This window comes from Ranitomeya variabilis, chromosome 5 (assembly GCF_051348905.1).
Source record: "Ranitomeya variabilis isolate aRanVar5 chromosome 5, aRanVar5.hap1, whole genome shotgun sequence".
In the NCBI taxonomy this organism is placed as follows: Eukaryota; Metazoa; Chordata; class Amphibia; order Anura; family Dendrobatidae; genus Ranitomeya; species Ranitomeya variabilis.
In genome coordinates this window covers 172,019,909-172,308,266 of record NC_135236.1, presented here as the reverse complement: position 1 = coordinate 172,308,266, position 288,358 = coordinate 172,019,909, and the positions used below count along the sequence as shown (strand labels likewise).

The following is a 288,358-nucleotide window of genomic DNA, read 5'->3' as shown; positions in this document are numbered from 1 at the left end:
GCCCAGTGTCTGGTGTGTTGGGTCTCCCACCTCGGGTCTGGCCCAGTGTCTGGTGTGTTGGGTCGCCCACCTCGGGTCTGGCCCAGTGTCTGGTGTGTTGGGTCGCCTGTCTTGTGTCTGGCCCAGTGTCTGGTGTGGTGAGTCGCCTGACTCGTGTCTGGCCCTGTGTCTGTAGTGTGGGTCGCCCGCCTCGTATATGACCCAGTGACTGGAATGATGTGTTGCCAGCCTTGGGTCTGGCCCAGTGTCTGTTGTGTTGGGTCTCCCGCCTCAGGTCTGGCCCAGTGTCTGGTGTGGTGGGTCGCCCGCCTTGGGTCTGGCCCAGTGTCTGGTGTGTTGGGTTGCCTGTCTTGTGTCTGGCCCAGTGTCTGGTGTGGTGAGTCGCCTGACTCGTGTCTGGCCCTGTGTCTGTAGTGTGGGTCGCCCGCCTCGTGTCTGACCCAGTGACTGGAATGATGTGTTGCCAGCCTTGGGTCTGGCCCAGTGTCTGTTGTGTTGGGTCTCCCGCCTCAGGTCTGGCCCAGTGTCTGGTGTGGTGGGTCGCCCGCCTTGGGTTTGGCCCAGTGTCTGGTGTGTTGGGTTGCCTGCCTCGGGTCTGGCCCAGTGTCTGGTGTGATTGGTCGCCCGCCTCGGGTTTGACCCAGTGCTTTCCCCAGTGTCTGGCCCAGTGTCTGGTGTTTTGGGTCACCCGCCTCAGGTCTGGCTAAGTGTCTGGTGTGTTGGGTCCCCCCGCCTCGGGTCTGGCCCAGTGTCTGATGTGATGGGTTGCCCGCCTAGGGTCTGACAGTGCCTGGCCCAGTTTCTGGCCTAGTGTCTGCTGTGTTGGGTTGCCCACCTCGGGTCTGGCCCAGTGTCTGGTGTGATGGGTCGCCCACCTCGGGTTTGACCCAGTGCCTTTCCCAGTGTCTGGCCCAGTGTCTGGTGTGTTGGGTCACCCGCCTCGGGTCTTGCCCAGTGTCTGGTGTGTTGGGTCGCCGACCTCGGGTCTCGCCCAGTGTCTGGTGTGTTGGGTCTACCGCCTTGGGTCTAGCCCAGTGTCTGGTGTGTTGGGTCGCCCGCCTCGGGTCTGGCCCAGTGTCTGGTGTGCTGGGTTGCCCGCCTCGGGTTTGGCCCAGTGTCTGGTGTGTTGGGTCCCCCGCCTCGGTTCTGGCCTAGTGTCTGGTTTGTTGTGTTGCCCGCGTTGGGTCTGGTCCAGTGTCTGGTGTGATGGGTCGCCCGCCTCGGGTTTGACCCAGTGCCTTCCCCAGTGTCTGGCCCAGTGTCTGCTGTTTTGGGTCGCCCGCGTTGGGTCTGGCCCAGTCTCTGGTGTGTTGGGTCACCCGTATCGGTTCTGGCCTAGTGTCTGGTTTGTTGTGTTGCCCGCCTCGGGTCTGGCAAAGGGTCTGGTGTGTTGGGTCCCCCGCCTCGGGTCTGGCCCAGTGTCTGGTGTGATGGGTCGCCCGACTAGGGTCTGACACAGTTCCTGGCCCAGTTTCTATCCTAGTGCCTGGTGTGTATGGTTGCCCGCCTCGGGTCTGGCCCAGTGTCTCGTGTGATGAGTTGCCTGCCTCGGGGTTGACCCAGTGCCTTCCCCAGTGTCTGGCCCAGTGTCTGGTGTTTTGGGTCGCCCGCCTCGGGTCTGGCAAAGTATCTGGTGTGTTGGGTCCTCCGCCTTGTGTCTGGCCCAGTAACTGGTGTGTTGGGACCCCCGCCACGGGTCTGGCCCAGTGTCTGGTGTGTTGGGTCTCCCACCTCGGGTCTGGCCCAGTGTCTGGTGTGTTGGGTCGCCCACCTCGGGTCTGGCCCAGTGTCTGGTGTGTTGGGTCGCCTGTCTTGTGTCTGGCCCAGTGTCTGGTGTGGTGAGTCGCCTGACTCGTGTCTGGCCCTGTGTCTGTAGTGTGGGTCGCCCGCCTCGTATATGACCCAGTGACTGGAATGATGTGTTGCCAGCCTTGGGTCTGGCCCAGTGTCTGTTGTGTTGGGTCTCCCGCCTCAGGTCTGGCCCAGTGTCTGGTGTGGTGGGTCGCCCGCCTTGGGTCTGGCCCAGTGTCTGGTGTGTTGGGTTGCCTGTCTTGTGTCTGGCCCAGTGTCTGGTGTGGTGAGTCGCCTGACTCGTGTCTGGCCCTGTGTCTGTAGTGTGGGTCGCCCGCCTCGTGTCTGACCCAGTGACTGGAATGATGTGTTGCCAGCCTTGGGTCTGGCCCAGTGTCTGTTGTGTTGGGTCTCCCGCCTCAGGTCTGGCCCAGTGTCTGGTGTGGTGGGTCGCCCGCCTTGGGTTTGGCCCAGTGTCTGGTGTGTTGGGTTGCCTGCCTCGGGTCTGGCCCAGTGTCTGGTGTGATTGGTCGCCCGCCTCGGGTTTGACCCAGTGCTTTCCCCAGTGTCTGGCCCAGTGTCTGGTGTTTTGGGTCACCCGCCTCAGGTCTGGCTAAGTGTCTGGTGTGTTGGGTCCCCCCGCCTCGGGTCTGGCCCAGTGTCTGATGTGATGGGTTGCCCGCCTAGGGTCTGACAGTGCCTGGCCCAGTTTCTGGCCTAGTGTCTGCTGTGTTGGGTTGCCCACCTCGGGTCTGGCCCAGTGTCTGGTGTGATGGGTCGCCCACCTCGGGTTTGACCCAGTGCCTTTCCCAGTGTCTGGCCCAGTGTCTGGTGTGTTGGGTCACCCGCCTCGGGTCTTGCCCAGTGTCTGGTGTGTTGGGTCGCCGACCTCGGGTCTCGCCCAGTGTCTGGTGTGTTGGGTCTACCGCCTTGGGTCTAGCCCAGTGTCTGGTGTGTTGGGTCGCCCGCCTCGGGTCTGGCCCAGTGTCTGGTGTGGCGGGTCACCCGCCTCGGGTCTGGCCCAGTGTCTGTTGTGTGTGTCGCCCGCCTCGATCATGGCCCATTGTCTGGTGTGATGGGTCACCCGCCTCGGGTCTGGCCCAGAGTCTGACCCAGTGTGTGGCCCAGTGTCTGGTGTGTTGGGTCGCCTGTATTGTGTCTGGCCCAGTGTCTGGTGTGGTGAGTCGCCCGACTCGTGTCTGGCCCTGTGTCTGTTGTGTGGGTCGCCCGCCTCGTGTCTTGCCCAGTGTCTGGTGTGTTGGGTCGCCGACCTCGGGTCTCGCCCAGTGTCTGGTGTGTTGGGTCTACCGCCTTGGGTCTAGCCCAGTGTCTGGTGTGTTGGGTCGCCCGCCTCGGGTCTGGCCCAGTGTCTGGTGTGGCGGGTCACCCGCCTCGGGTCTGGCCCAGTGTCTGTTGTGTGTGTCGCCCGCCTCGATCATGGCCCATTGTCTGGTGTGATGGGTCACCCGCCTCGGGTCTGGCCCAGAGTCTGACCCAGTGTGTGGCCCAGTGTCTGGTGTGTTGGGTCGCCTGTATTGTGTCTGGCCCAGTGTCTGGTGTGGTGAGTCGCCCGACTCGTGTCTGGCCCAGTGTCTGGTGTGTTGGGTCGCCTGTATTGTGTCTGGCCCAGTGACTGGTATGATGTGTTGCCAGCCTCGGGTCTGGCCCAGTGTCTGTTGTGTTGGGTCTCCCGCCTCAGGTCTGGCCCAGTGTCTGGTGTGGTGGGTCGCCCACCTTGGGTCTGGCCCAGTGCCTGGTGTGTGGGTCCCCGCCTCGGGTCTGACCCAGTGTCTTGCGTGTTGGGTTGCCCGCCTCGGGTCTGGTCCAATTTCTGGTGTGATGGGTCGCCCACTTCGAGGCTGACCCAGTGTCTGGCCCAGTGTCTGGCCCAGTGACTGACTCTGTGTCTGGCCCAGTGTCTGGCCCAGGGTCGCCCGCCTCGGGTCTGGCCCAGTGTCTTGCGTGTTGGGTTGCCCGCCTCGGGTCTGGCCCAGTGTCTGGTGTGTTGGGTCGCCCGCCTCGGGTCTGGCCCAGTGTCTGGTGTGTTGGGTCGCCCGCCTCGGGTCTGGCCCAGTGTCTGGTGTGTTGGGTCGCCCGCCTCGGGTCTGGCCCAGTGTCTGGTGTGTTGGGTCGCCCGCCTCGGGTCTGGCCCAGTGTCTGGTGTGTTGGGTCGCCCGCCTCGGGTCTGGCCCAGTGTCTGGTGTGTTGGGTTGCCCGCCTCGGGTCTGGCCCAGTGTCTGGTGTGTTCGGTCGCCCGCCTCGGCTCTGGCCCAGTGTCTGATGTGATGAGTCGCCCGCCTCAGATCTGACACAGTGCCTGGCCCAGTTTCTGGCACAGTGTCTGGTGTGTTGGGTCGCCAACCTTGGGTCTGGTCCAGTGTGTGGTGTATTGGGTAGCCTCGGATCTGGCCCAGTGTCTGGTGTGTTGGGTCGCCCACCTCTGGTCTGGCCCAGTGTGTGGTGTGTTGGGTCTCCCGCCTTGAGTCTGGCCCAGTGTCTGGTGTGTTAGGACACCCGCCTCTGGTCTGGCCCAGTTTCTGGTGTGTTGGGTCACCCGCCTCGGGTCTTGCCCAGTCTCTGGTGTGTTGGCTCGTCTGCCTCGGGTGTGGCCCAGTGTCTGGTGTGTTGGGTTGCTCAACTCGGGTCTGGCCCAGTGTCTGGTGTGATGGGTCACCCGCCTCTGGTCTGACCAAGTGTCTGGCCCACTGTCTGGTGTGTTGGGTCGCCCGCCTCGGGTCTGGCCCAGTGTCTGTTATGTGGGTCAGCCGCCTCGGGTCTGACCCAGTGTCTGGTGTGATGTGTCACCAGCCTCGGGTCTGGAACAGTGTCTGGTGTGGTGGGTCCCCGCCTCGGGTCTGGCCCATTGTCTGGCTTAGTATCTGGCCCAGTATCTGGCCCAGTGTCTGGTATGTGACGGTTGCCCGCCTCGGGTCTGGCCCAGTGTCTAGTGTGGTGAGTCACCCGCCTCATGTCTGGTGTTCTGGGTCATGCCTCATCAGGCTTTTCTTTCTGGTGTATTTGGTCTGCCTGACTTGGGTCTGACCCCATGTCTGGTGTTTTGGGTGCTTGCTTCGGGTCTTGCCCAGTGTCTGGTGTGTTGGGTCGCCCACCTCGGGTTTGACCCAGTGTCTGGCCCAGTGTCTGGTGTGTTGGGTCGCCCACCTCGGGTCTGACCCAGTGTCTGGCCCAGTGTCTGGTGTGTTGGGTCGAGCACCTCGGGTCTGACCCAGTGTCTGGTCCAGTGTCTGGTGTGTTGGGTCGCCCACCTCGGGTCTGACCCAGTGTCTGGCCCAGTGTCTGGTGTGTTGGGTCGCCCACCTCGGGTCTGACCCAGTGTCTGGCCCAGTGTCTGGTGTGTTGGGTCGCCCACCTCGGGTCTGACCCAGTGTCTGGCCCAGTGTCTGGTGTGTTGGGTCGCCCACCTCGGGTCTGACCCAGTGTCTGGCCCAGTGTCTGGTGTGTTGGGTCGCCCACCTCGGGTCTGACCCAGTGTCTGGCCCAGTGTCTGGTGTGTTGGGTCGCCCACCTCGGGTCTGACCCAGTGTCTGGCCCAGTGTCTGGTGTGTTGGGTCGCCCACCTCGGGTCTGACCCAGTGTCAGGCCCTGTGTCTGGTGTGTTGGGTTTCCCGCCTCGGGTTTGGCCCAGTGTCTGGTGTGGTGGGTCGCACACCTGGGGTCTGACCCAGTGTCTGGCCCTGTGTCTGGTGTGTTGGGTTTCCGGCCTCGGGTCTGGCCCAGTGTCTGGTGTGGTGGGTCGACCGCCTCGGGGATGACCCAGTGTCTGGCCCAGTTTCTGGACAATGTGTGGTGTGTTGAGTCTGCCACCTCGGGTCTGGTCCAGTGTCTTGTGTGTTGGGTTGCCCACCTTTGGTTTGGCCCAGTGTCTGGTGTGTTGGGTTGCCTGCCTCGGGTCTGGCCCAGTGTCTGGTGTGTTTGGTCGCCCGCCTCGGGTCTGGCCCAGTGTCTGGTGTGTTGGGTCGCCCGCCTCGGGTTTGGCCCAGTGTCTGGTGTGTTAAGTTGCCCACCTCGGGTCTGGCCCAGTGTCTGGTGTGATTGGTCGCCCGCCTCGGGTTTGACCCAGTGATTTCCCCAGTGTCTGGCCCAGTGTCTGGTGTTTTGGGTCACCCGCCTCAGGTCTGGCTAAGTGTCTGGTGTGTTGGGTCCCCCCGCCTCGGGTTTGGCCCAGTGTCTGATGTGATGGGTTGCCCGCCTAGGGTCTGACAGTGCCTGGCCCAGTTTCTGGCCTAGTGTCTGCTGTGTTGAGTTGCCCACCTCGGGTCTGGCCCAGTGTCTGGTGTGATGGGTCGCCCACCTCGGGTTTGACCCAGTGCCTTTCCTAGTGTCTGGCCCAGTGTCTGGTGTGTTGGGTCACCCGCCTCGGGTCTTGCCCAGTGTCTGGTGTGTTGGGTCGCCGACCTCGGGTCTCGCCCAGTGTCTGGTGTGTTGGGTCTATCGCCTTGGGTCTAGCCCAGTGTCTGGTGTGTTGGGTCGCCCGCCTCGGGTCTGGCCCAGTGTCTGGTGTGGCGGGTCACCCGCCTCGGGTCTGGCCCAGTGTCTGTTGTGTGTGTCGCCCGCCTCGATCATGGCCCATTGTCTGGTGTGATGGGTCACCCGCCTCGGGTCTGGCCCAGAGTCTGACCCAGTGTGTGGCCCAGTGTCTGGTGTGTTGGGTCGCCTGTATTGTGTCTGGCCCAGTGTCTGGTGTGGTGAGTCGCCCGACTCGTGTCTGGCCCTGTGTCTGTTGTGTGGGTCGCCCGCCTCGTGTCTTGCCCAGTGTCTGGTGTGTTGGGTCGCCGACCTCGGGTCTCGCCCAGTGTCTGGTGTGTTGGGTCTACCGCCTTGGGTCTAGCCCAGTGTCTGGTGTGTTGGGTCGCCCGCCTCGGGTCTGGCCCAGTGTCTGGTGTGGCGGGTCACCCGCCTCGGGTCTGGCCCAGTGTCTGTTGTGTGTGTCGCCCGCCTCGATCATGGCCCATTGTCTGGTGTGATGGGTCACCCGCCTCGGGTCTGGCCCAGAGTCTGACCCAGTGTGTGGCCCAGTGTCTGGTGTGTTGGGTCGCCTGTATTGTGTCTGGCCCAGTGTCTGGTGTGGTGAGTCGCCCGACTCGTGTCTGGCCCAGTGTCTGGTGTGTTGGGTCGCCTGTATTGTGTCTGGCCCAGTGACTGGTATGATGTGTTGCCAGCCTCGGGTCTGGCCCAGTGTCTGTTGTGTTGGGTCTCCCGCCTCAGGTCTGGCCCAGTGTCTGGTGTGGTGGGTCGCCCACCTTGGGTCTGGCCCAGTGCCTGGTGTGTGGGTCCCCGCCTCGGGTCTGACGCAGTGTCTTGCGTGTTGGGTTGCCCGCCTCGGGTCTGGTCCAATTTCTGGTGTGATGGGTCGCCCACTTCGAGGCTGACCCAGTGTCTGGCCCAGTGTCTGGCCCAGTGACTGACTCAGTGTCTGGCCCAGTGTCTGGCCCAGGGTCGCCCGCCTCGGGTCTGGCCCAGTGTCTTGCGTGTTGGGTTGCCCGCCTCAGGTCTGGTCCAATTTCTGGTGTGATGGGTCGCCCGCCTCGGGGCTGACCCAGTGTCTGACCCAGTGTCTGGCCCAGTGTCTGGCCCAGTGTCTGGCCCAGTGTCTCGCCCAGTGTCTGGCCAAGTGTCTGGCCTATGTGTCTGGTATGTTGGGTCTGCCGCCTCGGGTCTGGCCCAGTGTCTGGTGTGCTGGGTTGCCCGCCTCGGGTTTGGCCCAGTGTCTGGTGTGTTGGGTCCCCCGCCTCGGTTCTGGCCTAGTGTCTGGTTTGTTGTGTTGCCCACGTCGGGTCTGGTCCAGTGTCTGGTGTGATGGGTTGCCCGCCTCGGGTTTGACCCAGTGCCTTCCCCAGTGTCTGGCCCAGTGTCTGCTGTTTTGGGTCGCCCGCGTTGGGTCTGGCCCAGTCTCTGGTGTGTTGGGTCACCCGTATCGGTTCTGGCCTAGTGTCTGGTTTGTTGTGTTGCCCGCCTCGGGTCTGGCAAAGGGTCTGGTGTGTTGGGTCCCCCGCCTCGGGTCTGGCCCAGTGTCTGGTGTGATGGGTCGCCCGACTAGGGTCTGACACAGTTCCTGGCCCAGTTTCTATCCTAGTGCCTGGTGTGTATGGTTGCCCGCCTCGGGTCTGGCCCAGTGTCTGGTGTGATGAGTCGCCTGCCTCGGGGTTGACCCAGTGCCTTCCCCAGTGTCTGGCCCAGTGTCTGGTGTTTTGGGTCGCCCGCCTCGGGTCTGGCAAAGTATCTGGTGTGTTGGGTCCTCCGCCTTGTGTCTGGCCCAGTAACTGGTGTGTTGGGACCCCCGCCACGGGTCTGGCCCAGTGTCTGGTGTGTTGGGTCTCCCACCTCGGGTCTGGCCCAGTGTCTGGTGTGTTGGGTCGCCCACCTCGGGTCTGGCCCAGTGTCTGGTGTGTTGGGTCGCCTGTCTTGTGTCTGGCCCAGTGTCTGGTGTGGTGAGTCGCCTGACTCGTGTCTGGCCCTGTGTCTGTAGTGTGGGTCACCCGCCTCGTATCTGACTCAGTGACTGGAATGATGTGTTGCCAGCCTTGGGTCTGGCCCAGTGTCTGTTGTGTTGGGTCTCCCGCCTCAGGTCTGGCCCAGTGTCTGGTGTGGTGGGTCGCCCGCCTTGGGTCTGGCCCAGTGTCTGGTGTGTTGGGTTGCCTGTCTTGTGTCTGGCCCAGTGTCTGGTGTGGTGAGTCGCCTGACTCGTGTCTGGCCCTGTGTCTGTAGTGTGGGTCGCCCGCCTCGTGTCTGACCCAGTGACTGGAATGATGTGTTGCCAGCCTTGGGTCTGGCCCAGTGTCTGTTGTGTTGGGTCTCCCGCCTCAGGTCTGGCCCAGTGTCTGGTGTGGTGGGTCGCCCGCCTTGGGTCTGGCCCAGTGCCTGGTGTGTGGGTCCCCGCCTCGGGTCTGACCCAGTGTCTTGCGTGTTGGGTTGCCCACCTCGGGTCTGGTCCAATTTCTGGTGTGATGGGTCGCCCACCTCGAGGCTGACCCAGTGTCTGGCTCAGTTTCTGGCCCAGTGACTGATCCAGTGTCTGGCCAAGTGTCTGACCCAGTGTCTGGCCCAGTGTCTGGCCAATGTGTCTGGTGTGTTGGGTCTGCTTCCTCGGGTCTGTCCCAATGTTTGGTGTGCTGGGTCACCTCCTAGGGTCTGGCCCAGTGTCTGGTGTGTTGGGTCGCCAGCCTTGGATCTGGCCCAGTATCTGGTGCGTTGGGTTGCCCGCCTTGGGTCTAGCCCAGTGTTTGGTGTGTTGGTTCGCCCGCCTCGGGTCTGGCCCAGTGTCTGGTGTGGCGGGTCGCCCGCCTCGGGTCTGGCCCAGTGTCTGGCATGTTGGGTCACCAGCCTTGGATCTGGCCCAGTATCTGGTGCGTTGGGTTGCCCGCCTTGGGTCTAGCCCAGTGTTTGGTGTGTTGGTTCGCCCGCCTCGAGTCTGGCCCAGTGTCTAGTGTGGTGGGTCGCCCGCCTTTGGTCTGGCCCAGAGTCTGACCCAGTGTGTGGCCCAGTGTCTGGTGTGTTGGGTCAGCCGTCTTGGGTCTGGCCCAGTGTCTGGTGTGGTGAGTCGCCCGCCTCATGTCTGGCCCAGTGTCTGTTGTGTGGGTCGCCCGCATGGGGTCTGACCCAGTGTTTGGTATGATGTGTTGCCAGCCTCGGGTCTGGCCCAGTGTCTAGTGTGTTGGGTCTCCCGCCTCAGGTCTGGCCCAGTGTCTGGTGTGGTTGGTCGCCCGCCTCGGTTCTGGCCCAGTGCCTGGTGTGTGGGTTGCCCGCCTCGGGTCTGGCCCAGTTTCTTGCGTGTTGGGTTGCCTGCCTCGGGTCTGTTCCAATTTCTGGTGTGATGGGTCGACCGCCTTTGGGCTGACCCAGTGTCTGGCCCAGTGTCTGGCCAATGTGTTTGGTATGTTGGGTCTGCCGCCTCGGGTCTGGCCCAGTGTCTGGTGTGCTGGGTCACCCTCCTCGGGTCTGGCCCAGTGTCTGGTGTGTTGGGTCGCCAGCCTCGGATCTGGCCCAGTGTCTGGTGTGTTGGGTCGCCCGCCTCGGGTTTGGCCCAGTGTCTGGTGTGTTGGGTCCCCTGCCTCGGTTCTGGCCTAGAGTCTGGTTTGTTGTGTTGCCCGCCTTGGGTCTGGCCCAGTGTCTGGTGTGATGGGTCGCTCGCCTCGGGTTTGACCCATTGCCTTCCCCAGTGTCTGGCCTTGTGTCTGGTGTTTTGGGTCGCCCGCCTCGGATCTGGCAAAGTATCTGGTGTGTTGAGTCCCCGCCTTGTGTCTGGCCCAGTAACTGGTGTGCTGGGTCGCCCGCCTCGGGTCTGGCCCAGTGTCTGGTGTGTTGGGTCTACCGCCTTAGGTCTAGCCCAGTGTCTAGTGTGTTAGGTCGCCCGCCTCGGGTCTGGCCCAGTGTCTGGTGTGGCGGGTCGCCCGCGTCAGCTTTGGCCCAGTGTCTGGTGTGTTGGGTTGCCCATCTTTGGTCTGGCCCAGTGTCTGGTGTGGTGAGTCGCCCGCCTCGGGTCTGGCCCAGTGTCTGTGTGGGTCGCCCGCCTCACGTCTAACCCAGTGTCTGGTGTGATGTGTTCCCAGCCTCGGGTTTGGCTAAGTGTCTGGTGTGGTGGGTCTTCGCCTCGGGTCTGGCCTAGTGTCTGGCCGAGTGTCTGACACAGTATCTTACCCAGTGTCTGGTGTGGTGGGTCGCCCGCCTCAGGTCTAGCCCAGTGTCTGGTGTGTGGGTCGACAGCCGCGGCTCTGGCCCAGTGTCTGTTGTGTTGGGTCGCCCGCCTCGGGTTTGGCCCAGTGTGGGTCACCTTCTGCTATTCTGGCCCAGTGTCTGGTGTGATGGGTCACCCACATCGAGTCTGGCCCAGTGTCTAGTGTGGTGGGTCCCCCGCCTCGGGTCTGGCCCAGAGTGTGACCCAGTGTCTGGCCCAGTGTCTGGTGTGTTGGGTCATAATAATGTAGATGGTTAGCACTCAACTAGGTAGAGCAACGGTGCCAGTGTGTTGGGTCACCCATCTTTGGTCTGGTCCAGTGTCTGGTGTGTTGGGTCGCCCGCCTCGGGTTTGGCCCAGTGTCTGGTGTGATTGGTCGCCCACCTCGGGTTTGACCCAGTGCCTTCCCCAGTGTCTGGCCCAGTGTCTGGTGTTTTGGGTCGCCCGCCTGGGGTCTGGCTAAGTGTCTGGTGTGTTGAGTCCCCCGCCTCGGGTCTGTCACAGTGTCTGATGTGATGGGTTGCCCACCTAGGGTCTGACAGTGCCTGGCCCAGTTTCTGGCCTAGTGTCTGGTGTGTTGGGTTGCCCGCCTTGGGTCTGGCCCAGTGTCTGGTGTGATGGGTCGCCCACCTCGGGTTTGACCCAGTGCCTTTCGCAGTGTCCGGCCCAGTGTCTGGTGTTTTGGGTCGCCCGCCTCGGGTCTGGCCCAGTATCTGGTGTGTTGGGTCGCCTGCCTCGGGTCTTGCCCAGTGTCTGGTGTGGTGGGTTGCCTGCCTCGGGTTTGGCCCTTTGTCTGGTGTGTTGGGTCTACCGCCTTGGGTCTAGCCTAGTGTCTGGTGTGTTGGGTCGCCCGCCTTGGGTCTGGCCCTGTGTCTGGTGTGGCGGGTCGCCCGCGTCGGGTCTGGCCCAGTGTCTGTTGTGTGGGTCACCCGCCTCGATCATGGCCCACTGTCTGGTGTGATGGGTCACCCGCCTCGAGTCTGACTCAGTGTCTAGTGTGGTGGGTCGCCCGCCTCGGGTCTGGCCCAGAGTCTGACCCAGTGTGTGGCCCAGTGTCTGGTGTGTTGGGTCGCCCGTCTTGTGTCTGGCCTAGTGTCTGGTGTGGCGGGTCGCCCGCGTCGGGTCTGGCCCAGTGTCTGTGGTGTGGGTCACCCGCCTCGATCATGGCCCAGTGTCTGGAGTGATGGGTCACCCGCCTCGAGTCTGGCTCAGTGTCTAGTGTGGTGGGTCGCCCGCCTCGGGTCTGGCCCAGAGTCTGACCCAGTGTGTGGCCCAGTGTCTGGTGTGTTAGGTCGCCCGTCTTGTGTCTGGCCTAGTGTCTGGTGTGGTGAGTCACCCGACTTGTGTCTGGCCCAGTGTCTGTTGTGTGGGTCGCCCGCCTCGGGTCTGACCCAGTGTCTGGTATGATGTGTTGCCAGCCTCGGGTCTGGCCCAGTGTCTGTTGTGTTGGGTCTCCCGCCTCAGGTCTTGCCCAGTGTCTGGTGTGGTGGGTCGCCTGCCTTGGGTCTGGCCCAGTGCCTGGTGTGTGGGTCTCCGCCTCGAGTCTGACCCAGTGTCTTGCGTGTTGGGTTGCCCGCCTCGGGTCTGGTCCAGTTTCTGGTGTGATGGGTCGCCCGCCTCGGGGCTGACCCAGTGTCTGGCCCAGTGTCTGGCCCAGTGTCTGGCCCAGTGTCTGACCCAGTGTCTGGCCCAGTGTCTGACCCAGTGTCTGACCCAGTGTCTGGCCAATGTGTCTGATGTGTTGGGTCGCCCGCCTTGGGTCTGGCCCAGTGTCTGGTGTGTTTGGTCGCCCACCTCGGGTTTGGCCCAGTGTTTGGTGTGGCGGGTCGCCCGCGTTGGGTCTGGCCCAGTGTCTGTTGTGTAGGTCGCCCGCCTCGATTCTGGCCCCATGTCTTGTGTGATGGTCACCCACCTCGAGTCTGGTCCCGTGTCTAGTGTGGTGGTGGGTCGCCCTCCTCGGGTCTGGCGCAGAGTCTGACCCAGTGTGTGGCCCAGTGTCTGGTGTGTTGGGTCGCCCATCTTGGGTCTGGCCCAGTGTCTGGTGTGGTGAGTCGCCCGCCTCATGTCTGGCCCAGCGTCTGTTGTGTGGGGCGCCTGCATGGGGTCTGACCCAGTGTCTGGTATGATGTGTTGCCAGCCTCGGGTCTCACCCAGTGTCTGGTGTGTTGGGTCTCCCGCCTCAGGTCTGGCCCAGTGTCTGGTGTGGTTGGTCGCCCGCCTCGGGTCTGGCCCAGTGCCTGGTGTGTGGGTCGCCCACCTGGGGTCTGGCCCAGTGTCTTGCGTGTTGGGTTGCCCACCTCGGGTCTGGTCCAATTTCTGGTGTGATGTGTCGCCCGCCTCGGGGCTGACCCAGTGTTTGGCTCCGTTTCTTGTTTGGCTCCGTTTCTGGCCCAGTTTCTGATCCAGTGTCTGACCCAGTGTCTGGCCCAGTGTCTGGCCAATGTGTCTGGTGTGTTGGGTCTGCCTCCTCAGGTTTCACCCAGTGTCTGGTGTGCTGGGTCACCCTCCTTGGGTCTGGCTCAGTGTCTGGTGTGTTGGGTCGCCAGCCTCGGATCTGGCCCAGTATCTGGGGTGTGTTGGGTCGCCCGCCTTGGGTCTGGCCCAGTGTCTGATGTGTTGGGTCGCCCGCCTTGGACCTGGCCCAGTATCTGGTGATTTGGGTCATCCGTCTTGGGTCTGGCCCAGTGTCTGGTGTGTTGGGTCATCCGTCTCAGGTCTGGACCAGTGTCTGGTGTGTTGGGTCCCCACCTCGGTTCTGGCCTAGTGTCTGGTTTGTTGTTTTGCCCGCCTCGGGTCTGGCCCAGTGTCTGGTGTGGCGGGTTGCCCGCGTCAGGTCTGGCCCAGTGTCTGTTGTGTGTGTCGCCTGCTGCGATTCTGGCCCAGTGTCTGGTGTGATGGGTCACCCACCTCGAGTCTGGCCCAGTGTCTAGTGTGGTGGGTCGCCCGCCTCGGTTCTGGCCCAGAGTGTGACCCAGTGTCTGGCCCAGTGTCTGGTGTGTTGGGTCACCCATCTTTGGTCTTGCCCAGTGTCTGGTGTGGTGAATCGCCCGCCTCGGGTCTGGCCCAGTGTCTGTTGTGTAGGTCGCCCGCCTCAGGTCTGACCCAGTGTCTGGTGTGATGTGTTGCCAGCCTCAGGTCTGGCTAAGTGTCTGGTGTGGTGGGTTTCCGCCTCGGGTCTGGCTCAGTGTCTGGCCGAGTGTCTGACACAGTATCTTGCCCAGTGTCTGGTGTGTTGGGTCGCCTGCCTCGGATCTGGCCCAGTGTCTAGTGTGGTGGGTCGCTCGCCTCAGGTCTAGCCCAGTGTCTGGTGTGTGGGTCGACAGCTTCGGGTCTGGCCCCGTGTCTAGTGTGATGGGCCGCCCATCTCGGGTCTGGCCCAGTGTCTGGTCCAGTGTCTGGTATGATAGGTCGCCCGCCTCGGGTCTGGCGCCGTGTCTGACCCAGTGTCTGACCCAGTGTCTGACCCAGTGTCTGACCCAGTGTCTGGCCCAGTGTCTGGCCCTGTGTCTAGTGTGATGGGCTGCCCATCTCGGGTCTGGCCCAGTGTCTGGCATGCTGGGTCGCCCGCCTCGGGTCTGGCCCAGTGTCTGGTGTGTTGGGTCTCCCGCCTCGGGTCTGTCCCAGTGTTTGGTGTGTTGGGTCTACCGCCTTGGGTCTAGCCCAGTGTCTGGTGTTTTGGGTCGCCCGCCTCGGGTCTGGTCCAGTGTCTGGTGTGGCGGGTCACCCGTGTCAGGTCTGGCCCAGTGTCTGTTGTGTGGGTCGACAGCCTCGGGTCTGGCCCTGTGTCTAGTGTGATGGGCTGCCCATCTCGGGTCTGGCCCAGTGTCTGGCATGCTGGGTTGCCCGCCTCGGGTCTGGTCCAGTGTCTGGTGTGATAGGTCACACACCTCGGGTCTGGCCCCGTGTCTGGCCTCGTGTCTGGCCTCGTGTCTGACCCAGTGTCTGGCCCGTTGTCTGACCCAGTGTCTGGCCCGGTGTGTGACCCCGTGTCTGGTCCAGTGTCTGGCCCAGTGTCTGGTGTGTTGGGTCTTCCGCCTTGGGTCTGGCCCAGTGTCTGGTATGTTGGGTCTTCCGCCTCGGGTCTGGCCCAGTGTCTAGTGTGGTGGGTCGCTCGCCTCAGGTCTAGCCCAGTGTCTGGTGTGTGGGTCGACAGCTTCGGGTCTGGCCCCGTGTCTAGTGTGATGGGCCGCCCATCTCGGGTCTGGCCCAGTGTCTGGTCCAGTGTCTGGTATGATAGGTCGCCCGCCTCGGGTCTGGCGCCGTGTCTGACCCAGTGTCTGACCCAGTGTCTGACCCAGTGTCTGGCCCAGTGTCTGGCCCAGTGTCTGGCCCTGTGTCTAGTGTGATGGGCTGCCCATCTCGGGTCTGGCCCAGTGTCTGGCATGCTGGGTCGCCCGCCTCGGGTCTGGCCCAGTGTCTGGTGTGTTGGGTCTCCCGCCTCGGGTCTGTCCCAGTGTTTGGTGTGTTGGGTCTACCGCCTTGGGTCTAGCCCAGTGTCTGGTGTTTTAGGTCGCCCGCCTCGGGTCTGGTCCAGTGTCTGGTGTGGCGGGTCGCCCGTGTCAGGTCTGGCCCAGTGTCTGTTGTGTGGGTCGACAGCCTCGGGTCTGGCCCTGTGTCTAGTGTGATGGGCTGCCCATTTCGGGTCTGGCCCAGTGTCTGGCATGCTGGGTTGCCCGCCTCGGGTCTGGTCCAGTGTCTGGTGTGATAGGTCACACACCTCGGGTCTGGCCCCGTGTCTGGCCCCGTGTCTGGCCTCGTGTCTGACCCAGTGTCTGGCCTCGTGTCTGACCCAGTGTCTGGCCCGTTGTCTGACTCAGTGTCTGGTGTGTTGGGTCTTCCGCCTTGGGTCTGGCCCAGTGTCTGGTATGTTGGGTCTTCCGCCTCGGGTCTGGCCCAGTGTCTGGTGTGGTGGGTCACCCGCCTCGGGTCTGGCCCAGTGTCTGGTGTGTGGGTCGCCCACCTCGGGTCTGGCCCAGTGTCTTGCGTTTTGGGTTGCCCGCCTCGGGTCTCGTCCATTTTCTGGTGTGATGGGTTGCCCGCCTTGGGTCTGGCCCAGTGTCTGACCCAGTGTCTGACCCAGTGTCTGACCCAGTGTCTGACCCAGTGTCTGATCCAGTGTCTGGCCCAGTGTCTGGCGAATTTGTCTGGGGTGTTGGGTCTACCGACTCAGGTCTGGCCCAGTGTCTTGCGTTTTGTGTTGCCCGCCTCTGGTCTCGTCCATTTTCTGGTGTGATGGGTTGCCCGCCTCGGGTCTGGCCCAGTGTCTGGCCCAGTGTCTGACCCAGTGTCTGACCCAGTGTCTGGCCCAGTGTCTGGCGAATTTGTCTGGGGTGTTGGGTCTACCGACTCAGGTCTTGCCCAGTGTCTGGTGTGTTCGGTCGCATGCCTCGGGTCTGGCCCAGTGTGTGGTGTGTTGGGTAGCCCGCTTCGGTTCTGGCCCAGTGTGTTGGGTCACCCACCTCGGGTCTGGCCCTTTGTCTGGTGTGATGGGTCGCCCGCCTCGGGTCTGACCTAGTGTTTTGCCCAGTGTATGGTGTGTTGGGTCACCCGTCTCATGTCTGCCCATTGTCTGGTGTGTTAAGTCGCCTGGCGTCTCGGGTCTGGCCAAGTGTCTGGTGTTTTGGGTCGCCCGCCTTGGTTCTGGCCCAGTGTCTGGTGTGTTGGGTTGCCCGCCTCCGGTCTGGCCCAGTGTGTGGTGTGTTGAGTCGCCTGCCTCCGGTCTTGCCCAGTGTCTGGCGTGTTGGGTCGGGGGCCTCGGGTCTGGCCCAGTGTCTGGTGTGTTGGGTCACCCACCTCAGGTCTAGCCCAGTGTCTGGTGTGTTCGGTCGCACGCCTCGGGTCTGGCCCAGTGTCTGGTGTGTTGGGTCGCCTGGGCCAGACCCGAGGCATGCGACCGAACACACCAGACACTGGGCCAGACCCAAGGCAGGCGATCCAACACACCAGATACTGGTCCAGACCCGAGCAGGGCGACCCAACACACCAGACACAGGGCCAGACACAGGACCAGATAATGGGTCAGACGCGAGGCGGGGGCGAACCAACACACCAGACACTGGGCCAGACCCAAGGCAGGCAACCCAACACACCAGACACTGGGCCAGACTCAAGGCGGGCGACCCAACACACCAGACTCTGGGCCAGACCCGAGACGGGCGACCCAACACGCCAGACACTGGGCCAGATAATGGGTCAGACGCGAGGCGGGCGAACCAACACACCAGACACTGGGCCAGACCCGAGGAGGGCGATCCAACACACCAGACACTGGGCAAGACCCGAGACTGGCAACCCAACACACCAGACACTGGGCAAGACACTGGGCCAGATAATGGGTCAGATGCAAGGCGGGCGAACCAACACACCAGACACTGGGCCATACCCAAGGCAGGCAGCCCAACACACCAGACACTGGGCCAGATCCAAGGCGGGCGACCCAACACACCAGACACTGTGCCAGATTCGAGGTGGAAGACCGAACACACCAGACGCTGGTCCAGACGCTGGTCCAGACGCTGGTCCAGACGCTGGGCCAGACCCAAGGTGGGAGGTCCAACACACCAGACACTGGGTCAGACCCGAGGCGGGTGACCCAACGCACCAGACACAGATCCAGACCTGAGGCGGGCGGCCCAACACACCAAACACTGGGCGAGACCCGAGGTGGGCGACCCAACACACCAGACACTGGGCCAGACCCGAGGAGGGCGACTCAACACACCAGACTCTGGGCCAGACCCGATACGGGCGACCCAACATACCAGACACTGGCTCAGACCTGAGGCGGGCGACACAACACACCAGACACTGGGCCAGGCTCGAGGCGGGCGGCCCAACACCCCAGACGCTGGGCCCGACCCATGTCGGGTGACCCAAAACACCAGACTATGGGCCAAACCTGAGGCTGGCTACCCAACACACCAGACACTGGGCCAGTCCCAAGGCGAGAAACCCAACACACCAGACACTGGTCCAGACCTGAGGTGGGGGCGAACCAACACACCAGATACTGGGCCAGACCTGAGGTGGGTGACCCAACACAGCAGACACGGCCAGACCGGAGGAGGGCGACCCAACACACCAGACACTGGGCCAGACCCGAGGAAGGCACCCCAACACACCAGACACTGGGCCAGACCCGAGACGGGCGACCCAACACACCAGACACAGGGCCAGACACTGGGCCAGAACCGAGGAGGGCAACCCATCACACCAGACGCTGGGACAGACCCGAGGCCGGCAAACCAACACACCAGACACTGGGCCAGACCCGAGACGGGCGACCCAACACACAAGACACTGGGCCAATCCCAAGGCGGGCTACCCAACACACCAGACACTGGGCCAGACCCAAGGCGGGCGATCCAACACACCAGACACTGGTCCAGACCCAAGGCAGTCAAACCAACACACCAGACACTGGGCCAGACCCAAGGCAGTCAACCCAACACACCAGACACTGGGCCAGACCCGAGGTGGGCGATCCAACACACTGGGCCAGACCTGAGGCTGGCGACTCATCACACCAGAAACTGGGCCAGACCCGAGGCGGACGATCCACACACCAGACACTGGGCCAGACCTGAGGCGGTGACCCAACACACCAGACACTGGGCCATATGTGAGGTTGGTGACCCAACACACCAGACATTGGGCCAGTCCCAAGGAGGGCAACCCAAAACACCAGACACTGGGCCAGACCCGAGGAGGGCGACCCAACACACCAGACACTGGGCCAAACCTGAGGAGGGCGACCCAACACACCAGACACTGGGCCAGACCCGAGGAGGGCGACCCAACACACCAGACTCTGGGCCAGACCCAAGGCGAGCGACCCAACAAACCAGACACTGGGCCAGACTCGAGGCGGGCGACCCAACACACCAGACACTGGTCCAGACCTGAGGTGGGCGACCCAACACACCAGACACTGGGCTAGACCCCAGGCGGGCGAACCAACACACCAGACACTGGGCCAGACCCAAGGCAGTCAACCCAACACACCAGACACTGGGCCAGACCCAAGGCAGGCGACCCACCACAACACCAGACACTGGGCCAGACCCGAGGTGGGCGATCCAACACACTGGGCCAGACCTGAGGCTGGCGACTCATCACACCAGAAACTGGGCCAGACCTGAGGCGGACGATCCACACACCAGACACTGGGCCAGACCCAAGGCAGGCAACCCAACACACCAAACACTGGACCAGACCCGAGGCAGGTGACCCAACTCACCAGACACTGGGCTAGACCCGAGACAGGCAACCCAACACACCAGACACTGGGCCAGATACTGGGTCAGACGCGAGGCGGGTGACCCAATACTCCAGACACAGGGCCAGACTCAAGCCGGGTGACCCAACACATCAGACACTAGGCCATATGTGAGGTTGGTGACCCAACACACCAGACATTGGGCCAGTCCCAAGGAGGGCAACCCAAAACACCAGACACTGGGCCAGACCCGAGGGGGGCGACCCAACACACCAGACACTGGGCCAGACACTGGGCCAGACCCGAGGTGGGCGACCCAACACACCAGACACTGGGTCAGTTCTGAGGCGGGCGACCCTACACACCAGACACTGGGCCAAACCTGAGGAGGGTGACCCAACACACCAGACACTGGGCCAGACCCGAGACGGGCGACCCAACGCACCAGACACTGGGCTAGATAATGGGTCAGACGCAAGGCGGGCGAACCAACACACCAGACACTGGGCCAGACCAGAGGAGGGCGACCCAACACACCAGACTCTGGGCCAGACCCAAGGCGGGCGACCCAACACACCAAACACTGGACCAGACCCGAGGCAGGTGACCCAACTCACCAGACACTGGGCTAGACCCGAGACAGGCGACCCAACACACCAGACACTGGGCAAGACACTGGGCCAGATACTGGGTCAGACGCGAGGCGGGTGACCCAATACTCCAGACACAGGGCCAGACTCGAGGCAGGCGACCCAACACACCAGCCACTGGGCAAGACCCAAGCCAGGCAAGGAGGCAGAATAAAACGTGAGCTGCTTCACTTCCTGGTGTGGCGCTGTCCTTCTTTTCATTTGAATTTGGATCTTTTGTCCAGGATGGACCCCCTGGTGAGGACATGCGCCCTGATGTCCATAGAGACAATGTTATTTTAGGGTGTGGCCTGACCAAATTGTTTTGGACCCAACACACCAGACACTGGGCCAGACCGGAGGCGGGCAAACCAACACACTCCAGACACTGGGCTAGACCCGAGACGGGCGAACCAACACACCAGACACTGGGCTCTTAAGACACTGCGCCAGATACTGGGTCAGATGCGAGGCGGGCGACCCAACACACCAGACACTGGGCCAGACCTGAGGCGGGCAACCCAACGCACCAAACACTGGGCCAGAGACAGGGACAGACATTGGGCCAGACACTGGGCAAGACCCCAGGCGGGCGACCCAACACATCGAAAACTGGGCTAGACACATGGTCATCCCAAGGTGGGTGACCTATCACACAAGACACTGGGCCAGACGCGAGGTGGTCGACCCAACACACCAGACATTGGTACGTACACGAGGAGGGCAACCCAACACACCAGACCCTGGGCGAGACCCAAGGCGGGCGAACCACACACCAGACACTGGGCCAGACCCGAGGCAGGCGATTAATCACACCAGACACTGGGCCAGACACGAGGCGAGCGATCAAACACACCAGACACTGGGCCAGACCCAAGGCGGGAAACCCAACACACCAGACACTGGACCAGACCTGAGGCAGGTAACCCAACACACCAGACACTGGGCCAGACCCGAGATGGGCAACCCAACACACCAGACACTGGGCAAAACACTGGGCCAGATACTGGGTCAGACGCGAGGCGGGCGAACCAACACTCCAGACACAGGGCTGGCCCAAGGCAGGCAACCCAACACACTAGACACTGGGCCAGACCCACGCCGGGTGACCCAACACACCAGACACTGGGCCAGACTCGAGGCGGCGACCCAACACACCAGACACTGGGCAAGACCAGAGCCTGGCGAACCAACACACCAGACACTGGGCTAGACCTGAGACGGACGACCCAACACACCACACACTGGGCTCTTAAGACATTGGGCCAGATACTGGGTCAGACGCCAGGCGGGCGAACCATCACACCACACGCTGGGCCAGACTGTAGGAGGGCGACCCACCGCACCAGACACTGGGCCAGAAACAAGGCGGACAACCCAACACACCAGACACTGGGACAGAGTAAGAGGCAGGCGACCCAACACATCAGACACTGGGCCAGACCTGAGACAGGCAACCCAACACACCAGACACCGGGCCAGACACTGGCCAGACCCGAGGGTGGGAGGTCCAACAAACCAGACACTGGGCCAGACCTGAGGCGGGCAACCAATGCAGCAAACACAGGGCCAGACACTGGGCCAGACACTGGGCCAGAACCGAGTCAGGGGACTCATCACACCAGACGCTGGCCCTGACTCGAGACGGGTGACCCACCGGTGTCACCAGACACGGCCAGAAACGATTCGGGCAACCCAACACACCAGACACTGGGCCAGACCCGAGGCGGGTGACCCGACACACCAGACACTGGGCCAGACCCCAGGCGGGTGACCCAACACACTGCACTGGGCCAGACAACGGGCCAAACAGGCCAGACCCGTCGGGGTGGTTGGTCCATCACACCAGACACTGGGTCAGACCCGAGGCGGGCGATCCATCACACCAGACACTGGGCCAGACCTGAGGCGAGCCACCCAACTCACCAAACACTGGGCCAGGGATTAGGCCAGACATTGAGCCAGACACTGGGCCAGATGCGAGGCGTGCGATCCATCACACCACACACAGGGCCAGACACTGGGCCAGAACCGAGGCAGGGGACTCATCACACCAGACGCTGGCCCTGACTCGAGACGGGTGACCCACCGGTGTCACCAGACACGGCCAGAAACGATTCGGGCAACCCAACACACCAGACACTGGGCCAGACCCGAGGCGGGCGACCCAACACACCAGACACTGGGCCAGACCCCAGGCGGGTGACCCAACACACTGCACTGGGCCAGACAACGGGCCAAACAGGCCAGACCCGTCGGGGTGGTTGGTCCATCACACCAGACACTGGGTCAGACCCGAGGCGGGCGATCCATCACACCAGACACTGGGCCAGACCTGAGGCGAGCCACCCAACTCACCAAACACTGGGCCAGGGATTAGGCCAGACATTGAGCCAGACACTGGGCCAGATGCGAGGCGTGCGATCCATCACACCACACGCTGGGCCAGAATGTAGGAGGGCGACCCACCGAACCAGACACTGGGCCAAAAAGGAGGTGGGCAACCCAACACACCAGACACTGGGACAGAGAAGAGGCAGGTGACCCAACACACCAGACACTGGGCCAGACCTGAGGCGAGCGATCGACACCAGACACTGGACCAGACCTGATACGAGTGACCCAACACGCCAGACATCGGGCCAGACACTGGCCATACCCGAGGGTGGGAGGTCCAACACACCAGACACTGGGCCAGACCTGAGGCGGGCAACCAACGCAGCAAACACAGGGCCAGACACTGGGCCCACACACAGGGCCAGACACTGGGCCAGAACCGAGGCAGAGGACTCATCACACCAGACGCTGGGCCTGACTCGAGACGGGCGACCCACCGGTGGCACAAGACACTGGGCCAGAAACGATTCGGGCAACTCAACACACCAGACACTGGGCCAGACCCAAGGCGGACGACCCAACACACCAGACAGCCAGACACGAGGCGGGCGACCCAACACGCTCTGAGACACTGTGCCAGACCCGAGGCGGGCAACCCAACACACCAGACACTGGGCCAGACAACGGGCCAGACAACGGGCCAAACAGGCCAGACACTGGCCAGACCCGGCAGGGTGGGAGGTCCAACACACTAGACACTGGGTCAGACCCGAGGCGGGCGATCCATCACACCAGACACTGGGCCAGACCTGAGGCGGGCGACCCAACTCACCAAACACTGGGCCAGAGACTAGGCCAGACATTGAGCCAGACACTGGGCCAGATCCGAGGCGTGCGATCCATCACACCATATGCTGGGCCAGACTGTAGGAGGGCGACCCACCGAACCAGACACTGGGCCAGAAAGGAGGCGGGCAACCCAACACACCAGACACTGGGACAGAGAAGAGGCAGGTGACCCAACACACCAGACACTGGGCCAGACCTGAGGCGAGCTATCGACACCAGACACTGGACCAGACCCGAGACCTGTGACCCAACACACCAGACACTGGGCCAGACACTGGCCAGACCCGAGGCGGGCGATCCAACACACCAGACACTGGGCCAGACCCGAGGCGGTGACCCAACACACCAGACACTGGGCCAGACCCGAGGCAGCGACCCAACACACCAAACACTGGGCCAGAAACGAGGCGGGCATCCCAACACACCAGACACTGGGCCAAACCCGAGGTGGGCGACCCAACACACCAGACACTGGGCCAGACCCGAGGCGGGCGACCCAACACACCAGACACTGGGCCAGACGCGAGGTGGGCGACCCAACACACCAGACACTGGGCCAGACCCGAGGCGGGCGATCCAACACACCAGACACTGGGCCAGAACCGAGGCGACCGACCCAACACACTAGACACTGGGCCAGACCCGAGGCGGGCAACCCAAGACACCAGACACTGGGCCAGACCCGAGGCGGGCGACCCAACACACCAAACACTGGGCCAGACCCGAGGCGGGTGACCCAACACACCAGACACTGGGCCAGACCCGAGTCGGGCGACTCAACACACCAGACACTGGGCCAGTCCCGAGGCGGGCAACCCAACACACCAGACACTGGGCCAGACCCAAGGCAGGCAACCCAACACACCACACGCTGGGCCAGACCCGAGGCGGGCGACCCAACACACCAGACACTGGGCCAGACCCGAGGAGGGTGACCCAACACAACAGACACTGGGCCAGACCCGAGACGGGCGACCCAACACACCAGACACAGGGCGAGACACTGGGCCAGATAATGGTTCAGACGCGAGGCGGGCGAACCAACACACCAGACACTGGGCCAGACCCAAGGCAGGCAACCCAACACACCAGACACTGGGCCAGACCCAAGGCGGGCGACCCACCACAACAACAGACACTGGGCCAGACCAGAGGTGGGAGATCCAACACACTGCACACACTGGGCCAAACACTGGGCCAGACCTGAGGCTGGCGACTCATCACACCAGAAACTGGGCCAGACCCGAGGCGGATGATCCACTAACCAGACACTGGGCCAGACGCGAGGTGGGCGACCCAACACACCAGACACTGGGCCAGACCCGAGGCGGGCGATCCAACACACCAGACACTGGGCCAGAACCGAGGCGACCGACCCAACACACTAGACACTGGGCCAGACCCGAGGCGGGCAACCCAAGACACCAGACACTGGGCCAGACCCGAGGCGGGCGACCCAACACACCAAACACTGGGCCAGACCCGAGGCGGGTGACCCAACACACCAGACACTGGGCCAGACCCGAGTCGGGCGACTCAACACACCAGACACTGGGCCAGTCCCGAGGCGGGCAACCCAACACACCAGACACTGGGCCAGACCCAAGGCAGGCAACCCAACACACCACACGCTGGGCCAGACCCGAGGCGGGCGACCCAACACACCAGACACTGGGCCAGACCCGAGGAGGGTGACCCAACACAACAGACACTGGGCCAGACCCGAGACGGGCGACCCAACACACCAGACACAGGGCGAGACACTGGGCCAGATAATGGTTCAGACGCGAGGCGGGCGAACCAACACACCAGACACTGGGCCAGACCCAAGGCAGGCAACCCAACACACCAGACACTGGGCCAGACCCAAGGCGGGCGACCCACCACAACAACAGACACTGGGCCAGACCAGAGGTGGGAGATCCAACACACTGCACACACTGGGCCAAACACTGGGCCAGACCTGAGGCTGGCGACTCATCACACCAGAAACTGGGCCAGACCCGAGGCGGATGATCCACTAACCAGACACTGGGCCAGAACCGAGGCGACCGACCCAACACACTAGACACTGGGCCAGACCCGAGGCGGGCAACCCAAGACACCAGACACTGGGCCAGACCCGAGGCGGGCGACCCAACACACCAAACACTGGGCCAGACCCGAGGCGGGTGACCCAACACACCAGACACTGGGCCAGACCCGAGTCGTGCGACTCAACACACCAGACACTGGGCCAGTCCCGAGGCGGGCAACCCAACACACCAGACACTGGGCCAGACCCAAGGCAGGCAACCCAACACACCACACGCTGGGCCAGACCCGAGGCGGGCGACCCAACACACCAGACACTGGGCCAGACCCGAGGAGGGTGACCCAACACAACAGACACTGGGCCAGACCCGAGACGGGCGACCCAACACACCAGACACAGGGCGAGACACTGGGCCAGATAATGGTTCAGACGCGAGGCGGGCGAACCAACACACCAGACACTGGGCCAGACCCAAGGCAGGCAACCCAACACACCAGACACTGGGCCAGACCCAAGGCGGGCGACCCACCACAACAACAGACACTGGGCCAGACCAGAGGTGGGAGATCCAACACACTGCACACACTGGGCCAAACACTGGGCCAGACCTGAGGCTGGCGACTCATCACACCAGAAACTGGGCCAGACCCGAGGCGGATGATCCACTAACCAGACACTGGGCCAGACCCGAGGCGGTGACCCAACACACCAGACACTGGGCCAGATGTGAGGTTGGTGACCCAACACACCAGACACTGGGAAAGTCCCGAGGAGGGCAACCGAAAACACCAGACACTGGGCCAGACCCGAGGAGGGCGACCCAACACACCAGACACTGGGCCAGACCCGAGGTGGGCGACCCAACACACCAGACACTGGGCCAGATTCAAGGCGGGCGACCCTACACACCAGACACTGGGCCAGACCCGAGGAGGGTGACCCAACACAACACACTGGGCCAGACCCGAGACGGGCGACCCAACACACCAGACACAGGGCGAGACACTGGGCCAGATAATGGTTCAGACGCGAGGCGGGCGAACCAACACACCAGACACTGGGCCAGACCCAAGGCAGGCAACCCAACACACCAGACACTGGGCCAGACCCAAGGCGGGCGACCCACCACAACAACAGACACTGGGCCAGACCAGAGGTGGGAGATCCAACACACTGCACACACTGGGCCAAACACTGGGCCAGACCTGAGGCTGGCGACTCATCACACCAGAAACTGGGCCAGACCCGAGGCGGATGATCCACTAACCAGACACTGGGCCAGACCCGAGGCGGTGACCCAACACACCAGACACTGGGCCAGATGTGAGGTTGGTGACCCAACACACCAGACACTGGGAAAGTCCCGAGGAGGGCAACCGAAAACACCAGACACTGGGCCAGACCCGAGGAGGGCGACCCAACACACCAGACACTGGGCCAGACCCGAGGTGGGCGACCCAACACACCAGACACTGGGCCAGATTCAAGGCGGGCGACCCTACACACCAGACACTGGGCCAGACCTGAGGAGGGTGACCCAACACACCAGACACTGGGCCAGACACTGGGCCAGATAATGGGTCAGACGCAAGGCGGGTGACCCAACACACCAGACTCTAGGCCAGACCCGAGACGGGCGACCCAACACACCAGACACTGGGCCAGAGTGGGTCAGAAGCAAGGCGGGCGAACCAACACACCAGACACTGGGCCATACCCAAGGCAGGCAACTCAACACACCAGACACTGGGCCAGACCCAAGGCGGGCGACCCAACACACCAGACACTGGGCCAGACCCGAGGCAGGTGACCCAACTCACCAGACACTGGGCCAGACCCGAGGCGGGCGAACCAACTCACCAGACACTGGGCTAGACCCGAGACAGGCGACCCAACACACCAGACACTGGGCCCAGATAGTGGCTCAGATGCAAGGCGGGCGAACCAACACACCAGACACTGGGCCATACCCAAGCAGGCAACTCAACACACCAGACACTGTGCCAGACCCAAGGCGGGCGACCCAACACACCAGACACTGGGCCAGACTCGAGGCGGGCGACCCAACTCACCAGACACTGGGCCAGACCCAAGGCAGGCAACCCAACACACTAGACACTGGGCCAGACCCAAGCCGGGCGACCCAACACACCAGACACTGGGCCAGACTCGAGGCGGGTGACCCAACACACCAGACACTGGACAAGACCCAAGCCAGGCAACCGGATACACCAGACAGTGGGCCAGACACTGGCCAGACCCGGGGCGGGCGACCAATCACACCAGACACTGGGCCAGACCTGAGGCAGGCAACCCAACACTCCAGACACCGGGCCAGACACAAGGCGGGCGACCCAACACACCACACACTGGGCCAGACCCGAGGGGGGCGACCCAACACACCAGGAGGCGGGCGATCCAACACACCAGACACTGGGCCAGACCGGAGGCGGGCAAACCAACACACTCCAGACACTGGGCTAGACCCGAGACGGGCGAACCAACACACCAGACACTGGGCTCTTAAGACACTGCGCCAGATACTGGGTCAGATGCGAGGCGGGCGACCCAACACACCAGACACTAGGCCAGACCCCAGGCGGGCGACCCAACACATCGAAAACTGGGCTAGACACATGGTCATCCCGAGGTGGGTGACCTATCACACAAGACACTGGGCTAGACGCGAGGTGGGCGACCCAACACACCAGACATTGGTACGTACACGAGGAGGGCAACCCAACACACCAGACCCTGGGCGAGACCCGAGGCGGCGAACCACACACCAGACACTGGGCCAGACCCGAGGCAGGTGACCAATCACACCAGACACGAGGTGAGCGATCAAACACACCAGACACTGGGCCAGACCCAAGGCGGGAAACCCAACACACCAGACACTGGACCAGACCTGAGGCAGGTGACCCAACACACCAGACACTGGGCCAGACCCGAGACGGGCAACCCAACACACCAGACACTGGGCAAAACACTGGGCCAGATACTGGGTCAGACGCGAGGCGGGCGACCCAACACTCCAGACACAGGGCTGGCCCAAGGCAGGCAACCCAACACACTAGACACTGGGCCAGACCCACGCCAGGTGACCCAACACACCAGACACTGGGCCAGACTCGAGGCGGCGACCCAACACACCAGACACTGGGCAAGACCAGAGCCTGGCGAACCAACACACCAGACACTGGGCTAGACCTGAGACGGACGACCCAACACACCACACACTGGGCTCTTAAGACACTGGGCCAGATACTGGGTCAGACGCCAGGCGGGCGAACCAAAACTTCTGACAGAGGGCCAGACTCGAGGCGGATGACCCAACACACCAGACACGGCCAGACAACGGGCCAAACAACAGGCCAGACACCGGCCAGACCTGGGGGAGGTCCAACACACCAGACACTGGGCCAGACCTGAGGTGGGCAACCCAACGCAACAAAAACTGGGCCAGAGACTGGGCCAGACACTGGGCCAGACTCGAGCAGGGCAACCCATCACACCACACGCTGGGCCAGACTGTAGGAGGGCGACCCACCGCACCAGACACTGGGCCAGAAACAAGGCGGACAACCCAACACACCAGACACTGGGACAGAGTAAGAGGCAGGCGACCCAACACATCAGACACTGGGCCAGACCTGAGGCGGGCGATCGACACCAGACACTGGACCAGACCCGAGACAGGCAACCCAACACACCAGACACCGGGCCAGACACTGGCCAGACCCGAGGGTGGGAGGTCCAACACACCAGACACTGGGCCAGATAGTGGGTCAGATGCAAGGCGGGCGAACCAACACACCAGACACTGGGCCATACCCAAGGCGGGCGACCCAACACACCAGACACGACCAGACTCGAGGCGGGTGACCCAACACACCAGACACTGGGCCAGACCCAAGGCAGGCAACCCAACACACCAAACACTGGACCAGACCTGAGGCAGGTGACCCAACTCACCAGACACTGGGCCAGACCCGAGGCGGGCGACCCAAATCAACAGACACTGGGCTAGACCCGAGACAGGCGACCCAACACACCAGACACTGGGCAAGACACTGGGCCAGATACTGGGTCAGACTCGGCGAGGCGGGTGACCCAACACTCCAGACACAGGGCCAGACCCAAGGCAGGCAACCCAACACACCAGACACTGGGCCAGACCCAAGCCGGGCGACCCAACACACCAGACACTGGACAAGACCCAAGCCAGGCAACCGGATGCACCAGACACTGGCCAGACCCGGGGCGGGCGACCAATCACACCAGACACTGGGCCAGACCTGAGGTGGGCAACCCAACACTCCAGACACCGGGCCAGACACAAGTCGGGCAACCCAACACACCACACACTGGGCCAGACCCGTGGCAGATGACCCAACACACCAGGAAGTGAAAAAGCAGCTCACATTTTATTCTGCCTCCTGCGGCAGGAGGCAGAATAAAACGTGAGCTGCTTTTTCACTTCCTGGTGTGGCGCTGTCCTTCTCTTCATTTGAATTTGGATCTTTTGGACCCCCTGGTGAGGACGTGCGCCCTGATGTCCATAGAGACAATGTTATTTTAGGGTGTGGCCTGACCACATTTTTTGGACCCAACACACCAGACACTGGGCCAGACCGGAGGCGGGCAAACCAACACACTCCAGACACTGGGCTAGACCCGAGACGGGCGAACCAACACACCAGACACTGGGCTCTTAAGACACTGCGCCAGATACTGGGTCAGATGCGAGGCGGGCGACCCAACACTACAGACACAGGGCCAGACTCGAGGCGGACGACCCAACACACCAGACACTGGGCCAGACAACGGGCCAGACAACGGGCCAAACAGTCCAGACACTGGCCAGACCCAGGGTGGGAGGTCCAACACACCAGACACTGGGTCAGACCCGAGGCGGACGATACATCACACAAGACACTGGGCCAGACCTGAGGCGGGTGACCCAACGCACCAAACACTGGGCCAGACACTGGGCCAGACACTGGGCAAGACCCCAGGCGGGCGACCCAACACACCGGAAACTGGGCTAGACACATGGTCATCCCGAGGCGGGTGACCTATCACACCAGACACTGGGCCAGACGCGAGGTGGGCGACCCAACAAACCAGACATTGGTACGTACACGAGGAGGGCAACCCAACACACCAGACCCTGGGCGAGACCCCAGGCGGGCGACCCAACACACCAGACACTGGGCAAAACACTGGGCCAGATACTGGGTCAGACGCGAGGCGGGCGACCCAACACTCCAGACACAGGGCTGGCCCAAGGCAGGCAACCCAACACACTAGACACTGGGACAGACCCAAGCCGGGTGACCCAACACACCAGACACTGGGCCAGACTCGAGGCGGGCGATCCATCACACCAGACACTGGGCCAGACCTGAGGCGGGCGACCCAACGCACCAAACACTGGGCCAGACATTGGGCCAGACACTGGGCCAGACTCGAGGAGGGCGGCCCATCACACCACACGCTGGGCCAGACTGTAGGAGGGTGACCCAACACACCAGACACTGGGCCATATGTGAGGTTGGTGACCCAACACACCAGACACTGGGCCAGACCCGAGGTGGGCGACCCAACACACCAGACACTGGGCCAGATCTGAGGCGGGCGACCCTACACACCAGACACTGGGCCAAACCTGAGGAGGGTGACCCAACACACCAGACACTGGGCCAGACCCAAGACGGGCGACCCAACACACCAGACACTGGGCCAGACACTGGGCCAGATAATGGGTCAGACGCAAGGCGAGCGAACCAACACACCAGACACTGGGCCAGACCCGAGGAGGGCGATCCTACACACCAGACTCTGGGCCAGACCCAAGGTGGGCGACCCAACACACAAGACACTGGGCCAGACCCAAGGCAGGCAACCCAACACACCAAACACTGGACCAGACCCGAGGCAGGTGACCCAACTCGCCAGACACTGGGCCAGACCCGAGGCGGGCGACCCAACTCACCAGACACTGGGCTAGACCCGAGACAGACGAACCAACACACCAGACACTGGGCAAGACACTGGGCCAGATACTGGGTCAGACGCGAGGCCGGTGACCCAATACTCCAGACACAGGGCCAGACTCAAGCCGGGTGACCCAACACACCAGACACTGGGCCAGACTCGAGGCAGGCGACCCAACACACCAGCCACTGGGCAAGACCCAAGCCAGGCAAGGAGGCAGAATAAAACGTGAGCTGCTTTTTCACTTCCTGGTGTGGCGCTGTCCTTCTCTTCATTTGAATTTGGATCTTTTGTCCAGGATGGACCCCCTGGTGAGGACGTGCACCCTGATGTCCATAGAGACAATGTTATTTTAGGGTGTGGCCTGACCAAATTGTTTTGGACCCAACACACCAGACACTGGACCAGACCCGAGACTGGCAACCCAACACACCAGACACCGGGCCAGACACTGGGCCAGACACTGGCCAGACCTGAGGGTGGGAGGTCCAACACACCAGACACTGGGCCAGACCTGAGGCGGGCAACCAACGCAGCAAACACAGGGCCAGACACTGGGCCAGAACCAAGGCAGGCGACCCAACACATCAGACACTGGGCCAGACCTGAGGCGGGCGATCGACACCAGACACTGGACCAGACCCGAGACTGGCAACCCAACACACCAGACACCGGGCCAGACACCAGGCCAGACACTGGGCCAGACACTGGCCAGACCCGAGGGTGGGAGGTCCAACACACCAGACACTGGGCCAGACCTGAGGTGGGCAACCAACGCAGCAAACACAGGGCCAGACACTGGGCCAGAACCAAGGCAGGTGACTCATCACACCAGACGCTGGGCCTGACTCGAGACGGGCGACCCACCGGTGGCACCAGACATGGGCCAGAAACGATTCGGGCAACCCAACACACCAGACACTGGGCCAGACCCGAGGCGGGCGACCCAACACACCAGACACTGGGCGAGACCCGAGGTGGGCAACCCAACACACCAGACACTGGGCCAGACAACGGGCCAGACAACAGGCCAGACCAGTACTGGCCAGACCCGGCGGGGTGTGAGGTCCAACACACCAGATACTGGGTCAGACCTGAGGCGGGTGATCCATCACACCAGACACATGGCCAGACCTGTGGCGTGCGACCCAACTCACCAAACACTGGGCCAGAGACTAGGCCAGACATTGAGCCAGACACTAGGCCACATCCGAGGCATGCGATCCATCACACCATACGCTGGGCCAGACTGTAGGAGGGCGACCCACCGAACCAGACACTGGGCCAGAAAGGAGGCGGGCAACCCAACACACCAGACACTGGGACAGAGAAGAGGCAGGTGACCCAACACACCAGACACTGGGCCAGACCTAAGGCGAGCGATCGACACCAGACACTGGACCAGACCTGATACGAGTGACCCAACACACCAGAGACTGGGCCAGACACCGGACCAGACACTGGCCAGACCCGAGGGTGGGAGGTCCAACACACCAGACACTGGGCCAGACCTGAGGCAGGCAACCAACGCAGCAAACACAGGGCCAGACACTGGGCCCACACACAGGGCCAGACACTGGGCCAGAACCGAGGCAGGGGACTCATCACACCAGACGCTGGGCCTGACATGAGACGGGCGACCCACCGGTGGCACCAGACACTGGGCCGGAAACGATTCGGGCAACCCAACACACAGACACTGGGCCAGACCTGACGTGAGCAACCAATGCAGCAAACACTGGGCCAGACACTGGGCCCACACACACTGGGACAGACTCGAGGCGGGCGACCCACCGGTGGCACCAGATACTGGGCCAGAAACGATTCGGGCAACCCAACACACCAGACACTGGGCCAGACCCAAGGCGGGCGACCCAACACACTCCAGACACTGGGCCAGACCCGAGGCGGGCGACCCAACACACCAGACACTGGGCCAGACCTGAGTCGGGCGAACCAACACACCAGACACTGGGCTAGACCCCAGACGGGCGACTCAACACACCAGACACTGGGCTCTTAAGACACTGGGTCAGATACTTTGTCAGACGCGAGGCGGGCGACCAAACACTTCAGACATAGGGCCAGACTCGAGGCGGACGACCCAACACACCAGACACTGGGCCAGACAACGGGCCAGACAAGGGGCCAAACAACAGGCCAGACATTGGCCAGACCCGGCGGAGTGGGAGGTCCAACACACCAGACACTGAGTCAGACCCAAGGTGGGCGATCCATCCCACCAGACACTGGGCCAGACCTGAGGCGGGCGACCCAACACACCAAACACACCAAGCACTTGGCCAGTGACTAGGCCAGACATTGGGCCAGACCCAAGGCGTGCGATCGATCACACCACACGCTGGGCCAGACTGTAAGAGGGCGTCCCACCGAACCAGACACTGGGCCAGAAAGGAGGCGGGCAACCAAACACACCAGACACTGGGACAGAGAAGAGGCAGGTGACCCAACACACCAGACACTGGGCCAGACCTGAGGCGGGCGATCGACATCAGACACTGGACCAGACCCGAGACGGGTGACCCAACACACCAGACACTGGGCCAGACACTGGGCCAGACACTGGGCCAGACACGAGAGTGGGAGCTCCAACACACCAGACACTGATCCAGACCTGAGGTGAGCAACCAATGCAGCAAACACTGGGCCAGACACTGGGCCCACACACAGGGCCAGACACTGGGCCAGAACCGAGGCGGGCGACCCACCGGTGGCACCAGACTCTGGGCCAGAAATGATTCGGGCAACCCAACACACCAGACACTGGGCCAGACCCGAGGCGGGCGACCCAACACACCAGACACTGGGCCAGACCCGAGGCGGGCGACCCAACACACCAGACACTGGGCCAGATCTGAGGCGGGCGACCCAACACACCAGACACTGGGCAAGTCCCGAGGCGGGCGACCCAACACACCAGACACTGGGCCAGACCCGAGGCGGGCGACCCAACACACCAGACACTGGGCCAGATACTGGGTCAGATGCGAGGCGGGTGACCCAACACTCCAGACACAGGGCCAGACCCAAGGCAGGCAACCCAACACACTAGACACTGGGCCAGACCCAAGCCGGGCGACCCAACACACCAGACACTTGGCCAGACTCGAGGCGGGCGACCCAACACACCAGACACTGGGCAAAACCCAAGCCAGGCAACCGAATACACCAGACAATGGGCCAGAAAACGGGCCAGACACTGGCCAGACCCGGGGCGGGCGACCAATCACACCCCAGACACTGGGCCAGACCTGAGGCGGGCAACCCAACACACCAGACACCGGGCCAGACACAAGGCGTGCGACCCAACACACCACACACTGGGCCAGACCCGAGGGGGGCGACCCAATACACCAGGAGGCAGGCGATCCAACACACCAGACACTGGGCCAGACCCGAGGTGGGCAACCCAACACACCAGACACTGGGAAAGACCCCTGGCACATGACCCAACACACCAGGAAGTGAAAAAGCAGCTCACATTTTATTCTGCCTCCTGCGGCAGGAGGCAGAATAAAACGTGAGCTGATTTTTCACTTCCTGGTGTGGCGCTGTCCTTCTCTTCATTTGAATTTGGATCTTTTGTCCAGGATGGACCCCCTGGTGAGGACGTGCGCCCTGATGTCCATAGAGACAATGTTATTTTAGGGTGTGGTCTGACCAAATTTTTTGGACCCAACACACCAGACACTGGGCCAGACCGGAGGCGGACAAACCAACACACCAGACACTGGGCTCTTAAGACACTGCGCCAGATACTGGGTCAGATGCGAGGCGGGCGACCCAACACTTCAGACACAGGGCCAGACTCGAGGCGGACGACCCAACACACCAGACACTGGGCCAGACAATGGGCCAGACAACAGGCCAAACAGTCCAGACACTGGCCAGACCCGGGGTGGGAGGTCCAACACACTAGACACTGGGTCAGACCCGAGGCGGGCGATCCATCACACGAGACACTGGGCCAGACCTGAGGCGGGCGACCCAACGCACCAAACACTGGGCCAGAGACTGGGCCAGAGACTGGGCAAGACCCCAGGTGGGCGACCCAACACACCGGAAACTGGGCTAGACACATGGCCATCCCGAGGCGAGTGACCTATCACACCAGACACTGGGCCAGACGCGAGGTGGGCGACCCAACACACCAGACATTGGTACGTACACGAGGAGGGCAACCCAACACACCAGACCCTGGGCGAGACCCCAGGCGGGCGACCCAACACACCAGACACTGGGCCAGACCCGAGGCGGGCGACCCAAAACACCAAACACTTTGCCAGACTCGAGGCGGGCGACCCAACACACCAGACACGGGCCCAGACCCGAGGCGGGCAACCCAACACACCAAACACTAGCCCAGACCCGAGGCGGCCGACCCCACCAAACACTAGCCCAGTCCCTAAGCGGGCGACCCAACACATCAGACACTGGTCCAGACCCGAAACGGGGGAACCAACACACCAGACACTGGGCCAGACCCGAGGCAGGCGACCTATCACACCAGACACTGGGCCAGACACGAGGCGGGAAACCCAACACACCAGACACTGGACCAGACCTGAGGCAGGCGACCCAACACACCAGACACTGGGCCAGACCCGAGGCAGGTGACCCAGCACACCAAACACTGGGCCAGACCCGAGACGAGCAACCCAACACACCAGACACTGGGCAAAACACTGGGCCAGATACTGGGTCAGACGCGAGGCAGGCGACCCAACACTCCAGACACAGGGCTGGCCCAAGGCAGGCAACCCAACACACTAGACACTGGGCCAGACCCAAGCCGGGTGACCTAACACACCAGACACTGGGCCAGACTCGATGCGGGCGACCCAACACACCAGACACTGGGCAAGACCAGAGCCTGGCAAACCAACACACCAGACACTGGGCTAGACCTGAGACGGACGACCCAACACACCACACACTGGGCTCTTAGGACACTGGGCCAGATACTGGGTCAGACGCGAGGAGGGCGAACCAACACACCAGAGACTGGCCCAGAGACTGGCCCAGACAACGGGCCAGACAACGGGCCAAACAACGGGCCAGACACTGGCCAGAACTGGGGGAGGTCCAACACACCAGTTACTGGGTCAGACCTGAGGCGGGCGATCCATCACACCAGACACTGGGCCAGACCTGAGGTGGGCGACCCAACGCACCAAACACTGGGCCAGACATTGGGCCAGACACTGGGCCAGACTGTAGGAGGGCGACCCATCACACCACACGCTGGGCCAGAAACAAGGCGGACAACCCAACACACCAGACACTGGGCCAGACCCGAGGCGGGCGACCCAACACACCAGACACTGGGCCAAACCCGAGTCGGGCAACCCAACACACCAGACACTGGGCCAGACCCGAGGCGGGCGACCCAACACACCAGACACTGGGCCAGACCTGAGGCAGGCGACCCAACACACCAGACACTGGGCCAAACCCGAGTCGGGCAACCCAACACACCAGACACTGGGCCAGACCCGAGGCGGGCGACCCAACACACCAGACACTGGGCCAGACCTGAGGCGGGCGACCCAACACACGAAACACTGGGCCAGACCCGAGACAGTTGACCCAACACACCAGACACTGGGCCATACCCGATGCGGGCAACTCAACACACCAGACTCTGGGCCAGACCCGAGACGGACGACGCAACACAATAACACTGGGCCACACACAGGGCCAGATACTGGGCCAGAACCGAGGCAGGGGACCCATCACACCAGACGCTGGGCCAGACTCGAAGTGGGCGACTCACCGGTGGCACCAGACACCTGCCAGAAACGATTCCGGCAACCCAACACACCACACACTGGGCCAGACCCGAGGCGGGTGACCAAACACACCAGAAGCTGGGCCAGATCCGAGGCGGGCGACCCACCGCACCAGACACTGGGCAAGACCCCAGGCGGGTGACCCAACACTTCAGACACAGGGCCAGACTCAAGGTGGATGACCCAAAACAACAGACACTGGGCCAGACACTGGGCCAGACACTGGCCATCCCCGTCGGGGTGGGAGGTCCAACACACAAGACACTAGGTCAGACCCGAGACGGGTGGCACAACACAACAGACACTGGGCCAGACACTGGCCAGACCCGATGCGGGTGACCCAACACACCAGACACTGGTCCAGACCCGAAGCGGGCGACCCAACACACCAGACACTGGGCCATACTCGGAGCTGTTGACCCAACACACCAGACACTGGGCCAGACCCGAGGCGGGCGACCCAACACACCAGACACTGGGCCAGACCTGAGGCCGGCGACCCAAAACACCAGACACTGGGCCAGACCCGAGGCGGGCGACCCAACACGCCAGACACTGGGCTAGACCCGAGGCGGGCGACCCAACACGCCAGACACTGGGCTAGACCCGAGGCGGGCGACCAAACACAACAGACACTGGGCTAGACCCGAGGCGGGTGACCCAACACTCCAGACACTTGGCCATACCCGAGGCAGGCGACCCAACACACCAGACTCTGAGCCAGACCCGAGACGGACGACCCAACACACCAGACACTGGGCCAGACCCGAGGCGGGTGACCCAACACGCCAGACACTGGGCCATTCCAGACGAGTGACAACACACCAGACACTGGGCCAGACCCGAGACGGACGACCCAACACACCAGACACGGGGCCACACACAGGGCCAGAAGCTGGGCCAGAACCGAGGCTGGGGACCCATCACACCAGACGCTGGGACAGACTCGAATCGGGCGGCCCACCGGTGGCACCAGACAATGGGCCAGAAACGATTCGGGCAACCCAACAAAAAAGACACTGGGCCAGACCCGAGGCGGGCGATCCACCGCACCAGACACTGAGCGAGACCCCAGGCGGGCGACCCAACACACCAGACACTGGGCAGACCCGTGGCGGGTGACTCAACACACCAGACACACGGGCCAGTCACCGGGCTAGACACTGGCCAGAGCCAAGGTGGGAGGTCGAACACACAAGACACTGGGTCAGACCCGAGGCGAGTAACCCATCACACCAGACACTCAGTCAGACGTGAGGCGGGCGACCCAACACATCACACACTGGCCCAGACCCGGGGCGGGCGACCCCATAAAAACACTAGCCCAGACCCGAGGCGGGTGACCAACATACCAGACACTGGGCCAGACCCGAGGCGGGCGACCCAACACACCAGACATTGGGCCAGAATCGAGGCAGGCGAACCACACACCAGACACTGGGCGAGACCTGAGGCGGGCAACCCAACACTCCAGACACTGGGCCAGACCTGAGGCGGGCAACCCAACACTCCAGACACTGGGCCAGTCACGAGACGGGCGATCAAACAATCCAGACACTTGGCCAGACCCGAGGTGGGAAACCCAACACACCAGACACTGGGCCAGACTCAAGCCGGGCGACGCAACACACCAGACACTGGGCCCGACTCGAGGCGGGCGACCCAACACACCAGACACTGGGGAAAACCCGAGCCGGGCAACCGAATACACCAGACAGTGGGCCAGACAACGGGCTAGACAACGGGCCAGACACTGGCCAGACCCGGGGCGGGCGACCAATCACACGAGACACTGGGCCAGACCTGAGGCGGGCAACCCAACACTCCAGATACCGGGCCAGACCCGAGGGGGGCGACCAAACACACCAGGAGGCGGGCGATCCAACACACCAGACACTGAGCCAGAATCGAAGCAGGCGAACCACACACCAGACACTGGGCGAGACCCAAGGCGGGCTACCAATCACATCAGACACTGGGCCAGACCTGAGGCGGGCAACCCAACACACCAGACACTGGGCCAGACCCGAGGAGGGCGACCAACATACCAGACACTGGGCCAGACCCGAGGCGGGCGACCCAACACACCAGACACTGGGCCAGAATCGAGGCAGGCGAACCACACACCAGACACTGGGCGACACCCAAGGCGGGCGACCAATCACACCAGACACTGGGCCAGACCTGAGGCGGGCAACCCAACACTCCAGACACTGGGCCAGTCACGAGACGGGCGATCAAACAATCCAGACACTTGGCCAGACCCGAGGTGGGAAACCCAACACACCAGACACTGGGCCAGACTCAAGCCGGGCGACGCAACACACCAGACACTGGGCCCGACTCGAGGCGGGCGACCCAACACACCAGACACTGGGGAAAACCCGAGCCGGGCAACCGAATACACCAGACAGTGGGCCAGACAACGGGCTAGACAACAGGCCAGACACTGGCCAGACCCGGGGCGGGCGACCAATCACACGAGACACTGGGCCAGACCTGAGGCGGGCGACCCAACACACCAGACACTGGGCTAGACCCGAGATGGGCGACCCAACACACCAGACACTGGGCAAGACAATGGGCCAGATACTGGGTCAGATGTGAGGCGGGCGACCCAACACACCAGACCCTGGGCCAGACCCGAGGCGGGAAACCCAACACACGAGAAGCTGGGCCAGACCAGAGGCGGGCGACCCACCACACCAGACACTGGGCAAGACCCCAGGCGGGCAACCCAACACACCGGAAACTGGGCTAGACACTTGGTCATCCTGAGGCGGGCAACCTATCACACCAGACACTGGGCCAGACCCGAGATGGGTGACCCAACACACCATACACTGTGCTAGACCCGAGGCAGGCGACCCAACACCCCAGACACTGGGCCAGACCCGAGTCAGGCGATCCAACACACGAGAAGCTGGGCCAGACCCGAGTCAGGCGACCCAACACACGAGAAGCTGGGCCAGACCCGAGGTGGGCGACCCACCGCACCAGACACTGGGCAAGACCCCAGGCGGGCGACCCAACACACCGGAAACTGGGCTAGACACTTGGTCATCCCGAGTCGGGCGAGCTATCACACCAGACACTGGGCCAGACCCCAGACGGGCGGCCCAACACACCAGACACTGGACCAGACCCGAAGCGGGCGACCCAACACACCAGACACTGGGCCAGTCACCGGGCCAGACACTGGCCAGAGCCGATGTGGGAGGTCCAACACACCAGACACTGGGTCAGACCCGAGGCGGGTATCCCATCACACCAGACACTGGGTCAGACGTGAGGCGGGCGACCCAACACACCAGACACTGGCCCAGACCCGAGGCGGGTGACCCAACACACCAGACACAGGGCCAGACGCGAGGTGGGCGACCCAACACACCAGACATTGGTACGTACACGAGGAAGGCAACCCAACACACCAGACCCTGGGCGAGACCCCAGGCGGGCGACCCAACACACCAGACACTGGGCCAGACCCGAGGCGGGCGACCCAAAACACCAAACACTTTGCCACACTCGAGGCGGGCGACCCAACACACCAGACCTGGGCCCAGACCCGAGGGGGGCAACCCAACACACCAAACACTAGCCCAGACCCGAGGCGGCCGACCCCACCAAACACTAGCCCAGTCCCTAAGCGGGCGACCCAACACATCAGACACTGGTCCAGACCCGAAACGGGGGAACCAACACACCAGACACTGGGCCAGACCTGAGGCGGGAGAACCACACACCAGACACTGGGCCAGACCCAAGGCAGGCGACCTATCACACCAGACACTGGGCCAGACACGAGGCGGGAAACCCAACACACCAGACACTGGACCAGACCTGAGGCAGGCAACCCAACACACCAGACACTGGGCCAGACCCGAGGTGGGAAACCCAACACACCAGACACTGGACCAGACCTGAGGCAGGCGACCCAGCACACCAGACACTGGGCCAGACCCGAGACGGGCAACCCAACACACCAGACACTGGGCAAAACACTGGGCCAGATACTGGGTCAGACGCGAGGCAGGCGACCCAACACTCCAGACACAGGGCTGGCCCAATGCAGGCAACCCAACACACTAGACACTGGGCCAGACCCAAGCCGGGTGACCTAACACACAAGACACTGGGCCAGACTCGATGCGGGCGACCCAACACACCAGACACTGGGCAAGACCAGAGCCTGGCAAACCAACACACCAGACACTGGGCTAGACCTGAGACGGACGACCCAACACATCACACACTGGGCTCTTAAGACACTGGGCCAGATACTGGGTCAGACACGAGGCGGGCGAACCAACACTTCAGACAGAGGGCCAGACTCGAGGCGGACGACCCAACACACCAGACACTGGGCCAGAGACTGGGCCAGAGACTGGGCCAGACAACAACCAAACAACGGGCCAAACAACGGGCCAAACAACGGGCCAGACACTGGCCAGAACGGGGGGAGGTCCAACACACCAGATACTGGGTCAGACCTGAGGTGGGCGACCCAACGCACCAAACACTGGGCCAGAGACTGGGCCAGACATTGGGCCAGACACTGGGCCAGACTCGAGGAGGGCGACCCATCACACCACACGCTGGGCCAGACTGTAGGAGGGCGACCCACCGCACCAGACACTGGGCCAGAAACAAGGCGGACAACCCAACACACCAGACACTGAGCCAGACCCAAGGCGGGTGACCCAACACACCAGACACTGGGCCAGACCCGAGGCGGGCGACCCAACACACCAGACACTGGGCCAGACCCGAGGCGGGCGACCCAACACACCAGACACTGGGCCAAACCCGATGCGGGTGACCGAACACAACAGACACTGGGCCATACCCGAGACAGTTGACCCAACACACCAGACTCTGGGCCAGACCCGAGATGGACGACGCAACACAATAACACTGGGCCACACACAGGGCCAGATACTGGGCCAGAACCGAGGCAGGGGACCCATCACACCAGACGCTGGGCCAGACTCGAAGTGGGCAACTCACCGGTGGCACCAGACACCTGGCCAGAAACTATTCCGGCAACCCAACACACCAGACACTGGGCCAGACCCGAGGCGGGTGACCAAACACACCAGAAGCTGGGCCAGATCCGAGGCGGGCGACCCACCGCACCAGACACTGGGCAAGACCCCAGGCGGGTGACCCAACACTTCAGACACAGGGCCAGACTCAAGGTGGATGACCCAAAACAACAGACACTGGGCCAGACACTGGGCCAGACACTGGGCCAGACACTGGGCCAGACACTGGGACAAGCGACGGGCCAAACAACAGGCCAGACACTGGCCATCCCCGTCGGGGTGGGAGGTCCAACACACAAGACACTGGGTCAGACCCGAGATGGGTGGCACAACACACCAGGCACCGGGCCAGACACTGGCCAGACCCGATGCGGGTGACCCAACACACCAGACACTGGTCCAGACCCGAAGCGGGCGACCCAACACACCAGACACTGGGCCAGACTCGGAGCTGGTGACCCAACACACCAGACACTGGGCCAGACCCGAGGCGGGCGACCCAACACACCAGACACTGGGCCAGACCCGAGGCGGGTGACCCAACACACCAGACACTGGGACAGACCCGAAGCGGGCGTCCCAACACAGCAGACACTGGGCCAGACTCTGAGCTGGTGACCCAACACACCATACACTGGGCCAGACCCGATGCGGACGACCCAACACACCAGACACTGGGCCAGACCCGAGGCGAGCGACCCAACACACCAGACACTGGGCAAAACCCGAGCCGGGCAACCGAATACACCAGACACTGGGCCAGACAACGGGCTAGACAACGGGCCAGACACTGGCCAGACCCGGGGTGGGCGACCAATCACACGAGACACTGGGCCAGACCTGAGGCGGGCAACCTAACACTCCAGACACCGGGCCAGACCCGAGGGGGGCGACCCAGCACACCAGGAGGCGGGCGATCCAACACACCAGACACTGGGCCAGAATCGAAGCAGGCGAACCACACACCAGACACTGGGCCAGACCTGAGGCGGGCGACCCACCGCACCAGACACTGAGCGAGACCCCAGGCGGGCGACCCAACACACCAGACACTGGGCAGACCCGTGGCGGGCAACTCAAAAAACAAGACACTTTGCCAGACTCGAGGCGGGCGACCCAACACACCAGACACTGGGCCAGTCACCGGGCTAGACACTGGCCAGAGCCAAGGTGGGAGGTCGAACACACAAGACACTGGGTCAGACCCGAGGCGAGTAACCCATCACACCAGACACTCAGTCAGATGTGAGGCGGGCGACCCAACACATCACACACTGGCCGAGACCCGGGATCCTTATTTTGGCCCACAGAGTCATGTGAGGTCTTGTTTTTTGCGGGACGAGCTGACGTTTTTATTGGTACCATTTTCGGGCACATGACATTTTTTGATCGCTTTTTATTCCGATTTTTGTGAGGCAGAAAGAACAAAAGCCAGCAATTTCTGAATTTCTTTTAGGGGGGGCGTTTATACCGTTCCACGTGTGGTAAAATTAATAAAGCAGCTTTATTTTTCAGGTCAGTATGATTACAGCGATACCTCATTTATATTTTTTTATGTTTTGGCGCTTTTACACAATAAAAACTATTTTATATAAAAAATAATTGTTTTTGCATCTCTTTATCCTGAGAGCTATAACTTTTGTATTTTTCTGCTGATGATGCTATATCCCGGCTTTTTTTTTGCAGGACAAGATGATGTTTTCAGCGGTACCATGTTTATTTATATCCATAAATTTGATCGCGTGTTATTCCAGTTTTTGTTTGCCGGTATGATAATAAAGCATTGTTTTTTGCCTCGTTTTTTATTTATTTTTGTTGTGGTGTTCACTGAAGGGGTTAACTAGTGAGATAGTTTTATAGAGCGGGTTGTTACGGACGCGGCGATACCAAATATGTGTACTTTTATTGTTTTCTTTTTATTATTTACATAAATAAATGGATTTATTGGGAAATTTTTTTTTTTTTTCTTTATTTGGGGATTTATTTTTTTTTATACATTCTATTTTTTTTTTTTTTTTCATCAGATCGCTGATCTGACACTTTGCATAGCACTGTGTCAGATCAGCGATCTGACAGGCAGTGCAAGAGGCTTTCCGGCGCCTACTCTAAGCAGGCGCCGGCTAGCCACCTCACTTCAGGACCCGGAAGGAGCCCCGCGGCCATCTTGGATCCGGGGACTCCTTCCGGAACACCGCGATCGCATCGCGTTGCTCCGGTGGGAGAGCGCAGGGAGCCCAAGTCCCTGCGCGATCCCCCTCTATGCCGCTGTCACTACTGACAGTGGCATCAGAGAGGTTAAATGCTTGCGATCGGCGCTAGCACCGATCGTGGGCATTGCTGCGGGGTGTCAGCTGTCTTATACAGCTGACACCCGCACCCGATCACCGCGGCTTTCAGCGCGAGACCGCGGTGATCGGTGAGCTGTACTAGTACTGAGGCTGGCACAATTGCAGTTGCCACAGCGTCGTACTAGTATGGCGCATGGCACGAAGGGGTTAAAATGTTTGAATGATTTACAACATTCATATAGACCACAAGTACTGTGTGGAACTAACAACCAAGGTTAGCAGTAGCTTAAAAAATTAGCACTGGCTATGTGAATTTATCAATAACATATTCTTAGTACTAATTAGTAGAGTTGTTACATATATTAAAAATAATTTAACATCAGCTGCTAAGCATAAATAAATAACACATTTATTATAGACACATCATCAACATAGAGTATGCGAGGAGGAGGAATACATACCGTAAAGTAAGGAGAAGATGCTCCTCTGCAGATATACATTTCCGCATCCTGGTGTCCAGAAAGGTTATCCCGGGGCTCACTGTCTCCAAGAAAATATCAAAGGTGGCAATACTCATGCGATAATATTGGAAAAACTTGTCGAGATGTGTACGCAGAGATGTATAGAGCCGGTGGAAATGGCCTTTAGTGAGGCGTTGCCTCAAAAGCGGACGGACGCACATTCTTCTCCTCCTCCTCGGATCAACTATCACTGGATATGGCTGGCCAAAGCAGCGTGACAAAACCCAGTTGTATAAGACACGCTCAGTTGGGGTGAAATGAAGTAGGTCTGACATGTTGCCAACAAACCACCAATACACCAACAGAAGCAGAGCAACAAAATGGCCAGATTGGAGGCTGCCATCTGTTGTAGAGGCAATAAATAGAGTTGCTGATAATGATTTAAATTAATTTCAGGCCTCAAAACCGTTAAATGTCCATTTTGAAAGGTTGCGAGAAAAAAAACGCTATACGGATGCATTATGGATGACATACGGAGGTTTACATGCACAAAATACGCAGCCACACCTTGCCTACGTATGACATACGGATCACTGTTCAGGGAACATTTCTGCGTATCTCGGCCATAAAAAAAAAATTTTCTCATGTAGAATTTCTGATTATGGGGTGGGTGGTCTTGTGCTACTTCTCATTCGTTTGGGCAAGACATTTTTGTACTTATAATTTGAACTTGGAGACTTCAAAACTCTTTTTCATTAATAAAAATAATTACACTGGTGTCACAAACTGTCACATTAAAACAAATGTATACAGCTCACAACAACAAATTAAAGGGGATTTGCGGGCTGAGCACAAATTTCTAAAGACACTGTATGTGACTGAAGATTGCCGAATCATAAGAGTGTGTAATAGGCTCAATGTCAGGATTCTCATCTGTCACCAGCTTGAGCCTAGAAACAGTTTTTCCTGTTTCGCAATGTTCTGTTGAGAGAAGCAGATGAGAATCTAATCAGCATATGTACACACTTATACAAATCGCATACTTGCAGAGGACTCTTGACATTGTGAAGCTGTCATGCTTCTATCTGCAGGCTTATAGAATGACTGCAGAAGTTTATGCTCAGCCTAAAACACCCCAAATGGCTGAGTCAGATGTGCCAATAATTGGGGAATGGGTGTTCCGAATTCTCAGCCTGCCTAAATAGGTGATACACTCATTTGGTGTGTGATTTTTCAGAATGCTTAAAAAATAATTACCGTTCTCGGCAGCACATCAACTGTGTGCACATCAGATGTGCTGCTGATAAAATGGATGTTATATGTAAACAGCACGATCGTATTAACCATCATTCGTTATGCATGTAAGTGTGGCTCGCCTGTCTGACCTGGCTATTAAACGGCCACCAATCAACAGAGAGCCGAGCAGTGGTCGTTTAACAGCCATTGTCACCACATGTAAATGTGCCCTATGTCATTGTAAAATTCTGGTCCTAGATTAAATATTTTGTACAAGAAGGCATTACATGTTTTACAATTTACAAAGATTTCTGTTGTAATAATAAATAAAAAGTAATTTAAAATTTGAAAGAGACACTTGATTTCAATCAATGTAAAAACTTTTAAATGGTTAGGCAGAAAAAAATTATTTGGATAAGAAAAACTACATAGGTTTAATATCCCATTAATCCTCCAGCCAGACTTAAATGTATAAAAGTACACCCGTGACCCTATTTATTAGTAGATACCTATTACTTTTACGTGCTCTAAGCATGATTGTCCACTAGATGGCACTGTGTAACTATACAGCCCTATAACTCAGCATTAGCCTCACTTCACACAGAGCCAGCCGTCCACTAAATAGGATGTGTTGTGATGCGCAGAGCAAGAAACTCAAAGCTTGCTGAACTTTTCATTATGTAATGACTTTCCCTGGTCTCGAGTTAAGAGATAGATTTTGAAGGGAATATATCATTTATTTTTATGTTTGTAGAAAATCAATAATGTATTTTCTTCTGTTTTTGAATGTTATAGCCAGTGTTGGACTGGGGTGCCAAGGGACCACCAGTAACATTGACTCTGGGGGTGCACTGTTCAGCTACATACAAATAATATATTACCCTCATTCACAAATTTACATTTCTTCTACATAACAACTATCTGGATAATTTGTAAATGAATAATGAGATGATGTCTACACTTGTGCTCCAAAGTTTACACACCCCGGCAGAATTTTTGCTTTCTTGGCCTTTTTTCGGAGAATATGAAAACACCAAAACATTTTCTCCACTCATGGTTAGTGGTGGGGTGGAGCCATTTATTGTCAAACTACTGTGTTTTCTCTTTTTAACCCCTTTCTGACCTCGGACGGGATAGTAGGTCTGAGGTCAGAACCCCCGCTTTGATGCAGGCTCCAGCCGTGAGCCCGCATCAAAGCCGGGACATTTCAGCTGTTTTGAACAGCTGATATGTGCCCACAATAGCGGCGGGTGAAATCGCGATTCACGCGCTACTATTAATTAGTTAAATGCCGCTGACAAACGCAGACAGCGGCATTTAACCGGCGCTTCCGGCCGGGCGGCCGGAAATGAGCGCATCGCCGACCCCACATGATCGGGGGTCACCGATGCTTCTGCAGAGTAACCATAGAGGTCCTTGAGACCTCTATGGTTACTGATTGCCGGTAGCTGTGAGCGCCACCCTGTGGTCGGAGCTCATAGCACACCTGCATTTCTGCTGCATAGCAGCGATCTGATGATCGCTGCTATGTAGCAGAGGCGATCGAGTTGTGCCAGCTTCTAGCCTCCCATGGAGGCTATTGAAGCATGGCAGAAGTTAAAAAAAAAAAAAGTACAAAAAATGTGGAAAAAAAAAAAATATATAAAAGTTTAAATCACCCACCTTTTGCCCCATTCAAAATAAATCAATAAAAAAAAATAAATCAAACCTACACATATTTGGTATCGCCGCGTTCAGTATCGCCCGATCTATCAATAAAAAAAAGCATTAACCTGATCGCTAAACGGCGTAGCGACAAAAAAAATTCAAAACGCCAGAATTATGTTTTTCCAGGACGTCCCTCCTGACAGCACCACCAGGAGGTTGTCCTTGTTATCCTTGATAGGGACAGGAAACACAGAAGAGGTTAAATAGCCCCTCCCCACCTCCACCCCTCAGTGTTTTTCCTGTCCCTATCAGGGACAGACGCAGAGGAGTGGTGGCACGGCTTACCGTGCTGAAAATTCCAATGGCCGGTTGAGCAGGGCTCCCAGAGCGACCTCATCCCTCTCCTGAGGGCTCTGAGTGAGCGGAGCATGGAACTCCGCAGTATAGCGCTGATACCGACGGAGGTCCCTCAGCGCCGGTTGAGCTCTGTGCTCCCGTCTTCGGCGCATCCCTCTCCAGAGGGCTCTGCGCCTCCAGCTGCATGCGGTGATAGATCTCAGCGGCCAGTAAGTTCACCTGTGGCGCGGGCGTGCCGTGTCATCGCGGGCGTGCCGCGTCATCGCGGGCGCGCTGCGTCATCGCGGGCGTCCCACGTCATCGCGGCCCCCCCTTTCATCGCGGGCGCGCCGCGTCATCGGTGCGCGCCGCGTCACCGAGCGCGCCGCATCTCCTGGCGCGCTGCATCACCGGGTGGGCCGCGTACCGTGCACGCTGCATCTACCGCCCGCATCAACTACGGCGCTGATGTCTGGGGGCGTTCCTGGCCTTAGGAACGCTGAAGAGATAGCCTTGGGCTGTGCATGCAGCCGGAGATGTGCGCCCATGACGCAGTGATCACCCGCAGCTGAGCTCGGAAGGAGGACGAGTCAGATGATTTGAAGACAGGTGAGAAACCTATTTAACCGCAAACATCTGACTACACACTGATCCTAGAGAGATGGAGGGTGCAGATCGTCCAGAGATCCTTTCCTCAGAGCTCGCCCCTGATCATGTAAGTTATACATAGGGGGATTGTATCACATTCACAAACACGAGCTATAGGGCTTCTCCGTATCTATTTCAGGATAAGGAGGCGTCCAGGTGCCCAGCAGCAAGCCAAAGGCGCAGGACGAGTAAATGCCCTCTATGTTCCAATAGGCTACCAGAGGGGCATAACAAGAAAGTGTGTGATAAATGTGTCACTGGACTACTTAAAGAAGAACAGACTTCCCTCCTGACTAGTATAAAAACTATGATCAGAGAGGAAGTACAGTCCACAGTATCAGCAATGATGCCGGTCGAATCTCCCCGCCCCAAGAGACCTAGGTGGGAACAGGATCTTAGTTCGGAAGAGGGGGAGCTGTCAGCTTACTCCGTATCCGAGTCCATGGAGGGAGAATGTTCTTCAAATATCCTCCCAGAAGAAAGAAAGAGATATCTCTTCTCTTCTGAGCACACAGAGGCATTATTACAGGCTGTTAGGAATACCATGGGAGTGGAAGAGGCTACGGAACCCCTTACGGTCCAAGATGAAATGTTTGGGGGGCTGAGAGCTCGTAGAAATAGAGTGTTTCCTGTGAATCACCATATACAAGAAATGATCTTGGAAGAATGGGGTGATGTAGGGAAGAAACTGATAGTCCCTAGAGATTTCAAATATCGCCTGCCTTTCGCCTGATCCGGACGAGACCAAAATCTGGGAATCCGTTCCTAAAGTGGATATACCGGTGGCCAAGGTCTCAAAAAAGACCGCCATCCCATTTGAGGATTCCTCGAATCTCAAAGATCCTATGGACAAAAGATCAGAAGATCTCCTCAAAAAGGCCTGGGAAGCGTCAGCCGCCATTATGAAGACCAATATTGCGGCCACCTCAGTTGCCAGGTCAATGTCGATGTGGGTAGAAAAACTAGAGACCCAGATCAACAATAAAACTCCCAGGGATGAGATCCTGAAGTCTTTACCACTCCTGAGGATGGCAACAGACTGTATGGCCGATGCTTCGGCAGAGTCGGTGCAGTTTGCTGCAAGAAATAATGCTTTATCTAATGCGGCAAGAAGAGCTCTATGGCTTAGATCGTGGTCCGGCGATACGCAGTCAAAAAACAAACTGTGTTCAATACCCTTTTCTGGCCTCCATGTTTTCGGTCCGGTATTAGATGAATTGCTTGAAAAAGCAGCGGATAAGAAAAAAAGGTTTTCCCGAAGAAAAAACGAAAAATACGCAGTCCTTTTGTAGGACTCGATCCCATCCCAGGCAAGACTATAGAGAGAAAGGGAAAGGCGGAAGATGGAGCTACCCGAAAGGGGGTAAAGGCAGAGGTACCTTTCAGGATCAGAAATCAAGACCTAATAAACAATGACGCCAACTTAGTGGGCGGAAGGCTTCAGTACTTCCTACAAGGTTGGCAAAACATCACTCAGAACTCATGGATCCTAAATTTGATAGAACGAGGCTACAAGATAGAGTTCAGCCAAACGCCTCCCAAAAGATTCTGCCTAACTCAGACCCAGTCTTTATCGGTTCATCAAAGACTCCTAAAGGATATTCAAGAACTTATCCAGATAAAAGCCATCGTTCCGGTACCCCATGCCCAGAGGTTCAGAGGACACTATTCGAGTCTATTCTCCATAAAAAAAAACGAGCGGAGAATTCCGTACCATTATAAACCTAAAACCTCTAAATTGGTCAGTTACCTACAAATGATTCAAAATGGAATCCCTCAAATCTGCAATACCTCTGATCCAGAAAGGATCAGTAATGAGCACGTTAGACCTAAAAAGTGCCTATTACCAGGTTTCCATCTCCGCCTCACACCAACAGTATCTCCGATTCGCCATAAAAAACCAGGACCAAATTCTACACTATCAGTTCACATGTCTGCCTTTCGGCATCTCGTCTGCTCCCAGAGTATTCACCAAACTCATGGCAGAAGTGATGGCGTTCTTGAGAGAAAAAGGGATACTCACCGTCCCTTATCTGGACGACATCCTACTCATAGCAGACTCTCCACAACAGATGGAAGAGAACTTGTCAACAACTATTTCACTCCTGGAAAAGCTAGGATGGCTAATAAACTTCAAAAAGTCAAGCCTACAGCCCGAAACAAGGAAATCATTCCCTGGGGTAATCCTAGACTCAGTTCAGGAACATACGTACCTCCCACATCACAAGCAGGAGTCATTCAAGAAAGAAATCTAAAAATTACAAAAGCAGAAGCAAACATCCATAAGAAAGGCCATGTGGATATTGGGCTTGATGACCTCTTGCATTTCCAGCATCCAGTGGAGCCAATATCACTCAAGACCCCTGCACCCTGACTCTCACTTTGGGACAGCAGGGACGTAACCCTGGACAACAAAATACGATTATCCCTACATACAAAAAGTTCACTGTCATGGTGGACCATAACAAAAAATCTCGAGGAAGGAAGGCCTTGGAAAACATCTCCGTGTGTAAACATCACTACAGATGCAAGTCACAGCGGCTGGGGAGCCCACATAGAAGAGAATTACTCTCAAGGGACTTGGCCTGCGTCAGTACAGAACAGGTCCTCAAATTACAGAGAGCTCAGGGCAGTCTGGGAAGCCTTAAAAGCATTCCAGGGAAGACTAAAAAACCAGCACATCCGTGTCTTGTCAGACAACTCAACGACAGTAGCTTTTCTACTTCATCAAGGAGGCCCGAAACATCGTCACTTACAGGATCTATCACACACAATATTCTCCTGGGCAGAACAGTCGGTCAGATCAATAACGGCGGTTCACCTGAAGGGAACCGAAAATCAGAGGGCCGACTTCCTAAGCAGACAGAAGTTATGTCCCACAGAATGGTCCTTAAACGAGGTAGTCTTCCTCCAAATAACCCAACGCTGGGGCTTCCCGGAAATAGATCTATTTGCCTCAAGGAACAACGCAAAGACAGGAAGATTCTTTTCGCTAAACCCAGGAGACAGACCATCAGGAATAGATGCACTGGCCCAGAACTGGGACATGAAGTTGGCTTACGCCTTTCCTCCTTTAGCCCTAATACCAAGGGTATTGAGGAAGATTCAGGAGAGCCAGACATCGGTTATCTTGATAGCCCCATACTGGCCCAAAAGGAGCTGGTTCCCTCTACTAAAGAGGATGTCCTGGGAGGATCCAATCCATCTACCAGCAGTACCGGACCTTTTGTTTCAGGGATCCGTAGTCCACCAAAACCCGGGTCTGCTACAGTTAGCTGCATGGATCCTGAAAAAGAGATCCTAAAATCGAAAGGCCTCTCGGACTCAGTCATTGCTACTATTCAAAATAGTAGGAAACATATAACTTCTGCAATATACAGGAAGATATGGAGAAAGTTCTGCTCTCAGAGTACAGTACCTGTATCGACCTCTCACGGTCCGGATATTCCAAAAATCCTAGACTTTCTCCAATCAGGGTTTGACAAAGGTCTAAGGCCTAGTACGCTCAAGGTACAGATTTCGGCCCTCAGTTCCTTTTATGACATCCAGCTAGCCTCTCATCCATGGATAACGAGGTTTGTCAAAGCCATTCAGAGACTTAGACCTACAATTCGCAGTACAGTGCCTTCCTGGGACCTAAACCTGGTGTTAAATGAACTTTGTAAGGAACCATACGAGCCACTAGCTCAAGCAGATCTGAGAGCTGTAACCTTTAAAGCTCTCTTCCTGGTGGCAATAACGTCAGCACGACGTGTTGGTGAGATCCAATCTTTCTCTATTAAACATCCATACTTTAAGGTCCAGGATGACTGTATCATACTTAAATTAGATCCCGGGTTCCTTCCTAAAGTGGTTTCGGACTTCCACAGAAGTCAAGAAATTGTTCTACCTACATTCTGCCAGAACTTTACTAACGACAAAGAGCGGCTTCTTCACGCGTTGGATGTAAAAAGGACAATTCTACACTATTTGGAGATCACAGATAGCTGGAGAATTGACTCCAACCTCTTCATCCAGATGATCGGAAAGAATAAAGGGAAGAAAGCATCCAAAGCTACTCTAGCAAGATGGATTAAATCTACCATCGCGGCAGCCTATCTCTCAGCAGGAAGAACTCCTCCAGAAGGCCTCAAGGCGCATTCGTTGAGAGCAATCTCAGCCTCATGGGCAGAAAGCACTGGGGCTTCTATGGACCAAATATGCAAAGCTGCAACATGGTCGAGGTCAAATACCTTTTGTAGACATTATAAGTTAGATGTAACTGTAAATCAACAGACTACATTTGGGAGGAAAGTCCTCCAGGCTGTGATCCCGCCCTAAAAAATAAGGAGTTATTTGGTATTTCTCCTGGTGGTGCTGTCAGGAGGGACGTCCTGGAAAGTAGGAATTAGTCCTACCGGTAAGTATGTTTCCAGGAGTCCATCATGACAGCACCCCTTATATACCCTCCCTTGAGTTCCTGTCTGATATGTGATATAAACATGTGAAGAAGGAATTTCAATAAAATAGAGTTGCATCCATCCTGGTGTGGTACTTGAAAAAATCACTGAGGGGTGGAGGTGGGGAGGGGCTATTTAACCTCTTCTGTGTTTCCTGTCCCTATCAAGGATAAGAAGGACAACCTCCTGGTGGTGCTGTCATGATGGACTCCTGGAAACATACTTACCGATAGGACTAATTCCTACTTTTTGGTCGTCGCAACATTGAATTAAAATGCAATAACGGGCGATCAAAAGAACATATCTGCACCGAAATAGTATCATTAAAAACGCCAGCTCGGCACGCAAAAAATAAGCCCTCAACCGACCCCAGATCATGAAAAATGGAGACGCTACGAGTATCGGAAAATGAAGCAATTTTATTTTAGCAAAGTTTGGAATTTTTTTTCACCACTTAGATACAAAATAACCTAGTCATGTTAGGTGTCTATGAACTCGTACTAGTCAAGCAAATAAGGCAGCACACTGCAGCGCTGAAACATGCAAACATGAAACACGAAAATTGAACTGTATTACTGCACTAGAAATATGAAAAATGAGAGCATTTAGCGCATAAAAATGGCCAATTTTATGTGTACTTGGTAGCCACTTTACGGCATCTCTCTTATACCAGGTCCTACGCTTTCCTTTCCTCGCTGAGCATAAACGTCTCCATCTGAATGGGTACCTATGAAAACCTCTTCTTAGTCTACATTCTCTCTCTCTGTGGAGGGGTATTGGACCTGTTGCAATTAAAACACCTGTGGCTAGGAGGCGGAGTGCTCGGTCAGAAGGCTAAATAATACATTTGAAAAAACTGACCGTCACATCCAAACATAGACTAAGTGTGAACAGGTGCTGAACCTAGAGTCACCAACTCTTATACAGTCAAGCAAAAAAGGCAGCACACTGCAGCGCTGAAACATGCAAACATGAAACACGAAAATTGAACTGCATTACTGCACTAGAAATATGAAAAATTAGAGCGTTTAGCGCATAAAAATGGCCAATTTTATGTGTACCTGGTAGCCACTTTACAGCATCTCTCTTATACCGGGTCCTGCGCTTTCCTTTCCTCGCTGAGAATAAACGTCTCCATCTGAATGGGTACCTATGAAAACCTCTTCTTAGACTACATTCTCTCTCTCTGTGGAGGGGTATTGGACCTGTTGCAATTAAAACACCTGTGGCTAGGAGGCGGAGTGCTCGGTCAGAAGGCTAAATAATACATTTGAAAAAGTTGACCGTCACATCCAAACATAGACTAAGTGTGAACAGGTGCTGAAACTAGAGTCACCAACTCTTATATAGTCAAGCAAATACGGCAGCACACTGCAGCGCTGAAACATGCAAACATGAAACACGAAAATTGAACTGCATTACTGCACTAGAAATATGAAAAATGAGAGCATTTAGCGCATAAATATGGCCAATTTTATGTGTACCTGGTAGCCACTTTACGGCATCTCTCTTATACCAGGTCCTACTCTTTCCTTTCCTCGCTGAGAATAAACGTCTCCATCTGAATGGGTACCTATGAAAACCTCAAATGTATTATTTAGCCTTCTGACCGAGCACTCCGCCTCCTAGTCACAGGTGTTTTAATTGCAACAGGTCCAATACCCCTCCACAGAGAGAGAGAATGTAGTCTAAGAAGAAGTTTTCATAGGTACCCATTCAGATGGAGACGTTTATTCTCAGTGAGGAAAGGAAAGCGTAGGACCTGGTATAAGAGAGATGCCGTAAAGTGGCTACCAGGTACACATAAAATTGGCCATTTTTATGCGCTAAACGCTCTAATTTTTCATATTTCTAGTGCAGTAATGCAGTTCAATTTTCGTGTTTCATGTTTGCATGTTTCAGCGCTGCAGTGTGCTGCCGTATTTGCTTGACTATATAAGAGTTGGTGACTCTAGGTTCAGCACCTGTCCACACTTAGTCTATGTTTGGATGTGACGGTCAGTTTTTTCAAATGTATGAACTCGTACTGACCTGGAGAATCATAATTGCAGGTCAGTTTTAGCATTTAGTGAACCTAGCAAAAAAGCCAAACAAAAAACAAGTGTGGGACTGTACTTTTTTTTGCAATTTCACCGCACTTGGAATTTTTCTCCCGTTTTCTAATACATGACATGCTAAAACCAATGATGTCGTTCAAAAGTACAACTTGTTTCGCAAAAAATAAGCCCTCACATGGCCATATTGACAGAAAAATAAAAAAGTTATGGCTCTGGGAAGGAGGGGAGCGAAAAACGAACACGGAAAAATGGAAAATCCCAAGGTCATGAAGGGGTTAAATCATAATGACAACCCAAAACATCATAATGACCCTGACCAAAAGTTCACATGCCCTGGTGATTTGGGCCTGATAAAATGCACATAAGTTGACACAAATGGGTTTAAATGGCTACTAAAGGTAACATCTTCACCTCTGACACCTGCTTGCTTGTAATCAGCGTGTGTGTGTGTGTGTGTGTGTGTGCGTGCGTGTGTGTGCGTGCGTGTGTGTGAGCGTCAGCCAGGGCCACATAGGTGTCTGCATAAGCGCGCCCTGACTGCCCGCATCACATAATGTATATACAGTCCCGCTGACTCACTTGCCAGTTCTCAGGGTCCTCTCTGAGTTGCAGGAAAACTTCTTCATCTGCTTTAGCACATAAAAAGACAGAGTCCAGTTCCAACTCTAAACATAACACTTTACTTGTTCTCTTACGCAGCACGTCCATTTCAGTTACAGCATCAGCCTTAAGTTCCACACAGCATATATCCTTCACTTTCCCTGTGCTTTTCCCTGCGTCTTTCAGTGTGTTCCCGGGAAGTCCCGTCCCGCACGGTATCGCAGCATCCTCCCTGTCTGGCTTGACAACCTTTAGGAGATCCCTTGTCTGTTTCGCGCCAGAGATGAGGGCATCAGCCCAAGTAGTAAGCTGCCACATTTTTTGAAAGACCTGTGTTACTGTCCTGCTGTGACTCCGGCAGTAGCTTCTGCTCTCACCACTGCTGTCACCGCTGCTATCTGCTGGCCACTATAGGCTCCTGGATGGCTGGGCTATTTTCCTTAAACATTACAGAGTCCAGCCGTCCTGCATGGGCTCCTTGGCCCCCTTCTAACTAGAAAACAGGAAATTCCCTTTCTTACAGCAGGCCCCTCCTAGATTAACTATTTACTATTCTAATCTAAACATGCTAACATGCCCCCTCTAGTGGCCTAACTAAGGTATTACACTTTCCCTATAACACATAATAAAAAACAATAAATATACTGTATATACATTTAGCAGCATAGAGTATACAACACATATAAAAGTAAGATACTAAACGGGTAGTGTAAAGGGCATTAAACCGTTTTCTGCAACCCCCTTACACTTGCATAAAAGCTGAGTAAGTTTCTGGGATCCAGACAGACTATTGCATCTTTCATGCAGCCACTGACTTTTCTGGATTGTGAGTCACAGGGAAAGCAAAAGAATTGTCAATGAAGCTATGGGAAAAGGTAGTTGTATAAAACAGGAAAGGGATATAAAAAGATATCCAAGGAATTGATAATGCCAGTCAGCAGCATTCAAACTGTGATTAACAATGGAAAATCAGGAGCTCTGTAAAAACAAAACCATGGTCAGGTAGACCAACAAAAATTTAATCCACAACTGCCAGGAAAATTGTTCGGGATACAAAGAACAACCCACAAATAACATCAGTTGAAATACTGAACTCTCTGAAAACTAGCGGTGTGGCTGTTTCAAGATGCACAATAAGGAAGAAAAATTAGCTGGATGGTCGAGTCACCAGAAGAAAGCCATTACTGTGCAAATGCCACAAAGCATCTCCCCTACAATACGCAAAACAGCACAGAGACAAGCCTCAAAACTTCTGGAACAAGGTAATTTGGAGTGATGAGACCAAAATTGAACTTTTTGGCCACAACCATAAATGTTACATTTGGAGAGAGGTCAACAAGGCCTATGATGAAAGGAACACCATTCCTACTGTAAAGTATGGAGGTGGATCGCTGATGTTTTGGGGATGTGTGAGCTACAAAGGCACAGGAAACTTGGTCAAAGTTGAAGGAAAGATGAATGCAGCATGTTATCAGCGAATACTGGAGGCAAATTTGGAATCATCAGCCCAGAAACTGCGCATGGGACGTACTTGAACGTCCCAACATGACAACGATCCAAAACACAAGGCCAAGTCAACCTTTCATTGGCTACAGCAGAACAAAATGAAGGTTCTGAAGTGGTCATCTCAGTCTCCTGACTTCAATATCATTGAGACACTCTGGGGAGATCTCAAGCACGCAGTTCATGCTAGATAGCCCAGGAATTTACAGGAACTGGAGGCTTTTTGCCAAGAAGAGTGGGCAGCTTTACCATCTGAGAAAATAAAGAACCTCATCCACAACTACCACAAAAGTCTTCAAGCTGTCATTGATGTTAGAGGGGGCAATACACGGCATTAAGAAATGGGGTATGTGAACTTTTGATCAGGGTCATTTGGATGTTTTGGGTTGTCATTATGATTTAAAAAGAGAAGACACAGTAGTTTGACAATGGCTTCACCCAACCACTAACCATGAGTGGAGTAAAAGTTTTGGTGTTATCTTACATATTCTCTAAAAAAAAGGCCAAGAAAGCAAAAATTCTGTCTGGGTATGTAAACTTTTGAGCACAATTGTATGTCTGGACATAGTAAATCAAGTGTATTGTGCCAGCTTCTGCTCATATAGGGAGGTGGGAGGGCTCACTGCTGCATAGGGACCCACCGAGAAATTCACTTGTTCTCCTGTGGGCCAGTCCAAGCCTTGGTGTAGCTATTTTTATAGCAGTCATATTATACACTATGAGTGTGCAGCAGATTGTGAGTTTTATAGCAGCTATAATGAATGAGAAAAGTATCAGGAGTCTATTACTACCTCCAGAAACTGATAAGCATTACGTATCAGGATTGTGCTACTTCCCTGCCTTTGTAAGAAATCCATAGCCATTATTAAATTACTCGCCCCTATGCTGTTGGCAGATATGCAACGGATACAGACTTGTGTGCAGGAGTTTACACTTTTCTGACAGTAGATGGCGATGTTGTTACTGTTATATGCTTAGTTGAATGTAATGCAAAATACTTGTTGTACTTTGGTTTCACTTTCTCTCTGGTAAAAGGTCCTTCAGACTTCCTGTTATGCTGTATTAAGAAGCTGAGGCATGTACCTCATGTCATGCTGTAGATAAAAATTGAATTACCACATATAATCTACTCTCACAAGTTTCTTCTGCAACCAAACTGCAGATAACAGAACATTATAACCTACTGCAGCCAATGTAAAAATTGGATTTTCAAACTGTAATAATCAAAATGTAAAATATTTTTATATTAAAAGCTTATTTAACGTTCAGTCAATAAAATGATTGTATATATATTTCATCCTGCCCTGAATACTATTGCACTTCTTTTCTTATCTCCATTGCTATCCATAACTCCACTGTCTGGGTATCCCACCTCTGCCTTATTCCTCCCCCGCACTTCTTCTCTGCATGTCCCTTCAATGTCAACCAATAATCCAGCAAATTTCATCGGTCCTCCTATACGTCTCTGCTTTAATATCCTTATAACTACCTAAATGTAATCTTACCTGTCATTAAAAGTCCTTCTTTTGAGTAACTGGGTGGGATTGAAACTAGTTCATTTTTGGGATAGGTGCCAGGAATGTCATAAAAGGGTCAATTTAGCAAATACAGGACCAAGAGACATATTCATCACATCGTTTTAAAATGCTCCAACTGTGTTTGAATAAATTTACTATCCTTAAAGTACCACACATTAAAGAGTAAAGGGTTTTTTGGCAATGCTCACTTCCCAATGTGAAAATGAGTGGTGCCAGTCAAATCCTCTAAAGGCATGGTCTCGACTTTTGTGCAAAGATTTTTAATTCTAGACTTTACTCTGGGCGGACACTGACATCTTGGGACCCCTGTGCAAGAAATGTGTGTGTGGGGGGGGTGACAAAGCTATATACACTGCTCAAAAAAATAAAGGGAACACTAAAATCCCACATCCTAGATATCACTGAATGAAATATTCCAGTTGTAAATCTTTATTCATTACATAGTGGAATGTGTTGAGAACAATAAAACCTAAAAATTATCAACATAAATCACAGCTAATATCCCACGAAGGTCTGGAGTTGGAATGATGCTCAAAAACAAAGTGGAAAATGAAGTTACAGGCTGATCCAACTTCAGTGGAAATGCCTCAAGACAAGGACATGATGCTCAATAGCGTGTGTGGCCTCCACGTGCCTGTATGATCTCCCTACAACGCCTGGGCATGCTTCTGATGAGGCGGCGGATAGTCTCCTGAGGGATTTCCTCCAAGACCTGGACTAAAGCATTTACCAACTCCTGGACAGTCTGTGGTGCAACGTGACGTTGGTGGATGGTGCGAGACATGATGTCCAGATGTGTTCAATTGGATTCAGGTCTGGGGAATGGGTGGGTCAGTCCATAGCTTCAATGCCTTCATCTTGCAGGAACTGCTCACACACTCCAGCCACATGAGGTCTGGCATTGTCCTGCATTAGGAGGAATCCAGGGCCAACCACACCAGCATATGGTCTCACAAGGGGTCTGAGGATCTCATCTCGGTACCTAATAGCAGTCAGGCTACCTCTGGCGAGCACATGGAGGGCTGTGCGGCCCTCCAAAGAAATGCCACCCCACACCATTACTGACCCACTGCCAAACCGGTCATGCTGAAGGATGTTGCAGGCAGATCGCTCTCCACGGCGTCTCCAGACTGTCATGTTTGTCACATGTGCTCAGTGTGAACCTGCTTTCATCTGTGAAGAGCACAGGGCACCCGTGGCGAATTTGCCAATCCTGGTGTTCTGTGGCAAATGCCAAGCGTCCTGCATGGTGTTGGGCTGTGAGCACAACCCCCATCTGTGGACGTTGGGCACTCAGACCATCCTCATGGAGTCGGTTTCTAACAGGGCTCTGGCAGTGCTCCTCCTGTTCCTCCTTGCACAAAGGCTGAGGTAGCGGTCCTACTGCTGGGTTGTTGTCCTCCTACATCCCCCTCCACGTCTCCTGGTGTACTGGCCTGTCTCCTGGTAGAACCTCCAGCCTCTGAACACTACGCCGACAGACACAGCAAACCATCTTGCACAGCTTGCATTGATGTGCCATCCTGGATGAGCTGCACTACCTGAGCCACTTGTGTGGGTTGTAGAGTCCGTCTCATGCTACCACGAGTGTGAAAGCACAGCCAACATTCAAAGGTGACAGAAAGTGCCAGAAAGCATTGGTACTGAGATGTGGTCTGTGATCCCCACCTACAGAACCACTCCTTTATGGAGTGTGCCTTGATAATTGCCAATAATTTCCATCTGTTGTCTATTCCATTTGCACAACAGCATGTGAAATTGATTGTCAAACAGTGTTGCTTCCTAAGTGGACAGTTTGATTTCACAGAAGTTTGATTTACTTGGAGTTATATTCTGTTAAGTGTTCCCTTTATTTTTTTGAGCAGTGTATATATAGATAGCCACACACACATCCATGTATATTACATAGTCTAGTTTATTATGTATATTGCTGTCCCTTATTACACACTGCCCTCTCTTGTTATATACAACTCCATCCCTTACATATCGTATTATATAGAGCCCTGTCTTTATCACATACTGTCCTGTCTTGTTAGATACATAATGCAATGATGGCTGATGGAGCATGGGAAAGCTTCTTTTCTAATGGAGGAGCTGATGGACTGGTCGTCTCGTCACCGACTGCCCCATCAGCAGTCATTTTATATGTTATCAAGAGAGAGGGCTGTGTAATAAAAAAGGGCGCAGTGAATAACAAAAATAACAAGAATTCTCTATGTAAAAGACAGTGCTTGACATAACAGCAGAAGAAGCTATTTAATCCCTTAGTGACATAGCCATTTTGCTGCTTAATGACCAAGCCAATTTTTACAATTCTGACTACTGTCACTTTATGTGGTTATAACTCTGGAACACTTCAACGTATCCCACTGATTCTGAAGTTGTTTTTTCATGCCATTTTGTACTTCATGTTAGCAGTAAAATTTCTTTGATATGACTTGTGTTTAACGAGTGTACTCGTTGCTCAGGTGATCTCCGAGTATTTGTTAGTGTTCGGAGATTTAGTTTTCATCCCCTCAGCTGAATGATTTACAGCTATTAGCCAGCCTGAGTACATGTGGGGGTAGCCTGGTTGCTAGGGAATCCTCACATGTAATTAAGCTGTCTAGTAGCTGTAAATCATTCAGCTGCAGCAATGAAAACTTAATCTCCGAACACTAACAAATACTCGGAGATCACCTGAGCGTGCTCAGGAAAACCCGAGCAACGAGTACACTCACTCGTCACTAATTAAGAACCATATAATGTCATGTGAGTCTTAAATGTTGATTTTTTATATATTTGAATGGCTGTTTGACTCTTATATCAGCTCCTACAGCTTATTATCTTCTATCTGTGGAAGGCAAGGATGCAGGATCATTGAACAATGCCAGCTTCAGAACAGCACTAACAAGTTGTATAGCAAACAGCTAACAAGCACCCACTTCTTGCCGTTGATGCCACAAAGGCAAAGCTGCCTCTGCAAGCAGCATGTGAGAGAACATAGTTTGGATCAGCTTCTCGACCCATCAGATTGTGCACCTCCACCTTGCAAGCAGGAAGCTGGGAGGCCAAATAGCGGTTCGCTTTCCCGAAGAAAGAAAATTAGAACAACCCTTTAAGCTTACTTAGGCAAGAATTTGTACACGTAACAATACTTTTACATATCCCTATGAGAGAAGGTACAGTAATGATGATTTGGAGAGAACATAAAGACAATTTAGCATTTCAAGAAATGAAGACAAAGTAACTTTTTATTTTTAAAGGGAAAGCACACATAAACAGACAACAAATGTGGATACAGACATCTCTAATTTTGCAAATAATCAAATCCTAATTTACAAAAAGGTCATTTAAAATCAACCAGTTATAGCGATTCCTATACAATCCTAGGATAATGACACATCTAGTCCATCCCTGGCATCCAGATGAATAAATAAATACAAAATATATATTTTTCCTTTTTTTTTGTTTCACATGAAGTCGATATGAAATATTGCATACATACAAAACAATATACAGTACTTTTACAACTATCTCCGAAAAAGGACCAGCTATTTCGGTGTATGGAAAACAAAGAGACGAGACAAGATTGTATCATGAAACACTGAGCTTGTGTACCACAAAATACCATGTTACTGATCTTTGTGCGCTGCGGGTTGTCTAGAAATTCCACTAGCAAAGCCTGTTTGGGCAACTGAATGTGTCCACGTCAACCTTTACTACATCTATTCTGGCGAGTGACTAGGGCAATTTCAAGTGGTTTTAAAACAAGGAAGCGTTATTACCTAATAGTGCAAAGCTAAAACAGAAAATGCCTTAGTCCATTAATTATGAGCAAAATAGTAACTGTACAAAATGCCAAAAGAACAGTATGATACTTCAGCTCTGTGCTGAGTTATCAACTATATACTATGTAAAAGTTGACTATAGTGAAATTGTTAGGAATGCTGCAATGTTGTTGCCGGCTGAAATGTTAGTCATAGTCATTTATCTGATATCCCCCATGTACAGGCCCCTATACACAGAGTAGAGCTGACCTAGTCTATTTCTTCAGGACTGGCTGATGTGCATGAGGGCTTCCCAAACATATTGGGCCCAATTCATTAAAGGGAATCTGTCACCAGGTTTTCGCTGCCTTATCTGAGAGTGGCAAAATCTAGGAAAATACACCATGATCCCTACGAAGTACACTTAGCTTACTGGTCGCAGTAGTTGTGACACAATCAGTTTTCGCTCAGAAAGCTAACCCGCACACATCGCAGCGTTTTGTGTACACTGTCTATTAAAAGTGAGCTGCTTATCAAAGGAGGGGGTGTGGTCGGACTAGGGCTCACATAACATGTAGTCCAGGCAATGATAATTTCTTGATGAAAACTTCATTGTATGGAAACAACAGCAAACAAACTAATAAATGACACATCGCTGAAATATGTGTCTCAGCTGCAACCTCATGCTGTTCTCAGATATCATAGGAAAAAGCTGCTGTCAGATTCCATTTAAGGCTAGAGTTTTTCTTGCCAGTCTTAATAAAGGCAGCACTGGAGTCGGATGTGCGTAATTCTTTAGTAGGTGTACGCCTCTTAATTAAGCATATCTTACACTGCCGTGCTCCACTAGAAATGCTCCAGTTACTAGAGTACATTTCTAACGTAATTTTGGTCGCTAAAGTGATGTAAATTTTGGTGAATTTGCCAAGCAGGCCGCACCCCGTCCCATCCAGCTCTGCCGACTTTGACTGACCGGGCTGAGACTGGTGTAAAAACGCCAAAATGTGCACATTTTTTTACACGCAACTCACACTTTATGACAGTTTGATGAATTGGGTCAGTTATGTCAAGAGAAATTAGGATTGGGCATGTTCAATTTCCATACCCAAACCTGTTGTTCTCAGCCAGGAGAAAAGCAGGTGCCAGAGATGTCTGACAGCTGATTACTCCCCTCTCCCCATACAAAAGCCATGCTCATCATTTTATTTAGATTACACCTCAATGTAAAATGTTTAAAATATTTCCCCTAAGTAGTATCATGCCATCAAGCTGTCAATCACATACCTGAACCGTTATAGTTTTACTTTTGCACAAACAGTGAAGTTAATGTAGTAATACTGTATGACTCAATCGTGCAAAAATGTACTAATGCCATAGCAAGCAGTCAAGTAGAATGCATATTGCACTGTGAAGCCATATGGGAAAAACACCATAGCCTTATAATATAATTAATATTATTGCAAAACTATACTGGAGCTTGTATGAGACAACTATAATTAGATCTAGTCAGAATCATCGTATTCCTGTTATCAGTACCTATAGGAGGGATTCTTCGTAAATTTCCATACACTCGCTCTATGCTATTTCACTTATGCATCTCTGATTCGTATTAGGGTTATTTCCTTTTAAAAACGACATCTCCAATGGCAAAATGTAAAAATTCAATTTAACAAGACGCTTCGGGTAGAAGACTTGAAGAAGTCCTGCTGTTGGTACACGCTATAGAAATGAAGGATGAATGCCACCGGCAGTAAGTTATACCAGATGACAGTGCCCACCGGCAGTAAGTCATACCAGATGACAGTGCCGACTGACCACCGGCAGTAACTCATACCAGATGACAGTGCCCACTGACCACCGGCAGGGAGTTATGCCAGATGATAGTGACCACCGGCAGGGAGTTATACTGGATGACAGTGCCCACCGGCAGTGAGTGATACCAGATGACAGTGCCCATCGGCAGTGAGTTATACCAGATGACAGTGCCCACCGGCAGTGAGAAATACAAGATGACAGTGCCCACAGGCAGTTATGCCTGATATCATTGCCCACCGGCAGTAAGTTATACCAGATGACAGTGGCCACCGGCAGTGAGTTATGCCAGATGACAGCGCCCACCGGCAGTAAGTTATACCAGATGACAGTGCCCATGGGCAGTAAGCTATACCAGATGACAGTTCCCACCTGCAGTGAGTTATACCAGATGACAGTGCCCACCTGCAGTGAGTTATACCAGATGACAGTGCCCACCAGCAGTAAGTTATGCCAGATGACAGTGTCCACCTGCAGTGAGTTATGCCAGATGACAGTGCCCACCAGCAGTGAGTTATACCAGATGACAGTGGCCACCTGCAGTAAGTTATGCCAGATGACAGTGGCCACCTGCAGTAAGTTATGCCAGATGACAGTGCCCACCAGCAGTGAGTTATACCAGATGACAGTGCCCACCAGCAGTAAGTTATGCCAGATGACAGTGGCCACCTGCAGTAAGTTATGCCAGATGACAGTGCCCACCTGCAGTGAGTTATACCAGATGACAGTGCCCACCAGCAGTAAGTTATGCCAGATGACAGTGTCCACCTGCAGTGAGTTATGCCAGATGACAGTGCCCACTGGCAGTGAGTTATGCCAGATGACAGTGCCCACTGGCAGTGAGTTATACCAGATGACAGTGCCCACAGGCAGCGAGTTATACCAGATGACAGTGCCCACCAGCAGTAAGTTATGCAAGATGACAGTGTCCACCTGCAGTGAGTTATGGCAGATGAGAGTGCCCACTGGCAGTGAGTTATAATACCAGATGACAGTGCCCACTGGCAGTGAGTTATGCCAGATGACAGTGCCCACCGGCAGCAAGCTATACCAAATGACAGTGCCACCGGCAGTAAGTTACACGAGATGACAATGCCCACCTGCATTAAGTTATACCAGATGACAATGTCCACCGGCAGTGAGTTACACCAGATGACAGTGCCCACATGTAACAACAGCACAAGAGGGGCGGCACAAAGGCAATATACTCAATGTAACACTTTGGTCCTTCTCTGTGTATTCTATGTGAAAAACCCTGCATTCACTAGGCAGACATTACGCCTTGATGTAGAACATCCTTTTGGCAGACATTTGGTTAAAGTAGAGAATTCAGGTGTAACAATTACAATCTGGAGAATTCTGACAAATCTGTTTGATGCAAACAATCAATTTAAACCTGAACAACTCTATTTCCATATATATATAAAAAATTGTGAATTCAGAATGGCGAGAACACAACTAGTGTATGTAGGAATCCCCCAAAGAAACAAATGTGCCGGCGACATGTTCTGCTAGCCCTGCACTGAACACACAGCAGACTGGCGTGGTGGATACGGGAAGCCTGTAGGCGCAGTTTGTTTGTTTTTTACAATGCCCCGGTACAATGTGTATAACACAAGCACACTGTGCAGGGTCAATGGGAGGAAAGGTTGTGCATTTCTGACATGTGCCAATGTCTGCAATCCTTCCCTGCCTTGAAATAATAACAGTGGTAAAACTTCATCCATTCAGCTTCATAATTTCATTTTTCTCTCCACTGGAAAAGGGACAACTTGGAAGATCTTTGCAGCCTCTGTGTTTGTGACAAGCTTGGTCCAAATAGGTTGGAAATGTCCTTTGTAGCCAACGAAAGCTAGCTTATCTGCAGACAACAAAAGGATAGATAGAAATGTCATGAAAATTGTTGCAAAAAAAGTTTAATCACAGTAAAAAAAATGTATTTTCAAAATCAGAATTTGCGTATAGGTAAAATACTTGAAGTGTCATGGTGGATACACATCATATACTTATAGAAGCTCAATCAATCAGCATGATGGCATTTATTTTTTAATTCTTTTATTATTCACTTTGAAGAAATGTACATTTGATTAAATACTGGGGAAGGGCAATACATGCAGTTCCCTCCGTATGTCATCACAATCACTCTGGGTGTAAACAGGGGAAATCAAACAAGGAGAAGGGCATCCCCAGGGGGATGTATAATCCCAATGGGCCCTTACTATGTACTATGAGACATACAGTGGGGAAAATAAGTATTTCATACACTGCCGATTTTACAAGTTTTTCCACCTGCAAAGAATGGAGAAGTCTGTAATATCGTAGGTACACTTCAACAATTACAGAGGTCAGACATTACCTGTAGTTCTTGACCAAGTTTGCACACACTGCAGCAGGGATTTCGGCCCACTCCTCCATACAGATCATCTCCAGATCTTTCAGGTTTCAGGGCTGTTGCTGGGCAACATTAAGTTTCAGCTCCCTCCAAAGATTTTCTATTGGTTTCATGCTGGAAGATCCAGCCATGATCTATCTTCTGTGCTCTTACTGAGGGAAGGAGTTTGTTGGCCAAAATATCGCGTTAAATGACCCATCCCAACCTCCCTTCAATACTATGCAGTCGCCGTCCCGTTTGCAGAAAAGCACCCCGAAATTATGATGTTTCCACCACCACACTTCAAGGTTGGGACAGTGTTCTTGGGGTTGTAGTCATCCTGCTTCTTCCTCCAAACACGGCGAGTGGCGTTGATACAAAAAAGTTCTATTTTGGTCTCATCTGACCACAAAACCTTCTCCCCTTCCTTTTCTTGATCATCCAGTTGGTCATTGGTTGCGTGAGCAGGTGGACTTTGTGTGCCCTGCAGGATTTTAATCCATGACTGCGTAGTGTGTTACTAATGGTAATATTTGAAACTGTGGTCCCAGCTCTCTTCAGGTCACTGACCAGGTCCTCCCATAGTGTTCTACACTGATTCCTGACCTTTCTCATAATCATCCTCACCTAATGATGTGAGATCTTACATGGAACCCCAGACCAAGGAAAATTGACAGTCCTCTTGTGTTTTTTCCCTTTTATAATAATTGTGTCAACAGTTGTTGCTTTCTCACCATGCTGCTTGCCTATTGTCCTGTAGCCCATCCCAGCTTTGTGCAGGTCTACAATTTTGTCCCTGGTGTCCTTAGACAGATCTTTGGTCTCGGCCATGGTGGAGATGTTGAGTGTGATTAATTAATAAAGTCTTTTATACAGGTAACAAGATCAAACAGGTGCAATTAATACAGCTAATGAGTGCAGAGTAGGAGGGCTTCTTAAAGAAAAACTAACAGGTCTGTGAGAGCCAAAATTCTTGCTGGTTGGTAGATAATCAAATACTTATTTCATGCAATACAATGCAAACTAATTATGTAAAAATCATAAAATGTGTTTTTCTGGTATTTTTTGATTATGTCTCTCACAGTTGAAGTGTACCTACCATACAGGGAGCTGAAACTCAATGTTGCCTGAAAGATCTGGAGAAAATCTGCATGGGGGAGTGGGCCAAAATCCCTGTGTGCAAACTTAGTCAAGAACTACAGGAAACATCTTACCTCTGTACTAGCAAAAAAGTTTCTGTACCAAATATTAAGTTCTGTTTTTCTATTGTGTCAAATTCTTATTTCATGCAATAAAATGCAAATTAATTATGTAAAAATCATACAATGTGATTTTCTGGATTTTTTTTTAGATTCAGTCTCTCACAGTTGAAGTGTACATACGATAAAAATTACAGACCTCTCCATTCTTTGTAGGTGGGAAAACTTTCAATAAAAGGTGAGACCCCCCCCCCCCCTTTTGGGAACTTTCCATTCTGCTACCTGTCATTGCTTGTCTTTTTAAATATCACAAGAGGTTCCAACTTCCTTTTTTTGTTATATACTTGTACAGCTTTATTTTACTTATAAAATCTGTTGCTCAGTCACTGGAAAATCTCCGTTTTAAATCATAGGCAAATAATGCTCTTGGCATGTAAAAGCACTTCACAAGCTTCTGCCTCCATTACTCTATTCCCTCCCAGCCCCACCATTCTCTAATTGACTGTCACTTCACTTGAGAATACAGCAAGGGAGTCAGATGCTTGTGAAATGCTTTGACACTCCTAGAGCACTGAAAAATAATTTACACATGAATTAAAACAGCTATCAGAAAGTAACAGATTGCATCAGTAAAGGTGTGGATGAAATAATCTTTCAGAGATCAACACAATACCAACTTATATGGCTAGCTACCATGGTAATATATAATATATCAAAAATTTGTACCAATGGTAACACAGACCCTTAAGGCCCATCATCGATTTATACAAGACAACTTCAAAAAAATGATGACATATGGTCCAATAGAATGAATAGAAAAAGTACAAACTTTATTGAATTGGTAATACAGTACCAGTGAATGAAAGGACAATAGTGAAACTACTAGGGTAGCACTGGATAAAAAGCAGGGGGCGCGTGCCCAGGAAGACCGTTCACTGTAACAATGATAACATAAAGTATATAGGCTATAAGAAAAAAATTAGCAAAAGGAAACAACCAAACAATAAACAACAAAATATACATAACAAAAAATAGATATATGGCCTGTGATTAAGAAGCCATGCGGACAACTATAATGCGGACTGCCTATAGATTACACCCATAATACAATAGACATAGCACGCAATATCATGGCAAGTTACAATAAAGGCATCTAGCCACTGCCTAGCACTAAGGCCAAATCTACACACCTCCGCCCCCAGGCGCGTCCCCAGGAGTTCCTGTTCACTGGTGCGGTGGGTATTTTGCGGCCGTAATATTCCTATTCCCAAATGAAGTGTGTAGATTTGGCCTTAGTGCTAGGCAGTGGCTAGATGCCTTTATTGTAACTTGCCATGATATTGCGTGCTATGTCTATTGTATTATGGGTGTAATCTATAGGCAGTCCGCATTATAGTTGTCCGCATGGCTTCTTAATCACAGGCCATATATCTATTTTTTGTTATGTATATTTTGTTGTTTATTGTTTGGTTGTTTCCTTTTGCTAATTTTTTTCTTATAGCCTATATACTTTATGTTATCATTGTTACAGTGAATGGTCTTCCTGGGCACGCGCCCCCTGCTTTTTATCCAGTGCTACCCTAGTAGTTTCACTATTGTCCTTTCATTCACTGGTACTGTATTACCAATTCAATAAAGTTTGTACTTTTTCTATTCATTCTATTGGACCATATGTCATCATTTTTTTGAAGTTGTCAGAGATCAACACAAGTATATAAACATATTTGGGGGTGGATCGTGCTGACAAATTCCCTTAAAAACGGATCTGTTACTTTGAAAATCCATGTCAGAATGACTGCAAAATCCTTTGTGAAAGTCTAACTCAATGTCTGCCCACCTACCCTGATTGACAGGTCTGCAGTGTCCTTACTCTTGCTATATCATGTTGCCGAGTACAAACAGTGGCTGGATTATAGCGCCACACTGACATTGATTTTCAGAGTAACTATATGAGACTCATTGAGTCCAAGATCTATTTACCGTATATACTCATGTATAAGCCGACCCGAGCATAATCCGAGAAACCTAATTTTGCCACAAAAAACTGGGAAGACGTATTGACTCAAGTATAAGCAGGGTATGCATTGTCCCCTCATCCCCATCCTTGTCTACATGGCTCCTTATGACCATCCTTGTCTGCATGGCTCCTTATGCCCATCCTTGTCTGCATGGCTCCTTATGACCATCCTTGTCTGCATGGCTCCTCATCCCCATCCTTGTCTGCATGGCTCCTCATCCCCATCCTTGTCTGCATAGCTCCTTATTCCTATCCTTGTCTGCATGGCTCCTTATTCCCATCCTTGTCTGCATGGATCCTTATTCCCATCCTTGTCTGCATGGCTCCTTATTCCCATCCTTGTCTGCATGGTTCCTTATTCCCATCCTTGTCTGCATGGATCCTTATTCCCATCTTTGTATGCATGGCTCCTTATTCCCATCCTCACGTATCCCTACTCATTAAGGGAATGAATATTCACCTCTCTCCATGCCTATGGGAGTGCAAAGAGGTGAATATTCATTACATTAATGAGCAGGCACCCATTATAGCCCGGCAGATGCTGGAAGCCGGCAAGTGCTGCTGACATTGTGCCTTCTATAAGAGAAATGAATATTCACTACCAGTGCAGTGAATATTCATTTCTCTTTAGCAGTGGGCACAGGCTTTAGCCGCTTCCCCTCCCCCACCATCTTCTGGGACAATGACTCGTGTATAAGCCGAGAGGGACGTTTTCAGCACAAAAAAGGGTTGAAAAACTCGGCTTATACACAAGTATATACGGTAATAATGTATGTGTTTGTATTGTGAAATCTGGTAACAGATCCTCTTTAAGGTTTTTATAAAACCTTAACTGTGCCTTACCTTTTAGTTTTAGATCTGCATCAGCTCCAAGTTTCCCCAGGACCTTGATCCATGGTCCTTTGTAGTAAAGTCGTCCCTTAGATACGATGACTACAATAGAGCTGTAATGCAAAATTCATTGTTAGCCAAGATCTTCCTAAACTGTTTGCAGGGACATAACTATAGACATGCAGAGGTTGCAGATGCAAAAAAGTGGAGAAGCCAGCACAGCTTATGGTTAGTACGCAATACAAAAGGTGCAGATGCACATACTGAATTCTGACTGTATTTCAAATATGAGACATTTAGCAAACAATTGATCAATTCTTTGAGCTACCCCGCCACTTCACGGCAATCTCATAATGGGGCAGTCCCACTCTACGTATTTTATTACCATTGTGCCATTGCGGCCTCCTAAATGTATAAAGAGTATAAAAAGAAAAACCACATTACATTACATTACATTACTATAACATGCAAGCTGTACCTGGAGCATTTTCAGAATCACTCCCTTGGTGCCAGGAAGGGCAAGCGCAGGTAAAGGCCGATCAGGTCCTGTGCGGACGTTTCAGTTGCCAAACCAGCACCAAAGTTAAAGGGTGAGACAGGCTGAGACACAGGTGCACAATTAACTGGAGCCTTGCCTCAGCCTGTCTCACCCTTTAACTTTGGTGCTGGTTTGGCAGTGTGGAAGCCAGATCTGAGATGTCCGCACAGGACCTGATCGGCCTTTACCTGCGCTTGCCTTTCCTGGCACCAAGGGAGTGATTCTGAAACTGCTCCAGGTACAGTTTGCATATTATAGTAATGTAATGGTGTCTTTCTTTTTATACTCTTTATACATTTAGGAGGCCGTAATGGCACAATGTAAATAAATACGTAGAGTAGGACTGCCCCATTATGAGAATGCTGTGAAGTGGCGGGGTAGCTCAAAGAATTGATCAATTGTTTGCTAAATGTCTCATATTTGAAATACAGATAGAATTTAGTATGTGCATGTGCACCTTATGTATTGTGTCCTGACCATAAGCAGTGCTGGCTTCTCCTCTTTTTTGTTTAGAGGTTGCAGATGCACTGGGCCTAGACTCTAAGGATGGGAAGTGTTCACTCTGTCACATAGGTTTATTAAAAACCTAGCCCCAACCTTAAAAACACGGGGGCTAGGTATCAGGCCTGGGGTAGTGCATTCAAGAGAACTAGCACATCACAAGAGAAATCTTGGAGTCGAAGGTGCGAGGTTCAGATTATGGAGAAAGTCCGTATCAGAACGGAGGGAACCTACCGGGCGATAGAGGAAGGAGATATAGGGCAGTACAGAACTGTGGAGAGCTTTGTGAGTGAGAGAGACTAATTTATATTGTATTCTGTAGCAAATGGGTAGCCAGTGCAGTGACTGGCACAAGGTGGAAGCATTGGTGAAGCAGCTGGACAGAAATACAGAGACAGATAAATAGAGAGTTGCAGTAGTCCAAACGAGAATGAATAAGAGTGACAGTAAGAGTTTTAGCAGTTTCAAAGGTGAGGAAAGGTCGGATTCTGCAGATGTTTTTAAGATGTAGGTGACATGAGCGAGTGAGTGATTGAGTGATCGGATATAGGGAATAAAGGAAAGTTCTGTGTCAAATAAAACCCCAAGACAGTGGCGGTGCTGCTTGGGGGCTATGGTTACATCCTCCAAGGTAATTGGAGCATGGAGAAATGAGCATCATATCATGTCCTGTCACATTTGTAGTGTGACATCACTATATGTATTATGTCTGTAGTGTGACATCACTATATGTATTATGTCGGTGGTATGACATCACTATATGTATTATTTATGTGGTGTGACATCACTATATGTATTATGTCTGTGGTGTGACATCACTATATGTATTATGTCTGTGGTGTGACATCACTATATGTATTATGTCTGTGGTGTGACATCACTATATGTATTATGTCTGTGGTGTGACATCACTATATGTATTATGTCTGTGGTGTGACATCACTATATGTATTATGTCTGTGGTGTGACATGACCATATGTATTATGTCTGTGGTGTGACATCACTATATGTATTGTTTGTGGTGTGACATCACTATATGTATTATGTCTGTAGTGTGACATCACTATATGTATTATGTCGGTGGTATGACATCACTATATGTATTATTTATGTGGTGTGACATCACTATATGTATTATGTCTGTGGTGTGACATCACTATATGTATTATGTCTGTGGTGTGACATCACTATATGTATTATGTCTGTGGTGTGACATCACTATATGTATTATGTCTGTGGTGTGACATCACTATATGTATTATGTCTGTGGTGTGACATGACCATATGTATTATGTCTGTGGTGTGACATCACTATATGTATTGTTTGTGGTGTGACATCACTATATGTATTATGTCTGTAGTGTGACATCACTATATGTATTATGTCGGTGGTATGACATCACTATATGTATTATTTATGTGGTGTGACATCACTATATGTATTATGTCTGTGGTGTGACATCACTATATGTATTATGTCTGTGGTGTGACATCACTATATGTATTATGTCTGTGGTGTGACATCACTATATGTATTATGTCTGTGGTGTGACATCACTATATGTATTATGTCTGTGGTGTGACATGACCATATGTATTATGTCTGTGGTGTGACATCACTATATGTATTGTTTGTGGTGTGACATCACTATATGTATTATGTCTGTGGTGTGACATCACTATATGTATTATTCCTGTGGTGTGACATCACTATATTTATTATTTCTGTATTGTGACATAATCTGGACAGTCCCTGAGTTTGGCGTCATTACTGTAGGTCACAGAGTTGTTCCCGTGCGGTGACAGCGCTGTGTGCATTTTAGGGGTGTAAGTAGAAGTATAGAGTTTGCAGTCACACATGGATCCCCTCCATATAGGAGGGAGAATACTAGTACTAAATGTTGCAGGTGAAGTCGGAGAGGCTTTTTTGAATGGTGCAGGAACTTCATGTCATGCTTATGGCATACATGATACAGATATTATCCAATGAGAACGCTACTCACTTGTCATTGATGTTGGTCACATAGTTATCAAACTGAGCTGGGATTCCTTGTAGTATGGCAGTTTTGAAGCTTGCACTATCCACAACTTTTCCTTGGCTTCCATCAATCACAACCACTTGTATCCCATCATCTGGCATGAAGAACTTTTTGTTATCCACCTATAATACAGATGTTCATGACGTTAATATATAATAACATAAGTGGACGTTCTCTTGCTCATTGTCCAGTTAGCAGAATATGGAGTTATACACTTCTATAGATAAGCCCTCCATTGCCAAACCAGCTCTATTGTGTAATATACTACAATGACTATATACTTTTTCCAAGTATACAGATGAAATGTACTTTTGAGGCCTCAGGTCTGTATGCATTATTCATGGTACCTCTCTGTAGGGACTTGGGTGCTTACTACCAACTGCTGCCCTCATTTCAGCACTGTTCTAATAGGGCAATCAGTAATAAAGCAATTATTCTTCCGTTACACCAGTCTGATAAGGGAAAACAATGCTCAAATGTAATTTAATAGCTAGTAACAATAGTGGAGGAACCAGCGCTGAGATTGAAACATGTATGGGAGCCATGTAACACTAAAAACCTCCATACACATTAGACTGTCAGCCAGACTCCGATATCGACTGGTTGGGACAACAATCTACTGTGTATGGAGGCGATCACATTGCTCTCCTGGAGATAAGCCGCTGGTCGATGTGTCAGCTGGCGGATCTCTAATAGAGAACACAAGAGCACTAATGGGATGGGCGGCTGAAATGGCAGAAGCATCGTTTGGACAACAACCATCTAATGTATATGGCGGCCCTAAAAGGCTGACGCTAGGGATATGACAATAACTCTCTGCCACACTGAGTCAGTGGACTGACTGTAGGGTATGGCTAGCTATGATTTAGAAGTTGACACCCAGATATCACAAAGCTGAAACTTGAAACCCTTGTCATGGTATGTTGTACCACGCCATGGACAGAGGGTTTTACTCTTTTAAAATGAGTGAAATTGGGTAAGATAGATATTAGACCGATGGTGCGGAAATTACTTACCTCTATGTATGCAAAGTCATCTTTTAGATGGTAGTATCTGGTGTTGTAGGACTCCACTTTGATCTCTAGCAAGTGATCCTTTGTCTTCTCCTGGAAGAGAATGCATCTTTTTAGCACTACCACTGCCTAACAGAGCAGCGGGGCCTCAGCTCAAATATTTTCAATAACATTTTCTAATGACTTGTCTAAAAAAAAAATACATAATTAAAATAAAAAGAAAATGCTGTGAAGCGAAAAAGAAGCAGTACTCGCCTCTTCTTCCCGCCAACTGCAGGGTGCAGAAACCGTGGACATTCACACAGTCTTGGTTTATAAACTGAAAATACATGACCGCTGCAGCCAATCAGTGGCCTCACAGGTCAGGTGCCATACTATTGGCATCATGCTCTGCACTCAGCAGGGATGCCAGTAAAGTGAAGCCCTTGTTCACAGCGGCCACAGACTGCTGCCATCATGTGCTGGCTGATGGCAATCAAAGATCTGAAGAACTAAATAATCTGTGCTGGATCAGCGGGGCCCAGAAGAGGCAAGTACAGTTTATTTTTTGGATGATTTACAGCATTTATTGCTGTTTTTTTGTTAATGAACAAACATAATTAATGTTTTGGCAGAAGATCTTTCATAAAAGTAGAACAACTCTTTAAAGTGTGAGCAAAAATCTAGGATTTTTACGCTGTGATGTGACCAGTAATGTCGCCAAATATTTTTATTCTTGGCGGATTGTGTGTAAAAGCTGTAACAAATGAAGGCAATGTATACCAATTTAGAATTGATGTACACATGTTAAACAGATCTGTAATACACCATCCATATATTACCTCCATTCATTCAATAACAAACAATTTAAGTTTTTTTTTTACTGTTTCACATATGCAAGAATTCATGAGAAAATCAATATGACATACATGAAGGCTCCATACACAGAGCACTGCCACATGGCTTATATGAGATCAAAAAAATGTGGCTGAGATGGATCTAAGGGGTAACATTTCTCCTTGTGGAGAGGATGCTTGTAAGCCATGTAATGCTCCTCTGGGAAATTAATTTGCTCTTCAGGGAGGACAAGCACTTGAATTCTAGTGCAAGATAATGGAAGTAACAATTGTAAAAGTCAACATCGACCCTTTGACATGCCTTGCAATATGTGGCTGCTTAGCAATACCACTTGTTGATTAGCGTGCCACAAGGTGACTTTTATAAAACGAAGAAAAAAAACATGACAAAAAAACTTTCAAAAATAAGATATATAAATGTCATATAAATTTTATTAAGAAAACCAAGTACAGATAACACAAGGAGGAGAGGGGGAAAGAAAACACCCACTCGCACATGTCCAGAACCGGATGCCCACAGAAATAGCAATAAAAGTGCAAGTGAGTATCGCAAATATAATAGCATCAATCTATTACACACTTGCCCGTATAATCCATTGCATAACTGTCCCAAAGAGATATTAAAACTGGGGAGGACGCCCACAGTGATTCCCAGCTACATCGGTAATATTGACAGCTACTGTTGCTGCTCCATGTTATATTGTTTTAATATCTCTTTGGGACAGTTATGCAATGGATTATATGGGCAAGTGTGTAATAGATTGATGCTATTATATTTGCAATACTCACTTGCACTTTTATTGCTATTTCTGTGGGCATCCGGTTCTGGACATGTGCGAGTGGGTGTTTTCTTTCCCCCTCTCCTCCTTGTGTTATCTGTACTTGGTTTTCTTAATAAAATTTATATGACATTTATATATCTTATTTTTGAAAGTTTTTTGTCGTGTTTTTTTTCTTCGTTTTATATTGATTTTTGCAACATTTTTCAATTATGTCCATATACAGTATATCGCAGTGTCTCAATATTAGATTCTATGCCACTATCACTGTGATGTTTTCTTTCATGAGGTGTTCTAAACACAAGGTGGCTTTTGTAAAATAATTTATCACTTTTATAAGATGAGCGCTTTTTAATTTATTTTGCATAAAGATTCTTAATCGTCTGATGGATCTAAGCTATTTAATCTTTTATTCAGCATGTGTTCCAGATCACGGGAATCTGCTGGAACAAACTCCCATTACTGCTGTTGGGCAGACACCGGTAGAAGAACATTAGGGTTAAAAGAACTGTACTGCTGTGAACATCTGGATCTTTTTCACCCCACTTCCGCTGGTGAATAAATGAGTGGCGAGTATCACATTTCTGTAGGACTCTTTTCCTGATGGCCTAAAGGTTGTCATACAGTGGACAATATTTTCCTAGATTATTGCACTTTTGGGTTTTGGGGACTAACCCTATAGGACTGCTGCTGCTCCTTTTTTGGCATTATACGTATGGATTGTAGAACTACCACAAATGTATTTTTGTTATCGAAACACAATCCATGGATAAGAGTATCTAGAATGAAAAAATAAAACAGACCCTTTTCTCTAATCTTTTATTTCCCTTCTATCCACTAAAAATTTGCAAACGCAATGTTTAACTGAACACGCTGAAGGGAGCCATCCTGCTTATTGGCATGTCCTCCACTAAAGAGAACATTTCTGATCCAACATCCCACATGATAGTAATTCATGATATTCCTTAATATCCCTCAGTTTCTCAGTTTACATTTATACCAAACATAAGCATAGTTTGTGTCATCTATAATATATTACAACATTGGTTAGGAACTTTTTTTCCCAGTACACAAAGATTAACTTTTATGATTACTGAAATTTCTCCCTCAGACAATATTATATCACCACAAAGCACAGAGCCCATTAAAGATTGCACCCCGCCTCTCATAAAACACAACCATAGTGATTTACCAGATCATTCCCGTTCAGTTTCTTTGGCAGAGGCACATCCACTATGGGTAGTTGGGCATATTTTGGGTAGACTGAAGCCTGGCAGTTACTGACACCGGAACCATTAGGGATGTTTGCTTTGATTTTTACTCTCTCGCATCCTTTTACTGAGCAAAATGCAAATTTCTCTTTTTCGTTTTGAGCCTTTAGCATTAAAAACAGCAGCCTAGAAGAAAACAGTATACATGTAAACATGTGTCTGCGGCTTTCGGTTATATTTCTATGCACAAAATTGTGACAACTAATTATACATATAATATTGGGGTAAATTACAAATATACCTATAAAAATGACTACAATTTACAAAATATGGTTGCATTACATTTGATGAAAGTGAACTTTGCTTATTATATTAGTATCTGCATCCAACGGTTGGGCGAGTCTGTAATAATACCAATCTAGTATACCAACGCCTGGCATACTGGTAGGTAACTGCAAAAATGAATGCATTGGACATAACTTTATAAAGAAGTCTATTATGAACTTAATTTTAACTTTTCTTTGCAACTTTTTTTCATAGATATAGATAAAGGAAAAAGATCACATACCCGGACTCCTCATCCCAATAATAGTATCCCCTGCCAGGGTATGCCTGATGAACTTTGTCCATTTGGAATGTGCGCACAAAGGTTCCCGTCTTGAATGTTTGCTTTGCGAGCCGATTGTGAATGTCTGAGAGGATGGAAAATGTTGTCCCTTTGGGGTAACAAAATCCTACTTGAATCCAGTCATTCCTAAAATAGGAGAATCATGTGTTACCACGAGTAATAAGAACTTAACATCAAATTTCCTAAAGAATCAAGTGGCCAAGAAAAATATTACGTTTTGAGATGGCTATTTTTTCCTGGCTTGAAAGCTCATTGCACGAAATTCTAGAAAAACACTTCAATTAACCCAAAGAAACCATTTTATAGTGCGGGGAATACAAATAATAGCACAATAAAGAGCAATTCAGGTTAGAAGTTTTATCTCTCTAGTTTTGTTTTATGAATCGTGTCCGAAATGTTAAAACATTCACCTCGGTAGTCATTAATAGCTTTTTGGCAAAAGACTCTTATTTGGAGACTAATGTTCTCAGGAGGACACTAACTTAGTAATATAGCCATAATAATACACAAGGGAAATGTTCGTGCTACTTAAAACATGTCTTGTTATTCATGATCTTTGCGTGCCTTTCTTGTTACTTATGATGCCTTCAAACAGATGTGGCAATATGTATTTCTTCTCGGCTATTTTAGATGATGAAGTGCGATAACCAATTCAGTTTAGTGAGAATAATGCACATAGGAGCATGACCTACTTTTGGAAGTTAATAAGCCAAAGAGTCAACTCCTCAGGGGCGGTCTTATCCCAGTGCACTGTGTAGCCTTTCTGCAGAGTGATGACAGGCTGATATTGCTGATAATGATGGCCTTTTCCAAGTGCTCCTTCTAAGTGTAATGGATGTTCGGGGTATTCATCTTTAATAATTGTCATACTTGCATCAGCTGGTCGTCGGGCTTGGACATAGATCTATATAGATTACCACAAAGAGGTTATATTTAGACTGCACTTTATGATGTAATATCATATGCTCATGATAGAAAAGCATTCAGTGATGTAAAACTTGACCTTATAGTACCTGTGCATAATTTCCACTGCAGATCGCCCCTTTCCAATCTGGAACATCTAAACAATCAGGATGCCTCAATAACCAGTTGTCTTCCTTGACCAAAAATGCTCCTGGATATTCTGACACCGAGCCATCTACATCATGAAAAACTGTGGTCTTATCTCCATCCATGTCCATTTGATTAAACCATGGTCCGGGCTCTCCGAAGAAAACACGAGAGGAAATCTGAAATGACAGCAAGTGCATTATGTATTAGTAATCGTACAAGAAAACATTACATATGTGTATGACTTAGATGATAAGTAGGAAATGGCAACCAAACACATTTCTTTAACCGCTAAATTGCTGAAAATACCACTAAATCATCAATGGTTAGCATAATAGAACTATACACAGAACTTAGCATTTTATATTATTGGAGTGAAAATTCATATTATATTATTACATATTCTCTTTGGTGATTTAAAATAAATTACAATTTCTCACTTTTTAATGTCCTATTGGAAGTAAACTTAAAGGGGTTATCCAGAACTATAAAAATGTTTTACTAAGGGCCTAAGAACTAACAGGCAAGTAGTTGCTAACTACCTGCCTGTTGTGCCTGGATCCAAAGTCTGCCATCACAGAGCAGCTTCTACTGACATCACATCGATAGAGCAGGAGCTTTTCATCTGCTCTGTTGTCGGGGCGTGAATGCTTATGTCATGCTGATTGACAGCCATCTCACTACTGATGCCTAACTACAGGGAACTGGCTGCCAATCAGCATGACGTCGCAGTCACGCCCTGTAGACAGAGCAGCCTGGAAGAAGAAGAGCTGCTCTGTAGATGTGGAGCAGCTGAATCATCGGCAGGAGCAGTCACTGGCCGCTCAGAGGCAGCGCCAGGTAGAACAGGCAGGTAGTTGCCTCTGACAGCAACTACCTGCCTGTTATATTTTTTCTACAATACGTCTAAAAGCCATTAGTCCTACGTTTACTGTAGGCTATATCTGTAGCTTGTATGTTACACCCTCTCATGTGCAGCACCATGGAATCAATGGTGCTCTAAAATAAATAGTTACATAGTTATTAAGGTTGAAGGAAGACTTTAAAGGGAACCTGTCACCCCCAAAATGGAAGGTGAGCTAAGCCCACCGGCATCAGGGGCTTATCTCCAGCATTACAGAATACTGTAGATAAGCCCCTGATGCTGGTGGGCTTAGCTCACCTTCCATTTTGGGGGTGACAGGTTCCCTTTAACTCCATCTAGTTCAACCCATAGCCTAACCTAACATGCCCTAACATGTTGATCCAGAGGAAAGCAAAAAAACACATGTGGCAAAGAGTAAGCTCCACATTGGGGAAAAAAATTCCTTCCCGACTCCACATACGGCAATCAGACTAGTTCCCCAATAGTAATAAATTATATGTGCAAAAACATGGACTAGGAGCCTTTTTGATGACAGATGTCTCTTAACCCCTTTCTGACCTCGGACGGGATAGTACGTCCGAGGTCAGAACCCCCGCTTTGATGCAGGGCTCCGGCGGTGAGCCCGCATCAAAGCCGGGACATGTCAGCTGTTTTGAACAGCTGACATGTGCCCGCAATAGCGGCGGGTGAAAGCACGATTCACCCGCCGCTATTAACTAGTTAAATGCCGCTGTCAAACGCAGAGAGCGGCATTTAACCGGCGCTTCCGGACGGAAATGAGCGCATCGCTGACCCCGTCACATGATCGGGGTCAGCAATGCTTCTGAATAGTAACCATAGAGGTACTTGAGACCTCTATGGTTACTGATCGCCGGTAGCTGTGAGCGCCACCCTGTGGACGGCGCTCATAGTACACCTGCATTTCTGCTGCATAGCAGCGATCTGATGATCGCTGCTATGTAGCAGAGCCGATCGGGTTGTGCCAGCTTCTAGCCTCCTATGGAGGCTATTGAAGCATGGCAAAAGTAAAAAAAAAAAGTAAAAAAAATGTGAAAAAAAAATAAAAAAAAGTATAAAAGTTTAAATCACCCCCCTTTCGCCCCATTCAAAATAAATCAATAAAAAAAAAATCAAACCTACACATATTTGGTATTGCCGCGTTCAGAATCGCCCGATCTATCAATAAAAAAAGCATTAACCTAATCGCTAAACAGCATTTAGCATTTAGTGAACCTAGCAAAAAAGCCAAACAAAAAACAAGTGTGGGACTGCACTTTTTTTGCAATTTCACCGCACTTGGAATTTTTTTCCCGTTTTCTAGTACACGACATGGTGAAACCAATGATGTCGTTCAAAAGTACAACTCGTCTCGCAAAAAATAAGCCCTCACATGGCCAAATTGACAGAAAAATAAAAAAGTTATGGCTCTGGGAAGGAGGGGAGTGAAAAACGAACACGGAAAAACGGAAAATCCCAAGGTCGTGAAGGGGTTAAAGTACCGTACTTCTGGTTACTTATCTAGACAGGCAGGTCATCACATTTTTAGGAAAATATTTCAACCCAGTATACTAGAAGTGATGTATGACGGAACCATGAATCATCCTAGCTGATCTCTTCCCGATCATATGTTATCTGCGAAACATGGATTAATTGCGATAAGAAGATGACATCAATGATTTAGACAGATAACAGAGCTGTATTATGTGTATGAGTCAGACAGAAGTTCCTGGCTGTTTATTTTATGTTACGAACAATCCACTATTATCCTTTATTACATCCAGACTTCAGCGTATAACGTTGTACTTCTTAATGATGGCTCTGCAGTGCACTCTAGGAGGCACACCAACACTGCCATTGCACTTAAAGCTGGAAGTCCTTTTACAACTCCAGTCTTGTCCTTACTATACAGGTGCTTCTCACAAAATTAGAAGATCATCAAAAAGTTACCGTATATTATTTCAGTTCTTCAATACAAAAAGTGAAACTCATATATTATATAAAGTCATTACATAACAGAGTGATATATGTCAAGTGTTTATTTCTGTTAATGCTGATGATTATGGCTTATAGCCAATGAAAACCCAAAAGTCATTATCTCAGTAAAATAGAATAATTAACAAAAACGCCTGCAAAGGCTTCCTAAGCATTTAAAAAGGCCCCTTAGTCTGTTTCAGTAGGCTCCACAATCATGGGGAAGACTGCTGACTTGACAGATGTACAGAAGGCAGTCATTGCAACACTCCACAAGAAAAGTAAACTTTCAATTCACTTTGAAATCAAGGTCTCCCAGTTTTTTTCCCCCACTAATCCATAGAACAACATCTGCTGGATAAATCATTGTGACACAACTACACCCAAATTAACAAGGCTGTCTTGTGGTTTCCCATACAGTGGGTTTCTGGGAAAGTTGCTGTGCAAGGAAAGTTGATGAGGGAGGGTTTAATATTTAAAGGATTTTGTGAGTTCAGGCAGTTCAGTCTAAATTCTACATCAGTCATCACATTAATAAACCATGGTCAACTTCTTAAACTGAAAGAGCACTAAGCATAGTCCCTAAATTCTAGATTGTTGTAAACCTTGAAGTGACTGTCCATCCAAGATCTGAAAAACGTATATATAGTGGATGGACATCTACTTATTTTCCTTAATATCTTACTTATCCGTTGCTGTTTAACTTAGCTCTATCAGGGTAAAGCTGTGATCTGTGACTACAGCTTTTCCACTGTGCATGCAGAGAGTCTAAAGTAGTCTGAGACACACCCCTCTATCATCATTGGTTCAGGCTGTTGCTCTCACTCCCCACCCCCAGCTCTATCAAATCTGATTGGCTGAATACAAGTCTGTCATAAGCTCAGTATAAAGTCAGAACATGGAGAGATGTTTTATATGACGTGCAATTGATAGCAGTCCTAAATTGGGAAGGGCTTTGTAAACCCTCTCTAAAAGTTTGTAGGCCTGGCAAGTTTAAGTTTCCTGATTTGGGTGATATAAATATTGTCAAGAATAAGAAACATACAGATTAATAGCCTACTAGTGAGAAACAGATGACAAGGGTAGTAAGCTACAAGTGCTTATGGACACCGCGTCTTTCAAATCCCACACTAGGACCGGGTTTGGCAGCCGCCTACACCTGGTATTGCTTCAGGCCAGGTCTACCATTTATTGCGGGGGGGAGGATCCCCACGATACTTCTTATTACCATTTAGTACATTGAGGAAGGTCTTGATGACTGAAACGTGTGACTACTGTCCGCATTTTCCATTTTGGAGCACATTTCTACACTTCATCTATTATTTGTGTGCCAAGTATTCTATCTCAAGGATAGGTCATCAATGAAAAAAGTAGTTAACAAACCTTTAACACTAGAAGTCCCAGAGAGGGGTCATTTAACATTTCTACCTTTGGAACCCTGAGAGCTCGAAATTTCTGGGACTTCTAGTGTTAAATGACAAGACTTTCGTTTAGCTGGCCTTTCACATGGCCAATAGTCAGAAGCTGGAACTTTTTCAAATTTTGCACCTGAATACGACGCTATTATACTGTACAGCTATAATGTATGTTACATATTAATAAAATGAATATGCCGTGGTGAAACGTATCCACACATGTTAGCTGATAAGTATCAAACAATCATTGTGATAAATAGCTTCTGCGAATACAGTAAAAGATGGAATTCAGTGGCAATGTCTATGACTTCTTGGCATGTCATCATACAGACAAGACTTGTGTAATATCATTCAGACTTGGCCTGAGGATCTGGCTACAGTACCAGTCTCACTATCTGATAATTATTTCTCTTTCACTGGAACGATCAGTCACAAATGTGACAGATTGCTTCATAAGTGAAAATTCTGTGCTGTAAGAAAATAACAGTAGGGCATAGGTTACTGTGAAGTTTCTGAAAACCAGAACATGAGGTCTGGCACTGATTGGTAAAGGAGGGCTTCCAGATACATATGCCCCTCAAAGCTCATTTGTGCCAAGCTGACCTTTCCCATCCTAAACGGCAACATTATTACAACTATAGTTTAAAATGTTATGCTATAAAAAGGCAATAAGAGTCTATGAAGCTTTTTCTCAACCTGACGACCTTGTGAAGAACATCTTCAAGTCTTTCTGCTGGATGTCTCTGATATTTGTGTATCGGCATTTTTTATAAGCACTTACCGGTACTTGCTCAAATGTAATTTTGGTCATATTGTTGTTTGGGCAACTTTGCCAAGAGTTATTTAGACGGAATCCAATTGCACTAGTGTGACGTCCATCCAAGGAGATAAATTTGCGAAAGGTACAATTTTCTACATTGATTGGTCCATCATAAATCTGTATGCCACGGACTGGAAAGTTCCTAAAAGGAGATAAGTTTTCATAGACTATTACAGTTTTCTACTACAGCTTATAAAATGAAGAAAAAGGTACATATTTCAGTACATACACTCCTTTTGGTAGCGTCCTCCCATTGTGATCAAGTCCTCCAGGACCCCAAACAAGGTTGTCTTCCATTTCCGTTCCCACATTGTTACTTTCTCCAACAAATATGCTGTTTTTTACTTCTTGCTTGGATCCGTCATCATCTGGGAAGGTTCCTCCACTACAGAAAAAAATCAAATGGAATTACAGAAGTGTTTGTTGTCCATGCTTTATGTGCATACAGTTTAATCATGTTATAATCAAAAGTTTAGCACCTTTCTAAAAAACCTACTGTACTTTCTTGGCACTTCTCACAGGTTCTTTGCACTTACATGTTCAAGTTTCCATTAAGATGCTGAAAACTTGTCCTTATGTGCAGCTGACTAACCACTCACATGAGACAGGTATCGACCAAGCGTGTCATTGGCAAACCGCTATCTCTCCCGACTCCCACAAAAATAAGGGATCGGCTCAGCCAAGAGTTAATGTTTTTTTCAGCAAAAGAGAAAGCCGCTGTCAGACACATTTGGCAGGGGCTTATATCCCTTGAAAGCAAAGAGATCAGGCATTGAAATTACAACTGCCTGAACCTTCTCTTCCATGCAATCATCTGGCTCCCAAAAACACAAGATATTTTGATAGTCCTGCTAAATTCACTATGGAGGCCATAAGGCTAATTGCACACTGTTTGTGGCCACTGACTGTCGTGTGTATATGCTCAGGAGGGATACGCCCAACAGTGGCCACATTCTGGATTTATGTGTAGGCATATATCCACCACAGGGACCCTTTGCAAAATATTTTTTTGCAGTGTCCCCCTTTACATAATGGCGCAGTTTGAAACGCTTTCCTATACAGTAAAATAAATGTTATCCAGATGCATATGCCAGAGAAAGGCCAAAAGAACACACTTTTGGCCTCCATCTGGTAAGTGGGGACCTATGGGAGTGTTCAAGTATGTTCCCCGAAAGGCTCCCAGCTTACACTTTTGGCAAACTGCACAAAGACAGTACGCTCTATGCTTCAGCTTGATCCAAGAAAGATTGCAATAAACTTAACGAGCCTCTGTCAGGTCTTCAGTGTCAAGAATGTTTTGTGAACTGACAGCAAGTGGAGTTCTTGAAAATTGTGCGAATTGGAAGCAGAAAGCACACTGAAGCATAACTTTGATGAAAATTTTTACAGAAAGAGCTGGCAAGTAATAATGTATAGCTAATATACATACCTGGCCAGTGTTAAACCAATTCCATTGTCAGAAAACCTGAAAAAAGAAAAATCTGTTAATACATAGGGAAAAACACTGTAATCATATCAACCATATTGCAAGTCATCAACTCCGGATTTTGCTTTTATGTGTTGCTAAAATCCCATATTAGCATAGCACGACGAATATATTACATTTTTCGGTTTCTAGTATGCAAGTCCCAGGAATGTTACCGGGGATATGAATGTACAGGCGAGTGCATCCTTCATACCAGCACTAACCTTATGTAAAACATATGTTATTTCTGTGATTATGATCATCAGTGTTCACCATTCTGAATAGTGAAACACAAATCCTTCATCTCTGCATGTGAATACCAGGATTCTGGAAGGAAAATGCCTGGGAGGGGTAAGACAGGTCTATTTAGTAATAAAATGTGCCTTAATTATGTGGACATGAGGTCTACAAAACCTTCTGGAGGGAAAGGGAGCAGATCCGGTCACATCACTCAAAAAAATCACAGAATGCTGTAATCTGATAAATCATTAATCTGACACCCCCAAGCAGTCTGCCCATTCCCTGTCTATTAGCCCGAGGGTACAGCAACTATGTACACCATCGCTTGCTATGGGAGATATGACAGAACTGAATATTATTTGCCAGATGTGTTGTATTTTGCATTTACTGCATGTACATTAGTGTTTAACTGTTATTACTTTATGTACATGATAATGTATCTATTTTTCACACTTTAGGAAGTCTTTGTACCCTTGGGAGACTTTTAACAATTAATTTACATTTTATTTTGCCAAACAAATAGTGTAATACAGACTTTAGCATCTGGTTGCCATAGTAACCATTCAACAGCCCGACAATCACATAGCGGCGTTGCTAATGGTTCAAGAGAGGGACCCATCTGAATTTACTAATAACCCGTGAAGGCAATCTATCAGTACAAAATGACTGTTCAAAACCAAGAACAGGCGCTCAGTACATCCCTGGGGAGGCCAATCATGTATATACACCTTCCCATCTTCTTTTCCTTGTATAAGCCAGAGCTGTCAATCCAAGGGTGCATCGGGTGCCTGTGCATGGTTTGAACAGTCATTCTCTGCTGACAGTACAGATGCCCAATGCACCCTTGGTGTGGCCACACATATAGATACACCTTCCCACCTTGTTTTGCATGTATCAACACCCTTCTCTGGCTCTGTAAGCCAGAACTGTCAATCAATGAAGAGGGAGTAGAGACAGAGGGAAAACAAGTAAATAGGAAGGTGCACTGAAAGGGAACCTGTCACCAGGTTTGGCCGATAAGAGATACGGCCACCACCTTTCAGGGCTGATATACAGCATTCTATAAGACTGTATATCTGCACCCAACCCAACCTGAAAGAGAAGAAAAATAACTTTTATTATACTCTTATCGGCCTAAAACTCAATGTAGACAAACCGAACTCGTCATCTTTCCCCCATCTCGTGTATCCCTCCCAGCTGATCTACATATTATGGTAAACGGCATCACGCTCTCTCCCACACCTGAAATCCGCTGCCTCGGGGTAACTCTCAACTCTGCCCTGTCCTTCACACCGCACGTCCAAACTCTTGCCACCTCCTGTCGCATCCAACTCAAAAATATTGCCAGAATCCGTCCCTTCCTCAGCCCACAATCTACTAAAACTCTTGTGCATGCCCTCATCATCTCCCGCCTCGACTACTGCAACACCCTCCTCTGTGGCCTCCCTGCTAACTCTCTTGCACCACTCCAGTCTGTCCTCAACTCTGCTGCCTGACTAATCCACCTCTCTCCTCGCTACTCCCCTGCTACTACTAACACTGACCTACAAAGCCATCCACAACCTGTCCCCTCCCTATATCTCTGAACTAATCTCCCAATATCTTCCCTCACGTAATCTTCATTCCTCCCAAGACCGCCTACTCTCCTCCACACTTATTCGTTCCTCATACAACCGCCTCCAAGATTTCTCCCGAATATCCCCCATCCTCTGGAATTCCATGCCTCAACACGTCCGATTATCCACCACCCTCGGATCCTTCAGACAGAACCTGAAAACCTACTTCAGGAAAGCCTACAGCCTGCAATAACCATTCTGCCGCCTCACCACCACTCGAGCTGCCGCCTCATCACCACCCGAGCTGCCGCCTCACCACCGCCAGAGCTGCCGCCTCACCACTGCCAGAGCTGCTGCCTCACCACCGCCAGAGCTGCCGCCTCACCACCACCAGAGCTGCCGCCTTACCACCACCAGAGCTGCCGCCTCACCACCACCAGAGTTGCTGCACCCCCGACCTTCTGTCTCTTTCCCATTATCCCGTAGAATGTAAGTGTGCAAGGACAGGGTCCTCTCCCCTCTGTACCAGTCTGTCATTGTAAATTTATTTACTTTAACGATATCTATAACTCTGTATGTAACCCCTTTCTCATGTACAGCACCATGGAATTAATGGTGCTATATAAATAAATAATAATAATATTGGCCAAACCTGGTGACAGGTTCACTTTAAATGTTTGGCCACACTATGGGTGCCCCGAGCGCTGTGCTTGCTTTGAACAGTCATTCAGTGCTGACAGACTCCCTTTAAGTGCTGCGGTCGCTACTAATTAACCAAGACCAGAGTTATTTCTGATCCCTGTCATTTTTCATCTCCCAATTACGGTCGGCACCACTGATAATTGAGCAGTCATGTTTTCCATACCTGCACATTCATAGGAATAAAAGCCATAGTACGTTTCAGGTTAAAGACTCTTTTCACCTTTTGAGACAATTTTTGTTACCTATCTGTTTGTATTTTGCAATCAAAATCATTCTTTTAATTGGAGATCATTAATCATTTTTCACAATTTGCTTTCTATAGCCCCAGTGGGGAACTGTCTATTGCTGACTGCAGAATGATTAGATTGAGGGTCCGTCAGCCATCCCACTGTAGCAGTGTATCAAGGAATTTGTAACTGTTTTTTTAATCTTTTTTTGAGCTCCTATCAGCTGATTAATGACCACAGACTACATTAAAATTAAATGGGCAGAAATAAAGAGCCTATAAAAGTCAAATGGTGCAACATTTCTAATGAAACCCAATTGCACAACTGAATGAATTTTAGCCCTAAATATATGCATTTAAGAAAAAAAATGTCCCTGAAGGTGGAAACCCCCTTTAAACGCCAGGATGACGGGTGAGAGTTTGGTCCACCATGAAAGCAAAAGCGGCAACTGGATGCCGCCCACGATTTAAGCGCGCTTTTAACTTGCAAATATTTGGCGCTTCCAGAATTTCAGAGTTAGTGATTAATTGGTGGAAAATATTTTTATCTTGAGTGTATCCCACTCATTAAAAGAACAGACACCTACATGGAAAACTCTGTTTTCTAAAACAGCTGTTTTATGTATTTTTGATGGTACAGATGAAAATCACGTATTATGGATATTGGGTTAATAAGACAATATAAAGTAATCTAATATTGGTTTTCTACTTCTAGGTTATGTTGCATTCTTTATTTTATTAAAAATACCATCTGTCAATGGTTATTCGAGCAGCTTATCTGCAATACTCATACAATAAACAAGAGGCTTCACATCACAGGCTGTAAAAATGCTGAACTTACTGGCAGTGGTCCAGCCAAACGTCTCCTCCCCGCAGCCAAGCGCCATGGTCCTGGTTCTTGTAAGCAATAAAGTGCTGGATTATTGCAGGTACTCTTGGCTTGAAAGGATCAGCATCTTGATGCGGCCCATACCTGGTCAAGAGTTAAAGATACGAAAAACAGACTTCAGGGCCCGGGGATATTAACAACTGTATTTTAATAATGTACTTTATTGTTTTACTGCAAAGCAAGAATCCAGACTGGATTTTTGATTATTAGAATGATATTGTGTAAGTATTGGATTACAGTCGGCTACTTTCTGGCCTCCATGGCATTTCCTTAATTTCCATAACATAAATATTTAGATAACAGATAAAAGACATAATGTAATATTAAGTTGCAACTTTTGTATATAGCCTATTTCAATGGAATCTATCACAATTTTTTTTCCTATTAGACAGCAGCAATAAGTTGAAGCAGAGTCCCTGATTCCAGGGATGTATCGCTTACTTTACTGGGTCCTGCAGTTTTTGTTTTTTGTTCTGCAGATCTAGCAGTTCTCTGAATCTTGAGCTCCGTATTACCCCGCCCCCACACCACTGATTGACCGTTACACAGTAGGGTGGCAGAAAGCTGCCAATCAGTGGTGGGGGCGGGGTTATGCAGAGTTCATGAAGATGGAGGACTACAAGTCCGAAGGTTTTCTAGTCCTCTTGATAAAATCACTGTTTTATCAGCAGGAGATTATGACTAAACTATAACAAACAGTCCAGTAAGTGACAAATCGCTGGAATCAGGGTCACTGTCTCAACGTCATGGTCCTTTCAGATTAGGTGACAAAACTTGGTGACAGATTCCCTTTAAAAGTGTTGTGGTATAGCGACCCCTGTGGCAGATAGGGGGCGCTGTGTGTGCTCCTTGAGATATGCATTGAGGCATGTATATGGTGTGCAAGGACCTGTGGTGATGTCACGCTCACCTGACTAGCCATGTGACAGGTACCTGGGTGTGGTTACACCTATGTAAAGGAGGTGTGTGGAGCACATGGTGGAATGTGAGTGTTAGTGGGTAAGTGTCCGTCAAGGTGGACACACTTCCGTGTGTCCTGGCAGGACACTGCAAAGTGGCCTGTGTGCTGGACGGTCCCAGGTGGGGACAGACGTCCTGGAAGCACACAGTGCCCATTCCAGGCTGGAGAGCCTGTGTGCTGGACATAGCATGGACGGTTGGTGTTGGAGGCTCCGGCGAGTGGAGTCGTCCTGGAAGCACCTGGAGACCGTAGACCTGGGAGGTCTGTGTTGAGGACCTGGGACTGACCTGAAGTCAGTGTGAGTGAGAAACGTCTGATGGATACCTCTGTGGAGAAGAGGGATCCGGGAAACCTGTGTGGCACCAACAGGTAACGGGAAGGAACCGTGTGATACTGACCGGGGTCAGAGTGAGAGACATTGTGTATGGGCACCTCGGAGGCCAAGGGGTGTCCAGGAACCCGTAAAGGTTGCCAACGGGTAACGGTCTGAAAACCGTGTATAATGCTGACCGGGGTCAGAGATGAACTGTGGTAAAGATGAATATATGCAGACTGTGTTCAAACTGTTACCAAGTTCCTGTGGATGTGGTTTACATTATGTGAAATAAACCGAAAAGACTGTTTTTGATAGAAAACCGTGCCCGAGTGCTTTGATTCTGCTGCCAAGCGAGTGTCCCCCAAGACACGTAGTAGGCGCTATGCTACAGTGTGTAACATGTTTAGCTTAATTTTATTGATATGTTCTGGCTACATGCCTGTTCTCATGAACATGTATTACTACAGACAGATAATCATCTTCCTAACTATAAAGGCCTGTCCACACTGGGCAATTATTACTATAATTTGAGAATGATCATTGTGATAACTGCTTAGTTTAAATTCCCAAATTGGGACAAGGACCAGAATATGTCAGCTCTATGTGGTTGTTGACAGGATCGATAAATCCTGTTCGTAGCTGCTCTTACATTACCATTCTACTACCTACTGCTCACTAGACAACAAAGATACTTCACAGCAGATTCCTAGCAGCTCTAGGTTATGATTATTATGGAAATGTCAATCATGTCCTAGAAAATGTGTATAACGCAAACCAGTAGCAAATGAGAAAGGACTTTATTTATATCTTGTGAATAAAGAAAAAGTTTCATAAAGGGGTTTTCCACGATTTACATTTATCATCTATTGACACAGTGCTGGGATCAAACTGATCATTACAATGGGGGTCCAGAGTCTCATGTCCTCCACATTGCACAACCTCAGTGAGGAAGAGTTCGGAAGGGCCATCAGGGCACATGCTTGACCACCAATCCATCCAAAGTCTATGGGCTGACAGAGGCTTCCCAGCACTGTACTTGGCTATCTTCAGTAACCCCATAGTTTATGAATGAAGCATCACCATCAATACTAGACCGCTGATCCTTTTGAACTCCTCCTCACCGTGGTTGTATAGTGAGAAGAAATTAAAGGGAACTTGTCACCCTCCCAGGGCGTTTTTCAGTAAAAGAGCCACCTACAGCAGCACTAAGGCTGCATTCTGTGAAGGTGGCTCTTATGTTTCTGATCTCTAGCAACACTGAAATATTGACTTTTATAAATTGCGCCCCATACCTGTATTGAGTCCCAGAGGTATGGTGTCTCCCCGTTTCAGCCGCCTCCCAGCCGTTCATCATCCCCCTCTTGCGTCTGTGCGCCACCTGTGTTGCTGTTACATGCCCTGCGCCTGCCCCATCTCCCTTCTCGTCCTCCTCTTTCTTCCCTCGGTAGTGTCTGATGAGCTGAGCTCCCCACACGCAGTTTACTGGTAGGTCAGCTCATCAGACGCTGCCGAGGGAGGAAAGAGGGAGATGGCGGCAGGCGCACGGCATGTAACAGCAACACAGGAGGCGTTGCACAGGCGCAAGAGCTGGATGATGGACGGCTGGGAGGTGGCTGAAACGGGGAGACACCATACCTCTGGGACTCAATACAGGTATGGGGCGCAATTTATAGAAGTCATATTTCAGTGTTACTAGGGATCAGAAACATAAGAGCCACCTTCACAGAATGAGCCTTAGTGCTGCTGAAGGTGGCTCTTTTACTTAAAAACACCCTGGGGTGGTGACCGGTTCCCTTTAAGGGCTTGAGACTCCTGTTTTAGTGATCAAAAGCAGTCCCAATCGATCAGTCATTTAATCATCTATTCTGTATCTAATTTGGAACAACCCTTTAATAGAGGAGAAGTTTTGCTAGGTGTGAATGAACTAAACTGGAGTGCATTATAGTCAAATATATAGTATAGTAGCCTGGCTTTACATATGCAATAGCTGTTGGCCAAACTGCAATTTGTCTTGCCCAGCTCCTGCATACATATGACAATAGGGAAAGCAGAGAAAACCAATGCAAGACAGTTCTGGAGGCGACTTTTACCTTGGAGAACAAAAGGTTTGGGGGAGTAAAATTCAATCTGCCGAGTATTCCCTGACATTCTTTGCTGAGAGGGAATCGGAAGGCCCCATACACATTAGATTGTCGACTGATCCTAACGAACAATATCGGTAGGGGTGGCTGACATTAATCTAATGTGTAAGGGAACCTGCAGTGCAGACTAAGACAGTACTCTTCTGTCATAACTGTTTCTACATATGTGGACATGTCAGAATGTGATGCTGAAGATACATATAACCTGAGAGATCAGTAATGGGGTTGTCCAGACTTGGGACAAAAATCTGCAGTCACTTTATGTCACAATTCCCTATAACAGCTAAGTGCAAGCGGGCAGTCATGTGACCAAATACATGTGATTTACATACTTACGGTCACATGCCAACTAGACATGTCCACCTTCTCTTGATTCACTTCTACTGTGAGGAACCAAACTAGTTGGCACGTGCCCGAAAGTATGCAAATAGTATACATTTGATTATGTAACCGTCTGCTCATACCGGCAATACCAAAGAAACGTAGCGTGACACCCTGCACAGCGCGCACCGTCACAGCTCCACAGTCTGTACTCACATACAATGACTGCAGACTTTAGTCCTTGGACTACCTCTTTAATATCTGTGGTATGGAAGCTTTCTAGGAACAGTTATCACAAGTGAAATAACTGCATCAATATGTAATAATAATAATAATAATTTTTATTTATATAGTGCCAATATATTCCGCAGCACTTTACAATACAGCTTTGCATTCCCTAAGTATTATTATCAGAATTAACAGGAAAAAGAAGTTTAAGGAATTTTTCCTTAAATCAAATATTATTGTACTGGCGTGGGATACATATTGGAATATATGAATACAAGTAATTACCGTGCACCAATCAGTGTGAGGATCGGTCTCTTATCCTTGTCACTGGCTTCAGTTGTTTTGACCCCGTTATCAATAATCATTCCAGCCTGGACATACAAATGGGAGATGTTAGAGATGCTAACGACATAGAAGACTATTTACAAATCACACAATTGGTGATTAAAGATATTACATTATCATGTCTATAAACGAGCTCAGGATGAACTATCTTGGAGCATGAGATTTGTGAAGGAGGCCCATGAGTCATAATATCCTGCTTTATTTCCCATCAGATGAGTGCTGAATATGAGAAGTAGAGGAAGGGCTAACTCCTCATGAATACATCAGATGCATAATCATAAGTCTGTTGTATTTTTTTTGTGCCTAATGCACAAATGGTATGATATTTGTTGGGCCATTTATTGGTCCTGTCCCTGTAATATAAGTTGCCCTTACACCTGACAGCATATGTAGGCCATAAGTCCACTTTAAATGTTATTGCCTTGACATACAGCTGTAGCAAAGGTTACATTTATTCAGACAATACTGGGATATCATGGCACAAAAAAGTGTAATTGGACACATAAGCTTGACAAGGACCATAGGTTTGTGCAATGTTACGTTGTGTCTAATTCTCTTAACTTGTCACCAAATGTTAGCTCATATCATGATGATGATGAGTCAAGATAACCTTTCCTCCAGCTGTATGTTATATCTACTATGTTAAGGGGTAACGTTTATCCATGCTGACAGTGACATGCATGATATTGCAGCGTAAGGAGACTTATATGCCATGCAAAGCTCATCTTGGAAATCAAATATCCAAATCAACTCTTCAGAGAGGAAGAAGACTTGAAGTAGCAAACTTAAAAGTCAATACCGAATGTTTAACAAGCCTTGCCATATGACTTAAAATAAAAGCCAAAAAGCCACAACAGAATCTCAAATTACAGATATGTGTTTCGAGGTGTTGCCCCTCCTCAGTGCAAAGTATTAGATCTGATTTGGCTGTTTGAGAGGCCCCTGCCTAGGGTTCAAGTGGTAACGTTTCTTGTTGTGATTTTGCTTTTTGCTCCCTCTAGTGGTCATTAGTGATTTGACTCTGGAGCTTCTGTTTTTTCCTTTGTCCTCACCTGGGCCGTTAGTTCAGGGGCGTTGCTATATAAGCTCCCTGGACCTTCAGTTCAATGCCTGGCATCGTTGAATTCAGAGCTAATCTGTTGTGCTCTTGTCCTATGATCCTGGTTCCTGTATTTCAAGCTAAGTCTGCTTCCTTGCTTTTTGCTTTTGTTTTGTTTTGTATTTTTGTCCAGCTTGTTACTATCTGTATCCTGACCTTTGCTGGAAGCTCTAGGGGGCTGGTGTTCTCCCCCCGGACCGTTAGACGGTTCGGGGGTTCTTGAATCTCCAGCGTGGATTTTTATAGGGTTTTTGTTGACCAGATAAGTTAACTTGCTATATTCTGCTATTAGTTAGCTGGCCTCTCTTTGCTGAACCTGGTTCATTTCTGTGTTTGTCATTTCCTCTTACCTCACCGTTATTATTTGTGGGGGGCTTGTATCTTGCTTTGGGATCCCTTTCTCTGGAGGCAAGAGAGGTCTTTGTTTTCTTCTCCTAGGGGTAGTTAGATTCTCCGGCTGGCGCGAGTCATCTAGCGATCACCGTAGGCATGATCCCCGGCTACTTCTAGTGTTGGCGTTAGGAGTAGCTATTTGGTCAACCCAGTTACCACAGCCCTATGAGCTGGATTTTTGTATCTCGCAGATTTACACGTTCCTCTGAGACCCTGTCCACTGGGGTCATAACAGTATGCCAGGCCAGTATTAAATGTTTAATGCATTGCAGAAGTGGGATTATAAGAAAGAAAATTTTGAGTTTTTTTTTTTTTCTTCCTCTCTCATTTTTTTTTTCTTTTCCCCTTTACCTCAGAGTGGCTTAAGCTTGCTGCAGACATGAATGTCCAGACCTTGATTACAAGTGTGGACCAGCTTGCCGCTCGTGTGCAGGGTATACAAGATTATGTTACCAGAAATCCTAGGTCTGAACCCAAGATTCCGATTCCTGAACTGTTTTCAGGAGATCGATTTAAGTTTAGGAATTTCAGGAATAATTGTAAATTGTTTTTGTCCCTGAAACCTTGTTCGTCTGGAGACTCTGCTCAACAAGTAAAAATTGTTATTTCATTCTTACGGGGTGACCCTCAAGATTGGGCTTTTTCGTTGGCGCCAGGAGATCCGGCATTGGCTGATATTGATGCGTTTTTTCTGGCGCTCGGTTTACTTTATGAGGAACCCAATCTTAAGATTCAGGCAGAGAAAGCCTTGCTGGCTATGTCTCAGGGCCAGGACGAGGCTGAGGTGTATTGCCAAAAATTTCAGAAATGGTCCGTGCTGACACATTGGAACGAGTGTGCACTGGCCGCTAATTTTAGAAATGGCCTTTCTGAGGCCATTAAGAATGTTATGGTGGGTTTTCCCATTCCCACAGGTCTGAATGATACCATGTCCCTGGCTATTCAAATTGACCGGCGGTTGCGGGAGCGCAAAACCGCAAATTCCCTCATGTTGTTGTCTGAACAGACACCTGATGTGATGCAATGTGATAGAAAAACCGCAAATTCCCTCACGGTGTTGTCTGAACGGACACCTGATTTGATGCAATGTGATAGAATCCTGACTAGAAATGAGAGGAAAATTCATAGACGCCGGAATGGCTTGTGCTACTACTGTGGTGATTCTACACATGTTATCTCAGCATGCTCTAAACGTATATCTAAGGTTGTTAGTCCTGTCACCGTTGGTAATTTGCATCCTAAGTTTATTCTGTCTGTAACTTTGATTTGTTCACTGTCATCTTATCCTGTCATGGCGTTTGTAGATTCAGGTGCTGCCCTGAGTCTTATGGATCTCTCATTTGCTAAGCGCTGTGGTTTTATTCTTGAACCATTAGAAAATCCTATCCCTCTTAGGGGTATTGATGCTACGCCATTGGCAGAAAATAAGCCGCAGTATTGGACACAGGTTACCATGTGCATGACTCCTGAACACCGCGAGGTGATACGTTTTCTCGTTCTACATAAAATGCATGATTTGGTTGTTTTGGGGCTGCCATGGTTACAGACCCATAATCCAGTCCTTGACTGGAAGGCTATGTCTGTGTCTAGTTGGGGCTGTCGTGGTATTCATGAGGATTCCCTGCCTGTGTCTATTGCTTCTTCTACGCCTTCGGAAGTTCCGGAGTATTTGTCTGATTATCAGGATGTCTTTAGCGAGTCCAGGTCCAGTGCATTGCCTCCTCATAGGGAATGTGACTGTGCGATAGATTTGATTCCGGGCAGCAAATTTCCTAAGGGAAGACTGTTTAATCTGTCGGTACCTGAGCATGCCGCTATGCGTTCATATATCAAGGAGTCTCTGGAGAAAGGACACATCCGTCCGTCTTCTTCCCCTCTTGGTGCGGGATTCTTTTTTGTGGCTAAAAAGGACGGATCTTTGAGGCCTTGTATTGACTATCGGCTTTTAAATAAGATCACTGTCAAATTTCAGTATCCTTTGCCGCTGTTGTCTGACTTGTTTGCCCGGATTAAAGGTGCCAAGTGGTTTACCAAGATAGACCTTCGTGGTGCGTACAACCTTGTGCGCATTAAGCAAGGGGATGAATGGAAAACCGCATTCAATACGCCCGAAGGTCATTTTGAGTACTTGGTGATGCCTTTTGGGCTCTCTAATGCCCCTTCAGTTTTTCAGTCCTTTATGCATGACATTTTCCGGAACTATCTGGATAAATTTTTGATCGTTTATCTGGATGATATTCTGGTTTTTTCTGATAATTGGGACTCGCATGTGGAGCAGGTCAGGATGGTCTTTAAAATTTTGCGTGAAAATTCTTTGTTTGTCAAGGGCTCAAAGTGTCTTTTTGGTGTACAGAAGGTTCCCTTTTTGGGGTTCATTTTTTCCCCTTCTGCTGTGGAGATGGACCCAGTCAAGGTCCGAGCTATTCTTGATTGGACTCAGCCCTCGTCAGTTAAGAGTCTTCAGAAGTTCTTGGGTTTCGCTAACTTCTACCGTCGTTTTATCGCTAACTTTTCTAGCATTGTGAAACCTTTGACGGATATGACCAAGAGGGGCTCCGATGTGGTTAATTGGGCTCCTGCTGCCGTGGAGGCTTTCCAGGAGTTGAAACGTCGGTTTACTTCGGCGCCTGTTTTGTGCCAGCCTGATGTCTCGCTTCCCTTTCAAGTTGAGGTGGATGCTTCAGAGATTGGAGCAGGGGCCGTTTTGTCGCAGAGAGGCCCTGGTTGCTCTGTTATGAGACCTTGCGCCTTTTTCTCTAGAAAGTTTTCGCCTGCGGAGCGAAATTATGATGTGGGCAATCGGGAGTTGTTGGCCATGAAATGGGCATTTGAGGAGTGGCGTCATTGGCTCGAGGGTGCTAAGCATCGTGTGGTGGTCTTGACTGATCACAAAAATCTGATGTATCTCGAGTCTGCTAAACGCCTGAATCCTAGACAGGCCCGCTGGTCATTGTTTTTCTCCCGTTTTGACTTTGTTGTCTCGTATTTACCAGGTTCAAAGAATGTGAAGGCCGATGCTCTTTCCAGGAGCTTTGTGCCTGATGCTCCTGGAGTCGCTGAACCTGTTGGTATTCTTAAGGATGGTATTATCTTGTCAGCTATTTCTCCAGATCTGCGACGTGTGTTGCAGAGATTTCAGGCTGATAGGCCTGATTCTTGTCCACCTGACAGACTGTTTGTGCCTGATAAGTGGACCAGCAGAGTCATTTCCGAGGTTCATTCCTCGGTGTTGGCAGGTCACCCAGGAATTTTTGGCACCAGAGATCTGGTGGCCAGATCCTTTTGGTGGCCTTCCTTGTCTAGGGATGTGCGGTCATTTGTACAGTCCTGTGGGACTTGTGCTCGAGCTAAGCCTTGCTGTTCTCGTGCCAGCGGGTTGCTCTTGCCCTTGCCTGTCCCTAAGAGACCTTGGACACATATCTCCATGGATTTCATTTCTGATCTTCCGGTGTCTCAAGGCATGTCTGTTATCTGGGTGATATGTGATCGCTTCTCCAAGATGGTCCATTTGGTTCCTTTGCCTAAGCTGCCTTCCTCTTCCGATCTGGTTCCTGTGTTTTTCCAGAACGTGGTTCGTTTGCACGGCATCCCTGAGAATATTGTGTCAGACAGAGGATCCCAGTTCGTTTCCAGATTCTGGCGATCCTTTTGTAGTAGGATGGGCATTGACTTGTCGTTTTCGTCTGCTTTCCATCCTCAGACTAATGGACAGACGGAGTGAACTAATCAGACTTTGGAGGCTTATTTGAGGTGTTTTGTCTCTGCTGATCAGGACGATTGGGTGACCTTCTTGCCGTTAGCTGAGTTTGCCCTTAATAATCGGGCTAGTTCCGCCACCTTGGTTTCGCCGTTTTTCTGCAACTCTGGTTTCCACCCTCGTTTTTCTTCGGGTCATGTGGAGCCTTCTGACTGCCCTGGGGTGGATTCTGTGGTGGATAGGTTGCAGCGGATCTGGAATCTTGTGGTGGACAACTTGAAGTTGTCACAGGAGAGGGCTCAGCGCTTTGCCAACCGCCGCCGCGGTGTGGGTCCCCGACTACGTGTTGGGGATTTGGTGTGGCTTTCTTCCCGCTTTGTTCCTATGAAGGTTTCCTCTCCCAAATTTAAACCTCGTTTTATTGGTCCTTACAAGATATTGGAAATTCTTAATCCTGTATCCTTTCGCCTGGATCTTCCTGTGTCGTTTGCTATCCACAACGTGTTTCATAGGTCCTTGTTGCGGCGGTACGTTGTGCCTGTGGTTCCTTCTGCTGAGCCTCCTGCTCCGGTGTTGGTTGAGGGCGAGTTGGAGTACGTGGTGGAGAAGATCTTGGATTCTCGTCTCTCCAGGCGGATCAGTACCTGGTCAAGTGGAAGGGCTATGGTCAGGAAGATAATTCCTGGGTGGTCGCCTCTGATGTTCATGCGGCCGATTTAGTTCGTGCCTTTCACGCCGCTCATCCTGATCGCCCTGGTGGTCGTGGTGAGGGTTCGGTGACCCCTCACTAAGGGGGGGGTACTGTTGTGATTTTGCTTTTTGCTCCCTCTAGTGGTCATTAGTGATTTGACTCTGGAGCTTCTGTTTTTTCCTTTGTCCTCACCTGGGCCGTTAGTTCAGGGGCGTTGCTATATAAGCTCCCTGGACCTTCAGTTCAATGCCTGGCATCGTTGAATTCAGAGCTAATCTGTTGTGCTCTTGTCCTATGATCCTGGTTCCTGTATTTCAAGCTAAGTCTGCTTCCTTGCTTTTTGCTTTTGTTTTGTATTTTTGTCCAGCTTGTTACTATCTGTATCCTGACCTTTGCTGGAAGCTCTAGGGGGCTGGTGTTCTCCCCCCGGACCGTTAGACGGTTCGGGGGTTCTTGAATCTCCAGCGTGGATTTTTATAGGGTTTTTGTTGACCAGATAAGTTATCTTGCTATATTCTGCTATTAGTTAGCTGGCCTCTCTTTGCTGAACCTGGTTCATTTCTGTGTTTGTCATTTCCTCTTACCTCACCGTTATTATTTGTGGGGGGCTTGTATCTTGCTTTGGGGTCCCTTTCTCTGGAGGCAAGAGAGGTCTTTGTTTTCTTCTCCTAGGGGTAGTTAGATTCTCCGGCTGGCGCGAGTCATCTAGCGATCACCGTAGGCATGATCCCCGGCTACTTCTAGTGTTGGCGTTAGGAGTAGCTATTTGGTCAACCCAGTTACCACAGCCCTATGAGCTGGATTTTTGTATCTCGCAGATTTACACGTTCCTCTGAGACCCTGTCCACTGGGGTCATAACAGTTTCTCCTTATGAAGAGTGACGTTCCTGACATGCTGTGTAAGTAGAGCTATGGGCCATGCAATGCTCCTCTACAAAATTAAATATTCAAATATCCTCTTCATTGAGGAAGAGGACCTGAACTCTAGTGTCACCTATTGGAAGTAGCAGTCCTAAAAGTCAATGTTGACCCTTTAACGAGCCTTGCCATATGACTTATGATAAAAGATAAACCAGTAGAGTTCAAGTCCTCTTTCTTTCTGAAGAAGCAATTTGCATATCTGCTATGTTAGACTTACCCTGTAGTTGGAGTGTGCACGATTATTATGGAATTTTCCTAAGGGAGTGAGTTCTGATTTTCCGGGTGCGTACAGTCCCTCTGAAGGCCCAGTAGGTACATGATGAAATATGAACCAAAATCCAGTTTCCTGGAAACAAATCATAATGTTTTAGTCAAGCACTATGAAATATATCATTATTACTTCTGTTATTTAACTAAATTATATTATTCTATTAAATCTATAATAAAACATTACTTGACAGTCTGCAATGATTTTCCAGTGGTATGGATTTAAAACAAAAAATGGTTAGGATTATGGGAAATTTCACGATTTTATGTCTTTTAGAGCTATGTAAACCTTTTATATCTCCTCAATGGTCATAAAACAGAGCTGTCCTGGCCAGAACATCAAGGTGAGAATTAGAAAGGCTAATAGAGCCTTTAATTTTTTAGCAAGCTTCAGTAAACCAAACTCAGCAGGAGCTTGTAGTGGATTCCAAATGTAAGGTAACATATTCCAGATGGACCTCTAATTTATGTCGGACTCTACTTCTGTTGTACGATTAAGCTACCTTAAGAGTCTTAGAGCTTTACTTACTTCTGAGCCAGCTGCTGAGCAGTTGATGAGGTTGTTATTGGGATTGGCGATCCAGAAGGTGGAAACAGCACTGGGAACACAAGAAGTGGAAAATAAGTGTCCTGCTCATGCCTGAAAACAGCTATTTCGGCTGATCGCTGTCTTTAGTTTCTACACATTGTTGTCCAAAAACTAAAGGATTCATATATTCTATAAGCATCTAGTCATAAAATATAGAATTGCTTATAATAAGAAAAATAAGGCTGGGCTGGGGCGGGACTGAGGCGTGGCAAGAACCGCTCATCAAATTCACGACAAGCAGTTCTTGCACCAGTAGTAGTAGTATTTGTAGGGTGGTGCACATAGAACTGTATGCAAACTCGTCCAATGCTCCTGATTCATGAAAAGGCCTTCACCTTTTCTTGAATCAGGAGTGGCCAACTCCAGCACATCTTGTTCAACAACACCGGCGTTGCTGCTCCTTGGGCCTGTAGTGTAGTATAAACATATACATATGATTATGTCAAGGCTAAATAATAGCTAAAGTAATAGCAAAAATATTAACAACAGCACTGCATCTCACCATATTCTGCCAACTTACTTGCAGTCCTGCCTTGGTTTTGCTATATATCCAGGATAGGATCCTTCAGTTATAGTCTTGCACATTTTATTATCTCTGTCAGAAGGCAGTAAAGTCCCAGCTTTGACCAGAAGACCTAGACAATGGTCAAACGTGTTGCGCTCCTCAGGGCCATCTTCAGTGAAAAAGCAATGACCAAGAGTGTCATAACCCACAACGTCCTTTACCTGAATGAAACAAATAAGAATTACTGTATAAAATACAAGACCATTCATGGAAATTAGTACTAAACAATACTAAAGAGCCTAAAACTACAGGTAACTCAGTTCCTCCTTATTTAGGCAGAGCTCCTACCCTACATTTTCAATGATAATGCAACTAAAGACGATCAATGTCCAATTTTCAGTTCTAATTGATTACCGTATATCATGGTGAATTATCAAAAACAGAAATAATACATTATTCAGACTCTGGTGGTTGTCAAGACTATGGTGAATTAACTTGTTGGCAATGTTGGCCTCTAATTATCTATATTACAGCAATCTATTGTTTGCTTTCCTTTTTTCTTGTTTGCTCATCTTTGACCAATGCACTGATAGTACCTACCAGCAAACCATTGGTGCCATGGACTGTAACACAGCGAGAAAATGCATGGTGGATGGAGATATCCTTCACATAAGTTGGAGGGTAATAACCTCCCTTCTCATCCACATCACCAGCAGTGTGGAAGTGGATGGGGTAATGTCCCATTGATTGTTGTCCCATGTGTTTCAGTTCCATACCTTCCAAATGAACTGCTCTAAAGCCTTGGCCAATCTGAAATTGACAAGATAAGCTATAATTTACAAATGTACAAATCTTCCAATACATTAAGTATTAATAGTTTATTAATGACATACCTTAATATGACCTCCAAAAGTATCAAAGTCAAAGAATTTACACACAGTGTGATTGTAACAATTTTCTTCCATTTCTCCAAAAATGACAACATTTCTGCTAAGAAGCCCAACTTCTGCTCTCATATCAACTCCATCCATTTCTTCTCCGATATGGAGATACTTAGCTTGTCCTAAAGAATGTAAAAGGGATTTCCATTAGTTATTTAAGAAAAATCAAAAACATGAATTTCTTCTACTAAAATCTTCTCACCTCCGATTTGGCAAAAACACACTTGTAATTTAGCTAACAGAATCCCCTTGTAGATCCAACAATAACAGATGGTCTCATATTAACTTCTAGCTCGGCATTCACTTCAACAAATTCCATTATAATGTATCACTGTGCAAACAAGTAAGCTGACGAGTTTGTTCTCTATATAATTTCACCCTACATATGTAAATGTTTTTTATTGTATTTTATCCGTTAGGATATTCCATCACTTTATGATCAGTCCAGCTCCACTCCCACCAACCCTAACAATGAAGAGGACCCATCACTGATGAAATTCTGAATCTCTCTAAGGCCAGTTTCAAACATTCAACAATCATGATCCGTGTTTGACCCACAATGTCTAGACTGACTATGAGTCTCCTGACATGGTCTCTCCAAGTCTATACATGGATGACGCTGTCAAGTTCAGGTCTGTAGACTTTTGGTTGCTCAAAATATTTGGGTCCATATATGAACCCAGAATGTTGGACATGGAAGACCGGCCTTGGAAAGTAAAACATCAGTTCCACAACCACTGCCTCTTTTTTATTCTTAGGATCATTGTGAGTACCCATTGGTCACACCCCAACTGATCAAAAAATATTGGTACATTCTAAAAACAACAGTGTGTGTATATATATATATATATATAGATAGATAGATAGATAGATAGATAGAGAGATTTGTTTGTTTTTTTTCATTTTTAAAATTACAAACAAGAAAAATGAGCCAATACTAAATTCTGGGCACCCTTGGAGATTTGTGTGCTCAGATAACTTTGACCAAGGTTTCAGACCTTAATTATCCTGTTATAGCTTGTTCACCATCATTGTTAAGAAAGGCCAGGTGATGCAAATTTCCCAGCTTCAGAAAAACCCAGCCTCCTATAACCTTGTGCCAAAAAACTGCAGCTATGGGCTCTTCCAGGCAACTACGTAGCACTCGGAAAATAAAAATGGTGGAGGCCCGCAAAGCAGGAGAAGGCTATAAGAAGAGAGCAAAGTGTTTTCTAGTTCCCCTTACCTCCGTTCAAAATCTAATTAAGAAATTTAAATTAACAGACCAAAGCAAAATTTCAGCGAGAGCTGCTCGACGGATTGCTAGAGAGGCATATTAGAATCCTGCTTGACTGCAAAAGATGTTCAGCAAGATTTAGCAGACTCTGGAGTTGTGGTACATTGTTCTACTGTTCAGAGACATCTGCACAAATATGGCTTTCATGGAAGAGTCATCAGAAGACAACCTTTCCTGCATACTCACCATAACATTCAGGGTCAGAAGCATGCAAAAGAACATCTAAACAAGCCTGATGCATTTTGGAAACAAGTCCTGTGGACCGATAAGGTCAAAATAGAACTCTTTCGCCACAATGATCAAACGTATGTGTGGATAAAAAAGGGCGCAGAATTTCAGGAAAATAGCATATCACCAACCATTCAGCATTGGGGTGATTCAATCATGCTTTGGGGTTGTGTTAAAGCCAATGGCATGGGGAACATTTAACGGGTAGAGGGAAGAATAGATTAAATGACAAAATTCTTGATTCAATGATTAAATTGTTCATATAAACATAACACCATCTATAAAGAACCTGACGTTGAAAATAGGATGGCTTCTACAAATGAATAATGATCCTAAACACACGTCATAATCCACAACAGACTACCTCAAAAGGAGCAAACTGAAGGTTTTACAATGGCCCTCACAGTCCTCTGATGTCAACATCATTGAAAATCTGTGGCTAGACCTCAAAATAGCAGTGCATGCAAGACTATCAAGGAAATCTCACAGAACTGGAAACATTTTCCAAGGAAGAATGGATGAAAGTCCCTCAAACAAGAATTGAAAGACTCTTATCTGGCTACAAAGAGCATTTACAAGCTGTGATACTTTCAAAAGAGGGTGCTACTAGGTACTAAACATGCAGGGTGCCCAAACTTTTGCATCAGCCCATATACCTTTTTGTAATTTTTAAAATATGAAAATATATATCTTTTTGCCTAAAATACAAAGGAAAAGTGCCATCTTTAAATTTAGGTTTTTTAGAGATCATTTCATCTTCAACTTGCTTAACTGTTCACAGTAATAGGAATTTTGACCAGGGGTGCCCAAACTTTTACATGCCTCTGTACTCAAAATGTAGTTATATGTCATACGATAACATTTTCATCTATTACAGAGGGATTATATTTTAGTAGGTATGTTTGATCCTCTGTAGCATTGTAGGTTGATTAGAACACTTAAGCAGTAAATTGCAGGATCACATTAATGGAAAAAGTCACAGAAGCCATTTACGGTATTTTGTCTGTCTCTACAGAGAATTTTGGAAAATACTTGATTTAAGACATTTGCAAGATAAAAATCTGAGAGAGATTCGTGAATATTTGAAATTATGAGGAATGCTGAAGGACACGGCATATCAAGACATGTCTAGCCATTTCATTTGTCTACCTGCTTTGAAGCTGCCTATCACATATGGTCCCCGTTTTGCTCTCTCCTACTAAAATTCCATCGTAAAATTCCATTGTCGCTGAGAATTAGAGGATTACTAGACACAACATTCTCAGCCTGGTTGCGTGCAATGGTAGAACTGTCTTCTTTGTCAAGTTTGTGGAGCACATAAATGCCTATACTCTCTGCTTTGTATACAGTGCACCTTTTATTACAAATAGTAAAATCTTCAATCGAACAATGGCAAACCATTAAATCTGCATAACAAAAGGAATGATGAAGAAACTGCATAAAAGCCTCTGTAAATATCCAGAATTCTATTAACATAGCAGGAACCTGGAGTGTACGACTCATATTTACATCTAGTAGATCTTCTACTCTAGCTTAATGCTCCTCAGGTTATTCTTTATTCAAACAATAGATCAGATATGATTTTCTCCTTATTACATAATTTTCATATGTATGATATGAAAAGTGTGATCCCTCAGCAAGAACTGCTCAGGCATCGTTAGGGAAATTCCTTTCTATCTATGACCTGGATTCTGCACCCAAATTATCTAATCAGTTTCTGATATTGTTATCAAATGTCAGGAGGTGGACACTGCACATATATAAACTATTTCTAGATTACTGGGTTGTGGCAGAATATATTCAGCCAAGAATGTTATATTTATTCAGCTCCCAATGCCAAAGCAATTAACATTTCTTTCAATTGGAGGCCTTATTTCAACAGCTAGACATATTTGACACAGACTCAACAGTGTAGTGGAGAGCGATTCCTGCTACACTCACAGTCAGCGCCCACCTCAAAGCGATGGACAGGAAAGTACATGGCGATGTGGGGAGTACAAAGTGGTGGGAGTGGGGAAAAGAAGTTGTCTCATCCAAAACCACTCCACTGTGCCCTGCACCGCTCCTCTCACCTGCACCTTTGGCTCAGTGGTTCACCAACCTGTGGCCAACTGCTCCTGCTGCTTTCACTGTCCACGTCAAACCGCTAAGAAGTCTGCCCTTAAGGGAATGCATTTTCTACTACAGTCACTGTCTATATACTAGTATATAATAATATATAATAAACCAGGAAAAATGTTAGTTATACCAGCATGTCTAATGCTATATTGGAAGCAATGCTTATCACACATTTATGCAGGCTTGGACTGGCCCATTGGGGAACAGGAAAATCCACTGGTAGGCCACTGTAAAGTAGTGCTGGTGATGAGCAGTGCTATTGCACTTGATTCACTATTTGCAGAAAAAGATATCTAATGATTCAGTAAACAAGCTAGCCATATTAATATTACATAGAAACAAAATTAAATTTGTATACTAGGGTCATTTTTGCATGTAACTGAATAGTGAGCCCCAAGAGTCAATGTTATTGGTGGGCCTTTGTCAACTCAGTCCAACACTGCATTAATGTATTCAATTACAGACAGACGAATTAGGGCAGCTGCCATTTATCACTGGGTTGGTGAAAGTCTTTGTCGATCTTGATAAGCATGTTTATTTATGGGGCCCACTAGTAAGTATACAGTATATACCTGAGGTCAGCCGTGTATACCTGCAGATATGTATAATTATGGAGACTAGATGCAATAAAGATCTATAGCATAGACCTTCGTCCATATATCAGCTATAAGATATGCAGGATAAGCCGAAAAGTACCCAATGGCATTTACTCTGGAAAGTGAAGAATTAAAGCATCACATTAGTACACAGCAACTCGCAATCAAATACCAGCCGAGAATGTGAGAAACATTTCTTATGTCCTGGAAACGGACCAGAGATTTATCGAACATGTTGCGATGGCTAGACATACCAGGTCAGGAGTCTTACAGTAGACAAACAGTATATGAACATGTATGAAATCATTTCTCCACTTTGTTTATGATGCCAGTTTAGACACAGATTGAGACTTTCTCCACGTGTCTCTCGATATCTAGACATATGGTTTGACAATCGCATTTCATCTAAAGCAAACTCCGGTGAGAATTTAGCATAGCTTTACATTCTCGTCAGAGACAATAATACTCCAGGACCAGTTTAAGATAAAATTCACTCTCCGTTTCCTTCCATGAAATCTGTTGTCTGTAGTGAAGCTGAACGGAGCGACTGTCCCACTTGTATGCTTTTAATTTAACCATAAGACAGGTCATGCTAAGCTGTAATCACTCGAAAAAAAATGCCAAAAATGCACAGTGTGCAGTCTATATATAAACTAGCTTCGTACACTTGGCTCAGCCCGCAACGCTAGAGATATTCTGGAACATTTCATTCTAAAACAAAAAAACAACCTCTTTTAAAGATCTATTTAAAATAAAGGAATGCTTTGAAAAAAAAACAAACGCCTATACTAACAATACCAGGAGCAGAGAGTTTCCATGATTATTCCTGCCAGGTTTAAACTGGTTTAGTAAAGGAAAAATCAGAGGTACATTACTAAAGAATTCTATAATGAGAAATGGAGAAAATTCACAAAAGTAATAAAAAGTAAAAATAAAAAATGTGTGCATGCATATAATAGAGTTTATCACACCTACATCACAACGCTGTTCTTTTTAACCGAGTAATCCAAAATAGTTTAAAACAGAAAAAAATAATGGGTTAATTTTAATTAGGTTTATCCATTGGGGTTTTTGTAATACATTGTCTATTCAGTAGATAATAGAGACTGCTATAAGGGGACATGAGTATGGAAGGAATTATTACTCACACATGCTCATCATCCATGCAGGAGGGATTATCTACAGGCATGTATGATAGTGTATAAGTATATATTCTACAAACATAGCAAAAACATGGCATTTCAATACGTGTTATGTTACTTAAAGGGAACCGGTCATGTAAAAAAAAAATGCTATTGCATGCAGATATGGGGTTTATCTGCAGGTTATTAACATTTTGATGCAGTGCGGCTGCCACACTGAGAGCCCCACTGCCAGGAGGAAATTAACTTTATTCCTCTCGTTAGCCCTAGTCTTTCAGTCATAGGGATGAGGCCAGCGTGGCTTCAGTCACAGCTCAGTGCATAATGAGCAGTGACTATAACCATGCCTCTGGCATTGACTGACAGCCGCCTCAGTATTAGAGCAGTCTGTCAGTCAGTGGCGGGATGTGGTTACAGTCACCACTCACAATGCACTGAGCAGTATCTGGACTCTCGCCAGCCGCATCCCTATGACTGAAAGCACAAGGCTTTTGGGAGGAATAACGTTAATTTTCTCCTGGCGGTGGGGCTCTCAGTTTGGTGGCCACACGGTGTCAATATGCTACTAACCTGCAAATTAACCACATATCTGTAGGTTAATAGCGTTTTTGTACATGACAAGTTCTTTTTAAGTAAGGTACATACTAGTAACACATAAGTTTAATGTCCTGGCCCATTTCAATCATAAACAATTGCCAGCTGCTGGGACTAAACTAATTATTATTTGTTTTGAGAAATGGCCTACCGATCAACATTAGTTACCATTCAAGAAACCAATTGCGCGTGTTGGATTTATTTTTAAGTCCATCATAATCAATGGCTGTATCATCAGCTGATGCAACGTGAAATGTTTGCTTTTTGTTTCTCTCGCTAACAAACAACCATTCACCAAACCGTTCATCAACCTAAAACGGTCTCATGAGTATGGGGCTCTTTCAACCATGCATGCCTCCTACTTCTTCAGTCTTTGGTGGACTCAGAAAAAAAACTCCCAAAGAATAACTATAAAGGAGGCATCCATCTGTTAGATATTAAGCCCATAGGGTTCCATTGTTAGAAAAAGAATGTATAACACGTGGTACGTGCTTTCTACTGGATACTGTTGGCTATTATTCTAGTCTACAATGCTACTCCATTTTCTTTTTTTGCGATATACAGGCATTACTGAAAGAAAAGGGACAGTCTTAGATTCTGTTGAGTCATACAAGTCTATGGACACACATTGGGAGCATTTCTTAATTTTCGGGCTAAGCAGGGGCCACTATTATCATGTAAGCAATGAATTAGCTTTCAAAGCATTTTGGGAATTTTGGTTTAAAAGCAGATAAAAATAACACTTCAAGGTTCATCCCTCTGAATCGTCAGTACAAAGAGAAAAGTATATTATTGTAAGTGGGCTAGGTTTCCAGATCGGACCGCTCTCAAGCCCCATATCACAAGTTCATTATCTATTTCAAAAACATCCAGTTCTACCGAGCCCTTCCTTATCCACCCTCAATGTTATTCTAAGATATATACAAAATCTAATCTTACCCTGAAGTAACACTATATTATCTTAAGTTACATAAATAAAGCTGGCAGGAGGATACATTCAGGAATTTTTACAAGAAGTCAGTAAGTGTCATGTTTATATAAAACAAAATGTTCTTGCCACATAAGTGCAACATCGAGACGGCACATGGAGGAGATATTCACAATGCACAGTAAATGTGGTACAGAAAGTATTTTTTTATCAGGTCCCCTAGATTTGACATAGAATGAAGAATTCACTAGTGATACTAAATCACAAGATGTTTTCCCTTTATAATAACAGTGAGTGTCTACAACATTTGTCATGTCCGATGTTAAAAAAAAATAAAATTGGGCTCTCTACCTAAGCATCTGCTGTATCTGTATAAAGATATACAAAAAGCTGGTCTAGTTCTAGATCACTCCAAAACTACATATGTACAGTGGCGTGACTTGGAGGTCTGGTTGGAGATTTTATACAAGCTCAAACTGTCTCTAAAGGGAATCTGTCACTGGGTTTTTGCTTCCCCATCTGAGAGCAGCATGAAGTACAGGCAGAAACCTTGATTCCAGCAATGTATCACTTACTGGGCTGCTTGCTGCAGTTTTGATAAAATCACTATTTTCTCTCCTGCAGATCTATCAGTTCTCTGAATGCTGAGCTCTGTATAACCTCGCCCACACCACTGATGGCAGCTTTCTGTGTACACTGTGCTTAGGCAGAAAGCTGCCAATCAGTGGTGAGAGTGGAATTATACAGTGGCCATAAATATGGAGGACTACCAGGCAGCAGGTTTACTAGTTCTCTAATAATAATCTCCTGCTGATAAAACAGTGATTTTATCAAAATACAGAAAGCAGCCCAGTAAATTATACATCAATGGAATAAGGGTTTCTTTCTTACTGCTCTCAGATTAGGTGGCAAGAACCTGGTGACAGATTCCCTTTGATAAAATGATTGTTCTCATATGTGCCAAGGGACCTTTCCGACCCCTCTTTGATACAGGCTCTGGGTACAGTCGCACCCCTGCACAGGCAGATCAAGGAGTGATTCATGCATTGGTACAGTATGGTTGACAAAAGATTTACTGTATGTAATGACATTATATTAGCTCTGTGGGTTATTTTTTGGTCAAACTGAATGGGTAGAATGTTAATTATAGATGGATTTAGAGAATGTTAAATTCACTTAGTCTTCTTACTACTGCAAATCCGAGAAGCTCATCCAAAACCTTCAAAAATATATTGGAACTAATGAAAATATGTTGCTAAACAATGTAAGTACTATACAAAGTTATCATGTTTTTCTAGTCTTATTAGTTTATGGAATAATGTTTGCATTGTTCTGTAATACATTTTCATGATCTACTTACCCTTCGGACCCATCTGCTCAGCACCACTGAGTAGTCACCACTTAATACCACTTTATTCCGGCTCTCATGTTAGAACAACATAGCTTTAGCAGTCCTCTATGTATTCTGCGTTCCTAAGTGTCCCATCATGGTGAAGAACATGGAGAAGAATTGCCAGAGAGGACTGAGCTGCAATTAGCAGTAGATTAGATTTGTTTTTGGTAGTCCATGTCCTGACTCATGGCCTAAAGATTTTATGACCCACGCAGCCTTTTTATAACATAATTACAAATATTATTCTTTAAAGTTTCTTATTACTAAGTGACAAGTGATTGACTATTTTATGGAGCGCGAAGATGGGTTAGAAGAGGTGCCAAACTGTTTGCTCTGTGTGTGTAATAAAGAACGGAGCCAGGTCAATCTAAATTTAGTTTTTGTGATATTCTAGCAGATGTTTGCGCCGATGAATAACAAAAGGGGAAATATAGTTTACCAAAATGGCCTAATATTAACCTACTCCTGTAGAGAACTCTTAGGGTATGAGCCTTCTGAACTTGGCTAAAGATTTTTAAGTGTTACCTTATAAAGATATTGCTTATTTAATCCATAACTCCCAAAATACCCATATCTTCTAGAGAATACTCTACATCTTTCATCATGCCCCTTTGTACATTCAATTTTAAAACATGCCTAATCTTTGCATAAAACATGTCACCCGAATCTACTGAAAGGTACAGGCACAATAGTAACAATTTAACCTGCCACATCTGTGGGGTCCTACTCCACGCTGACCACTGTTATTAGCAATTGAGGACTGGAAGAGGAAAGGTTACTACTATTAAAGAAAACCTGTCCTTAAGTTCCCGATTCAAAATTAGCGCCACCTTGTCTTTATACTTTAATTTTACTTTTAAACAACTGGTCTCTTGCACCCCCACAGCCCATCATGCAGTATATAGAGATCAATATCTCCCACGTTGCAAGAAAATGAGAGCCAAGAAGTCTAGTTAGTGTCTGCAGACCATGCTTAGCACCAATGAGTGCCATCTAGCACCCCCCCTGCCATGGCGGTGATGATGTCTCCATTATCCACATTACCATGCAAATTTGGTGCTAGCACCGTTAATCAGTAGACCAGGGTATGTGCAGGAGGGAGGCAATTCCATGGCCCTGAACAGGATAGGGCAAATGGTGCAAATGCATTATGGTCAGCAGGGCAAGCAACAGCTTTGTGTGGATGATGTAGGGGATGTCATCCACAACAAATCCGGAGGGGTGGCATTAGCAGGCTCACATTGGGGGCTGAACATGGTCTGGAGATGCCCACTGGACTATTCAGCACTCATCAATATACCACCTGGCAGTCTTAAAAGTTCATTTTCTAATAGGCACAGCTGAAAGGGTACAAAAGACAAGTTATAAAAAAAAAGCTAATTTAACTTATATAAATGAGGTAGTGGAGAAATTAGGTTCCCTTTAAGTTCTTTATAATGTAACCAGTAACCTTTCCTAATTTCCTGGTTCTTCCGCTGTTTTGTGTCCAACTATGTTGTGCCTCTCTCACTGTGATCACTAACTTACCTGTCGTTGGCCTAACATATGAGATGAACTCGCTGATTATTATTATTTATCTCATTATTATCTATATAATTGTCTAAGGGTTTTTCTGTCTGTCTGTCTGTCCTGGAAATCCCACGTCTCTGATTGGTCGAGGCCGCCTGGGCCTCGACCAATCAGCGACGGGCACAGTATCGACGTAGATGTCATAATGGTTGCCATGGCGACGATGATGTCATAAAGGTTGCCTCGACCAATCAGCGACGGGCACAGTCTGCCGCGAATTCTGGAATCATCATTGTCCATATACTACGGGGACATGCATATTCTAGAATACCCGATGCGTTAGAATCGGGCCACAATCTAGTTATTAATAATTATCCCCTCTGTTACCAGATATTAAATATAAATGTGTTCAGATTAAACAGGTTTGCTAATGTCACGTCTTCTTCACATATCTGTTCCCTATGACCGACCCTGAAAAGCAGAAATACCATAAACCAGATGTTTTACTCCGGCTAAATCTCTACACGCTGCTCTCATTCCATCATGGCATTGCATAACCGTTTGTTTGTAGTTCTCCGACATTTAGAGGAAAGAATAGTACAACGTATACAACATCTGTCTTCCTGTGATTATAGAGCCATTTCTGTCATTGAAAACATTTTTCAAAAAATCGTGGGAGGATTATAGCTAAAGATAGAACATGCACAGATCATTATGAAGCCCTGACATGAAAAGCTTTGCTGCTGACATCTCTCTTTGTTAGAACCTGCCCCAATAGAACAGACTAGGGAGCAGTAAACTAGCTGCAGAGGCCGGCACTAAAATCCAAAGGTGTTTTTAACTTTAAAAATGAATAAAGGCTTAATACATTTGCATTTTACAAGCTCAATCAATATCTATAAGAATGGTAAGGTCTATTTACAGCTTTACAGCTTGGCAATAATTTTTTAATTTTTTTCCAATGCATCTATAGAAAAAAAAAGCAATTCTGCAAATTGTAATTAAAAACGAACATTTATTATGTGCAGCTCTCATGCAGATTTTTTTTTAAAGCCGTTTCTGCAGTCACCTATTTCTCTGTGCCATCTGCCTCATCCCCTAACATATAGACAGGAGAAGAGGGGAGTGAAGTAACTTACACACTCTTCTATTTGAGGCAGATACGCAGCCTGCACAGACAGATTAGGAGCATGGAGTTTTTCAAGTGGGTTACCACAAGGCGCTATCCTGGCCACAGTGTTGTTCAACATTTTTATAAATGATCTAGAAAACGGAACTGAAGGTAAACTGATCAAATTTGCAAATGATGAAAAGTTGGAGGTAGCTAACGCTAGAGAAGACAGAGAAAGGATTCAGAAGGATCTAGATAAACTTGATGAATGTGCAGTGACTAATAGAATGGTATTTAACAGAGAGAAATGAAAGATTCTACATGTGGGCAAAAAACAAAATTACATCTATAGAATGGGAGGAATAGAACTAAGCAACAGCACATGTGAAACAGACTTGGGTATACTAATGGATCATAAGCTGCACATGAGTCAACAGTGTAATGCAGCAACAAAAAAGGCAAACACAGTTTAGGATATATTAAGAGAAGTATAGAGTCTAGATCACATGAAGTAATTATCACCATCTATTCCTCCTTGGTCAGGCCTCAACTGGAATACTGTGTCTAGTTCTGGGCAACATATTTTAAAAAAGACATTGAAAAACTGGAGCAAGTTCAGAGAAGAGCCACCAGGATTGTGAGCGGACTGCAAAGTATGTCATATGAGGAATGGTTAAAGGATCTGGGAATGTTTAGCTTGCAAAAAACAAGGCTAATAGCGGTCTACAAATAACTGAAGGGATGTCACAGTGTAGAGGGATCATCATTATTCTCATTTGTACGTGAAAACATGAGAAGGAATGGAACTGAAAGGGAGAAGCTACAGATTAGATATTAGGAAAAAACTTTTTGACAGTGAGGGTGATCAATGAGTGGAATAGGCTGCCATGAGAGGTGGCGAGTTCTCCTTCACTGGAAGTCTTCAAACAGAGGCTAGACAGATATCTGTCTGGGATGGTTTAGTGAAATCTGCATTGAGCAGGGGGTTGGACACGATGACCCTGGAGGTCCCTTCTAGCTCTACAATTGTATGAGTATATGGTGGTCCTGGGGTTAACCAGCAAACACGGACAGCAGACAGCAAACACGGACTGTTTAGGTAGGGACGGGTTAAAAGGAGTTTTATTTCTTATTTCAGCTACAATATAGTAATGAGAGGCACTGGCAGACAAAGATAGAATAGGGCCCTGTGCAACAACAATACATGGGCCTTTTGCAGTCCAATAGCCCATCATAATGCACAATTCCACTTGCTTTGGACGTAGATGAGGCCCACTACCTCTTGGGCCTCTGTGCGGCAGCAAAGGTTGCACCAATGGTATGTCCGCCCTTGATGGGACAGGAACAGTACAACAATGGGGGATTAATGACTACACCACCAGGACTTAGTTTTTGAGGGTGTCTCAGGTAAAGATGTCTATACCCTGCCAGATTCCCTTTTCCTAAGGTTCAGCAGCCTACAAAGTGAATGTGAGTGAAGTGGTGGTACTACAGTACTACTGGTTCAGATCCTATATAATTTGTCGAAGGTGTGACAGACATAAGTATCCTGATTTGCAACTATGAGACATACCAGACCACTCCCTGGAGAGCCGTAATCTAAAACCGTTGCCTAAATGGAATAAGACATCACAAAATGACTTATTATTTCATTTAGGTTTTATGTTAAATAGTTATTATGCCTTTACATATTTAGTTTAATAAATTAACAGTAGACGTGAAGAGAAAAAAACTTTTCTGACAGAGACATGTTTCTACAGTCATATTTCCACATTTATCAATCACTTTTTGTCTCCTGCACTGATCACTCTCAAAAGCTACTAAAATCCATCTACATATCAGCAGTGAAGGATGAAATTACACCTGCTGCCTATAAAAGTCTATGGAGAGAGGAGAAGCTTTAGGGAAACAAAAGACGAAAGGCACAAAGAGAAAATGCAGAGGCTTTTAGTGAAGGGGAAAACAACTGCAGGATTCTGGTCACATAATGGACAGAAATAGTACTGTTCCTCATATATACACGACAGATTATTGGGAAAAGTCACATGAAGAAGCATCTAGACTTTTTTTTTCAAATGCACAACCCTTTCTTAAGTGCCAACGTACCCCACATAAAATAAAATAATACCGTAATTAAAAAAACCACATAAACCTCCCGGGCTGGCATCGCTCCTCATTTGTTCTCAGCTGCCAGTTAGAGGCCGCTGATCAGCTGCAGACTTCACTACTCCTTCAGAATGGATAAGAAGATAGCAATATCATGTGACTGCCAGGACACACTGCGCCGACACTGGATGAGCAGTATCAGTCTAGGAGGGGAGTATCGGGTTTTCAATTTTATGTGGGGTACGTTAGCAATTAAAAATGAGCTGTAGTGGACAACACCTTTAAAAGAGGTTTTGTTTTTTAACAATTTTCGTCATCTTTTCTCTTCTTTTTTTTTTTTATCAGAAATCTTGCTGTTTTTACATCGGCTGTCAGGCCTAATATTAGACCTACACTATGTGTCGCCACAAGGACTTCAGCATCAGTAGACTGACTCTGACCCTACTGAATTGTATTAAAGTATGTATTAGCAGGTTGTCATCAGGCAAAAGTCATTCTGATGGCAGGGGGAGAAAGTGATCTGTGGCACCTATTGTAAATGGTGGGTCCTGTGTTATCCACCATTCTCTACCTTTCATTGTATTTCTGTCTGTGATGATAATGAGACTGCTGAAAAGTCATGTATACAGAACAGGAAGTATGAGTCTAGTATAAGGCCAAGGTGCAAGGCTCCTAATCTTCTTTAATATAGATTGCAATTTAGCAAATAGAACATTATCACAAAAGATATATTTAACATAAAAATGGATTTTAACAATGTGTCTTTTTTGGGAGAAACAATGCCTTTATACCCACACAATCTCTGTAAATTTACAACATGTATACTCTACCCAGAAACTGACTTTTTTGCTTCCTTGCCGATGCGACAAATCTCTAACAAACACTTTGTGTTCCCATTTCCCAGTGTATATAGAATTCTTATACAATGATGAGATTTGCCTCAGGAAAAAGGATGTTATGTGCATATGATGTAAGGGAGCACGAACTGTCTTGACATGTAGTCCCCAGCAGCAAGAGATCATGCTTATCAGATTAAGGTGGACGGTCAAAAATCAGACAAAATCAGCGTCAAATAGGAAAATACAGATGTTTAGAAAGAAGCAGGAAAAGCTTCAGGAATGATTCACATCATCGGTAAATACAAGCTGCTCCTATGCTAAAAAGCTTCTTTGTACCTGTCACAAATGTATATGTTTCCATCCCTTTAGAGAGAGTAAAGGAAAACCAGACCTAATGTATAAACAGATTACTCTGCCATTAAACCTCACCTGCCACCATGCATTAGCACTGCTTGATCTGAAAGTAAACTATCTATAGAGTATGTTAGCATTTAACTTACATTTTTTTAGCTTTAGATAAATCACTCTTTAATCTGTGATTTCCTCTGACACTACATGCACAGCAAGTATACGACTTCCACTGACTGTAAAGTGCTGCAGAACGCGTTAGCACTGACCTAAATATACAATATTATTAGTCTTGTTCCTTGGCCAAGTGCTTAATATTAAGTATTTAAACATTATAGATTTTTTTCGGTTTACACAAAATTGTGCACATGAAGAAGAATAATATGAGGGGCCAGCTCCATGACCTCTCCTACACTTACAATGTATGCCTCTCTGGCTGAACTCTGCCTTTCGCGGCACTGCTTGCTTTTCATCCCCTCTCTATTACACTTTCCTGACCGCCTTTATTTTCTTTGAAAAATGGCCAAGCTTTCCCTTGGCAAAGCAATCCAAGTCACATCGGTTGGATACAATTATCCCGATACAAGTTTCCACAAAGGCCAATACCCCCCTGCAGTCTAGATACAGAAGATAGAGGTGACATAGTTAAGGGGAAGAATGTTCCACTACTTATCAGGTCGCCCCATCATTCTACAGGAAACAATCAGAAACACAGTGAGGTTCCTTTAGATGGTGATAAACTACATCTCATCTGCTAGAAAAAAAATACCATGGAGCGGTCGGACTGGGATGGCCTGACTGATCTTATAACTGGAAGGAAATCATAGAAATCAGAAAAATATTTGCTAAGTATCACAGATTAAAGGAAAGAAAGATTAGTCGAGGTCAAAAAGCATTTCCCATTTTATTTAAAGACGTTGTCCACTTCTTTTACATTGATGACCTACCCTTAGGATAGGTCATCAATGTCTGATTGTCTGGGGTCCGACACCCCTGCCGATTGGCTGCTACGGTGTTGACGGCTACTAGACAAAAGTACTCACTTGCCAAGCTGCTACGTCTACTTGTAGTGGCTGCCGCAGGGTACTACACGATTGGAATAGGAGGCGGTTGTGAAGTACCAAGCCCTGGCCACAAGTAGACGGAGCAGCTCGGCAAGTGAGTACTTCCAGTCGGAACGCCACCACCCATAACAGCTGATCGTTGGGGGTGCTGGGTGTCGGACCCCGACCGATCAGACATTGATGACCTATCCCAAGAATAAGTCATCAAAGTAAAAAGTGGACAACCTCTAACTCTAACTGAAAAGGATTCCAGTAGTAAAGCGCTGATACACAGTAACCTTCATAGCTACATCGGCATTAAAATATTTGATATATTGGACTTTGTGTCTAAAGCTGGCCATACAAAAGCTGTAAAAGTCTGTTTGAAAGCTCATTTGGTGACTCCCATGTATATATTTACATAGATGAGCATGCAAGTGTCTTCAGGGAGAGGAGAAGATAAAGTTACTGCCAGACAGCTCTTGTGGCTCTTGTGGAATAAAAGGGTTGGGCAATTACATTCAAAGTGTCCAACACTTATCTCCCCTGACATTGTCTGTCTGGGGGGAATCGGAAGGTCTTCATACACATTAAACTGTTAGTCACATCATTGTTGGAGCCCAGTAAACAAAACACCAGCAGGGTAACAGGGAAGTATGGGCATTGGAATGGCAGGAGGTTGGTAGGTGACCACTGTAGACTGTGATCTCTTCTGACTCCCCCATACATCGAAATGCCAAGCTCGATTGAGTGTCCCATATGGGTAGAGTTGAGCAAACTACTGCCAGGATCATCTGGGAATGGCTTATCTGCCAACAGAACAGAAGGATCTGGCAAATTAATTCCAAGCATACAGATCAGATGGTCGGTCGTTACAGACTAAATTGTCAGGTTCGATCAACTTTCATGTGTATAGGGATCTTTTCAGATTCAGCAGATACATACAGTAGGTGTAAGTTTTAACTAGAGGTATGTGGTATACTAAACTAGCATTAATAGAGCTAGGTGTACTAAAAAGATCAGTTCCAAACAATTAAAAAGTTTTCATCTGGGGGAACCACATTTTATTGGCCAGCAGAATGTTTCTTGGTCAGAATTTAGAAAAAAGTCCTACTGTTGAGCATTTAAGTCCATGGTCTGATAATTTGTGGTCATGCATATGAACAATATTTCGAGGAGCATACAGACCATTGTTTGGCAGAGTTGTGGTAGACCCAGGCTGGCTGCACGTCTGTAGAAAATGCCATCTTCAAGCCCATTCGGCTCTGGCATTGGTCAATGATTGCCTGGTACTGACACTAGCTTTGATAGTTTTATATGATGTTAACTCTTTTACCTGTAGAAAATGTCCCATCAATGCTGTTATTGTGGCATGTAAAGTTGTTGCTGACCCTATGTTCTGATAATGAAAAGAAACAGAGACCTTGCTGGGATCTATGGCAGTGGTGGTGCCGATGGGCAGGTGTTTAAAAGTAGAGGTTTTTAGAATCATGAATTGCAGATTGCGCTATAGGTACAGAGCTGATAAATGCCATTTACCGATTTCTAGAAGCTTCACACACTTATCTATGAGAAGTGATAAGGAATATCTTTGCAGAGTTTTCCATACCTTCCACTTTGACCTGGTTGGGTGTACAAGCTCTACAGGGAAGTACTTTGAACTCTTCAGCTTGGTACATGCTATAGTCAGTACTGGTCACCACGATGATATCTCCAGCTTTCCAAGACCGGGCATTATCTGCCAGATGCAGGATGGTGCTGTTCACATTGGTGTCAACAGTCATAGTCAGCCTGGGCTTCACTGTAAAAACAGATTGGGATCATTTTTTTTTTTTTTTGCTTAGACCAGGAATGATATTGTTTTTGCTTCTTGACTTGGTATAGAACTCAGCTAGGTGTTCATGAGAACAGATAGTCATAGAAGTACGTTTTTCTTATTTATTGAAATCACATGATTCAATTTAAAAAATATTTTTTATTATGTTCTAGAGGGTATACTCCTGTGAATCAACATTATTTATTACAATTGAAAGGAACGGTTTCTACATTTCAATGTCATGAATTAATTGTAACTCATTAAAAAATATAGCGTAGAAGATAAATTACCATATTTATTTTACTAACATATTGTAATATTTTTTACACATGGAGCTTACAATCTAATATAAACTATCCCAAAAAGGTCAATAGATATATGAGAGAACATGGGACAAATCTGGGCACATGCCTTGTTGTTACATAAAAAAATGGAACAGAATAGTCATCCTGAATATCCCACTGATTTCCATGTGGGATATTCTAACACCCGTAACAAATTAATTTTGAGAAGGAGAATAACATAATTTTACTTTTAACATGTGGTAAGGATGATGCAGTTGACAATTGTGTAGGAATGCCAATATGAGTGAAAAATATTTTCCAAAATACATTAAGTTAACTCATTCTGTCATCAATGTTTTTGGATAAAGTGTTTTGATTATATTTTTATAAAGCCCACTTTCATATTAGATAAAGTCGGTCAATGCCAAAGATTTGAGCAGGATGGATTTGTGTATGGAGGCTTCCCAACAGAAAATGCCGGAGGAGAGAGATTACCGATTCTGTTCTCCCGGGAATAAGCCACCGCCAGAAGCGTCTGACAGGGGATTATTCCACTTTTGTCATAGAGAACACACGAGTCGAGCATTCATATGAATGCAGTCAACAAAAGACAAAATGGGGCAGTCAAAAAAGGTGGATTGTTATTAAGGTGTACTGTTAAGATGATAAATGAGTATTCTTGGCATGAAACAAAAGGGGGTAAGGACCCCTGCAGTGTAGTTTGCAGTTGACAGTATAAGAAAAGGTAATTTCTCTTCTACATGTCTCATTTTGTGAAAGAGATCCAAGGGGCAACCTTTCTCCTTGCGGAGAGTGACATGTCAAGCCTGACATGCCAAGGTGAGGGGACTTAAGCCTTCCAATGCTCATCTGAGAAATTTTCTCTTCAGAGAGGAGTAGGACTAGAACTTTACTGCCATCTACCGGAAGTAGCAATCCTAAAAGTCAGTATCGACCCTCTTTTGAGCGTTGCCACATGACTTAGGATAAAAGTCATTAGCCTACTGTCTACTTTACCTGTTGCTGTCCTAGGAAGGTGACTTACATGGTGGTTTATACTCTACTGAAAATCTAATACAAATCTGATTTGAAAAAATAAAGCTAAAAGTCAGACTTTTGCTATGTGTACTCCCACCTGGCTTTCCACACAGGAAACGGACTTTGTAGTCTGGGCACCGTGCATGGACCTGGTTGTTCTGGCGGCATTCAAACCTATAGTCACGGCCACCCTTGTAGAAGACCTGTGTTGGTATATCAGTCCCGTCAAGTGTAGTGACCTGTAAGCAAAAGAACATTAGATACAGATGGCAACAATATCAAACGCTCAGTATCCAACTCTACCAGATGTGCACACATAACATGCTAATTCTCCACAAAGGGTGAAGATGACATAGGTTATGTTACAGAAGACCAGTCACTTTTAGTAATATCTTGAGTTCCCCATAAAATAACAATTCTGCACAATCTGTGCTGTAATGACGAGCGACTAGTGATGGGCGAGTGTACTCGTTGCTCGGGTTTTCCCCAGCACACTCGGGTGACCTCCGAGTATTTATGACTGCTCGGAGATTTAGTTTTCATAGTGGCAGCTGAATGATTTACAGCTACTAGCCTGCTTGATTACACGTGGGGATTCCCTAGCAACCAGGCAACCCCCACATGTACTCAGCCTGGCTAGTAGCTGTAAATCATTTAGCTGAGGCGATGAAAACTAAATCTCCGAGCAGGCATAAATACTTGGAGGTCACCCGAGCGTGCTCGGGAAAACCAGAGCAACTAGTACACTCGCCCATCACTATGAGTGACTTATGCTGAATTCTAGATACCAAACATGACCCTAAGACCCGTTCCATGGCTCCCTGCTCTCCCATGTACTCTTGAGGCCCCTCTTAGAGGTAATATTTTATTGCCGTCATTGTTACAAAGTGTGTGACTGCAGGTAAACTTTGTAACATATCCATTTGGTGCTAGAACAGCTTTACACAATTCAATTTGCCCCACACACTGTTTTCTTAATTTGTTCACAATAATCCCATTGAAGGCGAGTGTGCCTTTAAGGGTATTGCACTCTAATTATTATTAGGGTGACAAACACATCTTGTTTTGAAGAGAAATCCATTATTGTGATGTTTTCAGATCCAATGAGGTTTTTGACACATTTTGTCATTCTATATATTTATTTATGCAGCCTTTAGATTGATGCTGACAAGTTTGGAGTGGATTCCATCAGAAGTATCAGCAGGAGTAACAGATCACATTTTTTTTCCCCACGGGAAGGTTTTTAAAATCTCATCAGAAAATCATTGTATGAAACCCATTTAAAGCGCATTCAACGTGCCACATGGTCAATATTAAGTTTTCGGATAATTTTCAACATGTGCTAACAGTATGAGCAGAAAAAAAATGTTAATTCCACAGTTCACCACTAGGTGTGCACTGACGCTGTATTTATTAATAAATTAACCTTGCTGCAGGAGTTCAGACGAGATCTTTCTGTGAGCCACACAATGTCTATGCTCAGTTTTTCATTCACTCATAATGTAGCCTTTGTTTGTTAATTTATGATATAAGCTGGGATTTTGCTCCCCTGCCAGTATATGAAACAACATCACAAATCCTCTCCCTGTGAGGCCGTTTGATGACATTCCTCCTCATCCCCTACCTAGTGAGAAGTGAATGTGGAGGTTTCTGCTCCCTCTGCAGGGCTGTCTACATTACTGGCCTTATTATACCTTTTGTATCAGACCCAGACATTGAAAATGAGCTTAGGATGCCGACTGTGATCAGAGAAAAGGTTGCAATGCTATACGCAGCATGTGGTTGTATTTATGGCTAGTAATGAGAAGTTAGTGGTCTTTGGTGTCAAACCTGTTGTTTTATTAACTGCAGAATCACACATCCAAAGGATACTTACTTATTACAAGTGGAATGTAAGATGGAAAATAATTTACACATATATATTTATTGCATCTAGCAACAATTTGGTGTCTGTAAGGGCACCTGCAGACAGCTGTATAAATCGGAGCACAATGCTCGGACTAGCCGGCAGCTCACTCGACCTGAGCGTGACATCTGCATAAAAATATATAAACTCAGGTCTGGAGAGCCGCCGGCCAGTCCGTTCAATGCACTCCGATCGCAGTCCAATTTATACGGCCGTCTGACTGCGCCCTAAAAGAACATACTAACTAACTCAAAAATGTAAAACAATATTAAAGTATTGCGCAAAATTGGGAATATAATAACTAGTATGCCTATTATATTGCCAAAATCCATTACCTAAAATATGAAATAGTTTAGGGTTTATGGAAGATAAAGGAACCGATTTCTCACTGAATGTTCTGAGGCTCCTGAATCCGAATATGCACTAACTTAATCCAATTCTTCTTCTTCGATAACCTCAGATGTTTGGGCTTCTACTGTATTCTGGTATAGAAAGCTACTTGTTCTCAGCCAAATGGTCTAATTTCTAAATCGATCATTCACCCCAAAATATTGTATAGTAATAATACCTGGATATTAATGGGATGGGTGCAGATTATGCCAGGATGAGCTGCATGGAATTCGGACAACTTTTCCCAGTCTCTGGCCCGAGTGCTTTCATATTTATCAAACCACTGTGTCCAGTCTACATCTGGAAAGTAGAGTGAAGCATAAATCACATGCAAGTAAGATTACTTGTGTAGGTATTATATCAGATAACATAAGTGAAACCATGACAGAATGTCACAGGATTTCCATCAGGATCACAACATCGAGTTGTAGACTAGCGGCGTATAGGAAACAGCTGTATGTCTCATCAACTTGCTTGAAACACATGAAAGAAGTTCTTAAGGAGCGGACAATAAAATTACATACAAAACTAAGCTGTCAACTGTCCCACAGCAAAACAGTACAGATTCTGGGATTCGAGGGAGCAGTAGCCTTATGCAAGTACTACTTTATGGTATTCAAGTATTGCCATTGAACTTAGGGCAGGGACAGCATCCTTAAGTATTACAACTGTTGTGAAATTACGCCACGACAACCATTGTTTGTCGCTGAGAGTTGTAGTTTTGCAATAGCTGGAATACCAAAAATTGCTGATCCTTGAACTACGACCTGGAAAAACACTCTTCCTCCACATAAGAGGACATATAATTATTTCACACTGCATAGGATCTACAGTGTGAAAATAAGTATTTGATACACTGCCGATTTTGCAAGTTTTCCCACCTACAAAAAATGGAGAGGTCTGTCATTTTTATTGTACACTTTAACTGTGAGAGACAGAATCTAAAACTAAAAATCAGAAAATTACATTGCATGATTTTTAAATAATGAAATTGCATTTTATTGCATGAAATAAGTATTTGAACACCTACCAACCAGCAAGAATTCTGGCTCTCACAGACCTGTTAGCTTTTCTTTAAAAAGCCCTCCTACTCTGCACTCTTTGCCTGTATTAATTGCACATGTTTGAACTTGTTGCCTGTACAAAAGACACCTGCCCCTACCTCAATCAATCACACTCCAACCTCTCCACCATGGCCAAGACCAAAGAGCTGTCTAGGACCCCAGGAACAAAATTGTAAACATGCACAAGACTGGGATGGGCTACAGGACATCAGGCAAGCAGCTTGATGTGAAGGCAACAACTGTTGCCAGAATTATTAGAAAATGGAAGAAACACAAGATCGCTGTCAATCTTCATGCAAGATCTCACTTCGCGGGGTAAGGATGATTTTGAGACAGGTCAGGAATCAGCCCAGAACTACACGGCAGGACCTGGTCAATGGCCTGAAGAGAGCTGGGACCACAGTTTCAAACATTAGCGTTAGTAAAACACTACGCCATCATGGATAAAAATCCTGCTGGGCACGCAAGGCCCCCTGCTCAAGCCAGCACATGTCTAGGCCCATTTGAAGTTCACCAATGACCATCTGGATTATCCAGAGGAGGCATAGGAGAAAGTCATATGGTCAGATGAAACCGAAATAGAACTTTTTGGTATCAACTCCACTCATCGTGTTTGGAAAAAGAAGATGGATGAGTACAACACAAAGAACACTGTCCCAACCGTGAAGCATGGTGGGGGAAATATGCAAAGGGGACAGGACCACTTCACCGTATTGAAGGGAGTATGGCTGGGGTCATATAATGGGAGATTTTGGCCAACAACCTCCTTCCCTCAGTAAGAGCATTGAAGATGGGTCGTAGCTGGGTCCTCCAGAATGACAATGACCTGAAACACAAAGCCAGGACAACTGAGCAGTGGCTCCGTATGAAGCATTTCAAGGTCCTAGATTGGCATAGCCAGTCTCCAGAAATGAACCTGATAGAAAATCTTTGGAGGGAGCTGAAACACAATGCTGCCCAGCAATAGCCTCGACACCTGAAAGATCTCAAGATGATCTGTGTGGAAGAGTGGGCCAAAATCCCTGCTGCAGTGTGTGCAAACTTGGTCAAGAACTATAGAAAACATCTGACCTCTGTAATTGCAAACAAAGGTTTCTGTACCAAATATCAAGTTCTGTTTTTCTACTGTATCAAATACTTATTTCATGCAATAAAATGTAAATTAATTATGTAAAAATCGCACAATGTGATTTCTGGTTTTTATTTTTAGATTCTGTCTCTCTCTCTGGGATTTTTGTCTTAAGTTAGGAAAATGAAATTTGGACAGAACCCCAATCCGTTCACTAGACTAAGTCATTTGGTACTCCATCTGGCCTCTGTTTTGGTGGTTATCATCTTTTTAGGCAGGTACAAAAACACAGTCTACCACAACTTAGTGCCCACCTAAAAGACAGATGGAGGTCAAATGGAGTACAAAGTGACTCAGTCAGCCTCATTTTAGTGAATAGCTGTGTTGTTGGTGGTTCCATTCAGATCTCATTTTACAGATTGAAGCTCCAACAAAGACATACAGTAAAAGTGGGGCAAAAACAATGTGCACATAGCCTCAGAGTAATAACAGAATAATTGACATATCTTGAAGAGTCCCACAAAGGCAGAAATCAATGATAAGACGGAATGTGCACGTTTAGGCTACTTTCACATTAGCGTCGTGTGACGCACGTCTCAATGCGTCGTTTTGGAGAAAAAACGCATCCTGCAAAGTTGCCCGCAAGATGCGTTTTTTCTCCATAGACTTTCATTAGCGACACAGTGCGACGGATGTGTCGTGTTTTGGCGGACCATCGGCACAAAAAAAGTTCCATGTAACTTTTTTGTGCGTCGAGTCCGCCATTTTCAACCGCGCATTCACGGCCGAAACTCCACCCCCTCCTCCCCGGAACTCACAATGGGCAGTGGATGCGTTGTAAAACTGCCTCCGCTGCCCACATTGTGCTACATTAACACACTGCCCATCGGGCCGACGGTTTGCGACGGCCCGTACCGATGGACTAGTGTGAAAGTTGCCTTACTTTCAACATGCCCAATCCTTTGTTTCCCTATAAGATTAGTTATTGCCAAAGGTGTCTTTGGCTTATCCCAATTTGTATTGTTGTTTTAAGTCCATCCTTTTATTTATGCCTTTATTTCCAAAACATTTTTTTTTATATGTACCATATTTATTTTTTTATTTCAATCCAAAAATAATATCTTGTATGGTAAAATATCCTCAGCCTCCATAATACAGAGGAAATCCCACTGTGAATGTATGTATTTGAGAATAGACTTTATAAAGTCAAGGAAAATATATCTCTGATAAAGAGCTTCATATCGGTGGTCACAATCTATGCATCAGTGCAAGGTGCATTCAGACTCCAGGATCAGTAGCGTAGTATAATCAGATAGATTATGGAAAGCCTTGTCTTAATCCAGATTAATGTTCAGTCTCTTTTTCAGGAATATCAATTAGACAAGGAATTCTGGCGCCAAGGAAAACACAAATTCTTTCCTGAATCAGAAATAGCAAGTGACATTTTCAGGTTGTGCAATAAATTGCTGCCATAATGAAATTAGGACAGTGCGTGTGCTGTTGTCGTCGAGCTAAGGCCAAAATCTCAATGAGCCAAGATCAGCAAATAGAGCAAGGGAGTTAAAAGGGAGGTCTGTGCCTGCCATCTAGGAGCTCATACATTTTTCATGTGCAGTCCTGTATGTAGGACCTGCATGACTGCCGGGCCTTCTGCAGATATCCAAAGGTTCCTAAATAAATGATCCATGTGTTCCAAGCAAGACCGCAACAGTAATGAGGACATGGCGCACTACGAAAAGCAAATATGGCAAGTTTATGTGAAAATTGTGGTTTCAACGTGCATCAAACAACTAGCAGCAGATTTGTCAGACAGAAAAGTGCCAGATTATTATCAATGAGCCATTACATCTCTGCAGGAAAGTCCTGTGATGTCTCCAAACACTCTGGCACGTTGACCGTATCGTCACTTACCCTGGACCCACTCGCTGGCCAAAGAAACGTTAAAGTGTTCTCCGTTCTCAGCCTGGAAAAGTTTATGCACGCGAGCCACGGCGGACCCTTTGCTTCCTGTCAAACATATAAATAGTGGAGGAAGCGCGTTAAATAAACAGGCAGCAGGTAACAGATGAAATCATCCAGAGGTCTGCAGGGAGAGCACAGGAACGCCGAGCCTACAACGTCCGATCTCTCCGTGTCATTATCTCTATTTATATAGAAAGATCTATGTGACGACAATTACATGTAGGAAGCGGTTACTGTAAACTAGCGATCATGTCACTGCAAGAGTCTCCACTGTGACCGCGACATATTAACCCTATAGAAGACAAGAAGGATGATGAAAATAATTCACCAAAAAACTAATCGCTAGTTCTCATAGCAATTCTGTAACATAGGAAACTGTAAATGGTCCTGTAAGAGATTAATAGCTGCTGGAAAAAAAATCCAAAACACATTGTGTACAGACAGCACATGGATGACAAGTAAGAAAAAAATCGTCCCACTTTTCTAGATGAATCTCTGAATGATTATTTATACACTTATGTGAACCTACCATTACTGTCATTAGTTTCTCTCTAAACGTAGCGAATAACAGATCTTTCAGTTTCAGCCAAAAAAGTGGCACGATTTCTTTCTCACTTGTCATCAGTGAAGAGGCTCACCCATAGGGCAGGCGCAGACGGTCGTAGATTCTCTCATCCAAGAAAATCAGGTCGATTATGTAAATAACACTCTGATCGGAGTTTGATCAGAGTATGAGCATAATGTGATCCGATTCTCTCAGAAGAGGAAAAAATATGTCTCCAGACTCCATTAGAGATGAGTGAATTTGCTCGGGTTCCCTCTTATTCGGCAAGCTATAGCGCTTACCGAATAAGCTGCAGAGGGAACCCGGCTTCCTGGAGTGCGCCGGCTGATCAGCGCCGCAGCTGCATGTGTCACGGCTGTGTCAGAATCACGACACATGCACGGAGAACCCAACAAACAGGCTTTCCATGCATGTGTCGTGACTCTGACACAGCCGTGACACATCGAGCTGGGCGCTGATCAGCCGGCGCGCTCCAGGTATCCGGGTTCCCTCTGCAGCTTATTCGGTAAGCGCTATAGCTTGCCGAATAAGAGGGAACCCAAGCAAATTCGCTCATCTCTAGTCTCCATCTTTTCCAATCTGTCAGTACATGGCAATTGCATTGCACTAAGATGTCGAATCAAATGCAGCGATATTTTCCTTGGACAGATTTGGTCCGAGGAAAAAGATCAGACGCGTACATGTCCCCATATACAAACATTGGTCCCCATGCAATCAGATCACACCTATCCCGAAAATACAGTGGTCTGTACCTGCCCTTGGAATTAAATAGGCGAGACTCATCAAAATTACGGAAGAAAGTAGTGCATACTGCGATTTTTTTCACAAGCAGATTCGGTCAGTAAAAAAAATATATATAGCCCTTGCCAAAGTAATTACCAATGTTTCCTGATTTCCAGGACCTTTCCAAGTTTCTCTATCACGCTGTACTTTATATTTACCTATTCACATTTGCTGACTGTACGAACACATCCCATTCATACTATCATGGGTTTTTTAGCCTCTCACTTGCTTTAGATCTGTTTTCTCCAATGAATGTGGCAGCTGCCATGTTTCCCCTTCTTTACTTTTGGTATGAGATGGACAAGCACCCATCAATCCCATGGCAGACAAAAAGCAGAAGAGGCGAGGTTCAGACTTTCCATAGCGCTCCCCAGGTCAGTGCCGCAGCCATTATGGTCATAGAGTAACAGCGCTGATGTCAGACGCAGAAGGAGCAGCAGCAGGACAGAGGCCATGGGTATAGTGACTACACATGAGGGATGAATATCACATAATACAAAAGATGGAGCGACACTAAGATTGTTTTCAGGTAATGAAACATTTTTTAAACAGCTCAGAGCAAAATAAAAAGGGTAAGCTCAGCTCCACGTTCCACCAACCCTCTTATTTCTGCACCGTCTGGTTCTCGACAGTCTCTGCTTCCTCCTGCAGCGATGACATCCACACAAGCACTGCAAGCAATTTCTCTTTGAAGGTGATATGTCACTATAAGGGATTTTCCCTCTTTTTAGATGTGTTCCCTGCCTGCTTCAGGCTGTGCAGTGGACTGCAGGAGGGTCCTGCTATAGTGGGCAGTGGTCACATGCCCTGTGTCAGGACAGAGACCAGCAGGGGACCATGCATCTCCAGAATGGGATGAGTGATGCCACTAGGATGCTGTATTCTTGTACATCACTATGTGCGGTTTTAAACATATTTCCCCTTGGACATGCTCTCTAACTCAAAACACTTTGTCCCCTTAAAAGTATTCTCTGCGCAGCGGCACTGTATCTGATCAAGAGGACTGAAGCAGAGCTGTGGCCCCGTCAATCTCAAGAGCGGTGATCCCAGTAGTCAGTGAGGACATATCCTATCTCCTTTGATGCAAATGACCATTTCATTTTGAAAAAGTCCTATAGAATTTGAATGAAGCAGCAGAGAATGTGGTCGACCAAGACTCCAAGAGGGTTGTGCAGTGTGGATGAAGTGACCTTGGGACCCCTTATTCTAGTGATAAGTCATGGGTCGCCAAGCAATTATACATCTTTTAAAATAGCTTTTGTGACTCCCTTTGACATGAAAGTAGAGAGCTGTGCACATCCAAAGCCATAGGTACCATCTGGACCTGGCAGCCAGACGCCACCTCCCCAGGAAGGCTGGGCTCCCACTCTCAAAGATGCTACCTTCATCTTTCAGCCATCTATCTGGCCATCTTAAAGGTCCAAGATAAAAATGCTTTTATAGGAAGAAGCTTTTTTTTTTAAAGAAAATCTGTCATAAGGTTTTGGCAATGAAATCTGACAGCATCATGAGGTAGGGACAGAAACCCCAATTCAAGCTATGTATCATTTAGTGTACTAGATGCAGCAGTAATGCTATTGTCACAGTTTTCTCTCTGCAGATCTAGCAGAGCTCAGTTTCTGTGTACAATGCATAGTAACAGAGAGCTGCTAATCAGTGCTGGAGGAGAGGCTGGACTTGGAGGCATGAGGGCAGTTGTCCTTTAGTAATAATCTACTGCTGATAAAACACCGATTGTATTGAAACAGAAAAACACAGCCAGGTAAATTAAACATCCTTGGAATCGGGGTCTCAGCTCCTACATTATGATAAGATCACACAGCAAAAACCTGGCAACAGATTCCCTTTAAGAAAAGAGCAAACACTGTCAGTGAAATCCATGTTAAATAATTCCAATTCATACTGCTCTGCCTTATATGTAAAAAAGATGACCCATTAAAGTTTATGAGCAAGCCTGGGAATTTTTCATGCCATTCAGTAAGGTTTCTGTACCTTGATATTCCACGTGGTTTTCCACAGAGCTGAAGGGATCTCCTTTCACAGTGATAAAACTCCAGGGGTGTCTGAAATGAATAGCACATCCTGTATTTTAGAACCAGCTACAAGTTTCGTCACATACTGAGGCTTTGTAACAGAACTGAGCAGGCTTCTGTACCTCTGGCATAGAAAATCTGCTTGTGTACTATATAAAGTAACATGCTACCACCTAAAAAGTCTACAAACAACACATATAGATAGTGACTGCTGAAACTAACGCTACAGAGTATGCAGTAGTACCAATGCAATTCTTAACATTTTCTAAGCTAAAACATAAATATTATTACCGGAAGCCCAGGTGCAAGAAGTGTCTGCTCCCCAATTTGGTCATCACTTTCTTAGCAGAATCATCCAAATTTCGGGATCCTTCATCATTCACAGCCACTGATAATATTGTACCTTCTGGGACTAATTTCATATATTGAGCCAGGCGGGCGCTCTCATCTTTAGATTTGTATGTATCAAACCTAAAAAATAGTACAAAATGTTGAAAAATTAGAATGAAAATTACTTACGTTTTTAGAATGCCACCAACTTAACGTAAACTTCGTAATACTATTTTTCCTAAGGTGTGCAAAATTATTGATTACAGCGTAACTGACAAGTTGTCCAAGTGCTGCAGTATTGTCTGTCTGGGGAAAAAATTTGGAAATGTGCATGGCCCCATAAAATAAAATTGTCAGATTGCATTCGGATTGAAAATACGGTCATCTGCATGAGTCCTTAGTGTTACACTTGTATAGAAGCGTTTTCCAACTTTCCCAGTAATCCTATATGTGGCCAATCTTTTCTAATATTAGGGTCTTGAGCATTGGCATTAAGTGAAACCAGAAAGATCTACAGTATTTTGAATGTTATTCTAGGGTATTTAGTAGCTTCCTAAATAAATTGTTGCTCTGCGTTCTGAGAAATTAAAGTAGTCTAGTCACTACGGAGAAGATTCTCCACTGTTCCAATAATTTTTCCTAATGTGCTTACTGTGGTTCAATGAAATCCAGAGCTTTAAAATTATTTTGAACGCTTTTCAGATTTCAACAGTGGTAGATATGTTATAATTAACGAAAAGTATTGTCATAATTAACAATAAATCTCTTCCCCTTCTAAATTACTTTGCTCACTTTTCGCACCACGGCTTTTTCCTCCCAAAAGTAGCAACTTGTTCTACCACAAAAGTGGTGCAAACAGCCTAATAAATTTTCCTCCAAGTCCTTCTCCTAAAACATCTCTTTGGTGGTTCAGAATAAGCAAGTTTTCAGTCACTTGGGAAACATCTTCCCACAACCCAAATTAAACCCATTGGCCCCACTGATCTTGATTAATCTGGACCACTGTCTCGAAATGTTTTCTGGTTTACATCCAGAATTTAGCTCCACAACTAAAAATACCAAAGAAAAAAACATAATGTAGAACTACCTATCTGCATGAATCACATCTCCTGTTTTGGGGTCAATAGCGTGAACAATAATTCCACGATGCCCCCAACTCTTCTGAAAGAAGTACCCTCCTTCACTCATGCCACCAGGATGTAGGGTTTTGTTCAGGAATGTCCAGGACATCTTCTTCTCTCCATGGATCTCAAGAGTTCCTCCATTTCCCAAACCAATGTATTTATGACCAAAGTAATCATGGGGAAGCTCACCATCATCAGATCTGCAAGTAAGGGTAGAAAAGGGATTATAACAATTACCCACAGCAAATACTAATATATACATATACACACACATACATCAGTCATTGCAAAAAGTACACTGTGAGCCATTTTATACATTCATTTAATACCGGATGTAGGGAAAGTAGTGGAAATTGTACAAAACTTGAGATGCTGAAATACACTGTAAAGTGTTCATTGCCTTCACTGTTACTAAACATTCATTGATATCTGGACATTATTAATGAGTAATGTGATAAAGATTACATTGTTTTCCTTTTACAGTACTGACAAGCCATGCAAGTGCTGCAAATAGACCTACGTTCTTGATAAAATCACTATGTGTTCCAATCGCCTTTACCAAATTCTCACCCATTTCAAGATGGTAAAGTTTAAGCCTCATTAAATACATCCTGAAATTCAGCTTATCCACATCACATTGTGTTCTGTGACTCACATGATAATGTGCTTTTCCTATAAATGAGTCTGATTTTCTAACCTTTTCCTTAGTTGTCTCCCCCTTCTATTTATATTTCCACATTCTAGCTTAAGTCCTGATGCTGACCACATATTTAGCTTGCTTAGTTCTCTGAAAGAGAATGCAGGTATCCAGAAATGACTTCATCTCAACAACCCACCGCTGCTGCCGGTTTACCTTCCATAAAGGATGATGGTGAGATGTCCTTGGAATGGACAATCCTCACTTCCTATGAGTAGCTCGGCACCATTTTCAACCAGTATGTATCTTGTCCGGAGTATGATGGCATTATTGCTGGGCTTGATGACAAGCTTTCCTGTAAAACAAGACACGGTTATACTTACAATAGTGACACATTTATCACAGGAACACTCCTGAAGTCTAATGTTATGACTTATCTCATAACTACTTGGAACTCTTTACTAATTGGTCGTCCTGTCACCAAACTTTCCACTCTCCAATCTATTTCAAATGCCGGGTCAATTTTTTTGATCTACACATACACTAATGTCAGTCACGCAGGGGTGGTACTGTGCAGGAAATAGAGCTAGAGTGACAGAAGCTTAAGATCTACAGTAGCTCTTCAGCCTCATTTGCCCATCAATTCAAACACTAATTTCTCAGGATTGGAGGGATGGACTGGCCATGTAATGGTATTCCTGGACTTGTCTACAAAAGAGCTGCAAGAGCATCCAAGTAGCTCGAGGGTGTGAAATCCTTTTGACAGACTACCTTTAACCGTTCCCTAAAAACATGATTTTAAACAAACCTATTAAATCCCCTATTCTGACTCACTTCTCTTATTTCACCTAAGCTGGACTGTTTCTTTACTACTCATACACTTCATATCTGCCCATGCACAAATACTGTAAATGTGCGTCGCCTGAGTTTATCCAGCACGTGTGCATGATGCATATGGACGACAGAAGATAGTCGTGGTCCAGAGAGAAGCAGGCCAAAGAAGATGCACACACAGGGTAAAAAAGAGGCACAAAGAACCTGTAGAGTGGGCACTGGAACAATTGATTGGTGACGTGCACATTAATTTTTTTTCTTAACATTCTGCCAACCCTCTACAGCTGAACGTCATTTTGTTGAATTTATTTAGAGTGAATTTAAAAAAAATCTGTATTTTGGAGAATAGAAATGTTTGTAAAATGTAAGCAGAATTGAATTCTATTCAGATAATGTTCTCAACTGTAGTAGTATGGAATCACAGGGAGAGCAACAACGAAGCAGTCCAAGTCCTCACCAGACCTCCAGAATAACCAATAAAGGAAAAATGTTCTCCGACCTCTACTTCAATCTAGAGTTTTCTTGGCGCCCATACATATTGAACCACATACATACAGAGGTGCTTCTATGGTGAAAGAATTTCACCCCTACGTGTGTCGATATATGGTGTCAATATGGATGGGTGCCAATAAAACTCTACATTGAACTGCGTGCTAGAAAACAGCTTTCCTTTATTGGTTACATCGATATTGTCCGGCTGCACAGACCTGCGTAGTTTTGTTTAATACCTAATTTTTTAGCAAAAATATGAGGCCATGCCTGCCTTCTGTGAGCAGGCTCCACACTCCTAGCACAATGTTGATTAGTATGTTACTATGTGATCTCTAATGTGGTCTGCACACGTTCCCTTGGCTCGATATAAAGAATAATAGTTTTTAATATTATAGATTTGGCGCTATTCCATAACACAGCATCCCATTAAACATTAACCATTTTTATGAAGATAGAAAGATATGTAGCTACAGTACAATAAATGTCTATGGGTGAGCATTATGGAGACAGTATGGCTTTGTACGTGAGCCCTAAACCTGGTATGATGGATTTCCACTGTTGTCCTGTAAAGTCTAAGGCTATGTTCCCACAATGCGTTTTTGATGTTGCAGATTGTCTGCACCCATTAAGTAAAATAGCTTACTTACATTTTTTCTAAAATATGCAGCATAAAAAAAATCACCAAAAACACTTGAACATAGTCTAACTCATATACATTAACATATTTGCCATTACTGCCCAAATGTATAAGTCAACCCTGGTCCCTTAGGCTATGTTCACATGATGAGTTTTTGCAGAGGTTTATTTTGTTGCATTTTTTTAATGCAAATTAAAGACTCCAATCTACAGTACCAACCAAAGCTATTAGATTTCAGAAAACCTTGGGTTTTTTTTCTAACTGGACTGGAAAACTGCTGCATCCTATAAATCTGCAGGATTTGGCTGCAGAAAAAAAAAAAAGATGCACATTAACATAGTCTTATCTTGACATTGTGCCGGAGAATAAATTGTACAACCAAAAGCTCTATTCAGTAGTTATAGCAGGTAGGTTTACATTGTCTATTTTTCCTGTATATTAGGTGTGTAAGATTTGGACATGGATCATTCGTGTTGCTTTGGATTGTGACAACGGATTGGATTAGATTGTGGCAATGTCTAGTATGTGGGCGACAAAAATATTCAGCAGTGCTGTATGGCCAGATGTCCTCGGATCCTTGTACCCTCATTGTCGTTAAATATCCTCACCCACAGATCCCACAGTATAAGAATGACTCTCCATAATGTCAGTGTAAGCATGCTTTCACTATTACTGGAGTAATTACGGTCATACAGAACACACATTTCACAAGTACCTGGACGAGACCTGTGACAATGCTAATTAGTAGAAAGGGTAAAGTTCATACTTGCTGATTATTGCCTTCAGCTTTACTCTTTGTCTACAGCTGAATCTGATTTGGTTCAGCTTTTGTGAAGCCCAATTATTAATTTACCCGCTGTCAAATATTGTGGTCCAGCTAATCAACTAGATGATTTGTTTAAATAAACGAATGAAAAATGCTGAAATATATGCCATTGGGGACATGTTCCTCCAATACCCAGATCCGCAGAAATATCTGACTTACCCCCGCTGGTGATATTTATGGAGTGTACAGTTACAGAAGACGTCAGAAGAAACTTTCTGCCCCCATCAATGGTTACATGATTTTCTTCACTGTGTTCTGGACTCCAGAGCTGTAATTCAGGGTCCTCGTGCGGGCAAATTCCTTGTATGAATTAAAAAAAAAAAAAACACTTTACAACCTCAGTCACATTTTTTCTTCACGTATTAACACGTATTATAAAATATTTATGTACCAAACCATGTTTTATTTCAGATACAGTGAATTAATAATGTGGAATATACACTTAAATCTGTAAATATAATACTAGAAGCCAAAAAAAGTTAAAAAAGTTCTAGCTACCATTAATTATACCCTTTGATTGTAAGAGAGAAAATTATACTACAACAGATACTGTATGTAAATGAGCCCTCTTACACGAGGAATAAAGCAGGATCTTTACCAGAGTCGGCCACCTAAAAGCCAATTTCGACCCTATGACAATCATTGCCACATGACTTTTTTAGTCAAAGCAGAGTCTTCTTAAATTGGAAAAGACCCATGGTAAAATGGCAGTTGTCTTCTTTCTGGATAACAAAGGATATCAGTCCTTCACACCTAAAGGCTTTGAGAAATCTGGCACAATTTCTCAACTGTACATCATATAAAGTAATGTTGTAAGTGAGAAAAATGTATCCTAGAACTATATTTTGTACTATATTTGTATGCCAACACTGCAACATCCAAAAATGACTATTGGGTTCTACTCTTTTTTTTTTTTTTTTTACTTTTGTGGCACAGATTATGGGAACGGACAAAAGATGTGAGTTATCCAGTTGGAGCTGTCACCAGAAAGGAGCGCATTAATCAGAGACTGGAGTATCTGTCCATATGACTACAATAAACTGTACACTCCATAGAGGTGACCTTTATGGAGGAGTGGGCAGAAAAAAGCATTTATTTACGCACAAAAATTGTAAGGCTCGTTTTGAGTTTGTCAAAGATATGTGGGAGACTTCCCAAATGTATGGAGAAGACCAAAATTGAAGTTTTTGGCCACCAAGGTAAACGCTATGTCTGGCGCCGAACTAACACAGCTCATCACCCTGAGAACACCATCCCCACAGTGAAGCATAGTGGTGGCAGCATTATGCTGTAGGGATGTTTTTCGACAACAGGGTCTGGAAAATGGTCTGAGTTGAGGGGAAGATGGATGGTGCGAAATACAATGATATTATTGAGCAAAACCTGTTTCAGTTTGTGCATGATTTGAGACTGGGACAGAGGTTCACCTTCCATCAAGACAATGACCCAAAGCATACTGCTAAAGCACCACTCAAGTGGTTTAAGGGGAAACGTGTAAATGTTTTGAAGTGGCCTAATCAAAGCCCAGACTTCAATCCAAATGAGAATCTGTTGTCAGACTTGAAGATTGCTGTCCATCAGATGAAACCATCTAACTTGAAGGAGCTGGAACAGTTTTGCATTGAGGAATGGGCAAGAATCCCAGTGACAATATGTGTAAAGCTCATAGACACTTATCCAAAGTGACTAGCACCTGTAATTTCAGCAAAATGAGGTTCTACAAAGTACTGACTTGAGGGGTGAATATTTATGCACACTAAAGTTTTCAGTTATTTTGTCCTATTTATTGTTTGCTTCACAATACACTAAATAGAAAACCAAATGTTCACAGTTGTAGGCATGTTCTTTACAAAAAACCCAGTGCTAAGCAGGGTCAATACTTTCTCAAGCCACTGTATACATATACCAGCCGCGAATAGAATGCAAACATAAGTACAAACCAGCAATGAATCATAAGTACTTAACCATATATCAGTAGCGGGACTAGGCAGACCTTTGAGATAAACGGCTGTGTTTAATTAAACTGATAGGACTTGATTTGGACAGGCACACACCTGTCTATATAAGAGCTCACAGTGCACGTCAGTCCAAATAAGAATCATGAGGTCAAAAGAACTGGCCAAGGAGCACAGAGACAGAATTGTGGCAAGGCACAGATCTGGCCAAGGTTACAACAGAATTTATGCAGTACTCAAGGTTCCCAATATCACAGTGGCCTCTATAATCCTTAAATGGAAGAAGTTTGGGACCACCAGAAGTCTTCCAAGACCTGGCCGTGCAGCCAAACTGAGCAATCGTGGGAGAAGAGCTTTGGTGAGAGAGGTAAAGAAGAACCCCAAGATCACTGTGCCTGAGCTCCAGAGATGAAGTAGGGAGATGGGAGAAAGTTCCACAAAGTCAACTATCACTGCAGCCCTCTACCAGTCGGGCCTTTATGGCAGAGTGGCCCGACAGAAGCTTCTCCTCAGTGCAAGACATATGAAAGTCCGCATAGAGTTTGCTAAAAAACACATGAAGGACTCCCAGACTATGAGAAATAAGATTTTCTGGTCTGATGAGACAAAGATAGACCTTTTTGGTGATAATTCTAAGCGGTATTTGTGGAGAAAACAGGCACTGCTCATCATCTGCCCAATACAATCTCAACAGTGAAACATGGTGGGGGCAGCATCATGCTATGGGGGTGTTTTTCAGCTGCAGGGAGAGGGCGATTGGTTGCCACTGAAGGAAACATTAATGCGGCCAAGTACAGAGATATCCTGTATGAAAACCTCTTCCAGAGTGCTCTGGACCTCAGACTATTGCCTTCCAACAAGACAATGGCCCTAAGCAGACAGCTAATACAACAAAGGAGTGGCTTCAGAACAACTCTGTGACCATTCTTGACTGGCCCAGCCAGAGCCCGGACCTAAACACAATTGATCATCTCTGGAGAGACCTGAAAATGGCTGTCCACCAATGTTCACCATCCATCCTGTCGGATTTGGAGAGGATCTGCAAGGAAGAATGGCAGAGGATCCCCAAATCCAGGTGTGAAAAACTTGTTGCATCATTCTCAAGAAGACTCATGGCTGTACTAGCTCAAAAGGGTGCTTCTACTCAATACTGAGCAAAGGGTCTGAAAACTTATGACCATGTGATATTTCAGTTTTTCTTTTTTACTGAGCAAAGGGTCTGAATACTTATGACCATGTGATATTTCAGTTTTTCTTTTTTAATAAATTTGCAAAAATTTCTACATTTCTGTTTTTTTTCAGTCAAGATGGGGAGCAGAGTGTACATTAATGAGAAAAAAATGAACTTTTTTGAATTTATGAAATGGCTGCAATGAAACAAAGAGTGAAAAATTTAAAGGGGTATGAATAATTTCCATACCCACTGTGTATAATCTTGCTAGTTACATGGTATATACACCTTTCTTTGATTGAAAATTGGTTTGCAATTACTGACCGGACTGAAAGACCACTCCTGATTGGTATGCAGTCATCTTGCTTTTGTAAATTATTCACTTATCCTTATTACTTATCAGTTTCTTTAATCTTTAACCCCCTTTATTGTAAAGTACTATACAGTATAGTGGTGTTATACATAATCATTACTATCATTCTAGCATGTATTATTACCGTACCTTTGTTATGATTATCACCAATATATTAAGTTATGGGAAATGCGATCTGCATATTTAAAGATATTTTTAATATTTACTAAAGTCCAGACAATTTGATGAGCTCCCAATATTTCCCATATTTTGTGCAACACAGTCTAGGATATCTCACAATGGATTGAGCTACAAAGTGGCCACATTAGGCAATGACTGCAATCAGTTTACTTTGGCCAAAGGCTTACAGTTCTTCTGCACAGACGAAACCAAACCCTTAACCTCACTTACGTGAATTTGTATTTGAGCTTACACTGTAAAGCATTTTTTCTCATCAGAGAAGAACAGTTGCAAAATATCTGTATTGTTCAATGGCCTAAAGGGAATGTAACCGCGTCCAACACAAATAGAAAGTGATGATGTTTAAACGCATCCAATAAAGATCTAACACCTAATACAACATGTTGGTCGCAATTCAATTTCCACAGCAGGAAAATTTAGCAATGCAACCCTTTCCAAGTGTCACTTATTTTTGGCCATTTCTAAACCTTAATGCTAAGGTACAATTCCAGTGAACTAAAACTATAAAATAAATGCACACACATGAATAAATAAATAAATAAATAAATAAATATATATAACAAAAATGCTAAATTGAATGAACAACCAACCACCCTTTCTCATCAAAACATCAATTCCTTTAGGTACGCAGCTCTTGAAAAAACTAGGCAGGGAGGTTGTTCCAAACCTCTTGAAGAGCTAACCACTGATATTCTGTGGATGTCGGATTGTGCAAATCCTTCTGTCTCTTCATGTAATCCCAAACAGACACGATGTTGAGATCAGGGCCCTGTGGGGGTCATGTCATCACTTCCACGACTCCTTGTTTTTCTTTACTCTTCAAATTGTTCTTAATGACATTAGCTGTGCTTGTGCATCCTTGTCCTGTTGCAGAATAAATTTGGAGCCAATCAGATGCCTCCCTGATAGTATTGCATGATGGATAAGTAGTATCTGTCTGTATTTCTCAGCACTGAGAACACCAAGAAATAGGCAACGTTGTCAGAAACTAGTGGGCCCCAGCTACACCCAAATAGTTTATGGAGAAGTCTGGCCAGAAATGGTTGTCATAGAAGAATTGTGACCAAAAACAGTATCTTCCACATGGAAACAAGGTCAAGCTATTCAACTACTGACAAAAACATAGGAGCTAGAGTGCAGAAAATTGGCAGCAGGTGCTCTGGACCGGTGAGTCAAAATGTTAAATACTTGGCTGCATTGTTAGACAGTTTGTTTGCCAAATAGGTAGCGACAGGTACAATGAGTACCTGAAGGCAACAGTGAAGCATGGTGGAGGTGCCATAAAAGATTGTTGCACTTCATCAAATCAAGTTGGGGATTTGGTCAGAAATAATAGTGTATTCAATGGTGAGTGAGAAATGCAAGCAGAAACTTATCCATCATGCAATAACATCAAGGAGGTGACTGATTGGATCCAAATTATTCTGCAGGAGGACAATGACCACAAAGATAAAGCAAGCAACATTAAGCACTATCTTCAGTGTAAAAAAGAACAAGGATACCTGGAAGTGATGACATAACCCCCACAGAGCCTTGATCTCAGCATCATCGAGTCTCTCTGGGATTACATAAAAAGACAGAAGGATTCGCACAAGCCGACATCCACAGAAGATCTGTGATTAGGTCTCCAAGATATTTGAAACAACTTCCTTGCCGAGGTCCCGTAAAAACTTTGTACAATGTGTACCTAGAAGAATTGATGCTTGAAGGCAAACGGCGGTCACACCAAATACTGATTTGATTTAGATTTCTCTTTGTTCACTGACTTTGCATCTTGCCAATTAATTGATAAACTATTAACATGCCTATTTTTCAAATCATTCTTGCTTTGCGTTACCCTTTCCGTATATATATATATATATATATATATATATATATATATATATATATATATATATATATATATACACACACACTGTATTTGTATACACACAAACTCAAAAAACAGTTATTAATATTATGCAATGTTGTCATGTTATTATCTAATGTTGAAAATCTGAAGTTCATTCATAAATAATAACATAATAAAAATAGCATAATAATTGTGATAACAGTAATAAAAATGAAAACACAGCAATGTTTGGAAATGATTTACTATAATAGTGTGTCTTATCCTCAGGCTGTTGGACAGATGTGTTAAAAATGCAACTTTCCACATATTTGATTCATGTTTCCTGCGTTGACATACATATTATAGAAACTAACTTCTTAGGAAAGCTAACATAGGACGAAGAATACATCACCCTGCCATGTACAGCAAACTGAATTAGGGCAAGCTGCTCCAGAATAAAGACTATGGGTCTGCATTACCAAACAATGGTATATATTATAGGGTTTCATGACAAGCAAGGCTTGTAGAGGAGAACACTTCTGCTAGATGGTGGCTCACAGTAGTAAGGACCTACAGAATTCTATAAGTACAGAATTATGGACCTGGAACAAGCTATTTAAATTAGTTTAATAGCTACAAAAGGGTTTGTCCACCACATTTATTTTAATCATTTGCATTTAAAATAAAGTACGGTATATTCATCTTACCAAACCTCTGATACTACTTTTCCACTGCTTCCCGAGTCTCATGCCAGTGGCCACACAACCTGTTCCGGCTGGAATGGCACATGACCACTGCAGTCAGTCACCGATTTAAGTGGGTGCAATCATTTTTCTGGCTAAATCAGGATTTACAGAGACCAGTGGGAAACTCGGGCAGCATTGGATTTAAAGTGGCGAAGAAACACTAAGCATTTGGAACATTCTGGATGGTTTAAAAAGACAACTTTAAGAAGGAGAAAGTTATTTTAGTTTATCTGGACATAATTTAACTAGTAAAGTGAGCGTTAAGTATAAAAGTATAAAGTTACCTGAAGCTCCTAGAGCAAATATTGCTGTAAACAGTAGAGGCAAAACTATTCCAACACTGCCCGCAGTCATGGTGCTTGGAGTTGTCATTTCCTACAAAACAGAAAACAGTTCTTAATTGATGGGGAGAGTTGTTAAGATGCTGTCAAGTGAGCAGCGACCAGCTTCCATATTACCTAATGCACTGGCTGGTGCTACGTTATAGAGTCCAAATGTTATAGACAGACAGCTCTGTATGCTGAACAGCCAACACTTGTGTTTTATAATGTCGCCTTCATCAGATGACATCCACAGCCCTGTGCCAAGTACACTTAACCTCTAGCTTACACCCATCCTGACATGATGATCACAGAAGTCCGCAGTGATCCCAAGTAACTGACACAAGATAATACTAGAAGCCACAGAACCATGAACGGTTCTCTTTCCCCTGCTGCGGTCATAGACACACTGCTTCTGGTCAGGGGACGGGGCACAGACACAGATTTAAGACATATTTATGTTGGTGTTATGCACTCGTTTATATCCTTAATCAGTCCCAGTGCTTACAAATAATTATTATGACAGCACACTTTGTAACATTCATGTAAACTTGGGTTTGCCTAGTAACAATGTCCCCTGCATTTCTTATCTCTTCTATAAGCCAAAAAAAGTTTACAAAACTGAAAGAAGTTTACAAAACTGTACGAACTTTAAAATAAAGCCCGCCATATACCTTAGATAGCAGCCATCTCTCCCATACACAGGAGCTCTCATTTGGCCGAGTGCTCCTATGTCACTGATGAGAGATCCATCACCGGACATCCAGACGTGTCTTGTGGTGGCTTATCTCCAGGACACAATACAATAAATTGCTTACGGTTACCACACACTAGACTGCCGACACCGGTGGGTTCAACATCAGTCTAATGTGTATGAGGGGCTTAAGTATGTATATAATATTGCCTGGTACTTATGCATATTGTGTACATGTTGCATATGATGCATTGAGAGCTTCTTTGAGACACTACCAAGAAATTTGGCCAATATTTGCAGGACTGACAGGTCCATTAAAATCAATCAATAAACCAAAAATGAGGCATGTCGGTGTTTGATCTGAGTTGTGGATTAAACTTGCCCATTCAAATTAATATTAAATTGAAAACAAATACCACATCTCCAATTCATCAAGATCGGCAATTTTCATGCTGGCCTTGATGAGGAAGCATGATGAGGATGAGGAGTCAGACACTCACTGCCACAGGGACTGGAGTAAGATTTATGGCATAAGGGCTTGTTTCCACTTGCGAGAAACACGTCCGTGTCTCGCATGTGGAAACCAAGCTCTGGGGCCGGCACTTTGGAGCGGAGCTGTGCAGCTCCATGTGTTCCTATGCGGCCGCACGCTCCGCTCTGGAGTGCCGGTGCCATAGCTTGGTTTCCACATGCGAGATACGGACGTGTTTCTCGCATGTGGAAATGAGCCCTAAGGAACGCTACCGGTTGTCATGAATTTCGTGAGCAGTGATTGCCTCGCCCCCGTCCCACCCCAGATCCGCGCATTTTAACAGAGCTGGAGAAAATGGAGTGAGAACGCCGTAAGTTACAACATATTATCGCAGACTCCCATTGTGCCACAATTGTGATTTTTTAAAACATTTTATGCCAGAATTCTGCCATAAAAGCAGTGATGAATCAGGCTCCGTGTGTCATCCAAATGCTGTCCATTTGTCACTGAGTAGCTGACAGAAGAAGCTTTGAGAAATCTGTAAAACTTTTTTATATGAGAAAAATGGATGATTCTCAGATTATAAAATCTGACACATGGACCAAAAATAGATCCAGCAGATATATGAGAAAATCCATCTGCATGAGGCCTTACATCGTATGAACCATTGCACCTATCCATAATCCCTGCATTGACAGGAGACAGAACAGTGAGTGGGCACATTTAGAATAAACATTCTCCATAAGGCCTCATTCACACATCAGGATTTTTGTATCAGTATTTCATGAGTATTTGTATGCTAGAATCAGGAGTGTCTCCAAAACACAGAACAGGTGTCAATCTTTCAATTATAGTTTTTCTTTGGATGTTCCATTCCTGGTTTTGGCATACAAACACTGATGCCAAATACTGTTGTGTGAATGAGGCCTAACTTTTTGCATTTAGTTGCATGCATTTAGCATATATCACAATAAAATAAAATAAAACTTTCTATGGATCCCTGCTGGATGGTATTTTCAATAATGTATTGTTATGTATCTGACCAAAAAAATCCTAACTAAAATCCGCTACCTGCATTCACCTCTACAGCACTCACATAATTATTTTTTTAATGCTGGCCCTTTCTGTGCAATCCTCTAAGCTGGAAATCTGTTTGCTAAATTTACACTTTAAGGAATTTTCACTGTTCTGGTTTCCAGTTATACTTTGCTTTGGTCACATAATCCATTGCAGAAAAAATATTTATGTAGACCAGTAATAATTTGCTCCATGGATTAAGCCCAGCACTCAATCTCACAGCAGTCCAATAGTAAGTAATGCCTTCATATCACAAAGTGCATATCACCAGGTTAGCAAACAATAATGCCAGCTGGGTCAGGATATAGCTGGATGAGTCCTGCTAAAGCATTTACTAAATCCATCTGTGTATTCCCTCATGGATAGGATGCTTTATGCAGCCCGCCTTGGAAAGACGCCTGGCAGCAACTCCTGGATATAGATTCGGATTCCTGGCAAGACCCAGGCTGTCAAATTACTTCCAGCTGTAACTTCACAGTCTCATCAGCAAGGCTGCATACCAGCACAATAGAGCCCGGGACTTGCTCCTTATGAGACTTTGAGAGGGCACCACAAGTAACAGGATGACTTAAAGACAGGTTAGTAAGGTTGAAATTCATGAACAATAGGCACATTTCTGATATTGTACTCTAAGTACATACCAGGGAACAAAGTCAAGTGGACTCATCTGAAAAGGCCTCAGGAGAACTTTTAACAAATGTGGAGTTGCTTAAATGACAGCGTTTTAGAAACTGGAGCCCGTCATCTTATATAAAAACTCACACTATTATTTTGCTGGGAGTGATTGAAAACACTTGACTATCAGACAGATTAAGTAAGAAAACGTCGACCTCCAGCGGCGCTGTCAGTGCGCTTTAATGAATCTCTCTCTAGATATTTCACGTGCCCCTAGACACTTCTGAATGTGACCTGTGTCATCATTTCACCTCACACAGTAGTATATGGAATCATTATGTGTAAATGTTCCACTAGGGTCAATGATAATAACATATGGTGTCTCTCATAGGGTTAGTATAATATCTCCACAAATAGCATTCCTGTACACAGAATTCAGGAAAAGGACAGGACCTGCTATTTATCATAGAGCTGTGATTTTTGGTTAAAGTAAAGCAATATGTATCCGCCAAAACTGGACACATGGATCTAACGATGATTAAAGCAGTGTATACATAACAATACAGAAGTCTTTTAGGAGTTATTTTCATCTCAGCCTAAGGCCACGTTCACTCATTCAGTATTTGGTAAGTTTTTTACCTCAGTATTTGTAAACCAAAACCAGAACTGGGTAAAAAAATGCAGAAATTGTGACATGCTTATACCTTTCCTCTGATTATGCCACTCTTGATTTTGTCTTACAAATACTGAGGTAAAAAACTGAGCAAATGGCCTTAGATCTTGTTCAGACGAGCATATGATATGGACGTGTGCACACTGACCAATATAACGCAATAGTGCTGCTCAGATGACGGTTTTTCACATGCATTATTTTATTCATTGTCTTGGATGAGACTCACCCATTCAATTCTATGAGTGCGTAAAAAAAATTTGGATCCCCCATTTGTGACCGTTCGATTTTTAAGGATACATTTCTATTATACCCAAGGAAACTGTATGTGATCATGTACATTTTTGACTGTAGATGTATAAAAACGGTTTACACATGGTGCAAACATGAACATAAAATACTGACAAACGGATGTCACGTGGATTAGTATCTACTCCATTTTCTGCACAATTTCTCCAATGTTTGTCTGTCCCTTCTCTTAATAGCTGAGATGAGAATAACTGCTCGTAGATCACAGCCACCAGAGGTGGGGCTACGAAAACAGCCAGGTGCACCTGTATGCGTCTCTCCCATAGAAATGGATGGAAATCACGGAAGCAGCAGACCGCAGTAAGCTGTGCAGTTTTCATAACTCGACAGTTGCAGAACTTTGCTTTGTTGTTTTCTGTAACTCACATTCATTTCTATAGGAGCTGCGCACACAGTGCGCGCCTGCGCTCTACGATATTTGTAACCCCAACTCTGGTGGTGGCCTCGGCCATGAAAAGCTGAGATTGGAATTACCCTTTAAATGTAGATATAAGCTGACTCCAGGATTTCTTGACTATTAAGGCTAGTTTCACACTAGCGTTAACTGCAATACGTCGCAAATGCGTCGTTTTGCCGAAAATACGCATCCAGCAAAAGTTCTTGCTGGATACGTTTTTCGTCATAGACTAACATTAGCGACGCATTTGCGACGCATTGCCAAACGTCGCGTCCGTTTTGCGACGCTTGGGCGTGTGGTAGCGGACCGTCGGGAGAAAAAAACGTTTTTTGCTCCCGACGGTCCACTTTTTCCGACCGCGCATGCGCGGCCGGAACTCCGCCCCCACCTCCCCGCACTTCCCCGCACCTCACAATGGGGCAGCGGATGCGTGGAAAAAATGCATCCGCTGCCCCCGTTGTGCGGCGGAGACCACCCTAGCGTCGGGAACGTCGGCCCGACGCACAGCGACGGGTTGTTCCCGACGCTAGTGTGAAACTAGCCTAAGAGAGGTATGAAGGATGAACAGGGCACAATAAGTTATAGTATTAGATATTATATTATATTATATAACACATCACATGACTGCTAAGCAAGACCTGCGTTTCTTATAAGGACTTCATAAATTTACTTATATGTAAGTTCATGTCATTAGCTATATGATTTTATGTCTGCAATCTTCTGGTAACTGATGGAACCAGGCAGAAATAAATACATTGCTATATCTGCCCCAATGTGATCTATTTGATAATCTTGTTGGTTCTGAAAAAAATTCTATATAACCAGTAACTTATGGCCTCATTCAGACGTCCAATTTTCAAGTATGAGTGGTATCCATGTTTTTCACAGATAGCACTTGTACCTGTGCTAGTCTATGGGGCCATTTACATGTCCGTAAAATCGTGGCGACATATCTGATCCAAAGGTCAGATCAAAATCGGCAATGCAAGTCAATGGGTCGTGAAAAAATTGGTCCAATTTTCACAGACTGTTAGAATGGAGAAGATGGAGAACCTATTTTTTTAAATTTTCCACGTACAAGAAAAACAGATCACACTCGGACTACGCTCTGTCCACACTCTGATCAGTATAATTGGTCTGTTTTTCTTGTATGTGTAAAAATCGGACATGAGAATGAGCCCTAATAGTTAGAAAAAGGCAAACACACGCTCTTATTTACCTATATTGATGAATGGCCCATGTCACGCTGAGTGTCAGGCAGCACGTGCCCTCAGCAATTATCACATTTCATTCTACCCTTACAGGCAAAATCAGCTGCTAAAGTCAATGATACAGGTGAAGTAACACTTCTGTAGAAGAAAAAGCTTATGTTTACGGGATGGAGCTGAACCATCAAGTTTGTGTTCTTTGAAAAAGAAAGGCATTAATCAAATCAGCAGAAAACCTGGAGCTGACTGTATTATGGCATTGGCAAGGTCCAATAAACAGCAGAAATTTAAAAATATAAAATAAACAAGCAGGGCAACTTCTGTATATACTGAAAAGACAAGTGAGAAAACACAGTGCAGTCCGCTGTATACAAATCACATACCTGTGTGCAGCGTTCTGTATTACATGGGTCTGCAGAAAATGCCAGGCTAGGCCAACCTGGCACAGGTCAAGCAGCAGTGGTGGGGAACTCACAGACTGGAAGTATAAAGTGCTTTGAGTTTCAAGAAAGTCTAGATAACAGCCATCCCTTAGTGTCTATCGTTCTTGCCAGAGCCATCAGGTCTAATCATAGGACTCTGGTGGAAAGCATGTTGTATAGCAGACAGCTCTTCTCTGCCTGTAATTACTGTCATAGCCTATGATTTGAGACAAACTCATCCTGTGTCCTCCCTTATCCTCAGTGTGGATCCATAGGTGATGTTAGAATACAAGCTGCTAATCTCAATATAACCCATAGCCCATAAACACCTTGCCGTGTTCCAGTCTGTCATGGTGAGTGAATACCTCAAATATGTAGATGAACCACAGGATGAAACATGATATCAAACACATGCATTACTGACTTGTTATTAGCATTTGGCAAAATCTGCAGAGACATGTACAGAACAGCTAAATGAGAACTAATCCCATAGAAGAATGCAAAAGGTGCTACACAACAAATACCTTCTACTAATATAAGGTAACAAAATCCGAAGATAACAGACAACATAGTGACCAGTGATTGGTACAGGTAACTAGGAAGAACCAAATGTCACGTGGTGAGTCATTGAGCCTTCATAGCAGGACATCCCAGCGCCCACAAACTAAAGACTAAACTCAGTGACTTTCAGCTCAATTGTGTTAAAGGCGTATTCTCACATTTGGAACCATTGGATAAGGGCTAACTTCCAGATCGCTGGAGTGGGGATAACCACTTGAAACATCACCAATCCCCAAAACTGATGCTCTGAAGAACCCTGTGTAAATGGAGCACCGGTCAATCATCAACAGTGGTCGGACCCCCAGCCATCTGGCAGTTATCCCCTGGGGTATAAATTCATCACAGTGAAAAATTTTAGACTCGCATGGTTGTTTTTCACACATACAGATAAATAGTATTTTTTAAGCTTTTTTATTATTCATGATTTGGACTAGATTAACACATGCAGTTTTTTATGTGGTTTTCTATGGAGTGGATTCAACAAGAATGGGAAATATAAAGGAAGGACTTATACTTTTCCTTTTTGCTTGATCCACTTCTGGCTTTATCGAATTTTTAAAAACTGCATCAAAAACAGCGTGGGCCTTCACTAGGATCTGTCAACTCAAAATTGCTCAAAAATGTTGCGGCTTTTAGTATTTTTTTTAACACCAGTCTTGACAAGATCTGCCAAAGGGGGGCGAAGCTGGGGCAGGACAGAATCACAGAATCATAGAATGGTAGCGTTGGGAGGGACCTCCTGGGTCATCGTGTCTACCCCCTGCTCAAAGCAGGATTCACTAAACCATCCCAGACAGATGTCTGTCCAGCCTCTGTTTGAAGACTTCCATTGAAGGAGAATACACCACCTCTCGTGGCAGCCTGTTCCACTCATTGATCACCCTCAATGTCAAAAATGTTTTTTCTAATACCTAATCTGTGTCTAATCTGTGTCTCCTCCCATTCAGTTTCATCCCATTGCTTCTAGTCCTTGTGCAAATGAGAATAAAGATGATCCTTCTACAATGTGGCAGCCCTTGACATATTTGTAGACAGCAATTGACATATTTGTAGACAGAGTGTGGTCAAATCTGCCAACAAATTTGTTGGAATTTAAGCCACAAAAAGAGCCTTTTTTCAGAAATGCACCTCAGTCCCTAGCACATAAATTTCTGGTGGTGGGGGTGCACAGCAGTGGAAAGATGTGCCAAATTTATTGCAGGTGCATGCCACTTAATGAATTTGGTGCATTAAACTCCAGTGCTTCCTTCATTTAGATTGTCATGCAAAACACCAGTCTTAATGAATTGGGTGTGGAACATCTAGGTACAGAATACCAAAAATAAACACAAAATGAGCAAATACCCTGTAGTGAGTAATTAAATAATAATAGTACATGTAAATACCATAAGGTGTTTAGTAAATATTGTTTTGATCAAAAAAATATAAAAGCCATCCTGCCGAGACAAGGTGATGGTACCTAACTCTTGTAGTTCACCTCACTATGTGTCAATGGATGTAAAAATAGAAAAATAGATAATGGCAGATGTGGACCTGAGATCCGACTGTTCAGACACCTGGCCATGGAAAGCTATATAAACAAAATGAACAGCCCCCAAAAAAGGGGAGCCATGCCCCAGTTTGTACAAAGCGCAAAAATCTAAACCAAAGCCAAAAAAACAACAAAATCAAGGTCAGGCAAACCCTCTGATATCGTCAGCATCAGCTGGCCGCCTCATGTAAATGGGGGACTCTCAACTCTCCTCTGACAGATGACATTGGGGAGATTAGAATCAGGCAGTTTGAATTTTAATTCCTGACCCTTTTGTTCTTCAGGAGATAAGTCACTGCCAAAGCTATTGGACAGCTGCTTTCACTGATCTCCCAAAGAAAACACATGAACATTTAGTAACCAAAACATAAGTTCCATTACTAATTCCAAATGTAAGAGGCTTGCCCAGTAAGCAGGTGGCCCATGTGCTTACAAGAGCCATTCATTGCAATTTATATCTGACTTATCACCCTTCGTGATTATAAACCATGGACCATGTATGGCATATGGTGACCAACCAGGGACTATAACAATGTAGAATACAAAAATAATGTAACCATTAATACTTGAAATAAGTGTCATTTTAGCAACATGACCCAGATGTATCTTACCTGTCTTGACCACAGACATGACTTACCATGTAAGATGTGCTCCTTCCCAACTTCTCAGGCCTAATGCATAATGAGACAGGGCAACAAAAGCAAAGGTCTCCTACCAAACAAGCAGGTGCACAGAATTGTCACGTGACACAAATATATTGTCGAATAGAAGTTATTAAATAACTAGTGGCAGATTGACCCATTTACAAGCGGCAGGTGCAGGCTTTAGACTTGTCTCTAGATAATACGTTAGATCCACCAATAAATAATAAAATGAACTAAATAAGAAGAAATAACATTTATTTACTGGACAATATAAACACGTGGCAGTATAAAAAAGGTATCATGTCTCTTCTATGGATCATCACATTTTCAGGAGCTAACAAGAATGGAGCTGTAAGAAGAAGAGATACTGGTGATGAAGGAAAGGGCAGATGGGTAACTTTGGTCTTTGTAGACCACAGAATAAACAGTGTGATGCAACCTTTTTTCATCAAGTTTTTGGAGCTGGGCATCTGTATTCAGTCAACATCAATGGCAAGTAAAGTTGTATGGATGCCGCTTTTTTATCAGGACTGTTATTAATGATTTTGATCCAGGATGGGTTGTATAGTCCCTTATATCCCACCATGGCAAAGCTACCTGTAAAAACAGTACAAATACTAGATCAGATTCCTGTATGTTATGTCTGTATTTTTTACATCTCTACCATTCTCCTGCCACTCCCTTGTTTAATCTTCCAAATTTCTATACTGAAAGTTTCCTTTTTATGATACTTGCACATTTCTGGAGTACAAAGGTTATTGCCTGATGAAGGGGCTTCTGTGCTCCGAAAGCTGCCAAATTTTATTTTTCTGGTTATCCAATAAAGGTATCACTCTTAGAATATTTGTTATAATTTTTTGGACATAAAAGTATTTACACTGCTAAAATCTAAACGCATACATTCTCTTTCACACAGTGGCACATGTGGCACCAGCCTGTTCTGACCCAAATTTAATAGAAATCTAGCTGTCAGAGAATCTCTGCCTTTGGCCATATTCTACAGCCCATCAATATCCTTAATCTTCCATCTAAACCTAGTCCTTATGTACCATGTTTTCAGAGACTTTTTCATTTTTTTTCAAAGGAATTTACCTTTTTCATAAAGCACTACAGGTTTTGCAGATCCGAGTTTGGTCAAACTAGACATTTCAGAACCTGGTGGAGTTTCTAAAACATCTCTAGAGCAAATGAGGACCACAGATCTAGAATATAAAAATATATGGAAGGTATGAGCCAGTGGTTTAGTGCGCTATGTGAGCGACTAGGCTTCATCTGAGCACGTCCTTACCGTTGCTTCATTGACACTTGTATGTAGCTAGAAATGGCTTTTGTTGTAAATGTGTCACTGATCATTTCAAAATGTCTCTTGCTTACAATGGCTCCCGAACAGGCGTCCAACACCAAGAAGAAAAGGCCTCTCCTTTTAAACAAGAAAAGTTCCTCATCAACCTGGAAAAATATATTAAAAATGGAGAAATAAAATATGAAGGACTCTTAAAGACAACTAGTCATTTGCCTTAAATATTAATATTTTTTATCAGCAGTTGCTGTTCTACTAAATTTTGCATTCTTTTTATTTTTTGTTCCTATTGGTCTCCATTCCTCAGATATGGCTTCCGGTTCTTGCTATATAAATCTACTCTTTAATCTACCTGGGAGTGGATCTCAAAAAGACTCCCATAGAGAAGAGTTTAGGGCCACTCCCACTTGACTAAAAAGAATACACTTATATAAAGTTAGTTCAGAGAGGCGCACAAAACCCAACCTAGATTCAGGAGAACAGCGGCATTTACACCAGGTAAGAAGATAGAAGGTGACTATGGCAGCAGGTAAATATAAGACTAAGTGCAAGTAGATTAGAAGCAGCACTCCAACCCTGCAATTAAAAAACGAGATTTTGAAGAGCTTTTAAATTGCATTACTAGAGGCAGCGCTATCGTAGCAATTTTTGCACTGAGATAGAAAGTCAAGATGTAGCCCTTGCTTTAAAAGGTTAATTAATCCTGCTCCACTCACTTCTGCAGGGAGAGGTGAGTGATGCAAGTGACTTCTACTGACACATGCCAGGACAATTGCTGAATATCGGGCGTCCTGGCAGGAATCCATAGACTTGACTTCACCAGCCCCATTCACCTTTTCATGCAGAAGTGAACCCCTTACTGTTAACTTATTATTGGGGTTAATGCTACTCATATCTGTACATATGTTCTACAGACCGTATAACCTGAACACATGCAGCATTTCCGTTATTACCTTGATGAAGGCAGTTTGCATTCCATTTAATACATCCTCCCGGCGGATGGACTGCACTTGTATCTTTGTGTATTTAAGGGACAGACTGCTGGTGATAGCAATCTGTAAAAAGATTTATTAGACGGCATTATAAACAATTCATGGTCAGGATAATTAGCAAGTGAGAAAAGCTAAAAGTTTTCAGAGAAGGCCTTACTGGGCAATGGGATTATTCTGCATTATGAGACTATTGTGACCTTCTAGCTATAATGCTTTGGCTGCACGTGAATACTTCACCTGTTTACTGCATATTCCAGTATTTTTGTAACACTGCCCAAGTATTTATATAATAAGGAATAGATACAGGCAGTAACTATCTTTTTATACTAAGACGTTCTGGATGTCTGTGCTTGCTGCCAACTTGTCCTTAAAAAGCCTTGGATGACATATAGGCCATCAGCTGCCAATCCGCGTCTTCTGCAAAGTCACATTTACCTAAAAACCATAGTTAACTAAAATAAATGTTACCCAAAGCCCAGTTATTACTGTACTAGGATTATTAGGAAAGCAAGCCAAAGTAATGACCCTTTCATTCTTTCTTCTATCTGGTCCATAATGTTGACCCTCAAAATTATTTTTACATTCTACTAAATATACATATTTGGGGCCAGATTTTCTTTTTTTTGTCTCATGGTATTCGCAGAAGATTAGTGTGCAAAACCCATATAAAAAATGCTTTGTATTTGTCTTTAAACTTGTTTTGACACTTTTTAGAGCAAAAAAAACCCAAATTACATTAAAATATGACAAAATTCTGCCAAAGTTTTAAGCATCCATAAAATCACTTCCAGGGGACACTGGAGTAAGTTTGCACCAAATTTTGTGACTTTTTGAAAAGTTGCAAACGATTAATCAAGTAAAAACATCTTGAAATTCTAAAATCTGCCCACAATGTGAAGTAAAAGAAAAGATCGGACAAACACATATAAAGAGACTTTTGATTTGAACCATTTTTAAAGATGAATATGGCGCAAAACAAAGACGCAAAACACTAAAAACTCAGCTAAAACACAAGAAAATGCAACGATGAATTGGGCCCTTAACCTCTTTCATTTTTACTTGATACTCTACACTTATTACACATAACAGATGGTTTACCTGTGGGGCTCCACACTGCCTACACGGCAAGGCTAGTCGTTGAGACACGTGTAACTTGGTAAGCTGGTCACTGCCGCCTCTGTCAGGGAATGGTTTGTGTGTGCACTCCGAGTAATCATCCGGATGAAAATGGGCAGTGATCTTAATTCTCTCACAGCCATGCTGAGAACAGTAGCTGTGCCCAATCCGATCTTCATAGGCTTGAAGGTGAAGGAAGAGATATCTGAGGAAATACAAAAATAGGTCATTAATAGATATAATGTGCTCATATTAGCCATTGCTGTATTATACACAAGTGGAGTGATTTTCACTTTGGAGTACGACAGGGCTCATATCACGTTTTTAACACACACCAGTGGGTGATTCGGGGCTTCTGTCTGAAGCCCTCAAAAACGGAATTCAATTGTACAGGTGCTTCTCACAAAATTAGAATATCATCAAAAAGTTAATTTATTTCAGTTTTTCAATACAAGAAGTAAAACTCATATATTATATAGAGTCATTACAGAGAGATCTATTTCAAGTGTTATTTCTGTTAATGTTGATGAATATGACTTACAGACAATGAAAACCCAAAAGTCATTATCTCAGTAAATTAGAATAATTAACAAAAAACACCTGCAAAAGCTTCCTAAGCATTTAAAAAGGTCCCATAGTCTATTTCAGTAGGCTCCACAATCATGGGGAAGACTACTGACTTGACAGATGCCCAGAAGACAGTCATTGACACACTCCACAAGGAGAGTAAATATTGCATTTCATTTGGAAATCAAGGTCCCGGAGTCTAGAGGAAGAGTGGAGAGGCCACATTCCCAGCTGCTTGAGGTCTAGTGTGAAGTTTCCACAATCAGTGATGGTTTCGGGAGCTATGTCATCTGCTTGTGTATGTCCACTGTGTTTTATCAAGACCAAAGTCAGCGCAGCCGTCTACCAAAAAACTTTAGAGCACTTCATGCTTCCCTCTGCCGACAAGCTTTTTGGAGCTGGTAATTTCATTCTCCAGCAGGACTTGGCACCTGTCCACACTGCCAAAAGTACCAATATCTGGATTAAAAACAACAGTATCACTGTGCTTGGTTGGCCAGCAAACTCGACTGACCTTAACCTCATAGAGAATCTATGGGGTATTGTCAAGATGAAGATGAGAGACACCAGACCCAACAATGCAGAGGAGCTGAAGGCTGCTACCAAAGCAATCTGGGCTTCCATAACACCTCAGCAGTGTCACAGGCTGATCACCTCCATGCCACACCGCATTGATGCAGTGATTGATGCAAAATGAGCCCTGACCAAGTATTGAGTGCATTTACTGAACATACATTTCAGTCGGCCAACATTGCGGATTTTAAAATCATTTTTCAAGCTGGTATTATAAAGTATTCTAATTTACTGAGTCAATGACTTTAGGGTTTTCATTGGCTGTAAGCCATAATCAACATTAACAGGAATAAACACTTGAAATAGATCACTCTGTTTGTAATGACTCTATATAAAATATGAATCTCACTTTTTGTATTGAAGAACTGAAATAAATTAACTTTTTGATAATATTCTAATTTTGTGAGAAACACCTGTATCTGCCAAAGGGGCTATTGACTTTAATGAAGCAGGTGGAGTCACTTTGTGCTCTATCTGCCCTCATTATCGGCAGTGTCTGGCTTTTTGAGGTGGGAACAACAACTTGGTTGACTGCTATCTTCCACAAACAGAGGCATTTTTGAACATGAGTCACGCCTGTTATTGCAACTCAGATGAGTCTGATTTTGACAAGAATGGAATTTGGGATTTGGAAGAAACGTCATAATGCGTCTAAAGTATATGTAGGTGTTATATCCATCCACAATTGATTCTCTACTTACAGTATCATGGATTTATATTAGAAGGTGACACCAATGTAATCCATGAGGTTGGACCACGGCGAATTTCCAGACGTCTGTGGTGACCTACTGCCCGTTACAGCCTTTGAATCTATTTGGCACCTGAAACCTAGTTTAGTAACTGGACATCACTGAAAGAATAATTTAAGCAATGATTCATATCAGTGGTTTCCGCCTCGCAGCCCATTACCTAGTAACCCAAATGCTTTCACATTTTGGCAACATCCCTGTTGGGTACTCTAGCTGGAAACTGGAAATCAGCGGCAATGATTCAAGTTTGCAGACTCCATGTGCTGATGCGTCTCTACATACATTTTGGGTAAAGTAAAATTAAAGTTGCCACTAATTCATATTTAAGTCTGATACTAATCACTTTTGATGGCCAATTGGGTTGTATATGAGCTCATGCTCAGGACAGTGATATGACGCTGGTCGGGACCATGTGAATGATACCAATGTGTCTCAAATCCTTGAGCATGAAGAAACTTGGTTCCAAGCTTATAATGGCAGGTGATGAAAGAATAGAAGCAACCACGGTTGTCACAATGTGCTTTGATCGGTACACGAATGGGGACTGGAATCTAATCCAGAAAGTAGTGAAAAGGCATTTAATCACATCAATAAATCAAACAGAAGTGTTGGACATGCCCGGCAGGAGTTAATGTTTGGCGCTTACATGTCTCTAAAGCAGGAAACATGAGCATTGTTAGTGAGACAAGCGCACAGGCGCTGCCCATTGTACTGACAGAATGGTGCAGGTGCGACACTTAAACTGTACTGTGACCTTCATGTCTGCGAGAGTCTAGAGATACATGATAACATCTGCCCCCAGGGAGCTCATTTTATGGATAACATGTTCCAGCAGAGGATAGCGTGCAGATAGGGAACTGGAGCATTAAATAAAGGGTTATATTGCTGTTTCAGCTTACGCTCAACTTGTAACGGGCAAATGGAACAACATAGGAATAGTATTACAGTGATTATATCGATGTCAGTAAAAACCACTCCTACTGTGCTAGGATGTATTGTGTCCCATGCACACAGGCCGGGCACTCACCCTGACTCCTTACTGAAGTGATACAGTCGATTTGTGGACTTATTCAGGGCTTGATGGATAGAGGATGCCATGGAGTAATGGCGTACACTGTGTACACGTCCAGTGTTACGTTCATAGATGTCCGCTGTCACCTGGAATACGGCACTTTTAGGGTAGCACAGAGCAATCTGCAGCCAATCTCCTCTGTAAGGAACAAAGATGGAGGTCAGTCATTTCATATCTTTGTTGTACAATCCTTATGTAAATAGCATGTCACACATTTCGCAAAGCTCAGATGACTTGAGGTTGGGTTCTCACATTGTGGCTGTGCTGTGATTTTTTTCCCCATCATTTTTGGGGATAAAACACTATAGTACTGCCTTGATGTTGGAAAAATGTAGCAAAAAAAAACCACCCTTATTCAAGCCTGAACTTTCAGTTTCCAAATAATATATATCATATAAAAGCATTTGGTAAATTATATTTTAAGATTTTGGACCTCATAGAATCAATGGTAGAGTTGGAAGGGACTTCAAGGGTCATGGTGTCCAACCCTCTGCTCAATGCAGGATTCACTAAACCATCTCAGACAGATGTCTGTCCAGCCTCTGCTTAAAGACTTCCATTGAAGGAGAACTTACCACCCCTCAAGGCAGCCTTGTTAAACTCGCTGATCCCCCTCACCTCTTTTGATATGTATTAAGTTTTATCTTGAAAAAGGCTCAAAATAAGTGAATATGAAAATCCTGCATTTATTTCTATTTTATGACATTTGAAGCCTCACATCTTCTGACAATACTGCTCCTTGTTTGAGTGATCATGTAACATATGATTCACAGAAGTGAAATAGCTCAGATATATCAGGTATATGCAGGATGCGCAATGCTAAGCCTTGTGTGCACTTGCATCATGTAGGGGATATACTTTACTCTGCTAATGTGGAAAAGATCTATCTGCAAGGCATCAGAATGATGATGAACACAGGGGACAGCTAAGTGGACTTGAGCACTCAACCTTTCGGACATTTCCCAGAGAGCTACTTGGGGCTATATTACTGCAGTAGTCAGAGCTCGGGAGCAATCCAGGATAACGATCAGCTCCATGCACAGCCAAGAAAATTCCAAAATCTGGAGGACATTCCTCTATTGAAAAAAAGCCAGAGCTCGAGCATTCCCCACTCTCCTGCTGGGTTTTAATTACAATTAGGCATCTCTGTTAAGAAAAAAATTATTAGATCAAAACTGACAAGGTTTATGTACTAAGCCCGAAGTCCGGTCCTTGGGGGGCCGTCAGTACTGTGGACCTCCTCCCTGTCAACCTGTCTGTAATCCACATTACAAGATCCCCTATTGTTCTGTGACTTACTCAGTGGATACCTCCTGGATTGCTCATACCCCCCAAAAAAAGTTCACAGGGGTCATTAATGACATAAACATTTTTGTTTTTTGTTTGTTTTTTTTAACTGAGGAAATTAAGTCTATCACTTTCTGGGAATCAAAAATAATCTTCCAATACTAATTATACTTGATTGGAAACAGCACTGCAAGATAAACTCCGCTGAAGCCCTTGACATTCTTTTCTCAACGCTGAAAGATTTCTTATTTTGGGCAAGCTGCGCCTTTTTAGGACATTATATCTACAATTTGTATCCCCCATAATACTCTACAGGACTCTCACCCCGGGTTCATGGGAGCGATGCAACCTGCCAAGATGTAGCCTATTTATAACTTATGGTTATGCAATGAGGACAATTCATACAGTGAGGTATTTCCTTCTTAAGAGATCCCTGGAAAATGTGTTGTATTCTGATTATCACACCATGCAGGGCATGACCTGGGGAAGCGGTGTAAATAGCCAGGAGATAGTGATAAAGATGCTGTACTTTATCCTCCTAGGAGTTGCGTTGCTCTCTGGTGCAACCATCCCCAGGAACATACACCACCCAGCTCGTCTCTAAGGCCTCCTTCAGGCGGCCATCAATTGTCTTGTACATCAGTGTTATGGATCCGAATTTGATAAGGTTGTCTTTTTTTAGCATCATTGTTTAATCAGTGAATTTCACATGGAAAAACAAATTGCACCACTTCTCCTATACGTTACAAGGGTAATCATGGAGAGCATAAGGATTGGGCACTGATGTCATCCATGATTTTCATGGGGCCATAGACTAGAATGGGTAATTTTCATTGGTGACTTAGATGGACATGTTGCCATGATTTTTATGTGGAACACTCACTCCACTGAAAAAGAAACGTGGAGATGTGAAGAGCCCAGTAGGTTATAATGGCTACATGTTCTATCTGCGACAAACACGGAACAAGAACTTGATTGACCGATGTCTGAATAGGGCCAAATACTCCGTCTATGCTTACAGATGTAGCAGCAGCCACCATGATGGTTGTGGCACACTACAATGAGAGTATGGTGTGCCAAGTGTATTCGCATGACTGGCCACTCAGTCAAAGAGAATGAGGTCAGGCACACTACACAAATGTATTATGCTTACTTACATAGCGCCATATTATTCCACAGCGCTCTACAGATATCTCCATCACTGTCCCCATTGGGGCTCACAATCTAAATTCCCTATCAGTATGTCTTTTGAGTGTGGGAGGAAACTGGAGAACCAGGAGGAAACCCACCCAAATACAGACAACAAAGGGATGTTGTCCTTAGTGGGATTTGCATCCAGGACCCCAGTGCTGCAAAGCAACGGTGCTAACCACTGAGCCACCGTGGTGCCCCATAACACATAGGGCAAGATGCCAAGTCACACTATGCTAATAACGCTGTGCCTGCTGCCACTTCTGTATGTACACCACGAGCTGCACTGTCGGGTTGGTCACCAGCATTCCTACTAGTGTGGATTTTAGCCTCAGCATAGCTGCACTTTCATGAAGGTGTAGGCCTCCTCCCTAAGTCAATACCATGCATCCGTTCATATTTTTATTTTTTGTACTTATTCCTTGCTGCTTAGATACAATATATTTTAGCAGTCTGAGAGGATGCAATTTGCTATCATAAGTAACAATGAATGTGGAGCTTATGAGGATTTCATTGGGAACAAAATCTAGCATGGCTGACCTTTTGTGGTGAAGTTAGCACAGAAGGTCTGCCAAATCCTGAGGTTCCTAAGCACAAATAAACAGCAATACTGATATTAACATAGCAATTGCCGACAGAAAAGAAATCCCATCCCTGACCATTGCCAGGGTGCTCACAGACGTCCTGATGTCCATGTTCCTCATCAGCTCTGGGGAAACTAACTGGGATGCTGCCTATAAGTTCAGCCCCACGTATCTGGTCCAACATGAGCTCCTTCTGCTGCCATACGCTCCTGTTTAGGAACGAGTGTGTTTGGTGAAATGTGTTGGCAGCCATAATGCACATTTATCGGCCGTGCTCCAATAGGGAGTTCTGGCAGTTATCAGCATTGACACAGAACAAAGAATCAGCGCCTGGAAGCCAGTCAGACACACGGCCGCTCTGACAGGCCTGACTGAAATCTGCAGAATGCATGTAATTAATTGTGAAGGCAAAACAGGGACATCTTATGTCTAAATCACCCTTGTCACGTGTCACTGGAGACAGGCGCATGCCGCCAGACACACATAGGCAGTTAGGAATCCAATGAGACAGACACATACTGTGCATGTGGCACCAATAATTACTCACATACAAAGCGAATGATAACCCTATAATTATAATGTGGACTCTTTTATACAGACAGGCAATTCTTCTCACCACTTTATATTAGCAAACCTTAATGAGGCATTCACTTCCTGCATTTAGAAGATGTATTATTTTATAGGGTGTAAAGTACATCCCTGTCATTAGGTTAAGAATGCTCCACTCATATTCCGCTCTGTCACCTAGGGCCAAGTGACATCCCACTAAGCCTTCTCAATAATTAATATATGTCCTTGGCCAATAATAACATTACATAATCACACTATAAAAAAGAATAATATATGGTATTTCTGGAGTTTTCATTCAACAGCAAATGCTCCCTCTGTGAGGTGAAATCTTGAAAAGTGATATTGTGCCAGAAACACAAGCACTGTACCTAGGGGCATTGTAGACCTGTGCCTGGAAGTGGCTCTGAGAGAAAGACACCTGCTTAAAGGAAATCTATATATGAATACATCATATAAATATAGACTCACAATGCTGAGACTGAGAGGACTAGACCAACAGAGGGACAAGGAAAATGGTGTCTTGGAGTATACAACAGCTGCAGACTTATGCTGCGGAGTGTCTTGAGCAGACAGCATATTCTAATGTGACTAGGGGCCTTTGGGGGAAGGAGAATCTGTGCCCATCAGATATAAATCTGATACTGTATACAGTAACTATGGTTCAGTATGGAAATAGCAATGGCTGTAAAATAGAGCAAGACCCGAGGATATCACACATATGAAGAGGCAGTCATATTAACTTGAAAATCAGTCAAATTAATCAAGAATTACAAATGTGAAGATATGGAACGTGTTTGGTACCTGTTGAAGTTGATCGGATACAATATGATTTCTCTGGGTGACTGTCCCTCCCATTGGACGGTGTAGGCTTGATGAAGAATGACCACTGGTTGGTACTGCTGATATGGTGCACCCTTGTTAACCCCCACTAGTCTTAATGGATGTGAAGGATAAGCAGCTCTGGCCACCAATATAGTCAGGTTCTCAGGTCGTCTGGCTTGGATATATAGCTGAAATATACAAGGGCAGAGAGGAATAAATATTTCCTGATAATTCATTTGAAGGAAATATATCACCAGCATTGCACCACCCCAAACTATTTATATGTGCATGTAGCAAAGCCCAGCTATACCTTTACATGGCCTGTTAGCTCCTCCGTTACTGAGAAATCAGCATCTGAATTGATATGCAAACAAGGCTGAAGAGCTGTTTGTAGATCTGATGCCTCGGTCACTCCAGCTCTATTTCCTGTCCAGTGCCGCACACACTTGCTTGACTGATAGCCTCCGTGATGTGTGACTGCAGGAAAAGGAGCTGTCAGTAAAGCAGGAGGAGGTGACACTTGGCGTGTAAAAGAGCTGGAGTGACAGAGGCTTCAGATCTACCATAGTTCTTCAGCCTCAGTTGCATATCAATTCAGTAATGAATGAAGTACTGGCCACGTAACGGTATTGCTGGACCTGCCTTTCAAACGTGCATATACAATAGATAGCTTGTGAAAGCCGGCTGACAAATTCCCTTTAATAAACATTTAGAGCACATGCTGAACCAATCAGGACGTGCCCACCTAAACTGTAAAATACTTTTTTTGATCCCAGTAACTTCATGAAAAAACAGAAGGAAGTAAGAATGTGTTTACAGCACATTACAAGGCATTAGGGCACATGATGAGTAGCAGTTCTGAGTGGGTGTAAAGTGTGCGTTGTATTGGATGTGAGCAATATTCATAGAAATGATACATTGAACTGAGTGAATCTGATGCAAAGGCTATATAGTGGCATGGATCCCACAGGAGGAATCATGATCCAGAGCACTGCAATAAACACTGCAATAAACACTGCAATAAACAGCATCGTTCAAAGCATACAAATCAAATACATTGAAAGCGGCTTTCACAAATAGTAACTAGAATTTGGCACATGATAAAGGGAACAATGAGGGTTGTGGAGTTGGGAAACAGGAATAATATATGAACTCCAACTCTGCCTTCTAAAAACATATTACATATTGTATATTATTAATATTGTATAATGTACTACAATACATGCATACTTTGTTGCATATTCACTTTACTAGAATTTTAGACATGTAATACAAAAAATATATTTTATGCTTAATTAAGTAGCCGGAATATTTAATTAAGAGTGCTAAAAAGCATCCATGGTGGACACATTGGCATTGGAACTGGACCACGGAGCAATGGCAGAATGTGGCCTGGTCTGGTGAAGCATTTTGCCTTTTGCACCTGGTATGTGAGCGTTGCCTACTTAGGGAAGAGATGGAACTAGGATGCATTATGAGAAGGCAGGGCTGCAGAGGGAGTATGATCCTCCTGAAAATGTTCTGCTGGGGAACCTTGGGTCCTGACATTCGTACAGATGTTACTTTGACACCTACACCCCTACGTGACAGAGGTATTTACTAATGGCAGCGGCCTTTTAAGCATAATGCATCCTTCCACACTGTAAAACTGGTTCAGGAACATGACAAAGAGGTCAAGGTGTTGACTTAATCTTAATCTGATCAAGCATAAGTAGGAAATGCCCGAAAAACAATTATGATCCATGGAGTTCCCACTTACAATTTAAAGGGACCCTGTCATTATTTTTTGCTACCTAATCTGAGAGCAGCATAATGCAGGGTAGGAGACTCTGAATCCAGTGATGAGCCACTTACTAAGCTGCTTAGTGTAGTTTTCATAAAATCACTGATTTATTAGCAGGAGATTAGCACTGGAGGACTAGTAAATCCACTGTAATCCATCCACGCCCCCACCACTGATTGGCAGATTTCTGCCTGCCAACCGTGTACTCAGAAAGCTGCCAATCAGTGGTGTGGGCGGGGTTATAGAGAACTCAGCAATCAGAGAACTGGTAGATCTGAAGCAGAGAAAACAGTTTTGAATCAATTGCAGCAACCAATAAAGTGACACATTGCTGGAATCAGGGTCTCTGCCTCTGCATCAGACTGTATACATTACCTTTCATGTGTCAAGCATGGCAAGTTCCCAGGCGTTTTGCATCTGTATTCTAGTGTGTGATCCTTACAGGTGTGACTGCAGTCATTTTATGACATGATATTTATTACTGTTTTTGTGTCCACAGATATAATACACTGAGATTTATAGGTATTTTTCTTTTCAGATAACACAGCTGTGATAAGGAGGTGGAAGAGTGTGAGGAATTAGCCTGCGAGCCAAATGTCACATACTTAAGCTTATTAAATGGAAAAAACATCTTATCTATTCCCCATCATGATTTGGTATACTATGAAGATTTAGTATGGCGTAACTAACCCTGACTCACAGATTCATGATTTATCAGTTAGCTTTTCAGAAGAGAAGTACTGGGGTATATCTTAGAGCTGGTCTGTTAGGGCAGGTGCGGATGACAGTGTATTCTCTCGTATGAAAAATGGGGTAAGATTATGCTAATCACACTCTTATCAGAGTTTGATCAGAGTGTGATCATGGTGTGCTCCAATTCTCTCTGATGAAGAGAAGATGGAGAAAAAAAAATGTCTTCCTCTTTTCCATTTAGTCAGTTTGTGGAAATTGGACTGCACTCAGATGTCATCTGAGTGCAGTCTAATGATTTACACAAAGTCATTGACTTGCATGGTCGCGTGTGATTCGAATATCAATTCGAACTCGGGGATGCAGTGACTGAAGACAGTCGAGGAAAAAATCCGACATGTGCCCCATAGCATAATATTGGTCCATGTTGTGCTCTAATTGTGACTATCAAGGCAAAATTTGGGTGAATTTTACTGCTGCAACCACAGAAATGTTTAGCACTGAAGATAAATTATTACAAATGATTATCGTTTATCTGCACAAACCTTTGTGGTGGATAGTTCAAATGCATAATTTAAAAAAAATACTATGGGGTATATTACATGACGTGATCTGTAAAGGGTTAATAAAGTGAAAGGTGTAAAAAAAACAAAAAACCTTAATAGATATATGTTTCTCCTGTCTACGGGGTCATGGAAAGACCTGTCAAGAAAATGGTAATTGCTCTGGGTGTAACGTGGGGTGGGGGGGACGTTAGAGAATTGTCTAAGATCAAAACTAATGAAATAAAGGTACAAAACAAATGTGAGAAGCTCAGGTATGGGAAAAACACATAATCTACACCCCGAAGAGGAATGCAACCTGCTGTTGTTGTCAAAGAAACTCAACAAAACTGATTTATAATGTACGGCAGCGAAAGACACGCATGAGTGTAATGTTCCATGACACAGCTGCCCGGATTCCTCCCTCGCTGTCACCTGTATGGCACAGCACCGCTCAGAAGGAGCCATATTACTAAGCGGGGGAGTTTTACTAATACGTGGCTGATAACCTGGGCCTACAATCCTTCTGTTATTAATTGTTCACCCCTATGACTCTTCTAATTAAAAACCCTATAGACATATTAACAAAAAACAAGATAATCCCAGCAGTTTTTCTGGATACCGGTAGATACATTGGTAGATAATATCACATCACTATCTACTGTATTTACTTAGCTATTTATCTATCTAGTGAAGAGCTTTCAAAAGCAAATAATACATAGATTCAGTATAGAAAATTGTTGAATTTGACTTATCACCAGGTCTAAGTGGCCATTTTTTGCTATAATTCAGTTTCCATTCACCCCATGAGTATTCTATTGTTTTTTTGTTTTTGTTCTTTAAATCTTCCATGTGGTCCTATAGATATGGACCTTGCTATTTGTGGCTATTTTTTAGGGCCTTTTAGTAGAATAATTTACAGAATCCCTTATTTAACATACATTTGACAGGTTCACGGTTCATTCAGCACTGAGATTTTCTTTAAATAAGGCCAGGGTCACACTTACGAGTTCAGCGCGAGAGACTTGCAAGGGTGACCCAGGCCTTAAACATATAGTTTTTTTGGAATGGATTAAACCTATCAATTTAGAAAGAATTAGTGCACACATGGGCTATAGTCACCAATTAGTGAACCAGAAGACTGAATAATAATGTGGATCACACAAATGGCTTCCATTATCCGTGACTACTCCTGAAGGCGTGAGTCTATGTTCCAATTCCCACAAGCCAACTCCTAGCACGAGAGTAATAATGGTAAAAGCAGGGACTTGCTGGCACGGAACTGGGCAGAGAAATGGTTTGGAGGTTTAATAAGACACGTGAGCCGGGCTTAACATTACTGTGGGAACGCGCAGAAGACTTCTCTAATAAGGCAATGTTTGATGGAACGGTTTTGGTTACATAAATAGCAATGATGAAAAAGTGCTGCACTGAAATGTGTTATTGTAAGTTTCTACACTGAGCTCTGTGGTGATGACAAACATGGATTCCCAGTAAATGTATTAAAGGGGTTTTCACTACTTAGACATTAAAAGCACACGGACAGAATTTGTCATAAATGCTTGATAGATGTGGATTCGACCTCTGGGACCCACAACTATTTGGAGAATGGAGACCCCCTGACATGTTTGGTGAACGGCCTGCTGTCCTGTAGTGAAAATCATCATTGTACCATTGCTGGGTGAATGCATAACAGGGATGTCTAAACTTGCCCAACTTATAGAAGGAGTATGAAGGTCATTTCTCAATGTAAGTACATTTCTGGAAAATGCTAAAGCAAGCAAAGAGACAAATTATTTTCTGGAAAAATCGAATAGGGGATACCTTTCTGACTGCTGGGGGCCCGCCTCTCCCATATCGAGAATGGAGCAGTGGTCGATTTTGCACACTCCCACTTTATACATTCCTAATAGGACCACCGTGTATGGCCGAGCGCTGCACTCAGTTGGTATTCAGCACTTCCATAAGAATGAATGGGACAGTAGTGCAAATGATCGATCACTGCACCATTCACACTGCTCTCTTAACAGCCATGTGGGGTTACAATGATCGGACCCTCAGTGATTGTCAACACCCCTTGTCAATATCCCTTTCGGGCATTAATAAAACACAGAATAGAAGTAATTTGACCTATGAACTGAAATATCTTTTGTGCAGCAAATGAGGAAAATAAAAAAGCAGCTAGTAGTAGAATAATGCAAGTGTAAACAGGTGCAATCTGCTATGACTGCACAATACACTAATGAAAGAATACAGCAGCGCTCTGTATGCACTGAGATGAGTACAAACATGCCTAATATGAATGGAGAGCCAATTTATCAATAATGCAGTGTAAATTTCCTATATTCAATGTTTGCATACATCTTAGCATAGCTGTATTCTTTTGTGTATTGTGCAGTCACAGCAGCTTGCACCTGTTCACACTTGCTTTACTCATTGTATGTGCTGTCCAGTTTTCCGTTCTTTTTGCAGCATACTGTTGTAAGTGGTGACGGCCTCCATATTTAGCTGAGCACTCCTCCCATCAGCCTAAGGGTATGTTTCCACGTTCAGGAAACGCTGCTTGTTTGACGCTGCGCAGAGCTGCAGCGTCAAAAAAGCAGCGTCCAGATGTTCCAGCATAGTGGAGGGGATTTTATGAAATCCCGTCTCCACTATGCGTGGAAACCCGCACGCGGCGGCCCTGCGACTCCGGACATGCTGCGCGTCTTTTCAGAACGCAGCATGTCCGTACACCTTGCGGGGACGCAGCGTCCCCGCAAGGCATATCACAGGGCCCTATGGGAGCGAGCGATCATCCCGGATGTGAATAGTTAACACATCCGGCATGATCGCGTCCCATTAAGGGGGCGGGGCTTAGCGCCGAGCGGCTTCGCCGCTGCGGCGATAACGGCCCCCATCCGTACCGTGGAGACATACCCTAAGAGTTCATGCAGATGTCCATAGATCTCAGTCCAAGCATGGACCGTAATGTATGGTAAGTTTGTAGGTCTCCTGAACCCAAAACCCTCACTGGCATTCATGGCGCTTTGGCGTTCACGTCTTGAGACCCGCGGACAGCCCATACATTGCGGTCCGTGCTCGGACAAAGATCTATGGACGTTTACATGAGCCTTAAGGCTGTTTTCAATTAACGTTGGATTCTACCTGGCCTTTATATTTGTAGGCTTTTAGCCCATGAAAGGCATGATTGATAGTTATTTGATTCCGCATCTTTCTATAGAAAGGTCTCCTTGTCGTGGCTGGTGGTCACATTATTGGCCAATTTATGCACTAAGAATCTTAACTTTATAAGAATATTTTATATAGCAGTAATGCAGTCTAAATTCATATATTCAATGTGTGCATTCATCTCACCAAATGCAGAGTGCTGCAGTATTCTTTTATTCCAGACATACATAGTGTAAACTTTGGTAAATCTTGGACCTACCTGTGCATATCTGCCGGTGCATATGACGCCATTCCATTGTGGCACTGTAAGGCATCCTGGATGACGCAGAAGATAATTATTAGCTCTCCCAACAAAAGTATCAGGATAGCCGGTGACTGAGCCGTCCAAATCATGGAAAATTGACACCTTGTCACCATCATAGTCATTAGAGCCAAACCACTGCCCTGAGTGACCAAAAAATACTTTGCGACCAACCTGGAAATAAAAGGGGAAATGTTAAACAATAGCAGGCCAGAACATATTATTCCCTTATAGTGATTGATAATTCTAGATCAGGCATCTGAGCACCCAATAAACCATCTACACCATGTGACGTGGTTAATATGTGGATTAGGAGAAGTATTTATCATCTGCTGAGATCATCTGCAGCAAATAAGTAGGGCAATTGCTCACAATAGCATCCGTTTTGCAGATGTGGTCTGATATCTATTCTGGAAGCCAGGAAAAACAATAACTAATTTGGATTGATGAACAAGTATCTAATATAGAAGTCGTGCTGCACATCTGATCCTTCCGCCATGATTATTTGCTTGGTTCATGTCTTCAGTAGTCTTAAAACCACGTAACGCAGTCTCCATCCATGACTAAATAAGGGCCATTCTCTTTTTTCATTGTACATAGCATTGACACTTGTAAACTCAGCTGCTGCCAGGAAAGTGAGAATGTATTACTGCAACTGGACTTACTTCTGAGCTGTCTGGTGCAATCCAGCGGATTCCAGTGTACGTATAAACCAGAAAGAAAAACATGTGACGGCTCTGGTACTTAGGTAACATCTGAAGCTCAACGAAAGTTTGTGTACTTTGTCAGGTCTGACATGGAGAACATCCGATAGAGAAAATGGATAGGGAATCGCTAATGCTCTGGCTGCATATCTGTCCGGACGTCCTGTCGGTCTGTGGCGTTTTAGGAACAGACAAACGGAATAAGTGACTCGTTGCATCAGTTATGCAAACAGAAGCTGAGGAACCCTACTGATTATTGCGGGGTCCATCTGGTTCCTAGTTTGAGAGCAGAAGACAAAGATCTGGAAGACTTTTTGTGTTAAAAAAAAATGGAATAAATGGGGCCCATCCATTTCTGCTTGGCCAACTGATGGAAAATCACTTGTTCCGTTTGTCTGTCCTAACACATTACAGACCAACACACTGTCCGGACAGATATGTGTACAGAGCCTAAGGGTATGTGAACATGTTTAGTATTTGCATTTTTTTTCGCATGGGTGAAACACGCTTCAAAACTGCTGAAAGAATTGACACACTACAGATTTAAAAGAATGTTTTTAGGTTAACTTCACACTAGGCGTTTTTTCAGCATTTTTTTTTCTGAAGCAAAACCTAATCTCTTGGCAGGAAAGAAGCTGCAGAAAAAAATGCATGTTCTCCTTGGGTTTTCTGGCGTTTTTCATGGCGTTTTTGATACGTTTTTTTTTCCAACAGTTTTAGCACGCTAGATTTGTCTCTTGTGCGTAAAATGCAGCTGAAAATTAGCATTAAAAAAGGCATCAAAAAACGCAATAAGAACGTCCAGTGTGAACTTAGCCTAAAGGTGCCAATCTGCAAGGAGAATATAAGCAACAATTGCATGAGACTTTAGAAATCTCATTCACTTTGCTGGTACTGTAAAAAGCTGCGTTGTTTTTCTGCCGAAAAAATGTGCTGGAAAAAAACACATCAAAAAGGCAATGTGTGAATAAGCCCTTAGGCTGCTTGTGTTTATTTAGCCATCAGCTATTAGCTCTTATGTGTAGAGCTCTATTACAGAATCTTTCAGCATGCTGGAGTATTAGGAGCGCAGACATATACAGGTCCTTCTCAAAAAATTAGCATATAGTGTTAAATTTCATTATTTACCATAATGTAATGATTACAATTAAACTTTCATATATTATAGATTCATTATCCACCAACTGAAATTTGTCAGGTCTTTTATTGTTTTAATACTGATGATTTTGGCCTACAACTCCTGATAACCCAAAAAACCTGTCTCAATAAATTAGCATATCAAGAAAAGGTTCTCTAAATGACCTATTACCCTAATCTTCTGAATCAACTAATTAACTCTAAACACATGCAAAAGATACCTGAGGCTTTTAAAAACTCCCTGCCTGGTTCATTACTCAAAACCCCCATCATGGGTAAGACTAGCGACCTGACAGATGTCAAGAAGGCCATCATTGACACCCTCAAGCAAGAGGGTAAGACCCAGAAAGAAATTTCTCAACAAATAGGCTGTTCCCAGAGTGCTGTATCAAGGCACCTCAATGGTAAGTCTGTTGGAAGGAAACAATGTGGCAGAAAACGCTGTACAACGAGAAGAGGTGACCGGACCCTGAGGAAGATTGTGGACTGAGTCTGGTGTGGAAACATCCAGAGCCACCGTGCACAGGCGTGTGCAGGAAATGGGCTACAGGTGCCGCACTGGACTGGAATGGGCTACAGAGAAGCAGCACTGGACTGTTGCTAAGTGGTCCCAAGTACTTTTTTCTGATGAAAGCAAATTTTGCATGTCATTCGGAAATCAAGGTGCCAGAGTCTGGAGGAAGACTGGGGAGAAGGAAATGCCAAAATGCCTGAAGTCCAGTGTCAAGTACCCACAGTCAGTGATGGTGTGGGGTGCCATGTCAGCTGCTGGTGTTGGTCCACTGTGTTTCATCAAGGGCAGGGTCAATGCAGCTAGCTATCAGGAGATTTTGGAGCACTTCATGCTTCCATCGGCTGAAATGCTTTATGGAGATGAAGATTTCATTTTTCAGCACGACCTGGCACCTGCTCACAGTGCCAAAACCACTGGTAAATGGTTTACTGACCATGGTATTACTGTGCTCAATTGGCCTGCCAACTCTCCTGACCTGAACCCCATAGAGAATCTGTGGGATATTGTGAAGAGAAAGTTGAGAGACGCAAGACCCAACACTCTGGATGAGCTTAAGGCCGCTATTGAAGCATCCTGGGCCTCCATAACATCTCAGCAGTGTCACAGGCTGATTGCCTCCATGCCACGCCGCATTGAAGCAGTCATTTCTGCCAAAGGATTCCCGACCAAGTATTGAGTGCATAACTGAACATTATTATTTGATGGTTTTTTTGTTTGTTATTAAAAAACACTTTTATTTGATTGGACGGGTGAAATATGCTAATTTATTGAGACAGGTTTTTTGGGTTATCAGGAGTTGTATGCCAAAATCATCAGTATTAAAACAATAAAAGACCTGACAAATTTCAGTTGGTGGATAATGAATCTATAATATATGAAAGTTTAATTGTAATCATTACATTATGGTAAATAATGAAATTTAACACTATATGCTAATTTTTTGAGAAGGACCTGTAATGTCTCATTGAGTCACCCAAAACCGCCGCCTGAGGCAAGGGGCTCATCTTGTGTCATGACAGAAGGGGCCCTGGTTCCACCTAAACGTCTTTTTCATCTATGTTACCAGAAACAGTCTGTAGACACCATAAATCTGGTTCAGGGAGTCGTATAACACTCGCTTGGTTAAAAGGGTTTATGGTGTTGCCAAAAAGTAGGGAATCTAAATGGGGCAAATTCAATAAGGAATTGGGCTTTGCTTTCTTATTGTGTGAATTGCCCTTCATGGGAACCCGGAAGGTTTTTTCTTACAATAGGTAGGCCATTAATACTATATTGGTGAAGGCCCATCTCCCGGCACTACCAACGGGTGCTGCGTGCCCATCATATTGTAATGGCTGTATATCGTACTGCTGCTCATGAACGCAGCGGAGCGGCCGTGAGCTGCAGCACCATGTAAAGCCTCTACAAAATGTACAGGACTGCACCTGATAAACAATTAGACTCAATACAAAACTCACAAAAATTAATACATATGCGTGGCCGAGAGACAAGGATTGTTATATCTCTCCCAATATTTCTGTCCGAAACAATAGGACAGTCTAGGAAACTCCCCAATAAATACAAAACAACAGAACGGAGTATACAAGTCCCAATACGCATTTTATTTAAAAATTGTATAATTTTATTTATATTATCAAAATATATAATTCAAACTGAGTAATCAAATATAAATACAATACATATAAATAACAGGATTAGTGGAGGAGGAAACACTATAATAGTGGTGGAGCGGATGACAACACCTATCACATCATATCACAAGGACTGCTATTGTGGGAGCCATAGTATGGAAAAAAAAAAAAAAAAATTGCAACAGTGCAGGTTATATCACTAGCTAAAGTGCCATAGTGCCTACAGGACTCATCACCTCATATCATATAAAGCAGCTTACCCATTAGGTCTGAGATGTCTCACCACGCTCCACACACCACCCCCTTGACGCACGTTTCGCGGTCGCTTTCTCAAAAAGGGGTTTGTTGCTAGCTCACTCTCTCACCGGTTAAAATAGGGCGCATACAGGAAGTCTCATCAAGCGCATCGGCGCACATGTGTCCAAGGTCCAGATCCATCATACCCGGCGGTCGTCAGAGCCGCACACACAGGGGGCGGAAAACCGCTCAGTGACGTCACATGGTGTGTGTGCGGCATCTAATGATAACCGCCCAGGAAGTCAGGTGCATAGACTCTAGAGCACGTGTGCGCACAGCCTGAGACCCTCCCACCGAAGTCCATGGCGGCCGCCATTTTCTAAATGATATCCAGTATGTTACAAAGTAACATGTGAGTAAATAAAAGAAAGTCTTTGACCAGAGACCATCAGAAGCACGAATCACCGCTTCCCTGGGCCAGTACCTGGCTCGCAATCTAATACCTAGGGGCCTACGGGTCCAGATCTTCCCTTCGTTTACAGTGGATGATGAAGTATTTAAAGGAAAATGGGAGGATCTGGCCACCAAATGCTCTAGGGGGTTTATTGAATTGTTGATGGGATTGGACGAGACTAAATTGGGAGAAATTGAGAGGGATATTGATACCCTCCAATCCCAAATCAAGGATGACCTGACATCAGAGGCCTTGGAGAAATTGAATGGAGACTTAGACAAAGATTTTTTAAGGTGGGAACAGGAGATTGGTGCAGTTAAAACCAAAAAACTACAGAGGGATAACTCTGATTACCAAGACAATAAAGTGTACCGGTGGAGAAATAACAATAAAAGGGGTCGCCCGTACTCTCAGTCCCGATCCGGCTCTATCTCATCCGTAACTTCTATTGATGAATCAAGTATTATATCTGATCACTCAAGGAATAAGCAGCCAGCCAGAAAGATACAACCGGGCAGAGTTGCCAAGAAACGAAATTTTAATAAGAATAAATTTTCACCAACAGGGATATATGACTGCAAATCCAAATCCTCTGACTTGGAGGTAATTAATTTATCATCCCATCATCTCTCCCAAACACAGGTGGAACTGTTGAAATTGGGTTTAAATTTTGTACCCTGTAATAACTTTGACTTTTTTACAGTCCTAAAAGATACCCATCTCTTTTGTCGTAAGTTGATACTTAAGAAGCTATATAGTCAAAGGGATTCCAATCAAGATCTACCTGTGGATGCGGAATGTGAAGCCTTGGAGGCATTGGAAGATCTTTTGAGGGAGCAGGAGTCTGAACTTCCAGGTAAATTTCCCCTGTCGGTTGTGTCCAGATCCTCTTCATTCCCTCCCTTGTCTCTCTGTCCACAAGTTGAGATCTTCTGTAGACTTGTAACGGAGGATCTCAAGAAGATATCAAAATTTAGATGTAATGACAATCTTACACAGACACAGAGGAGAGCTCTGAAGGAATTACAATCATTGGATTCAGTGGTTTTTAAACCAGCAGACAAGGGAGGGAATGTGGTTATCTGGCCAACCGACAAATACGAGAAGGAGGCATTTCGACAGTTGAGGAACAAAACCACTTACTGTGTGTTGCCCCACAGCCCTTTACAATCCTTCACTAATGAATTAGAGGTGATTCTATCCTATGCTGGGGAGTCAGGGATTATTCCAAAGAAGGTCCTTGATGGCCTGCTTCCAAAATTTCCAAAGATAGCCACCTTCTACTTACTGCCGAAGGTGCACAAAGACGCTGTTAATCCCCCTGGCAGACCGATTGTCTCTGGCATGGGAGGGTTGTGCGATAATGTGTGTAAATTTATTGACTACTATCTAAAACCACTCGTGGAAACGCTCCCCTCCTATGTCAGAGACACTACGGATGTTCTAACAAGGGTCGATGGCCTGTCCCTCGAGGCGGGTATGCTTCTGGTTACCATCGATATCGAATCATTATACACGTCAATTCGACACAGCGATGGGTTAAGGGCGGCACGCTTCTTTCTTGAGACAACCAACTGGGATGGACATTTTTCGGAATTTATTTTAGAATTATTGGAATTTATTTTGAAGCACAATTTTTTTGTATTTAAGGATAATTTTTTTTTACAGTTACAAGGTACTGCAATGGGCGCGGCGTGTGCCCCGTCTTATGCTAATCTATTTTTGGGGTACTGGGAAAGAACCATCTTCCAGGGCGACGGGGCACATGCCGCGGACCAGGTGGTGGGCTGGTTTCGTTACATCGATGATGTACTTATGATCTGGAACGGTGACGAGACCAGCCTGACCCAGTTCATGCAGTACCTTAATCAAAATTGTTTTAATTTGAAGTTTACCTATTGCTGGCACAAAACTCGGATTAATTTTTTGGATATCACTCTTTGTGTTGCCGCAGATGGTTCTATTGAGACGGACCTCTATCGCAAAGAGACGGCCGTCAATTCTTTACTTCATGCCTCTTCAGCACATAACTACTCAACTATTAAGGCCATCCCAGTTGGTCAGTTCTTGAGGAATAGGCGTGTCTGCTCCACCGAGGCCCGCTTTGAGGGACAGTCCGCGACTCTTTCGGACAGATTCAAGGCCAGGGGGTACAGTCGTCGGTGCATCAAGGCAGGTTATAGACGGGCGAAACAGACCCGGAGAGAGGATCTGTTGGTACCATCTAAAAAGACCAACAAAGCACGGGATCCTGAGATACGGTTTATTTCCACAGCAAATTGCCGGTGGGATCGGATCCGTGATATTTTGACCAAACATTGGTCGGTCTTAATGACGGATAATGTTCTGGCGAAACATTTGTCTCCAGCCCCATGTATGGTACAGCGCAGGGGAAGAAATCTTAAAGACAGTCTGGTGAAAAGCCATTATGTGGCAAAATGTGATACCTTCTTGGCGAAAATAAATCCCAGACTGGGTTGCTTCCCCTGCGGGTCATGTGTCGCGTGTCCTAATATCCTTAGATGTGGGACCTTTTTATCATCTGATGGGAGCAGGGAATATACAATTCGTGATTATATTTCATGCAATTCCACCCATGTGGTATATTACGCTACATGTCCCTGCTCCCTGATTTATATCGGTCTCACATCTAGGGAACTGAAGGTTAGGACGCGCGAGCATGTTCATGACATTCTGGCTGCAAAAGAAACAAAGGATATATCAACTTTGAAAACCCTACCTAGGCATTTCCGCATGTACCACGGGTCTGATCCCACCGGTCTAAAAGTGAGGGGAATTGATAGGATTCATGGCGGCATCAGGGGTGGCAATCTGAAGCAACTGCTTGCACAATGTGAATGCAGGTGGATTGCCACCCTTGACACCATGTCCCCCAAGGGACTTAATGAACAATTGAGTTTTGTTCCATTTTTATGACACGCCTTTCCCACCTCTTATGTGCGATTGCTGTTCCACCACGACTTCGTCCTCATTGGTAATACTTTTGTGCTGTCCCAGCACTCAGTACAATTCTGACTATTGTTGTTTATCCTCTTTCCAGATGATTCCTTTCTGTGTTTTTAAGTTTTATTCTAATAAGTTTGTTCTCTTGTCTTTAGTTTTTATTAGTATGGGACGCTGCCGCAATGTGACCTGTTATGCGATCTCTCACCGGATTCGCCTGAGACCTTCTATGAATGAAACCGGATTTCAACTTTATTATTTTGTTATTTTTTATTTTCATTTTATTTTATTTATTTTCTTTATTATTTGATGTGTTTATTTTTCTTCGTTATTATTATTATTATATTAGATATCGTTCTTGTATTATTTTTTTCGTATTATTCAATTACTCATATATATTTATATATTCATATTCATATATATATTCATTATTGATTATTTGTCTTATTATATCTTTATATTTTTTTCTATTATTATTTATGCATACTATTTATTAGTATTATATATTTACTATTTATTTATTTATTTATTTATTTATTTTTTTTTATTTTTTTATTCCTGCTGTGTTGCATTTATATGTATGTGTACACGTCTGTAATTACTTATGTATTCACATATGAATTTATGTTTAGTTTTTGTATATCACTTATCATGTTTTCTGATGGGCCCCTGTCATGGTGCACACTGTTATGTTTTCACCAAGTATGAGTTTCTATTTAGTATAGCAGGAGGGGTTGTATGATCTCCATTAATGACATTTCACTATTTTAATCGTGCTTATGCACGTTATATCTCACCATTATAATATAGCGATTCCCATGGTTATCCATGGGTGGGTTTTGGATTTATTTATGTAGGCAGTCACTTTGTTTACAGCACTTTAAGCACTTTTCTTGTGGTCCCCGATATGGTGATCTGGGGAGTTAAACTATGTAATTCACAGCAGGCTTAGTAGTATTACTTACTTTGCGGTGATTCGTGCTTCTGATGGTCTCTGGTCAAAGACTTTCTTTTATTTACTCACATGTTACTTTGTAACATACTGGATATCATTTAGAAAATGGCGGCCGCCATGGACTTCGGTGGGAGGGTCTCAGGCTGTGCGCACACGTGCTCTAGAGTCTATGCACCTGACTTCCTGGGCGGTTATCATTAGATGCCGCACACACACCATGTGACGTCACTGAGCGGTTTTCCGCCCCCTGTGTGTGCGGCTCTGACGACCGCCGGGTATGATGGATCTGGACCTTGGACACATGTGCGCCGATGCGCTTGATGAGACTTCCTGTATGCGCCCTATTTTAACCGGTGAGAGAGTGAGCTAGCAACAAACCCCTTTTTGAGAAAGCGACCGCGAAACGTGCGTCAAGGGGGTGGTGTGTGGAGCGTGGTGAGACATCTCAGACCTAATGGGTAAGCTGCTTTATATGATATGAGGTGATGAGTCCTGTAGGCACTATGGCACTTTAGCTAGTGATATAACCTGCACTGTTGCAATTTTTTTTTTTTTTTTTCCATACTATGGCTCCCACAATAGCAGTCCTTGTGATATGATGTGATAGGTGTTGTCATCCGCTCCGCCACTATTATAGTGTTTCCTCCTCCACTAATCCTGTTATTTATATGTATTGTATTTATATTTGATTACTCAGTTTGAATTATATATTTTGATAATATAAATAAAATTATACAATTTTTAAATAAAATGCGTATTGGGACTTGTATACTCCGTTCTGTTGTTTTGTACCTGATAAACAATGAAGAGAATGGGGCACTTGCTGAAATGGTGCAACCTCTTATAACAGCTGGTCGTGAGGTTGCAGGACCACTACTGATCTAAAATGGTTGGCCCATCCTAAGCAGAGGCCACCATCGCCCCTTAAAAACCTCTTTCAGTAATATTTCAGGGAACTGTATCTACATCAATTTTCCCCAATGTCTTGTTACACTATTAGGGTATGTGCACACGTAGGTGGGATCTCTGTGGATTTTTCCGCACCTGTTTTTGTAAATCCGCAGGTAAACCACACTGCGGATTACCTGCGGAATTACCGCGGTTTTTGTGCGGAAAGAATTGACATGCTGCGGAATGTAAACCGCTGCATTTCTGCTTGTTTTTTTCCGCAGCACTGCAGATTTTGTTATCCATAGGTTTACATGGTACTGTAAACTCATGGAAAACAGCTGCGAATCCGCAGCGTCAAAACCGCTGCGGATCCGCAGCAAAATCCACAGCGTGTGCACATACCCTAACGTGCATTGGTTCAGGTGCACATAATGCAGCGCCCCAGAGTCCTGGTCGTTGCAGTACTGTGGCTCCGCCGCTAAGGGGAGCTATAGTACGTCTGATGGCACTGAAGGAGTTCATCTGACCAGGTATCACAGACACCAATACATTTCACAGTCTGGCCTCCAGGGGGAGCTAAGGGTACTATACATTAGGCCACTCCTCACAATCTGGTAAAACTGGGGGTTAGGCAGGAAGTTAGAGAGAAAGCTGACTGGGTTGGAACCAGGCAACACCTTGTGGCAGAGGGTGTTGTAGGGGAAGATTCAGAGGGATCCTGACAGAGGCCTAGCAACCAGAGAGAACGTTACGGGACCGCGCCTGCACGATATAGCGGCGGTACCCCAAGAAAGGATAAGAAGCGAGGTATATTGTGCTGAGTGAGAAACGAGATCAACGCAACAAGGAGAATACCAGTAGGAGTCGTGCTGTAAGACGAGGCAACATCCTACTGAGGCGCATAACCGGTGGCCGGAACGCCGAGGAAGTATAGAGCTCCAAGCCAAACTTCAAACCTACGGCAGGACAGTCAGTTATAGGCGGGCTGTCTCACCCAATTGACCTAGGAAGACACAGGGGGGTAACAACAGGAGTGGGGCGACGCTAGAGTCCCGGAAGAGCTCCGAGCCTCCCCGTCATACGGGTGCGTCCTAACCATAAGATCTGGGGGACGTGGAAGAACATCAGAATCGAGTTGTGAGGGAACACGAGAAACAGACACAACAGTTGTGAGGACTATCCCGTGGTGCTCAGCAGGGAAGGACTACAACACACAAGCGCTAGAAGGTAGGCACAGATTTCCACCTGCAAAGGGAACTCTGGAGGTGCCATCGGACCGGCCAGGCTTGCGTAGCCTGGTTAACCGTATTCCGGATTGAGGATCCTGAAGTCTTCAGTAAAGAGGTAAAGAGACTGCAACTTGGTGTCCTCGTTATTTACTGCGACCGGCACTTCACCGCACCATAACACCACCACCATTCCCTCCACCTTCATTGTACGCCCCTCAGCAGGGTCACGGACCGGGTCTAGCCACCGTGACAACCCCAGAACAGAGACTCAGAGGCCCGGTACCGGGTGCCCCTCGACCCTGCGGCAGTGGGGGCGCTACAATAGTCATCTCTTAAAATATAGAAGGGCAGTGTGAAACCTCGGATTCCTTGTAGTCATTTTTTGGGAGTGAACTCCTTTCAACGAGTGACTTTCTGATTTGCGAGAAACTGACAAATTGCACCTTTTAGCAAGTGTTCCTTTTGTGGTTTAGTTTTCAGGGTTTTTTACGTTAATCTAAGGCTTTTCTGGATTTTTTTAAAACAAATTCAGGAAATGGAACTTTTTTTTAAAAAGTCGCTAAATTAGGCGTAACTCTACTCCACTAACCTCCGGAGTGATTTTATGTACGCCAGCCATTTTGTCACATTTTCTTTCACCTTTTCCAACGAAAAAGTCACAAAACCAGTTAAAGACAGAAAAAAGGCTATTGGGTTTTTGCCAAAATGTATGCATTTTTAAGAAAAGTGACTTAAAAAAATGCAAATAATGAATGGGTCCCAGTGATTTCAGATGTCAGTAGTGCTCAATATCAATGACGTGACTTTGTCTGCTGTAACACAATGAGATCAATATAAGTAGATATTTTGCAAAAAGTTTTCTATCTGCATAACACAGGAGAGGTACAATCCACTGCAGTGACACTGGCAAAGCTATTATGCTGTGATTGAGAATCAGCTTAGCAGCCTGTATCATGATACCACTCAGTTACTCGCAGAGGAAGCACTCGCGATCATATTACACAATCCTTTCCTCTGTTCTAAGCTTACAAAATAAATCATCTTGTTTATTACAAGTCCAAAATGGCAGAATGACTTGAAATAACAAGAAAGAAGACAGATAAATATTTCTATTTTGGGAATTGTACATGCTGTTCACCCAGATGACCAAATGACACAGTTAGCAGGAATGGCGCCGGCCCAAAGGCAGAGAATGGAGAAAAAGATGTGAGCCTTTAGACATTGTATCTACCGTATGGTAAAGTATGAGAAGCAGTGCGGGACGGGAATCGCTAATCTGATACTCATATGTAAAAAATGACCCCCAAAGCTGTTTATGGGGTCTGGAAAATATTTCCACACTATGTAAAAGAAATGAAATTGGGAAATATTTTCAGAGTAGTGACTGTAAAACTGCACATGCTGATACTGACATGTTATTTTGGCATTTTACTGTTTGAAGCCATTGTACTTATATGCTGGAAATGATTAACTCCATTTTAGCATGAAGTGTATATTTTATAGGGCTCTTTTAGGTACATACAGTGTTTACACTGATCCTTATCACCTAATTAGTAGGAATTTAAAGGAAAATTCTAACCATAATTGGAGTTAATGCCATTCAGGTTTGAATCGAGTTAAGAGCAGTCTCCATTCTCCGCTATGCTATGATGTCTGTGAGGCTAAAACCTGGAGGCTCATCAGTTGAGTCTTCTAACAGAAAAGTTGCTTCTAGAGCCATCAATATACCAAATAAAACAATTCTGCAGGGTATGGAACAAATAGCATACATGTCAATGTCCTGAGACTCCTAGGTAAATGGGGGTGAAGTGTATTTAAACCCTGGGTGGGCTAGGCGTAATACCCAGAGAAGTGAGGGGTTGAGGGGACGATTGGGTTGGGGGTAGTTCTTACATGTCACCACAAATGTTGGCAACTATGATCTAGTTGGGTTAAAACCATTGAGACCACCACAGGCCCTATGAGCCAAAAAGATACAGACCCAATGGCTTCATCGTTACACATCAGCACTACCGGAGCGATGGTTTGCAGTGAAGAGAAGCACACACCCCCATTCACATGAAGGGGACGGGGTTGTAGTTTCGGAGCAGAATTGACTATAAAGTAGAGCTATGGCCTTTCTATTCTTAGGCTTGGTGGACCCAACAGACCAACGATCACTAATAAGATTGTTATAGCATATAACGGAGATGGGATATAGTCTGGTAGGAAAACCACTTGCAAGTGTCATGGGCCACAGGTGAGCCAGTATAGGGAAAGCTCTCTCAGCTGGTTAATGCATATGGTATCCCCTATAACGACTCCGTGGTACATGATAGTGCAGCTCACAGGCCTATAAGATAGTGACAGTGAGCAGGCAAGTACCGTATATGTTGAGGGTAATGTGCAGCTACAGAGGTATATATGCAATATATAGATAAGTCTGACATTGCTTATAAGCAGTACTGAGATGGCTGTGGTACAAATGGCTGCCCTGGTACACAACGCCAGGCAGTCTGCGCCAGCTGACATTAGGTCTCCAACAGCTGCAAGCCTATTACAATTCTAAGAGAAAAGAACATGCCTTCTCTTGAACTTTTTGGCATGTGGCCGTGGCATACTAGGTATTTTCTGATTTCCATTTCCATATTAATTGCCACTTAATCCTTATAATGAGAGATTTGTGTGCGGTCTACGTGGAGAACCTAATCCCAGTCAATATCTTGCAACAGTACTCAGGTCATTTGACTAAGGTGGGGAAATGTGGACATAGCTTCTTCCCCACATAGACATTAACTCTGTTTGAATAGGTTTCTTAAGATTTATGTTTGCATACAATTTTATGGATCTTAACTCTATGATAGCCAGCTGGAGCATGTTTAACAAGACTCACTCCATGATGGCTGGCTCTCCAGATACATCTTCTCTGGCACCATTTGGTTAATCATCATTGACTTCATGTCTGTCTCCTACAAGACTCAGCGGGTTTGGCATTTCAGGGTGTAGTCCTGAACTGGTTCAAACAATACCTCTATTTTATAATGGATAATGAAAAGCATATCAGCTCCACTGAATACAAGCTTAGGAGAAAGGTCAGGGCAACCTGCAAGACACACACAGCTACCAAACACATTTCTCCAAGAGTCGAGCTGCCAACACAAATAACCCTCAGACTGGATCCCAGCAAAATCCACAGATTCCTCAGCATGTTATCTGCTTTCCACCAGGCATAAACCTGGAGACTTTACTGAAAATAATCACACCGCTTTATGTAATGATGACCACATGTTTAACTATCACTATAACAATCAAATATAAATTCCATACAGATCATCCCTCTCTCTTCCCTTAAATTGTAGTCATACTTTACTCACACTTCTCTCCATCTTAACTTGAGAAATGTTATTTTGAGGAGTAATTTGCCAGGAATTCTTTAGAGAAAATCCGATTGCACTGGAAGGACGTTCTGCAGTTGGGACAAATTTCTTGAATGTGCATCTGAGAAGTCGGACTGGTCCATCATAGATCTGAAAGCCACGAATTGGGAATGTCCTAGGTGAAAAATAACAGAAATGTAAATCATATATTCATCCATCACATGTGCAAGCCTTCCTTCTAATATCTGACTTTCCCTTCCCTTGGTAATAGAATGTCCTTAGTTTGTGGCATCTCAGTCTATATAAAGTCAGAATATAAATCATGGCTACCGATTAGTAGTAGAAATGTTTAAAAGAGAATGTAGAAGTATATGTTCATGGCACAGCCTGCAAAAATATATCTTATAGACACTTGAGAATAGTTAAAGGGATTGTCTGAGAGTTTGCTAAAAAACCCAGCAGTGTATTTTCCTGCAGCAATGACGTGCTGCACCTCATCACTGGACTTAGCTGTGATGCTGACATAAGTGGCATGTGAAAGATGAGACTGTCACATGGATGTCCAGCATATCATTGCTCCAGGAAAATAAACTAAGACTGATAAAGACCACTGGAGCTGTGACGGCGGTGGGTGTGGACCCACTGTGCCACTGGCTAGGCTTACCCTGGAGGGGCGTGACTAAGCGACTACCTGATCTCCACTAGAGCCTTGGATGGTGAGGATAGGCTTGAGACGTTAGGCTAGTCACCAGGTGCCACTCCAGGGTAGTGCCCAGGCCTGCAGCAATGCAAGGCACAGAGAACAAAGACAGAGACGTGGCCAGACAGTCCAAGGTCAGGGCGAGCAGCACAAGTTCAAAATATGAAGCCGAGTACAGGAGCAGAGAGATCAGACAAAAAGTATAAACAAGCAGGTTCAGTAACAGAAAGAGGAATGCACCTTGACAGATTGCTAGAGATGGACTAAATCTAGGAACCTAAGTTCAGGTATGGTGTGGAGGGAGACACTGCCTAATTTATCCCCTGCTGGTAGGGGATACAGACTGGGAGGCAAAACTCTGCAGGACACAGCTGGTTAAATTCTGCAGAGTCTAGCCGTGCCTCCCTAAAGCCGAATGGAGACTTTGAAGCTACAGGGGAATATGGAAGAGCTGAGAGTGCTGCAAGAGGCAGTTCAGTGTGATGGCCTGACACTGGATGTAGCAGAGTAATTAACGCAGTGCGTAGGACGGCACTGAGAAGGAGTGCAAATTACCGTCGTGACAGGTGCATTGGAGCATTGGCACTGGAGCAGTAGGGGATTTAAATGGGTTGTCTCAAATTGATAAATGGGTAAAATTGGAAAGTATATCCAAATAAGAAAATCCTCCAGCCGTAGGTTCCAAATTAAAACAAAATCTTTATTCCAATATAATTAAAAAGATGACATCCTTTAGTACATCCAGAGTATAATTGGTGCATTTCCTAGACATCTCAGACAGTGACTCAGTCCTTATTCAAGGGTGAAATGGGAGGATTTTCTCATTTGGATACAACAGAGGGATTTTTAATTTTATAGTGCACAGCTCATTGACTATCTCACCAGTCAACATGGAGTCCCAGTTTGGCCAGTTACCTAAGTAAATAGCATAAGATGTGAGCAGGTTCTGTGCCTTACTACTTGGCCACACCGCTGTGAAGCTGTCCGGATCACCCAATCCAGCCAACTTTAGTCCCCATGCACTCTGCAGAGGCAAAGTTCCTTATGCTAAGAGCCTGGGAGAGACCACAGTTCAGCTCTCAATCTTGAGAAAACCCCTTTAACATTTGAGTAATATTACTTTTTAATTTCTATAACATTTCTGGCAACTAATATCATTTCTTACAATCCTTGTAAGATGCATAACCATAAATTAAGAATTTGAATTAATATTATAGTAGGAATGAAGCTGGAGATGATTTTGCAAAAGAAACGTACTTGTTCCGTGGCAGCGACCTCTGTTCACCTGATCCTCCACGTCCCCAGTAGCTGTTCTGTCCGCCATATGAACCCACATTGTCACTTTCCCCTACAAAGATGGAATCTGTTATCTCCAGACTTGATCCTTCATCAGTTGGGAATGTTCCATCACTGGAGATAATAAATATAGTCTTATAGCACTAAACATACAATAAACGCTACAAGTGCAACTATTACTTTATTATGACAAAAAATGGAGAACTTCTCCAGGAGAAACTGATAACCGTCTATAAAATAATTATGGGTATCGCAATACTACCAATGGAATCCCAGGTCGTCTTCCCAAGTATTACATTTCTAGGAATTTAATTATGAGGTGTGAAAACGACTGGTTTATTGCCAGGTATTACGGAGAGGGAGAAGGCTTAGCTGCAGGAAAGAGCAGCCTAGTACAAGATGTGCATACATTTACTGGTGATTCATGGCCCGGAGCAGACCTCACCAGCTGTATGTACAAGCCTTGGTAGCTGGGGCAGGAGAGGAGCTGCATCTCCCAGACGTATGAAGTGACAGAATGAGAGAGGAGTGGCGAACATGTAAAGAGGAAAGAGCTCATTTCCTTCTCAAAACACTTTAGTGTTTTCCAAGTTCTAGGTGGCAGAATTAGAGTAGGGAAATAAAAATAAGATGTAAAAGTGACAATATAATAGCCCTATTACAAGTATGGGATAAGCTCTAAGCGACTTTCCCATGTCTGTTACATGCCCTACAATACGCATTATCTCACGATAAATGGACTATTACCTGGCTAGTGTAAGTCCAATTCCATTGTCTGAAAACCTAGAAGAGCAGAACGGTCATAACATTAGAGCAAGGAAACTCCGTAGTAGACTTGTCTCTGTGTGTGGGCTGATAATCACAATAAAGGCTCATTCACATGTCAGTGATTTTTCTCATGTGCAAAAAAATGGTCTGCGTTATCAAAGTTTCATCAGCTTTTCTCAGATGACAAAAAGAAAAAATGGAGGTTTGTCAACCTTTCCGTATCGAAAAACAGACAGAATACGGAGGGCTTCGGAAAGATGTCCACTTTTTTCATGGACCTATAGACTTGCGTTGGTCAGATGATCCGAGACGGATCAAAATCGGACATGTCTCCTTGATTTTGTGCAGATCTCTCGGTCTGTGAGCATACACAAACATGTGAACAGCCTCAAAGACTATTATAGTTATGAATTCTATCAGTGAAAAACAAGGACAGAACTCGGACGTGATAAACTGATGTCTGGATGAGTCCTCAGACTTGCACTTTGGTCATAAGTCTCTAGTTTTGACCTAAAAACTATTCCAACAATAGCAAACACTAAAATTACAAAAATCTAATACTGAAGACCAAAAGAGACTTTTAGGCACACTGTCTATCATCCCATGTTACTTCAAAATAAAGTAAAAGTAGTCACAAAGTTTTACACAAGTAAATCTAATGTAACCAAACACTAAATGCACCGTAAAGGTACCTTCACACTCAGCAACTTTACAACGAGAACGACAACGATCCGTGACGTTGCAGCGTCCTGGATAGCGATCTCGTTGTGTTTGACACGCAGCAGCGATCTGGATCCCGCTGTGATATCGCTGGTCGGAGCTAGAAGTTCAGAACTTTATTTGGTCGTCAGATCGGCGTGTATCGTCGTGTTTGACAGCAAAAGCAACGATGCCAGCAATGTTTTACATGGAGCTAACGACCTGTGAGAACGATAAGTGAGTCACTGTTACGTCACAGGATCGCTCCTGCATCGTTCTGGAGCTGCTGTGTTTGACATCTCTACAGCGATTAAACAGCGACGCTGATCGGCTCGTTGTCTATATCGCTGCAGCGTCGCTGAGTGTGACGGTACCTTAAGTGTGCTATATACATTATCTAACGATCTTATTCCAGTTCTTGTAAGTGGTGTAATCTAATCCACAGACCAAAACTGGTTGTGCTCTCTATATTGTAAGGTAATAACTCCTGATTAATGCGTAATTTGGAAATCCAGTGACCCGATTGGCTGCTGTAGTTAAATCTTTCTTGTTCATCTAGGCTTTTAATGTTACCCTCATCATGGTAACATCTGTTCACAAAACAACTAATAATTATCTTACCCTGAGTTCCGGAATATTATGTCACCACCCCTGGCCCATGCACCATGATCATTGTTCTTGAAGGCTATGAGTCTGTCAATGAGAGCGGGCACTCGAGGCTTGGCTGGGTCTGAATCCTGGTGAGGACGGAAACTAAGAAACAAATGAAACCATTTAGCTTGACGAGAGAAGAGACAATTGATAAGAATAGATCAGTAGTACATCAGAATTATATATAAAGTATTCAAGCCACCAAAGCGATCCAGTGATCAATTCTTTATTGGTCAAAATACATAGTCAAACCAAGAAAAGTGACATTACAGCCATAGTTAGACCTTTATCATGCCAAGATATGAGAATAACAACTATTGTTTGTCATAATACCTTGGCTTAGTAGAGGAGTTGAACGGGCTGTGTGGGAAATGAGAGGCATTTTGTGCTCCAAAATGGTTCTATTATTCCAACATGTTTCGGTGACGCACCAAGGTAAAAAGCAAATAACCAAATTATAACTTGGCGTGACATAGGACATACTGTGGCTAAAACTATACTTTTCTTAGCCTTTTCTTTATTTTGACCAATAAAGAATTGATTATGAGATCACTCTGATACCTTGGATACATTTCTTTGTGGATTCATCGGAAACCAAGTGTTGTCCCGAATAAGTACGGTGTTAGTGGAAAGGAGTGTAGAAAGTCCATAAGAATATCAGAATTATACATAATTGTGGAATATTAAAACGTAATTTAACTCTAGTTACGCCAAACATACAGAAAGTACCCCAATCCAATTAAGCAATATCTGTTAGGTAACAACATTTCTGAAAACCAGCTATCACGACTGTGAGTAGCACAAAGGCTATTTGCAATGTAATGACTCAGTACTCACCGAGCATTATCTACTGTTAGATATTCTCTAGGGTTTTCGGCATTTGCCACTGTTGTCTTTACACCTTTCCCAATAAATAAACCAGCCTAAAGAAAGAAAACAAATCACAAGCTATGTTACATGACATTTATAAAATGACTACATGTCAGAGTATATACAGTACCATTGTAAGACTTGCCTTAAAGTTGGAATGTACTCTGTTGTTGAGGAATATTCCCAGAGGAGTAAATTCTGCATGCCCTTCTGGATATAAGCCCTCCGAAAGACCAGACGGTACTCGATGGAATATGAACCATATACCGACATCCTGTAGAGGCCAACAAATAACGATTGTGAGAACATATGTGCCGGAAAGGGTAACACCATCGATCACTGTTGGATAACTCTGGACTCTTCAGGAGCCATCATAGCATCAGACATTATTCTGTGAAGTTGCTCCTACTCACCTGTGCTCCTCCTGCGGCGTTCCCAATTAGGTTGTTATTAGGGTTCGAAATCCAAAATGTACTGACGGCCCTAGAAATAGTAAGAAATATTACCAAGTACTCCACGCCGGTATGCAGTGTAAAAATCTTCTTTTGTGCAGATTATTAATGCACAATGATTTAACACTTTATACACTATGTTACATAAATACATTTCATCAGTTTTATTCGCACTAGTTCATTAATTACTTAAATTAAACCAATATATAAGAATATTGCATTTTTCAAAACTTACATGCATTCTGCACTGGGCACTGGGATATAATCTCCATAGACATGTTCCCGCATTGCCAGACACATGGTCTCATTGCGATCAGTAGGCAGGATAGTGCCAGCCTTTGTGACCAATCCTAAATTATGGTAGAAGGTGTTCTTTTGCTCCACACCATCTTCTAGGAAGAAGCAGTGGCCAAGTGTGTCATAGCCTATTGTATCTCTTATCTGGAATTAGAGAAAAAGAAGACAAAAATGCATCAAAAATAAGAAAACACCATAAGGTTATAGTATAAACTGTACGCTCTAATTATCAAACATCAGTAATTACAGCCAGAGAGAGGCCAAAAGAACACGTGAAATAGGAAATATTCAGATGAATAGGAAACAAGTCACACTAAGTTGATCTAATGACACACAGAAATATCTCACAGTCCAAAAGAGAAATATCTGAAAAATTATTAGTATGGTCATACCAAGAGACCATTGGTCCCATGAATAGCGACACATCGGGAAAAGCAGTGATGGATGGCCAGATTGTCAATGTACGTTGGAGGGTTATATCCACCTTCCTCATCCACAGTTCCTGTCATGTGAAAATGCACCGGGTAACTTCCTAATATCTGCTGCCCCATGTTGGTGAGCTCCACTCCTGACAGGTGAACTGAAGCAAAGTGTCTCTGAATCTACAGAGAAGAGGACACATAAATTAACATTTTTATTAAAAAAATAAAATAAAATCTAACAAATAATTTACAAATTGTCCAAATTGCTTTTTGTAGACAGTATACCTATAATCGAAGTTACAAGATTACGGTATTGAGACTGTAGTACAACAATAATCCTGGTTCATAACAATTTAACGCATTTCATATACTTTGAGATTAAGGTAGTTGATCCTGTTGTAGTTTATGATATGGCTTCTCAAACCTTTCTCTAGGGGCTCATCAGACAAGCTTAAAAGGATAGTCCACTACTCGGACAACACAAACCCTTCTCAATCCCTATATTTTATCCCTGTTAACTAATAACACGTTTACTCACCGGCGTCGGTCCAGCAATGTCGGGACTGGCGCTCCCGAGGATCGTGTGACATTGCTATGAGAGAGCTGCAGCTCTCGCTTCCTCTGGATGTATGTGATTTGTCTGGCGGCTGGATGAGTGATGCCAGGGGTGATTGACCACAGGGATGGTGTGACATAATGTCATGTAATCCCTGGGAAAGCCAGTGCTTACACCACTGGATTGGCACCAGAGGTGAGGGTAACTGTTAGTATTTTACAAGAGGGAAACATGAAGATTGAGAAGGGGTTGTCCAAGTACTGGACAAAAACTGTAATATAAAACCAAGGCCTCATCAGACAGGGCAATATCATTCCATTTGTAGTTAAATTCCATTAATTTATTTTTTTATGTCCTGAACCCAGTGTAATATCAATCACATAAGTGCACAATGAGTCTTGTATGCTGCTAAATTACAGACTGATGCAGCCGTAAAAAGGAGTGTGCAGAATATGATCAATTCTATGAAAACTGTCTACGTCGTGGCACCTCACCATCCACAATAAGGAGACTGGCAGTCTGAAAAGCACTCGTGCCCAATGGGAATGAGTAATATATTTTACCTTAACTTGGCCTCCAAAGGTGTCATAATTAAAGAACTGGCAATGGTTATGGCCATAACAAGAGGCTTCCATTTCTCCCTCTATACGAATATTCCGTGTGAGAAGTCCGACCTCTGCTCTCATATCAATGCCATCAACCACTTCTCCAATATGCAGGTACAGGGGGAAACCTGGAGAACAGATTTCACAACGGTATTAAAATTAAGCAATCACTCAATATTTATTTTAATTTGATATATATAACTTGAAAGTTTCCTCAAAAACAAAAGCGAGAGTAGCTTAAAACACACTACTTGCACATACTTTGGAATACTGTACCAGTCATTGGGTCACAGGGATCGTGACTGTATGGTTAGACTGGTTGGGCAGCATTTCTTTACATTGAAAAAAAAAAAATATATGAAACGTGGTCTACAAGTAAGCAAACACTTAGCCTTATAGGACAGCTGACGATTACATACTGGAGATTATGAACACCATTTTATTTATTTATTTTACTCAATTATACATCGCCAATAGTTCCACAGCGCTTTACAGACATCATCAACACTGTTCCCATTGGGGCTCACTATCTAAATTCCCTACAAGTATGTCCTTAGAGTATGGGGGAACAAGGCGAAAACAAACAAACTCCGTGCAGATGTTGTCCTTGGTGGGATTTGAACCCAGGACCCCAACGCTGCAAAGTAACAGTGCTAACCACTGAGCCGCTATTGATACAGTAATACAATCAAAATGTATAAGCTAATAACAATAAATCTTCACAGCAAGTGGAAAAGAGAGACAGCGCCAGCCAAAAGTAAATGTCTCTTGTGATGCCATCTAGTGGCCAATATAAAAACTGCACTTTCAAAACTGACTTTATAGGCAGAGCAATAAAAAAATGTCTAAGGCCATGTTCACACGATCCTTTTTTTGATCCTTTTTTTTTCAGGTCCTGATTTGGAAAACCCGCAGTGCAAAACTGCACTGCTGATTTTCCTGCAGTTTCTTCTGCAGATTCCTCTGCGGGTTTTCAACAGCACTTTCCTATTGGTGCCTGTTGAAAACAGGAGCTGAATCCGCAGAAAGAAGTGACATGGTACTTCTTTTTTTCTGCAGGCAAATCCGCGCGGATTTGCCTGAGAAAAAAAGGATAGTGGGCACAGCGGTTTTTGTTTTCCATAGGGTAACATTGTACTGTACCCTGCATGGAAAAAGGATGCGGATCCGCAGCCTGAAAAGCGCTGCGGAACAGCAGCAAAAAAAGGATCGTGTGAACATAGCCTAAAACACCACAGTCCAAAACTGGCAGTACGAACATACAATGTTTTATAATTTATATACCTTATGTATAGCTATTGTGCAGTATTGGAGGTGAACAGAACATATTCAGAATCTCTGTGTTTGTTTAGGTCTTATATTTAATGAATATATGAATTGATATATACAGTGAAACAGATCTAAAGTCTACAATCATTTCCAATAACGGGGGGCTACATGTAATTATATATCAGGTACATGTGGTAAGATATGGAGCACATGGTGAACTGAGAATGAATTGCCTTGATGAGAATAAATGGCGCCATTTTTAATAGAAGTGATATTCCGTCTAATAGTAATTAATTATATAACATAAAAATATGTTAAAAATGCAGATGATTTCCTGATAGATATAATGAAGATACTGCCCTGTGAAAATAAGAATGATTCATGATTTTAAGCTGAGACTTTACAAAGTATTTTCTTACCATCAATTTTAACCTGATTGTTTTTACATTCGGGGCAGTGGAGCAGATTGAATTCTTCAGCTTGATACATTGAGTAATCAGTGCTGGCAATGACGATCCTGTTACCAGGCAACCAACTTGTAACATCATCGGCTAATGTCAGGACGATGCCCCTGGACACCGCCACTCGGAACCCATTCCGCGGAACTCCTGATAGGTGAGAGCACAAGGGTTAAGGCCCGGGACAACGAGATCACACGTGCCGGATATTACTGTACAAACTGAAAATGACTGCTTAGGCGGAATCCTACAGGAGAGGCATCTTTTCACTTTAGACTGTGTGTACAATGGTATTTCTCCCTAATATATAGACAATTACAAGGGCAATTATTGGAAATCTGTCAGCCGGCATATCGATCTATGTTCATATAGATATTATAGAATGCCAACATGTTCTGCATTCAAGAAAACAATAAAAAGTTAGGTGTACGTGACAGTATCTTGTTACCTTTTATCCACCCGCTGTAGGCAGTAACTGTAAAATGGAGCCCTCCATAAGTCTGAAACTCTCGCGTTGCAATCGCCAGTCCAGTTGTACCATTGGATTCATAGTGTTTTCTGTCCTCATTTACTTTTAATGGGCCTTCTCCTAAAATGCCAACCAATGCCCATGGCTGTCTAAAAAAAAAACCATAAAAATGATCACATCACTATAAAACATAAAGGACATCAGACATTATTGCATGTTATTAAAGGGAATCTGTCAGTAAGATCAGTCCTCCTAAGCCCCCTATAGGAGCATGTAGGCTACAGAACGTCGAGGGATGATCCTACTGACAGACTCCCTTTACTATCATAAAATAAGTTCATATGGTTTAAAATACTAGAATAATAGAGAATTCATCTCTATGCCACGCAGATGTTTCTCTCATACAGCACCATATATGTACTCAATATTGTATAAAATGGATAATTAATACTTAAACTTCCATAGGATTAGTCTGTCAGTGTGGGAAATTATTATAAGCAAACAAGAACAGAAAACCTTGGAATTCCCTGCGTGTTTCAGATCCGCTCAACCTATAATTCATCCAATGCTAAGTAAATATTTGGAGCAAAATACATTAGTGTGTAATTGTGTGATAAGGGAAAGTGCGATGCAAGTAATGGCAGTGTGAATAGACCCTGAGCAGGTATTATTGTAGACTCGCTCCTGACTCCTTTCTCACATTCCTCACATTGCTGTCATTTCTCAGACACAGATATGACTTCCAGGTAACTTGGTGTTTACAGAGTCTACTACCCCTGATAGCTTATCAGCAGCCCAGGAGCTGTCCATGGTAGGCTCCCCTGCTCTACACGCTCTACTGGAGAACCTCTACACCAGCTCCAAGGCTGGATGGAGAATGCCTCAGCTCCGGGAAACTTCACTAATAGCCTCAATAGACTTATGACATGATTATAAATATTCAAGACAAGTGCATAGACATTACAAGCTAACTAATCATACTGAAACCTCACAACAATACAGCATCCTAGGAGGTGGCACCCAGAATGGTCCGATTATGCTATGTAGACTCTGATCAGAGTGGGATCTGTTTTTCTCAGATGTGGGGAATAAAAAAAAAAAGGTCTCCATCTTCTTCATTCTGTCAGTTCGTGAAAATCAGACAGAAATCGGACATCATCTGAGTGCAGTACAATTTTTTTCACAGACCATAGACTTGAATGGCCGAATGCAATATGATAATCAGAGACAAATTGTGCAAGGTGCAAATTTTTTCCACCTGGTCACACTCGGACAGAAACTAGGGTCATCTGCACAAACCTTTAAGCTGACTTATATATATATACTTTACATATATACACGCTTCCAAATATTTTGTAACCAAACAGACAAAAATTAATATACAGCAATGTATATTGTTGTTTTAATGGTCAGTCAAGCATAGACATTATTTCCCCCCTATAAATCAGGTCAATTCTAGCAAAATGTGGGTGCAATGGGTGGGTGGGTGTTCAGTTCATATTCATTTTTATCTACATTTGTATGTGCTGTCATATCTCCCCAAAAATAACATTTAGCCACACATCCCCATTCCTTACAATGGGATTTCTTCCAACCAGTGGGATTCAAGTTCCCAGTTTTTATGGGAGGGTAGAATGGCCTCGGCCTCTATACTATTCTACACAGTGAAAAGAAATCCTGACATCTGATTCAGCTGAAATTAATCTTATTCAATAGGATCTATTATTCTTACACTTTTACTCCAAACAAAATGGATCCATGAGAAAAAAACATGATCCAAGTGTGAACTGAGCCTAAACCACCAAACTATAACCATTCATGTTTGTTCGGAAATGTAAGAGAAAACTCATCCCAAGTCAAACAACCCTATCTAACCCACACTCCATTAACTGCAGTAATTTATCTCCAGCTATTTTGTAACTATAGACCATAGCTTGATGGAACTTGTAGTTCCACACAAACTGGTTCCTATAAGTGACCTATCTTTGACTAAGATCAAAAGAACACATACATATAACCCAGGCAGACAATTCATTTCATAACAGATAGACATCGGGCGGCATGCATTTACGAAACGTAGGTCATATAAGGTTACCTGTAGCCTAGATGATAAACGTATCTGCTGCTCAGAACTTCTCTCAGGTATCTTCTTACATCTGGACTTAGACTCTTTGCAGCCGAGTCTCCGACTGCTGCGGCCACCACCTTACCAGGACTCTGTTTGGACAAGAAATCTTCCAGTCTCCGTCCTTCTTCCAGAAACATGTGGGTATCAAACCTTTCAGCGGCTTCAACATGACCAGTCTCTGGATCAATAATCCTTATATTGATACCCCGGCTTCCCCAGTGTTTTTCCCATTTGTATGATCCATACCGGAGGCCACCAGGATGCAAAGTTGCATCTAACTGTGTCCATGATAAAGGTCTTCTTCCATGTAGTTCCAATATTCCTCCTTCATCTACACCAATAAATTTCTTCCCAAAGTCACCTATGTCCTCCCCCTCGGTGGACTTTCCATACAGAGATATAGTTGCATCAGAGTTATAGGGACACTGGGAGGACCCAATGTGTAGAGACCCACCATTTCTAATTAAGATATACTGGGTTCTAAGAGTTATTGGTATTTGGTCATCGGCAAAGACTAAAGACCCTGAAACACAAAAATCGGTGCTATAAATCCTGTGTAATAAAGCCTACAGCACAGTTATCAGTATATTGGTTCATCCATAGCCTCTATATGTCTTGTCCATTCTTATGCTGGATGAAACAGAACAGTGTTCATTGGCTAGGAACATAAAACTTGTATTTAATTTGACAGGAGATTACAGATAGTGAAAAGGTATTTCTGGCAAAAGTTCATCTCAAGCCTTGCCAACAATAGACAGTGAAGAAAAGTGTAATCCAGCAGAAGTCAACCACAAATGTCCCAGGTGCAAACATCATTTCACATTGATCAATCACTTATGCCACAGAGCTGAGGGTCATGTGTTACATGCCAATAGGCTAAAACGAAAAATATTCTGGCAAATCCTAAATTCCCAAGGTACGGATCACAACCCTCACATAATTATTTACCTCCATCCTGAATTATCAATGCGTGAAAGGTGGCTGAGGATTCAAGTCTTAGGGCGAGACCACGTCCTATAACAGCTGACCTCCGTCCATCATGGCCAGGGTGCCACGGGATGAGATGAGGCTTCTTCCCAGGACACCTGTCTGTAATACAGTCCTATATCATCGGCGCTGGCATGGAGGACAGATGGGAGATGCATGCAGGACAACACAGACATTGGGGTGTGCTTGGAAGATTTGGGGCAAACACAGACAGTTTAGCTGTGAGACACAAGAGCTGAAAGCAGAGAGCAGCTTGCACAGAGGAGACCAGCCAAGAAGCAGCTGACAGACCACCCACCTGATGCCTGCTGCTGTGGTGCCTCTATACAGGGCTGCCCTCCTGGGCATCTCCAGGAACACGAGACTTGGAATAAATGAAACAGTTAAGTGATGGGTGCAAATAACCAAAAAAGAGGGAAACCAAGTCACCAAGGACTAGAGAGGTCGCCTGAAAGTCCTGCACCTGCCATGGGACCTCTGCCACACTGTGCACTGCCTGTCCTTGTAGCCCTGCGCTCACATGTAGCCCAGCAATGGAGACACATACAGCCAATAGTCTCACCTGTGTCTTGGGAGAAGCTCCCAGGGATGATGAGCGTTATAGTAGGCGATCACGGTGGTGCTGGTCCTGTGCGCTGCTGTGGAGGGCACGGAACTCTTTCTTATATAGAGAGAGTGGCGCTGAGGGCTCTCCTCCCTCTGTGTCTCATGTTCCCACCTTTCCTCTATCTCCATCCCTCCTCTTATGTCCCAATCTCTCCCTCCGTTTCATGTCCCCCTCTTCCCCTCCCTGTGTCTCCGGTAAGCCCCCGGCAGTAACCTCGGCAGTGAGTGCGCCCTCCTCCTCCTCCTCCCCGCCGCCGGTGACGCCAGCACATGCTGCACATACCAGCGGAGGAGCCGCCGGCGGACACTTGTTGCTGCGCACACAGCGGCAGGTACCGGAGGGATGTAGGACGCCACACCTCACCGGGCATCGGGCACCTCCACTGCTGTGGAACTACAAGTGACAGCAAACTCAGGGGATGCCGCCGCTCTGCAGATTACCAATAAAGTGCCACAGACGCTGTACAGTATGATTATCTGAGGAGGATGTGGAAATCAGCAGAAAACTCTGCAGGCTCTTCACCAGGCAATGACAATGGACTTTATGTGATTCTCTCCATTAGCTGTGGCTATTGTTCCCTGTTATCAGCCATTTTTTATTAGGGACAGGCTGACTATTCGGTTATATAATGGCATTAGGGCTGAGAGTCCATAAACTGCCTGACTCCACCATTAGTGCACACAGAGGCAAAACTGGATGTGCTGGCCCAACACATCCCAAAGTCAAGGCTCTCAGGGGAAACGGAATAATGAGCCTGTAGGTATGATACCTTTTACTGGCTATCAACAATTAAATGATGTTACATGATTTCATGGTGTTTCCCACTATCTTTCCTCACCTGGCGCACTGCCCTATGTGTACCCTATGTATTGTATGCCCTATATGTTCCAGAAATGCAGGAAAAAGCTCCATGGCTATATGATAAATGTATACAGGGTTCCTATATATCTGCAAAGCTAATTACAATTGTATAGGATAGTGTAGAATAATCTCCATTTCATCGCAAAGGGTCACCGCAAAATGTATAGTGTGTGGTATATGTTGTTGTTTTTAAATAGGGCACTGAGTCTTAATGGGGTCCCGAGTCCTAATTGGGTCCTGTGTCCTAATAGAGTCCTGAGTCCTAATAGGGTCCCGAGTATTAATGGGATCCCAAGTCCTAATAGGGTCCTGAGTCCTAATAGGATCCTGAGTCCTAATAGACTACTGAGTCCTTATAAGGTCCTGAGTAATTAATAGGGTCCCGAGTCCTAATAGGATCCTTAGTCCTTATAGACTACTGAGTACTAATAGAGTCCTGAGTCCTTATAGGGTCCTGAGTAATTTATAGGGTCCCGAGACATAATAGGGTCCCAAGTATTAATGGGGTCCCAAGTCCTAATAGGGTCCTGAGTCCTAATAGGATCCTGAGTCCTAATAGACTACTGAGTCCTTATAGGGTCCTGAGTAATTAATAGGGTCCCGAGTCCTAATAGGATCCTTAGTCCTTATAGACTACTGAGTACTAATAGAGTCCTGAGTCCTTATAGGGTCCTGAGTAATTAATAGGGTCCCGAGTCATAATAGGGTCCCAAGTATTAATGGGGTCCCAAGTCCTAATAGGGTCCTGAGTCCTGATAGGGTCCTGAGTACTAATGGGGTCCTGAGTCCTTATAGGGTCCTGAGTAATTAATAGGGTCCCGAATCCTAATAGGATCCTTAGTCCTTATAGACTACTGAGTACTAATAGAGTCCTGAGGCCTTATAGGGTCCTGAGTAATTAATAGGGTCCCGAGTCATAATAGGGTCCCGAGTATTAATGGGGTCCCAAGTCCTAATAGGGTCCTGAGTCCTAATAGGGTCCTGAGTAATAATGGGGTCCTGAGTCCTTATAGGGTTCTGAGTAATTAATAGGGTCCCGAGTCCTAATAGAGTCCCGAGTCTCAATAGGGTCCTGAGTCCTAATAGGGTCGTAAGTTCTAATTGGGTCCTGAGTCCTAAGGCTATATTCACACGTTGCGGTTTTTGCTGCGGATCCGCAGCAGTTTTCCATGCGGTGTACAGTACAATGTTAACCTATGGAAAACAAAAACCGCAGTGCACATGCTGCGGAAAAAAACGCGCGGAAACGCAGCAGTTTATTTTCCGCAGCATGTCAATTCTTTGTGCGGAAACCGCAGCGGTTTTACACCTGCCCCATTATAGAAAACCGCAGGTGTCTAAAACCGCAGTGGAAACCGCACAAAAAAAACGCGATAAAATCCGCAGTACTTTTGGCACTGCGGATTTTTCAAATTCCGCAGCAGAATCCGCAACGTGTGAACATAGCCTAATAGTTTTGTCCTAGGTGGTTGTGCAGCTGTTGCTGTAGCTCCAGAGTGGAGAGCGCCACACACAGGCCACACCACCTCTGCAACCATCTGGATGTGGTGGCCGTTCCACCACTTGGAATTCTGTCCTTGACAAAGATGTGAGTCCCACACGTGGGACCAGCACATTCCTGACATATCCAGGGCATAGGCTATAAATAGGCAACACTTTGCTTTGCAGATGTGGGGTCCGGGGTTCAAATCCCACCAAGGAAAACGTTCTGCATGTTCTCCATGGGTGCTCTGGTTTCCTCCAACATGACACAGACATAGTGATAGGAAATTTAGATGGTGGGGACAGTGATAAATGTGTCTGTACGAAGCTGTGGTATATGGCGGTGCTATATAAGTAAGCAGAACGTCCATTACTAACGAGCCTGATCTGCACATATGAGAATATCTGCAGCTCTCATTATAAAGTGTGCCTTGGTTGTGAGCTCAGAGGAAGGAGGATGTCACACTGCCCCTGCCAGCCATAGTCCTTACCATGTAAGATGCCAGGATGAGGCAACTCCGCGTCTCTCACGCCACAGGTCCGCACATTCCTAGCCCCTAGAATCATCCTTGTGTCATGGGCTGTTTACTACACGCATGTTTTATTGTGAAAGCGTTACATAAACCATGAAGCAGGATGCTCCGCTGCCCACAGACGCACAATTTTGGCAGATGGGCTTTCTTAAATGAACTAATGCAACATTGTAATAAAAGAATAAAACCTTTATCGACAACACTATAAATTGCAGAATGAATCAGCGCCGGATTTATCAATAGACCCTGTGACGGATGTATTACGGAGGGCTCTGCAACTAATTATCCAAAGTTTCTTAACTTATAAATAGGGATTATCCTGTTTACGAAAATAGATATAAATATTAATAGGGGTTCTCAGAACAGGAAATACGTCAGATGCAGAACTGATTGCGGGGGCAGGTATTGTCCTGAATTTCCTATCAGTAACCAGACAGAAGACGCTGGTTTCGGGGAACATTGCATTTAAAGGGCTGACTCATATGGCTAATCACTGCATATATGCCCTATTAGGTTTATGGGCATCTAATAAGGGGTCATCTGCTCCAGCTTCCCTCTATGAGCCCGAATGGATGTGACACCTGCTCAGACATCCCCGAGCTGCCCTTGTATTACATGGATGTCCATTTATCTAATACTACCAATGCCAAGCTGGCCACAGCTTTCCCCAGCACAATCAGCCATGTTCCCTTGTTCCTGAGAGGCCGGGAGTGATCAGTTACTGCATTTTAAAAGTGGTTATCTCACAGCAATTAGGGGAAAAAGACATTAGGCTTATTAGGAAGCAATACATATATATTGTTTTTAAAAATTCCATTTATCTATTTATTAGAGGAGAGATGGGTGATGTAACAAATCTGGCCACCATTAGAATGCCCACAGGGGTAGTCACCTTACCCAGCTTTCTTAGAGCCCAGAACACAAAAATCTGCCTATATATGGCTATATGTGGCAGCTGATCAGCATAAAAATAACTATTAGGGTATTTTGGAAGGCGAGATATGTTGCAATGAGGCATCTGTCAAAATCACAGCTACCTGCATAGGGAGGTTTTTTTTTAAATAGTGTTAGCAGACAACACAGTTTTGATGCCCATATCACAGTTTTATCTGTTAAACCCATTAAAAGGGCCCCTGTCAGCACAGAATGAGTGTTCAAACCAAATACAGTCGCTCGGTGCATCATGGCACGGCTAATCAGTGCATAATCCCATCTGATTGTTGCCCTCTATCTCCACACCTGCCTCTTCTTTGACAGCTCTGGATTCATAGAGCAAGGCAGGTGTATGTAAATGATTGGCCTCGCCGTGATGTCCCTTTAATATCCATAGAAATTACCACTTAGTTTCGGAAGCACAATTATAAGATCAAAGAAGGAAATTAACATTGTATTTGAAAACCCTGCCCAATGTGAGTGGCCATAGATGTGGACTTGGTGAGGTGAGTATTGTTTTTTTTCTATTACTGCTTCTCCACTTTCTTTTTAAACTCTTGGAAATCCTTTTTTTGGAGTTGTTTTATAATGAATGCCAACTAGCCATCAGCCGCCTATTTCCTTTGTAAAGCAGCTACCGGGGAAATATATTACTATGTCCGTCCACTTAGGTAATTGGCTGTTTATGTAGGGGCAGGGGCAAATGGCCATAGATTCTCTCATCCCAGAGAATCGGGCCCAGTATGAAGAGGACACTGTGATCAGAGTGTGAGCACAGTGTGATCCAATTCTGTTGGATGAGGGGAAGATGGAGATAAAATGTGTCGGTGCATTTGAATTGGACTGCACTCAGATATCATCATAGTGAAATCTGATGTTTCCCACGGAGTCACTGACTTGCATGGCCGAGTGCAATTCAAACATCAGATCAAACTTCGGCATGCTACAATTCTTTCCTCGGACAGATTCTGTTGTAGGAAAAAATCGGACATGTGCACAGCTGCATAGAATAACATGGAGATGAGTGCTATCTGCCTAAATGATAGATAGATAGATAGATAGATAGATAGATAGTACTTGTACGATTATTACGGCCATCTGCTTCTTCCCTAATAGACAGAGAAGAAATATTGATGTTCAAAATGCAGTTGCCATATATCGCTAAAGACAATTTTTGTAATTTTATGTGAAAAAAAGTTCTACTCTTGTGCCACAATGGGTGCTGGAAAACAACATCCTTCATTGCTGTAATATGGGCATGTTTGTTATTATTGCCCATCTTTGTAAAGGTTCAAATTGCGTTCCTGGCGTCATAACGCGGTGTAACGTAGTCCGTTAACACCGCCATTGAATGCAATGTCGGACGCATCGCTAGCGCACGCCCACAATGGGCGTGCGCTAGCCATGTGCCGACATTGAGTGACGGACCCTGAGACGCCGGCTGCAGCGTTTCTGAGTCGTCACTGCTAGCGCAGATAGAGCTAGCAGATGCTCTATCTGCGTAAGCGCGATGACAAATTGGCACTTGCGTTAACAGCAGCCCATTAACGCATGTGTTGAACGGGCTACTGTTAACGCAATGTGAACCTAACTGGATGACTGTACCTAACTGGACAACCAGAGTCCATATCTCACATACAGGTGTCAAAATGGACGGTTCATTCTCTGGATATTAGCAAGAGCAGAGGGATGCTGCATATGGGACAACTATGCAGCTGCTGCAAGCAAATTGAGAGACTTCCTTTCATTTTTCCTGGCAATGACGGGAAGGACGGCTTAGTTCATTGTGGATTCACATACACATTTTCTGGTGTGGGATGCATGGATGGATGTATGGAACACACGTACATATCCTGATGTAAGGAGATTGACATATTGCCCTGTCATCCTTGAAGACATCAGTGCTGTGTGTAATGTAAAGTGTAGTGTGCAAAATGCCATATGTGTAGTGTACGGATTGTGATGTGATGTATTGTAATGGTTTGCTCTGTACTATTAAAAAGTTGAGTTCTGCCCAGCAACAGACAGTGAGTAGGGTAAGACATAGTTAAGTGCTGGGACTAGCCCAGAGAAGGAGGGGCTATGAAGCAGGATCAGAGGGGTCTTCCTGGTAGTGAGTCAGACAGGGCCTAGCTTGCAGATACAGCAGAAGTTTGGTCTGAGTGCTCAGCAGGGCCGCATGCAGTGGGTGTTTTGTGGCAAGAGAAAAGGAGACCAGGACAAGAATAGAGTGATCCTGAGGAACAGACCGAGGCAGAGAGAACGTTACAGAGACGCAGAGGTAAGGACAGTGCCAGCTCAGAGGACTGACCAGAGAGACCAGGTGAGAAGGGCCAGAGAAGGTACTCCTAGCAGGACACCAAGTAACTTACAGTTTATAAAGGTAACGGGCCTGGATGGAATGGAACGTGAGACTAAGTGACTGTCCCGGGTGCTAGTTCCCTAGCCTCAGAGAGCTTGAAGCTGAGTCTGGCCATATTGGCAAAACCCTATTCTCTATAGGGAGATTCAGAAGCGGAACCGCGGGAAGAGGAAATTACTTTCACAAACTGCACTGGGTGGTGGTAAAGGCAGGAAGACTAGTGGAGGCAGGAATGTGTGAGGCCAAGGAAGCAACGAGGCTGTGTTCCGAGATGCTCTGTATTAATGAAGAAATGTGAGAGAAGTTGTGCATCCGCTATACTGTGCACATAGTTACCACGCAAAGGCTGCTTAGTCTCCTTTCATGGACTGATTAACATCTGGCCCTGGCAAACCAGCACCATTGGGTACATGCAGTCTGCATTGGCGTAATGCCCTCACAGCACAAGTCCACACACACAGCCAGGACCCCCACCGTCATTTAACATGCCAGGGTGCAATAGACGAGTACCTTGCCCATGGCTACAGCCCAACACCACGTTACATTGACACCCAAGTTTCATAGCCTTACTGACAATGAAGCAAACCAGTTGCAATGTCAATTTACAAACTAATTACCATATATACATTATATATATATATATTTATAAATCAAGAATATATATACTTAGTGGCACTGTAAAATGCTCTTTGGATGAGTATTATTTGTACCCCAAATTGCTTGGGAGCCGTGTGACATGCATTAAAGTGCAGTCTAAATGCAGGCATGCTTTAATATTACACTTATCCACCATCTACCCTGATACCCTAATTCCCAGGTCAGTAGGCACCTGATAAACTACGGGACGTTCTTCAGATTAAGTGACACAACACATTTGACACAACCACATTGTTTTGAGTTCAGTCATAGTCTCTCGTTCTCTCTCCTATTGGGAAAGCAGCCGTGAAGCATTAGCCTCTGGCATAGTATGTACTTCGTTTTATTTGTCCTTGGATGCCCTCCTCTCTTTTCTGTACATGGAGCTCACACAGTGAGTGGACAATGAACATAGAGAACAAGCGTCATGATTTTGGGGATTTTCTCATGATTGCACATTCCCCGCCTGTCCAAAATGATAATACAATAGCAAGAAACAATGAGATACATACCAGAGTTATAAGGGTATGATCACATGCAGAAAATGTATTGTATGTGCTCAGCCGTAGTGGCATAACAATAGTGAGTACAGGGCCTGGGTCCTGGAGTCTAAGGGGGACCAAAAATGATCTATGGCCCATATGAGAAAACCAATACAGTTAAAGAACTAAGATATTTTGGGGCCTATTGTACAATTTTGTATTTGTCGCCCATGAGGTAGAAGTTATGCCACTGTCTGCAAGATAGTTGATAAAGGCATGTTTTCTGGGTGTCCAACTGGTGGAACCAACAAGCACAGGAACAGGGGGGTCCAAATCTCCCTGTGAAGCCCCTAGGACATATATTTGTTGCATATTTACAGGATGCTCTGCTGATCAAAGATACATAATGTTATCAGAGGAGCTTCTTGTAAATGAAAAATAAAACATTTATTGGCAACACTGCAGAAATTCCAGCATGAATCAATCGGCATTGTGACAGATATAAGACAGAAATCTCTGGAACTAATAAAGCAAAATTTCTTAACTTACCAATAGGGATTATCTTACAGAAATGGAGAGGTGACAAATGTATATCCCCCGAGGGGTCCGACTGCTGGGAGTCCCAACAAGCACAAGGACATGGGTCAAAATTTCCCTGTGCTGCCCCAGTGGACATAGTTTTATCACATATCCACAGGAGGCTCGACTGCCAGTGCCAGAGCATCCACTATATTACCTGTGGGGCTCTCATAAGAAACCAATGTAAGATTGCATAAGAAAAACAAAACATTTATCAGGAACACTACAGAAATTCCATCATGAATCAATCGGCACTGTGACAGATATACCACAGAAATCTCTGGAACTAATAAACCAAAGTTTCTTAACTTACAAACCAGGATTACCTTATTTACAACAATAGGGAGGTGATAAATGCTTATCCCCTGGAGGGTCTGATTGCTCAAACTCCCAACAAGCACAAGATTAGGGAGTCCAAATTTCCCAGTGATACCCCAGTTCACAAACATTTGTCCACATCTTGTGTGATTGGATCAGTGGTAAGAATGTGCGACCACCACGCCTTCAGTGAATGGAGCTCTGGTCATAAATGCTCATTGACACTCACACTGGGACCTTGGTCCTCCATTCTCGGTATCGGCAGCTATCATACATCTGTCATCTATCCTGTGGGTAGTGATAAATGTTGTTTATGGGCCCACCCTTTTAAGACTGATTGCTCGGTTACCTACTGGACTTCTACAACAGAATATCAGGGACCAACTCTCCCAGTAGGATTTCCTTTGTCTAAAACCGCAGATAACACTGTGGGAAGCAGCACAGCTCATGGAAACATCTAACTCTTTGGCCAAGGTATAATATCCTGTCAGAACTGTACCCAGTCATAACAAGCACAGGCAACTTCAAATGTCTGATCCCACAAGCAATGTAACATCCACAGTAGGCAAATTCGGCTACGCAGACCTCCAACACATTGAGTTTATGTCTGACGTAGCGGAAATAAGACATGGTAGTGGGAAATCATTTCTGTGGGATTGTAGGTTTGGATAATATGATTGCGCTGACTTGGTGTGACGTTAACAAATTTCCTCTGGCTGAATAACATTCACTTCAGTATCCACTTAAAGAAAACCCCACAGAAACACAGTTTGCTTTTTCAATATTTTTTACGCCTTTTTCATGCACATTTTTTTTTCAGCATTTTTAAATGCTTGTTAATCATGGTGCGAGTTTCAAGCATTTTTTGGGGGGTGATTTTTACAAGTGGTTTATGAAGTACAATAAAGAAGTCTAGAAAAAAATCTTCCAAAATCAGAGCCAAAAACACCACAGAACATCAAAAACAAAAGCATTGTGCATGTTGACTTATCAAATCACCAGTCACCACCAGCGTTTCTTTATTGTAGTGGTGGAGTCAGTGGCGTATCCAGGGGGGGGGCAGCCGGGGCATGTGCCCCGGGCGCAGCCGACAGGGGGGCGCCAGCGGGCCACCTGATGATGCGGCGGTCCAAGGAGGCTCCCCGTCGGTGGCATTCTGCTGCCACCACAGTCTGAGATAATCCCGTTCTCTGAGCCGGCTGTCAAAGTGACAGCCGGCTCAGAGAAAGTGCTGTGCGCCGTCGTCAAATCCCAAGGTGTACAGCGACGCCATGGCTGTGCCGCCGCTGTCGCTAGTACCCTTGGCTTGCCTGTTGTGAATCTGTGATCCCTTCTAAGTTTAATCCCTGACGACCGCTGAGGCGCCGCTGACCACTGCTGGCACTGCCGCATCAGTGAAGCGCCAGCAGCGGTGACGTCACTCTTCACAGACACAGCAGGGCAAGCGAAGCACAGGCTGCTGCGTTGCGGTGTTGTTGGATGGTGGTAAGTGTGCTCCAGCTCCAGACCGCGGGGCCCGGCTGGGTAATGGAGCTGAAGACACCTACCGAACTTAGAATCAGATAATGTTTGATATGTAAGGGGACTGGTTGGGTTGGGGGGTCGGTCGGCTATATGGAGCCTGCAGCCAGGATAGGGAGGGAGCAGGGGCCAGGGGCAACGGTCGGTAGTAAATTGTGTGTGTGTATATATAGAGGTGGGAGGTGCTGTGTGTGTGTTGTGCGTGTGTGTATATAGGTGAGAGGTGCTGTGTGTGTGTTGTGTGTGCGTGCATGCGTAGCGCTGCGGGTGAATGTGCAGAGATGTAAATGGTTTTGTGTGTGTGTACGGGGAGGAGAGGTGAGGGCAATGATGGGGCTGATGGGGAGAGGGCAATAATTGGGGTGGAGGGGGAGGAGATGATGGATGTGGTGGAATGGGCAATGATAGAGGTGGCAATGATGGAGGTGGAATGGGCAATGATGGGGGTGGGGGGAGGAAATGATGGAGGTGGTGGAATGGGTAATAGTGGGGGGAGGAAATGATGGAGGTGGTGGAATGGGCAATGATGGGGATGGGGGAGGCAATGATGGAGGGGGAAATTGGAATGGGCAAAGATGGTGGTGGGGGGAGAATGCAATGATGGTGGGGGAGGAGGAAATCATGGAGGTGGTGGAAAGGGCAATAATGAGGGGGGGAAGAAATGATGGAGGCGGTAGAATGGACAAGGATGGTGGTGGTGGAAAGCACACTGATGATATTGGAGGGGGAGAAAATAATGGAGGTGGTCGAATGGGCAAGTATGGTGATGTGGTGATGGCGGCGGAAAGGACAATGATGATGGTGGTGGAAAGGGCAATGATGGGGACGGTGGGGGAAGAGAAAATGATGGGTATGGTGGAAAAGGCAAAGGAGGAAATGATGGAGGTGGTGGAATGGGCAATGATGGGAGTACTGGGGAAGGAGGAAATGATGGAGATTGTGGAATGGGAAATTATGGGGTGGTGGGGGAGAAAGCAATGATAGTGGTGGTGGAGAAGGCAAAGATGGAGGTGGTGAAGAGAGCAATGATGGGGTGGGGTAGAGGAAAATAATGGGCATATATGAGGAAACAGTACAGGAGAATGGGGGGCATGTATAAGGAAACAGTACGCGGGAATTGGGGGCATGTATGAGGAAACAGTACTGGGGAATAGGGGGCATGTATGGGGAAACAGTACTGGGGAATGGGGGGCATATCTGAGGAAACAGTATGGGGGATGGGTGCAGACAGTATGAGGCGCAAACGGGGGAATGTATGTGTATGTGTGTAAGCCTAAGACAAGGGTCATGGAACTTAGATTAGTAGCACCATTTCAGCACTGAAATTAAAAAAAACGCTGGAGTGATGCTTTAAAGTAACACATGTCAATAGCATTTTTTACCTAAAGAAATCAGTTAAACACATGAACAAAAATGCAGCAGGGCATCTAACATGACAGTCATGAAATTCAATGTCTGGTATGTAGTACAGTGTGTACAATGGGAGCGGAGATGCGAGCTACTTCTCTTTCTTATTTCTATATCTCAAATATGAAGATTTTCTATTCTTCTATTAAATGTACAGCTTTGAATATACATGCATATGATCATTTTTGCCAGCTTGTTTATTTTAATTTTTCACTACAAATGATATAAGAAGCCTGTTACAGTGAGTGCTCATATAGAGCAATGTGCTCACATGGACTTCTACATTTGCTTACATGTTGTATGCCAATGTTCCCTGTAAATAACCAATGGGCAGCAACTAATATAATGGTATTTAACAGTCAGAAATGCAAAACTACATCTACAGAATGGGAGAAATAGAACTAAGCAGCAGCACATGTGAAAAAAACTTGGGTATATACTAATAGATCACAGACTACACATGAGTCAACAGTGTGATGCAGCAGCAAAAAAGGCAAACACAGTTCTAGGATGTATTAAGAGAAGCATAGAGTCTAGATCACATGAAGTATTTATCCCCCTCTACTCCTGCTTCATTAGGCTGAATCTGGACTACGGTGTCCAGTTCTGGGCACCACATTTAAAAAAAGACATTGAAAAACTGAAGCAAGTTCAGAGAAGAACTTTCAGGATGGTGAGCCGACTGCAAACTATGTCCTATGAGGAACGTTTAAAGGATCTTAGAATGTTTATCTTCCAAAAAAGAAGGCTAAGAGGAGATTTAATAGCTGTCTACAAATATCTGAAAGTATGTCACAGTGTAGATGGATCATTGTTATTCTCATTTACACATGGAAACACGAGAAGCAATGGAATAAAACTGAAAGGGAGAAGATACAGATTAGGTATTAGAAAAAACTTTTTGACAGTGAGGTTGACCGATGAGTGGAACAGGCTGCCACGAAAGGTGGTGAGCTCTCCTTCAATGGAAGTCTTCAAACAGAGACTGGAGAGACATCTGTCTGAGATGGTTTAGTGAATCCTGCATTGAGCAGGGGGTTGGACCCTGGAGGTCCCTTCCAACTCTAACATTATATCATTCTATGATTCTAAGTCATATGTTAAACCATTAGCGGGCACAAACAGAAGGGAAGCCCGGTGCAAGAACAATACGTGGGCCACATTTGCAGTCCAACAACTCATCATCGTGAACAATTCCACCTGAATTGGATGTAGAAGTGGCCCCTTTACAACTTGGGCCCCTGTGCGGCCGCACAAGTTGAAACAATAATATGTTCTCCCCAGTCTACAACCCCAGCCCTAAAATCTGCTCTGAGACTTATAAACTCAATTAGTTCGCTCCAGATACCCCATTAAGATATGCACAGTTTTGCAAAGATTTTCATAGAACTTTGCACAGAAACTGCTAGGATGAATGTTACAGCACTGTTATGATGTATTCTCAAACTCATCTCATCTTTTTTTGCCATCATTTTTTGATTTTCAAACTACATTCCCAGTTAACGGCAATGAATATATATCATGGGTCTTCAAGGCAACAGCAGCATGGAGGTGACGATACTGTGATGAGAGGTGGTGCCCTATCCGTGGCACATATTTGGCAGAATAAAGCGTCTCAGCCTCCCTGGAGGGTTAGGATATTTCCTGTATGGTACCTCCCATAGCTGCATCTGTATCCTTGTGGATGCACAAGCAATGGGCAGTTATCAGTCTCTCAGCACCTCTGCCCAATCAGTGGGTGTGAGCCCAGAAACTTTCCGCTAGGTACAATGAGTTTGTCATTTCTCCATTTCTGTAATATAAACCAGATACTGGCTTAACCTGTTCTTTGCCACATTCCACTTCTATCTGCCGTTTCCTGCGTTTCTTTGAGCGGATGATAAGTGTACAGTATAGATAACACACTCTACAATGAGAATGTATTATTGCACTGCAGGGACTTGCACAGTAACTGCTTATGTATACTAACACTGTGCAGTGATTTATGAGTGATCCCTGACTTCACCACAGGGGGCAGCAAAGCATGCCATTTCCAATGGCCAGAGCTAACCTCAGCGGTCATACCCCGTGCACTGTAGAAGCCAGGCCTGATCACACACAAGTGTCTGCAGAGAAACCCTCTGCGTGCATAATCCTATTATCCAAACATCTCCTCTAAAGAAACCGAGAGAATAAATGTCTACACAGTATTAAAGCTAGTTCAGGGATATTTCTGGATCCTTTACTTTTTTATATATGTGTTATGTATTTATTACATCATCTCAAAAAGAAAAATGTATAGTATTTGTCTCACACTACATGTAAGGCCGGAGTCACACTACCGTATAACACGGCTGAGGGCTATGTGATAAAACATTGCATAACACTCAGCCCAGTGTTATTCTGTGGGGCAAATCACCTAATTCTTGATAACCAGCCTTGCTGAAGCCGACAGCTGAGGGTTGCTGCCCCCAACTGTGAGTTTTGCCTGGCTGGTTATCAAAAGTACAGGGGAACTCACAACGTTTTTTTTTTAATTATTTATTTACGGCACAGGAGGCGGCTAAGGAATACTCTCATCAGCCGCTCCTGCTTTCGCTGTTATTACCGGCAGCTGGTGTCGGATGATGGGAGCTGTAGTCCCATCTGCTGACATCAGTGACTGGAGCAGTGTTTGCAGCGCTATCATGCACATGACAGCATGGCAAACACTGGATGTTCAGGCCCCCCATTAAAGTGAATAGGGCCCGGGCCCTGTTCTGTTACCCAAACTTTTTGTAAATCTTCGGCCGAAACCTCCGGACCTGAACATCCAGGTGTCCGCCCATCTCTATCCTCCACACCTGTGCTGCGATTCTATCATGTCAGAGGATCAGATCAGTGCACTGACAATCAGATCACGCTTGCAGCAGAGCAGGAGCTGAGGGTCATTAGCATCCGATGCTATACGCCAGTGTGACCCCGGCGTAAGAGAGGGACAAGGGAAAAATTGTGTTCTGACAACAGTAAGGATAAACTACTGTGCTACATATACAGTGGGGAAAATTAAGTATTTGCTGCACTGCCGATTTTGCAAGTTTTCCTACCTAAAAAGAATGGAGAGGTCTATAATATTTATCGTAGGTACACTTTAGATGTGAGAGACAGACTCTAAAAAAAAATCCAGAAAATCACATTTTATGATTATTACATAATTAATTTCCATTTTATTGCATGAAGAAAGTATTTCATGATATTTTAATTTTGAGAGAAGCACCTGTAGCTGGATCACCTGTGGGTGCAGGGAACTCCTGAGCATCCTCTCCACATAAGCGAACCCTTTTCCAAGACGTTAATTCACGTACTGTTGGGGTTAACGAATTATAATATTTACATTAAAGGAAATCTATAATATGTTTCATGCTGACCAAACCACAAGCAGCATGAATCAGAGATAGGGTTCATTATTACAGATAGCCATGCTTTTTGCAATTACGGAGGGATCTCTGCCAGATTCTCCGTATCTCTGACGGATTCTCCCGATGTATACTTGATTGGCTGATAAATCTCTCCCTATATACACATAAGGAGAAACTTGTCTGTCAAGCAAAGCTGGGATGGGAGAAGTCTGTGGGACCTACCCCTATGACTAGTGGTTTGGAAACATGAATCCCCGACCTACCCCCATGACTAGTGGTTTGGAAACATGAATCCCCGACCTACCGCCATGACTAGTGGTTTGGAAACATGAATCCCCGACCTACCCCCATGACTAGTGGTTTGGAAACATGAATCCCCTGATAGGTTCCCTTTTAATATGGATTCTCGCTATAAAGAAAACCTATCACCACTCCTGACGTGGCAATCTAAAGGTATCGAAAAAAGCACGGCACTCCAGAGCATACGCTCTATACAATGGGGCCATTGTGCATGTAAACGGTGATGCGCTCAAAGCGATCCGATTGTGCAATGCCAGCACAATACTGATGAAAGGTTTATATAAAATATTCTCCCGCTTCTCGGCCTGCTAAACTGGAGCAATGAAGGACATGTCCCTAACCAAGAGACGCACACAGAATAATAAGAAGGCAGGATCCGTCAGAGCGAGCGCACAGATGCAGGACTGCTTCAGTTTATATATTTATTCATACTACATATCACTCATCCTTCATCGCAGATGTTGCCATTAATACTTTTTCAAAAATATACACAAAACAGGACAAGTCAGTTAGGAATTAACTTTTATGATTTAGTTAAAATTGGGTAATATGGCTGAAAAATTACCCCAAAACACCACACTTACAATTAGTTTTTGATGTTTTTTTTTAAAAAAAAAATATGTTACATAATGAGTGCCGAAATGGTGCAAAAAATCTGCAACGTCAAAAGCGAACCAAAAGCACATCATGGGAGTGCGGCCTTAGGATACACAGTATTTTACAAATAAACATCACCAGGTTTAAAAACGTGTTATAAACTTCATTTTCTCTACATCCCTTACAGCAACACAACATATTGGTATTCTCGGACCTGCGAGAAGATAGAGCTGTTGGAAATTTTACATTACAACTGAACACTATATAATGTGTCCTACACTCCACCCCTCGGTGTTTTTCTGTCCTTCCAGTGGTAAGACATGGTGATCAGACTGACGAAAATAAGGGAACGAGATCAAGTTGCAGACAACAAGAGCAAAAGAGCTGCCTCCATAAACCCATAAGGTGGAACATGTAGACACACAAATGAAGACTGCAAGTATGGCTAATCAAGATCAATGGAGAAACAGCACATGCACCTGTAAGTTTTCTTCCAAGTTTTCTTCCATTCTGTGAACCATTAATATCCTAAGCAGTGGACTCTACAAGGAGCACAGACGTCTCGTGGAAAATCGGATGTCAGTCTGACAGGTAATCACTCACACCCATCATTTTAATTTGGCACAGTCTTGTTGAAATCCTGCAGGTATCAAAGGAGTTAATCACCTGCCTATCAGCTGCATTTTTGCCTGGTGGACAGTTAAAGCACCCACACATTAGCCAAGGCAACAGGTCTTTATGATCCTTTGTCCTACTATTCGATTAACATTAGGCCAGTCTCACACGTCCAGATAATTCCGGTACCGGAAAAATCGGTACCGGAGTTATCCGTGTCCGTGAGCTCACGTGGCACATCAGTGTGGCACACGTGCGGCAGCCGTGTGCCGACTGAGTACCACACGGACCGTGCAGGAGACAGCGCTACAGTAAGCGCTGTCCCCAGCGTGGTGCTGAAGCCGCCATTCATCCCTTCTCTCCAGCAGCGTTCGCTGGAGAGAAGGAATGAAAAATCAATTTTTTTTTTATTATTTTTGCCTTTAAAATCAAGTTCCTTGTCACCTCCCCCCTCCCACCCCCTGTGCGCCCGCCCGCTGGAAATAAAATACTCACCCAGCTCCCTCGATGCTTCCTCTCAGCGCCGCAGCGTCCTGTATGAGCGGTCACGTGGTACCGCTCATTACAGTGATGAATATGCGGCTCCACCCCTATGGGAGCCGGGTGAGTATTTTATTTCCAGCGGGCAGGCGCACAGGGGGTGGGAGGGGGGAGGTGACAAGGAACTTGATTTTAAAGACAAAAATAATAAAAAAAACATTGATTTTTTCATTCCTTCTCTCCAGCGAACGCTGCTGGAGAGAAGGGATGAATGGCGGCTTCAGCACCACGCTGGGGACAGCGCTTACTGTAGCGCTGTCTCCTGCACGGCACACGGACAGCATCCGTGTGCGGTACGTGTTTTACACGGACCCATTGACTTTAATGGGTCCGTGTGATCCGTGCGCTCCTACGAACACTGACATGGTGAAAACACGCTGACATGTGCAGAGATACATTGATTTTAATGTGTCTACGTGAGTCAGTGTCTCCGGTACATGAGAAAACTGTCACCACACGTACCGGAGCCACTGACGTGTGAAACAGGCCTTAATAATAATAAATAATCTCCAAAAGTTGTAGATACAAGCTATATTACATCACCAGCATCTCTGTCTAACAGCAGGGCCCTGAGTTGAGCTCTATTGTTGTTAACCATTTAACCCCTTCACCACCCTGGGATTTTCCATTTTTACATTTTCGGTTTTTTTACTCCCCTTGTTTCCAGAGCCATAACTTTTTTTTATTTTTCCGGCAACATGGCTGTGTGATAGCTTGTTTTTTGCGAGACAAGTTGTATTTTTTAACGACATCATTGGTTTTACCATGTTCACCAAATGCTAAAACTAACCTGCCAATATGATTCTCCAGGGCATTATGAATTCGCAGATACCAAACATGTATAGGCTCTTTTTTTATTTAAGTGGTGAAAAAAAATCCATAGTTTGTAAAACAAAAAAACTGCACCATTTTCCGATACCCGTAGCGTCTCCATTTTTTGTGACCTGGAGCTTGATGATGGCTTATTTTATGCATGCCGAGCTGATGTTTTTATTGATACCATTTTGGAGGACATACAATCTTTTAATCACCTGTTATTGCAATTTATTGCAATGTTGCAGCAACAAAAAAAAAGTAATTCTGGCATTTTTACTTTTTTTCTCATTATGCCATTTAATGATCGGATTCATTATTTTTAGATTTTGATAGCTGGTGCGATTCTGAATGCAACTATACCAAATAAGTGTATTTTTTTTATTTTTTTTATTATTGTTTTATTTTGAATGGGGCAATAGGGGATGATTTAAACTTTAATATTTTTTAAATTCTTTAATTATTTTTAAAAAGATTTTTTTTACACTTTTTACTTTCTTCAATAGATCCCTTAGCAGACTTGAAGCTGCGATCTTCTAATCATTTGCGCTACATAGAGCAGGGCTTCAGCCCTGCTATTTGCAGCAGAAATGCTCATCTGTTATGAGCATCGGCCATGGGGTGGGCAATGACAAACACAAAGGTTTCCTGCAGACCCCCGGATCATGAGGTCTTAGTGACACCCATCCGGCGTAGCCATGGAAAATGACGCTGTCAGAGAATGACAGCGGCATTTAACATGTTAACAGTGGCAGGTGGATTGCGATTCCACCCGCGGCTGTTGCACACACGTCGGCTGGTCAGATCAGCCGTCATGTGATTGAAAAGTTGCGGGCTCAGCGCTGGAGCCCACATCAAAAAAGGGGAGGCGATCTATGACGTATCCATACGTCATACCTCGTAAAGGGGTTAAATGTTGCTGTCAATCTCTCACAGTGGAGATGAAATGGCACAGTTGCCTGTGTTCAAGCATACGTGCTCCAATCGCTTGGTACGGATAAGTTAGACCGGCGTCACTCTCAGCGTAGGGAAATACGGTCCATTTTTTACGGCCGTAATACACAGTAATTGTCCCAAAACACTGTTCCGTATTCAATGCGAGGATGCGATTTTTACGCACAAATTTATCCGTGTGTCATCCGTAAGGCATCCGTATGGCTTCCGTACGGCGATTTTTTCTCGCAGGCTTGCAAAACGGACATATCATGGATCCATTGGCTCAAATATTCTTAAAAACATATATACAGTCTATATATATATATATACAGTTAGGTCCATATATATTTGGACAGAGACAACATTTTTCTAATTTTGGTTACAGACATTACCACAATGAATTTTAAACAAAACAATTCAGATGCAGTTGAAGTTCAGACTTTCAGCTTTCATTTGAAGGTATCCACATTAAAATCGGATGAAGGGTTTAGGAATTTCAACTCCTTAACATGTGCCACCCTGTTTTTAAAGGGACCAAAAGTAATTGGACAATTGACTCCAAGGCTATTTCATGGGCAGGTGTGGGCAATCCCTTCGTTATGTCATTCTCAATTAAGCAGATAAAGGGCCTGGAGTTGATTTGAGATGTGGTGTTTGCATTTGGAAGGTTTTGCTGTGAAGTAAACATGCGGTCAAAGGAGCTCTCCTTGCAGGTGAATCAAGCCATCCTTAAGCTGCGAAAACAGAAAAAACCCATCCGAGAAATTGCTACAATATTAGGAGTGGCAAAATCTACAGTTTGGTACATCCTGAGAAAGAAATAAAGCACTGGTGAACTCATCAATGCAAAAAGACCTGGGCGCCCACGGAAGACAACAGTGGTGGATGATCGCAGAATAATCTCCATGGTGAGGAGAAATCCATTCACAACAGCCAACCAAGTGAACAACACCCTCCAGGAGGTAGGCGTATCAATATCCAAATCTACCATAAAGAGAAGACTGCATGAAAGTAAATACAGAGGGTTCACTGCACGGTGCAAGCCACTCATAAGCATCAAGAATAAAAAGGCTAGACTGAACTTTGCTAAAAAACATCTAAAAAAGCCAGCACAGTTCTGGAAGAACATTCTTTGGACAGATGAAACCAAGATCAACCTCTACCAGAATGATGGAAAGAGAAAAGCATGGCAAAGGCGTGGTATAGCTCATGACCCAAAGCATACCACATCATCTGTAAAACACGGCGGAGGCAGTGTGATGGCTTGGGCATGCATGGCTGCCAGTGGCACTGGGTCACTAGTGTTTATTGATGATGTGACACAGGACAGAAGCAGCCGAATGAATTCTGAGGTATTCCGAGACATACTGTGTGCTCAGATCCAGCCAAATGCAGCCAAACTGATTGGTCGTCATTTCATACTACAGATGGACAATGACCCAAAACATAAAGCCAAAGCAACCCAGGAGTTTATTAAATCAAAGAAGTGGAATATTCTTGAATGGCCAAGTCAGTCACCTGATCTCAACCCAATTGAGCATGCATTTCACTTGTTAAAGACTAAACTTCAGACAGAAAGGCCCACAAACAAACAGCAACTGAAAACCACCACAGTGAAGGCCTGGCAGAGCATCAAAAAGGAGGAAACACAGCGTCTGGTGATGTCCATGAGTTCAAGACTTCAGGCAGTCATTGCCAACAGAGGGTTTTCAACCAAGTACTAGAAATGAACATTTTATTTAAAATTATTGAATCTGTCCAATTACTTCTGGTCCCTTTAAAAACAGGGTGGCACATGTTAAGGAGTTGAAACTCCTAAACTCTTCATCCAATTTTAATGTGGATACCCTCAAATGAAAGCTGAAAGTCTGAACTTCAACTGCATCTGAATTGTTTTGTTTAAAATTCATTGTGGTAATGTTTATAACCAAAATTGGAAAAATGTTGTCTCTGTCCAAATATATATGGACCTAACTGTATATATATATATATATATGTCAGTGAGATAGATATATATATATATATATATATATATATATATATATATATATATATATATATTTATATTTAATTCAGCGCTAGATAGCAGAAAAGCCAGTAATTCAATTGCCAGCTTTTCCTATCTCCTTCCCAAACCCGACAGGATATGAGACATGGTTTACATACAGTAAACCATATAATATCCCTTCTTTTATTACATATTCCTCTTTACTAATGTAAGAAGTGTCTTTGTGTCAAACTTGGGGTCTCTAGCTATTAAAGGGTTAAATCCCGGAAAAAATTGGCGCAATTTTCTCCGCCAGAGTGGTAAAGCCAGTGACTGAGGGCAGATATTAATAGCCTAGAGAGGGACCATGGTTATTGCCCCCCCCCCCCCCCGGCTAAAAACATCTGCCCCCAGCCACCCCAGAAAAGGCACATCTGTAAGATGCACCTATTCTGGCACTTAGCCTCTCTCTTCCCACTCCCCTGTAGCGGTGGGATATGGGGTAATGAAAGGTTAATGTCACCTTGCTATTGTAAGGTGACATTAAGCCAGATTAATAATGGAGAGGCGTCAATTATGACACCTATCCATTATTAATCCAATAGTACGAAATGGTTAATAAAACACACACACATTATTAAAAAGTATTTCAATGAAATAAAGACACATGGTGTTTTAATATTTTATCTCAATCCACCTGAAGACCCTTGTCACCTGAAATAAAGTTAAAAAAACAAACAACAATATTCCATACCTTCCGTCGTTACAGTCTTGTCCCACGCTGTAAATCCATCTGAAGGGGTTAAATCATTTTACACCCAGGAGCTCTGCTAATGCAGCTGTGCTCCTGCCTGTAAAACTTGGTGAATGAATGGAATGCAGGGGAATGTACTGTAGTTACCTCGAGTCGCGGTGATGCGCTCCCTGCTGGATGAACTCATATGAACTCGAGCCTGGGAACTTTTCAGAATATTTTCCCACCTTCAGAATATACCTATTCTATGTCTACACATTTATTCTACCTATTCTATTCTGTCAGTATGATTTTACTGTACACCGCGGTGAATTGCCAGCTTTTCTTTAGAACATCGGTGCCTATTTCTCGCAAGTTACACTGATGGTCCGTGTGTAATCCGTAATTTTCTCGCCCCCATAGACATTCATTGGCGTATTTTTTGCGCAATATGCTGACAAACGCAGCATGCTGTGATTTTCTACGGCCGTAATATACGGCAGATAGGAGCTGCCCAATAGAAAATCATTGGGCCGTGTGCAATGCGTATTTTCTGGACGTATTTTCTGTGCTCATACGTCCGTAAACCTCGCTAGTGTGACGCCGGCCTTACCATCGCAGCTAGGGGATTGCTGAAAGTCCCCATCACTGCAATCCTGACTTTCACTATATACTGTAATACTGTGGTATGATCGCATGTTCAAGTCCCCTATGAGCACTAAAAATACAGCAAATTTAAATAAAAGTTTTTTAAAAATTTGTTGCATATTTGTATCCACATTAACCCCTTAATGACTGCCGATATGCCTTTTAACGGTGGACGTTAAGGGACCTTATTCCTCAGCTCCATTTTTTAACTCCCTTTCTCACATCAGACGTAATAATCCGTCCATGTGATCTGGGCCTATTTGACCACGGACGGATTATTACGTCTGCGCGATCGCCCGCGCACACAGGTGGTGTGCGGGCAATGGCCGCCGGGTGTCAGCTCATTCTGACAACTGACACCCGGCACTAAGTGCCAGGAGCAGTCACAAACAGCTCCTGACACTTTAACTCCCGAAATGCTGTGATCGAACACGATCGCAGCATTCCGGGTGCTGGCAGAGGGTTGACAGCCCCTCTGCCTTTGGATTGGAGACCCCGATGCCATAGTGAACAGATGTCGTCATGACAACATCTGGGTCACCAGAGCTAGGAAACATACTGATTATGCGCAATGCATGATCAGCAAGTCTCTCTGTCAGTGCAGAGCTCACAGTTTCTACAGCATGGGGACGCTGCTGCATTTCCATGCTGTAGAAGCGATAAGCCTGCAAAAAATGATTGTCTCATAGTGGGACAAAGTAAAAAAGATTAAAAAAAGTAAACAAACATTTTAAAAAAAATAATTGTAAAAATGTAAAACAAATTTCAAAAATAATAATAAAAAAAATAAAAAAATATTGTATTTCTAAATAAATATTTGAATGAAAAAAACCAATAAAATTGCACATATTTGGTATCGTCGCATCTGCAACGACCCGACCTATAAAACTGTCCCACTAGTTAACCCCTTTAGGGAACACCATAAAAAAATAAATAAATAACAACAAAAAAAAAAAGTGGAATAAAACGCGATCAAAAAGCCAGATACAAATAAATATAGAACCGCTGAAAACGTCATCTTGTTCCACAAAAAACAAGCTTCCATACAGCTCCATCAGCAAAAAAAGTTATAGCTCTCACAGTAAAGGGATGCAAAAATAATACATTTTTCTATAAAATAGTTTTTATTGTGTAAAAGCGCCAAAACATGAGAAACCAAATAAATGAGGTATCGCTGTAATCATACTGACCTGAAGAATAAAACTGCCTGGTTAATTTTACCACACACGGGAAGGCATATACCCCCCCCCCCCAGAAAAAAAATAAAAATTCCTGAATTGCTGTTTTTTTTATTCTGCCTCACAAAAATCGGAATGGAAAGCGATCAAAAAATGTCATGTGCCAGAAAATGGTACCAATAAGAACATCAACTTGTCCCTCAAAATACAAACCATCACGTGAATCTATGGGCCAAAATATGGTAAAATTACAGTTCTCAAAATGTGGTTATGCAAAAACTATTTTTTGCAATAAAAAGCATCTTTTAGTGTGTGACAGCTGCCAAACGTAAAAACCCAATATAAATCTGATATTGCTCTAATCGCACCGACCAGAAGAATAAAGTCGCCTAATAACTTATACCACACGAGGAACGTCGTAAAAAATAAATAAAAACAATTCTTCACCTACTGGTCATTTTTTCATTCTGCCTACCAAAGATCGCAGTAAGGCTGGGCACACATTTATCTTGCGTTCTGCGTTTCCGTGTAAATCTCTGAGTTACGTGATTCAAACGGAAACTCTGGCGGAAGATTCCCTATAATGAGGCAGATGGAGGCACTGTGGACGCCGTCTTACCTTTGATCCGGCGGTGTCTGTCTTTTTAGGATTGCATAAAAGTGCTGTCGGCCACAGTTTTATGCACTTCTGAAAAGAAAAACACCGCTAGACAGAGGCCAGACGGAGTCCAGAGTAACTCTGCTGCCTCATTATAGTGAATGGATCCATCGGGGGTTTTATCTGAATCACGTCACTCAGAGATTTAGATGGGGATCCAAGAAGTATCGTTTCTCCTTGCGGAGAGTGACATGGAGAAACGATACTTCTTGGATCCCTGTCAGACGCCTCTCACACAGTCAAATCAGATCTCACACTTTGCACTGACCAGGGGCAGTATCCCGAAACACAGTGTCTGCAATTTGAGATTCTGGTTTGGCTTTTATCCTAAGTCATGTGACAAGGCTCGTTAAAGGGTCAACATTGACTATTAGGATTGCTACTTCCAATAGGTGGCACTAGAGTTCTAGTCCTCTTCCTCTCTGAAGAGATAATTTGCAGATATTTAGATGGAAACCCCAAAGTGCTCAGTGTAGAGCGCCGGATAAATGTGATCCCAAACGCTATGTAAAATTTTCCCACTAAAAGCTTCAACTCAATCCACAAAAAAAGCAACTCTTCACTCAGGTCTGTCATCTGTTAACGGAAATATAGGGGGAAAGACATAGATAAACACCGGCGCTCCATGTGCGAATGATAGGGATCCGGGGCTCGGAATTGTTATAGAGTGCACTCCTGCTATGGTTCAAAAATGAATATAAGACAATAATAAACACCGCGCTCTTCTATATACAGATCATATCGTGAATGATAAATCTAATTGGTTCTGTGATAATAACGGAAGTTGTAGAGAAAAAAACTTACTGTAGTTGTGACAAAGAGCCAGATTGGATTTCCAGGTGCTTGTTAGAGGAAATGGTGGTCCTGAGGTATAGTGGGATGCGTTCTCCACTATTTGGGGGAGAATATTATTGATGAAGCTCAGTGGGGCTTAGCAGCGACACTATTGAAGCAAAATAGTACGTATCCAAGTGGACTTACTGCGATCACAATAGATGGTGTGATATGATGGTGATCCGTATTGACAAATACTGGATAGTGTGGTTCGTGGATCCTCTTTGTGTAAACTACACCAATGGGGATCCTGAAGGTAGAAGATGTAATTTTCTGCAGGATTCACCTAATTTGAACAAGATAGTAATCAGTCTAGATTGTCTAATAGAGTGAACCCTGTAAATCATGTACTTTCTGCTGGTTCTGTTGCGAACGTGGCATATATATATGCAGCGCCCCAGAGTCCTGGTCGTTGCAGTACTATGGCTCCGCCACTATGGGGAGCTATGGTGCGTCTGATGGCACTGAAGGAGTTCATCTGATCAGGTATCACAGACACCAATACATTTCACAGTCGGGCCTCCGGGGGGAGCTAAGGGTTCTATTCACTAGGCCACTCCCCACCATAGTGGGTAAACTGGGGGTCAGGCAGGAAGTTAGATCAGAAAGCTGACTGGCTTGGAACCAGGCAACACCTTGTGGCAGAGGGTGTTGTGGGGGAAGATACAGTAGGGTCGCTGTCAGGGGTGGGATCCTGACAGAGGCTTGGCAACTTGAACGAACGTAACGGGACCGTGCCTGCTCCGGGAAGCGGCGGTGCCCAAGGAAGGATTAGAAGCGAGATAGATTGTGCTGAGTGAGAAACGAGATCACGCAAAAGGAGAAATACCAGTAGGAGTCGTGCTGTAAGACCGAAGCAACATCCTACTGAGGCGCACTACCGGTGGCCGGAACGCCGAGGGAGTATCATAACATTCAGCTTCAAGCAATACTCCAAACAGCGGCAGGGCAGTCAGTCTAAGGCGGGCTGTCTAACTTTAATCACCTATGCAGTCTTGGGGGGCAACTTGTGGAGAGGGGCGACTCTAGGGTCCCGGAAGAGCTCCGAGCCTACCCGTCAAACGGGTGCCGTCCCAACCAGAACACCAGGGAGGGACGGAGGATTAGCAGAACATCATCTAATCGAGTTGTGAGGGAACTTAAGAAACAGACACAACAGTTGTGGGGACTTTCTGTAAGCACAGCAGGGAAGGACCACAACACATAGCGCTAGAAGGAAGGCACAGATTTCCACCTGTGAAGAGAACTCTGGAGGTGCCATTGGACCGGCCGGACTTGCGCAACCTGGTGAACCGTGTTCTGGACTGAGGACCCAGAGATCTTCAGTAAAGAGGTAAAGAGACTGCAACCTGGTGTCCTCGTTATGTACTGCACCGCACCACTACAACATCACCATCACCATCACCCGTCACATCATTGACTGTGCGCCCCTCGGCAGGGTCACGGACTGGGCTTAGCCACCGTGACAACCCCAGAGCAGAGACTCGACACAGGCCCGGTACCGGGTACCCCTCGGCCCTGCGGCGGTGGGGGCGCTACAACTTGGCGTCACGAACAGGATGTACTTAAGCCTGAAGAATCAGGTCATGTGTGCCTGGGAACTGTGATTTACTGTGCTTGGACTATACTTTGTTGCAAAGACTGTGCTGTGCCATTTACCGCCAAAATTCGCCGCCATTATAGCGCTGAGGAGAGCGCAGGAGAAGAGGGGCGTGGAGTAGGCGTAGGCAAGCTGGAGAGCGCGAACAACCATGGCCGCCCAGTCTAAATATTTCTGTGTCCTGAGGACGTGTCCGTCAACAGCTGAGGTCCGCCTCCTGATCCTGTTTGGAGGGTGGAGGCCATGGAGACGGGGCCGCCCACGAAAGAGACCGCGGGAAGAAGACACTGGAGAGGAGATAAAGATGGAGAGGAGATAAAGATGGAGAGGAGATAAAGATGGCGACGCCGGAAGCACCGCATGGGAATGATCGGACTTGGAGAGAGGCTGGACAGCCCGCTGCGGCTCAGGGTACGCCGTCACTGCGGGAGCTGACCCTTGCAGAGCCAACGATGGGCCAACCTCCCCGGCCGCCGTCAGAGGAGTGTATGGCCGTGGCCGAGGCCCGGCGGATAGCTTCCCGCTTGGAGGCCGATGCCCGCGTGATCGCTCGGCTGGGCCAGCCCACGGAGGTCCGCTTGTCTCCAGTGTCCCCTGCTCCTCCCAACCCGGCCGCGGCTGAAAGTGCGCTGCAGACGCAGGGCCTGAAGATCATGCCAGAGGCCGAACACCTGCGGCGCTTGGTGGCTGCATGGCGAGACCGACCACAACCGGCAACCCAGGTTGATCTGACCACCGTTGCAGAGGTCCCCTCGTCCCACTGGGGTGTAGTGGTCTCCTTCAACCCCCGACATGGACGCGGGGTTATCCAGGAGATCGGGGAGCCGCTACAAGTCCACGTGGACCGGGAGGAGGTGGAGCCCTGCGGAGGAAGATTCCCTCGCGACCTGGAGCCAGGTGATGCGGTAACTTACACCAGGTGGAGGAGGGCTACGGGCGAGGCTGGCTGGATGGCGCGGGGCGTCCAACGGTGCGTCGCACTCCAAGCCACTGCCGGAGCATCAGAGGGTGAATCTCCTGCTGAAAAAGCCACAGAACCTGACCCTGAAGAACAGCGGAGAACCCGGACCCACCATGTACCTTGGGGGCGTGCCGGCTCCTCAGCGAAGAGAGCGTCGCGGCGCGGGATCCTGTCATTGTTGGGACCGGAACCGCTCCCTGGATCGGCAGCACGACCCGTTGGTCTGGTGAGGCCCGGAAGGAGACCACCTTCTTCCCCAAAAAACGAGTAAGCATAATTGCTTTATCAATATGTAAATAGTTACTGTTCTCTTATGCTGCTAAAACCCGTTCAGGGTTAACTCTTAAGGGGATCCTTCTGTTGACCCGGGATCCCTATTGTTTTGTTTTTTGTTTGTTTTTCCAAAGTTTTTGCACAAGTTTTTAGTTGAAAAGAACTGCTGAAATCATGAACAGTGCATGATACGAACTTTTTGTACATAGTTTTCACCTTATTAAAGGTGCTCCCTACTGGTTTTACTTAAAGAAGGACTCTTTGTGAAGATACCACACTGAAACCTTTGCTGAGTATGGACTGGTAGCTTGAGAAGATACGCTACCTCATAGAGACTTGTTCTCCTCTTAAAGGGGAGGTTCATCTGTTGCACGTAAATGGTGATATTGCTTTAAGATAGATAGCAATAATGTTTGATGAAAGAAAGTGATGATAATGTTTACATGAGTAAGTTATATGTATTCAACTAGTTAATTGTGAAGAAATGCTGATGATGTTCTCTGAAAAGAAAAAAATGAAAGATAGCAGAAGGATGCAGTGGGCCCGTAGGGGTAGACGTGGTGTCCAGCATGCATGTTAGTGAGAAAGATAATGAGAAGGTTTGATGTTGTATAAAGAAAATGGTTGATAACGTTGATAATTAGGATAGAAGGTAAACCCTGAGTCCTCATAGGAGTCATGTAGAGATGGCTCAGTGCTCTTAAACTGAAAGTAATGTTATGCTCTATACTGTGTATAGTAGTGGAAAAGGCAGTAGGCCCGGGCTGAACGGGGCGGTCCTGCATAGAAAGGAGAGGCAGTAGGTCTGGTGCCATTAGGACAGGCGGTCCTGCAGATTTAAAGAAGGAGAATGAAAAAGTTAAATTGCCTTATAATGTGATTATAAGAAGGTCTTTAGTGGATTTAGAGTATGTCCTTAAAGGCAATGTTAAATTATTGTTCAACAATTTTGCACTTAGTAGAATACCCGGTTGGGTAAGAAAAGTTATTTATAGCATGTTGCTATGATATCTAACCATGTTTGTAACGTTCAAGTGTCCTCACCTCCCATAAAGGGAAGCTCTGTTCAAATATGCTTATTGTTATTGCACTCAACAAAACTGTATGTCTTTTTGCTAACTTGTATTGTTGTTTTCTTCCCAGTCCCAGAGTACTGTGTTTAACCAGGGGGGAGTGCAGCGCCCCAGAGTCCTGGTCGTTGCAGTACTATGGCTCCGCCACTATGGGGAGCTATGGTGCGTCTGATGGCACTGAAGGAGTTCATCTGATCAGGTATCACAGACACCAATACATTTCACAGTCGGGCCTCCGGGGGGAGCTAAGGGTTCTATTCACTAGGCCACTCCCCACCATAGTGGGTAAACTGGGGGTCAGGCAGGAAGTTAGATCAGAAAGCTGACTGGCTTGGAACCAGGCAACACCTTGTGGCAGAGGGTGTTGTGGGGGAAGATACAGTAGGGTCGCTGTCAGGGGTGGGATCCTGACAGAGGCTTGGCAACTTGAACGAACGTAACGGGACCGTGCCTGCTCCGGGAAGCGGCGGTGCCCAAGGAAGGATTAGAAGCGAGATAGATTGTGCTGAGTGAGAAACGAGATCACGCAAAAGGAGAAATACCAGTAGGAGTCGTGCTGTAAGACTGAAGCAACATCCTACTGAGGCGCACTACCGGTGGCCGGAACGCCGAGGGAGTATCATAACATTCAGCTTCAAGCAATACTCCAAACAGCGGCAGGGCAGTCAGTCTAAGGCGGGCTGTCTAACTTTAATCACCTATGCAGTCTTGGGGGGCAACTTGTGGAGAGGGGCGACTCTAGGGTCCCGGAAGAGCTCCGAGCCTACCCGTCAAACGGGTGCCGTCCCAACCAGAACACCAGGGAGGGACGGAGGATTAGCAGAGCATCATCTAATCGAGTTGTGAGGGAACTTAAGAAACAGACACAACAGTTGTGGGGACTTTCTGTAAGCACAGCAGGGAAGGACCACAACACATAGCGCTAGAAGGAAGGCACAGATTTCCACCTGTGAAGAGAACTCTGGAGGTGCCATTGGACCGGCCGGACTTGCGCAGCCTGGTGAACCGTGTTCTGGTCTGAGGACCCAGAGATCTTCAGTAAAGAGGTAAAGAGACTGCAACCTAGTGTCCTCGTTATTTACTGCACCGCACCACTACAGCCTCACCACCACCATCATCTGTCATATCTTACACTGTGCGCCCCTCGGCAGGGTCACGGACTGGGCCTAGCCACCGTGACAACCCCAGAGCAGAGACTCACACAGGCCCGGTACCGGGTACCCCTCGGCCCTGCGGCAGTGGGGGCGCTCCATATATCTCTGTATACTCCTACAGATGCGAGTATGCTCAGCATTAGGCTATAGCAGCAGATTTTAGGAGAGATAATATGATATAACAGTGAGTATGTAGATCATATTGTAAGTGATAATAAGCTGGTAGTAGTCACTGACTTGCCTGCTAGTGTTAGGAAGCTTTATGATATATCTCAAGTCCCAGGAGATAGCTGCTGTGTTGTAGTTGAAGACCACTGAACCGCAAGCTGTTAGCGTGCGGCCGCTCAGCTAACAGCTTGCGGTTCCGTGGTCTTCACCTACAACACCAGGGGACAAGTCAGTGAGTACTACCAGCTTATTATCACTTACAATATGATCTACATACTCACTGTTATATCATATTATCTCTCGGAAATATAGGGGGCTACCCCCTTACCGGTAGTAGAAAAGCTATGGAAAAGCGAAATGGCTCCTCACCTGCCAAAAGAAACTCAGCAAATTCTCTGCTCCCAAATGCAAATGACCCCTCCCTTCTGAGCCCCACAGTGTACCTACTGTAAACCACATATAGCGCCCACGTTTGGCATTTCTGAAGCGATGAGACCCCGCCTAACTTAATGGGTGCATGCCTCCAGAAGCATGGGCTGGGCATAACGTACTGTTGACTGCAACGTTTTGGTCACTACAGCATACTGGTCATTACAATGGCAGTTCGCAATTTTTACTTGGCAACATTCATTGCTGCCTGTTTCTGGAAAATACCCATGGAGTCAAAATCAGCACTACACCTGTAAATAAATTCCCAAAGGGGTATAATTTCCAAAATGGGGTCACTTGAGGGGGATTCTGCTCTTCTAGCACTTAGGGGCTCTATATATAGAGTCCGCAAACTGTTCTAGGAAAATCTGCTCTCCAGGAGGAAATAGCGCTCCGGCCCTCCCGAGTCTCTCCATATGGCTAAGTAGTACTGTACAGCCACATATGGGGTATTGCCACATTCAGCAGAAATTGTGGGACAAATTTTGGTGCCATATTTACCAACCTCTTGTGTGAAAATGTAACATTTCTTCAGTGGTCAATGGTATAAAATTCTGTTACACACCCATGGTGTCCATATGATCACTGCACCCCTAGATAAATTCATTGAGAGGTGTTGTTTGTAAAATGGGGTCACTTATGGGAGGATTCTGCTGCTCTGGCACCTCATGGGCTCTCCCAGGGGGTCATGATACCTGCAAACCATATCAGTAAAATCTTTCGCTCCTTCCTTTCTGAGCTTTGTACTGTGCCTGTAAAATATGTCCTGATTACATGTAGGATAATGGTGCACTCAGTAAAAACTGGACCTCAGTTTGTCGTAAAAAAAAATCCTATCAGCCTTAAGAAATATTAAAAACTTGGGGCTAAAATAACATTTTTGTGAGGAAAATGTGATTTTGTTATTTTCACGGCTCAACATTATAAATTTCTGTGAAGCACCTAGGGATTCAAGGTGCTTACCATGCATCTAAATACATTTCTTGAGAGGTCTATTTTCCAAAATGGGGTCACTTGTGGGGGTTTTCTACTGTTTAGGCACATCAGAGGCTCTCCAAATGGGACATGACGTGCGCTAATGATTACAGGAAATTTTACATTCAAAAAGTCAAATGACACTCCTTCCCTTCCGAGCTCTGCCGTGTGCCCAAATAGTAGTTTTCTCCCTCATATAGGGCATTAGCGTACTCAAGAGAAATTGCACTACAAATTGTATGGTGCAATCTATCCTGTTACCCTTATGAAAATGCAAATTTATGGCTAAGAACAACATTTTTGTGACGAAAATGTGATTTTATTAGTTTCACGGCTCAACGTTATAAACTTCTGTGAAGCACCTGAAGGTTCAAGGTGTTCAACATGCATCTCAATACATTCCTTGAGGGGTCTAGTTTCTAAAATGGTGTCACTTGTGGGGGATTTTAACTGTTTAGGCACATCAGAGGCTCTCCAAACACGACATGGCATCCACCAATTGTTCCAGCAAATTTTGCATTCAAAAAGTCAAATGGTCGCTCCTTCCCTTCCGAGCTCTGCCGTGCGCCCAAACAGTAGTTTTTCTCCCTCATATAGGGTATTGGCATGCTCAGGAGAAATTACACAACAAATTTTGGGGTCCATTTTTTCCTGTCACCCTTGTCAAAATTAAAAAAATTGGATCTGAAGTCAATGTTTTGTGAAAAAACCCTGTGAAGCACCTGAAGGGTTAATAAATTTCTTGAATGTGGTTTTGAGCACCTTGAGGGGTGCAGTTTTTAGAATGGTGTCACTTTTGGGTATCTTCTTTCATATAGACCCCTCAAAGTGACTTCAAATGTGAGGTGGCCCCTAAGAAATGGTTTTGTAAATTTTGTTGGAAAAATTAAAAATTGCTGGTCAACTTTTAACCCCTATAACTTCCTAACGAAAAAAAAAAAATTGGCTCCAAAATTGTGCTGACGTAAAGTAGACATGTGGGAAATGTTATTTATGAACTATTTTGTGTGACCTATCTCTGTGATTTAAGGGCATGAAAATTCAAAGTTTGAAAATTGAAAAATTGAAAAATTTTGGTCAAATTTCCATTTTTTTCACAAATAAATGCAAGACATACAGAAGAAATTTTACCATTATCACGAAGTACAATATGTTACGAAAAAAACTATCTCAGAATCACCGGGATCCGTTGAAGCGTTCAGATCTATAACCTCATAAAGTGACAGTGGTCAGAATGGCAAAAATTGACCTGGTCATAAATGTGCAATCCACCCTTGGGGGTAAAGGGGTCAACAGCGCTGAAGAATAAGTGAAAAGCTCCGCCTCGTGGCTGAAATTCACGTGGGTGACAGCTGTATATTACACATGTCCCACAGTGGTACTAAGTGTAAGGCCGGAGTCACCCTACCGTAGAACACAGACAAGTGCTATGCGAGAAAACATCGCATAGCACTTGGACCAGGCATGCTGCGATTGTATGCCACACAGACCATCCGTCTACCTTCCAACAAATACGCACAAATTTTCCTCATTTCAGCCCATTGTGCAATTTAATTCAATAAGGCAAATCAGTGAGAAATGTAAAGCCATACGGATGTCATACGGATACATGGGTGGGAGAAAATCACATCATCGCATTGCAAACGCATTAGGCTACTTTCACACTAGCGTCGGTACAGGTCCGTCGCTATGTGTCAGGCCGACGTACCGACGCACGTTGTGAAATTTATGCACGACGTGGGCAACGGATGCAGTTTTTCAACGCATCCGCTGCCCAGTCTAAAGTCCGGGGAGGAGGGGGCGGAGTTTCGGCAGCGCATGCGCGGTAGAAAATGGCAGACGCGACGGACAAAAAAATGTTCACTTGAACGTTTTTTCGTGCCAACGGTCCGCCAAAACATGACGGATCTGTAGCACGACGGACGCGACGTGTGGCCATCCGTCGCGATCCGTCGCTAATACAAGTCTATGGGAAAAAAACGCATCCTGCGAGCACATTTGCAGGATCCGTTTTTTTCCCAAAACGACGGATTGCAAAAAATGCAAGAGTGAAATTAGCCTTACACACGGATGACCATATGGAGAACACTCGTGCGACTCTCGGCAGGGAGACTCGGACCGATTTTCCATACGTTTAGTGTGACGCCAGCCTAAAAGTAAAAAAAGTTACATAAAATATGTAATAAAGTTAAAAAAACACAAAAAGCACACCCAAATCACAAAAAGCAGTTTTGCCGCTAAAAAGGCAGCCTTTGTGATAAAACAAACATAAAGAAAACAAGTACACATAATTTGTATTGCTGTGTCTGGAACAACCTGATCTATAAAACTGGCATGTTATTTATTGCATATGGCGAACACTGTAAAAAAATAAATAAAAAAACATGCCAAAAATGTTGCTTTTTCATCACACTGACACAAAGAAATGAATAAAAAGTGATCAAAAAATTATAGTTAGAAAAAAATGGCATAAACGAAAACACCAAACCGTCCTGCTACAGTATTTCCACATCCCAATGTTATAAAATCTGTGTGGCACCTATGAGTTCAAAATACTCACTACACCCTCAAATTAAATCTGCAAGCATTGAAGTTTCCAATATGGGGTCACCTGGGGTCGTTTCTGCTGTTCTGGCACCTCAGGGGCTCGGCTAATGGAGACCACTATCTATTCAAACAGAATCGGCATTCGAAAAGCCAAGCAGCACTCCTTCCCATCCGATCCCTGCCGTGTGCTCAAACAGGACAATGTACAACCACATATGGGGTGCTGCTACATTCAGTAAAAAGTGCATAACAAATCATGGGGCCCATTTTGTCCTATTACCCCTCTTGTAAATTATACATTTTTTGCTAAAACAGTATTTTAGTGGAAAAAAATGATTTTTCTGTTTTCATATCTAAATGTTATAAAGTTTTGTGAATCAGCTGTAGGTTGAAAATGTTCAGTACACCCCTAAATGAATTTTTTGAGTGTCTAGTGTCCAAAATGGGGTCACCTGTGGATGGTTTCTCCTGTTTTGGCATGTCAGGGGCTCTGCAAATGCGACATGGCATTCACAGTCTATTCCAGACAAATTAATGCTCCAAAACTCAAATAGTGCTTTTTCCTTTCCTAGCCCTGCCATGCGCCTAAACAGCAGTTTTTGACCACATATGGGGTATCATCACATTCAAGAAAATTGCGTAACAAATTATGGTGTCAGTTTTCTCCTATTATGCACTGTGAAAATTACAAATTTGGGGCTAAAACAACATTTTAGAGGAACAAACATAAGTTTTGTTTTCACATTCACATTTTAAAAAGTACTGTGAAGTACCTGTGGGTTCAATACGCTCAACACACCCCTAGATGAATTCCTTGATGTGTCTAGTTTCCTAAATCGGGTCACTTGTGGGGGTTTCTCCTGTTTTAGTACCTCAGGGGCTCTGCAAATGAGATCTCAATCTATTCCAGCCAAATTTACATTCCAAATACATAATGTCACTTCTTCCGTTCCAGCCTACTGTGTGTTCAAACAGAACTTTTTGACTACATATGGGATATCTCCCTTCACTGTAAACTTCATTAAGCACCAATTATTATATATTTATATGAATTTATACTGGGTGCGTCTTGTTGCGATTTTTTTATGTTTTCAATAAAATCTTTATTTTTATTATTTGGAGGTTGTGACTTCATAATTTTGTAGGTAGTATATTATTAGGAGTTCTCTCTTTTTTTTGCTATCATTGTGGCCCAAATATATATTTTTCTCAAATTCCTTGATGTGTCTAGTTTTCAAAATGAGGTCACTTATGGGGGTTGCAGCAGTTTAGGCACCTTAGGGGCCCTGCAAATACAAAATGGTGCCCAAAACCTATGTCAGCCAAATTTGTGTTCCAAAATTCAAATGGCACTCCTTCCCTTCTGAGCCTTGTCGTTTGTTCAACGAAAGATTTCTTACCACATGTGGGGTAAAAATAAATTGGGCCTAAAGCAACATTTTAGAGGCAAAATGTTTTGGTTTTTTTCCCATTTCACTTTGAATTAATTCCAGTGTAGCACCTGAAGGGTTAAAAATATCCTGACAGCAGTTTTGAAGTATTTTGAGTGGTGAGGTTTTTAAAATTGAACCACTTTTGGGGAATTTCCAATAGATATGCCCCTCAAACCCTTTTTTTTACCTCTCGTATAGTCCCACTCTGGTACTTGACCTTACTTCATCCTGATTGTTCTCATCATAAGCTGCTATATTTCAGTGTTACAGTAAACTGTACTTGGCATGGTAATGTTAAAAGGCATAATATTAAGTCCTGCATAAGGCAAGGACTACTAGGTCCCACGGTCTCAGTATGATGCCACTCCCTGACGAAGGATAATTCCGAAACGCGCGTTGGGGTATGTGCCACACTTGTTCCCCTGGACCACCAAGGTGTTGTTATCATCCAAACATCTCTCAACATCCATCCTTCAAGATTGCCCTGTATGTTTACCAATACCAACTTATGATTTACCATGGTTTTCTCATCATACTACTGTCTGATGAACATTTGTTAAGCCTTCCTACACTATTATGGCTTTTTGCACTAATCATCACACACCTTAAGGGAATCATGTTTGCCACGTTTCTGGCATCAGCCTTATATATTGGAAGGTTTGAATTACTGACTTTACTTTAACAATTGATTTCAACTTGTAGAGTTCTATAGTATGTTTGCACTAAATACATTTGTCGATAGCACTACATTCTGGCATTTTGATGTCCTCTTGTAGAGTTCTATAGTATTTTTGTTTAAATACATCAAGCCAATAGTATTACCCCTCATATTCATACTGTTATTGGTCCACCCCATTAGTGTATTAGTGCTATCTGTCATATTCTTGGACACGAATTGTATGCTGTATACATCTGTGTGTGTCTGTATATATATATATATATATATATATATATATATATATATATATATGTATGTATATATATATATATATATATATATATATATATATATATATAATTATTATATGCTCTGCGCTAATCCCTTCCCGTCAGTTGCCACTTCTTTTCCAGTGGTCCAGCGTTTTAATTGTTAGTATCATTGTTCAATTTAAGGTATATTTATTACATCTGTTTTTATCAAGGTGTGGGCACCCGTTTTCTACAGTGTCGCCATGTAACCAAATGTCTGTTAAAGTGGGGTTTTTTTTATGTTTATGACTTTGCTTTGTTCTCACCTAATTTATGACCACATGCTCGGTGTCCTGTGTTTCAGGTCTGATGACCTATAGGTGTACTGATGGCAGTCATGGGGGCCATTGTTAGTCCACTGGCTGCCACAGCAACCCATCGGCACCGCGCAATTACAACTCAGGGATGCTGATAGCGTGGCAGAGGGAGCAATTTCATTATAACGCTTTAAATGCCAATGTTGCTATTGACAGCGGCATTTAAGGGGTTTCACTGTAGCGATAAAAGCTAGCTTTGCTCCCGGCATTTGTGAGAGATCAGCATGATGTAAAATGTACATAAGGGCGCTAGAACTAGCATCTTACCATGATGTGCATTGTCATCATGGGTCGTTAAGGGCCTAAAGAAGCAATTTGTAGGGCTTACAATTCAACAGATCAGGAAGGCCTCGAGCTTTATTTAAAAGGATTGCAGAACGCAAATTTGTAATGTGGCTGCTTTGCCATGTTCTACCTTCTATTAGTCTTAGGAAATTATTTTGTAGAGTTCTATAGGAGAGTCTCTACTATTGGTGGCCAATGTTGAGAAGGAGATCCCTTTCTACAGGATTCTGCTTGCTCCATGCCCATAAGTTGTGCTGCGGTAAGGGACGTTAGGGAAGCAATAGACTCAGTGTTGATCTGTCCTCTGCATATGGCTGATGGGTGCGTCAGGCTTGTTCCCACATATATATTAGCTGTTCATATGACATGTTCACATTTTTCTTATCCGGCCAATATGGAATACTTGATTTTGAGCTAGTTTGTGAATAAAGAAGAACAACATGCCTCAGGAGAGGAAACTGAAGCAGCAGCTGTGGGCAGGTGTACGGCTCAGGAATCACAGTATACCTTTTATACTGCTGACTTGCACAACTGAGCCTTTTATTTAGTCCACGGAGCATGGCCTGTGTATAGGGAAGGCTCATCCTGACGCCTGCTTTAGATTTTTCGCACTTGCTTACACTTAGCTATTCTATGTCTATGTTGTCTTCATGTCATTGTTTATACAATATCAGACTTCATGCCAGATACAATGAATCCACTGTTAGAAAGTTCCCTAGGATCTCTTAAAGGGGATGTGTCATCCTCACAACGACCATTGGTAATTGACTTTCCTCATATAAGGGAACTTCTTACTATGCTGTGCAGCAGGGGAGTCAGTGGCAGCACCCATATCCTTTGAGAACAATGAATTGTGCATATTGAAATCTAACAAGGCCGATCCTCCTTTCCTCTGATATCTGCTGTCTGGAGAACATCAGGACACATTTAATGGAGGCCGATCATTCTGAAGTTAGGAGACAATATGGCCACCTCTATATTCACAAGTTTAATCTTGATTACTGTTTGACCAAAACAACATTTAATCAACATTTAAAATTATTTTGTTTTCAAGTGGCATTAAAATGTAATTTTTTTTTTTCTTTTTAGTTTCTAACTTTTATTTTAAATAAGATTACTTTAAGGCCGGAGCCACACTATGCTAATGACACTCGGCTCCTGCTCGTAGCAGAGCAGGAGCCGAGTGTCATGCGTCTGTGCTCCGATTCTCTCGCACAGGGAGGATCGGAGCACAGCTGCGGAGGAGGCAGAGAAATTAATTTCTCCATCTCCTCCATTGCTGGGGTCCGCTTATAACGCACATCACTCGGATGATATCCGAGTGATGTATGCTGTCTCACTCGCACCCATAGGCTCATATGGGTGCGAGTGAGCCGAAAGTTTTCCTCGGTCCGAGACAATCGCAGCGTGCTGCGATTGTCTCGGACCGAAGAAAACGGCTGACAAAAAGTCGGCTGCTGGGAGCTGCCCCATATGTTAACATATGTCCGAGTGCAATACGATTTTTTATCGCATTGCACTCGGCTGTTTAAAACGCCAGTGTGACGCCGGCCTTAATGACAGGTGCAAAGGCTGTTGCTACATTAATGTGTTATTCCCAGATTATCACCTATCTGTGGGCTAAGGCATGAATTGCTGATCGCTAGGGGTGCGACTGCGGGACACACACCCAGGCCTCTGGAAACTCAGATTGGGGTTCTTCCACCCCATCTTGAATGAAGTGGGGGTGCACGTGATCACCCTCTGTTCCATACACTGTTTTGGCCATTGCCGTAGAGAGCAGAGAGTGCCCAACTATTTCCAGTAATGATGAATGGAGTAGAAGCAAGCCTACGCACCTCTGCTAAATTCAGGACGAGGCTGCATATTACACTTATAGTTCCTGTGCCTTCTGTTAGTGTTGTTTTACAGACTCAGGTTAGCAAGTACAACAATACCTACGTCCTACCAGATTTATTGCCAAATATGTGTGTATTTGTGGATACAATGTTTGGATGGTCTCTGTGATGATGATCTATGATTATGATTATGTATTTGTTAAGCTATCTTCACATATACAATTTTTCTGGTAGTTTTATCTTAAAAGACAAACGTGTAAAACCCTCATGTGTTTATGTGCATTTTAATAAAAAAAAAGTGTGCTTATTGTTGCTTTTTTTCAAAGTAATGTTTTAGTACTTATGTAAGTTTTTTGCTACATTTTTCATATTACAAGTCGTGTGATTAATTGATCACGTAAATTAAAAATGACATGTGGAATCACAAGATGAAATGTAAAGCAAAACCCACAAAAAAAACAAAACACATTAAAAACAAAAATCAAGTCATATCAGCACTTGCAATTTTTACCCAATTTAAAGGGAAACATTACTGCGCATGCGCCGGCGCACTATGTCCCGGAAGTATTTCGCTATGTTCCGAGACATAGTGTGCCGGCGCATGCGCAGTAATGCTTTTTGGCTTTGCCCGCAGTTGGGCAAACCATACGGTGCGTGCGCGAGGCAAGATTGCATTGTGCATGCGCGAACTATGGAGGACACCTACTCAAATTCACGAAAATATTGTGGACAGCGGGGAAGGATGGGGTGGAGAAAAGATGACGAAACACCGCTCATTGGATAGGGCACAGGGCATTTTCATAGCCCGTCATTTTGAGGTGACAGATTCCCTTAAAAAAAAATAGGATATTTGTGATGTGGCTGCAGTGCAGTGTAGCGCAACCTCCACCAGGGGTGCTGGCAAGGGAAGAGAGACCGCACACTCACAGTGCAGCAACACTGAGCAGCCGCACAGGCATCACAGGTAACGAAAGAGTGGTCAGACGAGCTGAGTCAGAACCTGTCAGGAGCAGAAGTACCAGAAGTAACAACAATGCATGTAGTCAGAGACAAGCCAGAAGTCAAAGCCAAACGGGAGTGCGGTATCCAAAACGTGAGACGTAAGACGAAGTTGGGGTACAAGCCAGAGAGTCAAAGCCAGTTGGGAAACGTGGTATCAGAGACGGAAAACAAGAGGCGGGGTTCAGAGGTCAGGCCGAGTCATACAGTGTAGGGAAACAACCAGACGAACACTAAATCAGGGATAGGGAACAGGTCTAATACAAATACAGGAAGTCAGACGCAGAGGACACCAGGGTATACGGGTCAGCTGCTCTGGCCTGGAAGCATGAACTATCACTGCCACTGGCCAGAAAATTGCAGAGGACATAAAAAGCCCAGCCAGCTCCAAAATGAGGCCGAGGGGATTACCCCCCGCATGACCAGTCCAGAGAGCGGATAGCAGAAAACAAACCCCGAACTGGATCATGACAATATTATTGGAGAAAACGACATCAATTACATTTTTGTAACACAGCAAGAAAAAATAAGAAAGTCAAGTTAAAAATAAAAACAAACAACAAAAAAATGCTATATGCCAAGACTATTAATAACAGTAAATGTTGGTAAGCCCACAGTAACATAATAAGAGCCTGGTAACTGGACTGTTTGCGGATGCACAGTACATAGTTCCCACTAATGCATTGGTCACCAGTATAAATACGGTACATCTGCTGCCCACCCCTGGAAAAGGTGACACTAATGTATGTTTAGAATTATTGCACAAGACTGTAAGCAATTTTTATAAAATGTGCAACCTCCTGATTGCTTCCAATGAACACGTTTCTATACATGTGCACATTACATCCAGCAGGGAAGTGTAGGTAAATTATAACTGTGAGATGGACACCATAAGTGACCTTGAGTCCCACCGCACAGGCTGAAAGAGGCAGCCGGAATATTGTTCAAAAATGACACGTTTTCCTGTGTCTGATAATATATAAGACATACGGATGTTAATAAATAAGGAAATCCTTGAAATCACAGAGAGCCATGTATTAATAGCTTACTCCTCAAAAAGGGTTTGCAATGCAACAGGTAATTCACGTAGAGAAAGCAGCATGCATCAAAGCGAAAAACAGGAGGAAGATAGCAGACTTCATGCATTATCCATTCCCATCACATACCAATGGACTGCACGCTGGGATCCTTCAATGGTTTTCCTGATTTGTACATTCTCTTCTTTAGTAAAGACAGCGCTTTATTTTGTTGAGCCTCTACCAGAAATCCCAAGTCTCCTAGGAATCGTAGCACTCGGTGGAGCAGCATTGGCTTTACGTTGACTTGCAAGAGCTTTAAAGGGCTAATAAGTGTGTCTGTGGGCTTCAAGTCCTGGTCACAGTTGTCATAAGGAAAAATACTCCAAGCTGGTTCAGGTCCTAAAGCAGATACTAAAACATGGCGAGACAGTTTGAGTAGTACATCACAGGGCCAGGTCTTCCCTTTCCACTGCATGTCCAGGTGGTGGCCGCCATTTGCCAGGACATCGTCTCTCAATACTGGCACGTCACCTGGGATCTCACGTGTGGACCTTTTCATGGCACTGAGTTCAGGGTGTCTCAATGTGATGATGTCATCAAAAGTGCTGTTTGGCAATACTAAACACAGAATAAAACTGGGGTTGGTCATTGTAGAATAGCCAGATAAGTATAACAAGTCGCTGGGTCTTCAAACCTTACAACAGAAACACTGGCCTTAGTGCTGATAGCAGTGGCTTTGTTTTTCTATTACTGTAGGACCACTGCTGCCAGAGGTAACTGCAACCATTGATACCAATATAAGGGCCATTTCATCAAAAATAGTGGTTTGTACGCCAAATTTTGCAACATTTCTATGCAGCAGTTTTAGGGTAAGTTCACACAGGATGTTTTTGCTGCGTATTTTTTCTGCTTTTTTTATCCTAATTTTCAGCTGCTTTTTACAGTTCCAGCAAAGCCTATGAGATTTCAGAAATCTCATGCACACACATTGTTTTTTTTGTTTGATCAGTATTTTGTGCTTTGCTGCGTTTTGTTTACATAGAGCATGTCACGTCTTTCAGTGTTTTTTCATCCATTGACTTGAATGGGTGTTGAAAAAAACACAGCAAAAACGCAGGTATCATTATTTACTGCGTTTTTGCTGCTGAAAATCCAAGGACATTAGCCTGGACAAAGAGAAAAAAAACGCACCAAATACGCAACAAAAAACCCACCAAAAACGCACCTAAACCTGCATTTTTGAGGCAGCTTCTTTCCTGCCAAGAAGATCAGGTTTTGCTGCAGAAAAAAAAAAGCTGCAAAAACGCCCTGTGTGAACTTACCCTTACACTGGATTTCTGGTACGACGTGATGAACCAGCCCCAACGTCTGCATTCTGTAGGCCTTCTTCAGTAACAGTGCCCCATTCACTGCGGTGGGCCTGTCCATGACCTGCAGCCAGGCCATTGTCATTATGCTATAGTGACGTCCATGTGACATGTAACACAGAAATGTGACTGGCGGGACACGGACGTCTGAGACCATGCATGGGGGCATAGTTACTGAGTAAGACCTCATTCACATGTCTGTGTTTGCGCATGTGCAAAAGAATGGTACAAGTGTCAGGGATCTGCGTGTCATCAGTGTATGGTCAAATGTACCATCAGTGTTTTTCACGTGTGGATAAATAAAAAAAATCACAAATCTTCTCCTCTTCATTACAATGTTAATCGCGGGCAGCACGCGGTCTGTACTGCTGACATCCGTGTGCCATCTTTGATTTTCATGGAATCATAGACTTGTTTTGGCACATTTCATCTGTGCTGCCAGTAAAAAACGGATATGTCTCTGTGATGTTGGCACGGACACACCGTTTGCAAAAAATTACACAGACATGTGAACAGCCCCATAGACTATAATGGGCACATATTCGATCACGGATAGAACACACATGTGCAACATGGACGTCTGACTGAGGCCTTACAGGTGTTAGAAAGCTATTTTCTACAATTGGCACATTGGATTGATTGACATTTAAGACATTTCCATTCAAATGCGAATACAGTGGTTGATATTGTCCTTTACCATCAGATCTGCCTCTATACCAGTTATTGTGCATTAGGCCGGAGTCACACTACAGCGAGATACGGCCGAGTCTCGCAGGTGAAACCCAAGCTCTGGCGCCGGCACTGTGGAGCGGAGTGTGCGGCCGCATAGGAACACATGGAGCTGCACGCTCCGCTCCCAAGTGCCGGCGCCAGAGCTTGGGATTCACATGCGAGACACGGACGTGTTTCTCGCATGTGTGATCCCGGCCTTACACACATTCTCCATCTACATAAATATTTAGAAATATTGGATAAAAATCCCATTCCATGTAAAAAATGTTTTCTATAATCGAATCGCTAACTTTCTGTCGGTGACCACTTTGTCCATACAAGTAATATACCCAGCGGAGGACATTTAGTATGACAGGAATGAGGAATAGACTGAGCCAAAATCAAAAGTGATTATCAAGGAAAGACTATATAAGTTGTCTAAGAAGTTCTTAAAGTGTAAGTGGGTAAGTATGGGGACAGCTGTCACTACTGACACATAAGTCACATGTATGTAACACTTGGTTCTCCATCTGTTACTGAATGACAAGACAAAGTACAGCAAACAGATGGCGGCTAGCAGGGAATTCAGCCACAACATATTGTCTACTTTTACCGAAAATACACTAAAAAGGAGAGTTACAAGGCACCAAGGATTTCACATTCTGCACAGTTATCATGGGAGGCCATTAGAGAAGTACAAGGGCCTCTGAAGGCGCACAGACGGGCTTTCAGAAAACCGCTTTTATCTGCCAATGGACGGAAAGTTTCAGTCTGATCATAAATAGAAAGTCGTAGCACTAAACCTCGGCACTGAAGGTGGACACGTGGCAAAAATAGTGAGTTCATTTACAATAGATTAGTCTGTAGGTAACAGCTGGCAGATAAGACGTTTCGGTCCCGTATGGGCCTTCATCAGTCAAATGCTGCACTGCTAATCTATTGGAAATGAACTCACTACTTCAGCCACGTATCCACCCTCAGTGATGAGGTTTACTGCTACTACGGTATATAGATTGGAGCCATACTCAGGCACCTGATCTACCCACACCGGAGTGCAGTCTATGATTTTTGCATAGATACAGTGGGGAAAATAAGTATTTGATGCAATGACGATTTTGCAAGTTTTCCCACCTACAAAGAATGAAGAGGTCTGTAATTATTATTTTAGGTACTATGATTTTTACATAACTAATTTGCATTTTATTGCATGAAATAATTATTTGATACAATAGAAAATCAGAACTTAATATTTGGTACAGAAACCTTTGTTTTCAATTACAGAGGTCAGATGTTTCCTGTTGTTCTGGACCAAGTTTACACACAGTGCAGCAGGGATTTTGGCCCACTCCTCCATACAGATCTTCTCCAGATCTTTCAGGTTTCGGTGCTGTCGCTGGGCAACACTAAGTTTCAGCTCCCTCCAAAGATTTTCTGTTGGGTTCAGGTCTGAAGCCTATCTAGGCCACTTCAGGACCTTAAAATGTATCTTACAGAGCCACTCCTTAATTGCCCTGGCTGTGTTTCAGGTCATTGTCATGCTGGAAGACCCAGCCACAATCCTTCTTCAATGCTCTTACTGAGGGAAGGAGGTTGCTAGCCAAAATCTCATGATACATGACCCCATCCATCTTCATTTCAATACCATTCAGTCGTCCTGTCCCCTTTGCAGAAAAGCACTCCCAAAGTTTGACGTTTCCCGCACCATGCTTCACAGTAGGGACAGTGCTTTTGGGTTGTACTCATCCTTCTTCCTCAAAACATGGCGAGTGGAGTTGATACCAAAAAGTTCAATTTTGGTATCACCTGACCACATGACCTTCTCCCATGCCTCCTCTGAATCGTTCAGCTGGTCATTGACAAGCTTCAAAGGGGCCTGGACATGGACTGGCCGGAGCAGGGAGACCTTGCGTGCCCTGCAGGATTTTAATCCATGACAGCGTAGTGTTACTAGTGATAATTTTTGAGACAATAGTCCCAGCTCTCTTCAGGTCATTGTCCTCCCGTGTAGTTCTGGGCTGATTCCTGACCTTTCTCAGAATCATCCTTTTCCCCACGAGGCGATATCTTGCATGGATCCTCAGACTGAGAAAGATTGACAGTCATCTTTCGTTTCTTCTATTTTCTAATAATTGTGCCAACAGTTGTTGCCTTCTCACCAAGCTGCTTGTCTATTGTCCTGTAGCCTGTCCCAGCCTTGGGCAGGTCCACAATTTTGTCCCTGTTGTCCTTAGGCCAGTCTCACACGTCCAGATAATTCCGGTACCGGAAAAATCGGTACCGGAGTTATCCGTGTCCTCACGTGGCACATCAGCGTGGCACACGTGCGGCAGCCGTGTGCCGCCCGTGTGCCCACTGAGGACCACACGGACCGTGCAGGAGACAGCGCTAGAGATAAGTGCTGTCCCCTGCATCTGGTGCTGAAGCCGGAATTCATTCCTTCTTCCCAGCAGCGTTCGCTGGAGAGAAGGAATGAAAAATCATTGTTTTTTTATTTTTTTTGTGGTTAAAATCAAGTTCCCGGCTTACTGTAGCGCTGTCTCCTGCACGGCAAATGGACAGCATCCGTGTGCGGTACGTGTTTTACACGGACCCATTGACTTTAATGGGTCTGTGTGATACGTGCGCTCCCACGAACACTGACATGTCTCCGTGTTTTTCAAATGGACACACGGTCCGTGAAAACATGCTGACATGTGCAGAGACACATTGATTTTAATGTGTCTACGTGAGTCAGTGTCTCCGGTACGTGAGAAAACTGTCACCACACGTACCAGAGCCACTGACGTGTGAAACAGGCCTTAGACAGCTCTTTGGTCTTGGCCATGGTGGAGAGGTTAGAGTGTGATTGAGTGTGTGGACGGGTGCCTTTTATACAGGTAACAAATTCAAACAGGTGCAATTAATACAGGTAATGAGTGCAGAGTAGGAGTTCTTCTTAGGCCGGTTTCACACGTCAGTGGCTCCGGTACGTGAGGTGACAGTTTCCTCACGTACCGGAGACACTGACACACGTAGACCCATAAAAATCAATGCATCTGTTCAGATGTCATTGATTTTTTGCGGACCGTGTCTCCGTGTGCCAAACACGGAGACATGTCAGTGTTCGTGGGAGCGCATGTATTACACGGACCCAATAGAGTCAATGGGTCCGTGTAAAACACGGACCTCACATGGACGTTCTCCGTCTGGGGTCCGTGTGCGTGCAGGAGACAGCGCTACAGTAAGCGCTGTCCCCCCCACATGGTGCTGAAGCCGCGATTCATATGTTCCCTGCAGCAGCGTTTGCTGCAGAGAAAATATGAATAATAGTGTTTAAAATAAAGATCTACGTGTCCGCCGCCCCCCCCCCCCTGTGCGCCCCCCCGCTGTTCAGAAAATACTCACCCGCTCCCATGTTGGCTGTCACTCCTTCCTCTCTGCCCCCATCTTCTCCTGTATGCGGTCACGTGGGGCCGATCATTTACAATCATGAATAGTCGGCTCCGCCCCTATGGGAGGTGGAGCCAAATATTCATGACTGTAAATGATCGGCCCCACGTGACCGCATACACTAGAAGCCGCGGCCAGACCAGGAAGCAGCGAGGGAGGCGGGTAAGTATTTTCAGAACAGCGGGGGGGGCGCACAGGGGGTGGGAGGGTGGCGGACACATAGATCTTTATTTTAAACACTATTATTCATATTTTCTCTGCAGCAAACGGTGCTGCAGGGAACATATGAATCGCGGCTTCAGCACGATGCAGGGTACCACACGCGTGGGTACCACACGCTCCGTGTGGTACCCACTCGCCATACGGGCGGCACACGTGTGCCGCACGTATGGCCTACGTGAGTTCCCAGGCACACGGACACGGATAACTCCGGTACCGATTTATTCCGGTACCGGAATTATCTGGACGTGTGGGACAGCCCTTAAAGAAAAACTAACAGGTCTGTAAGAGTCAGAATTCTTGCAGGTTAGTAGGTGATCAAATACTAATTTCATGCAATAAAATGCGATTTAATTATTTAAAAATCATAGAATGTGATTTTCTGTTTTTTTTTTTTATTTTTTTTTTTAGATTCTGTCTCTCACAGTTGAAGTGTACCTGCAATAAAAATTACAGACGTCTCCATTCTTTGTAGGTGTGAAAACGTGCAAAATCGTCAATGTATCAAATACTTATTTTCCCCACTGTAGATAGTCAACATAATGGATTGGGATGACCCCACTAGTGTCCACAGCAGAGACACGTAGGGGTCTGCATCCCTCTCCGATATGATTGATATGGCTAGCACAGATTGTGTGTCCTAAATGGCTTCTTTAATTTCTTATACCTTCAGCCCAGTTACATGGCTAAAGAATGTCTGAGGAGAAGCTGTAGTAATTGTCTTTCCAGATTGGCTGAACTTGTGAAAAGTTGTGTTTTTGTTAATGAAAACGTCACCTAAATTTAAAAAAAGGAGAGGATGACTTACATTGAGAAACGATATATTAAACCATCAGGATTACCCCAGCTCATAAATCCCACCTGCCGCCTCTATTAGTCAAGACTAACGGCCTCTACGGAGAGTCTTAGGGTAAGGCTCCACGGTCCGGAGGGGCGGCGGTATCGCCGCAGCGGCGAAGCCGCTCGGCGCTAAGCCCCGCCCCCTTTCTGGGACGCGATGGTGCCGGATGTGTACAGTACACATCCGGGATCATCGCACCCCTCGCCATAGGGCCCTGTGATATGCCTTGCGGGGACGCTGCGTCCCCGCAAGGTGTACGGACATGCTGCGATCTGAAAAGACGCGCAGCATGTCCGGAGTCGCAGGGCCGCCGCGTGCGGGTTTCCACGCATAGTGGAGACGGGATTTCATAAAATCCCCTCCACTATGCTGGAACATCTGGACGCTGCTTGTTTGACGCTGCAGCGTCAAACAAGCAGCGTTTACTTACCGTGGAAACATACCCTTAGGCTGCCGTCAAACTAGCAGTATTTGGTCAGAATTTTACCTCAGTATTTGTAAGCCAAAACCAGGAGTGGAACAATTAGAGGAAAAGTATAATAGAAACATATGCACCACTTCTGTATTTATTACCCACTCCTGGTTTTGGCTTACAAATTCTGAGGTAAAATACTGACCAAATACTGCTAGGGTGACGACAGCCTTACTGCGAGCTCTCATTAGCTTGGCTGCCGGAAAACAGCAGCTACACTGAGGGCAGGATAATTCCAGCTACTGGATCGACCCTCCGTATTGCGGAGGTCTGCAGTGGAAACGTCCTGTGGGAATGTGCCCAATGGCAGGGTCATACAGAGTGTTTTTAGTGGCACCTGATTGCGGTTTTCTGTTCGGATGCTGTTTTTGAAGCATTTTTTCCAACCGTTTTTGCAGGCTTTCTACTTCAGTGTCAGGTTTGGTGCTGGTTCCACAAGGAAACCGCATGAAAGAAATGATGTGCAACTTGTTTTTTGCCTATGCAATACCTCATTAGAAAAAACTTGTTGTAGTTTACCCATTGAATTCAATAGTAATAGCTTTTTTAAAGGGTATTTAAAGGGTTTGTCCACTACTTGGACAACCACTATTGAATACTATATTTACCGGTGTAAAAATAAAAATAACAGATATTCACCTCCCACACTGGTGCAGTTCCAGCAATGGAAGCCTCGGGTCTTGCAAAACATTATTAAGCCATGTGAGCACTGCAGACAATCAGTGGCCACAGACAATCAGTGACCTGCTTCACTCACACTTCCTTTTTACGAACCTCTGATGTCCAAAGGAAGTGTGAGAACTGCAGCCCAATAATGGCCTCTGACTGGCTACCGTGCTCACGTGGCAAAGCAATGTCATGCGATCCTCGTGAGACCAGGAGGCGAATATCTGTTATTTTACACTAGTTAATATAGTATTTAAGAGGAGGCTGTCCAAGAAGTAGACAACCCCTTTAAAGTGTTTTTTATGAAGTATGTGGAACAAAGTCTAATCTAAAGTGCATTTAGAAATACTCTGTGTAAACATACTTTAAAGGGAATCTGTCACCAGGTTTTTGAGAGAGCGGCATAGTGTAGGGGCAGAAATCCTGATTCCAGTGATATATCACTTACTGGGCTGCTTGCAGCCATTCTGATAAAATCACTGTTTTCTCTGCTGCAGATCTATCAGTTCTCTGAATACCGAGCTCTGTATAACCTCGGCCACACCAGTGATTAGCAGCTTTCTAAGTACACTGAGAATAGGCAGAAAGCTGCCAATCAGTGGTGGGGACGTGGGTATTCAGAGCTCATGAATATGGAGGACTATATGGCAGCAGGTTTACTAGTCCTCTTTGGTGATAATATCCTGCTGAAGCCCAATAAGTGACATCGCTGGAATCAGGGTCTCAGTCAGAGCGGGAGCCGAGTGTCACTGCTCTGTGCTCCGATCCTCTCACATGAGATAATGGCAGCACAGGTGCGGAGGAGACGGAGAAAGTAATTTCTCCATCTCCTCTATTGCCGACATCCGCGGTAATCAGACTGCACTTGGATGATGTCTGAGTGCAGTCAGCTGTTTCACATGCACCCTTAGACTTGTATGGGTGTATGTGATCCAATTGATCGCAGCTCTGCACTGCCCCGTTGTATAACATTGGGCCGAGTGCTACCTGATAAAACATCAGAGAGCACTCGGCCGTGTTATACAGCAGTGTGAACAAGCCCTAAGGTGTATAGTTTTGTTTTCACAATATGCTTCCAAATGGCACATGTGAGACCCCCTCAGTGCTGGTACATATAATGTCGTGTTATCAGCCCTGAAGTACTGGGACATGTAGCATACCAGTACAGCACAGGTTTGTGTCACTGGGAGAACATAGTGAGCACCCAGTCCGCTGCGGACATGTAGAAACAGCCGGTCATTCCCTGGGGCTCTGTGCACATCTGGATTTCTGTGACAGTATAAGTGGCTTTAGATGAGCGCTGCTCTGGAGACATGCCCCTACTCTGCAATGATTCCTACAGTAGACCCAGAGGATTACCCCTGGGAAGAGTCATGTTACACAAACTCTGACTACTACTCTTTGCAGCATAAACTAAAACCAGGCCCCCCAGATCACCCAGATCCTGCTTACTAACAGTTTGGGTCTCCTGCTTCACAGATCGTCCGGGACAGCAGCATCAAAATGAAGAGAACGGCAGCTAGTGAAGACCCTGCCAGTGACTGTGGGGGTACAGTCAGTCTTCTCATCAGGAACTGTCCCAAGCAGAGGCAGATGCCCCCATCCTGCACATGGCTCCGGGGCTCCTTTGGATGACATGATGTGCCCGTGCACATTTCTTGATGCCATGCGGTGCCACGCTGCGGTTGAAGACATCTGTGGATAATGTAGGGTCGTCTGTTGTCTTTAAAGGTGCGGCATCTCATAGTGAATCTCCAGTCTAACCCTGCAGCATATGGACTGGCGGAGGTTGAGGGCCCGGCGGGTCTGTAAATGAGATCCATAAGTGAATGATTCATGAAGTACGATACAAGACAGATGATTGTACGGCCGCGTGTACATGCTGCACATAAGACCCCATGTACGACTAGATAATGACCCTCCAACCCTTTTGCAGACAGTAACTACAAAGCCATCTGGAAGACGGATCAAATAGCAGAGCGTTGTAGTCAGCCGCAGCGCATAAAGACACATGAAAGGATCATATCACATAAAACAGTAATGCAGCGGACTGACCCTGCACTTATCAGGGGATAGGAAAATATTCTGCAAGAAATTTGTCAGTTCATGCCCAAACGTCGTATTTATGAAGCGCTGCCCAAATTACCGCTTACAATGGCGGAAAAAAGGTCTGAGGTCCTCAATCTGCAATCTGTAATACTCCACGGTCACACCATGTTTCTCAGGAGAACGATGGCGGTGAGAAATTTTTGCCAAAACTGTAAGATGTGTCACATTCTCCAACAGATATTCATCCATGCTTAAAGGGGTGTCATATAATATTCACTTTTCATAAAGGGGTTGTCCACTATCGCCCCAACCCCAGTTTAATTAATTAAGAATCCCATATAAAATGAAGTACACTGAGCTCTGGAAGTAGCGGCCGCTCTGTGGTTTCTGCTCATCCTTTCTCCATCAGGGCGGCCGCTCTGTGGTTGCTGCTCATCCTTTCTCCATCAGGGCGGCCGCTCTGTGCTTGCTGCTCATCATTTCTCCATCAGGGCGGCCGCTCTGTGGTTGCTGCTCATCCTTTCTTCATCAGGGCGGCCGCTCTGTGGTTGCTGCTCATCCTTCCTCATTCAGAGTGGCCGCTCTGTGGTTGCTGCTCATCCTTTCTTCATCAGGGCGGCCATTCTGTGGTTGCTGCTCATCCTTTCTACATCAGGGCGGCCGCTCTGTGGTTGCTGCTCATCCTTTCTCCATCAGGGCGGCCGCTCTGTGGTTGCTGCTCATCATTTCTCCATCAGAGCGGCCGTTCTGTGGTTGCTGCTCATCCTTTCTCCATCAGGGCGGCCGCTCTGTGGTTGCTGCTCATCCTTCCTCATTCAGAGTGGCCGCTCTGTGGTTGCTGCTCATCCTTTCTCCATCAGGGCGGCCGCTCTGTGGTTGCTGCTCATCCTTTCTTCATCAGGGCGGCCGTTCTGTGGTTGCTGCTCATCCTTTCTTCATCAGGGCGGCCGCTCTGTGGTTGCTGCTCATCCTTCCTCATTCAGAGTGGCCGCTCTGTGGTTGCTGCTCATCCTTTCTTCATCAGGGCGGCCATTCTGTGGTTGCTGCTCATCCTTTCTCCATCAGGGCGGCCGCTCTGTGGTTGCTGCTCATCCTTTCTCCATCAGGGCGGCCGCTCTGTGGTTGCTGCTCATCATTTCTCCATCAGGGCGGCCGTTCTGTGGTTGCTGCTCATCCTTTCTCCATCAGGGCGGCCGCTCTGTGGTTGCTGCTCATCCTTCCTCATTCAGAGTGGCCGCTCTGTGGTTGCTGCTCATCCTTTCTCCATCAGGGCGGCCATTCTGTGGTTGCTGCTCATCCTTTCTCCATCAGGGCGGCCGTTCTGTGGTTGCTGCTCATCCTTTCTCCATCAGGGCGGCCGCTCTGTGGTTGCTGCTCATCCTTCCTCAATCAGGGCGGCCGCTCTGTGGTTGCTGCTCATCATTTCTCCATCAGGGCGGCCGTTCTGTGGTTGCTGCTCATCCTTTCTCCATCAGGGCGGCCGCTCTGTGGTTGCTGCTCATCCTTCCTCATTCAGAGTAGCCGCTCTGTGGTTGCTGCTCATCCTTTCTCCATCAGGGCGGCCGCTCTGTGGTTGCTGCTCATCATTTCTCCATCAGGGCGGCTGCTGTGGTTGCTGCTCATCCTTTCTCCATCAGGGCGGCCGCTCTGTGGTTGCTGCTCATCCTTTCTCCATCAGGGCGGCCGCTCTGTGGTTGCTGCTCATCCTTTCTCCATCAGGGCGGCCTTTCTGTGGTTGCTGCTCATCCTTTCTCCTTCAGGGCGGCCGCTCTGTGGTTGCTGTTCATCCTTTCTCCATCAGGGCGGCCATTCTGTGGTTGCTGCTCATCCTTTCTCCATCAGGGCGGCCGCTCTGTGGTTGCTGCTCATCCTTTCTCCATCAGGGCAGCCGCTCTAGCACCCCCTATTGGAAGTAACAATCCTAAAAGTCAATGTCATCAGATAGCGTGCACTCAGACGGCCTTATAACTCGGACCAATATAGGACTGCAGTGCATGGACTAGCTGGCGGCTCTCCCGACCTGAGTGTGACAGCTTCCCATATTTCTATGCAGCAGTCTCGCTCGGATTGGGAGAGCGTTAAGGTTCCGGATTATACGGCCGTCTGACAGCGCCCTTACAGTGAATGTACACTGTTTTTATTTTATACGGGGTCCTGAACTGAGTAAGCAGGGCTGTCCAGTAGTGGTCATCAATATCAGATCAGTGACAGCTGCTGACACCCCTGACACCCCACTGATCAGCCACCATCAGCTCCTGCAGGATGTGAACAATGAATGGAGCTGAGCTGCACAGATCAGTCAGTGATTAGCAGCCATTGTAGGAGCTGACAGCTGCTGGCTGGAGAAGGTGCGGGACATCATACCGCCACCGATATATTCAGGACCTATCCCGAGGAAAAGTCAACAATATCATATCACTGCACCACCCCTTTAACATTTACCACAAAAAAATAAGGAAAAGAGACAACTAGAACGGCCCTAAAGAGGCCACTTTTGGGGGTGGTTTTGTAAGCTTTGCCCTTTTGGGGATCAGTTCATGTGACGGTCCCACAAAGCTAGAACTGTTGGGCAACACAAAAGGCTGGAGATTTACCAAAACTGGTGCAGCAGAAAAGTAGAGAGTGATCGACCGTGGCGACCAATCAGATTCCAGGTTCTAATTTTCCATTGGAAAATGTTCTTTGGAAAAGCTTATGTCTAAGGTGTTGCTCTAGGCAACTACTGCACTCTGCTCCAGCTGTGATAACGCTCCGCTATACATGACATGAGACTGCGCTGGCTGCGACAATTGTGATAATCACTCGCTAAATGACGACCGTCACTTTACAGAAGACATATTAGTGGCGGACAGAAAAAACGTGTAGATATGTACGAGTATATATAAATATATATCTATGTGTGTATAATGTGTTTATGTATATATGTGTATGTTTGTGTATATCTGTATAATTATGCCATCTAATTCCTGTAGTTCGGATTTCCCCCTTTCGCTATGTAATCTTGTTCTTCCATTTGTGCAGATGATCAGCTCATCATGTCAGTGACCATCAGTGATGATCGGGGCTGTGGCACTTTCTCCACGTTTGGGGCCATCCCTTTAATAATGACCCCGATATGTAGCTTTCTCCTGTGAGCCATCTCCATCAGGGCTGAGACTATTGGTGTCAGTGTTCCCAGCAGTGCCCGCAGCCATCCTGCCCGCGCCGCGGACTTGTATTTATTGACTCTGCCTCCCCGGACACAGGGGAAGCCGGCGGCGGGCAGACACGGGGCGGGGAGGAGCCGGAGGAGGCCGGGAGAGGCGCTAACCCTGTGTCCCTGTGCACCCCCCGGACCTCTGCCCCAGGCAGCCTCTCACCTCCCCTCCTCAGGAGCTCTGGGTCCGGCTGGAATGCTCCTCCATCCCTCCTTCGGGGGTCTCTGGCCAGGGTGGCAGCCCCCTTCCCTTTCCCCGGACTCTGCCTGGAGCTCAAGGGACGGACAGCTCAGTATGGAAGGGCTGGGAGCTCACTGCCTCTCTCCAACCAGGGAGCAGAGGGAAAAGCAAACAGAGATGCTACCTAGACGGACAGCAGAGGTGTGGAGGAGGGGCCGGGGACAGCAGGGACCATGGCGGAGACAGCCGGGGCTGGAGCGTCCGGGGAGCAGTGTGAGGCGCAGACATTCAGCTCCTGCCTGTCACCTGGGAACGAGGGAAGGAGGCAGCAGCCACACCAGGAATACCAGTGCAAAGGCGAGACTGAGAGTGTGCGCTGTGTACCCGCCACAGAGCCACCATGTCAGGCACTACATACCTAGCAGTGGGCACAGAGCCACCATGTCACATACTACATACATAGCAGTGGGTAAAGAGCCACCATGTCAGGTACTACATACCTAGCAGTGGGTACAGAGCCACCATGTCAGGTACTACATACCTAGCAGTGGATGCAGTGCCACTATGTCAAATACTACATACCTAGCAGTGGGTACAGAGCCACCATGTCAGGCACTACATACCTAGCAGTGGATGCAGTGCCACTATGTCAAATACTACATACCTAGCAGTGGGTACAGAGCCACCATGTCAGGCACTACATACCTAGCAGTGGCCAAAGAGCCACCATGCCAGGCACTACATACCTAGCAGTGGCCACAGAGCCACCATGTCAGGCACTACTTACCTAGCAGTGGGTACAGTGCCACCATGTCAGATACTACATACCTAGCAGTGGGCACAGAGCCACCATGTCAGGCACTACATACCGAGCAGTGGGCACAGTGCCACCATGTCAGGCACTACATACCTAGCAGTGGGCACAGAGCCACCATGTCAGGCACTACATACCGAGCAGTGGGCACAGAGCCACCATGTCACATACTACATACATAGCAGTGGGTAAAGAGCCACCATGTCAGGTACTACATACCTAGCAGTGGGTACAGAGCCACCATGTCAGGTACTACATACCTAGCAGTGGATGCAGTGCCACTATGTCAAATACTACATACCTAGCAGTGGGTACAGAGCCACCATGTCAGGCACTACATACCTAGCAGTGGCCAAAGAGCCACCATGCCAGGCACTACATACCTAGCAGTGGCCACAGAGCCACCATGTCAGGCACTACTTACCTAGCAGTGGGTACAGTGCCACCATGTCAGATACTACATACCTAGCAGTGGGCACAGAGCCACCATGTCAGGCACTACATACCGAGCAGTGGGCACAGTGCCACCATGTCAGGCACTACATACCTAGCAGTGGGCACAGAGCCACCATGTCAGGCACTACATACCGAGCAGTGGGCACAGTGCCACCATGTCAGGCACTACATACCTAGCAGTGGGCACAGAGCCACCATGTCAGGCACTACATACCGAGCAGTGGGCACAGAGCCACCATGTCAGGCACTACATACCGAGCAGTGGGCACAGAGCCACCATGTCAGATACTACATACCTAGCAGTGGGTACAGAGCCACCATGTCACATACTACATACCTAGCAGTGGGTACAGTGCCACCATGTCAGGCACTACATACCTAGCAGTGGGTACAGAGCCACCATGTCACATACTACATACCTAGCAGTGGGCACAGAGCCACCATGTCATGCACTACATACCTAGCAGTGGGTACAGTGCCACCATGTCAGGCACTACATATCTAGCAGTGGGTACAGAGCCACTATGTCAGGCATTACATACCTAGCAGTGGGTACAGTGCCACCATGTCAGGCACTACATACCTAGCAGTGGGTACAGAGCCACTATGTCAGGCATTACATACCTAGCAGTGGGTACACAGCCACCATGTCAGATACTACATACCTAGCAGTGGGTACAGAGCCACCATGTCAGGCACTACATATCTAGCAGTGGGTACAGAGCCACTATGTCAGGCATTACATACCTAGCAGTGGGCACAGAGCCACCATGTCAGGCACCACATACCGAGCAGTGGGTACAGAGCCACCATGTCACATACTACATACCTAGCAGTGGGCACAGTGCCACCATGTCAGATACTACATACCTAGCAGTGGGTACAGAGCCACCATGTCAGGCACCACGTACCTAGCAGTGGGTACAGAGCCACCATGTCACATACTACATACCTAGCAGTGGGTACAGTGCCACCATGTCAGATACTACATACCTAGCAGTGGGCACAGTGCCACCATGTCATGCACTACATACCTAGCAGTGGGTACAGAGCCACCATGTCAGGCACCACGTACCTAGCAGTGGGTACAGAGCCACCATGTCACATACTACATACCTAGCAGTGGGTACAGTGCCACCATGTCAGATACTACATACCTAGCAGTGGGCACAGTGCCACCATGTCATGCACTACATACCTAGCAGTGGGCACAGAGCCACCATGTCACATACTACATACCTAGCAGTGGGTACAGTGCCACCATGTCAGGCACTACATACCTAGCAGTGGGTACAGAGCCACCATGTCACATACTACATACCTAGCAGTGGGTACAGTGCCACCATGTCAGATACTACATACCTAGCAGTGGGTAAAGAGCCACCATGTCACATACTACATACCTAGCAGTGGGCACAGAGCCACCATGTCATGCACTACATACCTAGCAGTGGGTACAGTGCCACCATGTCAGGCACTACATATCTAGCAGTGGGTACAGAGCCACTATGTCAGGCATTACATACCTAGCAGTGGGCACAGAGCCACCATGTCAGGCACCACATACCGAGCAGTGGGTACAGAGCCACCATGTCACATACTACATACCTAGCAGTGGGCACAGTGCCACCATGTCAGATACTACATACCTAGCAGTGGGTAAAGAGCCACCATGTCAGGCACCACGTACCTAGCAGTGGGTACAGAGCCACCATGTCACATACTACATACCTAGCAGTGGGTACAGTGCCACCATGTCAGATACTACATACCTAGCAGTGGGCACAGTGCCACCATGTCATGCACTACATACCTAGCAGTGGGTACAGAGCCACCATGTCAGGCACCACGTACCTAGCAGTGGGTACAGAGCCACCATGTCACATACTACATACCTAGCAGTGGGTAAAGAGCCACCATGTCACATACTACATACCTAGCAGTGGGCACAGTGCCACCATGTCATGCACTACATACCTAGCAGTGGGTACAGAGCCACCATGTCAGGCACTACATACCTAGCAGTGGGTACAGAGCCACCATGTCAGATACTACATACCTAGCAGTGGGTACAGAGCCACCGTGTCAGGCACTACATACCTAGCAGTGGGTACAGTACCACCATGTCAGGCACTACATATCTAGCAGTGGGTACAGAGCCACTATGTCAGGCATTACATACCTAGCAGTGGGTACAGTGCCACCATGTCAGGCACTACATACCTAGCAGTGGGTACAGAGCCACCATGTCAGATACTACATACCTAGCAGTGGGTACAGTGCCACCATGTCAGATACTACATATCTAGCAGTGGGTACAGAGCCACCATGTCAGACACTACATACCTAGCAGTAGGTACAGTGCCACCATGTCAGATACTACATACCTAGCAGTGGGTACAGAGCCACCATGTCAGATACTACATACCTAGCAGTGGCCACAGAGCCACCATGTCAGGCACTACATACCTAGCAGTTGGTACAGTGCCACCATGTCAGGCACTACATACCCAGCAGTGGGTACAGAGCCACCATGTCAGGCACTACATGCCTAGCAGTGGGTACAGTGCCACCATGTCAGGCACTACATACCTAGCAGTGGGTACAGTGCCACCATACTACATACCTAGCAGTGGGTACAGAGCCACCATGTCAGGTACTACATACCTAGCAGTGGGTACAGTGCCACCATGTCAGATACTACATACCTAGCAGTGGATACAGTGCCACTATGTCAAATACTACATACCTAGCAGTGGGTACAGAGCCACCATGTCAGGCACTACATACCTAGCAGTGGCCAAAGAGCCACCATGCCAGGCACTACATACCTAGCAGTGGCCACAGAGCCACCATGTCAGGCACTACTTACCTAGCAGTGGGTACAGTGCCACCATGTCAGATACTACATACCTAGCAGTGGGTACAGAGCCACCATGTCAGGCACTACTTACCTAGCAGTGGGTACAGTGCCACCATGTCAGATACTACATACCTAGCAGTGGGTACAGAGCCACCATGTCAGGCACTACATACCTAGCAGTGGCCAAAGAGCCACCGTGTCAGGCACTACATACCTAGCAGTGGCCACAGAGCCACCATGTCAGGCACTACTTACCTAGCAGTGGGTACAGAGCCACCATGTCAGGCACTACATACCTAGCAGTGGGCACAGTGCCACCATGTCAGGCACTACATACCTAGCAGTGGGTACAGAGCCACCATGTCAGGCACTACATACCGAGCAGTGGGTACAGTGCCACCATGTCAGGCATTACATACCTAGCAGTGGGTACAGTGCCACCATGTCAGGCACTACGTACCTAGCAGTGGGCACAGTGCCACCATGTCAGGCACTACATACCTAGCAGTGGGTACAGTGCCACCATGTCAGGCACTACATACCTAGCAGTGGGTACAGAGCCACTATGTCAGGCATTACATACCTAGCAGTGGGTACAGTGCCACCATGTCAGGCACTACATACCTAGCAGTGGGTACAGAGCCACTATGTCAGGCATTACATACCTAGCAGTGGGTACACAGCCACCATGTCAGATACTACATAACTAGCAGTGGGTACAGTGCCACCATGTCAGGTACTACATACCTAGCAGTGGGTACAGAGCCACCATGTCAAGTACTACATACCTAGCAGTGGGTACAGAGCCACCATGTCAGGCACTACATACCTAGCAGTGGGTACAGTGTCATCATGTCAGGTACTACATACCTAGCTGTGGGTACAGAGCCACCATGTCAGGCACTACATACCTAGCAGTGGGTACAGAGCCACCATGTCAGGCACTACATACCTAGCAGTGGGTACAGAGCCACCATGTCAGATACTACATACCTAGCAGTGGGTACAGAGCCACCGTGTCAGGCACTACATACCTAGCAGTGGGTACAGTGCCATCATGTCAGGTACTACATACCTAGCTGTGGGTACAGAGCCACCATGTCAGGCACTACATACCTAGCAGTGGGTACAGAGCCACCATGTCAGATACTACATACCTAGCAGTGGGTACAGAGCCACCATGTCAGATACTACATACCTAGCAGTGGCCACAGAGCCACCATGTCAGGCACTACATACCTAGAAGTGGGCACATTGCCACCATGTCAGGCACTACATACCTAGCAGTTGGTACAGTGCCACCATGTCAGGCACTACATACGTAGCAGTGGGTACAGAGCCACCATGTCAGGCACTACATGCCTAGCAGTGGGTACAGTGCCACCATTTCAGGCACTACATACCTAGCAGTGGGTACAGTGCCACCATGTCAGATACTACATACCTAGCAGTGGGTACAGAGCCACCATGTCAGGTACTACATACCTAGCAGTGGGTACAGTGCCACTATGTCAGATACTACATACCTATCAGTGGGTACAGAGCCACCATGTCAGGCACTACATACCTAGCAGTGGCCAAAGAGCCACCATGCCAGGCACTACATACCTAGCAGTGGCCACAGAGCCACCATGTCAGGCACTACTTACCTAGCAGTGGGTACAGTGCCACCATGTCAGATACTACATACCTAGCAGTGGGTACAGAGCCACCATGTCAGGCACTACATACCTAGCAGTGGCCAAAGAGCCACCGTGTCAGGCACTACATACCTAGCAGTGGCCACAGAGCCACCATGTCAGGCACTACTTACCTAGCAGTGGGTACAGAGCCACCATGTCAGGCACTACATACCTAGCAGTGGGCACAGTGCCACCACGTCAGGCACTACATACCTAGCAGTGGGTACAGAGCCACCATGTCAGGCACTACATACCTAGCAGTGGGTACAGTGCCACCATGTCAGGCATTACATACCTAGCAGTGGGTACAGTGCCACCATGTCAGGCACTACGTACCTAGCAGTGGGCACAGTGCCACCATGTCAGGCACTACATACCTAGCAGTGGGTACAGTGCCACCATGTCAGGCACTACATACCTAGCAGTGGGTACAGAGCCACTATGTCAGGCATTACATACCTAGCAGTGGGTACAGTGCCACCATGTCAGGCACTACATACCTAGCAGTGGGTACAGAGCCACTATGTCAGGCATTACATACCTAGCAGTGGGTACACAGCCACCATGTCAGATACTACATACCTAGCAGTGGGTACAGTGCCACCATGTCAGGTACTACATACCTAGCAGTGGGTACAGAGCCACCATGTCAAGTACTACATACCTAGCAGTGGGTACAGAGCCACCATGTCAGGCGCTACATACCTAGCAGTGGGTACAGTGTCATCATGTCTGGTACTACATACCTAGCTGTGGGTACAGAGCCACCATGTCAGGCACTACATACCTAGCAGTGGGTACAGAGCCACCATGTCAGGCACTACATACCTAGCAGTGGGTACAGAGCCACCATGTCAGATACTACATACCTAGCAGTGGGTACAGAGCCACCGTGTCAGGCACTACATACCTAGCAGTGGGTACAGTGCCATCATGTCAGGTACTACATACCTAGCTGTGGGTACAGAGCCACCATGTCAGATACTACATACCTAGCAGTGGGTACAGAGCCACCATGTCAGGCACTACATACCTAGCAGTGGCCAAAGAGTCACCATGCCAGGCACTACATACCTAGCAGTGGCCACAGAGCCACCATGTCAGGCACTACTTACCTAGCAGTGGGTACAGTGCCACCATGTCAGATACTACATACCTAGCAGTGGGTACAGAGCCACCATGTCAGGCACTACATACCTAGCAGTGGCCAAAGAGCCTCCGTGTCAGGCACTACATACCTAGCAGTGGCCACAGAGCCACCATGTCAGGCACTACATACCTAGCAGTGGCCAAAGAGCCACCGTGTCAGGCACTACATACCTAGCAGTGGCCACAGAGCCACCATGTCAGGCACTACTTACCTAGCAGTGGGTACAGAGCCACCATGTCAGGCACTACATACCTAGCAGTGGGCACAGTGCCACCATGTCAGGCACTACATACCTAGCAGTGGGTACAGAGCCACCATGTCAGGCACTACATACCGAGCAGTGGGTACAGTGCCACCATGTCAGGCATTACATACCTAGCAGTGGGTACAGTGCCACCATGTCAGGCACTACGTACCTAGCAGTGGGCACAGTGCCACCATGTCAGGCACTACATACCTAGCAGTGGGTACAGTGCCACCATGTCAGGCACTACATACCTAGCAGTGGGTACAGAGCCACTATGTCAGGCATTACATACCTAGCAGTGGGTACAGTGCCACCATGTCAGGCACTACATACCTAGCAGTGGGTACAGAGCCACTATGTCAGGCATTACATACCTAGCAGTGGGTACACAGCCACCATGTCAGATACTACATAACTAGCAGTGGGTACAGTGCCACCATGTCAGGTACTACATACCTAGCAGTGGGTACAGAGCCACCATGTCAAGTACTACATACCTAGCAGTGGGTACAGAGCCACCATGTCAGGCACTACATACCTAGCAGTGGGTACAGTGTCATCATGTCAGGTACTACATACCTAGCTGTGGGTACAGAGCCACCATGTCAGGCACTACATACCTAGCAGTGGGTACAGAGCCACCATGTCAGGCACTACATACCTAGCAGTGGGTACAGAGCCACCATGTCAGATACTACATACCTAGCAGTGGGTACAGAGCCACCGTGTCAGGCACTACATACCTAGCAGTGGGTACAGTGCCATCATGTCAGGTACTACATACCTAGCTGTGGGTACAGAGCCACCATGTCAGGCACTACATACCTAGCAGTGGGTACAGAGCCACCATGTCAGATACTACATACCTAGCAGTGGGTACAGAGCCACCATGTCAGATACTACATACCTAGCAGTGGCCACAGAGCCACCATGTCAGGCACTACATACCTAGAAGTGGGCACATTGCCACCATGTCAGGCACTACATACCTAGCAGTTGGTACAGTGCCACCATGTCAGGCACTACATACGTAGCAGTGGGTACAGAGCCACCATGTCAGGCACTACATGCCTAGCAGTGGGTACAGTGCCACCATTTCAGGCACTACATACCTAGCAGTGGGTACAGTGCCACCATGTCAGATACTACATACCTAGCAGTGGGTACAGAGCCACCATGTCAGGTACTACATACCTAGCAGTGGGTACAGTGCCACTATGTCAGATACTACATACCTATCAGTGGGTACAGAGCCACCATGTCAGGCACTACATACCTAGCAGTGGCCAAAGAGCCACCATGCCAGGCACTACATACCTAGCAGTGGCCACAGAGCCACCATGTCAGGCACTACTTACCTAGCAGTGGGTACAGTGCCACCATGTCAGATACTACATACCTAGCAGTGGGTACAGAGCCACCATGTCAGGCACTACATACCTAGCAGTGGCCAAAGAGCCACCGTGTCAGGCACTACATACCTAGCAGTGGCCACAGAGCCACCATGTCAGGCACTACTTACCTAGCAGTGGGTACAGAGCCACCATGTCAGGCACTACATACCTAGCAGTGGGCACAGTGCCACCACGTCAGGCACTACATACCTAGCAGTGGGTACAGAGCCACCATGTCAGGCACTACATACCTAGCAGTGGGTACAGTGCCACCATGTCAGGCATTACATACCTAGCAGTGGGTACAGTGCCACCATGTCAGGCACTACGTACCTAGCAGTGGGCACAGTGCCACCATGTCAGGCACTACATACCTAGCAGTGGGTACAGTGCCACCATGTCAGGCACTACATACCTAGCAGTGGGTACAGAGCCACTATGTCAGGCATTACATACCTAGCAGTGGGTACAGTGCCACCATGTCAGGCACTACATACCTAGCAGTGGGTACAGAGCCACTATGTCAGGCATTACATACCTAGCAGTGGGTACACAGCCACCATGTCAGATACTACATACCTAGCAGTGGGTACAGTGCCACCATGTCAGGTACTACATACCTAGCAGTGGGTACAGAGCCACCATGTCAAGTACTACATACCTAGCAGTGGGTACAGAGCCACCATGTCAGGCACTACATACCTAGCAGTGGGTACAGTGTCATCATGTCTGGTACTACATACCTAGCTGTGGGTACAGAGCCACCATGTCAGGCACTACATACCTAGCAGTGGGTACAGAGCCACCATGTCAGGCACTACATACCTAGCAGTGGGTACAGAGCCACCATGTCAGATACTACATACCTAGCAGTGGGTACAGAGCCACCGTGTCAGGCACTACATACCTAGCAGTGGGTACAGTGCCATCATGTCAGGTACTACATACCTAGCTGTGGGTACAGAGCCACCATGTCAGATACTACATACCTAGCAGTGGGTACAGAGCCACCATGTCAGGCACTACATACCTAGCAGTGGCCAAAGAGTCACCATGCCAGGCACTACATACCTAGCAGTGGCCACAGAGCCACCATGTCAGGCACTACTTACCTAGCAGTGGGTACAGTGCCACCATGTCAGATACTACATACCTAGCAGTGGGTACAGAGCCACCATGTCAGGCACTACATACCTAGCAGTGGCCAAAGAGCCTCCGTGTCAGGCACTACATACCTAGCAGTGGCCACAGAGCCACCATGTCAGGCACTACTTACCTAGCAGTGGGTACAGAGCCACCATGTCAGGCACTACATACCTAGCAGTGGGCACAGTGCCACCACGTCAGGCACTACATACCTAGCAGTGGGTACAGAGCCACCATGTCAGGCACTACATACCTAGCAGTGGGTACAGTGCCACCATGTCAGGCATTACATACCTAGCAGTGGGTACAGTGCCACCATGTCAGGCACTACGTACCTAGCAATGGGCACAGTGCCACCATGTCAGGCACTACATACCTAGCAGTGGGTACAGTGCCACCATGTCAGGCACTACATACCTAGCAGTGGGTACAGAGCCACTATGTCAGGCATTACATACCTAGCAGTGGGTACAGTGCCACCATGTCAGGCACTACATACCTAGCAGTGGGTACAGAGCCACTATGTCAGGCATTACATACCTAGCAGTGGGTACACAGCCACCATGTCAGATACTACATACCTAGCAGTGGGTACAGTGCCACCATGTCAGGTACTACATACCTAGCAGTGGGTACAGAGCCACCATGTCAAGTACTACATACCTAGCAGTGGGTACAGAGCCACCATGTCAGGCACTACATACCTAGCAGTGGGTACAGTGTCATCATGTCTGGTACTACATACCTAGCTGTGGGTACAGAGCCACCATGTCAGGCACTACATACCTAGCAGTGGGTACAGAGCCACCATGTCAGGCACTACATACCTAGCAGTGGGTACAGAGCCACCATGTCAGATACTACATACCTAGCAGTGGGTACAGAGCCACCGTGTCAGGCACTACATACCTAGCAGTGGGTACAGTGCCATCATGTCAGGTACTACATACCTAGCTGTGGGTACAGAGCCACCATGTCAGGCACTACATACCTAGCAGTGGGTACAGAGCCACCATGTCAGGCACTACATACCTAGCAGTGGGTACAGAGCCACCATGTCAGATACTACATACCTAGCAGTGGGTACAGTGCCACCATGTCAGATACTACATACCTAGCAGTAGGTACAGAGCCACCATGTCAGGCACTACATACCTAGCAGTGGGTACAGAGCCACCATGTCAGATACTACATACCTAGCAGTGGGTACAGTGCCACCATGTCAGATACTACATACCTAGCTGTGGGTACAGAGCCACCATGTCAGGCACTACATACCTAGCAGTGGGTACAGAGCCACCATGTCAGGCACTACATACCTAGCAGTGGGTACAGAGCCACCATGTCAGATACTACATACCTAGCAGTGGGTACAGTGCCACCATGTCAGGCACTACATACCTAGCAGTGGGTACAGTGCCACCATGTCAGGCACTACATACCTAGCAGTGGGTACAGAGCCACTATGTCAGGCATTACATACCTAGCAGTGGGTACAGTGCCACCATGTCAGGCACTACATACCTAGCAGTGGGTACAGAGCCACTATGTCAGGCATTACATACCTAGCAGTGGGTACACAGCCACCATGTCAGATACTACATACCTAGCAGTGGGTACAGTGCCACCATGTCAGGTACTACATACCTAGCAGTGGGTACAGAGCCACCATGTCAAGTACTACATACCTAGCAGTGGGTACAGAGCCACCATGTCAGGCACTACATACCTAGCAGTGGGTACAGAGCCACCATGTCAGATACTACATACCTAGCTGTGGGTACAGAGCCACCATGTCAGGCACAACATACCTAGCAGTGGGTACAGAGCCACCATGTCAGGCACTACATACCTAGCAGTGGGTACAGAGCCACCATGTCAGATACTACATACCTAGCAGTGGGTACAGTGCCACCATGTCAGATACTACATACCTAGCAGTGGGTACAGTGCCACCATGTCAGGTACTACATACCTAGCTGTGGGTACAGAGCCACCATGTCAGGCACTACATACCTAGCAGTGGGTACAGAGCCACCATGTCAGGCACTACATACCTAGCAGTGGGTACAGAGCCACCATGTCAGATACTACATACCTAGCAGTGGGTACAGTGCCACCATGTCAGATACTACATACCTAGCAGTGGGTACAGAGCCACCATCTCAGGTACTGTCATACCTAGGCACGATGTCAGGTACTGCCATACCTAGCAGTGCCGAAACGCGCATTGGGGAGGCACGCCATCCAGGAGAGCAAGACCCCACTACCTTTGCAAGCATTTAATTACTATTATGTCCATTCTTATTCTGATTTGAATTTTACACATTTAGGTGGTCTCTCTTCTCTACCTAGTAATACAGCAATTCCAATGTATTTATATACTAGTTCCCTTATTGTCTTTATCACCTTTGGTTCATACTAATATCCCCTTTTACACCGAAGCACTTTATGGCAGATTAATGTTAACTCTGTGTATATAATTTTACAATTTTTTATTGATATTCAATAATTTATTGATTTTTCGTATCACACTGTGAATTGCATTTTGGCCTGATTATATCCCAGTATTTATTACTTTTGGCCATTTTTTCTATGTGGATGTGCGGCCTTGTTTTTAATTAATTGTCTTTGTACACTGATTCTTTTGCTCCCAGTATTACTCCTGTGTTTTAATTACAATTAATATATTGTTACCATACTACTTCTTGGACTTTATGGTCGGTTTTCTTTTCTGTTTTTCCTTGGTATATTCTGATTGTCACCAAGTCTTTTGGTTGCAGGGCTAATACTTAAACTTATTGGTTATTTTGATTATCTTCACATTTTGGCACCCTGCTCCCATTAGCATTCCTTTTTTTGGTTCTTTGTCTCACATGAGCCTCATGTACGCTTGCACATGAGTCCCTTGTACCCTTGCACATAAGCTTCTTGTACTCCTGCACCTGAGGCCCTTGTATATGATCCCCTTGTACCCTCGCACATGAACCCCTTGTACCCTCGAACATGAGCCTCTTGTACTCTTTCACATGAGTCCTTTGTACTTTTATACATGAGGCCCTTGTACCCTCGCGTATGAGCCCCTTGTACTCTTGCACATGAGCCCTTTGTACTTTTATACATGAGCCCCTTGTACCCTCTCACATGAGCCCCTTGTAAGCTTGCACATGAGGCCCTTGTACATGATCCCCTTGTACCCTCGCACATAAGCCCCTTGTGCTCTTGCACATGAGACCCTGCATCTGAAAAAGCACAGCATTTACGCTACATGTGAACACGGCCTAAATCTTCAAGTTGTATGATAACCTTAAAAGGTGGGTTTGTTTCATAATTATTTTAAAGGGAACCTCCAGGTCCCCCAAAGCTTTTAAAGTACCCCATGACCTGTTAGACCCTTATTCAGGTATGCCAGTAATATTTTAATTCTTTTACAGAACTTTACATATTGGAGCAAAATCAACTTACATGAACCAGGACTACTCCGGTGAGGCATTTACTGACTGAAACTACAGTAGCCCGGATTCTGCAGTTGCACTCACGCCACCTGACCGTGAATGACGGTCCCCGTACTGCTGGCATCTTCAGTTTGCACTCCTCCTGCATCTCTTCTCCCAACACATTTGCTGTGAGCTTGCAGAATCATCTGCTTTTTGAATGTCAAGGTATTAGCAGAGCTGTGATAGGGGAAGAGAGATGCTGGGTGGCGCTTAAAGATGTATAGGCGCCGACAGTATGAGGGCTGTCAATCAGGTCCAATGAATGTGACTGCTGATCCTGAGCCTAGACTATTGTCTATCAGTGAATAATCGCCTCACTGGACTAGTCCCGGTTCATTACTATACTGGAATATTCAGAGAAGATGGAAAATGCTGGCACAGCCATTAAATATAATAAAAAAAATATATAAAAAATTCCATGAAAACAGGTGGAAACACATAGCAGCTTAATAACCTGACGCATTTCTGACCCGAGCTACTCCCTTAATCATAGAACAGAGAAAGGGGCTATGGGAAATCTATTTAAATAATTGAAACACAATCACCAGAATGAACACATACAACAATGGGGAAACATTGCATTTAATATGCTAATAAATTACCCAAAAAGAATCCAAATTAAAAAGTGTCAAACATAAGAATAACTAATTAATGAAAAACAGTTTCTGTAATTCATACCATGTTGGTATTTGGTATTTATGGTCGGGATCCAATATGCCTCTCACAACAGGAGCTCTCTCCTCTTTTGGGGTGTGGCACTTTTTCAGTAGGAAATAAACTGAAGTGGGAGGTATCACCATTATGAATGATGACAAAATGTTTTGCTACCCCTGAATATGTTCTGATGTCATTACCTATATTGGAAAGGTGCTCTGCAATTCTATTTTTTTAACTCTCTGCTCTTATATCCAATGTATCTAACGTTGCAACTGTCTTTCAATAACTTTCAATACAGTATATTACGTGGTGTGAATCACAGCTGATAAAAGCATCAATCATGCGATCTGCTCCATGTGGTAAAAAAAAGTTTTTTGTTTTGGGCAAAAGTACATACTTTACAGCCGCTGCCAGCACACCTAAAAAATTCACTAACGGATAACCAGGTTTGTTCGGAAATGGATTTCTATAAAAAAAAAACACATGGGGAGAGGATATTGGCCAAAGACCGTCCTCTCCTGGCCACACATCAGCAACCCCCTTGAATCATTTTCCTGAGCACCTCTTCTTGATTCACCACTGATAAATATTTTAGGTTGATATTTTTTATTTGGCCGTATTGTGGACTAAAAGTTGTAGAAAAGTCACAGGAAACAGAGGTTTGGATTTATTTAGAGGTTTTGTATATTATTTACTGAGTTACCATATAATGCATTGTTTCTAGGTTTATTTCATACCTTATTAAAAGTTTGTTTGACAAAGTGTTTACCATATCCTCTATCTTTCAGTCTGTTATTGATCGTGGTCCCTTCATGATAGAAGGTAGTATCATTATTGTAGATTGTAAGCTCTCACGAGCAGGGTCATCTTATTTTGTCTTATTTTGTCTTATTTTGCTTTATTACTGTATTGTTAACATTGTTACCCATGACTGTTGTGTTTGAAACTGTTAAACTGTAAAGCACTGTGGAATATGTTGGCGCTATATAAATAAAGATTATTATTATTATTATTATTAGAACAGATACGCTTTGCACAAAGGAACTCACATATGACAACTGATGGCTTGTAAAATTGTTAATCACATCTTTTCTGTATAAAGACATCTCTACCCTGCCCAAGCTCGAATTGCCTGTCAAAATAATATCTAGGAAAGTACTCGATCATTGACGGGCCCAGGAGTAAAATACAAATTGTACTAATTTATTGTTTAAATGTGCCACAAAGTCTGGAGCAACCGACACATCACCAGACCAGACGACAAGAAGATCGTCTATGTATCAGCCGTACCAGACTGTGAGGGAAAAAAAGGGATTGGCATTATTAAAAATAAATTCCTCCTCCCACCACACCATAAACAGAATTGCTAGAGATTGGGACCTCTATTTCTGTCTCTTCTACCATACCTCCTGCTTTGACATTTTTTGATACCGTTTGTGTTTTATCTGTTATGGTTCTCAATGGCAAGAGAACATAGCCCAGCAAACATAAGAACTAGCTCTTGGAAGGATGGAAACTAAACTGACCATGAACTAAACTTGCCGCACAACTAACAGTAGCCGGGTAGCGTAGCCTGCGTTTTATCCCTAGACGCCCAGCGCCGGCCGGAGGACTAACTAATCCTGGCAGAGGAAAATATAGTCCTGGCTCACCTCTAGAGAAATTTCCCCGAAAGGCAGACAGAGGCCCCCACAAATATTGGCGGTGATTTTAGATGAAATGACAAACGTAGTATGAAAATAGGTTTAGCAAAATTGAGGTCCGCTTACTAGATAGCAGGAAGACAGAAAGGGCACTTTCATGGTCAGCTGAAAACCCTATCAAAACACCATCCTGAAATTACTTTAAGACTCTAGTATTAACTCATAACATCAGAGTGGCAATTTCAGATCACAAGAGCTTTCCAGACACAGAAACGAAACTACAGCTGTGAACTGGAACAAAATGCAAAAACAAACAAGGACTAAAGTCCAACTTAGCTGGGAGTTGTCTAGCAGCAGGAACATGCACAGAAAGGCTTCTGATTACAATGTTGACCGGCATGGAAGTGACAGAGGAGCAAGGCTAAATAGCGACTCCCACATCCTGATGGAAACAGGTGAACAGAGAGGATGATGCACACCAGTTCAATTCCACCAGTGGCCACCGGGGGAGCCCAAAATCCAATTTCACAACAGTACCCCCCCCTCAAGGAGGGGGCACCGAACCCTCACCAGAACCACCAGGGCGATCAGGATGAGCCCTATGAAAGGCACGGACCAAATCGGAGGCATGAACATCAGAGGCAGTCACCCAAGAATTATCCTGACCGTATCCCTTCCATTTGACCAGATACTGGAGTTTCCGTCTGGAAACACGGGAGTCCAAGATTTTTTCCACAACGTACTCCAACTCGCCCTCAACCAACACCGGAGCAGGAGGCTCAACGGAAGGCACAACCGGTACCTCATACCTGCGCAATAATGACCGATGAAAAACATTATGAATAGAAAAAGATGCAGGGAGGTCCAAACGGAAGGACACAGGGTTAAGAATCTCCAATATCTTGTACGGGCCGATGAACCGAGGCTTAAACTTGGGAGAAGAAACCCTCATAGGGACAAAACGAGAAGACAACCACACCAAGTCCCCAACACAAAGCCGAGGACCAACCCGACGCCGGCGGTTGGCAAAAAGCTGAGTCTTCTCCTGGGACAACTTCAAATTGTCCACTACCTGCCCCCAAATCTGATGCAACCTCTCCACCACAGCATCCACTCCAGGACAATCCGAAGATTCCACCTGACCAGAAGAAAATCGAGGATGAAACCCTGAATTACAGAAAAAGGGAGATACCAAGGTGGCAGAGCTGGCCCGATTATTGAGGGCAAACTCCGCTAAAGGCAAAAAAGCAACCCAATCATCCTGATCTGCAGACACAAAACACCTCAAATATGTCTCCAAGGTCTGATTCGTCCGCTCGGTCTGGCCATTAGTCTGAGGATGGAAAGCAGACGAGAAAGACAAATCTATGCCCATCCTAGCACAGAATGCTCGCCAAAATCTAGACACGAATTGGGTACCTCTGTCAGAAACGATATTCTCCGGAATACCATGCAAACGGACCACATTTTGAAAAAACAGAGGAACCAACTCGGAAGAAGAAGGCAACTTAGGCAGGGGAACCAAATGGACCATCTTAGAGAAACGATCACACACCACCCAGATGACAGACATCTTCTGAGAAACAGGAAGATCCGAAATAAAATCCATCGAGATGTGCGTCCAGGGCCTCTTCGGGATAGGCAAGGGCAACAACAATCCACTAGCCCGAGAACAACAAGGCTTGGCCCGAGCACAAACGTCACAAGACTGCACGAAGCCTCGCACATCTCGAGACAGGGAAGGCCACCAGAAGGACCTTGCCACCAAATCCCTGGTACCAAAGATTCCAGGATGACCTGCCAACGCAGAAGAATGAACCTCAGAAATGACTTTACTGGTCCAATCATCAGGAACAAACAGTCTACCAGGTGGGCAACGATCAGGTCTATCCGCCTGAAACTCCTGCAAGGCCCGCCGCAGGTCTGGAGAAACGGCAGACAATATCACTCCATCCTTAAGGATACCTGTAGGTTCAGAATTACCAGGGGAGTCAGGCTCAAAACTCCTAGAAAGGGCATCCGCCTTAACATTCTTAGAACCCGGCAGGTAGGACACCACAAAATTAAACCGAGAGAAAAACAACGACCAGCGCGCCTGTCTAGGATTCAGGCGTCTGGCGGACTCAAGATAAATTAGATTTTTGTGGTCAGTCAATACCACCACCTGATGTCTAGCCCCCTCAAGCCAATGACGCCACTCCTCAAAAGCCCACTTCATGGCCAAAAGCTCCCGATTCCCAACATCATAATTCCGCTCGGCGGGCGAAAATTTACGTGAGAAAAAAGCACAAGGTCTCATCACGGAGCAATCGGAACTTCTCTGCGACAAAACCGCCCCAGCTCCGATTTCAGAAGCGTCGACCTCAACCTGAAAAGGAAGAGCAACATCAGGCTGACGCAACACAGGGGCGGAAGAAAAGCGGCGCTTAAGCTCCCGAAAGGCCTCCACAGCAGCAGGGGACCAATCAGCAACATCAGCACCCTTCTTAGTCAAATCAGTCAATGGTTTAACAACATCAGAAAAACCAGCAATAAATCGACGATAAAAGTTAGCAAAGCCCAAAAATTTCTGAAGACTCTTAAGAGAAGAGGGTTGCGTCCAATCACAAATAGCCTGAACCTTGACAGGATCCATCTCGATGGAAGAGGGGGAAAAAATATATCCCAAAAAGGAAATCTTTTGAACCCCAAAAACACACTTAGAACCCTTCACACACAAGGAATTAGACCGCAAAACCTGAAAAACCCTCCTGACCTGCTGGACATGAGAGTCCCAGTCATCTGAAAAAATCAAAATATCATCCAGATACACAATCATAAATTTATCCAAATAATCACGGAAAATGTCATGCATAAAGGACTGAAAGACTGAAGGGGCATTTGAAAGACCAAAAGGCATCACCAAATATTCAAAGTGGCCCTCGGGCGTATTAAATGCGGTTTTCCACTCATCCCCCTGCTTAATTCGCACCAAATTATACGCCCCACGGAGATCTATCTTAGAGAACCACTTGGCCCCCTTTATGCGAGCAAACAAATCAGTCAGCAGTGGCAACGGATATTGATATTTAACCGTGATCTTATTCAAAAGCCGATAATCAATGCACGGCCTCAAAGAGCCATCTTTCTTAGCCACAAAGAAAAAAACGGCTCCTAAGGGAGATGACGAAGGACGAATATGTCCCTTTTCCAAGGACTCCTTTATATATTCTCGCATAGCAGCATGTTCAGGCACAGACAGATTAAATAAACGACCCTTAGGGTATTTACTACCCGGAATCAAATCTATGGCACAATCGCACTCCCGGTGCGGAGGTAATGAACCAAGCTTAGGTTCTTCAAAAACGTCACGATATTCAGTCAAGAATTCAGGAATCTCAGAGGGAATAGATGATGAAATGGAAACCACAGGTACGTCCCCATGCGTCCCCTTACATCCCCAGCTTAACACAGACATAGCTTTCCAGTCAAGGACTGGGTTATGAGATTGCAGCCATGGCAATCCAAGCACCAACACATCATGTAGGTTATACAGCACAAGAAAGCGAATAATCTCCTGGTGATCCGGATTAATTCGCATAGTTACTTGTGTCCAGTATTGTGGTTTATTGCTAGCCAATGGGGTGGAGTCAATCCCCTTCAGGGGTATAGGAGTTTCAAGAGGCTCCAAATCATACCCACAGCGCTTGGCAAAGGACCAATCCATAAGACTCAAAGCGGCGCCAGAGTCGACATAGGCATCCGCGGTAATAGATGATAAAGAACAAATCAGGGTCACAGATAGAATAAACTTAGACTGTAAAGTGCCAATTGAAACAGACTTATCAAGCTTCTTAGTACGCTTAGAGCATGCTGATATAACATGAGTTGAATCACCGCAATAGAAGCACAACCCATTTTTTCGTCTAAAATTCTGCCGTTCACTTCTGGACAGAATTCTATCACATTGCATATTCTCTGGCGTCTTCTCAGTAGACACCGCCAAATGGTGCACAGGTTTGCGCTCCCGCAGACGCCTATCGATCTGGATAGCCATTGTCATGGACTCATTCAGACCCGCAGGCACAGGGAACCCCACCATAACATCCTTAATGGCATCAGAGAGACCCTCTCTGAAATTCGCCGCCAGGGCGCACTCATTCCACTGAGTAAGCACAGCCCATTTACGGAATTTCTGGCAGTATATTTCAGCTTCGTCTTGCCCCTGAGATAGGGACATCAAGGCCTTTTCCGCCTGAAGTTCTAACTGAGGTTCCTCATAAAGCAACCCCAAGGCCAGAAAAAACGCATCCCCATTGAGCAACGCAGGATCCCCTGGAGCCAATGCAAAAGCCCAATCCTGAGGGTCGCCCCGGAGCAAGGAAATCACAATCCTGACCTGCTGAGCAGGATCTCCAGCAGAGCGAGATTTCAGGGACAAAAACAACTTGCAATTATTTTTGAAATTTTGAAAGCAAGATCTATTCCCCGAGAAAAATTCAGGCAAAGGAATTCTAGGTTCAGATATAGGAACATGAACCACAAAATCTTGTAAATTTTGAACTTTCGTGGTGAGATTATTCAAACCTGCAGCTAAACTCTGAATATCCATTTTAAACAGGTGAACACAGAGCCATTCCAGGATTAGAAGGAGAGAGAGAGAGAAAGGCTGCAATATAGGCAGACTTGCAAGAGATTCAATTACAAGCACACTCAAAACTGAAGGGAAAAAAAAAAAAAATATCTTCAGCAGACTTCTCTTTTCTCTCCTTTCTCTGTCAATTAATTTAACCCTTTGTGGCCGGTCAAACTGTTATGGTTCTCAATGGCAAGAGAACATAGCCCAGCAAACATAAGAACTAGCTCTTGGAAGGATGGAAACTAAACTGACCATGAACTAAACCTGCCGCACAACTAACAGTAGCCGGGTAGCGTAGCCTGCGTTTTATCCCTAGACGCCCAGCGCCGGCCGGAGGACTAACTAATCCTGGCAGAGGAAAATATAGTCCTGGCTCACCTCTAGAGAAATTTCCCCGAAAGGCAGACAGAGGCCCCCACAAATATTGGCGGTGATTTTAGATGAAATGACAAACGTAGTATGAAAATAGGTTTAGCAAAATTGAGGTCCGCTTACTAGATAGCAGGAAGACAGAAAGGGCACTTTCATGGTCAGCTGAAAACCCTATCAAAACACCATCCTGAAATTACTTTAAGACTCTAGTATTAACTCATAACATCAGAGTGGCAATTTCAGATCACAAGAGCTTTCCAGACACAGAAACGAAACTACAGCTGTGAACTGGAACAAAATGCAAAAACAAACAAGGACTAAAGTCCAACTTAGCTGGGAGTTGTCTAGCAGCAGGAACATGCACAGAAAGGCTTCTGATTACAATGTTGACCGGCATGGAAGTGACAGAGGAGCAAGGCTAAATAGCGACTCCCACATCCTGATGGAAACAGGTGAACAGAGAGGATGATGCACACCAGTTCAATTCCACCAGTGGCCACCGGGGGAGCCCAAAATCCAATTTCACAACATTTATCCCTTTCTCAGCCAGTGCTTTGGTTGGATGTGTCAGAGCCTCAGTCTGTGTAATCATAATCCGAAGAAGAAAAAGAAACCCGTTTGTTACTGGAGCCATCAGAATATTTACATGAGTCATTGTGGATACAATGTTTAAGAATGGATCTAGTATTGAAAGTCCTGTGGTTTCTTGCTCTCTATGAATAGAATTTGTCATTATTATAATCTATGAAGTCTGTTAAACTCACCGGACCAGTCTGGGTTCATTAGTATACTGGAATAACTGATATAAACGCCTACAAGGTCAAGGGGGGAATTTAAAAGCATCAGGGTACCTTATAGGTTCCATCATGGGTCCCACTTTAAAATTATAAAATTTAGCGAACATCTCTTTTAACACATCAACCAATAGCCTTCTGTGTGACCAATCTGTACCTCCATATACCCCTGACAATCCTTAGAGAAAAAATGTGTCATACTCCATTGTATGATTTATTATGTTGCTATTGACCCCCAAAAGTATTACTTTTACACTAGGGTGTTTGATATTATTGGATATGTGACAGTAAGGCCTCATTCACACATCCAATAGTAAACACGTATGTTGTACATGAAAAATGATATACGGATGCCATCTATGTGTTGTATGTGTTTTTCACGGACCCATAGACTTGTATTGACCCTTTTCATCCATGATACCGGAGAAAAATTGACTTGTCTTTGTGAGTTTTACATGGATGCACGGTAGCCAAAGCATAGTAAAATACATTAAGCTTGATACTGATATTGCTACTATAATCAAAATACTTAAAGGGGTTGTCCATTACTTTTTATTACTTTAAAAATAGGCCTGTGCTGGTCCTAAGAGGGCAAAAAAACAGTCACTGACTGGATCCCCACCAATCCTACTTACTGCTGCTGATGTCCTCCTGTTATCCTGGCTGCTTCTTCCTAGCCCTTTCTGCCAGTTCGGATGGATCAAGACTACTGCAAAGGTCATCTGACACCTGGATGGCATCGGCAGTAATATGAAGGAGCAACAGGGGGTCCAGTGATTATCTTTTGTTTTGTTTTTTCCTTTTGGGACCACCTAGGCTTATTAGCTTAATCTTCTAAATCACTTTGGCGTGAATTTATCGAAAAAAAATTTTCGGGGGTCAGTGATGTAATCAAAATACAGTGTGTCCGTAAAGTCATGGTGCACTTTTGACCAGTCACTGGAAAGCAACAAAAAATGACAGAAATGTGAAACCTGCTCCAAATAGAAGAAAAACTCTCCCAGTTTCATACCTATTCAGTGCAGTTCGATGTGGGCTCCATTTGTTGCCCTACACCCATCCAAATGATAGCATAAGCTTGTGGTTGCATGATGTCACAGACCTGGCAGTGTATTAATCAGAGTTCAGTTTATCAGGGGTTAATCTGACTGGGGGCTCAGCAACAGCTTAAATGAGTTTGTGTTGGTTCTTGTTTTCTCTCCTCATGAACAGGTCTGATATGATTGGGCCAGAAAAGGGGCGCCAAAATGTAAACTATAAAAGTGCACCATGACTTTACGGACACACTGTTTAGCATGCTCTAGCTATAGCCTTTTTTTCAGATGAAAAGACTCCAGGGAAAACTTAGGTAAAAAATATCAGTGCCTTTATCAAACAGACAATCCAGCTAATGCCAGTAAGTAAAGACACAGTAATGACCGTACGTTGCTGATATGTAACATTTTTACAATGGAACGTGCTCAGTTCACACTTGGGTGGAGTTATTTTCATCTATTTTTAATTTGCAAAAAGAGGGAATGAGGGTCCATGATTTTGTTGGATTAGGTGATGGACTGGTGGTCTAGTCTTGCAGATATTTACAGGTGTAGAAATACATCTTATTAGCAGCTTTTGATAGTGACCTTTAGAGAAGGAGATGTGTAATAAAATCTCTAGTGTTCTGTGCACATAAGCATAAGGCCGGGGTCACACTTGTGAGTTCAATGCGAGAAACTCGCGAGTGTCTCTCGCATTGAACTCGCAAGTGTGACCCTGGCCTAAGAATCATAATCTGACGGATGCTGCAAGTCTGAAATTTACCTCAAGTCAATGGGTGCTTCACATTGCAAAGGGTGACAATTGTGTCAGATCTGCAGCATTTCCACAGTGCAGTCCGCCCTGTGAGGACATTGCGCAGTAGAATAATCCTATGTGCCCATGTCTTTATAATTATTTGTACAGCCATTCTTAGATTTGGCCAAAAAACTGCATCAACTGGGAACCACACACTGAATTTTATGTTGGGTTGAATGGTAAGTGACCATACTTGCTCCCTTATAAATTCACATTGTTATGTTCATGATATCTGTGAAATAATGTCATGCCAAATACTGTACTATATTGTATGTGCCTTGTACCTACCATTGTTGACTTTCCTGTATTAGTTGGTGACATCAGGAACAGCTTTCTGGATGTAATCCTGTACGAGGATCATGTGTCATTGAGGAAGAGCCACCACAGATGCCATTACTGCAGCTCTACACCACTATACCTGTAGGCTACACTTGTTGTGTTTGAGGTGATGGTAAAGGTGTTTGGTGCCCCTATGAGTGAGTAGCAATTTGGGCCTAGTGATCCATTAAGGAGCATGTCATGGACTCTGGGAGAGAGTCTAGGGAATGAGTAAAGCCTGCAGAGGAGTGAAGGCCATCTAGCTACCTGGTTTGAGAGATGGGTCTTGAAACTAGAAGCCCTCAGAGTGGCCACTTGGAGATTGAGAGAGAGCATCTGTAGTTACCCCCCTCCTCCAAGTAAGGCAAGCTTCACACATTCACAGTCCATGTACCATGTGCCTACGAGGCATCATCTGTAAATCACAGTATGAAATGCATACGTTGGCCTTCAGAACAGTGAAAGTGGCTACAGGCTTAAAGAGTATAAATTGTGCTATCTAGTTAGGCAACTACTGGCTCCAATCCTCTATAGCAGGGCTACAGCAGAATTAATTAGTAGGACTTGAATTCGGTGACACTGCTATAACGAGATTGCCTGAAATAGCTTATTATAAACTTATAATATGCACTGTTATAGATCAGATAAATACAAATTCTGAGTCACTGACACATCCTCCTCTGTGTGTAGGTAGATGAATTAACAAGTAGTTAACAGGTTCTCGAAGAGCAAACTTTTACTCCTTAGCAAATAGATGCTACATCAAAGGTGATGGTAATAGCCCCTAAGGCAGACTGTTCATGTCTAGCCCACAACAGGGACATTACATGTGCTGTTAGACATTTTTGCCATGACATCGGAAAAATGCAATGAAAAATAACACTGTGGCTGCAATATGTGAATGCTGCCATAGATCGTGGGTCCTCTCGTGTAATGCAAGTTTTCTGAGCATGCAAGCTAGAGGCACTGTGGTTGGTCATTAGTATTTCTAGAAATGGGTAGTGGCCTAGGGATTAGAGAGAACCTGAGAGGTGCAAAAACTGTGTTATACAAGTGGCTAGTGCAACCCTGCAAACAGCTGTTAGGCTATGTGCACACGTTGCGGATTTGGCTGCGGATCCGCAGTGGATTTGGCTCTACGGACCCGCACCAGTTTTCCATGTGGTGTACAGTACTATGTAAACCTATGTTCTGTGCAAATGCTGCAGAAAATTCCACGCAGAAACGCAGCGGTTTATTTTCTGTAGCATAAAGGTACCTGGCCGTAGGATTGAACGCGCAGCACCCAGGAGAATATTACCTTAATTTCTCCCAGGAACTGATGGCTTTCAGTCATAGAGGCGTGCCTCGCGATTAAATCTGACAAATGCAATCCAATTTAATCCTACCCTTGTGTTATCTGTGGCGTTTTCTTTTCTTGCAAGATTCGGATCGCATGCCCCCATATAAGGCTATGGGTGTGTGTGAAACCGCACTGCGCGCGGATATCCCCCAAGTGCAGTGCGATTCCCGCGGACACCAGCAGCAGAGGTGATGGAGAAATTACTTTCTCCGTCTCCTCCACACCTGTGCTGACATTCTCTCATGAGAGAGGATCGGAGCACAGAGCAGGAGCCCAGTGTCATTAGCATATCGCATCTGATCCTCTCGCATCAAAAGTGATCCGATAGTATGTCCCCGGCCTAACACTGACTGACATCCTACTCTGTACTGATGCACTGTAGAGCTGTCAGTCAGTGCTGGGACGTGCTTACAGCTGCTGCTCTCAGTGCCACCATGTTAAGAAAAAAAATGTCTTGCATCTTAAATGTCTGTGATGTACCAGCGTGGGCATCCCACGTACCCCTTATATTTGTCCTATAAAGATAGGTTTACATGTGTCAGAATTTTCTTAGAAAGCCATTCCATACAATCTGATATATGTAAGCATACCTCAAAAGTTCAGTAAATGTTTGCCAAGTCAAGCTTTCACCTGCTCTAGCGGCGTAGTGTGTATCACATCAAATACTATGGTGTTAAAATTAATTTTACATAGAGTTAACCGGGTAACAATGATGTTAATAATAAAGCTGCCTCTATGTTATCCACATTGTACGTGGGTCTGAAGTTAGAATATACACTGGGCAGACATGTCTCAGTTCTACATTTTAAGTTATAAACCTTCATAATACAAATACATTTATCATTTTTTTATTTTTGCTGTGATTAGCTCGCTGAGAGTAAAGAACGGAACACTTACCTCTGCAATGGCATCCAGCAAGCACAGAGTGTCTTCTACTACAGGAATACTGTGCAGCGATCGAGTGTGGCTCAGAGTAAGAATACTGACACTTTCCCCCGAAATAATCCATTGTACCCCCCTCAGACTGGCTTTGTGCGCACTCCAAGACCACATGTAAGAAGAAACAGCTGTTACAAATAAGGCAAAGATGTCTCCCAAGACCCTGAGACCTGATGGTAAAGCCATTAATATTTACTATCCTATTCTCATATCTACTTTTGCAAAATCACAAAACATTAAGACGCGTTTTTTATTGTTTAATAATACAAATGTAATGAGATAATTAACTAGAAAGGGAAGGGGGAGAAGGAGCTAATACTAGGAATATCCCCTTTGTGAGAATATAATGAACAGTTGTTACATGGGATTGTAACAACTTTCTCTCTTGCTTTCCATCTTGTTTTACTTACATTTTTTCTGTATTTTTATCTTTTCATTTTTTTTCTATTTCTGCTTGATTTTTTAATGCACATCCTTTATAATATTAATGATTTTATTCTTATAAAGGGGATTTTTTTCCTAGTGTTAGGTTGCTCTACTCAATCCCATACTTTTGTGACCTTGATGGGGGAGAAGGGAAAGATTCTGAAAGAAAAAGGTTGAAAACCTTTCATTTTCAAATCTTTCTGCTCTTGGTGAATAATGGCAAATCTGATGTCGTTGTGAATTTTGTGGGTCTCCTAGTGAATTGGACACTTTAGTTTATTGCATTAAAAAGAACCTGTTAGCACAATTTTATAATGTAAAGACATGGCTGTAATACGGATTACACTGATACGTTTGAAGAAATCCTCTTTGCTGTTTCTCTTTAATCACCATTTGAAGTTTTCTGATAATTAGATTTGGGTGCACAGGGGATGGACTGTACATTGGGTCTTCTCCTCCCTGTGTGTGATTTCCCAGCTAATCTGTATGCAAACGCATGGGCCGGGGAATCACAGACATGGAGGAGTACAGTCCAGCTAGCAGAAAACTTCAAATAGTGACTAAAGAACAAAGTGTCACCACACTACTGAATCGGCGTCTTTCCGTATGCACGCGCTCCTTAACCAGTATCTTCTTAATACCGTCATACAGATAATTACCTTGACAAAGGCCCATCAGGCCGAAACGTTGGAGTATTACATGACTGGTCATAATTCTGAATAAATCTATGAATTTTGGACATTTAATCTTGACAGTTCTCAGATTATTCTACTTATATTTGACATTATTTTTCTGAGAACTCTTTTTCTACATTTTGGACTGCAATCCCCTTGATCGATTACTAAAGAACAAAGTGGATTTCTTTACACAAAGTATCAATTTAATCTGTATAAGGCCAAGTTCACACATTCAGTATTTGGTCAGTATTTCACATCAGTATTTGTAAGCCAAAACCAGGAGTGGAACAATCACAGGAAAAGTGTAATAGAAATACGTCACCACTACAAATACTGATGTTAAATACTGAACGTGTGAATGTGGCCTTACAGCGTCATTACAGCCATGTCTTTACATTACAAAATCGTACTGACAGATTCTCTTTAAACAGAACCTTTCGCCACTTACTAACTGGTAAGCTTGATACGTCATGATAAAGGGGCTAAAGATATGTATAAAACAAATGTCCTGATTCATTAAAGTCTTTTCACCAGAAATGTTGAATAAAACACTCTGAGAAGTCAAACATTTTTTGTGCAACTTGAAGTTTCACATAAAATTTTGCAGCTTTGACCATTATTATTACAGTTTAATCTAGCTTAGCCACAATGGGTGGCACTGGGGTGGGACAGGGGCAGAACGGTGTCTGATGCTGCAACTCATCTATTTCAGATCAGTTGTGATGTGCCTTAGGCCCAAAATCCTACTCCAGTCCCTGACTGGAATGAGACCTTTGGTGTACATAGGTGCACACCACTTTTCAGATTCACCGGATTCATTATGTGGCATGCACGTCTTAATGAATCAGGTGCTTTTGACTCCCCGCTGCCCCCCCAAAAGTGGCATGATCAATACAGGTGTTGATGAATCAGGGGTATAGTTCATCAGCAGGCAGTGACATGTTGGGGGGAGGGCGGATGCCCCCAGAGAAGCTTAGAACTTCCATCTTTCTCTCTTTAGTATGGTAAGACTGATGTGTCTAACCGGGTGACATGGAGATCTCACTGCCAGCACCTACTGTAACTCCAAGGGGAGGAGAGAGTAACTGTGTGTCATTATGTACTACATGGTGCATCTACCCTAGATATAGAGGAATAGTGCCCTGGTAAGTGGGATAGAATCGGCGCGGTATCAGTGACATGCTGCTCGCTCGCCTCCACTCTCCTTTCTTTCCACTGTCATGTTATTGCATTATGAATGACATGACAGAGGGGAACACTATTGTGCGAGCTGCATGCCATATACACCGCTCTGCATATATGCCAGGCCCTGCGGCAATATTCCCCAATGCGTGAGATAGATGCAGAGTGTTGTATGTAATGACCCCATTTACAATCCCTGTGTGTGCCGGCAGTGAGACCTTCGTGTGACCTGGTCCGGCACATCACTCTTACCAGGTCACCCAGAGAAAGTCGCTGGTAAGCTTCGGTAGGGGCGAATTCTTGCATTCTCCCTAAATACCTATGGAAGCTGCGTGCTTATGATTGAGCATCCTCATTTATGGAAACAAGTAAATGCCCCCAGAGAAGAATCTCTGCTATCGCCCCTTTAATTAATGGAGAAATTAGCTTTGAAACTTTACAAGCCAATATCTCTGCTACGGAGATCAGAAGTAAAAAAATAAAAACTGTTATATGAATATCTTTAGCACCATTATCATGACATAGCTGGTTTAGAATGTAAAAAGTCATGAAAGGTCTTTTTTTAAAGCTCATTTACTACAATTTTGAACAAACTATGAATTATCCAGTCTAAATGATAAAATGATGATATTCATATGAAGACGATAAACATTGTTGATGGAAATTGGCTGCTCTCACTTCATTATTATTTCTCAAACTGTAACAAGTAACTTCATAGCTAGTATCATCAATTTTGTTTCTAAAAGCAGATCTGTAACCAGATTTTACAATGTAAACCGCAGACATTGCTAAATAGATATATCAGATTAATTTGAAAATCCATGTCAGAACGGCTGTATAATCCTTTGTGATGGTTTTCACTCAATCTCCCTGCACCTAGCCTGATTCACAGCTCCTTAGTGTCACTCCTCTCTGCTGCTGCTGAAATCTCACACTGCTTAGTACAAGCTGCAGCTGTCAGTCTGGACGGGTAAAGACTGAATACATTGGACTCACTTCATAGCTGGAGCTATAAATACTCATTTTAATGCAAGGATAATGTAGCCATTCTGTCATGGATTAACAAAGTGTGAAGAAACCAGATTATATTTTAATTACCCAGACGACTATGCTTAGCAAACCAAGAAGAATGGACTTTTTAACTATATGTTGACTTTTGGATTTAAGTGTTCATTTCTGGTTGGTCAAGAAAACAGACTTTTATTTGTGTAAGCCTGGAATATTGACTTGTAAGCTGATATTTGAAATAACAGTGTGCTCTTATCCTGGATGAATAGTGCGGTCTACTGATATGCTAATTATACATTGTCTAGCCCAGATAGTTTGTTAATTTGTAAAACAGAGGAGAAAAATCTATACAAATAAATTACATAATCAAAAAAGGCAACTTGGTCGTCACCATTCTTCTCCTTATCGGTGAGGGTGGGCTGAAGGTTTCATGCCTCTGTATAAAGAGACTCAGAGACAGAGAGACTGAGAGAGAGTGATACAGCCAGACATTCTGCAAAACACCCAGAGGACGAGACAGGACTGCAGCCAATTCATCATGGCACCATCACGAGGGACACGGATCTATCATTCTATAGGAAACAACCTAGGGATTTTCAGCTCCGGTTGGAAGGATACAGATCTGCTCCATTGACCATCGCTGAACCATGGATAAGTTTGGAGAAAGCCAGGATTGGGACCCACTTGTTGCCTGGCTCCATGGAGATGCTCGGTTTAGCCAGGTGTTGACTCTCATGTCAACTGGCTTTGGACCTCGTATGGACTCTATGGACTATCATCTCCCTACACTTGTCGTTACCTCCTATCTATGTGTGTACCACAGGTGGGGTAGCTGACCCTGGGAGCTCTGACATAACATCTGCCATTATCCCAGCGGGTCAGCGGAAGGGTGAGACTCTGTAATGTGCACCATCTTGCGGAATTTTGCTGGGACTGTTCTATTTGTTATCTGCTTGTTGTGTGGTTCAGTAAAGCATTGCCACACTGTTTTACCCTCACCCTGCGTTGCCTGAGTAGCGTTATGCCCACGTTAACGGGATAGCAGGTGTTAGGCGGGACGATCCCTGGACCATGCGGTTCCGGCTAGCGGACTTGGACACCCGCCGACCCCCCGTTTCCCCACACAAAGTGAGTACACCATCATTAACAGATCTGAGAAATCTATTTAATATTGTAGACCGTTAGTTTTTTAGGACATATCACCTGCTTTTATCTTTTTATCTTCCCTCCTCTTTATAGCTTTTACTTGCTGTGATCTGGTTTTGTGGAGAATATTGACATTAACCCCTTCATGATGGAGCCCTTTTTCATTTTTGCGTTTCTGTTTTTCGCTCCCCTTCTTTCCAGAGATTGACAGCGGCATTTAACAGGTTGTTAGAGGCACATGTCAGCTGTTCAAAACAGCTGACCTGTGTCGGGAAAGATGTGGGAACAGCGCCGGAGCCCACATCAAAGGGGGAGATACAACATGTGCAGTACATGTACGACGACATATGCAGTACATGTACGACGCATGTCGCGAAGGGGTTAAGTTACAATACAAGATGTGTGGAAACAGTATGATTTGTAGCTGATTGATATTCCCTGGAATTTCTTGAGTAGCTTCTTTCTGATTCTTGCTACTGCTTCTTTTGGTGGGGTTGTTTTCTCAGAGTGATATAAAGGTTTTCTTATCTGCTCTTTGTTTCCTGAAACATTTATCTCCCCTCAAAGACAACATCTTGAAGTTCTTATGCAATAACCTCCCGAGAAATACGGATAATGAGCATTCAACTGTTCTTCAGGAAAACCCTGAAAGAATAATTCTTAGAGAGATTTTCTACTACTACTTTGATGACTGATCCATGGAATATCAGATCAGTGGGGGTCCGACTTTAGGCTCAGGCATCGGTCACATGTCAATAGTGTATGGAGAGGAGCAGCACAGCTCCACATACTGTTTTATGGCCATTGCTGAGAACAGCAGCTTAATTTCTGTTCAATTGAATAAGAGCTGAGCTACAGTTCTTGGCAGCAGGCACTAAGCTGCGTACAAAGCTGTGCTGTTCCACTACGTACACGGTATACATCTGACTGATGCCGATGATGTCAATGCCCACCGATCTAATATTGATATCCTATCCATTGGATAGATCATCAGTATTAAAGTTATGGACAGCCCTTTTACATTTAGAAGCTATATAAATAAATATAGTAGATGTATAAATCGATGTAATAAACTATAAAATTATCTCAGTTCTGTTGCATAATTTGTATAATGTGCACCATTTCAAGCACATAATTATCAATTAAGTGGAAACTTTCAGACAGTTGGCCAGTGTATGGACATTACAGACAGCAACCTGCCCATAGCCTGGAAGACCTCATAAACATAAAGTCATAAAAGATGATTTATCTGCAACAACACAGGAGATGTGAGACAGACAGACATCACTTTTTATTCACTCTATAACATGTATGCCAATATTAATGGTTTACCTAGCTCAAATGTGGTGACAGATTCCCTTTAAAGCTTCATCCAAACATTACTGTCGTGTTACTTTTTTATCCACTGTTGTATTAGAACCTCAACTTTTTTTGCAGATATTTTGGAATATTGCTGCAAAAACGTTGCAGTACTACTGAGTTCAAAGCAAAAAACGGAACATGGCCTCATTGTTTGAATGAAGCCTAAATGTCTTATGAATAAATGTTGTCAATTGTCACCCACCCGTCAGTATATTCTGATGGATATTGAAGAAGTTCTTGATGACCAACAAGATGACAGCATGAAGCCTACTGCAGTTCTTGGAGAAGATAGTACAATGGATTGCCAAAGAGACATGAAACGTGTTCTTGAAATGTCTTTCAGTGGTGTCTGATTCTTGGAGATTTCACATCTCTGAGTAACTTTGAGCTATGACCAACATCAGTAATAAATATGTCATAAAATGATACACACTGAGTATTTTGTATTTCTTGCATAACTAAAGATTTATGTTATTTGTGGCAACTAAAGTATAAAAAATGAGGAAAATAATCAAATCAAATTTAAAAAGTTCATGTTACAATCTTTATTCCTGGAAATCTCTTACTAGGAATGCTGATGATAGCACAGTGGGGACATTTGCTTTGGCAATTTGTTGATGGTCTCAGCTCTTCTTACCTTCTTCCTGGATTTGTACAGAATATTTATTTTCGGGTGGAATATTGGATCTTGTAATAAGCCATTCTAAGTTCATAACTTTATATATTGTTCCCAATGTGAAGCTAACTAGGGCTTTATGCAGAGGCTGTACGGCAGTGCAGGGTCTCTATGTGCCCAGCTAAGTACAGACCGCAAGTCACCTTTGTTTTTGGTGGATTCAAACTAAATCTGACATTGAAGACCTTCTTATGAAATTGAGACCTGGCAGAACTAAACTAAACTGTGAGCTCTATAGACCTGCAATCAATTAATTCATATTGAGCATAAGGCCCAAGTTTAACTTCTTTGGTGGAAAAGATATAATCCCTTTTATGATAAATATTTGACCCTTATCCATCCAGAATCTCTTTAAGAAAACAGTGAGGCCTCTCCTTCTACCCTGTTAGACAGTGTTTACGGGATTTATACATACTGAATACTGCTAATTCTACAAACTACACAGCAGTCAGTAACTGAGGAAGATCAATTAGACCAAAACGTTTTGCGTTTACTACTTTTTTGACTGCGCTAAAAACTTTTTTTAATCACATCTATTGAGTGCCAAGTATAATATTTACTTATCCATTTGTTTTATTACCCATTATGAAAGTATGGAGAACATAATTTCACAGGGAAAAAATAATATTTTTTTTGTTTTCACACTCCATTGTTATAAAGTTTTGTGAACCACCTTTGGTTTAAAATTTCTAATCACATCTCTAAATTTAATTTTTTTGGGGGGTCTAGTTTGCTATATGGGGTTATTTGTCCTATTTTTCCTAGTAAAAATGAAAATTTTGATTCTACAGCAATATTTTAGTGGGAAAAATATAATTTTTAATTTCACTTTGCATTAATAGGAACCTCCCACTAAATTCATGCTGCCCTAACCACAGGCAGCATGAATCAGAGCTTGGCTGTGTGACTGCAGCCAGTTATGATTTACTCTGAAACACCATGGGGTTTTTAGAGAGAACTTAGTAAAGCTCTATCCCTATAGACAGTACAGACATGTCCCTGCCATGAGTGTACATAGGTGGAGACCTGTCAGTCACTTGGGCTGGGGCAGAGAGGAGCCATCTGGGGATCACACCAGGCTTATTGATACTGGCCGACTTTTCATACTATGTTTCCTCTAAAACACCACGACTAGGTCAAGCATTGTTAGTGTGCACGTGTAGATAAGCAGGCTAAGCTCTGACACCGCTCACTCTGGGCAAGTAAGTGCCGTCAATCAGAAACAGAGCAGTGCCAAAAATACTAATTGAGGCAGTTATACAGTGCACTAGAGGAGTGCACTACAGTCACCCCAGAGGAGCACCAAAGCCTCCTCATTTGCATTTGAATTAAAAGTTATTTTCAAAAGCATTGTGCCATAAACATGTACAGTGCAAGTATGATTTTTATAGGGGCTAAATTCCCTATATCACTGTACAGCTAATTTAACATGCACTTTTGGAATGACGACTTAGTTTAACCTTATTCTTCTTGAACTTATCTTGTGTAAAAAAAAACAACTTTAGGTTATTCCACATATGTATACATTAAGGGCAGTAATGCTGTACCAGTGACTCTCGTAGTGGGTAAATGCCCGTATCATAGGAAAACCTGGTGCCTGCCATGGCAGTGTCCACACTACACAGCAGTCGGTAACTGAAGAAGGTCAATTAGACCGAAACGTCTTGTGTTTACTACTTTTTGGACTGCATTAAAAAACTTTTTCTAATCACATCTATTGAGTGGCAAGTATAATTTTTACTTATCAACGGTTTGGGAGCCTACTTGAGCACCAGTTACCGTAGTGAATACGGTCTTTGTTTATAAAATAAAATGGATGTCACCACTGGCTATGTGATTTCTTCTGAATCAGAAAGGTATATGTGGCCAAAAACTTCTGTTTGGGCCAACTGAAGGGCTTGAAAAGGAAGGAGCGCTATTTGATTTTATTGGAGCGCGATTTTGCCTGGAATAGATTTCCAATGTCATGACACATATGTTGAGCTCCTGAGGTGCCAAAATAGCAAAGTATCTCTGCCAGTGACCCCATTTTGGAAACTAGAACTCTTAAGGAATTCATCTTGGGGTGTGGTGAGCATTTTGAAAACAAAATTTTATCGCAATGAAACAGTGAAAATAAAAGAAAAGATGGTTTTTACACTAAAATATTGCTTTAGCCCCACCTCCCTGTGTTAATCATCTAGGGGATTAAACATCCACGATCGGTGCTAAAACCGCTAAGGGCTGTTGCAGAAACATGTCAGCCATAGTATTAGTATATAGCTACATTTTTGCCTGTTGGGGGGGAGCACTGGAGAAAAAGGCCCTTCGATGACTTCCATAAGAAGGTGTACTGGCAGTTGTTAAGGTGTTAAAGCTTCTCCTGCATATGGTAGAAGCAGGATTCCAGGTTTTCTCTATGAGTACTGCGTCACTCAGGAGGCCCGAAAATGTTGTCTATATTACTATAATTTACCTAGACAAATATTTAGAATTGAGAGTCCTCAGTGGTTGATACCTTTTAATGACTAACTGAAAAGATGGTGACAAATTGCAAGCTTTCGAGACTACACAGGTCTCTTCATCAGGCATAGACTAAAAGAAATTCTGAAGAATCACATATTTATGCACAACATAGCACAGAACCAACCCCAATCAGAGGACAATAAAACATTCCTTATCTAAGAACTGGCCCAATATGTATGGACATAACTGTTTATCACTCATGGTAATTCTGCTTCATGTCACCTGTCTTATCCATGGTTCTTTCCTCTTTTTTTTCTGTGATGTGTTGTGCATAAATATGTGATTCTTCAGAATTTCTTTTAGTCTATGCGTGATGAAGAGACCTGTGTAGTCTTGAAAGCTTGCAATTTGTTACCATCTTTTCAGTTAGCCATTAAAAGGTATCAACCACTGAGGACTCTCAATTCTAAATAGATTATTATAGAAAGTGTAAAATGAGTAATAACAGCTCCAGCTCTGGGACTAATTATTATCCACTGTAGGTAGACTGAAAGTATGTGCTACAGTGACAGGCGGACCGGACCTCTGGCATGGAACATCGAGAACCAACTCTAATTGAATTTCAGGTGATCTATGTGTGGGAGTCAGTTCATGGTATATTTACTACAGGGCTGGCAGAAAGTGACCTGTACCAACATAACCGCAAATCAGCAGCACTTACCATGACACTAAATTATGTGTGTGTGTGTGTGTGAATAGTTCTTTAGAAATGTTAATAAGCCGCGCTGGGTAAGAATTGTCCTTCTGGATGAATTCAGTTAAGTTTGTAATAAATTAGTGTGGAAGTATTGCAGATTAATTCTTGAAATAACTGGACACGTCCCCAGAAAACGGGCAATGGAATGTTTTGCAGCGGTCCCTAAGTTTGATAGTTGGGGAGAAGTATTCTTAGGACTCACTCACACTGGCGAGTAGCATTCGATGATTCTCTCATGCGAGAGCTTTGGATGCGATATGCAAAGGTACTCAGCTCCTGCTCTGCTGCAAGCGTGATCCGAGTGTCAGTGCTCCGATCCTCTCTCATGAGAGAATGGCAGCACAGAAAGTAATTTCTCCATCTCATCTATTGCTGGCGTCCATGGTAATTGGACTGCACTCAGATGACATCCAAGTGCAATCTGATGTTTCGCACGCACCCTTGGACTTGTGTGGGTGAGTGCGATCTGATTCTCGGATGTAATCGCAGCATGCTGCAATTGTTCTCTCATGCCAAATCGGCACAAAAAAAATCATCCCTGATCTGCACTGCCCCATAATATGACATTGGGCTGAGTGCTATGCAATTTTTAATTGGATTGCACTCGTTCAATTTATACGCTCTTGTGATCGAGTCCTTAAAGGGAACCTGCAGAGGAGAGATGGCAGGTGGAATGCACAGGCACGGGATTTTCGGCCCCTCACATTACGTCAAAGGGAGGAAGGGAGGAGAAATCTTGTACAGTGAAGACCGGAGGCAGTCTTATCTTGGGGGCAGTCTACGCCCCACAGTCTGGAAGATCGAATCTATAAAAGATGATTTTTACTGAACAAGTCATCATTCAGGAGGCATATAGGTATGGCTAATTTCAGTTGTATAAAACCTGTATGCCCAGATTAATAGCTCAAAAAGCTCAAGAGGGTTACAGATTCCCTTTAAAGGGACTCTGTCGGCACAGAATGACTGTTCAAACCAAGTACAGGCACTCATTGCTTCATGGCGGGGCCAATCATTTAAGTCCACATTGCCACCTGCTTGTTTTCCCTCTATCGTGTCCTTCTCTGGCCCTATAAAGCCAGAGCTGTCAATCAAATAAGAGGTGGTGGAGATAGAGGGAAAATGAGCAGGTGGGAGGTGTATATAAATGATTTTACCCACCGTGACGCACCGAGCAGGGAGTCTTGTCAGCACAAAATGACTGTTTTTCGTATTTCCTTGATACAGCTGAGCCGTTCAGTGCACCTTCCCACCTACTTGTTTTCCATTAAAGCCCGCCCTCCTTTGTCTCCTGTAAAGTTAGAGTTGTCAATCAAGGAAAAGGAGGGCGGAGATAGGTGGAAGATAAGTATGTGGGAAGGTGCCCTAAGCTGCTCAGCACGATGGTGCACTGATCGCCTCATTAGCATATTTTAATAAAGAATAATTTCTGGCAAAATGCTGCAATAAATCTGGAGGCGAAAGGTGCAATTCTTATTAAGGCCATCTTTCCTTCAAGCTGCTGTGATTGGGTTGAACAGTCATTTGATGCTGACAGAATCCCTTTAAATTTAGACCTATGAAATGATCTATGACGGGTCAAGGAGATTCGAGATGTCCATATTGTCAGTACTAACTCTTATAAAACACAGATTTCATACAGCGTAGGCTGATAGCATAACATAGTGCTGTGCATTCGGCCATGTAGGCCGCCCAAGGGGAAGAAAACATTTTTTCCTTTTTGTCTGACATGTGGATTAGTAATTTGTATTTTATAATTTTTCTACCTGCTTGTTAAAGATCTCTAAGCATGGACTATTGTGTATTTTCATTATTTTTAAACCCTTCCCGACATTTGCAGTATATATACGTCATAGTCGGGAAGTACTTCCTGACCAATGCAGTATATATAGATCATGGCGATCTTCAGCGCACAGGAGGCTGTGCGCGGGTGATCACTGCCGTGTGTCATGAGTCATGACAACATCAGGTCACCAGAGCTAGCAAACTTGCTACACCATGTTCAGTTCATCGCATCAGAGCAACGCTGTCAGTTTGTAAAACATAGCAAAGCTCATGCTTTGCTATGCTTTATTAGCGATCATACTGCAAAAAGTCCCATAGTGGGAAAACTGAAAAAAGTAGAAAAAAAAAATTAAAAAATATATTTTTTAAAAAAAATCACAAAATAATAATAAATATATATACCGTATCTACAGTGGGGGAAATAAGTATTTGATCCCTTGCTGATTTTGTAAGTTTGTCCACTGACAAAGACATGAACCGTCTATAATTTTATGGGTAGGTTAATTTTAACATTGAGAGATAGAATATCAAAAATAAAATCCAGAAAATCACATTGTATAAATTATATACACTTATTTGCATTTTTGCAGTGAGAAATAAGTATTTGATCCCTCTGGCAAACGAGACTTAATACTTGGTGGCAAAACCCTTGTTGGCAAGCACAGCAGTCAGAAGTTTTTTGCAGTTGATGAGGTTTGCACATATGTCAGAAGGAATTTTTGTCCACTCCTCTTTGCAGATCATCTCTAAGTCATTAAGATTTTGAGGCTGTCGCTTGGCAACTCGGAGCTTCAGCTCCCTCCATAACTTTTCTATGGGATTAAGGTCTGGAGACTGGCTAGGCCACTCCATGACCTTAATGTGCTTCTTTTTGAGCCACTTCTTTGTTGCCTTGGCTGTTTGTTTCGGGTCATTGTCTTGCTAGAAGACCCAGCCACGACCCATTTTTAATGTCCTGGCAGAGGGAAGGAGGTTGTCACTCAGGATTTTATGGTACATAGCTCTATCCATTCTCCCATTGATGTGGTGAAGTAGTCCAGTGCCCTTAGCAGAGAAACACCCCAAAGCATAATGTTTCTGCCTCCATGCTTGACAGTGGGGATGGTGTTCTTTGGGTCATAGGCAGCATTTCTCTTCCTCCAAACATGGTGAGTTGAGTTAATGCCAAAGACATCAATTTTTGCCTCAATATTAGAAATAGCCGACAGCACAACTGATATAACATAGTAACATAGTTATTAAGGATGAAGGAAGACTTTAAGTCCATCTAGTTCAACCCATAGTCTAACCCAACATGCCCTAACATGTTGATCCAGAGGAAGGCAAAAAAACTCCATGTGGCAAGAGTAAGCTCCACATTGGGGAAAAAAATTCCTTCCCAACTCCACATACGGCAATCAGACTATTTCCCTGGATCAACACCCTATCAAGGAATCTAGTGTATATACCCTGTAACATTATACTTTTCAAGAAAGGCATCCAGTCCCCTCTTAAATGTAAGTAATGAATCACTCATTACAACATCATACGGCAGAGAGTTCCATAGTCTCACTGCTCTTACAGTAAAGAACCCGCGTCTGTTATGCTTAAACCTTCTTTCCTCCAGTCGTAGAGGATGCCCCCTTGTCCCTGTCTCAGGTCTATGATTAAAAAGATCATCAGAAAGGTCTTTGTACTGTCCCCTCATATATTTATACGTTAAAATAAGATCACCCCTTAGCCTTCGTTTTTCCCAACTAAATAGCCCCAAGTGTAATAATCTATCTTGGTATTGCAGACCCCCCAGTCCTCTAATAACCTTGGTCGTTCTTCTCTGCACCCGCTCTAGTTCAGCTATGTCTTTCTTATACACCGGAGACCAGAACTGTGCACAGTATTCTAAGTGTGGTCGAACTAGTGACTTGTATAGAGGTAAAATTATGTTCTCCTCATGAGCATCTATGCCTCTTTTAATGCATCCCATTATTTTATTTGCCTTTTTAGCAGCTGCCTGACACTGGCCACTAAATGGGGATGCCCGTCCTAGTTCCACTGGACCCAAATGGAAAAGTACATACCGCAGCAAAGTGAAGGACAGCATCCAATCCAGGTGAAGTATAAAAAGTCCTTTATTGTGCCAAATGCAACGTTTCAACCATATAGGTCTTTTTCAAGCATGCACTACAGTCAAAATGCTGGTCTTATATAGGAAGTAGATTCACAACCTCCAATCAGCATCTCATGACCGCCCACGTTATTAACATATTAGCAAACACGAAATATACAATATAAAATATACATAATATACATTTAATAGCGACCCATAACACATTTAATATATATAAAAAGAAGAACAAAGAAATAAACCTCATTGTCCCATATGTAGAGATATGACCACCCCAAAAATAAAGCAAATATCGGTTACCATGGTATTCATTCACCAATCCGTGCATGTGTTTTTTGTGCATGCACATTAGTAACCAATGAAACACCGTGTCCCACCCAGTTTACCCACATGACTGAAATCCACCA

General features: G+C 45.7%; 2 protein-coding genes across 5 annotated transcripts; both read right to left on the bottom strand.

The window, feature by feature from the left end:
- Positions 1–61,373: 61,373 nt before the first annotated feature.
- Positions 61,374–195,211, bottom strand: CEMIP (cell migration inducing hyaluronidase 1). Its single transcript, XM_077263509.1, has 31 exons — positions 195,076–195,211; positions 141,869–141,959; positions 135,488–135,628; positions 132,756–132,894; positions 131,866–132,102; positions 130,740–130,919; positions 130,408–130,478; positions 127,017–127,112; positions 123,151–123,272; positions 120,774–120,915; positions 119,148–119,339; positions 102,260–102,429; positions 101,967–102,176; positions 101,382–101,587; positions 100,802–100,871; positions 100,223–100,351; positions 93,145–93,230; positions 88,845–88,976; positions 85,244–85,279; positions 84,044–84,199; positions 83,776–83,956; positions 78,707–78,922; positions 78,386–78,597; positions 77,634–77,819; positions 77,047–77,251; positions 74,243–74,332; positions 73,191–73,348; positions 70,160–70,260; positions 64,531–65,590; positions 63,769–64,200; positions 61,374–63,727 (listed from the first exon to the last, which is right to left on the bottom strand). The coding sequence occupies exons 2-29, from the start codon at positions 141,954–141,956 to the stop codon at positions 65,463–65,465; spliced, it is 4,080 nt and encodes a 1,359-aa protein (XP_077119624.1). The 5' UTR covers positions 141,957–141,959; positions 195,076–195,211; the 3' UTR covers positions 61,374–63,727; positions 63,769–64,200; positions 64,531–65,462.
- Positions 150,743–274,435, bottom strand: LOC143775402 (cell surface hyaluronidase CEMIP2-like). Of its 4 annotated transcripts, none has more exons than XM_077263506.1 (25): positions 274,345–274,435; positions 244,652–245,001; positions 235,638–236,108; positions 194,475–194,615; positions 193,494–194,049; positions 191,378–191,547; positions 190,891–191,079; positions 189,161–189,330; positions 188,012–188,221; positions 187,558–187,763; positions 187,284–187,353; positions 187,016–187,144; positions 186,838–186,923; positions 185,971–186,102; positions 184,630–184,665; positions 183,844–183,996; positions 181,884–182,061; positions 167,773–167,988; positions 161,307–161,515; positions 156,829–157,011; positions 153,895–154,117; positions 152,758–152,859; positions 151,793–151,953; positions 151,597–151,706; positions 150,743–151,101 (listed from the first exon to the last, which is right to left on the bottom strand). In XM_077263506.1, the coding sequence occupies exons 1-25, from the start codon at positions 274,356–274,358 to the stop codon at positions 150,953–150,955; spliced, it is 4,614 nt and encodes a 1,537-aa protein (XP_077119621.1). In that variant the 5' UTR covers positions 274,359–274,435; the 3' UTR covers positions 150,743–150,952. The 4 variants fall into 4 exon arrangements, with proteins under 4 accessions (XP_077119621.1, XP_077119620.1, XP_077119622.1 ...); XM_077263505.1 differs by lacking the exon at positions 274,345–274,435 and adding an exon at positions 248,806–248,924; XM_077263507.1 differs by lacking the exon at positions 274,345–274,435 and adding an exon at positions 248,604–248,736.
- Between the last annotated feature and the right edge of the window lie 13,923 nt (positions 274,436–288,358).

Excerpts from the sequence above, each read along its gene's own strand:
- LOC143775402 (XM_077263505.1), bottom strand. The coding sequence starts at position 248,909 with ATGTCTGCGCCTCACACTGCTCCCCGGACGCTCCAGCCCCGGCTGTCT. Across the intron at positions 236,109-244,651 it reads TGAAGCAGGAGACCCAAACT|TATTGCCAAACAGCACTTTT; the intron begins GTTAGTAAGCAG and ends TTCTGTGTTTAG. Across the intron at positions 191,548-193,493 it reads GTTTATCATCTAGGCTACAG|ACAGCCATGGGCATTGGTTG; the intron begins GTAACCTTATAT and ends TTTTTTTTTTAG.
- CEMIP (XM_077263509.1), bottom strand. The coding sequence starts at position 141,956 with ATGACAACTCCAAGCACCATGACTGCGGGCAGTGTTGGAATAGTTTTG. Across the intron at positions 132,895-135,487 it reads CATAAATATCACCAGCGGGG|GAAAGCTTGTCATCAAGCCC; the intron begins GTAAGTCAGATA and ends CTTGTTTTACAG. Across the intron at positions 93,231-100,222 it reads GTGCACACTCCAACTACAGG|GCTGGAATGATTATTGATAA; the intron begins GTAAGTCTAACA and ends TTGTATGTCCAG.